The sequence below is a fragment of the Phalacrocorax aristotelis genome, chromosome 1, assembly GCF_949628215.1.
Source record: "Phalacrocorax aristotelis chromosome 1, bGulAri2.1, whole genome shotgun sequence".
Lineage (NCBI taxonomy): Eukaryota > Metazoa > Chordata > Aves > Suliformes > Phalacrocoracidae > Phalacrocorax > Phalacrocorax aristotelis.
The window spans coordinates 20,352,830-20,579,596 of NC_134276.1; the positions used below are offsets into that span (position 1 = coordinate 20,352,830).

Sequence of the window (226,767 nt, forward strand, 5' to 3'; positions counted from 1 at the left end):
TCATTACTTCTAAAATGAAGTCATTCTAGAGTAACATGGGAAATGAATACTGCACAAAAAAACAATAAATAGTTCTGCGAGTCTTATGATGAAGGGCCATTTCTCTCCTTTGTTCTTTTGCAAGTGTAGTATGAGACCGTAAGAAACTAATCTAATTTGCTAAGCTTTGATTCTTGATTTCAGGGGCATAGATGCTCAGCTTTTCAATAGAAAGGCTATGGTTAACCTATCTCCACCTCAGTTTCCACCTTTGCAAAATGAAGGCCGTTAAGGATTCTCCACTTCACAAGAATTCAGTTTTGCAAAGGTAAATTGCCTAGAAACTGTAAAATATAAAAGAATACTGAGATCCTGCTGTAGAAGATGTTATGCCATGGAAGCTGCAAGGTGTTATTATAATGCTTAGAAATGCAGGGAAGAGGGAATGGGAACAGAATCAGCAGTCTGGGTGACAGGTTATCTGCAACCAGAATGTGAGGGAGAAGGATATCTTTGGGGAGTCATTTAATTCTCTGTCTGAAGATTTATACCTGCTGGTGATGCCAGCTGAGTGTTTGTTCCGTACAACAATATGAGTTGTTCAAGTTGAAGATCTATATGATGATTTTTAAAATGTTTTTCAAGGCATTATTTCAGATAGAGATGGGATCACGTTCATGTACACGCTGCTGTAGCAGGGTGGGGATGGGCATTTGGAATATGCCAGTTTAGGGCAGTTGTTTCGTTGTTGTGACAAGCACATTACTGTGCAATGATTAATAATGCTTGTCACAATAATGTGTTTTATTTATGTGTGAACCATAGTTTCTGGAGCTGGCTGGCATGCCAGGGCAGCTATGGAGGACAACAATCCCAACCAAAAGAAACTCCCAGCAAGGTTGCTTATTGGTGATTTGGTGTGTCTGGCAAGGGCTCCATTCTTACACCTACAGGCAGGTTTTCATAATCATAAACTTTCCTAGTTATTTTAACGGTCCAATGATAAAGTATTTGGATAGAATTTTTTCCTCTGATATGACATATATTTTCTCCAACTGTTAGTAACCATGTAACTAAAACCGGCACCCTCCTAAGAAGAACCCAGTAAGTGTAGGGAATAGGCTTGTCCTTGTCCTCCATGTCACTGAAAGGAATCCTAGATGGGCTCCCTGGATACAGGTGTCAGTGCCTGACTGCTCAGTGGACTACCTACACGCATCTTGGTGTTTGTATGAAGGTGTGAGTGTTAGGGGCTGAAATCAGTTGTGTTTTAACATAAATTAGTATTTCCTTCCTATGAGATACTACAGCAAGCTATGTTTCTTGCTACAGTGCTGTGACATGTATTTCTGTGGTCATTATGTTTTCAGGATTTACTGAAAGATAGGCATTCTGCAATAAGTGATTCAACATCCATTCACATAATTATAACCTGTAAGATTAAATGCTGTTTAGCAAAATAAAGGGTCATCTTTAGTGGTAACGTACACAAGAAAACCAGCATTTCTAAGAGTGGGTTCATCCCATTCTGACACAGTTCTGAAACAGTTCAGATGGTCACAACCACAAGAACACAGAATCGAGTCTCTCATGGTATCTGTCAGCAACACATTATTTACAACCAAATTTAGAAGTCTGAATGTAGGAATACATTTAAAATGCCCAAAACAGATTTATGTAGAGCTGTGTCTCAGACTCCCCAAGACATCCACATAGAGCTGCCGTATATGACGTAAGATCTATGGGAGGTCTCTCAAGTGGCCTCTGCAGATCAGGCCAGACAGGTATCTGAAATGCACTCGAGACCCAGCTTTAAGCACTTGAATTATTCTGTGCAGAGAGTGTTCGGTTCCTGACAGACAAATATCCAGCGGCATTTGGGAGGTCGTGGAGTGCTGAGACCCACCCCAGGCAGAGCAGACCAGCGTAGTGCTGCATTTATGCCAGCCCTGCCCTGTCCTGATGTAGCGGCTACAGACAGAGTAGTGTGAGGCTCCTCACACTACTCAAAGTGACACTGTGGAGCCTGTTTCCAGATGACTGAATCCTGCATTGTGCAGCCAGGTGTGAGCTAACTGTCCATCAATGGAGCCAGTGGACTTCTAGGCATTACAATAAAAGCATTTAGTGCAGTTTGAGATGCCCTAGTGTATCCCACGTGGCTGATCCCAGGGCCAGTGTCCTATCTGCCAGTTTCCTGCATGCTCACAAGATATTAGGCTCTAAGACAGCCAAAGAGGCAGTAGATAAGTATGTTAAACACCTGAATTCCTCCCCAGTGTTTAGACACCACATTTATTTGTCTGTACCCCCATGTGGAGCTCTACCTCCGTCCATCTGGTCCTGACAGTAAGGGGGTGGCCAAGGGGAGGTGGGGTGGCATGGGATGGGGTGGTGAGGGGCCATAAGGTGACCATAGTCCTGGGCAAAGGCTGTCCCCACACAGACAGAGGTGACAGCAGGCTCTCCTTATCGGCCATTCTCCCCATGGGCCTGAGTTACGGTGTTTGTCCATCCCACTATGTTTGAGCAAGGCAGAAGAGCGAGAGCCCTCTTTCCTCAGCCAGCTGAGGGCTGTGCCTTCCATCAGCCCCGGCTCACCTGCCCCAGTAATGTGGTGGCTGTGTAACAGCGAGCAGAACGTTGGTGGTGGCCATATCACAGCAGGTTGGTGACACAGCGATCCAGGATGGGTACAAAAAGGGCTACATGGTGAGCCAGCCCAGGCTGGAGGCAGGCAGGTGAGCAAGGGCTGATGCAAGAGGGCAGGGAGGAGGGCAGGGAAGGGAGGGCTGCTGGCCTTCTGAGAGCCAGGACACGGCAGGGAGGCAGGGGTTGCCTGTGGCACAACAGATAGTGGCTGTTCCTCCTTTCTCTTTTAGAACTGGAGGCTCAGACAAGGACACGACCAGACCATGGTGCACTCCTGCCCTCAGCCACTCAGCCAGCGAGATTTGTTACTTTCTACAGGGACACTGACATAAAGATAAGGAATAAAAAATTACACCAACTCCTGGCACCAACAGCAGTGATGCCACGTCACGGTGGGCAGCAGCTGGCAGTGGCCCATGTCACCCAGCCTGGGATGGGTGTCTCCTGGCTGCCTGGGAGATGGGGGACTGGCAGCCTTGGCCTGAGGCTGGGAGACCCCTGGGCAGGGAGGCAGGGTTGCCCATGGCGATGGAGGGTGGCTGCTACGGCTGTTGATATTACTCTGACTTTAACAGCCACAGTCTGTAACGCAGCACAGTCTCACAGGCAGCTGGAAGCTCCCCAGAGCTGTGGACAAGGGGAGCTCTGCACCACCCACCCTCTCTGTGTGAAACTCTTCTCAAAATAAAGTTTTCCGATTCATGAACCCGTTGGCTGGTTCTTGTTTGTGTGGTCTTTTTGGGGAAACTTGTCGATACATATGTACAGAAATCTCTATAAATCTGTATATTTTACAGGAACACTTCCTGACATAACAGAAGTGGGGAGCCCATCATAGGGTGCTCTGAGATCATGTGGGTATGATGGTTTCAAAACATGACAACAGTCTGATCACAGTTGGAAACTGTGTAACTGTGTGAAATGCATGGGGGTATGACATCATCTCCATGTATGCAGTGGGCAAGGGCTTCCTGTCATCACATATTGCTGGGAAAGCTGTAAGGGGTGGCTGGTCCTACCAGCCAGCCACAGACCAGGATGAAAACATGTGGGCCATGAGACTGTCAGAAATGGTGACTAGCCATCATGAAATGGTGTCTGAAACTACACAGTGGCCCCTGTGCATGTTGTGGGAGGGGAATTCCAGCTCTGAGGCCCTTCTAGGGCTGACGGGAAGGGGTAGCTAGTGTCAAGAAATGGCCGTGAGCCAATCACAGAGGATATGAAAACAAGAGGGTCAGGTTTTACAAAATGGCTGCTCGGTGCCATTACAAAGAGCCGAGAGTCATGTCCTTCAGCCGGCAGGATGAGGTAGGACGCAGTCTGTGGGCTCCATACGGACCTTGCCACCGGGTCAGCTGTTGTCAAAGGCACAAGTGGGATGTTCTGCACTCTGTTGCTGGGAATTTTCATGTGAGGCCATTGAAGGAAAACATCTCACTGCCTTGTCTGTTTGCTCTTAGAAAACAGCCACGAGCCATGGAATTCCCTATATATTCACATAAAGGTGCATATGGATGCTATTCTGAATTTATTGATTGAAATAGTATCATTAATTGCATCAAATCCAGGGCAGGTTTTTTATTGCTAAAGATTTTTTTCTAATATTTCATTATTTAGATTTTTTAAACCCCTTCAAATTCTTAGAAAACTATAAATCAAAGTCAATGACAATGATACTGGTACCTTAATAATATCTTAGTAACTTCTTAAAGTCATAGTAGAATCCATCTTTTGCTGAAGTATATAAGCCAATTTTTTATGATTCAGATGCCTCTGGGATAGAAATGCCATGAAAGCTGGCACAGCACTCTCTCAACTCCCGTGTAATGCAAGCTCATTCACTGTCCTTCAGTGATTCTTATTATTACTATTTGAATCAATGAGATGGCTAACCAGGTAATACGATTAAACTAATGTACAGAATTATAATATTGTCTACATGAGACTCAAAGCCTTAAACTCACTGGCAATTTAATGTCTGTGCCGTTGTTTCCCTCTGCTCTGATTTTTTGAGCCAGACCTCTCCCAGAAATGTCAGTGCATATAAAGTAAGTGCATGGGTCAAGTGTGACATCCTCATGCTAGTCAGAAAGCATTGAGAAAAGATACTGATTTGTCACAGGAAGAGTAATATAAAGACATCTCTCACGATAAATATTATCCATGTTGCCACACATACCACTTGGTGCTGAAGTAACACTAGGCCAGGTCCAGCATGGGGCTCAGTGGGTTGGACTGGACTGGGCTAAATGGACAGATGCCTTGCCGCAGTCTGTCACTGGAGCATATGACTGCAAAGGAGAGTTTTGAATTCAGTTTGAAAGAAGTCCTTCCTCAGAGTCGAAACCTGATTCAAATCCCATACAGGTCAAGGTTAAGGTACTGCTCATGAGAGCATAAGGTACCAAAACCACTAAAAATCACACCTTGACTCAACTCAATTGCTTTTTAGAACCCATTAAATCAAGTCATTTAATCACGTTATGAATGCTGGGTCATTCTGTTTCAATTCCACTATAGTCTGTGAAGCTGATGTCTTGTATTTCAGTGGTACCATGCTGGGGTTTCACAGTCCTTGTATGACTTATGAACTTATTATCCCTTATTCCTGATAAGTATTTAACTATCTTTATACCAAATGCCTCAATAGACATGCAGGGCTTAATCACAGTGCACCAAATATTTGATTCAAGTGGCAAGTTCTAAAGGCTGTTTTTTATCGCAAAATATTTCAGTGGACCACATCTTTTATGACCCAGAGTACTACAGATGCTCATTTTTCTGGGTTTGAATAGACTGCATTATGTGCCTGTTAACAGTGAACGTAAACCAGCACAGAATGATGGAGAAGCCATGAGAGGTGAGACTCACCTCCATCTCATTTAGATATGTACAATGCAAGTTTCTCACCTTGGAAGTAGGTTTCTTTTTAGACAGCAGAGAGTGACGTTGTAGTGGTGTCTGCTGTAGACCACCTCAGCAGGAAGAACGAGTGGATGAGGCCTTCTACAAACAGCTTGAAGCAGCCTTGTCTTCACCATCCTCATGTGGGACTTAAACCGCTCCAGTGTCTGCTGTAGGATCTACACATCAGGGCTGTTTCTGGAGAAACAAACCAGAGGTGCTGCCTGGAGCCAGGCACATTGGAGACCCAAACCCCTAGAAGGGACAGTACCAATTGCTCCAAAGTGACTGAAAGAGTCCGGGCTGCAGTGATGCCCTCCTCTGCTGCAGTTACATAGCCAGAGTTGCGCTGTATTCAGCCACAAATCCCCACTTTTTTTCTCATTAGCCTTGACACCTTGGCTCGTACCGGGCCAAAACCATCCTGGCTCTGCCTCAATGTCGTGCCCCGGCCCAGTGAGTCCCACTTGAGGCCCAGGGTAGAGCCCAGCTCATCCCCGTGCCGCGGAGGCTGTGGAAGGGAGCGCTCCCCTCCGGACAGAGCAGAGGAGGGGACGCGGCGCCCGCAGCGCGCGGGGGACCCTCACGGCCCCCCCAGCCTCCAGGGAGAGCTGGCCGTGTCACCCCGCGGGGCTGCTGCGACCGGCCCCGGGGCAGGACAGCGGCCGGCGGCGGACCAAGCCCGCCCGTGCCTGCGGGGCTGTCCCCGGTGGCCGGGGGCAGCGGGGCAGGACGGCGGGGACGCGCCGAGCGCAGCTCCCGGCGGTAAGCGCTCGCCTCCTCCGTGAGCGCCTAAAATGTTCCTGGCATGCGAGGCCAGGGGAGATGCAGTGAGAAGCGGGGCACTTTTCCAACAGCTCCTCCGCCGAGAGAGCCAGTGGCACGGCGCGGCTCCGCAGCCCGCCGCTCTCCTCGGCTTCCTCGAGCAGCCCGACCGCCATGCAGCGAGGCAGGGTAAGGGGGTGCCGGCCGGGGACCGGGCAGGGCAGCCCAGGGGAAGCACCCCCACCGCCGGGCCGGGGTCTCCGGGGCGCGGCGGGTGCGGAGCTGGGGGGGGTGCGCCCGGTCCCAGTCCCGCTGACGGCGCCGTCGTTGCAGGTGCTGGCGGCGCTGCTGTGCGCCGCGCTGCTCCCGCTCCGCTCGGAGGCCGTCAAGGCGCCCAAGCGGCCGGCGCGGACCCGGACCTGCGGCGAGCGGCCCGAGGAGCTGCTGGAGCAGCTGTACGGGCGGCTGGCGGCGGGCATGCTCAGCGCTTTCCACCACACCCTGCAGCCGGAGCCGCCGGGCCGCCACCACAACGCCAGCTGCCCGGCCGGGGGCCGGCCGGCCGCCGACAAGAGGTTCCGGCTCCCCGTCAACCTGCGCAGCGCTTCGCCGTGGGCCTACAGGTGACTCCGGGGCACCGGGGGGAGCGGGGGGGCTTCAGCCGCGTGGAGGGGTGAAACGGTGCCGGGACGAAGGGAGCCGGTTCCGCTGTGTGGGTCCCCCCTGTGTCAGACCCGCTATGGGGCTTCACCGCCTTTCCCGCGCAGAGCACTGAGGCGCCGGTCCTAAGGGGTGTCGGTCGCACCGAGCAGCAGCCTGACGGAAGGGTGTTAAAGTAAACGTCCAAATAGACAGACATAAGGTAAATACGTAAAAACAATTTGTGTGAGGAGTATGTCTAATGAGCAGAGGGAGGAATGAAAAATGAGTGAGGTAGAGCAAGCTTTGAGATGGAGCTTACGCACACACACCTGCCTGGGAGCACAGACCACCCCTCAAAAAGTCACTTCAGCATATCGTTGTATGTGAAGTTCACTGAGAGAACCCTCAGCAAAGGACCATCACCAAGAAAGCCTCTCCTGACTCTGTACCATCTCCAAAGGGGCTCAGATGCTTTCCCTGAGGTGTGACTCCAGACACTGTGCTGGTTTCTAAAATATATCAGAATACAGTGTGTGTTCTTACACAAGCAAAGCTGATTCTTCACAGACTGTGCTACAAACACTCCCAGGGGCTTGCTGTCCAGTTTGCTGTAGGAGTGTATGCAAGGAATGCAATTTTCTACATCTATATTTCCAGCCTACACTTCGCAAACCCCCTCCCCTGAAGTGGAACAGGGGCTGACAGTCTACTTTTAAGGGGGCAGAAAAATAACTAAATAAAGTCTGTTGTTAGGTTAACACACAAAACAAGGGTCTGCACTTCTGTAGGGAACTCTGGAAAAGCTTGGAGACCACTGATCTAGTACACTAAACCCTGTATGTGATCACATTCTTGCTATCAAGTCTGAGTTTTGTCTGAGTAAGACTGACAGAATTGGGCGCTCTGTTTTCAGCTTTCTGTAAAGACACTACAGACAACAGGAAGCTAAAACATGTACAAACTTAGAAGAAACTGACTCTCTTGCTACTTTCGGTACATTATCTTTTGTATATACCTTGATGCAGTTACTGTGTATTCAGCAAACTTAAATATCTCCTTGTTAGTGATCTCCAATAAACATTTATTTTGTGGCATGGTTTTTGCCCACTTTTAGTTTAAGAAGTAATCCGACTGAGAGAGAAATGGTTTATTTGCTCAATAAGCCTTTCATAAACAAGTATTTTTAGAAATAGTATTTTTAGTAATACATTTTCTGTAAGCAGACTGAGGATTTTTTAAGCTACCTAAGCATGAAAAAAGCAAGTATGATGAACAGAACACCTACCATTAGGCTCAAGTGTTTTTTACATTGGCTTTGCCAAATCCTAGTGCTAGCAAAAATTGGTCTTCTGGTCTGACAACAGTGCTTCCATGCTCACATCTTGTTGGTCAGGTATTTATTTTCAGTTGGAGCTCTGTATAGGCTTATTTCTTAACAGAGAACTAGCTGCTTTTTGGGGCCTGGCTTACAAAATGTTTATTAAGAAACTGTAAATCCACTGTACTTTTCATCAAAATGTTTTCAAACAGACCATTAACCATTCACATACAAGTAACTTGATGACATCTCCAAGCTAGAAATGTAAAAAGATAGTGGGGAAAAAAAAGTATTACACCATTAAAAGCAAAATCTAAAATTATATTTAGGGGAAAAATTGTTTCTCTAGGGTGCAGAGGCCTGAGTACACTGTCTAGTTAACAAATCTAATTTACAGATTTATCAGTAGCATTTTTGCGGTATCATTAGTGTGCAATGAGACAGCAACACGCATTGCAAGATATGTAATAAAAGTGTAAAATGCAAAATTGCTCATTATGAACAGTAATGTGCATTTGCTATTACAACCTGCTATTTCATAGATTTTTGAAGCCAGATTTTGAAGCATTGTGAAGATCTGGTCTGATCTGTGGTGTTCACCTGGCTACCCTGGAAGCAAGCTCCCAAATACCATTAGAGCTGCTGCATATCTTTAAAAGGGACGTGCAACTCTCCGTTGAAGATTGCAAGTAATGGCACGTTACGTCTTGTCAGTGGTTAACCAATTTTGCTTATACAATCCCAACAATTTCTTCTCCGTGGCTGGGGTGTTAATCTGAAAAACTGCATACAGCTCTCTAATACAGAACTTTCTTGACAAGCCTACTCACATTTAAGTCTTTTAATCTTTCCACATAAATTTTTGCTCCCCTTCACTCATTCATTGCTGTCTTCTGGATCGCCTACTGAATCATCAGCTCAGAAATTTATTCACTGTAGGCAGCCCTCTCTTGTACACCCTGATAGAACACCCCTCAAAGCATGAATTTGACTATTTGAAACTTGCATCAAGATGCCTGCCCCAATTCAGTGTGTCTCACAGACATCCTGCTCTCCAACTTCGTTTCTGTCCCTAAAGAGTTACAGTGCAATTGATTTCTGCTCTATGCATAAAGGGTCTTTTTTCTTTTTGACCTGCATTTTACTGTCTGAGATACCTCATGCTGTTTCTCTGTCTTCACTGGTGTTGCAGCAGTTCCCATTGTTACCATCTGCAGATTTCATTAACATACTGTTTATGCTCCCTATTCCAGGTCATTAATAATAAAGATATTAAGTCTGGCTCTACTTGCCTTCCCCTGTGTATCTCCCTAGGCACCTGTTCCCAGCTGTTTAACACTGCTTCTTGAGTCACTCACATGACTGTTCAGTCCAAGTCAGTTGAAATTTTTTCATATCGGCATTTGTGAGAAAGAATTAAATATCTCAGAGATTTGTGTATAACGTTCACCCTAATGCATCGCATGTATCAAAGTTTGTAATTCTATTTAAGTGTGGAAGAATTAGGTTTGATTGACTCAAAGCTCAGATAATTCTTGTGTGGCTTATTTCGTTGTCTCTGTTCCGTTCTCACTATTTATTTTCTATTACTTGGTCTTTAATTTGGTTATACAAAATCAAGACTTACATCATTTTGGCTTGCTACAACCCAGAGATACAGGAGTTGCACATGGATTGCACCACAGATCCATATGGTCCACGATCCTGCTGCTGGCAGCAACCAACAGTTGGTATTTGAGGCAAAAGTTAGAGGAAAAATATTAGTTCATCTGCCCGATACTGAAATTCCATCCCGCTGGCCACAGGAGATCAGTATATAAGTCAGAGCACAAAGTTTAATCACCCAAATCGCTCTTCACCCTGCAGAGCTATAAAGAGCCAGCAGAGTTCCCTGAAGTCAGTTGAGTGGAATGAAATCTTGACCACACTGGATTTGCTCAGCATTTCAGGAAGTTGGTCTGAGAATTAGCCAGATTTTTTAAAAAATAGAGCCAGCGGCAGAAGATCGGCAGTGGAATCATCAGGCTGACTGTGTGCCAATTTGTGACATCCATCCAGGAGTTGCTTGTCCTTTTTAGTATTATTATTACACGGACAGTCAATGAAATCCAGAAAGCGTGGTTGTACAAGGAGGTAATGGCAAAGCCCGTGGTCCTTGGCTATTGCTATGGGTCACAACTGCCTCATAAGAATTAATGATACAGGTTGTCTTACCAGCTATGGATCCCTGCCAACAGCACAGGGTGGGTGTTGCTTGTTAAAATTTAGGGAAGCCGTAAGCATGGTGAATCTTTACCAATGCCAGCTCAGCTTGAGGGATGCACACGCAACTTGCTCATGGACAAGCGCCATTATAAAAGGGATTAATTTTAAATGTGTGCCTAAACGTCTGCAGGCTCTGATCATAAAGCTCAGAGTAATGGTTGAAAAACCTGATCCCACTGAAGTCAACAGTGCGTTTACAGGTAGTGTTGATTTGGGATTCCCTTCATGGTGCTGCACAACACAGATGCCGTTTATTAATCAGCTGTATACATCAGCTTTATTTTTATTCTCTGTTGTCTTAAGGTTGTAATAGCATTCATAGCTAGTTTGTAGGAATACAAAGGCTTCTGCAGACACACTTCTGCATAAATTTAGCAAAAAATTCTTTATGTGTATTCAAGAAGTTATTCCTGTTTCTGAATTTCCAAATCTCATGGCGTCTGTCTCTGTGGCCTAATCCTGCTTTTACTAAGGGTTCATTTCCAGAGACTTAACTTTTATTGTCAGTGTTGATCTGATCATGAAATCCCGTATTAGTTAGTCCCTCTCTCAAACATTGCCCAGCTTGTTTTTAATGCTTTTCAAAAACCAGTTTGTTTATAAACATCCTTGGTTTAGTGCTCACCTACATAAAATCTTAATAAAAGTAATACAGGAAAGGGCATTTTTTACTGGTAAAAGCCAAGCTTGTCTGCAGTGCTTTTGAAAAAAGTCATACAAGAGGGCTTTCCTTTAAATAATACTCCAGTGATTTCCAAGAACCTTATCCAAGACATCTTCCAGGATTTAACATTAACATGTGGCACAGACAAGGGAAAGAATACAAGGGGATACAGAACTGCATCCTTTTTATTTGAGTACATGTTCGTACAACTCTTCAGAAAATCACTGTTAGCACTAGGCTATTTTATACAAGTACTGTACTTACTACCCGTATATAAAACAAACTAAATACAATGTGAACAAAAGAACACCTGCTATAAAGAAATAAATGTCTTGCCAAGAGGGGGAAAAGTTGTTAGCTCTTAATCCTGTAAGTATTTCAGAGAGCAAAGTAAAAGGATGATGATGTGCTTATTAGACTTCTGATAACATCCAGCTGTTAGCCTAGTGGTAACAGTGATTTTCTGAAGAGTCAGCTGTATCTGCATGCCCCAACACAGCATCTGACCAACTGGATTTAGAAGCTTGGAAACTATGAAAGTGATAATATTATTAAAAGTACTACACGTGAAAGTTTTACTTCCGACAGAAACTTTTCTCTTGAGTTTCCAGGCTTAGTACCTAAACGGCAGGAAGTTTGTTTTTCACTGGGAGCTCTCAAAACACTCGTAGGGTCATAAGGAAAAGCAGCCTAGAACTAGTCACACTTCATTAGCAGTTCCAGTTCAATACAAACCTGCTTCTTGTTCCAGCAGATTGAAACATAGCAGCCCAGCATAGCTCACTGCTCCTGTCATTTGTAAATCAGAAGCACTGGCTAGGCAGAGTTAGCCTTACGTACCAGTAAACTGAGTTCACAGGACAAGGGCAACCAACCCCCATCGAAATGACTGGGCTGTCTAGTTCACAGCAGTGGCCAAAGCAAATGACACAAGGATGCAGGGGAAGCTTGGGTGCCAGTGGAAAGTTGCATTTCTCTGGTTCTCCACCACTCTTCCCAGCTGCTTCTGTTGTGTCCACCCCAGTTAGGTGCATTTTTCACTACTTACAGGAAAAAGTTAATGGCAACTTGGAGTATGTGTTTTAGGAAGTTAATTATCCTGATCAATAGTGTTTGCCCTGTTCTAGGAGAAGACATAAAAACATGCCTTGTAGTGCTTGGAGTAATGGAGATACATCAAGTACAGCAGCAGAGGCTGTGGTCATTACATGCACAGAGTGATTATGTTCAATACAAGGAAAACAGAGGGAGGAGCAGGTCACACAGCTGCATTTATACATCAAGGTTACTGGTATTTGTTAGCAGGTCAGACCCAAATCAGGCTGGGATGCCTAGGAAGATGAAAATGAGGCTTTAGTTATATGGCCTTTCTTATTGAGCTGAAGATGCAGAACCTTGGATATGGCACCATAGATTAGTGACATTTGAGTTCAGTGTTTATTTTCAGGAGGCATTACCGAGAGTCTTCAGCCTTAAAAGTTCTGCTCTGGATGCAAAACCACATCTATATATTGGATCCATCTTTGGGTTTGTATCCTCTCTAATTCCTTCCAATTCTCACATGATGGAGTAGAGGTATCTCCAGCAAACTTAACAATACAATAGATTTTTTTCTACAGAAAGTAGAGACCACGGTATCCTTCCAAAAATCCCCCTCATTTATACCTGACTTTTGCCACATGGGAATTTGGAGGGGAAGCTTGTTGTAGACCACGATTCCAGCGACAGTGTTCTTTTGTTATTAGTCAAAACTTTTATTTGCGTCCAGAAGCATGTTCCTGATTTCCAGCAACATCATAATCCAGGTGCTAGAGATAATACAGTAGAGGAAATACCAATGACTTGACATACGGTGTGTTTTAACAATCCACCACTGAAATTATTCACACTTGAGTTTGAAATGGGAATGTCTCATGGGAAAAAAACCTGTATTCCACTTTCTTCTCTTCTGCTGGCTACCAGACATTTTATTTCACATTGGTGTGAGATCCTGTAACATGAGGGTATTTCCTGGGGAAAGTAAGCAAGTATAAATGGGACAGAGAAGCTTTGCAAAAAATATCCGCGACATTACAGATGTCTGGCTGTGAGAGAACTGGTCATATTTTTCTGTAAAACAGCCCTTAATAAGACGAAGAATCCAGATTATATGGCCACTGGAAAAAAAAAGTCTGTTCTTTGATGACAGAATAATCAAATTTTTGTTTGGCTGAAGCTGTGATTCTAGATTTGTTTTAACCTGATAAACCGGTGATACCTCTGAAAATGGCAGCTTCCTTCAGCTGCTTGTTCACGCTGGCTTGTTTCTGTAGGGCTCTGTGTATATGTGGCAAGATAGCTGAAGGGCCAAAAATCCAGCTTTTGATGAAGTTACTTTTCAGTTGGATGAATTCCCAGATCTAATCCTGTGACCAGAAGAATATCAGCATCAACCCAGGGGTGGAGGCCAGGGGGAGAGCCAGGCTGCCTGTTTTGGCAAGTGCAGATTTTGTTGACAAGGAGTGACTGCAATCACAGCTCGAGGCAGACTTATGCTGCCCCTTCCACAGCTGAAACCTCATCTCAGAGATCACCTGAAAAGGTAAAAGGCAAATGCTTTGATATACAAGGAAGTGGTACAAAGCCTGGGAAGCACCACACAGGAATCACTTTAAATCTATTGCAGTTTTCAAAATCACTTATTTTGAAACTGCTGTGGGAAGGGGGGCATTGTATACTCAGTAGTTTGTATTATCGCATAACCAATTATATTGATGACAGGTATTTAATGGATTCATTTTTGTTATGTAACTGTCCCACTTCATCTGTGGTGATCCTGTCCTGACCCCAAAATAGAGGATGGCTTAAAACCCAGTGCAAGAAGTTTTAATGTTTTTGCAGCACTTCACAGTAAACGTTACAGGCTTGAACATTCTCTCTCGTATCAAATCTTTGACTGTTACTCAGTATTTTAGCCTCAGCTACTGTAATTTCCTGGGCAAACATGGGAAATTATTTATATAGTTTGCAAGAAAAAAAATGCTCTGCTTCACTGTTAGGAAAACTTACCAAGTGATGAGGTCGTGAAATACTGCAAACAGAGCCTCTGGGTAGGCTGGGGACTGCCTCTGAAGGTTTTTAAGAACAGGCTGGACAAACATGGGCAAATACATCTGAGTTTGTGTGATGGAAGCATTTGGACTAGGTGACCTCCCAACGTGTCTTCATGCGCTCTGCATGCCAGTTACAGCCTGTAGGATAGTTCGGCTGTGCACCTTGGGTAGGTCTAACCTCCTACTGTGTGAAAGTAGGAGCAGCAGGAAAGGGCAGAAAAGGGTTTTCTGTTAGCTGACAGGTGGGTAAGTGCTTCTGGTAACATTCTCAGGGTCAGCATCCTCCCCAAATGGGGACGGGCTCTGCGGGATAAGCACCACGAGGCTGGTGGTGCTTCTGGGCTGAACGCTTCTCCAGCCAAAGAGCTGTCATATCTCTCCAGTGGGACAGTGCAACCATTGCTGAAGCAGGGCTAGTTTTGTAACTGAGAGCAGAAGGCAATCTGGAGTAAGGTTACCAGGTACAAAGAGGACAGCTGGCATACAAGATAAAAATATTTTAAAATCCTCTTTTTCTGGAGGTGCAAACATCTTTTCTAGAATAATGACACGCTTGTAATAATGTACAAGTTACCTCCATGCCCAGCAATTACTTCCACTATATGCAGGAAAAGCGGGTAAAGAACAAAGCAACAAACAGATCACCACCACAATATGCAGCATGGCTACACACTCCAGTACATGTACTCTGCTGTGTACTTAGTCTTCTATATCAAAAAAACCAAGCAGATTTTATCAGCTTCTCCTCCCTTTGCTAAAAACAATGGCTGTAGGTCAGCCAGGTTCTGTATGACTTGAGACCATAGTATCACATCGTTGTTTCTGTATCCAGCAACATCCAGAGAGGAATGCTGAAACCTGGGCTTCGTTGGTCCAAGCTGTGCTTCGTCCAAGCTGTACTTCCGTTACAAGCTTTCCAGTTCCTGCTAATCAGGAATTTCCAGAGACAGGGCATTAACAAGCAAAAAGAAAGGGTCAAACAACACACTCTTAAGACAACAAATACCTTACTCCTGAAGCTTTGGGGCAATGCTTTACTTCAAACTATAGCAGGAGAGGGCAGAAAAACCATTAACTTTGCAGTTCATCTCAGTGTGGACATACTAGTGTTACTCTCCTCTGGTTAGAGGAAGAGACAGTGGAGGTGAATTACAGAAAGAAATACAGCGTTCTGCTTTCAAGAGGAAGGCACCTTTATACCCTCAAGTATAGTAGGGAGCAAAAACTATTGCAGAAATAACAGTACAATTTAATTCTATTTAAATCATAACATTTTAAAACATCATGTAGCTTCAACAGTAATAAAGGTAACAAGGGTTTGTACCAGTTTTTGAAGAACTCAAGGCAGATCAAATGTTTGGAAATGCAAGTGTCCTATTCAATGCTCTATTTACGCATTCAGTCCAAAATGCAAAACTTATTCTGCTTAAACCCCTGAATCTCACATTTTAGAAAGCCAGTCACTTCGTACTTCAGTGTGCACTGTAGGACCTGATCAGTTCTAGAAGTTGTTCTTGTTTTTTCTTTACACTGTACAAGAAGGCAGACAGCAACAGCTACAGCTCTTTTTCCTGTGTCATGGTTTAACCCCAGCCAACAGCTAAGCACCATGCAGCCGCTCACTCACCCTTCCCCCCCTCACAGTGGGATGGGGAAGAGAATTGGAAGGGCAGAAGTGAGAAAACTCACGGGTTGAGATAAGAACAGTTTACTAATTGAAATATAATAACAACAACAACAACGATGACGATGATGATGATTGATGATGATAATGTAGTGAAAAGGAAAACAATAGACAAAAAAAGAAGAGAGGAACAAAACTCAGGAAAAACAAGTGATGCAGCTGATCAACACCCACCAACCAATGCCCAGCCATTCCTGAGCAGCAATCGCTGCCACTCCCGGCCAACTCCCCACAGTTTATATACTGAGCATGACGTCACATGGTATGGAATATGCCTTTGGCCAGTTTGGGTCAGCTGTCCTGGCTGTGCCCTCTCCCAGCTTCTTGTGCACCTTGCAGAGCATGGGAGGCTGGAAAAGTCCTTGACTAGTGTAAGCACTACTTTGCAACAACAAGCCTCATACTAAATCCAAAACACAGCACTGTACCAGCTACTAGGAAGAGAATTAACTCTATCCCAGACGAAACCAGAACACCTGGCAAAGAAAACAAAAACATCATATAAATGTTTACAGTCAAATGACATTATAATGACATTTCCAGATGAATATATCTATTTTTAGAGATACTAATGAATCTTTATTATTTCCTTCCCTATAGAATTTCCTATGATCCCACACGATATCCTAAATACATTCCTGAAGCGTACTGTCTGTGCAAAGGCTGCCTCATGGGGATCTTTGGTGAGGAGAATTTTCACTTCCGCAGCACCCCCGTGTACATGCCAACAGTCATCCTCCGTCGCACATCGTCGTGTGCTGGGGGCCGTTACGTCTACACAGAAGATTACGTCACTATCCCAGTAGGCTGCACTTGTGTACCTGAGCAAGAAAAAGAGGCCGAAAGTGTAAATTCCAGCATAGATAAGCAGGAAGTAAAGTTGCTGGTAAGCCAGAACAAGCCGTCGTCAGAATGAAGAATATATAGAGTCGTGTTACATTATTGGCTTCACATCATCATTTCACCATTTCAGGAAACTGCATCACAGGAGCAAACATATTGACATACCCTCTTTTTCTACTTACAGTTATTTCAGTTGTAAGATGGAAAGTTATGTCCAGTCACTTGGTGTTCATCACTTAGAGATGACAATTCATATTAAGAACTTCTTTAGTTCATGTAAGTATTTGTTGCAAATTCTAAAGTGGCTTTTTTTAATCTTAGAGCAGAACATTTATCCTTGCTTATTCATGGTAAATTTTAGAATATGATGCAACTGTAAGAAAGACATGCTAGCTATTACTATAGCAGACTACTGGTTGTAGATAATTCTAAGGAATCTTTTATACTCTACTTTAAAATACTCATATAAAAATCGCCTAGCTGCCATATATGTGCCAGATCAGCAGTTAGAAGGACAATTTCTCAGGCTGGAAGAGCCTTCCTTTATACTGCATAGCTCAACTCCAAGCAGTGTTCTTGGCTGTTACATCTTTGGCTAGTTATACACTACAGCAAGGAAACCTGTGCTGAGTTTGAGCCATTCATGAAACACTATTCTATGAGTTTGCTGTTTTTAAACTTGCTAAATTGCTAAGGGTGCAAAAGTGTTGAGAAAAACATGCTAGAATATTTTAAAACTGCAGTGGACTTTTCTGATGTGGACTAAGTCTAATTACACAGAAAATATCCATTAGAAAAAACACAGTTTGGGTCCCAAGAACTCTGTATTAGATTTCATTAATCATTAACCACTTAACTGTTTCTTGTAACAAAACTGTATTCTGTACAGTTGAAAGGCTAAAACCTTTTTCATGTTAAGAGAAGAGATTCCCCACTAAAAAAAAGAGCGGAGGATAGGTTTCATCTCAGGTACACTGCAGATGAGTGAACAGGCTAGATCCTAGCTTCTAAATGCCACAGTGGTCATTGAGGTGAGTCCCAGCCCATTCAAACTTGTTAAAGCCAACCGATTTATACAATTAGTGTTACTCATTTTTCCCTATGCTACACATAACAGACAATCACCTGCAACAGATGCTAGTCTGCAGAAGGACAGTCTTCCAACTTTGCAGTTTACAGGAACTTGATGGCAGGCCCTAAACAGAAACCCTTGATACATAAAAACTTGCACTTCCAGAACAAGAGACTGAAGTAAGAGACTAGATAAGAGTCTAGTCAATGAGAATCAGGAATAACCAGACATACCTGGCATGACCGTAACGCCACAATCACCAAAGCTGATAGATCTCTGAATGCACAGCAGAGAATATCTTTTACAGTTGAAGGATCATGACTGCAATAGCATTACAAAAAAAGAATAAACACCATATGCAGCCATGTATTTGCTACATGAAGAACCTCAAAATTGAGCTTAATTCATAGCAGAGAAAGTCCCTATGGTACATGAGCACAGGCTTCTCTGGAGTGTTGTTGAATGAAGAATGGAAACAGAATTAACAAGGTAAATAGAGAATGAAAAATCATGACAGCTCCTTGTCTTGGTGCATAATTATTGACTGTGCTCTTTATGGCTCAGTCTAGTATAACAGTATTTTTATAGTGCAATCTGTATAGCTTCTTACAAAGCCTAAAACAACTTTAAGAACTTCAGAAACCAATAAAAGATTACCATCACAATGACAGATTGAATTTTATAACCGCATTTCTTGTGCAGATGCTTTTCCACAATTCTGTGTGTTTTCTGCTCTGTGTTTCCTCAAATTGTGATGCTTCTGTCTCAAGGGGATTCTCAAAGGAGGGTTCAAAGGTCATAAAGTGTTTATACTACTCAGAGAACAGCTAATTGCCTAGCTGCTGCCAGCAATTAAAGGTAGTTACCTGTTCCCTGGAGAATGTAAATACTTGTAGCAATAACAGCCACTTTTCCTTCCCCCTAATGTGGAAGAACTTCTCACCCTCTGAGAAGAGGAAAATGTAATCAAAGACAGAGGGACTTGAAAGGGAAGCAGACCCAGAAAACTGGAGAAACACTGCATTAGATGATGCTTCAGCAGTCTAAGATCTTACGGTTTCACTATTAAATTGTGCGGGTTTTTTTTCTCCACACACACTTCAGACAGGGTCAAGTTGTACCTTCAGCTTCCACAGCATAGAAAGCAAAGTCTTCACATTAAAAGGTAATAAAAAACACCCCCCCACCACAAAAAAAAAAAAAAAGTCCCAAAGCCACAGCCCTTAACATTTAGGAAATGACTCGAAGGGCTACCAGCTAAAGCGCTGGCTAAACACTGCCCTCCAGCAAAACTCATCTGCCTACCCACGCACCTTTGTTATATAACTTTGTCTGCAACAAATTAGCTACAAGAGCACTGGATTTATTTCCATGATGTGGAGAAAAAAAAATATCTCATTTTCTGTTGCAACTCTCTTGTCCTGCAGGCATAAATTACAGAGGCAGTTTGAGGTTTTTCAAGTAACTAGAGCATGTTCTGGGAATTCCTGGGAGTCACAGGCTAAGATTAGGTAACTGGAACACAATCAGTTTCCCCAGTCCAGAAAAACAGATGCTTTAGCTTACATACTGCTTCAGGAATTGGATGACTGAAAGGAAAGTGTTAGAGAACTGCTAAACCTCAGTGGATCAATAGATTATGTATGTTGGCGACCTCCTTCTCATCATACTGTAACAAGTGCAGAAAGCTTCCTATGGTTACAGGCAACTTCATGTTATCTTACTTAGAAGCCCATTTTCCTGTTTTAATCCTCACCCTCTTCTGTGACAGACTTTTTAGCTGAGCCAATTTGCTTCCCGATCCAGCTTTCCAGTTAGGTGTCTCTTAAAAGCTATGTTTATGTTTTAGTGTGAGCAACTGTTTGATAATAATTTGTTAGCGTACAACTGTTAATACTTAACATCAAGAACTGTTCGATACACAAACATTTGTTAACCTTCAAAATATCCTTCCATATATAAACCCTCTCCACGTTACTTGTGGAAAAGGCTGGGTATTAAATGTAGTTTGCATTTGTTTGGAATTTTATTTTTTTTGTAAAGAGATCATCACATCATGGATTTCTATCAGTTTCACTTCAGCTGTGGTGTGACATTTTCCAGCTTCTAGCCCTCTGGTTACAGCTGCTGCAGCCTTGCCTTAATTTGCATGGGGGGAGGGAGGGTTCATTGGAGTTGCTTCAAGGCTCACAAACTGTTGACACAAGGCAGACATGAAATGCCTCATTGAACCAACTCCAGACCCAATAAATTCAAACAATTCAAAGCTGAAACTATCTGGCAGCTGCAGCTGATTTAATTTTTGTTGTGCCAGGAAAGTCTTTTCCTTCAATGAGGTTGTCCCTGGAATACATTAGCAGCCACAAAACACTGAACAATATCCTTGGTAAAGAGCTTATTTTCTTCTCTGTAGTATCATTTAAGATAGGTTGGAAAATTCATATCATTCAGGAAGGCTGCAAAAAGCCTGAGATGCTGGTTTTGGTTTACTAGCTGGTCATTACATGAAGGTGTTTGTCTGAATAGATGGAGGTCTACAGCTGCACGTAAACATGAAATTGCATGGGGGAACATGAAAGAGGCAAAGGGAAAAGGGAAAAAGGCTAAGGTGTGCTCAGAAAGTATAAACACCCATTTATCTCACTGGGATTAGGGAACAGTCATAACTACCTGGTTAAGGCACATGAGGGAGATCTAGTCAGTCCTACATGTTTTGCTGAGGAGTGGCATGAGCTATCACTTGTTTTTTGCTTTACTCCTATCTAAGGAGGCTGCAGAGCACAAGTAGACCCAGAGTGGCAGCACAGCTCTGATGCCGGCTGATGAGGGGTTTCTGCAGCCCAAACCCAGCAGCCCCGTTTCCTACCTCACTGCACAGCACTGGGGCTGTGCTGTGCAGGTGACCAAGGGAGAGTGACAAAACCAACCATCAGAGATATTTCCCACTTGCTCTGGTACAGGGGGGCATGGGTGGAAGGGTGAAGGCAATTGTGTGGTACAGAGGCAGGCTAACTGCAACATCGAGTTGAGACGAACACCATTTTTTAAAGGGAAGTACAGATGAGATTTTAAGGAAACAACATTTCTAGAAATGTTTCGTTTATCATCTGGGGTGAGGTGCAGGCAGCCGCAGTATGTTCTCCTCCATCTACAGCCATCACTCTGTGCACAAGACCCCAGGTTTCCTCTGCCAAGTGTCACATTCATACTGACAGCAGGGCACTGAGATGTCCTGCTGCTGCACAGTGCCTGCTACTGCAGCCAAGAGGCTGCAGGACATATGACTCCGCAGTCATAAATGCCACTGGAAAAGTAGCGTGGTTATAACACGTCACAACAGCCTGTTCCAAAAGGAGGTCCATCCATGAGCCATCCACAATAAAGCAAGCCAATCACTACTTGGCACTGAAGGTTTTTCATAATCTTATTACAGCAAAAAAAAAAAAGAGATTTTGCTGTCACGTATTTCTTAAAAGTTACTGCAATGGCACAACGTACAAGTTCACTACGGATTTTTGTGACTTGTAGCCTTCTCAGAAACACAGCTAACTCCTTGGAATCAAGTATGACAGAAATAGTTTACCTCCTATCATTGATGAACGCTGTGAATGCCACTAGTCAAGCTCTGCTTGGGCAGCTGCTTGCACACACCAGGCTTTTAAGAGGGAAGCTGGTGGACAACAGTCTGCTCTGTTGAGTGCAGCTACACATTTACATGCACCCTCATTTTCATAATCATGTATCTTCACAGTGCCTCTTTTCAAAGCCATCTGACCTACATGTAAGAAGCAGCAGTTTTCTTCTTGGTGAATGGAATTTCTTGGTACAACTAAATGGTGTACTTTTATTTTCTTAAGAAAGGTCTCTGATGAAGTTAGCAAAATTGTCTTTTAATTCTGATACAGAGAGTCCAACAATGCACATTTACCAAAATGAAGCAGACAACTGAAGGAATTAATAGCAAAGCAGCAACATAGGTGAAGCTTGTATTTGAACAGCATATTCTAATTTAGGTGGGTGGTGGGGGAAGAATATCATCCCTTCTGACAATCATGCCTGTCCCACTGGAAACCTATACACAGTTAAAAATAAGTTTCAGGAGTTACTTCATTCTCTCCATCTGCTTGGTGTGCAAAACATTGAGGTAATAAACATACAACTGTTTACAGTTTTAAAGTATAGATTTGTGCCAGTACCTATGCCTTTAACATTCTGGTTTGGGTTATTTTGAAACTGGCCACATAAAAGTAATGGTGTAGCCTCCTGGAAAACAGCTAAACCCAGCTGTATGTCACCTGGGGGCAGTCATTTTCAGGGGATTCTGGCTTTATTGGACTCACAGCAAAGATGGTTTCTGGTTTGAAAGGCGAAACTGTATCAGCCATGGGCTCAGAGACTGTCAGAAGAGCCTGGTCTCCATTCTCCCTGTGAGCTCTTCTTCTGCCTAACAATACCTATTACCAGTCTGATAGAAACCAAAGCATGTACAACAGAAAGAAAACTGGTATAATTAACTCAGGAACACTATATGAGGGGAGGAGAGGGAGGAAGCAATAGATACAAGATGCGACGAGGGGAAGGCCTTAGGAAGTGAACAACTCTTGGAAAAGGGGGAAGAGAGCAACAGTGACTTGGACAGGTATTTATGAACCAGTGGCGTGTCCAGCTCAGGAAGCATGATTCTCTCAGCACTGAGAGGGGATTATATTCCTTCTACATTATTCCTGCTCATTTGTTTACCCCACCAGATAGGAAAATCAGTATCCAAACAGCAGAAATGCACAGAAACATGAGTATTATCTTATTAAAAGTATTGTCTCACGACCTTAATCAGGTTTATCCCCACCGCAAAATAAATTTGTCAGTATTTCATCTTAGGTGCTTCATTTTGTAGATACAGCATTTCCGTTAGCCTTTTACACAATCCCAACATATAAATCTGGCATATAAAGACAAGTACTTGTGTTTTGTATAATATATTTATAGCTGATAAAACTGTTGAGTGCCTTGGAATTTATGAACCAGCTTTCATCCAAAAATACATTAGTAGTGTAGTGAAAAGGTTAGTCAAAACTGTCTTTAAAAACACCCAGTTACCAAAAATCTCTACTATCCCAAAGCAAAAGTTTTTCTAATGTATCATCTACTTTGACTGAAATGGATTGAAATATAGCCCAAACCTTGTATATAAAATTTGTCTCTTAGAAACACTGGCATTTTATCAATACATGGTGTTATTCCTCAGTGGCCTTGTAAGATTAAATGATTTCTAAGATGCTTCTATTCTACTGCTCTGCTGCTGTCTGTGGAACAGGAGGCAAAGATAAAACTGGCCAATTGGAAGAAAATAAAAAGGACTGTTCTTGTAACTACAAACTCGACACACCTGTAAATCACCTTTAGCTTGATAATGAAACCTACTAAAAAGCAGGCACAATATTTAATCAGATCCATTATGATTCAAAATTTAAGAGACTAACAGGGATGGGTCACATTTCCACAGAGGTATCTATCTCATAACCAACAGTAACTCAGAGTGAGAACCTACAGTGTGAAGCACTAGTGCAAGGGCTGCCTTATGTGTGGCATTTTTCTTTAGTAATTGCTTCTTATTCCAGGTGATTTGGCCTGACTAATGCATAGGATTCTTAATGAAAACAAAGCTCTCTAATGGGGAAACACTTGTGCTGTTTTCAAGGAGACATCAGGTTTGTGCCACCTCTGCAGATTAGCTTAACTAGTAAATAGAACAGCCTAGTTGTGTTTTAAAAAGCACATGACTTTCTGTGGCACAAACACATAAACATTGCAAAATAGATGCACCATACTTCTGCAGAGAGATGTTTAACAACTTACATTACTTTTTCTCTAGTACAGCGCGCGCACACACACACAAGTTTATGTGGTGGTAAGTGATGACAAAATAGATCTTATCTTCTACAGAAAGAAAGCCTGGGTTTGTGATGAGGCTTTAGAGAAAAGGTGGAATAATAACCACAAGTTTTTAAAAAGCCAGCCTGGCAACAACAGTGGATAGTAGGTCTTATCTTACTTGGCAACTGGTGGGTAGTTCTGATCGTTACTAAAAGCAACTGGAGAGGCCTCCGCAGAAGAAGACCTTTTTTCTCTCCTAGTTGTCCTTTATAAAAACATCAGCCTGCTGGATAATGAACATGAAAACAGATGACATGTTCAGAACAAACATCCCCCAATCCTTTTACTAAGGGACCACCTCCCACGATGAAGAGAGGAGACCTCTATTCATGCTCTTCCAACCATCTGCTAGCTACCAAGTCATCAGTTCTGATGCAATGACGATTCTTGTGGCTGTGAGTCAAGCACGTATGTGGTGTTATAGGCCAACCTGATAAAATCACTTCAGAGAGGTCACTGAAGAGTCCTTGAATCATAAAAACTACCAGAGAATGAAACAGAGAAGTTCCCATTATCCAGCACCTGTATTGTTTGGTCCCCATTTACCTAACAGGAAAGATACAAAACACAGGAGCTGCAAATGCTTACACATTTAAAAGAGAGAGGCTATCACACTGTGTTGATTAAAGCTAGCCCAGAAAACAGTACTTGGAGCTGAATATTTCAGCATTGAGAAATGCGGAGTCTCTGATAAAAAACAGAAAGGAGCTTGATTGAAAAAGATGTAGATCATCTTCTGAGAGTCAGTCCAGTCCAGAAGAATAGTTCACGTAACATCGAAATTCATTGGCTAAGTTTCGTGAGTGTTTTGGAATAAACTTGCATATCTTCACACCAAGATGCTTTGCTGCCTGTTCCTCCATGATTGCACCTGCAGCAAAAATAATTAGTATTTGATGAGAAAAACAGTAAAAGAGTGTTTAGGCTTTTTAAATAGCTCCTCCCAAATGCATATATAGAGCCTGCATTTTTTAAGGAAGCAAGGCGTAAAGCAGCTACATGGTCAGCCCTCTTTAACAACTGAATCTATTGGGAAATTTAAATCTGAAGGAATGGAAGACGCCCCAAGGAAATAAATGCCCAAGAAGTTTCATAAAAATAGAGGGTAAGATCAGTGCCCCTTTTACAAAAAACAGAAACTTGAACTCAGTCTTCTTGCTACGTGCTGAAGAAATTACATAGTAGGGAGCCATGGGAAATACAAACAGATTACATACGCTCTTCCACTTAAATAAACCGCAGTGTGATATTTACAGCTACACACTGAGAAATCACTTCCTGGAGTAATATTTCTCCAACTTTGTAAACTAAAGGACCACCTATCCATTTTAGGGAAAAAAATTCAGAGAACCATCCTTGTGCATAACTGTCATGTACAATTAAATAAAGAAGTAGGCTTTCTACGGCATTTATTATTTAATTTTTCTTTATTTTGCGTGCTTGGTTGCCTTCCCTTGAACTGTATCTATAGAGGGTTTTTGTCCTTCGCTTTTTTTTTGCCGAAGTTTCCTGGATGTCTTCAGATGTCTTGTAATAAGATTACAGTTTAAGAAACACCATGGCTAAGGCAGATACTCATAGCTTCTTAAACCAGCAAGTGCATCTTCATAAAGAAGGACCTGCAAATACAGCTGGCGAGTTACCCAGTTTCACTGCTCTTATCACTGGTTTTTAATTCCTCCTGCTGTATTTCAGTGCCTAAGGTCTCCTTACTTGAATCACAGTGGCAGAATCCCCTCATGCATTCATTCATATTAAAATTTCTATATTTACCACTAAGGACGGGTAAAATGGGGAAAAAAGAGAAAAAGTTGACTTTGCTTTTCTTTTCAAGACTTAGCTAAAATCATCCCACTTTACTCAGCAAAAGCCATTCCAACCTATTTGTCATTCCTTCTACTCAGCACACCTTAGATGCTAAGTAGTATTGTGGCAGGTGAAATCCTGCAGCTACTGACACATTTCAAAAATCAGAAATTCGTAAGGTTATTGAATAAGACATTAACAATAAGTTGTACCTATGTTTGTCATACCCAGATTTCAGTCACTGCAATTATAGAGAGTGGCCCTTTTACAAGAAAAAAATATTTCTGGAACTTTGCAGGATGATCTTAAAATTCTTCAAAAATTTAGTAAAATTCATCATGCCATAAAAAAGAAAAAAGTAGTGATTTCAAACGGAAGGCATGTGGTTTTTAATAGTTGAAATAACGGTTCAACTGAAGTATTGCAATAACAAGCTTAGGATACATATTACCTCCTTGAATTAATAATAAATCAGTATTTTATTATCAGATTTAGTATTTTTCCCACCTGTGTAAGTCAGCCTTTTGAAAGGGAGAAAAAGATGCTTAATGGTGAACTAATATTTTTGTTAATTATACCTGTGCAAAGCAGAATCTTTCCTTTTGTTAAGTACTTGATGGTCTCGGCAGTTTTTTGAAGACATTCCTCAGACAGATAGGGTGGATCTGCTATTACGATGTCAAAACTGTGTGGCAGGAGATTTTCAGGTAAGTTCAAAGGGTGGTTGTAATCATAGAAGATAAATTCTTCTCCATATACAGAAAACCTTCTGTCATACTCCAGTATACACACCGAAAAATCTTTACCATTCTGTTCTTTCAGTTTCTGGTACACACTTGGTGCACTAACACAAGCTATCCTGGAAAAGAGACAATAACTTAGAACATGAGCTTAAAAGGCAAATAACAACAAAAATAAAACCCTACTGCAGTCCTCAGGGCTGCTTTGGGAAAACATTTTAAACATTAGTCCCAAAAATGTAAGCTATTCTTCCTCCATTCTAACAAATAATTACTTTAGTAACAGGGTTTTAAGTATTAAAGCCATTACCTGTTCAACCTCTGTGCTGCACAAAGACCTTAAGCTTAACTACAGAGAAATTCTTGTTTCAGAACAGCAAGGAAACATACTTGAAAAGCTTTAAAAACGTTTCCTTACAGAAACAGGAAGAAAACCAAGTTCTTCCATCCGTCCTTCAAAACATTGTATGAAAACAGAGAAAAGAATTACAAGTCATTAATATGCTCTGGAGCTCTTTATATGTCTCAAAAAAAATATTCACAGTGAACTTCTACAAGGCAGAGCCTACACCATTCAGTGAAATGCTAAATGGTACGATCAGTCTGAACTATTAATTACATGAATAACAGCAAAGCATTTCTGCAGTACCTCAGTTGATGAAGTGCAACGAGTAATGAAGTAAACTGCATGCTCTGTCTACAGAGGAGAAACAAAATATTTACAGAAAAGACATGTTAAATCTACAACATAATTATTAAAACCTACCTGCCACCTTTTCCAGCCGCCACAACCGCTTCGTTAGCCAGGCAGGACGCAGTTTCATTGCTGTACCAAAACTGGCTCAGTTGCTGAGAAAGACAACACACAGTTAGAAACAACATCAAATCTTCTGGCTGTGCTACGAACAGTTAGGTGTGGTGAGTGGTATTTGAAGAAAACCAAAATCCACAGCAACTTCTCAGTTCGCAAACTGTAAAGCTGGAAAGGTGACTGTTTTCCTGACAGCCTTTTTACTTCTGTAACCCAGCGACACGCAGCAGGTACCTAACACTCTGGGTTTCCAAAGCATTTACTGCGCTATCAGGAAAACCAAAGAATGCAAAATCACTGACAAGGTTAGTTCAAACCCAGTGTGCAGATGCACAGTATTTGTGTCCTTTAAACTGAGTTACTTCAGCAGAAGAGGGAAAAGGAACTTGGAAAGTGACCGTATAGAAGGAAATAAAGGAAAAAAGAACTAAATCAGAAGAGACCAGAAAAAGGAAGAGTAAAAAAAAAAAAAGACACCACAAACACAGAGACAAATCAAAAATTCATCTGTCAGAAGGGAAAAAAAGCAGCAAAGCAGCCATCCACAAAACCAAGAAATAAAACACAGAAAGAAATACGATGTGAAAGGAAAGATCACTCGATCTTGTTACACTGTGTTTGTCTCTAACTCAGGGAAGAAGCTTTACTACCTCAACATGCCAGGCTGGAGTTAAATTTTCCAGAAGGGACTGATGCTTCTGTTGGCAACTTTATTCCCTCTCCATGTAATTTCAATTTGTAACACCCCCCCCAGCACATGTAGAACAGACGACTATACCCAGATTTAATATTAAAGCAAATAACCCTACAGCATTATTGTCCATTAATAGTTTGATTTTGCTACTCTAGCAACATCTTGAGTGTTCCCCTTTTTAATTTCATTTCATTATCCATCCACAGAAGAAACTTGGTAAAGGCTACTCCTGTAATGAAGTTTATAGGTTCTTACCCAGTCTTCTTCTATTGAGCCAATGGAATATTGATTAAACCCTTGGGAGGTCTTCATGCCCTCCCTCTGCTGCTGTTCCAAATAGAACTCCTGGAGGGCCGCCAATGTATGGGATGAAAGCTGGGGAATGTCATCATCATCATCATCCATTTTTCTAGACATCAAGCAGAAAAAAAAAATTAAATTAACCCTTTTCAATAGTGAAGGCTTTTCATAACAGCATAGTCTCCTGAGGTAAACCAACCTCTACTGACAATGCAGACTCAGTCTAACAGCTAGGTAGGAAAACCTCCTAACAAAAGAAAACATATTCCCTCTACTTAGGAGCTCTTAAACCAGTCAGAGGCAGACAGGATGTAACATGTCTCCAGAAAGAATTCAGGAACAGCAGCAACACCATTCCCTTTCTGTACAACACAGATTTGGCTTGTATTCTTACAAGGAAGTTGTCATTACAGTTTTTGATTTCCTGAATCTTAACACCTTTTTTGTATCAGCTTGCAGAAAAAAAACCTTAGGTGGATTTGGCAAATCCTATAGAAATTATTCCCTTCCCTCATAGAAATAATGATAGCTACTGGTCATTCCTTCCCATGTTCAAAAAGCACACAATTCTGACTCAAAATGAAGTAAGTTAGCATTCTGGGATCAGCATCACCTGGCTTTAACTTCCATGCTATAACAAGATTCCTCTGAATGGAAACCTTCTAAAAACAAAAACAGGCAAGAAGCTCAAGAAAATTTGTGTTTTATGCATAAGAACATGGGCATAATTAGTATAAAAAAGACATGGTCTACACTAATGGAAAAGCACAGCCATTTTCAGAAAAGTCTTGAACTGGGTTATGCCGCTCAGTATCACTTAATCCTGCTCACCCCAGGCAGCAAAGCTGTATCTGCCCAGAGGGAAAGCTGAAGCATTGGTGCCCTTCCCAGAAAAGACAGTGCCACCTCCTGGAACGAAAGCAACAAAAACAGGAACCCGATGTGTGAAAAGTACTGGAGGAAACTGGAGGATTCTCCTCTCAAGAAACCCATCTTCCCTTTGTCTGACCTAAGAACTAGTACACGAGCAATGACTTTAACAGAACTTGGAAACGGGCGTATGCCTGCTGTTGTGCAGAAGGCACTGAGAGAACCGCGTGCCATCTGAACTGTGCACAACTTCGAAAGCTAAGTACGCTCTCAAGTATAGCTGCTCACGGTTTTTCTTCTCCCCACTCCTGCATTACAACAACTACTCCAGAATTCGTGGTCTCCTGCCCTTCCACCCCTCCCTCAATGCTGCTTGCTTTCAAGACATTTCCTAAAACACAGCTTCTCCCTGCTTGCTGGAAAAATGGTACCATTAACCTGCCACTGTGAGATAACTCATCAGCATTCACTAGAATAATTTCTCTGCCATTCCACCAACATGCTACACACCCACATGTGATAAGAGTAAAGTGCTTGGCTTTTCCAGAGTATTGTGTATTAGCTTGCTGACTTCTCCAGCCAGGTTGGCCAAACAGAGAATTGTTCAGAGACTAAAGACCCACCTATGCCATTTGCCTCACGCAAGAGGATAATTCTGGAGTCATGCTACCTAGTAAAACCAAAATTGCTGATTTTGTCCCTAGTTTTTTGTTGAATAAAACATAAATGCTTTAAAATTATTTGGATTATTAAATTATGTATTACTTAAAGTATCTACTATAAAAATTACTGCAAGTTCACATAGATAATAGAGTTTCTAGCTCTAACAATACACAACGCTACAATCCATTTTAGGCCCTAGACAAGAACTTTTTTTGTTAGGACAGATGTTAGAAGTTTAAAATCACTCCTCATCTCGCAACTTTCTTTTTTATTAAATGCATCATACATATAGTAATCTGGTTTGCTATTATCACCTAGGCAAGGACACATCTATGCTTTGACACTAAGAAACTGAAATAGATGCAAACTTGCAGTTCTTAAGTCAAAAGCTGAAATTCTGTTTTTATGTTCAGTGAGCCCATCTAGGCATTTGCAAGGACTAAATCCATGCCTATGATGAAACCCTCACAGATAAAACTGCTGATGAAGCATCACCTATTGTTTCAGTAGATAAAAAGGCATACCGCTATAGACATATTTTTTCTAGAAATATTTTTAGTTGATTTTTAACAGTCTTCCTTTTGGTTTGTAAATGAAAGCCTTAGGAACCAAGCAGTAATTAACTATGAGGTTGCAAGGAGAGGTAACTCAGCACATATGGTAGAAATATTATGTACATCTATTCAGAACACCTTCAAAATTCAAGATATTTTTCTGAATATGCATATGTTGTCTACATATACTACTTAGGTCATCAGCATGAAGACATTTTCATGCTCAAGAACTACATCAGAACACTGTTAAAAGTAAGTGAGTTTATGCAAACAAGACTTGTAAATTCCTTTGGCTTCAAGGGAGAAAGTTCTACTGTTTGAAGCCCCTCTATACCCCCCCAGAAAAGTTCACTGCTCTGAAGTCCAGAAACAACCCTGAAAGTTTTGCGGAGGATGGGAGGAAGCACAGAAACCCACAGTGCCTCTGGTGCTTGGGGATCCTTTAAACTCTGTTACCTCCCAAGGCCCGTGAGCCCTGAGGCTCCAGCTGGCCCCAGGCCCGGGGTCCCCCCACGAGCAGCCAGCACTCTGCCCTCATGCAGACTCTCTACAAGAGCCTCATGGGGGGATGGGGTTGCATTTTAGGAATGCCCTGGGATTCAGAACATTCATGACACATATAGCGCCGATGCAGCCACATTACCAACGTTAAACCCTTGTATTACTAGGAATACAAGGGTTTAAAACTAGTGATGTGGCAAACCTTCTTTACTATTAATTCTTAGCTTAAGCGTTGCATTTGCACCTAATTAAAAAACAAAACAATAAAGAAATTGGATCTCCAAGTATAGCTCAAGAACACTGCATACAAAAATAAGACTTACAGTGAAGTCCAAGTTCATCTGAAGGAAAGCAGGAAAAAAGGGGGTAAGCTACCACAGATACAGTGGAACTTGAACAGGCAGGGTGGTGCTCATAGGGTAAAATGGCTAATTTTAATGACCTCTAAAGGGCCAGATCTACCCATAAAATGGAAAAAGTGCGGTGCCTCCAACTACCCCACATGGCCTACAACTCACACAGTGCAGCAGGCAGGATGGAGGGGGTGGAGGTGCCTGCAAACTCCTCAGTCCCTTCCCCTCTGCACAGCTCAATCTCTCTCTAATAAGCTAATGAACTGTTCAGGTAAATGTCATCACTAGAGAGGGAAAGCTCTTCAAAGAAAACAAAAAACAAATTAAAAGAGATAATACCAAGTGAAAATAGTAGCACAGGAAACTCTAAGGCCTTGTCTACACAAGAATACTGCACCTATTTAACATCAGTTTCCAGCTGCCATATATGAAAACTCCAATATTATATAGCCAAATTCTAAAGTGGAAGAAAAAAAACCAACCCCAAATTAGAAGGATCACTATGGAAAAATTAACTCGCTCAAAAATTCCTAGTCTTTGGTCTGCTGTACATTTGGCCCACCCGTAATTATGAAGTTATGATCATCTGGAATCCAGTACTCTGAGATGGAGTGTGGCTTCTATGCCCAAATGTAACTCTGTGCCCTTATCCAGGGAAATACGGAAACCTGCAGTCACCCGGTCAGCTGAGACAAGTGCCTTGTGTGCCCTTGCACCAGTGCTCACCCAACAAAGACTAAAAATGTAGCTTGCTCTAGAGGTCAGATCCTTCTAGATCCACAGCACTACTCAAGGGGAAGCTCCTCTTCTGTGATGGAAGGCAGGCAGGAGGTGGGATCCATATTTACAAAGCCACCTCAAAAAATACTCTCATTGTAAAGTACACAACTGCTGCTTCAGAGTTTTTACCAATAGATCGCACTGAAGATGACCGGCTCATGCTTCTCTGCCAAAGAGGTTGCATCAGCCTAACTCACATCTGTAAGTCAGGCCTCCCCAAATGCCCACACAACTTGGAAATACCGTTTGGTAAGTGTACAAGCAGGACACACTGCTGCTCTGCCAGTTTCCAATGCTCCTTCTGTTGTGGTGCTCTAAAGATGTCATCTCATTGTAATAAAACGTCCCTTAGCTGAGGGGGAAAAGACAGACTACTGAAAGGCCAAGGAATAGGAATACAACTGGAAAGCCACCCTGTTCATCGCTGGGATGGGGAGGAAGAGGATGGTGTTAGCCCCTTAGATCTTTTACCAAGAATATAAAAGACACATAGAATCATTAAGGTTAGACACATAGACACATAGAATCATTAAGGTTAGACAAGACCTCCAGGGTCAAGTCCAACCATCCACCATGCCTCCTAAACCGTGCCCTGAAGTGCCACACCTACACATTTTTTGAACACCTCCAGGGACGGTGACTCCACCACCTCTCTGGGCAGCCTGTTCCAGTGCCTGACCACTCTTTCAGTGAAGAAATTTTTCCTAATATCCAATCTAAACCTCCCCTGGTGCAGCTGACATGCAACTTCAGAAAAGTTTTTATTCTAGAGTAACTTGGATCCAAAGACAGATAGCATAAAATGGATTAAATATAGTTGTCTGCATTTTCCCATGCTACCCAAGTCAGTATTTGAGACAAACAGCGCATCATCTATGGTGTTTGCAACACATAACAAGAAAAGCTGGACAATGGTGTGCTACTGTAATGAAAATCACCCGGAAGAAGCTGCAACCACCTGCCTAGAGGTGAACAAGTCCCAGTCAGAGGGACTGGAAAGTTACCAAAAGATTAGGCATGTGCCCTACTGCCTTAAAACCAGGGAGGTACTGCACTCTCCTCAAGCTTCAGCTCCTTAGGATGTACAGGGATCCAAATCCCATGTCCCCAGACAACGATCAGATGGGTGGCCAAACCAACCCACACGTAGGTGCTGAGGAAGTGTGTCCCAACCATAGTAAAAGCCCAGACAGAGAAAGGATCTCTTCTACTGGAAACAGTTTTTCAGATCTATAAATCCTAGAAAGTGTTGATTGTCAATGATTTGACAAGACACTGTAAATATTGCCAAATGCACTTTCACAGGAATGACTGACGGGGCAAAGTGTATGAAATACATCAGTCTAAAGCAATTTAGACAAAAAAAAATCCTACTGCTAGCTAGCATGGTCTAGCCAGAAGGAACAGAGAAATGCTATGCCATACCTACACCTCTTTTTTAGAGTCTTCTAATACAAAGCAAAACATCTCAAACATCTGAGAGGTCATCCTCAAGCACAGGCAGCCAGCTCATTCCCCTGCAGTCAACTGGGAAAAACTCAGAAACTCAAGTCTTTTGGGCCCAGGTGCCATGAAACAGAACGGCCTCTGAACAGGATGGCCAAGCTGGGGGACATCAGAAAAGCAGAACTGACAAACCTGAAGCAGTTTTCTTATGCAGTAATGGTTCTGTGGCATAGGCAAAGAGGGACAAGGCACGATTTGTGGACCAGGAGCAGCTCACCTGCCACAGACCTGAGAACAGCTCCATTTCAGGATTAAGTCTGGAGAACTTTTTGTTAATGCCCATGGCAAATTGTTCAAGAGCAAAGCTGTGCTAGTTCAGATCAAGGGTTGATACTGGTCATTGAAGGTGGCCAAAAGCAGCTGTCTCAGAAGGCGTGAGATTAGGCAATACTCTATACTCTCCCAGACTTTAGCCATTTTCCACTAAGACAGTTGTTTCCGCATCTTAAGTGCTTTATTCTGTGAATGCAGTTCTCTTAGGGACATTTGTCCAGTATCCTTTAAATTCACATTAAGTTTTTTAATCTATAATGTCAGCTGGTAAGAAGTTTTAGTTTATGAATAACTACCTCTTCTTGCTGTGAACACGGCTATCAGCTTCACCTGATGCAAATACTTTGTGCATTGGAAGAGAAAGCAAATGGTCACGCCCTTACACACTCCCCCCGCATGCCATTTCACAGACACTTGTAAGTCATCCCCCTTCCATCACTCCGCCAGCTGGCTCTGTTCTAGCCTGAAGGTTCTTAACCCACTCATTGACTGGTTGACAAAAGCCTTTCTATACATTTGCTCATCCTTATTAAATGTTTCTAATATACACTTGAGACGAGAAGACTAGAACACTAGAACAATACCTAAGATCTGAGCAATCACATGTTTATGCTGTCATTTCATGTTTTCTGTTACAATCTATTTCTTTTCCTAAAAAAATTCCAACATTTTATGTGTTTGGCTGCCACCAAACACTGATATGATGTTTTTGGAGAATCACAGATCATAATCCCAAAGTTTCCTGCCTGAGCGGCAATGGTGTCTGATGAGAACATGATTAAGTAGAATTTACAGAGAAATTTAAAACTGTCTGCCAAGAGCTCCAAGATACCAGCTCATAGAGAATAAAACTAAACCGCAGTGCTGGTCTCCTCCTCTCAACAAGAAGGAGAGAAAATACTGAAACTAGGAAAGGTTCAAGAAGGGTAGTGAGACATCCAAAGCCTAGAATAGCTTTTGCAGGGGAATGAGAAAGAAGTAACTGAGGTGAGACATAGCCTGTAGTCATGACTGGCATGACCACCACAGACAGAGATCAACCACTGTTTTCCAAGGCAAGAACTTGAAGGTAACAAGTGTGGGCTGCAAGAACCTGGTTCAAAAAAACCCAAAAGGAGCTGGTTCTTGATGCAAGGTGTTGCTGAGCTACACAGTCTCTATTGGTGATGAAATTTCATAGTGATTCTGAGTGATGCAGGAAAGTTTATAGAAGAGAAACTCTCAAGAGGATTATTAAATATGTAAAAACTACATCTGATTTGAAAAGAAAGGTATGGAGCTAGGTGGCTACTTGAAGTAATGTATGATGTGTTCTAGCTCAAATCTCCTTTTTAATAAGCAGTCAAGAGAGGGAGAGTAGGCTGGACTCAGAACCACGGTTATCCTCCCACACGTGAACGACACAACACTGAGAGTGTCTGAAGAAAATCCTTTTTCCTGTTCCCTCTTACATTTGACTCCTTCGAGCACCCACCACTGCAGGCACATGACCCCGCGCCCCTCCGGGTGCGAGGGGTGGCCCCACAAAGCCACTCCCGCAGAGGCGGGCCCTCTCCTCTGCCGCCAGCCACCCCCGGCAGCAGGGTGCGGGGGGGCTCCGCGCCTCCCCAGTACTGCCGGCCGTCACCCTTCCGCCGCCCGCCTCAGCGGCCCCGCCGCCTCCAAGACCGTCCCGCAAACTCCGCAGGGTGCAGAGCAGGCCGGCCCCGCGGCCCAGGGAGAGCGGAGCGCCGTCCGCCACCGCGGGGCGGGATGGCAGGCGACAGGGAACACAACCGTCCGACCTACCACAGCACTCCCCCACCCGAGCCCGCCTACCCGCCCCCACTCACCGGCCGACAGATCCCTCCGCGCACGCGGACCTTCGCAGCACCGAGCACAATGGCGCCGCGCGCCCCCTGCCGGGGACTTGCCGGGGTGGAGTGGGACGGTGAGCCCAGCGGGACGCTCCGCCATTGGCTGCTGCGGCGGCGGGCGGGGCGGGGCCAGGCGCCGCACCCGCCCCCGCCGGTCCCCACTGAGGGGGCGGTGCTGAGGCGGTGCCGTGCGCCTGCCCCGGGGGCGGCCCCGCCCAGCGGATCGCAGCAGCCGCCGCCGCCGCCGCCGCCGCCGCCGCCCCCCCCCCTTCGCCGGGCCGCGCGCCCCGCCCCCGGACGCTCACATCGTCTGGCGGTGTCCGCCTGCCTGCACCTCTCCTGTCCGGCCGCGTGCGGAGGCGCCTGGTTCGCGGCACAGCCGCCGGAGGGGCTGCCGGGGCGCTGCTCCGCCGGCACCCGCGGGGAAGCCTTCGTTTCACTGTGCCTTTCACCGCTGCGGTGGGTCGGGCGGCTTTAAGGCCATCTGTAGAAGGGTCTCCAGGATTCATCAGAACATAGGACCTACGTAGAGAGCTACCGCCGCGAGGCGCCTCAGGGCTGCCCGCGGCCCGCAGTGCGCCTCCAGCCGGTTCTCGCCTCCTGCCCTCCCACCCTCGGTCCCACTCCTCCGGGGTTGGGCCCGGGGGGACGCGTGTGGTGTGAAGTAGTTATTCCTACAGAAATCTTCGGCAGGAGGTACCTCCAGTTAGACACACATAGGTATCCAGTCGTGTTAGACTTGGCAGTCACGGCCTCAAGCTGCATTGCGGGGGTTTAGATTGGATATTAGGAAAAAATTCTTCACTGAAGAGTGGTTGGGCACTGGAACAGGCTGCCCGGAGAGGTGGTGGAGTCACCATCCCTGGAGGTGTTCAAAAAATGTGTAGGTGTGGCACTTCAGGGCATGGTTTAGGAGGCATGGTGATGTTGGGTGGATGGTTGGACTTGACCCTGGAGGTCTTGTCCAACCTTAATTATTCTGTGATATCTTGAGGTGGATGCCTGTCATGGTTTTAGCTGGGATAGAGTTAATATTCTTCACCGTAGTTGGTATAGTGCTGTGCTTTAGCCTTAGTATGAGAATAATATTGATAACACACAGATGTTTTAGTTGTTTCTGGGTGGTGCTTGTACCAGTCAAGGACTTTTCCAGCCTCCCATGCTCTGCCAGGTGCACAAGAAGCTGGGAGGGGAGAGGCACAGCCAAGACAGCTGAGCCAAACTGACTGTATGATACGATGTCATGCCCAGTATATTAACTGGGGGGGAGTTGGCTGGGGGCAGCAGCGACTGTGGGTCAAGGACTGGTGGTGTCAGTCGGCGAGTGGTTACATTGCTGCTTGTTTGGGTTTTTCCTCTTCTCCCAAGGTTTCACCTCACTCTCATTATTATTACTATTACTGGTTGTGTTTTTTTTTTTTAATTATTAAACTGTTCTTATCTCAACCCATGAGTTTTCTTACTTTGGCCCTTCTGATGTGGGAGTGAGTGGCTGTGTGGTGTTTAGTTGCTGACTGGGGCTAAACCACGACAATGCCTCCTGTTCAAAAGCCATGAGCTGCTGACTTCAATAGCAGCCTAGTTCCCCACGCTGTTTTTCTTGATCTGGCTCTCCTGTGCACTCTCTCCATTTGCATTAAACATTACCAAGTTCGAAGAAGCTCCCATTCTTGCATACAGACAGAAGTCAAGCTGCTGCTTGGTTTTAAAAGATAGCAAGTTTTAAAGTGCATTCCTTGTTTTGATTCATTCACTGCATCTTTCCCTTTGGACGTAAGTTTCTTGCCTCCCACTTTCTCATGTTGGACAGGCACTATGTGCTTGTCTGGCACTTCTTGTCATCTCATATTGACCCAAAACCAAACACTTAAGAACTTCCTCACCACTGTTTTTTTTTGTTTTTTCATTCTGTCTTTATTAAGTCTGGTCTCACCCCTGATAATTTGTAAAAAGCATTTTTAGAACATTGTCTTTCTATTGTTCAGTGACTCTCCTATAAACCAACTCACAGAAGATTGCTCATCAGGTTATTTATAATTAACCCAACAGCAGATTCTCCTCGCATTCCCCAGAGCTAGATGTTCCTATGAGCAATGAGTTGAGAAAGAAACTATTTTACCTACAACCCGTTGAATCTGCTGCAACACTTCACTGTGGCTGCACAGGAAGTCCTGGGCTCAGCAGTGGTTGCCTAAAAGCAGAGCAGAACTATTTCCTTGGAAAACAGAAACACTGAATTCTGATAAAATATTTTTGCAGCACAGCTTATGTAGGCAGCAAAGAATAAAATTTTCTTGCCAGAGCAGGGGGTAGGCCGATTTTTCCTTCAGATCCCCATACTTTTCATCTCACTCTCTCTTCCATTTAGAAACAAGGTTTTGCATGACAAGTAGGGAACTGTGGGCTTTTCCCTGTGATTGTAAATGAATTAAAGGAGTCTGGATCTGGCATTCAGTGCATTACCCCCTCTGGCTTCTTTGAAAGGTCTTGCCAAAAAAGGTCTTCATCCCAGCATAGAAGACTGGCCTACATGGAGCACACCCGTATCTGTTCATGTTACCACCACTGCTGCAATTCAAAACAACCACCAACAATCCCCCCCCATTTTCCTGCCTTGCTGCAAGGTGACTGTTCTCTGACACCGGTGTAATATTACGGAGTGCAGTAAGAAATATGGCTTAGATTCTACAAAGAAGTGACACTTAAGTAATTTTCCTATTTCATACATGTTTGTGAAGCATTTTAGGTGAAAGATGTTCTGCACAGGGCTGATAATAAAACGATAGAAGAGGCTGAGCAGACATACTCTCAGCCCAGATTTCCCAGAGCAACAGTCCAGCCCGTGATGAGCAATTCCTCCACACCAGGAGGGTTACAGAGATCATGTAAGGGCACATGGCTCTGCAGGGGCTTGGGGGAGCAGGCAGGGTGATTTTAGGTTATGATATCAGATATTACTTGGCAGCAAACACACAGCTCAGGATCTTGCTTGAATCTGTGTAACCAGACGGTTCTAGAAGGAAACCTCAGGAAGAGCTGGAGTGAGCCTGTAGGAAGGAAAACACATTACATCTTGCAATACAACTTCTCTGGGATGTGAGGACAAATGAACCATAAATGTGGGAACACCTGTAAAGGGCACCCCACAAGACATTTCTTGTTAATAAAAAGGTTTTATTGTTTCCTCATCTTTTTTGCAGAAGGGTATTTCTAGTTAAGCTATCTCCCCCATCCTTTCACAGACAGACCCATGTCACACAGCATGGACAGCAGCATCGCTAAGACTTGAGCCTGACGGCACGGACCGCTGCTGCTTTACTACTACATTTGCTAGTACTCTGTGTCAGACCAGATCAGGAATAGAGCATGAAACAGAGTTTTTAAAAACACAGTTCTATCCTGGTAAGTAACAGCAACTTGTTACTCATAAGGCTTTTGTGTTTTGAGGTTTTTCTTCTTATTGTAGTCTATTGTATTTTTTTTATTCACTAATTCAAGTCTGTACTTTTGAGTCGTCTTGCTGTAGCACAAACCATAGCCACATGAAAAAGTATAATCAGTTTTAACTAATATAAAAATAGATTATTACGTTCCAATTGTAGCATCTCTGCTGTTGCCATTAATCTAAAAAAATTTCTGAATTGATTTTTTCCCAAAAAACCCTCAGCATTTTTAGGGCTGGCAAACCAAGTGCACATTTCATTTGGAAGGCAGCCAAGCACGCAGTGCTTTACAGCCATACAAGGATTACTTCTACTTAACACCAACATAATCCTCCTTCTGAAGATGGAAGATAATAGAAGTGGAAATACTCTACTTGCAGAACAACCTGCAGCATCTCATCTTTGTGAGAGAGACTTACTGCACTTTTTTTTTCAATACCAAGCTGCTCTCCTACAGATGCAAGATAAAACACATGCTAGAGGCCCGTGGGGTAGCTCTGCAGGCCAGGTGCATCATGGCTTCCTGAGACCTTGAGCCATGTGGTAGGACAGATTATCAGCCAGACTTTTAAAAGCTTGCAGTCACTCTCTGAATTCAAGTACTGTAGTAAGTTTTTAACCTCCAACAGTTTATGGACTCCCAATCTTTCTCTGTTGGAGATGCAAATCTTCTTTGAAACGTTACTGTGATACATGATCCCAGTGACCTCTGTTTTGCCAGGCTTTGTGGATCCCTTGGAAGTAATTCAGGGACCACAAAGAGGGCTACAGACTTCAGATTGAAAAATGTTCTGCTTAAGTGACTACTAGTCACTTAATACCATCTAGTGGTATTGATATTTTAAATGGATTTTAGAAGTGATTTAAAAAAAAACCCTGAAACAGAATTACCAGCATCGATACCTCTGTACGTTTTAATATCCCTATTCATTTTACTATGCCATATTGCCCCTGATTTATGCTGTTCTCGCAAAACAATGCCGAGATACATGCCAACATACTAACTCAGTGGAATCTTCTGGCCAGAGCCTTCTCATGGTTGTGTTTACTTCCCCCCCCCCCAAGGATGTAATCACTCTGCCATCACAAGAAGCAGGAAGGAAAAATATATAAAATATATTTAGCAAAACCAGTAAAATTAAAGTGGAACAGAAAATGCAGTCAAGTAGCAAACATTATGTACAGCAGCAGATTTTACAGTTTTTCCTACACATACCTCTACACTTATTTGACACACTCTTTTTAATGAGGAGGCGGAAAATTGAAATAAGCTAGTGTTAATAAAGAAAACACTTTTTCCTAAACAGTAAATGGGGTTTATCACTGTTTTTTGCTTTTGGAACTCCAATTCAGACTACATATACCTCTAAGAAAAATAAGAGAAGGACACCATTTTCTCAGTGCCTAGAGTAAAATTACACTGTCCTCCTTTTACAGACTAGACTGGGATCTTAAATAGTTACACTCACAGGATCTAGACAATATCTGGCCATCTTAAGGGATGTAGGTAACAAACATTTTAACCAAGATACAGAACAGGTATCCGATTTTTCCAGCTTTCCTGAGGCTGAGTGAATTGTTTAAATACATGTGCGCTTATCAAAATCCATGTTACAGTACATTTTTAACAGTAGTTTGTTAAGAAATCATGAAAGTGCATAACAGCCTAAAAGCAGGCAAAAAGTACTTCAGAAGAACAGTCTCTCCTTAAAGTGGCAGAAGAATGTTAAGCCTTCCCCAAAGTAGTGCTGATCTCATGTGAGGACATCAGTGATCTTCCTAAAGACTCCACAGTGTGGTGGTGGGGTTTTGGCTTTGGGTTTTTTTCTGAGTTACAACAATCATTTGAATGAACAAAAGCCCATTAGAAGTTTCGGTGCAGTTCTAAAATTAAAGCAAATGTCCTGACAACTTATTAAATGAAGTTAGGAATGAGGCTTTCAAATCAATACTTGTGTTGGAGTCTAGTGATGACTTTCATTCAGTGAACAACAAACACAGAGATTGGAAGTGGTGAATATGCCACAAACCCAAACTCCATCATCCAAAACAATAAGTTAAAGCAAATCAAACATACACGCCTTCACAACCATGAACAGTAGGCCAGGCACAGAGGGGAAGAATAGTGTGCCCAAAGCTCTGCTTTACTCTAACTTGGAAAGGCAACACAGCGCCAGAAAAATCAAATCTGGTAACATCTGATAGATGTTAAGGTGAGAACAGTTGTTCCATGAGATTCAAATATAGATGGGAGAAAAACTAGTAATGAGTTACATATCAGTCACAGTGAGTAACTGCAGTGTTCTCCTTTGGAGATGTATATTTGTCTGGAATGTTTCTCAAAATACAGAAGATTTTATTAGTTAATTAACAAAACTCACACCAATAGCATTGCATTTCATACAATTCCAAAATAGCACTTTCTCTTTCCCCCAAAAACTGTGTTGGTGAAATGGCAGGCTTTTACTAGTCCTTGTCAGGATGACAGGGGTTACCAAGTTATGGGATAACACTTGTACTATGGCTTTTTCTTCTTACACAAGCTTTAGCTTGATTTTTTTTCTCCACATAAGGTGGCAAACTTTTTACTTTCTTCTCCTCCTCCCCTCTTCCAGTTCGTGTATGACCTCCTCCTTGGTTGACCTGACAAATTCCACTGGAAGGTTGAGCTCTCTGGCCTTTCTGATTATAATACATGGCAAATCAGTGAAGGAAAAAAGCCACCACCAACTCCACCACTCACGACTGAAGCAAACGTAAGTTTCATAAAGGCAAAATTGCTGGGTTTTGCGTACACTTACACAAACAAGTGTGAATAAAGGCTTTGTAGCCAAATCATTCAAGTTTATTCCAGACCTCATATTGAAGGTAAACCGGAATGGTTAAATTTTCTACATGAAAGGCTCTTGGACACACTGCTGTTCTTAATCTTACCAGCTGCTTTCAGGGATTTGCTCAAAATTACCTTAAACGTTTCTGTCCTTCACCAAAATGCTCACTGAACTAAACCAGGCCAATATGAATATATAATTGCAATAATTTTACTTCTGAAAGCAGTAAAATTCGATTGATACATACAGCCAAGATGTATAACAAGCTGTCACCACCATAGTTGTTGCGTAGTTTTACTTTCAGGATTTGTGGAGCTTTTTCTTTTTAAGAAAAAGATGGGAGTGTATGAGAGTAAGAGGGGAACAATGGAAAACAGCTGTAGTTTATCCAAATGTAATTGTATTATAGCACATTAGGAACTGCTGCCTTTAACTGAAGTTTTCTGATATACATGAAGTAACATACTGTTAGATGCCCCTTACATGGGAACAAGCTTACAAGCTTGGAGAACATTTCTGTGCCAGACAGCAGCAGAAACTGTTTAGATTAAATCTACAAAGAACAAAACAAAAAAAAAAATCAAGACCCAGAAATCTGTATTTCTTCTGGGTAGACAACCACCACCAATAACAGTGACCTGAAAAGTCACCATTAAGCTTTTTTTTTTTGGAGGACAAGGAAAATATTAATTTGATTGTATATGCACAGCCACTTCTGGTATTGTTAGTCCAGTTTGAGATACTCAGGTCGCACACCTAAGCATTTTTTTTTCCCATTGATGGAGAAACTCACGTCTTAAGTGCCAATGTAAGTTAAAGTGACCCCATCGACTAACTGAATTACTGCGCAGTCACTGTAGCCAAAGAGCACAATGTGTAGCCTGAGGTTTCATAACATTCCTACTTTTGTTTCAACTGTAGGAGGTATAACAAATGCTATTTCAGGGATTCAACACAGATGAGATTTTAGAAAAATATTGAACAAGAATACAACAAATCACACATGGCCAAAACAAAATAATAAGAGTCTTTAGTGGAAAACAATTTTATCCTCCTCCTGCTTATGGATCTCAAAAATACAGAAAGCGTTCATTTCAAAATTGAAAGTTCAGTTGTGATAAGGCTTGATTACACAGCCGTTTCCCAATTCTTATTGCAACAAGTTGTGAAATGTCTCTATGCGACTTCATATCTTCAGCTGTACAGGTAAAACAATACTTGAAATCAACTAGCACTTCAATCCCTGCATTTTTAATATATAAACTCAACATAGTACTGAATTGTACATTTAAAATATTTACACACTTGACCAGCAGCAGTACTAGCATTTATTGCCTTAAAACTGCATGTTCACTGCATGGAGGTTCCTTATTTTGCACAAAGGAAACAAATAAAAGAGGAAAATCTTTTTTTCCTAATTATAAATTCTAGAATGGTTCAACAGGAGATTGAGATGTGCTGGGGAATGCTGTTAGAAAGGATCTTATTAATTTCAAGTATCAAGCTGTAACAGATTGGAAAATCACATGGGTAGTATCTTTCCCTTGAGGTTGGAAGGGTCTTCCAAATCTTTTATAAGAATGGCTTAAAAGGACAGGAAAAGCAGGATAGGGAAAGGGAAGAGATGGAAAAGCAGAATCTACTTTAATTCGCTGACAAGAAGGGAAAGCCAGGGATATCTTATTTCTCAGTTGCTAGGGCCCCAAGAAATCTCATGTTGAAAAAAGGGTTGTGTAAGACAGCCGAGAGCTTAAGGCTCTAGAGCAAATCACACTTCATGATTTGCTTCATGATTAGTGCTAGGAAGCATTAATCTCATTTACTGTAAAGAGGGCACAATCTACTCATATTAACAGCAAATTTAATGGGGGGGTGTGTGTGTGTGTGTAGCAGGGCTGGCTCTTTAAATTTTAATTGGTAGTATTAGGCTTCGGTTATACTGCTTGGTAGGAACAGCTATGGGAGAAATAAGTGGTGTGTGTTCCTTGCAGAAAAGCGTAAAAAACCAAAACCAAACTGAAGAAAAAACCCTACCACCACAAGTGGCACTTGTCATGAGTAGAGGCACCAAAGCCTGAATAACTAGCAACTGTCCTCTCACTATTCAGACGAGAACTGAGGCACACTGGTGGGGAATCTTATGTTATTGAAGTAGAAGCCACCATTTCAACTGGCTGTAACTGAAATAAGTACAATTTACAGCAAGCTTTACTGTGCTGCAGCGGACTGGTCTTGGGGAATACTGCACCACTGCTGCCTCTCCTGTTTTCATTACAGCAAATCTTACACCTCACAAACCTAAAAATATTTAATATTTACACAGCATCTCAGATCCTCAATGCATTTTATAGGCATAAGCTAATCCTCACAACATCCCTGTGAGGTAGGTAGGTATTATCACTATCTTAACAACGACACAGTTCTAGCTGCTTCCCATTGGCCAGAGGATCCAGTGGAAAAACAGATACAAAATTAGAGGAGCCTAGCTCCTACTCCTGCGCTTATATTCATCAAGCTACTTCCATAAAAAACACCTCTTCTTATGTAATTATTTAACCAAAACTGAAATTACTTGAAGTGTTTTACAAGAGAAATGCTGCGATTTGTATTTTTGAATAGTTTTACAGATCCCAAATTAGAATTTGCTTTACCTTTTAAAAAAAAATTAGATTTTAAATGGATAACTAACTGCTCTGAGCAAGCTTATTTTCTAGAACTACATGGCTTAGGTATAAAGGGATTTACCCAGGTAAACACTGGGGCTTTAGTGAGTGCTGTGCACTTTCAAAGAGATGACTCCGGTTCAAAGCCCTCTCTTTCAACTAGTAGGATTTGGACGTGTTGAGAAAACAAGCTTCTCGTTCCTGAGGAAAACTGTGAGCCCTTTATCACTAAACAGTGAAACACAAATCTCTGGGCAATAAGTAGCAGATTCCGGCAGTAATTCAGTAAAGATAATTAAGGCATAAATGCACATGAAAGTGGAAGTTTCATGTAGTAGTAGTCTACTTCTCCCTCTCCATGTGTATCTGTGCTTTCAAGACGGTCTTGAATTTCATGACCCAACTAGATGGTCACGCTTGCCGGTGTTGAAAATTGTAGGTGGAACAACAGAAAATTATTACACCAGCATTAGAATGAGCTATTACAATGGGGAAGGAGCTGGCAAAATGGGAAAGAAGCTACTTAATTTCTAGTCTCAGAATGAAAACACCGGAGCAATAATCTGTTCTAGCAAAAAATGTCTAGACAAGTATTTGTTACAATCATATCACGCAGCATTTATAATTCAGTTCAAGGTGCCTTTTTCCCCCTTCAAAAAACAGGTGCATTTTTAGAACCATTATTCACTTTGCACAGTGAATGGAAAAATCAATGCAGTGATGCTATAAAAATTTCAGAACACTTATGTGGAGCCAACACTCAATGTTCACTAAAAATGGTCTATGAGTCTTTGCTATGGGTTTGAATGAGCTTTTGCATCTAGATTTACTGCAGCTGGATGAGAAGAAGATCACTCAAGGATTTTTAAAAAATTTTTCTTTTTTTGGAAGGCATATAGAAGCCAAATAGTTTAGGTAGAAGCAGCCACCTAGCCAGCAGGAGTATGAATTAATACAACTTATTCCCAGAACATTTTTCAATATTTAATGGATGTCATTAAGCAGAGATGTCTCAGCATTTGCTCTAAAAGAAACATTAAATGGCATGGAAAGATCCCTGTTGAATATATAAGAATGGAAGAAAAATTAAGAAACGAGACAGGAAGAATGTTGTCAAGCATAACATGGAACAGGAAAATTGCAAAAAAAACCCTTACTAGGAAAGTTTCCCTTCAATATATAATATTAATTTTAAATGAAGGGGAAAGGAAAGTTTTAAGCAACCTTCAAACCAGTCTTTGAAAGTAAGCGTTCATACTTTTAGCAACTCTTGGTAGTCAAAGGATGCTGTGCGTCTCTGCTTGTTACAACATACTGGGCCTGATTAGGAAAGTAATGGGAATGCGCATTTCTCTGTCCTGAATACTAACTCAGTTTGTGCTGACATTCATCAATCACAATATGCAAGAGGATTTCAAAATTTTAAAGTTAATAAATATTTTAAAATAGTGAACCAGCTTTAGCATGAGAAAAAATTATAGTGACAGAGCTAGTTTAAAATAAATGATGACTGAGAATATCAGTTATTCAGTCAGATCCAAAAAAAACTTGAAGGCATTTGCTATATTTCTTCGAAGACTTTGGCCTAGATATTCAACATCGAGCACATTATGACAAACTAGCGGCTCTTACTGCCGCTTATGTTCCCAGGCTTTAATGACCTTCACCTGAAAAAAAAAAAAGAGGTTTCAGAACTGCTGCCCTATCCAATGTACAAACTCTGAGAACCTTCAAAAGCAGCTTCAAAAACATATCAAACCCCAGACAAATTTAAAAATAAAATCACCCATCAGAACAGTTGAAAGACAGAAAGATCTGCCAGGATCATTATCTTCTGTGCAAGTGCACAGTCAAGAAATCCTTTACAGAAAAGCACTAGAGTTTCAAGAAAAAATTGAGAGCAATACCCCTGGTCTAAAATACTATGCAAATTACCTTAGAAATTGAATACTAGCTGGGAAGGTATATTGTCTGACAAGTTTTACGGTCACTTTTTAATGTACAAATCTGCTCTAGCCCCGTTTTCACATAAATTGAGAGAAAAGTATAATGAAGAGATGGCATTTTTGGCCTTGTGGATCCATGCTTGAGACAGGTATGGTTTTAACTAAAAAAAAAAAGAAGCAAAAAGCCTTAGATAACTTACAGCACAGTATTACACATTTATGTCTTTTAAAAATTCTGGCTATTGTGACTAATTTTGAGATGAATAGCTGAAGAATGGCACAGAGTTGCAAATGATGCTACACAGCCATGTAAAGGTGTTTACTGTACATTTTATATAAATTTTAAAAACACGTTGGAAATATTCAACAGAATAATCTAGCAGAGGTCTTAAACGGGCCCACTTCTGCCTCCATGTACTTCCACAAAAATCAATTTTACTAGACATGCAGCATTTGTGTTTGCTTCAGTTCTCTGGCTCATCACTGAAGACAAAGCAGGCCTTGCTTTTGTATTCATGTGCTACTCTCCCTTGTTGGTCCACTATACTCAGGGCACTAAATTCTGCTCTCCTAATAGCTAAAGTGCTGATATAAAAAAACTGAGCAAGAGCAGAGCAGCTGGGAGGGCTCTGCAGAAGTGGGGCTAGACTCAGCAAAACCAAAAATCTCCCACAGGACTGCACATCCCAATAACCTTCCTCGACTCAAGTCAAACAAATATGGCCCTTGAGTAAAAGGGTTTGATGCCCCTGTTCTGTCATAATCGTTTTAGCTAATGCCCCGACTTTAAAAAGTTTGCCAGTAATTTACACCTTTTGAGTTGTTATTGCTTAAACAAACAGTTCAGTGTAGAAACACATTGCATTTGCGTGCAACCTGGGTATGAATCAAAACAGATACTGAAAGTAAAACTACACATGAACCTTGCATTAGACACTCATTCCAAAATGACACGTCAACATGAAGGGCTGCAACAGGTACACAGCAGCTTAATGCCAACATCCTAAACCAACTCTGAAGAGTCAAATCTTGCCTTAAATTTCTTATGTAAAGAGTATGAGCTATTTTTTTTTCTTTTAAATTAAGGCAATGAAATGGCTACAGTTCCTAAAGTTCATTTTAGGGGAACAAAAATATACACCTTTTTTCTTCTGAACTTTAGGCAGTAGAACGTAATGTAAAACTTGCATTGCATTAAACATGCAATGTCAGGTTGATGTAGAAAACCAGAACTAAACAAGTTAAAATACCATTTGGTTTTTCTTCCCCACTGGAACACAAACTCAAACTTTAAGAGAGGAAAAATTAAGCTTAAAATCAGCTAAACTGTTCAGAGCTTTGTATGTATCTGCATCACACTCTAACATGATTTTGGGTAGAAAAGAAATCTGTATGTTTATCTGGCCACTCATATTTTAAACCGGGGGTGGGGGAAAGGCACTGAATTTATTTTCCATTGTGCCCATATCTGTTTGCACATGTATGTAAAAAATAAAATTCAAATTTTCTGTTCATTCTCTCCCACACACAAGTATGACAGATTGCAGCTAACACGTAATAGCAGAAGCTGATTCAAAGTTGACCTCTCCTATTCCATTGTGTTATGTTCAAACTTCCAGGTTCTCTAGAATCTGGGATGGCTGCAAAGAACCCAGAGACAGGTACAAGATTTAGTCAGCATTCAGCATTTCTCAGTGCATTTTGCAGAAAGGGTCTAAATTAGGCATAGAGTTTTGTTGTTTATTTTACACAGAGAAGTCCACCAACATTTGCCATAAATTCTTCTAAGCTCTTTAAGAAGGCCATCTTCTGCTTACGGTCCAGTGTAGGAGGAGTGCTGCTTGCAGTAAGCTTGTTGAAGGCATCTGCTAACCGCTGGTAAATTACTGGATCTTGTTGAGTTGAGAGCAATGTTTCAACTAGTTCTGAATATTCAGCCTGTTAAATAAACAAGAATCTTAACAACTTAATAAAAGATATATATATACAACTTGTGTCATCAGGACAAAATCCAGAATCAAGTGTACCTCTCCACCTGCTACCCAGTTTCACTGACTAGGGTACTGTGACTATGGACCTGCAGCCTTCCACCTACCTCGAAACCAAATAAAGCCCTTCAGACCAGGGTTTTTAGTAAGGCTGAAGAAGCCTTTAGAGGGAGGCACAGTGGTTTGCAACGCAGAGTATGAAGAAAACTGTAAGGCACACCCTTCAAAGTGCTTTCTGGTCCTTACTTAGCATAAGCTTACTCCGGCAAACCGCACTTCTCTTCCTTCACGCCTGCCCCACGTTCAGCATGCCACACCAACCATCTCCTCCGACAGATCTTTCCTTCTCTAGATTCCCTTCCCTGGGACAGAGAGTTTAGATTCCTTTCAAAGAGTTTCCCACTTACTCTCATGCTTACTTGGACAGAAACAGAAGACCAAAACACGTTAAGCATGACTAAAAGCAAAGCGAAAGAACCGTTGAGAGTTTTAAGAAAAGCAGCAAACTGGCTGTAAGAGGGGCCTGGCTCAGCCGCTGTGGGGAACACCTGGCTGCCTGGTATGCAGCAGCACAGCTCGTGAAGGGGACTTAGCAGAGACTATGGAAGCTTGTACAGCAGGGGATGAGATGGGGACCTGAAAACTATGCAGGGGGCCAGGATCTGGGCTGTTATGGACAGACTGCTGGGGACCATCCTTGACCCTCAGTCTATCACGGCTTGTTGTTCAGCCACACGGCCACCACTGACACTGCCAAGGGGCACCTGGAGCAAGTCCAGAGTGACTCCTGAGCTCTGGGAGCAAGGGTGAAGGACACAGGAGCCAGAACAGCAGTCCCCTCAATTCTACTGATGAGGGACTTGGGTGGGGGTAGACAACAAGCTCGTGAGACCTGACAGAGTCCATCCAAGGGTTCAGAAAGCTGGCTTATGTCATTATGAGGCTGCTCTCTGTCATCTTTGAAAACTACAAATCATGAAGCAAGTACTCCTGGAAGCTATCTCTGGGTACATGAAAGAAAGGGATTGAGAACAGCCAGTGTGGATTTACCAACCTGTCTTCTGTGATTAAATGACTACATCTGCAGATGAGGGGAGAGTAGTGGATGCCTGATGTTAGCAAGTCTTTAGCTGTCTTACAAGGATGCTGTGCAACCAAGCTGGCATTTTATTGCCTAGATGGGTGGACTACTACATGGGTGAAAACACATTGGTATCATCAGCCTCTAAAGGATTAAGGTTAATGGCTCATATTCCACCTGGAAACTGGTTACAGGTGACACAGAGCACTCCTCTGTGCCTTGTCCTGTTTTAATATTTTAGTCAGTGACCTAGAGGAGGAGAGGAAATGCACCCTCCTCAAGTCTATGGATGAAACTAAACTGGGGAATGCAGCCAGTGCATTTAAGGGCAGCACTGGCGTTCAGATACACGTAGTCAGGCTGGAGGAATGAACTGACAAGAACCTAATGCAATTCAGCAAGGACAAATCTGAAGTCCTGCAGCTGAAACAGACTAACCCCTGCTAGTACACAGACTGGGAACTGACAGGCTGGGGAGCAGTTCTGCTGAATAAAAGGACTTGAATGTCCTGCAGCAGGCAAAGCAAGTCAACACAGTGCCTTGTCAGTAATGAACGCTAGCAGCACACTAGGCTCTATTAATTGTCTTTACACTTGTTAGATTAGATGTGGAACACTGTGTCCAGTTTTGGACTCCTTAACACAAGAAGGATATTGATGAACTCGAATGAGTCCAGTGGTGGGCCACCAAGGCTGTCTGGCACGTGCTGAAAGCACATGAACTGTAAGGATAATAAAGCATTTAACAGGCTGCTCAGAGAAGCTTTGGAATATCCAGGTTTTCAAGACACAGTTAGAAAAGTCCTGAGCAACCTGATCTGAATTCAGTGTTGACCCCACTTTGAGCAAGAGGTTGGACTACAGACCTCCTAAGGGTCCCTTCCAACCTTCCCTTCTATGACCTGCCAGATGCGCAGTAACTAGTCACTCTCCTTTAACAAATGACTGGGTTTCAGGGTGTAATTTTCTAAATGCCATACCTGATGCAAACACACTAATGTGTAGAATGCTTCACCTGCTGCAGTTGTCATTTCTGTATTGTGCTTCTGAAGTACCAGCATATCAAAGACCATCTGAAATCACAAACCAGAAGTAGTTACAGAAGTTACTTAAGTAAACTTAACTTTCTACTGTACCAACATTTTCTGCTGAAATTCATCTTCACTTCTGATAATAACAATGAACATGGATTTACAAACATCCAAGTTTGTTGTTTGTTTTGTTGCCTTTTTTTTAAACTTAGGTGTCAGTAATTGGAAAGCCAAGTTCTTCTAGAAGTCAAGTCTTGGCTTAACGGCACAAATTCACATCTCAAAGCACTGAAACCTATTGCTGATCTATACGTGTTCTTCAGAGAGAAATGGCAGATATGCCAGAGAAATACTGAAAAAAAGCCTTTGCTCTTCCAGAATGAAGATTTTGAAGATTCCTACAGCTCACCCAAAGCCAAAGAGGGAACAGATTAATAAGAATGGTATAATTTTAAGTGGAAATTTAGAGAAAAGGCAGAAAGCTATGTTAACTTAGAAGAAATGTAAAGACAAATAAAATTATTTAAGGTGTTTCTCATTTTCTCAGCTTGGCTGATGTAAGCGTTTAATGAGCAATCCCCAGAAGTTCGGATATCAGTTTGGTAAGAAAATATGTCTGAAAACTGAAAAATTGAGTCTACAAAATCAGAAGACAAGCACACAAGTTCCCCAATATCTTTGTTCCCAGTTAGCAGGAACTTAGTTGCTACCAGGTCACTCCAAAATTCGATGAGCTAGAGTGGATGGTCCTAAAAGAAAAGTACTAAATGTGATACTGGATTAAGAAAACACAGAATTCATTGGGTACTTTGAATAAGTGATAGCATTTTCTTTCTAGTTGCCAACTATGCTCTTTTTTTCTGCCTTTTATTTTAGTACCCTGCCCAGCCTCCAGTTCACAAAATTCTGGGAGCTTTCTGCTTTACATCTTTCACAGCAAATGTAACCACTAAAATTGTCAGTCAGGTTCTTTCTAGAGCTCACGTGCAGAGCATGGATAAATATAAACTGCATTCTGAAAGGCTCAGGTCTTTTGTTTATTGGCAATAAGTAGTTTCCTCCCTCTATGCCTCTATCCTCCTTGTCCAATGTCCCCAGTCCTTCATGCTCGCTTTCATCTTAAACTGCCAGTTTTTTAGGTAACAGGCTGTTTCTTACTATATGTGTGATCCTGATTAACCCAGTCAAATATGATCCCTGTTTAGCCTCTTGATGCTACCTGTATGCAAAAAACCAAAGTAACATGAAATGCAGGTGCCTTACCTTAAGAAAGTGCCTTGTTGCTAGAAAAAGGGTTGAATCTGTTTCTTGTGCTTTTGCACACTGTTCTGCTAATGGTGTTACAGCTTCCAGGCAGAGCTGGCAAACCTCTGAACTCATTCTGATAATGGGCGTTAAAGAATCAAAGGCAGATTTCAATTAAATTGTGGTAAAACTTCCCAGTGGTGTCACTAGAAAATATTTTAGATGCTTGTATGTTCCAAGATTTCTTTTTACTATAAAGCCATTAATTTAAAAAAATAAATAAAAAATAGAAAAAGCAGGGGGAAAAAAAAGAATTCCAACTTCGTTGCCTTCTTTTATTAGTTACGCGCCCTAAGGTAACATAACCCTCTCTGACATAACATTTTCAGAAAGAGTCCCTTATGGTCAAGCTCATCTGTTTCTGACACGTGCCACAGATTAGTGAAAATGGTACTCCCATTATGAGAGGGAGAGCCCATTGGCACCCTGACAGGAAATGCTCTGGAGCCAGCCCAGTAGAACAGCAGCAGTGTTTTGTGTTACCAGCTGAGAAACTAATTCAGGAATGGCTTTGGGATACCAGCTGAAGGCTTATGAAGTTACACACTCTGAAGTAATGGAGGAGGCAGGAATGGCTGCCAGAAAAAACTTACATGCTAAACCACTTAAAGGCTGCATTCAAGCAACCCGAGTCAGAGGAAATTCAACTAATGCTAGAATCTCAATAGACACTGCAGTGAAACTCTCAATCACCAGAGAGCAGAGAGTAAGAGTCGATTACTGATAGCTAAATTAGAGATACAGAGACTGATAGAAAAGGAAAAAAATGCAAAGAAATACAAAATCGGATTTTTAACAGGTCATTAAAAAAGCAACTCAGATTTTTAAATGCTCCCAAGCTCTGTAAAGGATACGATGACATCCCTAACTCCAGTGAGTACATTAGGCTCTTAAAGAGGTCCTCTGGAAGTTGTGGAATTTTCTCAGGGAATATCTCACAGATGAAAGTGATTAATTTGTAATATTGATTACACAGAGATGGAAACTGTCAAAAGAAAAACATGGTAATTTTAGAATCAATCACATAACTCTATTCTGATGTAATTTTGGTCAGTACAAAGAGAGGACTGATGCTTTCCACTGAAGAAGAGGAGACAATTTTAGTAGACAACCTCAGAGTCATTGGAATGGCTACAGCTTTATTAGCAAACACTGTGGTACAATAAAGAAGATTGCTAAAGATGAGCAGTTGACGGTGGGAGTCTGGAATCTGATCTGTACAAATTCAAGGAGTTTTACTTCAGGCATGAGCAAGTCTAGTCCTGTGGGGTAAAAGCCTTGGTCACAACAGAGGGGCTGCTAGGGTACACCTTTTGACTCAGTTTCATCTAAAATGGATGTAGCTCTCATGCTCAGTGAGCGCCAACATGTTAAGAGGAGACAACCAAGGTATACTTGAGAAGTGTTCCCCTGACTCAGAGTAAAATGTTAGCACAGCGCAACCCAATGAAACACTGCCATTCCATTGTTTCATATTTTACTGTTCTGCTGACAAGCTGCTGATTCTATGATACAGAAGCCGACTGTATTGTGAAAATAATTAAAGAGTTACTACTTGCTCCGAGATTTTTTTAAAACCAATATTACTGTTTATGCTTCCTATCACATTTCTGACACTATCAGAAGGAGGATTCCACAAGCCACGTTTCAGGTTTGGCTAATTGTTGACCTGCATGGACTCACTTTTACAAGAAAAAAGTTTTGTTAGGCCCTTCAAATATGTATTTTTTCAGCTTACAATATTTATTTTCAAACAACATCTAGAACTACAGAACAGTTATTGGCATTTTTAAAAGCCTAGAAAACTGAACTTAACGCAGGTAGAATGCATAAAGCTTTCATATTCTAGCAACTCTGTGTAAAAATATACTTACCTTCAGCAGATCCTGGGACATTAGAGGAAGAACTAGATTAACCCCATATAAGACAACATCTGCTGCTGATACAGATCTATTTGTAGCTTGCCCAGGCTCATGTCCTCTAAATACTTCATCTGTAGAAACAACAAAAAATGTTTTGTATAAAAGGAGGATTACTGGTAATTAAATGTTAACATATTGAAGGAAGAGTCCCATTTCTTTATAATAAAGACTTTTTAAAAATAGGACTATTCCCTTCTCCCCGAACAAAAACGTGAGGCACTGTATTAAAATAGAAACTTAAGTGAGTGGAGGCTGCCACATCACTCTATATTTATATTCATCAGGACTAAGCATTTCATAATCACATGTACCAGATGGCACGCTAAAACAGAACACTTAGATAGTCTGAGGGCTCCCTTCCATTACAGGACACTGCTTTTGTTTCTAGCAATAGCTGCTGCATGCCTACACATGTAAACAGATAGTGAGCAAAATATTATAGCATTTTTATACTTTATATATGTATAAAATAAATATTTACATATGTTTATTTTATTAACACAAGGAGAAAAAATGGGGAGAGTTAATGCAGAAAACTGTAGTTTAGACATTGCCAAGCTTTCCCCAGTTACAGGTAAGACCTACCTTTCCCATCAACTGGCAGTGAACTTACTTTTATAATTCCTGCACTGAGTCAGCAACTTTCAATACATTTCATCTCTGGGGATTACATTTAGGTAGCATTCACATTCCTGAGTTTCATGGTAAGTATTTTACGCTGTTTTCCATGCAACTAACTTCCAATATCTGACCTCAAAGAGAATATGTTACATGGCATTGAGTTGTCCATTCAATGGACAAAGTCTGAATCGAGTTCTGCATTTGTGTTGTGCGTGCACGATGAAAAACTAGACTGACACACTGACTTTCGGAGTACAAGGTTCCCTCTCTCAAGATGTACCTCAGAAAAGCAATGAACAATGTCAAAACAACCTAGGCAGATTCCGTTGGATACTGAGCATGTTTTCTGTGCAAACTGTATAGGTCATGGTGAGATCTGACTGACGCAGATGTGTTTCAACTTATTCAAAAGCAACGCAGCACAGCTAAGCTAGAACTTGCAAATCATGTTCAGGACTAGTGCAATTTTAAGTGGCAAATATACGGAAGAAAGTAACAGGCTGGGATACAAAAAAGAACCCTTTACTACACCCACATTCCATAAAGCATGTTCTGTGAATGAGGAATACAGGAAACCCTCAAACACGATGGAATTTTAATGAGCTCAGCATTTCACAGAAGTTGGACCTTGTACTAAAGAAGATAATCCATTTGATCTCGCGGTAATTTACTATTCCAACTTCTCTATGGGTTTTTTGTTAGAAAACTGCTGCTGCTACATGTTCAGACTTCAAACATTCAGATTTCAAGCTGTTTCATAGATGCCCTATTTATTTTGAGAGCAATAATAATTTCAGATGCTAGAGTTCTGTGGAAAGTCCTTCCTTTGCTACTGGCACATTAAATAGTAATTTCCATATCTTTATCTAATGAAGCCTAAACTTCAGTTTTCACTCTACCTGGTTTGAACGCATGTCCCACAATGGTTTTTACAGTTTAGAACACAAGTCGTGGTTTAGTAATTACCAATTCCTTCGTACCTGTATCACTGAAATCTATGAATTCTTTTGATAGAAGATTAGTGAGAAGCTCCATAATAAGAAGGAGATCCTGGTACTGGTCTTCTTCCGCTGTAACATCTATCCGTTGTCGACCTAGGTTATTCTTGGAATACACCTGGAGCAGAGTTAGGCAGGCCTCATACAAGTTCATGGCTTTGGCCTATAAAACAATGTTAAATAATAAGAAAGCTTCCATATGCTAAAAGTGACACACTTTAAGATGACATTACTTGGTTGATGATACCTCAAGATTTTAATTTTGGTAATATAACCACTTTTTGTAACAACTGCATGCAAAAATCAAGGAAACAAACACCTTAAACAATAAGAACACATACAGCCATAGATTGATGTGCTACCCATTGAAACAGCAGAACATTACTTTTATCAGTTCCTCCATATATATATTTTTTTTTTTTTTAAAGAGCGTCTTGGGACAGGCCAACACATCTCACTGATCTCTCAAACTAGATTACCAACAAAATCCCTTGGGGACTCACTTCAGCTGTCAAAGTTTGGAGCCATAGTACACTGTGCAGTTTGTGCATACCCACTTTGGAACAGGCAGGGTCGCTTTTAGATGCAAAACCAAAAACAGCCAACAGTGCAAAGATGTAGGTGTACTGCAATGACTCGTTTTACCAGACTGTATCTTGGTATCCATTATGCCTTGTTTAGGCCCAAGGCAGTGTCTCTACAGTATGCATTTGTCACATAAAACAGTGCTGCAATTCTCCTGGACAAGCCTTCAGACAAGTTTGATATGGTTTAAAAAAAGTACTCAACACAGTCTGCACTCTTTCGCCACCCATGCACAGAGTTAGATTCGTGATGAATTATGGTGAAGTTTATTGGTATAAGAACACTTTTAATCCTGCTTTTCATCTTGCAAGTGTATGTTTTTAAACAAAGGAATTCCTCTAACAGATGTGGCCATATAGCATTTCTTTCTCTGTAGAATCTAAAAATCACTATCCTTTATTTTGTTTAAGGGATAGCACTGTATACACATGTATGCACACATACACACGCTCTTCCCCTCCATCCCCTTTTGGTTGTATTTACCTCTCCAAGATAGCAAATTTGTTTATGTGCAACTTCAACAAAGACTTCTATTATGAGATTAACAGTCTCTGGCGTGTTTTTGTATACTTCCATTAATCCGATGCAATTATTAAGGAAGTCCATTAGGAAATTGAAGAGAATTGCTACGTTATCAATCTGGGTAGCCTCAGCAATTCCACAGAGTGCTTCTAATGTAGCAGTGATTTCCTGTTTCACTTCCTCCTCCTGACAGATCTGCTGAAAGTTTTCTTGGTTTATCACATTCAAGAATCGCTGCTGAAGCGGCTGAAGGACCTTAAAGTTTTTAGAAAAGTCATATTAAGATAAGCATACTATGACATGAGATGTGATGTTTAAGTAATTTAGCAAGCTCATGGGTTGCTTCTGGCACAGTAGGAAAAGATTCAATTGCTTCCAGTTTCCAATGACTCAATTAAGTTATTATCTGTCACATTAACATAAGCTGAAGTGGTAGTGACGAGTGACACTCGTTATTCATCATCAGCTGCAGGCTGGTTTCAAAACAAGCACCTCCACATTGATTTTATGTTATTTTGTAATCTTTAAACAGATGACAATTAATTTCTCTGGCTCTCAGTATTTAAATTTCTTCCAAATTCAGTATGAGGGTAAAAAATTGTTATAGTTCATCAATGAAAGCATTAAGATTGATGTTCACAATTATCTCTGCCATGTTATGATTCTCAATAGCGCAATCTGTTTTGTAATCAGCTCTGGAACCAATTAAAGAACTTCCATAAAAATAGTTAAATGTTTTTCCCAGTTACTTCCAGCACATTATAGTCTTGCCTTCAATCACTAATTTCATAGCTTGACTAATAAAAACAAGTTTCTTCAGAAGGCCAATGCTTTACAAACTCACACAGTGCTCACTGATCACATTTCAGCTACTTCTATCACCAATCTTTCTGGTATTAAATATCTGAGCTTTAATGGAGCCAAGGCATGAAAAGGTAGTCAAGGCTCTTCATTATGCTCCACATTAGCTTTTTACTTACTGTCATTATCGTTAAGATAATAACCTAATAATTCATAACACCACCAAATTAAAATAAAAGGAAGAAATGACACACAGTTCCATGGGAAATTCTTAACTACTTAAAATAGTCTCTTTCAAGCATACTGCTATACTGGCTGTTTCAAAAATCCTCCAGGTCATTATTAGTTGTTTCAGTTTAGGTTGTGGTGTTTTAGATACAGATTTTGGCAGCTCCTGGGTGCCATGCAACTATTGACCTTCACAGAAAGAATACTTTTTAAAAATTATCAATATTATATGTTCCAAATCAGAAGATTCTGTACGAGTTAATTTTCTGTCACCATAAAATTCCCTAAACTAAGTTCTTGGTACTACTTGCTAAAATGAAGGTAACGGAAGCATCACAATGGCTTACCTCTGTCCAGTATTGTTGCTTTGTTTCTGTATCCATATGAGCAAAACCTCCTAAAACTAAAGCTTTCATTAGTGTTCTCTGCACAGAGCTGGACAAATAGTGAAGAGGGGGGCTTCGCCTTGCAAATTGCTTAGCTAAATTCCACCAGTTTTCACACTGAATAACTAAGTTTGCCCTAGAAGAGGGAAAAACAGATTAATTAAAGAAAAGACTTCAGAAAACTGTATGAACAGAGCGCATCAGGTTGCTAGCAGTTGTCAGAAGAGTTTTTTAAAATTTTACTTCCTTTATTTTAAGGCTAAATCGCCTTTTGCCTTTCATCTTATTAATGCCTCACCTCTAATATTTCTGAAGTATATACTCTGAAAATAGCTCAATTCATATGGGAGAAAAGCAGGGAGGTGCTTTAGTTTTACACACATACACACACACAGAGTTAATGGATATCTTGCATGGATTAAAAGCTTAGTCTCATTATATCATGATAAGATAAGCAGTTTATTCCAGAACTAGCTCCTGTGGGTTTTAATTAAAAGAAGATAATTCCTCAAGAATTCAACTCCTCTAACTTCAGAACAGTCTTTCGGCAGACTGTGAGTGCATAATTACATGTAAAATTGCAAGTCAGTTCACAAAAGTGAGATGTTCAAGAATTTCCTACATCACAGTTCGTAATACCAAAGAAAACTTTGAAATTTGTCTGAGTCCACCAAATCCTGGATTTAAAAAAAGTCTATATGTTTACAAAACACATTTTCTATTGACTTAGCCAGTACCTGAACTCTTAATCCGGAAGCACTTGTTGAACAGAAACAAACAACACAAAATCCTTGCAATAAGAGTGGAGACCAGGAGAGTTTTCCTTTCTCACTGTTTAAGAGTGAGGCACAAAGGTAGGGGAAGGAGAGTGCACTTTTAAACAATAATAAAAATTAGACTATGTTTTGTCAAATCTAGGTCTCACTCCTCAATTTGTCAGACAATTTTTTTCCATTTATAGTATGTTACTGAAGTAACTGGACTTACAGAGACATGAATACAAAGTGCCCTACATCTGGATTACTGTGGCCAAAAAAATTTAAAGGAAGCAAAAGAAATTTTTTGACTTCCAGAGGTATAGCAACTTACCGCTCTCTCCTTTCCACTAACGTTACTAGCAGTTGTACAGTATCATTTGCAAGGTCCTGCTCTGAACTCCACACTGCCAGGTTACTGATCACTTTTTCTAAAAGGTAACCCACAATCCACTGGGAACCCTCTGTATCAGCACCAAATGCTGTACTAAATGGCAGACTTATCTATAAGAAAAGCATTAAAATGAGTGAGTTTTACAGAAGCCAGAACCCCAAAGTGTATGGTAATCATTGTCAGCAAATTCTTTTCAGGCTGTCACTTCTTCCCTACTTAAAAATACACAAAATGTTACATAGACAAAGGCAAAGAATACCCGTAATAGAAAAGTCTTTGCCAAATTTATCTCACAATTTTAAGCACAACACCTAGAACAAAGTTTCAACTTCATTACAAAACCAGGCTTAAGTACGTCTAGCTTTTAATGCCAATGAAAGTTTAAAAGCTTTAAAAACTAAGCAAGATCCCAAAATCATCTCCCAAAAGTGTTTCCATGAATTTATGATTAAAATCCTCAAAATTCAGTGATAAAAATTATTAGAAATGAACCTAGCTGTTGATTTAGATAAAATCTTGTAAAAACTTATTTTCATTGCAATTCTTCTGCATCTGCTTTCTGCACATTCTTCCTTTAGTCTATATATCTTTTAGGAAAGATGGTCCTGGCACATTAAAATATGCTTCCTTGAAATTGCCTGTTCTCCTATCTTTAAAAAAAGTTTCTCAAGTGAAAATCAGGATTTTGTAATAATTGTGCAGGGGCTTCCTGTCAGCACACCACTAATGTTTCTAACTTCAAAACTCATAACATATACATGACTGAGCATACAGTTTAAATAGAGGTTTCAGTCACTTTCACATGTCAACACAAAGTAAACATGTGCATTTCCTAGATACTCTGTCTCTTCACATTGTTTCTCATGTGGATCTCCTTATGTGCTCTCCAATTCTTTCCCAGCTGGTACCTATACAAATTCTTCTCTGCTCTAAGTACAAGCTGAATAATATGATTCCAAGTATTTACAAGTCTTTGGTAAACCTATTTTTGTTAAGGAGGGGCCTCCTGAAGCATTAGTATTCTTAGTTGCTTCAGTAGTGAAAATAAAGGGGAAGAGGAGGCGGCTTCCTTCCAGAAGTTAGAGCTAACAGGACCTCCTCAGGATGAGTGGCCCCTGTCAGCTAGCTGGATTACAGTTAGTTCTATAAGCAAAATCAGGATCAAGGTCTAATCGTGATTAGTGCTGTCCAAACATGATAAGAAGTTGCCCTTTACAAAGAATGCACTATTGAAATCATGATATATACAATGAGAGCATATGAGAATGGGGAGAGGAGAGGAAGTAGCATGACATTAGCTGATGTATACTACCTTGTGATTATGTTAAATATCTAATTCAGAATCCTGACCAGGTTATTCACTAAATCATCCATCAAGGGCAACTACTGTATTAGAGATGAACTGTAAGATCTGATGGAGAGTGAGAAGTAGCTTATAAAATTGTCAGGGAGTTTCACCCACTATGCAGCCTGAGAACGCACTATGCTATTCTGCTATGGCAACAGCCACAAGAAGGGCAGGGTCGGGGAAAATCACGTTTGCACCAAAATGTGCAAGAAGGGTCCTCTAACAACTTACATTTCTATTAAACAACTGAAGAAAACATTAACATTCAAATTCCAAAATAACCCAACCCATTTAATGTTAAAAATGCTTTATCATTGCACTTAAAAATAGCTACACTGACATGTGTATTCACAGGTTAATATTATTGCTAATACTCACCAATTAATTCACAAAAGTTATATCCTTACCTGATCATACAGCTTTTCATCTACTAGGAGGTAAGTCTTTGCCCAACGCTTGAGGAACCAGACAATATCTTTGCCCATCTGGGGGCTCAAAAGGTGTGTGAGATTTGCTCTTATTGCTCTAGATTCTACTTCTGACACTCTTAAAATAGCAGATAACAACCTGCAGATTTAAAATACAATGAAGATGCTGAGAGTGGTTTTTGGAGAAGCAATGCAACTACCAAACACATTTATTTTTCATGAAGTATGACAGAAGGAACAGGATAACACAAAGTAGTTAATTTCTAACAAAGTAAAACACACACTAATTTATTGTTTTCTAAATGCAAGGAGAGAGACAGACAGACAGGATAGACTGGAAAATATCCTCCAAAAAGTCAGAATATGCATTAAAAGATAGGGTGATCATCTTTGACATCAAAACTACTGCAACAAAGACTCCTCACAAGCACTGTGTCATCAAGGGAATGAAGACAAATGGACTACTTGGAGTGGTTGAAAAGCTTTTTTGGAAAACTGATTCTCCCTTCCTTGCATCATCAAGTTTAGTGACCAAGTGGGGCCTAATTGTGCAGCTTTTGCAGTGTGATGCTTACTAGAGAACAAATACATTAATGACCAGTTATTCTTCTCTTTCATTACTGCAGAGAAACTGTCTGAAATAGCAGATCGCCCCGTGATTGCATTAATACACTCAGTCCTTAAAACAACATTAAATATTAGCTTGCTTAGTATATTAATTAAATTTTGTAAGAATGTGATAGTTCGAGTAATTTAGAAGTTGACAGTGGTCTGTTTCTTGAAGACATTTCAGAGCTATTGCCAGAAAGCCTCAAATCTCTCCTTATTTAGATCTGATTTTATCCCCATCACCACTAGGACGCTGCATCAAGAAATCCTATTTGTCGGCCACTTCTTGAAGCTGCCAATAGTATCAGTGAGCAGTATTCAAACTTCTAAACATTAGGCAAATCATTGCCAATGAAGATCCATTTTTCTAGCCTCTTCCAGAAGACAAAAATGTTAAGTATACAAAACAACTAATCTTGGGTGAAGAATCTTCCACGTCAACTAAAAGTGGCATGCAATCTTCTCAAGTGTGAGGATTCAAACTGAGAAGTCCTTTGTGGGCATCAGCCTTCTTGCAAAAAGAGAACGGAAATCCCCTCTCCTGCTTCTTTTATATGTGACAACACCTTCTCCCACACCGAGGACCAATTGAGCTGCTACCGCCAAGCAGGGGCAGTAACTCATGTTCAGAGTAGACAAGCTCACCGATGCTCTGCAAAGCATATGCTTACGCTGTACAAGTGCTGAATGAATTACAGAGCATATGGTATATTATCTAAAGATTTTGATCTACCAACTTTTTAGTAATTTAAGTCTTTTTAAGGACTTTCTGTAACAAATAGATCAAAGATGGGTTTTCATTAGGAATATAACATCATTTCTGTTTATTTCCAAGACTTTAGCTCATGTCCTGTGGTAAGACTATTAGGTCATCAATCTAGTCATTTCAGCCTTCCCATCTTGACTCAGTTTTATCTGTCTTGATTCCTTACTCTCATTTTTCTTCTTAGTCCTACCCTGGATCACCCTGACTTGAAATATCATGTGTATTTACCCTGTCTTTATTTACCCTAAAAAAACCACCTCAAAAAACCCGAACTTAACTTTTCTGTCTTTTCTTAATCTCTTTTACAGCACTGTCTTAATGTGTTATACAACTGTTCTTATAAATTATTTGCCCTTACTTTAATGCTATTTAAGAGACATTTCTAATGTTCAGTGTTTACATATTGCTTTTTTCCTGTGAATCTGAAAAGGAGTCCACTCAGTCTTTTTTTTTTTTTTTCCTCTGAAAAAGCATTTAACATACTTAATAGCACAAGATACACCCTTACCTAATTACAGAATCTGTTCTGTTGTACCCTGGGATGGAAGAGGCCTTTTCTCCTGGAGATCCCAGAATCTGAAGTGTTGTATTGATGTCAACCTCAGCTGAATGTTTAATGGAATATTCCATTACTTCTGGAGGTATTAGCGGAGTCTCTCCCTGAGTATCATTAGCCAAGAGGTAGCCTTACATTAAAAAAAGAAAGAGTGATCACAACTTTCTACCCTAGGTTAACTTACAGCTTTTTGATTAGAGAATCCATTGGCTTAGCTGCACACATCACATTAGAATCAAATGTTAGTACAAACCCTGACTGATGCTGTTCAAATTTGTATAAGTTAACTTTAGAATCCTTAAAGCCATTCAATAGAGAAGAACGTAAAGTGACAAGAAACCAAGACTGGAAACCAAATTAAAAAATACAAATTAAAAAAAGATACAAGTTTTGCTTCATGTAGAAATACTACAGTCAATTCAATTGTAGGTGGGGGACATGGACGGGACAAAAAACAAAGCAACGTTGTTGTCACTTTTTTCTCCTCCTGTTATGTGAGAGAACGTGCCTTGATTTTACATCTTCCCCACTGAGTCCATCTCATTTGGGACTTCTGTATTGCTAACATTTCTAATCTGTCAGAGGCTTTCAGACATGAAGCATATGTGCTATAATGAAGTTTTCCCTGCACAGCAACTGCAGATCAGGTGAAGCACGGATTTTTATACAATACTCTGGTGTCCAGATAATTAATGTTAATTCCAGCTTTAGTTGAAGTTTTCAATATCTGACGTCATAACCATCTGTGAGGTACAAACTCCATCCCACAGTGATACAAAAATATAAGCACATTCATGTCAACACCTGAGAGCAACTAAAACATCAGATGCTCAAAAAGAACCCACAAAGTATTTAATAAAGTATAAATTTCCCCGACAAAGTACAGCCACTGTCTTAATTGTTATTATGTTTTGAAAACAGCTGTAAGATAGTTAAAAATCAAAACTAAAATCAAAACTAAGAAGGTTCTAAATTCAAGTTCCCTGACACATCACAAAATGCCAGGACATGGATCATCAGCACTGAGATATCCTGGAACTTACTTGATTCTTTGCCACCACTGAGTAATACTGTTATCCTGATCTCATGTTGATTCCCTTATAAAGTCATGTGCCCCCAGACAATACAACTGATATCATGAACAGACTAATTTCTTGAATAGGTTGACTTATAACACATCTCAAAAAACCTATAACAAAATTAGTTGCGGGAATTTCCAAGTGACATACCTCATGCAAAGATTTCATCAATCTTTTAAAGATTTAAAGTAAAACGAAGACTTTGCAAATAGTGTATGTAAGATGAATGCGTCATAAGGGATAAATTTATAGTCAATTAAGAGTGGTCTATATACAGGGATTTTTTTTTTCCTGAGGTGTTCCAGCTGCAATAAGAATACCAGAATAAGTCCTATTTAAAGCCAATCACTAACCTGTGACTAAAATAAGCCAATGAATATCCTCATACAGGTCATCAAGCACTTTATTGTCAATTGAGCCTGATGCTGGTGAGGCAAGTAACTGCTGCTGATGTCTCTGCAACTGACCATGGAGCCTTGTCACTCGGTCTTCTAATAAACTGTGAACAAATAACAATAGAATAACTTAACTGTTTTTAAATTGTTTCAGCAAAGTCAGGCTTTTAATATTCTATGGCTTTATTGACTTGCATTCATGACTTCTTTTAATACCTTGTAAGAAGAGGTATACAGTGTTCTGCAGCAATTCTCCCCAGCATGCCTACGCTGGCCAACTGGTCACAGAACTGGTCTCTGTCATCTTCCTGCAGTTCACTTATTTCTTCTTCTTCCCGAGAGGCCACACCGTTGGCAGTCTTTGATTATTCCAACAAAATTAGAAGCAACCAGTTAGCATTATGCTTGTTAAATTTTATCACCACCACAATTTTCTACATGACTTCGGCTTTTTCTTTCAAGGTGCTTTGCATGGTTGAACAACAGACTTGTACTAAATCAGACACAGAAGATTTAAACAGAGGAGTAAACATGGCTTCATACTGTCTTGATGTCATCATTTCACAAACTCGTTAGCAAAATGCCACATTCAGTTAATTGCATATTTGCTACCATTTCCAATAGTGCCCTCAAGTCAAAAGATTCACTGTTTGTGAAAAGAGTCAAGGATTAAGAGTCATGAAAATTGACACTTGTTATTAATAGAATAAGCACAGGCTAGACAAGAGCAAAACAGCTTCTTTACACCACAAGGTATATAAATCAGCTCTGCCGAGCATTCATTGCTAGAAGTGCAATAGAAGGTACTGAATGACCCTGGCTCACAGAGATGGTCAGCAAACCCAGTGCTCAGAACATGGCTGAAGTACATTTGGATTTCAAATCACATATATGGCAGACCAAGAACCATTTTAAACACCAGAACTTTCATGCTTTCCCCTATTCATTAGACAAAGATATTGTTCTCAGTTGTCCAAGATATTCCATAAATCGCAGAATAGGTAGCATTTTTCATGATGAAATTAAAATAATCTCTTCCATTAGAGATCTTCCATAACCCATTGTTCAAGGCGGGGGAGAACCACAAACAAACTTTAAAAAGTAAATGCCATAACCTCAGGGAAACAGAAGCCTCCATCATCATCACCATCACCACCTCAGTTTTATTTCTTGCTGATGCAGAAGTTGCACTCTTTGATTTTTTCAAAGTGTCTCTTGGCTGCATTATAAAACTACTTAAATAATAATTGACCTTATTCCTTGAAAAGATGAACCATTATATGTAGAAACGAAGTATCGATGTTAAAACTTTTTTAAAAAAAATCTCCTGAAGAATCATAAAATTTACGCAACTAACAAAGGAAAACACAGGTGACAGAGAAAGCTATCAGTCAGCTTTGTTCCTATAAAGGCTCTGGAAAACTGAATCCACATGCAACTCCTTATCCAAAGTGCTTTTAACCCATTTTTTTTTTTTATGTAACCCAGCAAATCATTCTCTTTGGCAACTTCAAAGTTGCAGCTGTTTACTGAAGAGTGAGCCTCTGCTCTCAAAGCAGAGTCTGAAAGTTCCTGTTACTGCTTTGATATTGAACAAGAAGCATTCTAAAATGCCAGCTGTGGCTTTTAAAAGGTTACCCATGGGATAAATGACTTATCTCACAGAATGACATGAATTAACCTGTGTATACAAGTTATGTCAAGACCGCCTGATATGAATTCAAAGTTCCCTTGTGAAATATTTCTGTTTTGGCACTGTTATTTCCATCTGTTACATATTGAGATAGCAGAATTAAGTTTTATATGGTGCTTTTCAAAATGAGGTATGTTGAAGATCTTTGCACAGCATCGAATTGAAAAATATTTTATACCATTATTGAATTGAATCTACGCAATAATTCATTCAACCAACATCTACATCCAACTTTCTGTATTTCCTACTACGATCCAGACTCCGGGCAAAGAGACTAATCTGCTTGCTTTCTCAATGGTTCAAGAGATACTTGAGGTACTTTTAGGTTTTCTCTAGAACAGTCACCTCAAACTTCAATCGGGAATTCATGTATCATTTTATCCTTAAGAACCACATAACATTGCAAGTTTCTTCTAGCCTGAGCATAGTCATTCTACATTTTTTCATATATTTATGTATGCCAATTATACCTCAAAACTGTCCTTTGAAGATAATGTATGGGAGGTAGCAACCATATAAAAGGCTTACTATTTCATTGGGGATTTTAACTAGGACCCTAGTCCAGAGGAGGATGGTCAAAAGTTTCACCATTGCATCTGTGGGAAAACCAGTAAGATGCATGTTGATTTGAGTAACAGGTTTACTTTTTTCTTTTTATTTTTTAAAGTGATTTCCAACTTTGTATTCCTTTATTTCCTCTTCGGAATGAGAGAAACAGACTGGAAAATGACCTCTGAGTAATAAATTCAGCAAATTTTTTTATTTCCAGAGTCACAAACAGTAATTCTATACTAGCCCCCTTGAGCTACATGATATAGTACGCACCAGAAGACACAGGCTAGTTATTTCACATCATCATCAAGAACTACTAGAATGAGGGCTTACCAAATTCCTTGTACCATCAGGAGCAGCTAGATGGCACTGAATGTAGGAATTAAAGACCTGAACAGCATGTTGGGTAAAGAAACCTTTATGGAAATGTTTGTCATCTTGCACCAAAGTAAGCCAAGATTCCAGCAACTTATCATATGCTTCCATATATACCATGTCATCTTTGTCAAGCTGTAAGAAATGAAACAAAACAAAAATCTTATTTCTAAACTAAACCAGAGGAACATAATTATTTAGCAGATGTTCTAATGTTGAAACAATTTATAAAAAAATCAGTTGCAAAACCAATCTAAGGATAACTAAGAAAATATCAGTATGAACTGAAGCAATAATCAAAAAGGTCAGTACAGCTTTCATGCTTGCTAGGCCTTAAAAAACGATTGAAGGGTTTAGTTATTTCTCTTCACCTGATGTTCAAAACCAAAGCAGCCTTAAACTGGCTTTAATGCATCATTACCTAAATACAGGACCTACCAAGCTTTTATGCCAAATGTGTCAAGCGTCTTGGCTCTTAACAGTAAGAAAGAAGGAACTGAGCCATTTCTTTTGAATCAGATTAAAATAGGACATGTGCATATAGATTTGTATGTATTCCACTATTTTTTGAAATAAAGATAAAAGATGACAATTCTCTTTTCCAGAGGAAATAATTGTAAGATTGCATATGTTCAAGAAACCCTACTACAGGTAGTCAGTTTTGATGATGATACACAACTTCTCATTCTATGAGCAAACAAAAACCCCATAGAATTCCAGAGAATAAGCCCACACCTCCAATTTCTTAGTGTGTTTTAACTAATGCTTCACATTTTTAGTTATTCGTATGTGTTTCTACATGGTACATAAGTTGCAAAAGGAAATAACATACCTGAAAAACAAAGTCCTGGGTTACAGGCAGACTAAAGAACCCAAAGAGGCCATTTCTTTTTTTAAAGTGTTTTTAATGTACCTATCAACTTTTTCATCTGATGCAAAAATTGAACTTTAGTAAATATATCCAACTTGAAATAACTTAAGTGTGACTGTACAGAAAAACATACTACCAAAGCAGGATATTTCTTTACTCTAAGAAGTCTTCTCAAGTTTTAGTCAACAGGATTCCTCACAAAAGTTACTTTGAGACATGAGAGCTTAATAAAATGATTCCTTAATGAAAGAAAGATATATTAGGGCCTTAATCATGCCCCAGACAAAAGAATCCCTGACTTTCAGTGAAGTTACAAAAATGGCTGGGAGAACAGGCAAGGAGAAGAAAACATTGGCTGGATGACTGATTAAGAGGGAAAACCAATAGCATATTGGAAGCATTTCAAGATAGCTTCACAGCATCATTTTGTAACTGCAAAGTGGTCATATTTACAGAACTTAAAATATGGGACACACTAATGCAAGTGTGAAAACAAAAGCTGAAGATGACAAGGAGAGAGGCAAAGTTGTATTCAACGCTAAAAAAGCCACAAATTTAGTATGGACACCACAACATGTCTTTTTAAAACCTGGCTAAAGGACACAAATTCATAGACAGTCATTCCATCCTGAAATATTTTGACATGTGTGTATAATATATTTACATACATAACATACATAACTTTTAATGATTTATAAGAATCCAGAGCATAAGCCAATAAACAGATATGTCTTTTTTTGAACAACAAAAGAACTCAAGTCTATCCAATTAAATTATTTGAAAAGGTGCTACAGAAGGTAATGCCATGAAAAAATGTTTTTAAACAGTTCATGGTATTCTCGTAGGGGAGCCAGGATTAATAACTACCTCCATGAAGTACATGCCCAAACAATAGAAAGAGTTTATCCATATTGAACAAATTTAGTCACAAAGGAACCTTACTAAAACCTCCCAATCCTTACTTCAGATGAGCTGGGCTACCAAAAATGCCATACAGGTTAACTAAGTGGCATGCTGCAGACCAGGGAGCTGAATCATTCTAATGGATCCTACAGAAGCAACGGCAGCACCCAGTTCAGAACTCAGCACTTCATGAGAGGCAAGATACAACCAATAAAGCCAAAGCAAAAATGCTTAATTTCTCTAGTATGGGAAAGGAAAAGAAAATCGGTGGTACTTTCTTCAGTCTGCTGACCCTTTGAAGAAAGAACACTTCTAAAATTTGTCAAGCAGCAATAAGCTGGAAAGAGTTGGAGGCACAGCAAAGAGGACCAAATTCAGAATGATCTCTCTCATCACGTATTTTTAAAAAAATAAACAGGAACAGTGCATTAAGATTCATTTTGAGAAAAAAGCTTCTGATATCGTTTCTATTTCTATTTGACTTTTCATCCAACATCCTATTCATACTCTTCACTAATTCAGATGAACTATCTGATTTCTATTTCCACATAAGCACTAAGTGTTGAGCAAAGCAAAGCATAGCTGTGGACAAGCATCTTCTCTCAGACCCAGTCTATTAAAGGAAGATATTACTGGTCCAGCTTGCACCAAAAACTAACCCTCAGCATTGCTGAAGCTTACTGCCCTCCACCAGTGTAGCTGTTCAGGCAAACACTTTAACTTCCTTCAGCCCTTCTCCCCAACCCCAAGAGGCAGGTTAATGGAAAACAGCATTTGAACATCATGTTTGGATTGTGGGTTCTTCCCCCTTGATTGAAAATCAGTATTAGCTGCTTTGAAGTGGTTTGCCTATTATGGTTCAAGACCTCCCAGTTTTGAGTGTTTCCATAGCAGGTCCTCAGCCAAGTAGAATCCTTGTGCTTGGTGGCGTTTCTGCAGTGTTCACTCGAGCTGTTCTGCGAGCATATGAAGCGGCAGAAATATGGGGAAAACAGCTTTTCCAACCAGCAAAGCTCATGGAGTATGCCTGCCTGCATTCTGCTGCACTTCAGATTTCTGAAAGGTTCCAGGATTATCGTCTTGGGACTCTACTGAACGCAATGCACACAGTATTTAATCTTTTATCAAAATCTCTTAAGTACAGACAGCACATGAGCTCACTGAAGGTCTCACTACAAGCAATCTATAAACAAGACGACTGGATAACACATTAACCATGGCTGGGACATTCCTAAGTCAAAAGATTGCTTTTGCGGATGCAAAGTAGTATCTTTTCAGCACACAGTATCATTACACCATCTGGATTAAGTGAGCAATAGCTTGAAAGTCTTGGTAGCATGCCTTATTGCTGACGCACTGCTAAGATTTTTTTTTTTTTTTTTTTTAAAAGGCTCATCACCACAGAATTCTGTATCATCCCGGAAATCAGAGAAACAGCATGAAGTTGAGATATGTATCTGTAAGACTTACGACAGAATGGAAGTGGCGAAGGTATAATGTTTCTTTTTCCTCAGAATGACTTAAAGATTCAAGGACAGTAAACAAATTCTCTCTCAAACGAAAGAAATCTTGCATTCTCTCTAATGTTGCTGAATCTGAGAACATTTAAGTTTAATACCGAAAAGACTTCAGCAAAAACTATGGGATTATATAAGCGTAAGCAGCCACAGTTTACTAGGCATAACTGGTCAGTCAGTTCCAAAACAAATTATTTGCACCAGATAGTGGTACAAGCTTTTGCTGAAAGATGAAGTGTTTTGAATGGCATTATGTTGAACACTCCTTTCATTAAACATGGTTGTATACTCTAGCTCTCAGGTTACAAGATGCTAATTGAGTAAACAACATCACTTTAGTCCCTTTAATTTTAATGATCGATGCCTATGATTTGGCTGAATCTTTTCTATATAGGCTTCAGGAACATTCCTAAATGTGTCAGTGAGCACCAGAACTCTCAGTTCAATGTTCTACTAAGTAATCTCAAAAGCAGGGCAAGTTTTGACCAATAAGGTTTGGAAAGCAACTGTATTTCAGACTGAAAATTTAAGCATCAATTTCTTGATTAAGACATGAACGCACTTGAAAGTTTAAGTGAGCACTGGGCCAAATGTAATACATTTTAACCTTGCAGCAAAGACATGATCTAATGCTCTGCACTGAATGCTAATTAACACACCTGTGATCTCTGGTAAAAAACCACATCCATCAACTTCATAACTAAATACTTCTACCATTATTTTCAAACTCAGGTAATTAAGACCAGTCAACATAGCAAAACTGGTAAAAATGTATACTTTTTGATGGTAATGGGGAAATATTGGCTAATATCTTGATAGTCTCATTTAAAATCAATAGCTACTGCACATAAATAGCTCAAGTGCAAGATCATTCACCTTAATTCTTAGGGGCTTTTTTCCTTCAACTAGGTCACCTTAGAAGTTTTGGGTTTTTTTAATGCAATTTTTAGAAGCAGAACACTTAAGACTATCCCAACTGTTCTTTAATGTTACAACCAAAGTTTGAAAGAAGTAAACAAACAGGAAAAAAAAATCCTCTGAATTCCTGTGCTAGATTTGTACACAGAATTACCATTTGAACTGTGTCAGCAACAAAGGGATGATTTGAACAGCTTACAAGCAGGGGTTAACAACAGATCTTTACAGCTACATTCACTTAAGAGAGAAATTCCTGACTCAGAACTCCTGACAGCAGTTAAGTTTCAGTCTGTCCATATGTTCATGTAGTAATTTTAAGCTTTCAGGACTGTAGCTTGATCACTACGTACAACGGTTTTCAGAAAGGTCCTATAAGAGCAAGTCAGCAATATTTAAAGACTTTATTAGTTTTAATTTAATCCATTATTTTAAAAATGAAAATATGAAACAGGTGCTTTAAATCAAAGTCTGAAAGATGCACACAGTGCGTAATTATGTTCATTATGTTGTTTGAAACAAAAAAAAAATCCTCTGGGATGTGATTTCTGAACTACCTAGAACAAACCCACTGAATTCACAACAGTTACTAATAAAACAGCCAAATTCTCATGTCACTTATGGTTGTCACAAATAGAGAGAAACAAACAAACAAAAAAGACTACCTACTATTTGAGAACAGATACTTACCACTTCTTCCAAGGCAGCACTTCTTCCAAAAGAACAAGTGAGGTGTGCGAGGCAATTAACAAATGAAGAGAAAAGTTCATTTGGAATAGCAGTTAAAATATTGCGAGGAAACACAGTTATCAGGTTGCTGATAATACTGGAAATTCCCACTGCTTCAGAGTCTTCTATTTCAATTCTATAGGTAGAAATAGCAGTTAGTTTTTTGCCATTAAGAAAAATGCTAAAAGTAAATTCATTTTGTTGATGCATTTTCAATCAATAAATCTATTTGATATAATTTAAGAAGCACCTACTTTAAACTGCCTTTTCTTAGTTTCAGTAATCCAAACAGTAAGCACAAATTATACGCAGAAATAAGCAAGCCATACCAGTTCTCCATACAGATAGGCTACACTCCGTACTAAAGACTAAAAGATGTCATCTAAATTTAGAGAGCAGGCATACATACCCGTTGATAGTATTCAGTAATCCCTCAATGAAGTGTGCCAGGTAATCAACTTGTGAACCTTCATCAGGAAAGACTGGCCCATGCAAAGACGCCAGCTGTGCCAGACACTGTAATGAATCTTGGGCCATATCTGTATCTTCTCTGATTTTTCGATGTACCTTTCAGGAAGTGAGATAGTTAATAATACACGGAAAATAGGGTGTTCTTACAACAGTCACATGGCTCTCAATCCAAAAGAGCGCACACCAAAAAAAGCGTACTATAACTTCCATTCAGTCTGAAATGCAAGGGTTTCTACAGCTCTCTAAACCATAGTAAATGTCAAGATTGTGACTCAGCTCACAAAATCGCAAGCCTTGAATTAACTCACTGAAACTAACATTTCCTTAAGTCTCACCTACATGTTGAAAATTGAACTGTCTACTGAATGTTATGTCTTAAACAGAGAAACAGATGCCAGCCAGTCAGACACACTGCTCCTTCTAAAAACAGCAATAATGACAGTCATCTCTATTATGCTAACTATGCCTAGGCTACGGAGTCTTGCTAAAGTTAGTCAACAAGTTCAATCAAGATTATATAGATGTTTCTTTAGCAGAAGTAAACACTGAAGACATAAAAAAATGAATGCATCACTTCCTCGGCAACACCCTTATATTATACAAGGCCAACGGTAATCTTGCCTCATTTCTGCGAACTGTTATGTCATTACTTCTGTTGGTTAGACTTTCTAGAGTCAAATCTTAACACTTCAGTAATCGTGTTCTCACGTACTTATTCTAATTGTTAAGTATGGACTTAAAGAATTTTCTTAGGCTCATGCCTCCTATTTTTTCACAAGATTTACCAAATAAAGAAATTTGGGGTAGCTTTTTCACCCAGAAGAAAATTCAGTTAAATTATTTCAGCAATATTATACATAAAAGTACAGTTAAAGCACCAAACATTTCTCTGTGGCATTATAGTTGCAGCTTCACCCAACTCATACCTAGCTGGATTAGCTGCACAGTTAATCTCTGAAAGATCAAACTAGCAGGGGAAACAAACCCCGCAACAGAAATACTCCTCCTAACAGACATCCCACACTAGGCTGAGATTAGAACTGAAGGCTCTCTCTTTAACATGGCAGTCCTGCCAACTTTTGCAAGGTTATTAAAATTTCTCAGATCAGATAAATGAATATAAATTTCTAACATTCACTTACATTACTTCAAGCAGCAAACTAATACTACACGCCTCAACCATTGCAAATCAGGAATCTAAAACCAAAACTGACAGCATACTGCCCTGGCTAGCATTCAGTCAAAAATGATCACATACAGGCAGGTTTTGGTAACTACTAAGTAAAATGCAAATGTATTAAAACAATTCTGCATGTTATTCAAAACTTTATTCTTACAATGAATAAGTAATTGTAAACTAACCAAAGAAACAGATATCTAACTCAGACACTTCATACTGATAAACGAGGAAGGGTTAATATGCAAGCCAAAAAGTTATTTGCATGTGGAGGTTCACAGCTGACAGTAGCAACTGTCTGGATAGTCTAGACAGCTGTTCAGATCGTGCGTAGCTGCTAAGAGTTCTGCCAGTGATTTTTTTCACCTTTTCAAAACTGCTGGAGCAGATAAACGTGCAGTCAAAAAATTGTTTTAAAAAAATCTATTTTATCAAAAGAATCCTATAAAGTAAGGACATGTACCCAAGCACGTATGGATCAGCTAACTCTCAAGCAGCACAGGAGAGTTACTATTACTTTGTCCAATTACAACTTTGACCAAGTTCTGGGCACGTTGTTTCTCTGCTTTGCAAAAAGGAAGATAGCCTGAGAATGCTGAATTCTCAGGTCCCAAGAGATGTAACATAAGATAAAATAGCATAGTAAACTAATTTGTAAGCCAATATATGTTGGTGCTGCGGTAACTCCTAGCTGAGCAAAGACTACAAAGCTTCTCCCCCCAACAGTGGTAGAAAGAAAACAATACTAATTTTATTCAGTTTCAATATAATGGGGTTTTTAAGCTATAGAAATTTAGTATTACATTCCCCTAACCCAGCTCTGCCCCTTCCCCATCCCTCCCAAGTTATCTATTTTAACTTGTTTGGATTTACTCTGTGCTGAGCAAAGAGATACAGAATTCTGTGTGCTGACACTGGCTAGAAAACTGCAATTACATTACTTATTTTCAGCTGTTCTGTTGAGCAAATGCTTTAAGATCAGCCAACACATACTGTTCAATCTTTTTCGAGAGCTGTTACACCTTAGCTGAAAGACATACTCTGCTACTGCTCACCACGCCTGGTTTCATTTGATGAATATGTGTCCAAAACTATTAAATGTATAAAAGTTTAGATAACTATACACCTTTTCTTTTGTTAATGGTCATCAATTTAAGGCAATTTATAGGCAAAATACATATTTGGTAACTTAGGAAAAATACAGTACTTTTGTCTGCTCCAGTAAGCAAGCTAAAGGTAACAGAATCAGTCCTACCTGATGCAAAAGGAAGAGTCCAACAATAAAGTTTTAGAACAGGAAGGAGCTGCTTTCCCTGTGGTCTGGACTATGAAAGTTGAAGAGAGAGACTTACTGTAAAGAAAAGCTCCATAACTCTGCTGTCCAGGAGGGTCTCACGCCAGGATTCTGTTGGCTTTAGCATCACATTTTGTGAGGATTCAAACATAGCTATATAATGTCTGCCCAGTTATCTGGTGTCAAGGTCAACAATAACATTCCTACTTGGCTTTAAAAAAATCCTAGATACAACAGGATCCATTCAGAAAGAATGTAATGGAAACAAACTTTAAGCCTCTTCACATACACAGCATAATTCATGCATGAGGCCAAGGAATAAAAGGTATTAAGTATTGAAAAAAAGAATGCTCCAGGAATGTTAGATAACAGTTTGATCATAATTATGAGACATACCATAGTGATACGATCACTTTGACAACCAGGGTGTCTAATGTGACACAGCGAGAAGGGAAAAAAGCAACCGCAATTAACAGGTGTTAAAATTTATGCAAAATGGGAAATCATTTTCTAAAAAATTTTCCTGGCAGCTTTTAAAAAGGCCTTATGATAGCTAAAGATAGCTCATTGAAATCTAAATCCTATTTTTCTAAATAGCCAAATATGCATCACAGAATGCAGATATGTTAGACCTGCATTAATCTACATTTTTTTAATCACACTGTGAAGAACAAAAGCATAAGTCACCACAAGGCATCGTCACATTAAACACATGTTCGTAAGAGAAACACATGAAAAACGCGTGCACCATGAAGCCATGATTTTGCTGAACTCAGTTCTTACCACATGTTTTGGTATAACTTAATTTACAAAACTCTGCAAACGCTCTAGTACAGAAAGAGAGACACATGAGCAAAAACATTTAAACAAGCAGATTACATTCTTTGTCAGTCTGATCACGCAGAAGAGTGTTTATCAAAGATTTTTGAAAGTGCTTCCTTCCGTGACCCCTGCCATCCAAATGGTAGTGAAACTTCTTTAACTCAGCACACTTAAGCATTCATTTGTCTTTTTTAAACCCTTCATTATCCTCTCTGATCCCTTTTCTAACCCAACCATCAGAATAAGTAACAGCATGCTCAGCTGCAGGTAATTTACTTACTGGTAATGAACTGTATTAACTTTTGTACTGTAAATCATCAGGTATTACAAAAACGTGGATCAAAAAGTATTTATATGCCTAGAAGAACATAAATTTCACAATGGTGTCATTCAAGAAAGCAGACCTCTTAACTGTGCTGGGTTTTGTTGAAGGGAACAATATATGAAGTCAACATCTAGCTTAATACAAAGGATTGTGGCACAAGGCAGGATGCACAATTTTAGTTTATTTACACTTGTTTTGTAAATTCCGCCAAAATGAGATATTCCAAAGAACACCGTGCAGAACCACATTCCAAAAAAGCGACTTTTTCCATGGCACAGTACCAAGTGGGCCTTCACTGGTGGTACGTTTCCAGAACTGTTGTCAGCACATTATAATGCATAACAACAATCAAGGATTTTCACAATAGTGCAAAATAAAAATGGTTTCACCATTTTCAAAATTATCAGTGTGTGTTGGACCATACCACGTCTGCATTATTTCAGGTGGGGAAAAACTAAAAATCACAGAATTATTTCTTTTACTTTCATTTGAAATACAGATGTCATTTAAGTGATCAAAAATGCTTCAGCTCTCCCAGATGAAAAAAAAAAAGGTATGAAATTATCACATGGAGGCATCCTTTATCAGGAATAATATTACAAATTAAAACTAATTTTATATGGTAAACTAAGCTACACTTTTTTCCTTTTAATTTGGAATATTTTAGAAAAAGCAGTATTTTAAAATTATTTATTGACAAGAGTGTCCTTTGCTGTAACTCTCCAATAAACTTCTGGCGTGGAAATACATCAGTATCAGAAGATTGTCATAGATACATTATCAATCTCTGAAAATCAATTTGCTCTTCACTAGGCTGAGTCTACAGAGGGGATCAGCTACATAACACTTTTCACATGGAATGAAAGAAGGGCCGGTTTGCTGTCACTATTTTAACAAGCCTCAGTATTTAGCAGGCCTATCCTGTTATTTTTAGTACCGTTTCTCACACTAATGGACTGATGACACATCTGACAATAGCAGATTTGTGGGTAAAATATCCGTTCACTGAACAATACAAATTGTGCCTGCACCTATCATGGAGATCTTACACCCATTTTCTATCACGTACTAAATGGACGCGGACATTAGCAAAGGTTGGCTGTGGAGATGCTTACTACCATGAAATACCTTAAGTTATTCTGTGCTACGTATTGCTCAGCCTTATTAGCAGCAGCCCAATTACATCAAACCTGAAAAAAAAAAAAAAGGGCACTAAATTACCTAGTACACAGGTGTACACAGGACAAATGCAGTCTTCATCATCAAAAATCAATTTGATTCTCAATACTTACGAGGAGACAAAAAGTACAGAACTAGCGCAACACATTTTTGTAAGCACTCAAGCCATAACATAGATTTATGATAAGCATAGATCAGTCTGCCATGACATCCTGGAGGGTTTGGGGCAGGGTTTTGTTTGTTTTTTAAATGAAAAAGAATTTTAAACCACTTATGACAATAAATACAAATGTTTGTAACCTGCCCAATTCTGCTGAAGAGTGAGTAACTCTCATTACAGATCACTTTGAATGACATGGAAATCCAAGCTAAGAAACAGCTACCAGAAGCACGGCAATGTTTTTACCCAGTTCACAAAACTTACGGCACTGATTCCTAGAGAGGCTAGAAACTTCTGCTTGAATCAGAACAGATTATTCAATAACATGTACCAAGCTCTACTGAAAAGTGTAAGAATACAACTAGATGCCTTCATGTATGGTTCATATGCTCACTAATTAGTGCCCAGAGAGGAAGAGGAGAAGACCACAATGTCTAAGACTTTTTAAAAAAATCTTTGCCTACATTTATATATGTAGCTATTAGCCTTATGCTTGGTGTTGTTTCATGAGCTGGAGAAATAAGGTTAACCTTTTTATAATTTTAATTTCATAATCTTAAAATTGTAAATTTTTTTTAAAAAGGATATATTTGACATTTCATATGCTTCTTGGAGGAATATATTAAATAAAATAACAGATAAATGTGTAGTTTTCCTCCCACTCTTTGCCTCCGTCCCAAGAAGGGACTGATGGGTGAAGATAAGTATCAGAATATTTCATATCCTAAGGCAGCCACAAGGATTATAACATTTCACTTTGGGACTTCCCACAAATTCCAGTATCTGAGCACCCACCATCTTTTTCCTACAAGAAGCAAGGCTTACCCTTCCATAAAGCAGTAAACTAGGAATCAAAATATCAATGCTGAGTTTTCTTTTGCCAGACCCCCATTCACAAATTTGTCCACAGGAGTGAATAACAACTCAGAAATGGAGGGAAAACTCCTGGAATACTAAAGCCCGAATCTCTGTCTTAAAAGTTATTTTAATCACTTTACCTTTGCTGTCTGGAACATTTCTGGAGAGCTTTGTGTCAGTCAGACTTATATTTTACAAATAAAAAACTATATTAGACAGGTAACTGCTTGAAAATCTGTCACCCAGTGTTATAATGCTAACATACTGATTATATTTGGATTTTTAAGTCCTCCTTTGGCTTGCTAGCTAATCAACTGAGCACATGGGATGAGTCTAGGAGCAACTGTCTAACACTGATGCAGAGGCTTGCTGCCCCCTATGGAGAAATGCTTCACAAACCTTTATATAACTTACACTCTCAGCAAACATATCCAGCATTCAGGAGAAGGAACATGCGCTTAAATACTTAAATATTAAAAACAAGTATTCTTAATTGTCATGAGAATGAAAGAACTACTTTGTGCTGGAGACACTGGATTCAGATTGCATCTGTGCACTAACAGGCGCAGGAAGCGTAGGAAGACGCAAGCTGATTTTAAAACTGGCCAATTCCAGAGCTGCTAGTGGTGTAGCGGTGCCAGTACCAAGTCTCATTTTGACCACCCAAGTGGATTCTGCAGCTCCTGCTATGTTTTGCCGCTGTGGTTATGCGGCTAATAGTATGCCAGCTAATCACTTTAAGCCTAGCTTACACTTAAAGCACCTATGCAGATGTGACTGCCATGCACATGTCACACCTTTCCACTATATACTGGCTGCCGTCTAAGAAGCTGATGACAAAGCACTGCAAAACTGGAAACTAAAAACCACTGGGGCAAGAGAGCCGAAGAGGGAAAAACCTATATTTATCAGTTCCCCTTCATAAAAAGGGTAATTATTAGTCTCTTTTCCCGTTCTGATATGAATGCTTTATGATGCTCTTTCATTGCAAACGGATTTCAGAATTCATTCAGGAAAATGGAAATTATGAAACACTAATTATTTAAAAGTTCAATATCAATACAAATGTTTAGAGCAATTATGACCAAATTCAGGGGATCTGTCATTCATCTTCGCTTTGCCCAACTTTGTCTTAAGAAGTTGCTAGAAAGGATTGTCAAGAAAACGCACAGTACCCTAGAAATAATTTCTAAACATCAGGGATTTCAAATTCAGGTCAGTTTTTACCTAAGAGTGGTAAGTCTAATACAGTAAAATGCAGCTCTCTTTTGCACTTCCTTAAATACAGGTGTTTTAGTTACACTGAATTTTTCTTTACATCCCAAACAATAGCCAGGATAGTACCCCAGCCTTTCATCTTTCAGATAAGGACAGACTGCTGTAGTAAATTCAGGGTAATCCCAGGCTGCTAACAAACCCAAGACCTAAGGAAAGCAGCCCTACTGCTGAAGGAAATCTGTGTTGTTGCTCCTTGGTACAGGTCCAATAATTTCTGTAGCTGCACAACAATTCAAAGTGGGGACCTCAACCTGCTAAAAAAAATTTCAGCTGGGTGGTTCCCTGCTCAGTATCACGCTCATGGGAGATGCTTTTTCAGCAGCAATGCCAACTTCAATCATTTCTCAAAACAAACCTCAAGTTTCCTGGAGCATTCTGTGTGTTTTTCATTCACTTCCATTCCACGTAACAGATGCTACCAATCTGTGTTGGACCGAGTTCAAATCTTGAAAGTCTGCAGAGCTATATGGTTCGCAGGATCTCCCAGAAGGGTGTCTCATTCTGGCTTGAGGTATAAAAAGATATTTTCAGAATAGAGATATGAAGAACTTGTTCCTTTAACTGTGTGGCTGAGGAACACACATACTTAAAAGAAGTGTTCAGATCAGACAAAAGCTTCAGTCAGTTTGTGCAATTGCCATTGCACCATTAATTTCAAAGTAACAGCAATGATGCACAGAAGTGGATCAGGGTTAGGTTAGGTTTATGTAACCTGTATTTTAAATCCAATTCCCTAGTCTACATTAATTTGAAAATTTGCCAGCTTGGCTCCAAGCAAGCGGAGGCACCAAATCCAAAAGAAGAACTAAAGCTAAATTTCTCTTTATTCGTGGTACTATTAGCACTCTTTACAAAAAGCTGCAAAAATCTGTACCTTTTCAAATAAAACATAGGTAGCTCTCTGACAGCTCCTAATGACAGATAATAAACACCCTTCTATAGATGGAAGACGGACAAAATCTTACGTTCTGTTTAAGAACTTTTGCATTTGAGGACCTTCATTTCAAGCCCATTAGAATGTGGCTGCCAAGAACAGATAAATCCCAAAGTCATGAAGCAGCGAGAAACATCTCTGGAGGTAAAGGAATATAAATTATATTACATCCTGACTCCACAGGACATATTGTATGTCCATGTCAAGGTGCATTAAAGCCCAGCAATATTCAGCTCTTTAACTGGAGACTTTGGACACAATCATGTACTAGGAATGGGATCCTTGAAGGCACTCTTGTAAAGGAGGGCTGTACCTCTTAGTACTGATCACCTGTACTTCCTTAATTAATCAAACCATTCATTTATGAAAAGATGCAGTTAAAACTAGTTCCATCCAAGCAAACAACATTTAACAGTGCTCTAACAGCACTGAAAAAAGAAACTCTACAGAAGCCAGCACGCCACAACAGACTGCCATGTGTTCTTAGTGCAAAATAGGAGTCCTGTGCTATCGCCATTTCCAACAGTACTGCCAGGAACCTCTGAAGCATTCGCAAATACCAGGTGAACTAATACCTTGAGGTAGCAGATAAAAATAACAATAGACGATTGGCTGTGTGTTAGAAAATGAAATGGAAGAAACTGCACGTGACTGAAAGGCGGCCTCCTAGGTCATCGTGCCCTGCCCTTCCTACCGCAGGCACTACATTCTAAGATACTCAAAGATTACTGAGTTCCAGCTGAACTGTAGGTAAGTCCCAGCCTCTCTTCATTCGTTGCTCCAATGAGATGGGTATTTCAGAATGCATCTTTCATGCCAGCTCTTCGTGCTAGCAATAGACAATACAGACTTACTACAAATCTTCTGTTACAACTGGCACCAGCACTGTCCATTTAACAGTGTAACACATACTAAGTCATCCTGTAACAGCACGAGAACTCTTGAGAAGTTACATGTTTTGATGTAATTCTCACAACTTAGTGATTTAAGTAATGTCCCTCTTGGTGACGCTTACTGTAGAGTTAATGCACATTTATGCTACTTTTTTTTTTTTGAGATATGAGAATCTTGCTAGAGATTATCCACAAATACTGCAGATTACTGTTATGCTGTAGGGAACACTGAGAATCAACACTATCTTGCCAGGGGAAATACGAGCTAAAGGAAAAAAGATGTATTTGTGGATACCATGGATCATTTTACTCCATGCTTCACATATTACATTTATGCCCACTGCTTCAGCATATGTACTGTCAAGATTTGGAAAGAGGATACCAAAAGGATACCAACTGATCAATCAACACAGCAATCCTTACGTTCTTATGTAATGTGCTACCTATTTAGAAGCTACAGTCAAATTAAGTTTCACTGCCCATGAGCTAACAACCAACAGTGACTTTTAAGTCTTCTTAAGACAAATTTATGCCACAATATAATCAACATCGTGCTTTGAACCCCAACAGTTATTGGATCTTCGTCAGTTAAGACCCACATTTCTCAAGGATTATTGAAGCCATTCCAACTTCTGTGAAAACAGGTTGCTACACAGAGGAGGGAGACCCAAGCTGGTGTTGTAATTCTTACAGCAAAATGAAATGTCCAATGGTAGAAAACAAAAAGATGGTATCAAGTGAAGCAGAAGTTATAAAAAAAAATTGAAACAGCCACATAAGAGCACTTTCATGGTTCAGGCAAAGGTCCATCTGATCTCCAGAAATGGCCAGAGTTGTTTAACAGTCTGTAGTATCTCAAGTAGGCCAAGTAGCAGAAAACGCTATTAACCTTAAGTAGCAATATGGTTTGCTTAGCTGTATCAATTAACACTTATTTACTAGCACCTATATACTAAATCACTTATTATTATATAAAGTTATAAAGGAAAGCTGGAACTCACAAGGCTTCACATCTTGCTCATATATTCTAGCTCCCCAACTGCAAACCTTAGCCTAGGATAAAGCGCTCATGAAGAAACAGAGCCTTCACTTTCAAACCGTAACTACATCAGTATTCAGGACTATATCAGAGGTTTGCATAAAACAAGACTAAAATTTAGAGGGAACCACCTCTACCTACCACTGCACAACACAAGAGCGCTTCCTTTCTATTTAAGATTACAGTTTAGGGAAAAAAAAAAAACCTGTTCATACATTATTTGAATTCTTACAAACCCCAAATCCATCTTACAAAAATTTTTGTAAGATGCAATAATTTATCTCCAGTCTTAGCCTTGTAGGCACATGCACTAAATTCCTCTCTGGACCCCTGCCAAATCACATCAGTGATTAATAGGAGTGGGATATTTACTTTTAATCCACAGCACCTTCCATAAAGACAATATAACTGCTATTCTGGTTGACACATGTGAACAAAGGAATATCCAGTTTCAAATAAATTTCACTTTTGCTGCCCACTGCATAATGAAGAGAATCAAAGACAACAGAAACACACAGATATCGCCTTCTGAACGTCAAACCACGAAAGAAAAACAAAAATCCTTTGCTGTGAATTTGGAGGCAACATCCAAGTTCCTGCAGTATGTATAACTTAGCAGCAATTTCAAAAGGTTTTAAGAAAAAAGTGTATAAACCAGCTTAAATATTTGGCTCTTGGAAAGTTTGCTGAGCATCTTAAAGACAGTCCAGCCATTAGAAGAGGCATTGTAACATTTTACTGCAAGTGCTGCCTTAACCCTCTATTAAATAGAGAATGTGATTATTTCTACAATATTCGCCTAGCCCATTTTTTGGGCTGAGCATTTTTGTATCTTTTTTCCTCTCTTCCTCACTAAGACTCTTTCTGATTCCCATGTTCCTCTACTTTCCATCTCCACCTTTCTCTGGACTTTCATAGTCAGCACACATCACAAAGATGTCAAAAAGGAAGCAATGGCACCTGTGTATTGCCTAAAAAAGGGATGCCATTTTTCCTCTCAGCTAGCAAATACTTTTTCTTCAGACCAAAGAGAACTTATTACATGTTCTGGTATACGACCATGCTCTTTTATGGGGAGTCAGTTGAGCAGACGCCTTCCTAGATGATGGGTCATTTACCTGCCCTCTCCTCTTCTCTGAGGGAGAAAAGAAGGACAGATCAGACCTCCACATAAAGTTTCAACAGAGCCTAGACATCTTGACCATTTGGTTCTGCACTAAAGCAGCATATTCCACGTTTCCTCTCCCCTGCAGCAATCAGACAGACCATCAACCCATAACTGCAGACTGCTCTGCTGAACTACTTTTGCTGTTTATATAAAACATTTTAAAACTTTACTGAAGAGCAACAGCAGCTTCTGTGTGTAAGCATCTGTTAGCAAGCACGGGGGTGACCAAGAGCGCTAATGGAAGAAAACAAATCAAGGACTAAATAAGGCTTATAAGTTTTACATTTTTCTCTCTTTGCAAAGACTTCACTTATCACCTGGTAGAAGTGACCCAAGTCAGCTGAAATAAAGGGCCTGACTTTAAAAGGATATAATTTGGAGGAAGGAAGTTCCAGCTTAAGACCTGATTGGCTAGTGCAAGATAACGCTGAAACACTGAAGACATCTGAGCACTGAGGTTTTCACGTCTGCTGAATTCCTGAAGTACCTCTACTGTGAGCATGAAGATCTGCCGCAGATCGTCCTCCTATAGTCAGGACAAACACAATATATTAATAAAGTCTCTCAGTCATTCATTAAAATGTTGATTAAAAAGAATCACTTTTCTAAAATGAAAAGGATTTTCTGGTTTCACCCTCTTTTTCATTAAAATACAGAAAATATTCTGAAGTTGTCAGTCAGACACACACCCCCCCTTGCCAAAATTAATAGACAGTGTTTGTAAAGAATAAGAAAAAAGTCTTCTCATAAATGCTAGTCATTAAAAGAAAAACTTAACAATGCTTTTAACAACTGGTGGAGGAGAGGGTTGGTCTTTGGCATGAAAAAAGTTGGTAAGTTGTTCCACAACAGTCAGTTTAAAGCAATGCCTTCACAAAAACATTTCTGCCTGGCCAAACAATACATCTGAGACAACCAGACTACACCATCTGCAATAATATTTTTAAATACATAGCTCTCCTTGGCTTTAAACCAAAGCTATATTTAAGACTATCATTGTTCCACAGAGTGTTCGTTTTGTTTGCAATTGGTAGCCAAGGAATTAAAGAGTCCAACCAGATAAAGATCTGTAGCTCTACATTCATAAAATGAGAAAAAAAGGATTGCATCTTTTTGATACAAGTTTTTAAAAAAATACATTATCAACTTTCCTGAAGTAGACGGTATCTGCATTTATAATAATTGTCCTATTAAATGCTGTTAGGCACACACTGTACCTGAATGCCCTGGCACAAGAATGTACTGCTTTTCAATGTTTAAATTTTAGAAAGACAGGTAACATATTGATACAGAACTAGTTTACCTGAAATATACGTTTACAGTTACCATGGAACTCCATGCTTAGTCCAATGTTGCTGGTTTTACTTGAACTTGAGAACTCGCTCAACAGCGCCGTTAAAATGGAACAGGCCAAAGTTTGCTACAAAAAAAAAATAAGGGGGAATAATTTGACTAAAAGATGTCCAATAATGTAATACCACCTACATTGTCCTTAAGTTATTTTATTAGCATATTTTTACCACTATTACTTCAGTTTCTTCTAACACAAACTAGAACAACTCAAACTTTCAGGAGCATAGACCCTTGGGTGAACCACCGCTGGGACAATCCAAGCTCCATCCTTGCAAAAGAAATCCAAGAGTTTGAGCAATACAAAAGCCAGCACTTGTGCAATCATCACTACAAAATGGAAACAAACTTATTGCAATCCACTTCCCAGCCTTACTGTTTACTTTCTCTCCCTATGCACAGGGCTTTACAGGTATTACTTTCAGGGAAGATTCAGTTTCCACTTATTGCAATTGATCTAATAGTTCAGGTCACTCCGAAGTTTGTTTTGGCCCTCCTTTGCATTTGCTATACTTACCGAGTTGGTATTTGATCAAGATTAAATTTATAACACCAGAAGTGATAAAAGCTAGTCAAAAACAACACCTGCAATACACCATCTACTACATCATCTCCTTCGCCCCCCCCTCAAAAATAGGAGAGAAACATGCAGAAAGCCCTGATGCTTGAAAGCTTTTGGATACTTCCCTCCAAAGCACAACATCCCCAAGCCTCAGGAAGAGCCTTTAAAGCTACTCTATTAGAACGATGCCTCTGAATAGAAAAAATTGGCGAGAAAAAGGCATGTTAATTTTGGAGAAGAGATCCATGAATACCGACGGTTTAAGTATCTTTTTCATTCTTAAAATGTAAGGTAAGGTAAATCAAATACTTTTCCTAAAACACAACTTAAAAGACAACTTTCCTTTATGAAACACACTTTTTTGAAATAAAAAAACCAGCAACAAGCTTTTTTGCCTGATGCCAAAGTCCAGTAACCATCAACACCAGTTTCAATATATTTAACTGATCATTACATACAAAGAGGAGTAAATATCGTACAGTGGAGATGCAAGAAATTCTTCAGAAGTGTGCCATACACTACTGTAACAAGCACAATAGAAACTGTATATCGGTGAAATGAAAACACTTTGTTAAAGAGACATTCTTAGCAAAAAACTTCAAAATTACTGGCTATCCTCCCAGACTGTTTGGAGCCAAGGTGCCAGGGATGGACAGAGGGATAGGAATTGTTAAAGGGTCATGCATGCCAGCAAGTGTCCAGGGGTTAAACAGAAATATGCACACTACCTCTGAACACCCGAAAGATTAAAGTGGAGATGATACTATTTATGCAAGCTCATACAACAGCTGAGACCAGTGCCATCCACCCACCAACTGCAACATCTTTGTTCAGAAATGCCTCTGAAGTCAGTACCTTGACCTCCCTGACAACTAGTTATCTTAGCCATTATACACTAAATTAACATTCTTGCTTCCTAAATAAGTCCCAGACAGATCGAACATACTGGCTTTGTGATAATATATGGGTTTTCTCTTCTACTATATAACCAAGCTGAACAGTGGACCAGCATATTGCTGATCAGTTACTAAATCCAAGCTTCCCCATTTTAAAGAAGTGACTATTTATTTCAAGTAGACTATTTCTCATCTACAGCAACCACTGTCACACGTCATGTATGATAAAAGCAACGTTTAGCCAGCGAAAAAACATCACACTTTAAACTACTCCAGCAAAAGTGCAATTTTGCCCATTCTATACTAGACTTGGACTTATTTCTAATTAGCTCAAACATTGCAATATTTTATTTCCAAATTTCTGTGTAAGCTATTTACACAATAAACGTTTTTTATTTTGAGGAAATCCAGACTTGATCCAATATAAAAAAAAATTAGTGAATTAGTGTAGGCTAACACTGAGTTTTAAATCCAAAGTTAAAAGTTCCATTGGAAAAGAATTAATCTGGGGGTGAAAAACCCGAAACTCAAAAAAAAAAACCCAAACCCCAAAGTTTGGCTCTAGAGCAACATTTCAGATAAGAATGCATGTTTTTAAAGAAATAATGCAAAGCTGCCAGAGAACATTGCCCAATTTCATTATGTGCCAGGAGATGCAGAAGTCTCATGGCCCTCTAAATACTTCAAAATGCTGGCTTTTATTTTATGCTTGCATTACTGACACACCGATACTTTTCAGCTCAGAGAAGCCATGATGTAAGGACATCATTAGTTGCAGTTCCAAATCTGTACAGTTTGATGCTCTTTAACATACCATGATCACCATGTGGTATTAATGATTACAGCAGTACAACAGCCCAGCTGAAGCTTTATCATGCAAAGATCTTCACATCACGCTGCCATCCAGAGCAGCATTGGACAAACAGGGCAGTCATGCAGACTCCCCAACACATGCAGTGAGCTGCCAATTATTGCGAAATAAATCAGTAAGTTCAAATGACAGGTAAGGAGCAATAGGGGAAAAAAGTTTGTTCCCACCGTGATTACAAATAGATAATATTAGCTGAAATAACAGACTTTTTCTCCTTCCATTTTCTCCAGTTTTCTTACATGGTATATAATAATTTATTCTTTCTGTTTGAATAGCAATGTGCTATTGCACGACAAAAGTGTGTTCCAGATTACTTTGTGTGCTTTTCCCCTGATTTCAAGGAGAAATTTAAAAGGAAGGTTAAATTTTATGATTGATGGTACAGAAATATTCAAACATGTAAAGAGCAATGGATGCAGCTAGGCTGACTGAATCTGCTGAGAGCCTGATAAAGCAGCTTGAGCAGTGACCTTCCCCCCTGATTACAGTAAGAGCTATTTCAGGTAGTTCTGACATCAGTACCTGAGCTTTGAGCGTGAAGGAAGTGTGAAGTTACTAGAGGTTTACACACTATTTCCTCCAGCAGCCTAGCGCCCAGTGAACACCAGGGCACACCGCATCCTTCTGCTTTTCTCTCTCCCAGTGAATTCCCAGGATCCCACCAACTCCTCCACCTTGGTATTTCGATACCTGGGTGTGCAAATCCTGCCCCGTTCCCTCACCATCCCAAGGGTGCTGTGTGCACTACATGTGTCCACGCCCTCCTGTCACTCTCTGCATCTGTGCTTACCCCTTGCATCCATGAGGAATTGTAAGTACACCTGTATATCCAGGTCACCAAAGCAGGAGAAGACCAAAGATAAGATATTGGCCAGTAATTTAAAATTTACTGCAACAACAGGCTGAGAAGAGATTTCCTGAGACTGGTTTCCCAGAAGGTAGGTGCCAGCCCCCAGGAGTTTAGCTTACAGACAAGAGCAGAGAAACAGATCAAGACCTGTAACCCGTCCTTGCGATGTCAAGCATTTGCACAGAGCTGCACACAAACCCAACACTCCTTCCCAGAACTGCTGTAAGACTATAGGAATTCACACAGATTGTTCTACATAGCAGTAAGATTGCCATTTTCATGTAAATATTAACAAAATAACTAGCATAAAAGAACATGTGCCCTGTCACCTACTGAACTATTCTGAATACACAGTAAGCTTTATTTCAGAGTTTCTGAAGTATTAAGTAAACTTTACTAGAAGTAAAATTTTACTTTATGAAAAATAACTTTACTGAAGGTTAACTAGTAATATTTTGAAATACTTTTTTTTATTTACATGAATGTTTGTTATGAACACACTTTAAGTACCTCAACACAAATGCAGGCTATTAGAAGAAGGATTTCAAAAATCTGAAAAACAACACCATTTTAGATAAAACAATATAGTTGTGCTCTGTGAACTAAAATACTTCCTCTTAGATGTAATAATATTGAATTTACTTAATATGTGTAAGGTACTAGGGTGGAGGGGTCTTTTTGTTGTTTTGTACTGTGGTTTTTTAAAGGTTTTTGCTACGCCACAGAAGAGGCTAACAATCCAATTTAATTATACCATATGGCAATAAGCAGAAAATGCATGTGATTCTGGGCATCATATTAAAAGTCAGATCTAAGTGTCTATTGCACAGTAATGCCACTAACTTCATACCAGTAAGAGTACACCTCTGAACCTAGTTTGACTCACTCACTAGCAATTTCACTAGTTCTGCCACAAGTACATACCCAAACAATAACCCCATCTAACAAAATAAAATACTTCTCTTGTTGAGAGCGGACTGCCTCTGAGAATAGCTTGGCACTCACCCCAGTTAGCTTTATTACCAGGAATAAACTTCATGAAAGATCGCTATACATAAAATAGACTCTCAGCTGCTCAAACAGAAGATCAATGGGACTTGTGATAAGAGATTAACTTGGCAATCAGATACCCAGTAGTAACATCGTTTTAGTGGTTTTCTTTTTAAATTACTCTAATAAAACAGACACTACAGAAAGACTATGCACCATTCTAAGAGTAAGCAACATTTATATATGTATTTTTATATAATTCATAAAACTCAGATACAGAAGGCAAATGCAACTTATTCCTCCAAATGGAATGTCCCCTATAACAAAAGTTAAAGCCATAATGTTTGAAGGGATTTCACACTTGTGCCTGGACTGCCCATGGAATAAGTGAACTGCTTCATTTGAGGGTAGTTGGGTTACAAAGCATCTGAAAGGAGGAAGAGTTCAAATACAGCTTAGGAAAAAATGGACATGTGGTACACCAGCTCCAAGGCAGAAAAACCAACAGACAAAGCACAATAAACTACACCACCAAAAGTGTTTCCTCTGTTCTGAAATTCAGGGCAGAATACAGCTAGGTTGTCAGAGGCTTGATTAAACCATTTATTTTACTACAAAACCTAAACTATCAAGCAACCCTCCCTGCCTTCTGCAAGTGGCATTTATACCTACGGAAAAAATGAGTAATTGTATTTAAAAGAATAAAGGTCTTATGATTTGCTGAACAGAGCAAATCATAACATCTACCCTGTTATGTTAGATGACTGCCAGCCTGAATATGCATTCAGAGGACTTTTTGTCTCTATCTGTATCATGTAAACTGTTACTGACACCAAAGGAAAGCCACAAAAAGCATTTAATAATATCCCTAAACCAGCTAATTTTAAGTTGCACAGAGGAGGAAGAATCAAAGAGTAAATCTATCAGAGGTAAATTTGCTGTGCTGCTCCTAGGTGATAAAATCCTGTAATGAGAATGTGTCAAAAGCAATTTTGCCAAATAAATTGTTTAAAGCAAGGCTTCCTTTATGAAGGCAGTAATATACTTCTTCCCTAACTTCCTTGAATAAGCAAAGCTGTATTTGCTAACATTTTCAGAGTATCTAAATCCCCAGAATGTAAGCTACATCTCCAAATGGGAAGGTTAATAGGATGGCCACAGGACCAAAAGAAATACCATTAGGTACACAGAGGAACTGGGGCCACTCCAGCTTTTCAACTTGCAAGTATTGCAATACGGGGCAGGGGAGGGGAGGCGGAATGGAACCCAGAAGCTGTAGTAGTTCCCAACCAAAGAAATCCAGAATATATTCTGCAGAAATATAAGCAAGCACCAGGAAAAACCCACTGGATTTTATCTGTCCATTCCTTCCCAAATGAGCCAACTGGTGGAAAAAAGCTGTATAGCAGGAACAGGATGATAGGAATGGGACCCACAGCTGCAGTTTTGTGCTGTCAGCAGTAAGGGACTGGCTGGGCAGTGCACCCCTTTCCTCCCATTCCTGCTGTGCCACCATGCAAAGACAGTCGAGCAGCATGAGGTTGACACACTACACCTACAACAGCAAAACGGGTGAGACCCTGCTTCCCTTCCTTTGGGGGGAACCAGCCAAACCAAGCAAGGGAAAGCCCCAAGGTTGAGCTGAGAAAGAGAAAACCAATTCCTCTGTAAATCACTGGGGGCCACAGGAAGATGATCTTGTGGCATGTGAAGCATGCAGGCTTTGACCAAAGAGAGAAGGGAAGTAGCAGCCTCTACTAATAGTGAAAGAGGTCCAGGCAGAGTTTGCTGGAGCTTAGGGTGTAAAACATGCTTTTCTTTGTTTCTCTAGGGACAGGCAAAGTTGTGAAGCAGAAATCAGGAGGAAGGGGGGGAAAAAAGTAATCTCATCAAAACAAGTGAAGGTCTGAAAACCATTTATCTAGAGGTAACAAATCCTTCTCCAGGTTCTTGTCTAAAAGGCACCAGTCGAATCTTCACTCCTACAGTAGTTTCATGAAGAAATCTAAGAGTTTCACTTAAATTCAAAATAATGAATAGTAAGACTAGCCATGCAGCTTACCATCCGTATCACCCAACTTTAAATATGTGTTATCTTGGAAAGTGCTCTTTGGTGGGCAGGCGTCCCCTCCCCCCCACACTTTTCCCAGTACTCATTCCTGGCCCTTCTTGCCCACCTCTGCCTGCCATACTGCCAGATATGCCCAACGAGCTGCATTACATACATAGAAAGGCATAATTTCTTCCTTCCCAGTGAGTCTCTGAGGTCTACAGGTGAGGGCCTCCACACCTGCACATCTCATGAGATGGCAGAATTAAGGAAATGAAGAGTCCTGGATACTATACATAGAACATGAGGCACACATCTCTCCTCTGGATCACATCTCCTCACTTCCCAGCCTGTCTTTGAAACTGTAGCTCTATTGTAAATGATAATACTGGGAGCTAACAATTTCTAATATTTAAGTTGTTAAACAAATAAGCTGGAGTCCTGCTGTACTGCATATCCAGTAAAGTAGGCTCTCTGTCAAAAGGAAAAATTAGAAAACTTTAAAAGGCACCTGGGTTAATACAACTACTTAAAAAATACATTAAAGTTTTCTTACATTTCAGTTACCAAGTTTTAACCTCATATTTGGAGTAGTTTCTGGATCCCTAAAATTCCCAAACCAATCTTTAACACACTAACCTAGGCCTTTACAGAGCACTTGTCGGCGTGAAGGAAACAGCTTAAATATCCTGCTTTACCATCTGCTTTTTATACTCAACATGTCTCAAGGGCAGTAAGGTTCATAGGACAAGGTAGTAATTTTATTAGACCAGAAGATACAGCTGAGGGTATAGGGAGGGAAAATAACATACATTTTTGTCAAAATGTAAAAGTCACGAGAGCCTCTCCAACTCCTACCCCACCACATGAGATGGCAACAGCTAGACAGGGATCCAAAAGTAAAATTCCACTTAAAGAATAGAAATAATATCCATAAATGCTAAATAAAAGTAACTAGTTATCTATGCAGCCATCATTATTGAGAAATAAATTTCAATGAAGATGAATGCCAAGAGTTCTGCTTATTAATATTTCCCTCTGTTCACATGAGATCCATCCACAGCACATTTCTCCGCAGTTTTTGGTAACCTGAAGCATCTGAATCTTCTCTCTAACCCAACCATGAACACTGGGAAACAAACCAACAGATTCACAAATTTTGAGAGAGGAGCTGTTAAGATCCCAGAGCTCTTCCAATAAGTCCTGACAAGTCTTCTTGCATAAACAGAAAAATTTAGGCTTCAGGTATGGAGCTCTATATTACAATACATTCTACTGTATGCATTGTACATCTTAAAAAGAACAACAAAATACAACCACAGCTTCTGTTGCTCCCCAGTCCCATGTTAGGTCTACAGCAGTTGGACCCCTCTGCATCTGCATACCCATATTCTGGAACAAATCCAGGTGTGACCCATATCCCAGTCCAGTTTTAAACAACATCCATCTGATTCTGTTCACATGCAGACCACCTCCTCCTCCTGGGAATCAGACACTTTAGCTGCCAGGATTCCTGTCCTTCTGGCAGGGATGTAGGACAAACAAAATCCTTCAGCTATGCAAAAGCAGAATATTCTAACACAAAAAGAAAAGGCCAAGAAATCGAAGGCATTTATAGCTGAGAAGAACTTGGCCCACACAATTCTCCAAAATATTGAGATCAGTGATAGAAAACATGCATTTAACATTTTAAGATTGGCCCAGAATACTGTATCTGCTGCCAGAAGCTCTGTCCCCCAGAGATGAAGATTTTGAAAACAGATCCTGAAATTGCTATTGGAGGAAGATTACAGACTCTCCTTCGTGAACAGGAGGATGGCTTGCATCAATGTTACAGGAGGAGCCAGGAAAAACAAACCCAGGAACTCCAAAGCTAATCCTTGTCATCCCAGAGGATTACTACCTAAACTCATTTATAAATTAATAGGCAGCCAGACCCTCTATAGTTTGCTTTCCCATCTCAGAGTTTTCTTCCACAAGATCCATAGAGGTCCGTATGGCAGAGAAGTGGCAGCAGGAGGCAATACTCCAGGTTCAAACCCTGGCTCTAACCACACATCCCTATAGTATTACCTCTGCTTAGCACCGTTAGTACCTTAACATTTACACTGTGTTCCACTATTAAGAGATTACACAATACTAAAGCCACCTTTTTCATCTCCTGCCCACTTTCCTCCTCTCATCACTATTCCTCTTTTCTTCCTTCCTATCTCCTTTTCATTTTTTCCATTCTCAGCAGTAATCTGTCAGTCTTGCTCCCATGTCAGTTCGCCACAGCATTAATCAATATAATTTGAGTGTAACACACAATACTAGTACATGTGTCTGACAGGAACTAGGTGGAGGGTTGCAGGGAATAGAAAACATTAAGTACCTACTTGATTCTTGTAAGATAAAGACAGGCCAGGAACCTTCAGGGACAGCAGAGAGGAGACAGCAAGTGAGAAACAGGCAAGAAACCACTTCAGTTTTTTAGAAACTACTTTCTCTCAATTACAAACTGCTGTAGAAAGCCATTATCAACAGCTAAGAAGTATGCTTGAGAGCTTTAAATGTTTTTAAATATGAAGTGACCCGCTGATGACTCTATATGTTATTTCTCAGCCGCTGGAATGAACCTCATGTAGGAAGACACAAATGGGTGGACAGCAGGTCGGAGGAAACATGGAGCAGAAGTCTGGAAAGAATACAGAAAGGGGCCAAGAGACGCAACAGAGAATTGGGAGTCACAAAGGTGTGACAGACTCCTGAAACTTGAGTGTACAGGGCTAGAGGCAAGAGTTCACATCACATCACAGGAAAGACATGTTAAAAAAGTGGAAGGAGTCAGGGAGGCATAGAGGGCTGGAAAATGTCTGCTGATCTCTCCCAACATCCATACCCTAGCCTCCTCCGTGACTTGGGTGGAGGCATGTTTTTATGAATAAATAGTATAAACACCTGTCCAGTGAGGTACAGAAACACCTGTGACACTGCATGGCACAACCTGGATCTTGAAAGCAGTACCACTCCCTCCATACTACACTGCTTCATACTGCAGCCTGAAGCACCCTTCGCTGAGACTCCACATGGCAGCAAGGCAGCTGCACTGCTGTGGTTCCACACGGCCTGATGGCCATGGCTGAAGGCTACATAGAGACGCTAGTAAAAACACCCACCCATATTTTAAAAGATAAGTAGATAATTGATTGTACGAATTATTTCACACAACCTTTCAAAGTTCTTATATACTTATGCAAGAGGCATGCCCTGAACCCACTCAGAGCTCAGTTGTGGCCGGTACTGTGCTAACACACAATTTTATTTCTACTTATTATTGTGTATGCCAAGTCCTGGGTCACAAGAAGCTGTGCCAGTACCAGAGTTTCTCTTGCAGCAAAGTCTCAGAAGATTACAAGAACATTTTTATGAATGAGAACTATTTTATGATGTAAAACCTCATACGTACACGGCAGCCTGTGTTTATAACCAGCCTGCCAAGGACTAACAAAGATATACTCCGCCTTACAGAAAAGATGTTCCAGCAGCATCACGTGTCATTTTTTTACTATTACATATATTAGCATACCAGAATAAAAAACATCTTTATGTACTAAAGATGTTTTTAAATACCTTTCTTAAAATCTGAGCACAACACACTTTGGAAAACTATGGAGAAAGTAATATTTGTGAAGAGGTGTAGATAAAGGGAAATGAAAAGCTGATCCAAAATTGGTGTCTGTACGGTGGCAGCAAGTGCGACCTGGAGAAGAGTGAAATATTGTCCCTTCCCCCAACCAGAGCTCCCCTGCGACATACTCTGTTCTGCAGCAAGCCCAGGGTGATTTACTTACAGCTGGCAGTGTGTCTGTGTACTAGTGCGCGCACAGAATACAACCATGGAAGTTGGCCTGTGCAAGAGTTAGTTCAGAGAGGACTTCTCTGTCAACATCCATGTTTCTATTTACACCACTTTTGTGTATTTATGGAAAGATCATATAAACTACATAAGCACACACACCAGCATGCAAAAAACTTGAAAATCTCAGTTGTAACTCCATTTTAATAACAAGGCTATGTTCCCTGGAAAAAAGCATGAACTTAACATTGTTCTCCTAAACAAATACCCATTTCTGTCCAGATTATGCACAACCAAAAATGCTGAAATGTTCTCCTTAAGCTAAACGACAGTGAAACGAAGGTTTAGAAGTGTAACTGAAATTTCCATACCCTGGGGGACATCACTTTGCTCAGAGGTGACACACTATTTTTAGGACCATGACAGGAACTGTATTACTTCTAGTATATTTTGATCAAATTTTCAGAGATAAACATTTGCTGCTCACATCTAGTACAACTGCTGCTCTAAATGCTCGGCAATGTTAGGAGTCTGCTCCCTCAAGATTTGTTTTGATTGATAAAAGCTTCAGTTAAAAGGTTCAGCATGGAATCTACATAATCTTCGATTTCCATTTGGTAGGAGAAAAATCACCTCTCTTTAATCTCTAGTTACATGCCTCTATTATGACCTATTCTAAACTTATCTCCTGGCATAGATATCGGAATTTCACTAAATGCACAGATAGATATTGGACACCTTGTTTCCACTTTGAGCTCAGTATGGAAGGTAACACTTACCCCTAGTAGTATGACATTAAATCTAGAGTAAGTTTTGTATTTCCATTCCACATTTTACTTCCTCACACTCCTTTCTCTCCACCTACCCGTCTCCCAGAGAACAGCAGAGGCCTATGCCTCTGCCTGGGTGGCCTATTCCAACAGCTGAGCCACAGGAGGGTGCAGCACTGCACAGATGGAAGGGCAACAGAGTGTGAAGAGAACCTGCCAGCTAATGGAAAATCCATTTTAGGCCATGCTGGTTTATTAAAGAAACCCAGAAAACAGGAAAAAAAAAAATCACATTAGTGACAGAGCAGCTACTGAGAAAAACCTTTTCGCTAAGAAATATGGTGCAATTGTGTACCAAAGAACTACACATACTACTACTAGTCCCAAAATATTCTCATTCAAAAATCTCTGACTTGGTAAATGATTGTTTGAATAGCTATCAGCTTAATTACTGATTTTTAGATAAGAGAAGTATACAAGATTTTCTAGTCACCAAGTATATTGCTTATGCTGCTGATACAGATTGCTCAAATTTTGAGGAAAATAAAATGCTTACCACAGTGGGGTTACCGCTGCTGATCAGCTGGCTGACTTCATGAAAAATGCTTTTGCAGTCGATTGATTTGTCTAGTGATCCCCGTTTCACTATCACCGCTACTGCTAATAGAATCTGCTCCCGAACATACTTTTGAAGGCTGTAAACAACATTGCAAAAATATGTTTGCAAATAATTTAAAAATCTATGTTCAATAAAATTTTAAACTCATTTCTTTTTCAAACATTTTGTGTGAATTAATCCGGGAAAGCTGGCAACTCTACAGAATTCAACTAACCGTTAAAAATCGACAACAAATTATTGTTGAAATGTCCTCCACTGCAACCCTTGGAAACAAAAGGATAACCCAGACTTTATGCAGAATCCTACATGTTCAGAGGTGTTTTTTCTATACTTACTTAGGCCTTTGTAAGACATAGGTTAGAAGGAATGTTCGCAGTGACTCGATGCTAGTTTTTTCCAAGAGAATCCATTCTCTTACAACTGCTTCCATTATTGCTGTAGCAGCTTGAAAAAGGACATAGTCCACTTTACTAGTTTCTGTGGGGAAAAAACAAAGGCAATTTGAATATCCAAAGACATACATATATTTAGCTTGTATGTATTTCTAACAAAAAAAAAAGAAATTTACTATTAGTTAATTTATTATTAAATGGAGTTTTGTTGCTATGAAATCAGACAATGTATTTATATTTCAAAAGGGAGGTGAAACCAATAACCCAAATATCACATTGTCCAATATTAGAGTTAGAGACTCAGGGGAAGAAGAGTTGGCTGCACGAGGAGACTGGCCAACGATCAAAAATAAGAATGCTGAAACAACTATGGGACAAAATAAAAATAAAATTACAGATTTAATCACAATATATAAAGATATGATTAAATTGTCAGGCATGCCAGAACTGATGATTCTTCCATCATTTGTGTGTTTGCCTTTGGAACCAATAGTGTGTAAAATTCACATGTATTTTATGGTTGGTAATGAGAAACAAGTCCTCTTACACATAAAGATAACATTTGTATTTAATTTTTACAACAAAACTTTTATAAAACTGGTATGTTTAAGGTTTTCTACATTATGTTTAAGCCTCTGTATTTATCTTCAGGTATCAAAATATAACTTTCTAGCAAAGTATAGGAATCACTAGCCCTTATTGTTCGAATATCTGATTAATTTGTATATAGATGCACTAAAGAAACTAGAAAAAGATGTTATGGAAAAAGGTGACCGTTTGTGTGACTACAAAATATAATTTATGGAAAAAACCTGGAATTTGAATTTCATCTATATGAGAACAGAAAGCTACAAAGAATATTTTTTTGTTGTTGTTCCTTTTAAAAATTTTAACTTAGAAATAGCAGGTAGTATCTTAGTAGCCAGTTTCAAAACATTCTGAGCTCTGTAAGAGACACAGAAAGAGCATTTGAAAAAGGTGTGGCCACAGGGTGGCAAAAGCATAAAATATGAAATGGTGAAATAGAATTCCTGAACAAGAAGCAGAGTTTGAGCTATGGTGGGCAACCTGCTGCCAGGACTAGAAGAACTGGGTTTATTCAAGAAAGCCTCAGTCAGGGGATGACAGGCTTTAGTAACAACAAAACAAACTTTCTTCCCTTGATTATATACACACAAGTTCATAATATGTATTTCCTTTATATGCAAGTTCTATATCCAAGATAGCAGACAGTTTGCTATTTAATTTAATCAGGCTCCAAATCTAAACCCTACACAGGTCAACATCATTGAATCAAAATAAACCACCTTTAAATCTACTTAGGTTAATTTGGAAAACTAAGTAACCACTTAATTAAACGATTAATGTGTATGTCTAACACATGCTTTAAAAATGAGCCAGATTATTCCTGCAAGGGTATTTTAATTCTGGCATTTTCTACCTTCTGGGTCTTTGGCTCTTCAAACTGTACAAAGCTCACACAAGAAGAGAATGCTATTAAAAAAAACAAAGGATGGAATTTCTCCTTTGCGTCAAGTACTGCAGATACACAACTGCAATCATTAACAGCACAGACGTCCAACACTTGGTGTAAGCTTGTAACTAGGCAGAGCACCGTTATCCTCTGCATGAAGTTACTAAAGAAAGACAGGACAAGTTTTGCCAGTACATCTAAGAGCTATAAGCTTACAGCAGAAGAACATAGAGCCTCATGCTTCCCGGGTTCAACTCCAGGTTTCTGAAGAAACTATATGGTAGTTCCCCATATATATAAGGCTGGTCCCCTTTTCCTTATGCTCATCATCTCCATTGCTCTTCCTGTAATGCTCATACACTCTTCTTTTCATGATCACTGTCAACGTCTTTGTTATCTCTCTCTACCTCCATTCCAATTACTGTCTTGACCGTGTTTTTTTTTTTTTTCTCCTGTTTCTTCTTAAACCCATCTGCTCTGATCCTCTGGTTCCTACCCATCCTTACCTGCACGTACCCCTTCAGTACACTTTAACTCTTTTATTCACCATTAACAGCTTGTTTCCCTTCCTGGTTCCTGATTTCATAATCCCTGCCTCTCCCTTCTCACCTCCCAGGTGTTAACCAGCTGTTCCTTTTGTCCAGACCGTACAAACACTTACTATTGAAGCACAAATTTTGGGGAAAAGTCTCTCATTTCCAGGTCTCACATCACAACTGCCTACTGGAGAAGGCACTGCCAGGAAAAAACTGTCCCATGTGGAAACATGCTGGTTTCTCAGTGGTGATAACACATGAGCAGTTTAAGGATGTAGTATTTCTAGACATCCAAATGGTGTTAAAATCAGCACCACATTCCTTCCAACCAGCCGCATTTCAGAAGAAAAAAAAGAAAAATATTTCATTATTAATGCTAAATTGTGTTCCCTTCTTTGAGAACAAGATGCAGTGATGTATCCCTTAGCACAGATAGTACTACTAGGTATTTATTTCATAAATTTCCATTATTTACTGTGACAAATACATCACTTATGAGACACCAAAATGCTCTGCAAAGTTAGTTAAGTATGGTCTTTTGCTCACTTGAAATTCTCTAAAAATCCATGTGAAAATAAAAAGCACCGATTTTGCAGACCCGTAAAGCAAAAAGTGTAGTTACAGTCTTCAGGACCAGATGAAGTACTGATACAATATACTAAAACTATGAGAGTCTCATTTGCAGAAAAATTCTGGTTGGGGAGTGGGTGTAGGAAAGGAACCACAGCCTGCTCTATATATCACAGTATAATTTAACACAGTGGTAGGCCTGCAATATTGACATCACAATATTAATGAATTTTACATGTCTAATCTAGTAGATTTAGAAATAACTTTAAAATTACTGTGGAAGGAATTAAGTATGAAAATAATCATATTTTAAGCATAATTCTAATATTTCTGTTCATTCTGGTAAATTCTTTGAAAGAAAAGTTGCTTTGTGTGTTTTTGGCACGTGTGCTTTTCCACAGGTTTCCAGGTTTTCCTCATGAAGTTTCGGAGTCAGCTTTTACTGAAACTTCCCCCTTACCTCCCCCCAGCACTCACATCTGGTCAGTACAGCAGTGCTGAACAGGAACCTTACATGCTTACTGCTTCTGCAATTTTCAGATTATTTAGCTGCCAAACTCTAATAAGTCTCTATAGTGCCTGTAAAAACAGATTTGTTTTTAAAGACTTGTAACACAACCATATTTACATTTCTATTAAAGCCCAAGAAATTTCTGATAAAAGTGGATACCTACCTATCTCTTTCCTTTCTCCACAGCTATAATCCCACAAAACTTTGAATCAATACTCTATTGCTTCTACCTGGTGAACAGAAACTTTTCTAACTACTTTTAAAAAAAAACAAAAACAAAACAAAAAACCAAAACACAACAGTTGGGCTGTTAATAGTAACTTACTAAGACACTCAACCTGAAGTAAATTCTCACCATGGAAGAGTTCAGCACCAGTGCAAAATCTGTCAGAAGTATATAAAATTGTATCATTGGTTGATTCAATGGGAAGCAACAAGACAAGCAAGTGCACTACAGGCAGTTTGACAAGCTCCACAGATCAGACAGTATTACAATAATCATGTAGTAGAAGCAACCTGAATCTATTCAATCAGTTTAGGAACTTTGCTACACAAAGTTGCACACTGCAGACTTTAAAGCTGCCAGAAACAAAGCCAAAAGGCAGCAATAGGCTTCATGCTCCATCAAAAAGTATGTCTATCAAAACTAACGTTCGTATTCCCAGCTGCAGAAGAACAGCATAGCTGCAGTTACAAAAACAGGTACCACGCTTCACTTATTAAAACTTACCCAAAATGTGTTTGCAAACAGCAAATGGTGATTTTGATTTTCTAAATGATAAGAATATGTGCTCAGCATGTTGGCGTTGTTCATTATTGACCATGGAAGGTGGTGCCTGAAAGAAAAGAGGGGGGAAAAAAAGTTATTCAAGTGCTAAAAACCCACCCTGGTTGTAAATACATATAAGCAATGCCATGAACTTATATTTGCCTTGTTAAACATTAAAACAAAGTACCTCTTGGTACAACTGCCTGTCCTTTCTTAGTCACAACCACTGTGTATTTACGTTGTGTATGTGTAAGTGTGAATATTGAGACATCAGGTGGAGAGCGAATAATTCTAAGTACTGTGTTCTTAATGACACTTCTGAAGAAAGGTAAGAATCAGATCTAGATTCAACCCAACCCTTTTTCTAGTCAACCCAAAAATATCATTGCACGCCATACTCACAGAAAAAAAAGCACTATTTTTTCTTTAGTTCTACCCTTGTTTTAAAATATTGAATTGTATAATAAATTAAGGGGATTAAAAAAATCATGACTATGGATATGGTCTAAAACTAAAGTATTGGCAGGAACACACTACCCTCTAGTGTTTCACATTAAAATGGGCATCTTAAAGACTGAGTGAGGGCTTGAATTTGAAAGAGGGGTCAGCTTGTTTGGGGGTAGCTACAGGGGCTCCCCAGCTGCCTACACCCATCCTCTTATACACCCGTCCCCTTACATCATGGGCACCTTAACTGCTCAGGTAGCACCTGCTGCTCCACTACTGCTGAATGTCCACTCCATGGTGGTTTCTACCTGAAAAATCAACTATAGGTAAGCACAAAACTAAGCGGTAACCTGAATCACTGCAAGGCAGGACATTGCCTAGAGAGCACAGATGAGCGCTAATGGCCTGTACTGCAGCCTCACCTCACCGAGCAACCCTGAAATCCACCCCCACTGGCCAACAAGGTCAAAAAAACCTTGCAGAAAACATCAGCTGTTCACAACACCATGCTTTCTCCACTTCTGCCATCGATATCTACTTTTACTATTTGGGATTTATCTGAACAAGCACACAGTACAAAATACTCTTACAGGGCATTGATACCACAAGGCAGAGTAAGCTGAACTGATGCACCTTTGAGAAAGGAACATGCACGCGTACAAAGATTGCATAAAAACTACAGAGCCGGGTCAAGGTAACAGAGTTAGGTTACTGAACTGCAGCTGAGCTTCCAAACTCAGCTACTGTCCCCGGCAATCTGAGGAGAATATGTATGCCACGTACCTGCTGCTTTGGGAATAAAAGCACAAGGACTTCAGCATAAAGACCTCTTAAGAGAAATATTTTCCAGTAAATAAAACATACCAAATCTGATTTCATTCTTTCACCCTTGACAAAACACAGACAACAGAAGATTCAAATATGAGCTAGTAACACCATGGATTAAAGCTGCTGCTCCTCAATCATTTCTTCAATAATCTGACTAAATGAAGTAGAGGAAAGCAGACTGTTGATCCTCAGATCAAAGGTGTCCTAATAAACAGCCGTGCTCCTTCTTACACAGCAAATTTCTGACGCTCACAACTTTTCCAGTGCAGATGTTAGGAATGCCTTGGGAAGGGAGCAAAAAAAAAAAGGAAGTGGAAGAAAGCGGCTGCAAAAAAGCCTTGTGGATGCAGAATAAATACTCTGTCCCTTCAGAATCCTGCTCTGCTACAGCCAGTTCAGGGCAGGAGCTCCCTGGACAGCAATTTGAACGTACACAGGACAGCTCAACCTCACCAGCTCTGGAGACAAATCAGCGTTTGTCCATGCCCCCCCCCCCCCGGGTAGGCGGCAGCATGTGTTAGGTCGTGCACACATGTAGATGGCAGTGCGCCTTCACTTCAAGTCTGCCTCCCATGTGCTCCGAGAAGCATCTCATGGTCTAAGTCAGCAGGCTGCACGCAGATGCACACACAGAAAAGGTTTCGGATATTGGGTATTACACACTGCTGAACAACCGACACAGAAGCTCCATGGTGGTACCTAAGTCCTTCCAGGACACTGAGCTTCAGTGAACTCCAGCCCAATGCAGAAACCCAAACTTTTACTAACTTTCACAGCCAATTTAAACTTGTAAAGAAGCAGCCTCACTGAACTGGGGCACATGACACTTCTGTCATAAAACCTCAACTCTCCTGCATGCAGCCAGCCATCAGCAGGTGCTGTTGCCAACCACCCATGCTTTCTGCAGTCTGAAGGACAGTACTTCTCTGTGCAGACTCTAGCTACGTTCACTGCAGAGCCAGCTGTACTGAATGCCAGAAGAATATTTGGAACAGGCTATCAAAAACATGGGAATGACCTATACAGCAACAGCTTGACAAGCACTTCAGTCAGTGCTATCACAAATAAACCAAACCAAACAAACAAAAAAGCAGGCCCCACTTCTTTCCCCACTGTACAGGCAACCATTTCTGCAAACACATAGAGAACGAGATTGGGAAAGCAATCACCAAAAAGCATCCCACTAAAGGCAGGTTATTTTCATCTGGATCAGTCCCCAGCCTGGTTCACCATAAGCCAGCACAGAAGCCTGTGCCAGCACAGTATAGGACAAAATGGCTGGTGACAGGCTGCTTTTTTCATCATCAATTAACATTTAAAGTTCATTTAACCTATGGCCTCTCTTGCTGTGCAATGCCATGGGAATACTCTGAAGTCTCAAGGAATACACAGCTTTGGTCAATGAAGTTTCACAAGAACTGAGACTCAAATTTCTTGAGACAAGTGACTTAACTCTCTGCTACCAAAAGGAGAGGTCCTGATCCTCTCTTGCTCTCACCTGCATGGGCTTGTCACCCCCTTGCATTAGCCCTCCTACCAAACAGGCCACAAAAAAAAAAAAAGGGGAGGAGGGGAGGAAGCGGGCAAGGGGAATGAGCACTCTCTTGCTACTTTAATAAGCATCAAGAAGTCAGGCAGGTGCCAGAGCCAGCACAACAATGGGGAGGAAAAGGAGTGGAGTGACATTGACCTTTCAGCAGTACTGACCTTGCCTCTCACAGCTCTGAAGTCTTGTGAAGCCTCACTAATTACAGCCAAAGTTCGAAGGAATCCTTTGGGTGTAAGTGACAAAGCATATTATTTTGCAAGTCTGAGGTCTTTATATTCAGATTCTTCAAGCAAGAATGGCAAAGCAGGGCTACCTGATCTTGAACTGATTTTGCATTAACAAAGCACATTTGAGTTTGTCATATAGAAATCATATCTGTTTGCAGCATTCTGTAATTCTTACAGGCACTTTCAGGGACACCCGCAGCAAATTATGGCACCATTTTAAAAAAGACAGAATTAAAGTTTTATGGGAAATACACTATCAGCATAAGTCTTAAGATACCAAATCAGCATAAGGCTTACAATAACTAGAAAAGAAACCTCTAACTTTACATTATTTTAACTATTCTACTTCTCTGAAGTCTGATTACAGAAGACCTTTGGCACCTTGGAAAGGCATATGGTACATCATATTCCTGTATTAATTTTTAAATCACAATATTTTAATACATTATGCACTTAGAATCTCAAAAATGTCCAGAACAGGCGAGTGCAACAGGTCAGCTGTGAACCGTACTATATAGCCGCCAGAGGGAGCTTAACGCTCACAGTTTACTGCCTTCACACATAGTTATATATACACTGAAAGTAAAGTCCAGCTAATTTAAAGCCCTTAAAGGAAAATCCAGCGTATACATATTCCGTGTACAAATTTCACATTACAAGAACACTGGCTTAAGTGAGCCTGAGAGTTGGTACCCAGCATCCCCTCAGCACAACAGGGTTAGAAACATACCTCAAGTACCCATTGCACTTGGAAGGTCCCCACAAAATACCTACGTGTTCACTGTTTTCTTTCTGTCTCCTTCAAACTATTCTCTACCATCCAGCTTACAGGGAATTAAAAACCAGTGTGGGATCAGGCTCTTTTGGCATATTGGAACTATTTCCAGCTATACTACTTTCTGTACAGTCTGATGCTACTGCTAACACTCACCTGCTCTCTTTTTTGTCTTACAGGTTACCTATAAAAAGGTTCTCCAGGACAACAATCGTCTTTCTGGTTTTAGCATAGCAATATACTGCCCCATAAGAGTATAGGTCCTATATAATGCAGTATTATAAACAAAATTACATCCTTTGAGCTACCAAGGCTGTTTGGATACAGAACAGGAACTGCAACAGCAACACCTGCTGATCAGATCCAGCAGGACTACTGACTCAAATGGCCATTATTTACACAAGGGAAAAAGAAACTGACAAGACAAGACTAGAAACACTCCAGCAGACTAGCACTAATACCTCAGGACTACTAAACTTGTAAGAAAATAATGTAACCCCTTCCCTTTCATGTAAACTAGTTTATTAAAAAAAAAAAAGAACCATAGTTCTACTTCCTTATGCCCTGCTATCACTCGTCTGAACAAAAAAAAAGGGGGGTGGGGCGCTTGGGGAATTAAGGTAAGTTATTTGATGAAAAAACCATAACAAAGCCAATAGGCATATTTCGGAAGATCTAAATCCTGCACATGCTTGCAGAAATCCCATACTTTCTCTGTGCAGTTGCGAGAAACCTTTATTGTGTTTTTCTGCTCAAGGAAAAAGCATTTGAAAGCCAAGGTCTTTGCTTCCCTTCTCACTCTTCTTAGAAGAGCACAAATAACTGTGATGATTCTCCTCAAGCCATCAACAGAAAATGAGCCAGTGAGACAAAAAAACACCACATATTTTTGAAAAGAACAGAAACACTAAAACTTTAGGAGGAACTAAGTCTGAAGTCAGAAGTAGAAACCACCTTTAACACCTCTCAGTCAGAAAAGAGGACTGAGGAAAAAAGAGAAAAGCTGGAGATTGAAGTTCTCGATATTATGGTAAATACAGGACTGAGTCCTCAGTAGTCAGCATCTTTCTAATATTTTGGGATACAGGCAGACAGAAGCAGTTTGAAGGAAAGTGTTGGCACAGATCAGCCAAACAGAAAAGCTGACCAAATCACAGGTACACACATTTTTATAGAGTAGTGTAAGCATACTCCAACTTTCTTTACAAAGACTGAATGCACAGGGAATGACTACAGCTCCCTCTGTACATAAAGAGCAGTTCTGCCAAGAGCAAGTCCCTCAGGCTGCACCTCAGAGGCAGGCAAGCCTTTCAAGAGTTGGGCAGTGATCTTCAACAGTAGGAAGAGTGAGAGACATCAAGTTCTTATATTCTTGATTAGAGTCTTAATAGTTTCCTTTCAGACTCACATATCACCCTACATTTGATTCTTCACTTTTTGCACATTAAAAAACCAACAAAAAATCACAATAAAATCAGCCCACTCCCAGGAGATAACGTATCTCAGCTTACATGGATGTTACAGCAATGAGACAATTATTTTGGAAGGACAGGAACTGGCACGTAAAATTAATCCCAAGTCAGGTTTTGTCTTCCTTGATTATTAGGCCAGATACTTTACAAAAATCTAAACCTAACTTTCATGCAATTACCTTTTATTTCCAGTGTGGAACCTGATAAAAACAACATTGGATTCAGCTTTCCGTGAGAAATACAAGTTTCTCCTCAATGAGTTCAAGGTCAGCACACCCCCTTTTAAATCCTTCTTCTCTCCCCTTTCTTACCACTACAAGAATGTTACAAGAAACCTTATCACAGACGAAGCTCCATCAGCCCTCTCCCTGCCAGCAAAACAGGAGGTGCGCCAACATTGTTCCTAACAACTGTTTACCTCTGGCAATCTTAGTATAAGCAATCCACTGATCTGAAAAATGCAGAGTCACAAATGCAACAAATTAACAATATTAAAGCTTCTAAACAGCACAGGTTCCTCAACAACCATGAGAGTACTGGTAGGTTTGTAACTATTCTTACTGCCTGCAACCATCCTTTTGTACCATGGGAAGATAAAAAGAGCAGCACCTGATACAGCAGCACCATTTAATTCCAGAAATTTATTTATTGCCACTTACTTTTTTCCTCTCCAAAATAACCCATCTTTGCTTCTTCCTTACATAACACAGGTTTCTCATTTCTAACTTTGATCATCCTTTTTTCTCCTTCTCCCTTGATGGCACACCATCAATTCAAATATCATATTATTCACAGATGCTACAAGAAAGGACAGCACAACTGGGAATGATTAAAAAGGCTAAAAATTTGGCATACATTACCTAAGCAGAAACTGATCAACACAAACAGATATTACAAGTCATTTAAATATTAATTCATAGTGATACTCAGAACAGGAAAGAAGCAGATATGAGAAAGGGTTAGACCAACTGTCATCTGGAAAATATACACATGACTAGGAAACATCTGGTGAAGGTACATGTGGAAAAAATAAGGGGCTTGGGGCTTTTGTTTTGTTTTAAATAGAAGTAGTAGTTAGATGCAGATAGATGATCCAAAGCTACACGTATGTATTCAGAACCATATGGTTAGTACAAGCATTTCCTATGTCATAACATACCTTTTAAGAAAAAATTACATAATTATGACTCGTCAGGATGGAGACTGTCAAGCAGTGAAGTTAAGAGACATGAGAAAGTTAGCAAATGGGTTGCAAATATCAGATGCTCTCTTTGTAAGACTGAAGTTGAAGTCACAATGTATTTGCCAATAACAGGCCGAGTAACACCACATCCACATTTGAAGTGGTGTCTGCTTTTTTAGCTCCTTCCCCTTATTTCTGAAAACACTTTTTGCTTTTGAAAGTATCAAACACCATCCCGCCCCAAGTCATTCTGTTCAGCAGTTTCAAGTTGATCATCACAGACATACAAAATACATAATTTTTTTGATTATATATTACAAGTGACATTATCTGCTTGATGATTTTAGATGTCAAAGAATATTACTTATTGGCCACTTGTGGACAGTGAGAGTATGTTAAAATTAAATTCTAACATTCAAGTGATAACATTATTATTAAAATCAATAACGGAATTGTTTTTTATTTAAGTATGATTTAGTTAACCAGTTTGCACTGTTCTCTCCAAATCATACTTTTACTAAGAAATCTCATGCCCATGGTTGCGTATAAACATAATTAAGGATAGGATGAACAGTGTTCATTCCTTGCAGACAGAGAAGTTTGCTAGAGACAAACTCTGATTTTTCAGACTTTTGCTATAGCAAGGCAGCACTGAATACAACTGAATAGAGCACCTTTCTACAATTACACTGGGGGAAATCTACAAATTAGCCTGTCACGAAGAACACTCACGCAATCCTCCAGACTTTGCTGCTTAAGAGAACACAGAGAGCGCGCACTGAAGTGTTTTAAGCTGACACCCACAGTATTCCCACCTACAAAAAAGGTCCCCTATGAACAGCACAGCCTAAACACTAGTAGGATTATGGAAAGACAAACATGCCTACTAATAGAAGTTTCTTGGGGTTTAAAAAAAAAAAAAGATCAGAAAGATCCAATTGCTTGTACCTGCTACAACTAAAGCCAAGAAGAAACTTTCTTGCCAAAGGCAATGTTTATATCTGCAAGTAAAGCACAGTACAAATTTGACAAGGGTAGAAATAAAAATCTGAGATTTCTACTGAAGTGTGACTTCATAAAATTCACCACAGACTCTCCAAACTGAGCTTCCCCAAATATGTAGGGGAGTCTTGCCTTCCCTGCAGTCAAGAGGTAAAATACAACTGTTCCCAACCTCTTGTCTATGGGCTGTTATTGGCTTATGAAAAACCAATTAAACACGTTAGCTGTTCTTCAGAATGCTGTCCAGACTCTGTGCTGTAGAGATCCTGGCAGCCTACCAGAGACAAGAATAAGAAACTGAATCTCTATCAATATACAAGGATAAGCAAAAGCCACCACAGATGACAATGGCACCACTGGATCTGGACCTTGCTGACAGCCACCATCAGGCAAGACACGCTCAGAGAAGCAAGGAATAAAGGAAGCCCAGATGGCTTGCCAAAATGTCCCAGCAGGATGGGAAGCCAAGGGAGGTATATGCAAAGGAGAAAGATCACAGATGAAATTGAGAACCATGTGCAGGGGAACACCATGTGATAATGATAACGTAGCCAAGGAGTATGGGCAAAAATAGAAGGAGAAATAAAAAAAACAAAACAAACACATAATCAAACACATTGGCAAGAAATAATTTTTAACTACTGCATATACTGCATTTAGGATAGCTAAATATATTATTCTATCCATGTAAGCAATTGTTATAGCTGCAACATACCTAACTAATCAAAAGCTATAAAATCTTAGCTTACTGTGCTCTTCTACTAAGATGCTCAAAACGCCCAAAAAACCAGATTTCTATATCTTAAACTAAAAAAAAAAAAAAAAAACAAACCAACACCTTAAGATGATTACTCCCCAGCACAGTTCTGCTATATAGCTGAGTTTTACTAAAGAATCGGATTCTCAGAAAAGGAGATTCCAAGTTTAACTCTACCAAAGTCACATCAAGCAACACTCCCCAAGACTGCATTACCCTGACTTCTGTGGAATCAAGCCATAACGAGTTTCTACCCCAGTTTTACCAGTAACACATGTCAAGTGTTTTAAATAAGCTTTTTCCTACAGCATATCATTGCACGTTTAGTAATTGTCACTTGCCTTATTAAAATAGCTAATAAAAGACATCAAATACAGGGGTCAGACGCAGAGAACTGGATGATTAGACACACTTTCCTTCTCAGCTATCCATCCTACTTCCCTAGCAGGCACTGACGCCAAACTACACAGGGATGTCTGATCCACTCATGAAGCAGATGCCACCAGACAACAAGTTCAGGCTACATGAAGATGCTCAGTTCTACAGCGTTCAGCAACTGCTTCACAAGTGGATCAGAGGTTCCTGCCTCAGGCACCAGGCCAGAAGGCAGTTTAGACAACTGGTATCAATAGCAGCTTCCGCTGTCCAATTCAGATCTGTTGATACACGACTGCCAGAGCCTAGACTAACAGCTACGGTACTACAGAAAACCTAGCTAGTATAATAAACAACTTCAACTATGTTGCAATTACTGCCTTTGCACTTGCTTTTTGGAATAATGATTTAAATTACAGCAGTAACTCATCTTACAATTTTAAAAATACTCAAGATTATTTTTGAAAATTGGTAAGAAAGATGCAATAGAAGGCTTCTGACCAGACCTGCAATACAGACAACTTTCTGAATAAAAACTTTGAGTTTTAAAAAAAATTATTTCCCAAAAGTAATTATGATTTGAATTATTTAAACCCCAGAGTGCCCAGTATTTTTTGGTATGTATTTGGAATGAATGCATGACTGCTGGAGAAATTACCTCCTACACATCTACTAACTCATGTCTTGCTTTTATGCAGAGACTTAACGGTGGGGGGAAAGACTTTTTCCTTCATATCAGATTTTGCTTTGTATTTTGGAACTAAAGTACTTAATATTAAGACTTCTGCAAGTAAAACAGGAGATAGGTTGTGGTTTGTGATAGGATCTAGTCTCAGTTTTGAAATGGTCTTTACACATTAATTGTCTAGAGGGGCAAAGTAAATCGTTACCATCAATATCAGAATGTTTTCTAAGACTTCCTCTCCAAGATAAGCAAAAACTACCAAGATTTTACCTCTCTACTAACAATTTGACCCTCAGATATAGACTATTACAGCTTCTTCACTGAAATTACACTTCTTATGCACACAGTACACTTCAGATACATGATTCGTGGTAACCGGTCTGCAGAGGAACTGTCCTCACTGCATGAGGACACCACTTCCACTGTTCACACCTGCTTCTCAGAGTCAAACCAGGTATACAAGACCTGCTGCTTGAAGAAGAGTGGGTAGAACTTGAAACACAAAGGGGAGGAAGGTGGAACAGAGTCTTTGTTCAAGGAGGCAGGACCACAGAGGGGCAAGTGAAAAGAATTGAGGATGATAAAGGCATTGCCCTCAGCTAGCTGTGCTAGGACACTGACAAACAGATGTCTGTAGCTGGTCCATGCATCTACGTGAGCTGTTCATCCACTATCAGCTCTGACTGCTGTTGGTCTCCTCACAGGATTCATTTTGGACTTACTCTATCTAGACCACTGGGCACATTGTTAAACAAGAAAATCCACAAACTCAACTAAACTAACAGTACATTGACTCATGCCAACCTTCTGGAAGCATTAGGTGAATGGGATCAGGCCAGACTCCATCCACCCCATGGAGGATTGCTCCAGTACAATTTGGAAAAATCATTGAATTCTGCATGGGAAATTCTGCGTTTCCCAAGAGTTACAAGTTTAAACGTGTCAGTACTAGACCAAACTCAGAGCCCCATATAAAGTAATCACAACAGCAGCGCACACAATTATCACAGACTTTAGATACTGCAATCAAGATTTGGTCTTATTTCTAAATCTTAATGCGTTCTTTATAATCTCTGCATCAATAAAATGTTTCAAACTGGTTCCAAGAAAATTCAGTGTGAACTTCAGTAGCCTTTCACTTCTGTAAGTTTAGGCAATGAAAACCAGGATATAGCGTTACACTGCAATGAAGACAAAATGCATTAGAAAATTCCATGTGTGCTTCATACCTATTTGTTACTGTTTCCTCCATAACTGCAGATAGGATGCCTGTTTAAGCAGTGACAACAGATAAATCTGAGAAATGTCCTGTAACGGATATTTCGCTTACATTAGTCTCGCTGCAGACAGCCAGAGGATGAATGCTGACATGAGGGTGCAGCTCAGACCCTTAAATAAAAGGTTATTTCCTAAACTCCACATTCACTGTTCTAACATTTCAAAGCACAAGCAAGGTCCAACAGGCAGCTCTATATAGCAGAGTAATTGCTGAAAAATGCCTGGCTGATCACGATGGGCAAATCTACACACAGTCCCTTGAAGTCAGTAAGATTCTACAAAGCAACAAGAATTCAACCCATGCAGACAGACCGAGAAAGCTCAGACAAGACAGAACAAGTGTGACCCAATACAGAAGAGAAGGACAAAGGTAAGAAAAACATCATAACTACATGGAACAGTTATGGAAAACCTCATTGTTCCAAATCTTTTTAGACCATTTAATATTAGCAAATAAAATCAGCTTCCTTTGACTTCAGCAGGAATGAAACCTCACTACTGCAATAGCACAGGAACCCTAGAAATACACATTACTGAAGGATACAAAAAGTCATGAAGTTACTACAACCACACTTGCATTAGCCTCTAGTCCTGCTCTCCTGCTTCCTTCCTCTGACCATTCTCCTAGAGCTGGAGTGAACTTGGCCTCCCCATCCTGCAGCAAGAAGAAGGGTTGGTGGAAACAAAGCAAACTTTTCCCTCGGCTCCTACCAACTACAGGTGCTTCTCTCTCTCCCCCACAAGAAGGCATGGAAGATAAATGGGTCACAAGTTCAGGCCCCAGGTCTGTTATCCCAGAGGGTGGGAAGAAGAGGGGTCTCAGCATCAACATACACCACAACCTCCACTGCAGGGTGGACTAACCCCATGACAGGTGCTGGTTCTCCAGCAAGAGATAGGACCCTAGCCCATCCACAGCCCCTGAAATCACAATCACAACTCGATCGCAAGGTTCAAGTAGCTCATCTCGATATTGTCCATTTCTGTAGCTATGAGACAGTATAGGCACTACTTTAAAAAAAAAAAAGCCAGGACCATCACAGTGAATTTCAAGACAAAGTTTTAAGTCAAGAAAGAACCATTGTGACCCCTCTTCTACTAGACAGCAGATCATAATAATGCTGGTAATGGCCATACTAATTTTCCAAAGCTCCCAAGTTGAGATGTAGGTGATATATAACCTATTTATGAGGCTCATTGTACACCAAATATTGTCAGCAACTGCTCTCCTACTGCAAGAGTGACTTCACTATTACCTCTATGTGAAGAAGTGTCTTGTAGTATTTATTTTTTCCTGTTGTCCAATTTCAAATTAAACTTGCTGAAACTACAGCTATAACCACTCACTGTTACAGGCATGGCATTATTTTTACTTACAGGTAGCCTTCTACAGCAAGCATGTGCAGACAGAGTAAGAGATCACAGGAGTAAGAGGACATCACATGGGTAACCCTCCCATCTGCCTCGCACACCCCAACACAGAAGTTCAACGTCATATACTCCATGAAAGATTTGAACTGAGATAATCATGCATTTTAGTTTGAGAGTTTTAGTCTTTGCCTCCTATCACAAAAGCATTTCCTCTCACCAAGCTAATGAAGAACAGCAGGCAGGCACACAGGACAGCCAGCTTCCCTGCCAAAATTCAGGTTTTGGCACTTCCTCCTCCATCAATCTTGCAAAAATTTCAAAACCACTTTGTCCCAGCATAGTTATTTGGAAGTTGATTAAAAGCAAGGTAAGGAATTTTTCTAAGTTTTCAAAGTTTATCTAAATTTGACAGGGAAAACTCCTTTGACTTAGTCTACTTTCAGAATGGCACAGCCTAAAACACCTACCTTTATTAACAGCTTTTAGCTGTCAGCACATTAATGGAAACTTACAGACAGGCACAAGTAAATACACATGAAACACAATACCCGAGTCATGTAAGCAAACGGAACTCTAAGTACAGGGAACATGAAAAAAAAATTTAGCAAAAAAACCAGCAACAGAATACAGGCCAGAGGAGGAAGCTCATCACCTAAGGCAGCCTCCAGGATAAAGAAGCCAGGAAGAACTGCAAAACTGAAAATAATTTTGTAAAGTGAATAACTTCTTTCACTCAGAACCAGGAAAAATTCTGGACTTTCACTGAACACGTAAAAGAAGCTCCTTTCCCTAACATTTTGCCCATTACTGGGAAATGGCAAAAATATATCTATAATTGTACGTACTTGAGAAGGTAGAACGTAATTTACTTCTACCTTTTCTCACTAATTTGTTCCGCTCTTGCAGATACAGCCTGAACCGCATTACCAAAGAAGTTACATCTCTGTATATTGGGGGATGAATACAAAGGAGCAGACACATATGTATTTTGAGATCCTCTTCTAAAACATATTTCTTTTATGAAGAAAATTATTTTTTTTATTCTACATACACATATTTGGGGCTTTTGTTTAGAAGAGGCAATTTTTAAGTCTTTCTTAAAGTTAAATGCCCAAGTTCACTCTACGAATCTGCATAAATTAGCTAAGTCTCAAGCTCTGAACAGTCACAAGACTCCACATATTTAATGAAAAATGATTGTGAAGAAATGTGGTCATAATTGTATATTTTATTCTTAGCACTGTTAAAGGGAACACTGTTGTAACATGAACAGAATAGCTCCAGAAACAATATTATCATTTCTCTTGATATTACAATTTAATATTTACATATTCCTGCTAAACAATTCATTATCACAAAGCTACCCAACATCTGTTCTTAATCCCACTTAAAACAACCTCACAAAATAAAGGCTTTGTAGCTAAGCCTCCCTAATTCTCTCAGGAAAAAAGGCCGTTTGTTTTTGGGTTGGGCTTCTGTTGTTGTTGGTAGGCAAAGAAAGCACTATTCATGTTTTCTTCACCAGAGAGGAGTGTACATGTTTTGTAAACATATAAGCACATTTTCTCTATAAAGATGCAAGACTTCAGCCATCTGGGAAGCTACCAAAAAATCATGGTTGACAGAAAAGTCAAACAGCAGCAACATTATTAGCAAAGCAAATAGTAGAAGTCAGTGACTGAAGAGATGCTAGAGCTGAACTAAATGTGAATGGTTAAGCCCTTAAAAAACCCGAAACAAACCCCAAAACTATGGTCAGTGCAGAAAACACCCAAATCTCTGCTTGCGCATAAGATTGATGAAGTTTTAAAGTAATCCTTTTCAGCCACTCCTTTAAAATCACACAAACTCAGCTTTAAGGCACCCAATATCAAACCAGCATCTGTACCTGCAAGGGGGAAACACATTTTTTCCCCCCAGGGCTGCCATCCTGTTGTTGCAACAGAGATACAGATCCAGTCTCCCATTTGGGGATCTCCAGCTACTGTATACACACATATACATACAGATGCTGTGGAGCAGTCCTCCAGAAATCTACCAGTGACAAGCGTGTAAAATGTAGCTTTAAGAGGAGGAGTGTAACATAAAAGGAAACCAAGCAGTAAGGTGAAGCACAGCAGGCAGGGTCTGCCAGCACTAACGATGCGTGTGTAAAGTTACGGCAAGACAAACAAGGAAGTGACTGAAGGGCCCATGCGATGCCAAGACCACCACTACAAGCCCAAACTGTGGCAGACTGAGTTTGGGGAAGTTCATTCCAAAACCTTGAAGACCACCTATTTGCAGAGTCGGACAAAATCAGCAAAAAGAGAAGCGGACCATGCCTTCACTGTGTGCCCAAGGCAGAGAAGCTGCACATGCAGACCCTGGTCTGGAGAGGACCCCAGGTTGATGACGCTTGCCCTCCATCACCAGTGTGGGAAGCCTCCCCCATCCCCAGCCAGGAGGCACATGAGATATGACTTCTCTTGTGCTGCCACATGACAGGAAGATGCCAGGTCTGCAGTAACTCATTAACGAGCCAGCGTGGTTTGTGTTTGTACAACTGTCTCTGCTGTTGTGTTAGCTTTGATACTGTTTGCATATCACCACTAATGCCACAATTAACGATAGTTGGAATATTGTTTTATAATAATAAAGGATGGTATAACTCAATGTTGTCATCCAGTTCCACCATTGATCTCTATACAAACTGATGCTTAAGTCTCAGAGCCACAGACGCCCTGTGGTACCAGCCAACACACCAGCCTCTGGAGTGCACCCAACTATTGGATGTTCAGACTCTGCATTAATGATGCTACAACCAGTTTTGTGAATTCTACGAACGGCCTCCGCCCTCCTTCACCTGTTGTTGGAGCAAAAACCTCAGCGGCCAGGATAGATACTTGTGATGTGAGAGAGTCAAATTCAAGGTCCTTCCAAAGCAGCCTGAAGAACTGATTGAACATGGCTCAACCACCTCTTGGTGTTTTAAAAGCTATCAAGTTAACCATTTCTGAAAAACTGGAAATAGAAAGTCAAGGAATATACCACTTACTCCAGTACAGCCTTACTACAGCAACCCCACTCCCCACACACCAGCACTCTAAGCATTACAGTCCACCAGGAAAACAGAATACTTCAGTTAAAGTACACAAAAAGATAAATATCATGTAACTTTTCTGCAGCTCTTCCCAATAACAGATTTTGAAACACATTTGTGAAGGATGCTGGTATTACTCTTTTCCTCTGTCACAACAGGATCCTAGTCTAAGTTAAGAGGAGTGATCAGGGGCTGCCTCTCCAGAACTCCAAGGCTGTGGTTCCTGAAGAGGCAATACAGTGATAGAGACCCACCTCCTCTCCTTCCAACCATGCTAATTCCTCCCCACTCCTAGACACACATTATTCTCACATGCTAACTTTGGCAACTGGCAGGTCCTTCCACAAGCCAGTCCAGCTCACAAAACTAGCAGATAATCAATCCAGCAAAAAGACAAGTAATGGTTTTCCTCAGCCACCCACTGTCAGGCTGGTTTAGGCTTCCATGAAAACATAGCCTACGTCTGTGCCGTGATTACGAGCCTGGGACTGCAGATGTTCGTCACCTTGGCCAAGCCTTTTGAAACCCCAGGGACCACCACCATAAACAGTAAATTCCGTGTCAAAACACCTTTATGGACTTTACTGATTTCACAGCCACAAATGAATTATATGAAGCTTTCAAGAGACCCTGGCATGAGGCTTGTTTTCAACACTACAACAGCTGTGCCTCTACCATTTTGCACAGCAGCACGTAACACAGCTGGACTGCATGAGGATAAATACTGAAATTCATAATTTCAGCACAAACCTTGATATATCTTTAGCCTTTCTTCATATTCACCTTTATAGTTCTGTAAATTTTGAATTTGTGAGGCACCACTAAACCAACTTATCTGACTTCCAGAGTAACAAAAGCAATAAAACTTTATTCACTTGCTCCTATATTAATTCAAATAACTTTAAGTATATTTTCCATTAAAAATCAGTCTTGATCTGAAGATAAAGATAATTATATCTGCTACTTCCTAAGTTGTTTAACAACATAATTGGACCAAAGTTTCTTTTCAGAGCAGAGGCATGCTTTTTCATCTCAGTCAAGGTAGCAAAATTGTTTATAATGCAACATAGTAAAAATTACCAGAATTAAAACAACTTTTCCTCTTGCATCCACTTCCCTATCCAGTTCGCTATGCAGCCACTCTGGTGGGTGTGCTACCACTCTGTTTTGGTAGAGTCAAAGGCAGCACTGTAGAGCTGCCATTCATCAAGTCTCAGAAGTAAGAAAGTTTGGGGTTTTCCTTTTTGGGAGGCAGGGAAGGGAAAGAATAGGGACTATTTAAAATATATCCTCCTGCCAACTTTCCCCCATTTCTTAAACTCCCTACTCTAACAATTACTCTCTATGCAACAGGGTGTTTTAGACAGACTTTAAAAGGACGAAAAAGACCTGCATCAACATCTCCTACAGCTCAGATCTGACACCCTCCCATCTATGCTGCGTCTCCCAGTACACATATAGTTTTATGTCACTCATACACCCCACTATGCATCAAAATTGCTCCGAATGTTACCACATTCCCTTTACCAGGTCATTGCCTCAACACAGGCATGAGTTCCACTTTCTTTTGTTCTTGGGAAGCCAAGGAAACATGGTAAGCAGCAAAGGAGATAGATACAAACAATACATTTTCCCCTGGTAAAATGGAAAGGACACGATCATCAAAATCCAGATTTCCGCTCCCACATCAAGCCAGGACACAGAAGCGGAGATCTTATGTACCTAATCCATACAGACTTTTTAGCATCCAGTGTTGGAAATTTATGAAAAGGAATATGACTTAGCTGCTCCTAACAGCATCAGCTCATCTTAATAATCAAGGGGATTTCTTCCACCCTTCCATATGGAAAGCTGTTAATTAACTAATGTACACAGATTAGCATAACAACAATAAGGCTCTTAGGAAGCAGGTTAAAGGGAAGACAGCAGTAGGTAGAGCCTGAAGAAGAATTATTCAGATGGAGTTACAGACTAATGAAGCTCCCTGGAGGACAAATCTAGGAGCAGACACACAGTATTTTCATTGATGACTTAAGAGCAAAACATAGAAACATACCAATGCAACAGTGACATGTCAAATGAGTGTGAAATATCATCTTGATTCAAAGATGAATACTCCCTCTGTGAAACAATCAAGGAAAATAAACCCTAAGTGTGGAGAATCCCATTTCACTAGATTTTCATTTCATCAGATGCTATGTTTGCTTTTCAAAGACATCAGAATCTCTATCAGTCCTCATATTGCTATTCTCAACTCCTCACCCTTAGTACCATGAGCTTTGGGTATGCTCCACACACATTTGTTGTCAGCTCCCAGGTATACCATGCACTGCACGTACTTATCTCCCAAATTGTAATCTGAACTGTGCACCTGTAAAATGCACCAACCATACCAGTTCTTAAACAAAAGGAGGAAAAACTATACATACACATGATGGAAACTTAGTACTGCTCCAGACTGCTTGGGCACAGTCCTCTGAAAATATCACCTTGCTACTCTGAAGTAATAAAGAAAAGTATAGCGTTAAGTACTACTATGAAAGGAATACCAAAAATCTACAACCATCTAAAATCCTCATGTACCCACATCACAAAAGAAGCAGGCCTGGTTAGTCCATCTCAAAAACAGTATCATAAATCTAAAAAGTTACAGAGGAGTACAGGAATGATTAAACATACGGGGAATCTCCGACATGAAAAACTGACCAGGCCCTTCAGCTCAGCTAAAAGATGACTAGAGGATGCAATATGAGAGAGCGCTATAAAAATCACAAAGGATACCATAGAAGAAAAATCAGAACAATGATCAGGTATCTCTCATAATTCAAAAATTAACAAAATGATCAGAGCACGCTTCTCTCAAAGAACATAATGTTGTGGTTTTTTTCCAAAAACACCTGTGAAACTCATTACTACCAGACAAGTATAATATAAAAACAACAAAAAAGAAAAATATAAATGCATTCCAGAAACAACTGGACACATTCGTGGAAGAAAAGTTGATCAACAATCATTAAACACAATGACGCTACCTTGAGCTTCTTGAAATTGCTAATTCAGACAAGGTAAAATGTACACTAGTGAATGAATTATCCTTATTTTTCAGACCATTTCTCTAAAGCAGCAGCTAGAGGCCATCACTGGAAACAGAACTCAGCTGGGCATATGTTTGGTCTAATCCAGCCATAATACAGAACTGATCCAGCTTGTTTTGCTGGGTGATGACTTCAAGGACTTAAAAAGTCTTCTCAGCACTAGAATGATTGATTTGTCTGATTTCTTCCAACAGGTAACCTGCCATAACAGAATCAGAGCTAGTCCACCTCTTCCTTTCACCCTTACTATTAATCATGCTTCACAGTCTGAAAAACTGCCCTGCAATGAAGACAGGCTGCAATGAGAAAATGAACTTCGTCATGAAAGGAGGATTGTCATGGTCCTGAACTCCAAGAAAGGCACGTCAAAAAAAAAAGGCCAACCATACAAATTGTCAGGATGGATGATATAAACCATTTGTTCTTGGATTTTAAGGATACTGATGTGCTCCCTTATGCTCTTAACTTATAAGCATATTTCAACATCCAAAAGAGAAGTTTGTATGACCAGTGTCATACTACCCAACTTTAGCCCGAAACCTCCCTCAGAAGGGCAGGATAAGCCACAAAGTAGTACCCCAAGAAGACAGTAATGTGTGAATCCCCCACCACTCGCAGAAGAGACCACAGTGAAACAAGAACATTTACAAACTTTTAAAGAAGGGAATTATTCTGCAAAAGCCTTTCCTCAACTGTTCTTGAACCTGTTAACGCTACCTAGACCCATACTGTGTAGAATAGTTTAGGATGACACAGACCTCTGGACCTCACTTTGCTCAATCACCTGCCCAAAAGAGAACTCATTTCAAAGTCAGATCAGGTTGTTCAGGGCCTTGTTCAGTCAAGTTTTAAATATCTCCAAAGATGGGAGATCCCACAGCCTCTCCAGACAGCCTGCTCCGCTGCCTTCACCAACCACACCTACTGTGATTTTTTTTTTTCTTTTTTTTTGGCCTTCTCTCCATTTGGAATTTCTCTTTCTGAAACTTGTAACATCTTATCTTTTCACTCTACAGCTCTGAGAAGAGTCTGGCATTTCTAATATCAAGACAGTCTGAGTTAGCAAGTAAATTTTACAGTGAAGGTATATGATACACTTGAGCCAACCTGACAGCTCACCACTGCTAATCTGCTAATAGGGGCCGACCAGCCCCGTACATGTCCAACAATCTAATTTCGGCCCCCCTGTGCTAGCTCTGCAACTTAAATGGCTGCAGAGATAGCCAATTCGTCTTGCTAACTTGACAGAAATCCGTTCCCTTGTTTAATTCCTATGTCATCTCAGCAATATTAATATGTTCAGCACAGGGTCACAAGGAAGAAAGAGGAACTGCAGGTACAGAGCACCCCATTTTGGAGAGGGGCGAGGGGAACAAGCTATAACCTGTGAATTTAGGTTCAGGTGTCACAGAACATCATACGCTAAAAAATGTCAACCTGCTTTAATAAATTCCCAGCAATAAGTAAACAGTCTTGCACATGCTTCCTCCTTCATCTTCTCACCTATGGGACGACATTTACACTTCTTTCCTTAATAATACAACCTATGTCTTCTCTCATCCACGAAGACAGTTATTAAAACAGTGCTTAACTGATAACTAATTATATTCAGCATTAATTACCACCTGAGCTAGACAGAACATAATAGTTCGGAACCATATACATTTGGTTAGGGGGTGCCATGCCAGTTGGAAATTGAGGAGCAGTAAGATCAACCGGTTCATACAGATGCTGGTGTATGGTTTTCACCAAGCCAAAGTCACACAGGTCAAAGGTGTATATCAGCCAATGGCACAGAACGACCCACACAGCATTTCACGTTTCAAGGGACAAGGCACTATGGGGATCTTACTTTATGTAAACACCATTAGATTTGTTGGAAAGTAATTAAGTACCTAAAAAGCACATACTTTTTAACATAGCAAATACTCTTACACATACCGAAGAAAACTGTCACCAGCATTCCAAGTCATATCTGGCCACTAATGACAACTCAAGCATCATCTGTTATAACAACTCTTCAACTTATACCAAATTTCAACCATTTTCGAAACTAAGCCTTTTGAACGTGGGCTACCTAAAACCTGTTGAAAGGCCTTATTGGTACCAAAGGAAAAGCATTTCTATAACACCTTTAGAGGAGCTTGGTGAGAGAACAGATTGAATCTTTCCAGTTTTCATACACTGCACGCCATGGTTTGCGAAGTCCATAAAGATCAGCAATTTATGAGATCAGAACTAACTTGTCTCTTATGTGACATATAAAAAGTAGTTTTCCAAAGGAAAACTCAACTAATCCAGAACAATTAAAAAAAACAAAACTATGAAAATACTTTAAAAAGATTGAGAGAGCTTACAGTAATCCATACCTACCCTCAATGAAAGTCAATTAAAAACATTCAGGTTTTACCTCTAAGTCCACTATTCTCCACAAGGCTCAGTATTTCAGTTTGAAATAAAGTATCACATAAACCACCACCCCTTCCTGCTCCATCCTCAGATCCGTTGCACCACCTTGATGCCTCCCTAGCAAAGTATATTTTACACAGATGGCTACTGTCTCAGCTGCCACAAGAAAACCTCGCTGAATCCGTCCACCACTCCCCGTCCAGTTAAAACTTGCTGCCATCTATTGTCAGACCATTCACAGCTCTGCCCTTTCCCATCGCTTCAGGTATGGCTCCACAGTAAGGTGCCAGTCTCTAATCATGACCTCCATTACTAGCACCAAGTTCACCACCCTCCCCCAAGTCCTCAGATTTTTACATAAATACCTTTCTGAGTGATCCCACCAGTTTGCTTAATCAGTTCACACCTCCCAACTGCCACACACAGTTACTTCTTGCCCTCATCCCCTAGTGGACGTATTACCAGATTTTACCAAACAGTATAGTCTTCTGGCTAAATTAAATTAAGATCGTCACTGTCCAGGTGCAGTCCTGAAACACGATTCAGCCCCTGGTTTTTCCACAGTTGCTAGTGAGAAAGAACAGAAGACAAGCAGCAGAGCACATAACCCTTTCAGTGTCTGGGGTCTCACATCCACCTTTGTAACGCAACACACATGGCGAGCTGCACACCTCCTCTCCATCACTCCAAAGACCTGATGATGTCTGAGAAGAAGAAACACAGAGCAATAACCCTCAGCAGTTCTAACAGCTCTTCTAGAGCCAAATCAGCCTGATTCTGGGTCCTTAGCCTCATGGATAGCTTTAGTCAATATCTCTGTTTTATGTGGCTTACTCAGGAACAGCCATTTAACTAATTCTTTACAGTTCAGCGTTGTGTGTGAGTCGTCCATAAGCAGCTGTGGAAGAGAAAAAAAGAACAAGAAAAAGCTCATGACCGCAACAAGTCAGCTTTCATAGTGCCAGAGGCTGGAGGGATACAGGAAGCTAGAAATTCAACAAGGATCCAAACGACCATATGCTTAGAAGACCTGAGACTTAGTTTTACCAGCATGTTTAGCACCTAGTCTTCAATAGAAGCACAAAATACACCAAAAAAAGGCTTACATCTTTCACCATATTAACATTTTTATTTAAACTCCATATTAAGTTGCATTTCCCTCTCTGCGGCAGCAGGGCTAGGCTAGGGAAACTATGCCAATATAAGTAACATTAAGCTTTCTAGCACAGATCAAAATTCTGGACGTGCCACTCCACGTGCTATCAGTTTGATACTGAAAACTACCTAACCGCCAGCTTCCTTCCATGCACGTGTTCAGTCTCATAATACTTACGACATATTTCCCTTACACAGTCAAACACTTCTAGTAATTACAGCAACTGAGTTATTTTTAAAACAGATACACAGACATTATGAGAACATCCAAAAAACTATGCAGTTACATTTTGCAAAGGCATGCATGAATCAAAAGCAACTCAAAGCTTAAAACGCATCACCGTTTGCATACTTTGAGAAGTTTTCTTCTAAAAGGATTAGTGCTTGTTGCTAAGCTATCCGCCTTTACTTCCCCGTTCACAAACATAGTCAACGTTTTTCAGGCTTTGATTTCACAAGAAGTAACATACAAGTATTTTGGTGAGGTCACCTGCAAGTGAATCTGATCGCCTGTTGCTTTACGGTCAGGCCGCTTCAGCTAGACATTAGACTCGCAATGATTCAGGCTCTGGTCACTGCTCAGTTATCAATACCAGGCAAACTTTCCTACTGTTTGCTTGGTTCTTTTGAAATCCCTTTAATACCAACAACCCGCAAACTTTATTTCTGTTGGAATCACATTTTTGTAAGATAAACTTTGTGGGGAAGGCTTTAAGCTAGCTATTTTTCGAAGATCTGCAAGTAAGACCTGCAAACGAAGCAGGCCGGTACAGATTTGCATTCAAAGTAACAGAAAAAAACTTTTACCAGGATGCGGGACTGGGACGTTTTAACACCAACAGTCGCCACAGCCATTTAGCTCCATCGCAATTCTCCTCTTTGCCGTGCGGACTTTCCTTTGCATGCAGTCACGGAAAATAACACACAGCACATTCACAGCCAGCACGAACAGTTAATTGCTGATAAAGGGACCAGGGCGCGAAGGAGCACTAATCGCTCTGCTACAACGCGGCAACAGCAGCACCGGGAGCTGCTCCCGGCTCTTCCACCGAAAGGAAAACTCTGGAAGCGAGCGGCGCGCGGCGCTCGGCCCGCGGCTGGCGGCACCCTGAGGTCGCCTCCCCGCCGCCGAGGGTGGCCCCGCTGCCCCCGCGGGGCCGGGCGCCGGCCACGACCTCCCGCCCCGCCGCCGCCCGGGAAGGCGCCCCGGGGCCCCGGCCCCCACCGCCGGGAAGGAGAGCTGGGGCAATGCTGCGGCGGGTAATGGCGGTGCGGGGGCTGGGGCGCGGGACGGGACGCCCCGCCGGGACGGGGGGCTCGGGCAGCCCGGGCGGGGCGGCGGGGAGCAGGCGGCACATGGAGGACGGGGGCGCCCCGCGTGGCGGGGGGAGCCCGGCTGCGGGGTGACAGGGCGGAGCCGGTGCCGAGGGGGAGGCCGGCGGGGCAGCGGGAGGAGGCGCCGCGCCCCGAGCCCCGCGCCTAAGAGTCGAGGGCGGCGGGCGGCTTCACAGGGGAGGGGTGTTGGGGGCGGGGGGGAGCTGGCCCCAGTTGGTCCCGGCGCGGTCGCCCCAGCGGCGAGGGTCCGCTCCGTGCGCGGTGCCGCGCCGCTACCCGCCTCACCATGAGCACTTTGGCCGCATTCTCCAGCTGGGCGATCACCTCGGGGGCTCCCCCCGCCGCCGCGGCCGCCGCCATCATGGTCTCTCTTCAATGACGCGCCATGCGCTGCATTCTGGGACCAGGCGGCCCCGCAGCCAATCCCGGGCGCGGCGCGGCCCGGCCCGGCCCCGGCGCGGAGGCGAAAGGGCGCCGCCGCCGCAGCAGCAGCGTGACCGCCGGCCGCCAGCCAGGGGGGCTGCCGGGACAGCCCCCACCCCTCCGCGCCCGCACCTTCCTCCCCTCCTGACCGACCGCCTCCGGGGCGGGCCCGGCGCAGGCGGCGGGACTCGGAGCCCTAGGGCGGGGCCCGCCGCCGCTTCCCGCCCGCCCGCCACCGGTTCGAGGCCGCCGCGCACCTGCCGGGGCCCGCGTGTGGCGGAGGAGTGCCGCAAGGCCGCCCGGGCCAGTTCCCTCCCGGGGGAAGGTGGCTGAGGCGGCGGGACCGGGAGGGCAGGGTGAGCCTCGCCTGGGCGCTGCCCGGTGTCCTGGTGCCCACCAGTTGACGTGGGCGTTAGCTGCCTGCCGTGCCTTGTGCTGAGTGGTGCTTGTGGATCTTGAGTGGGGCAAGAAGGACTCGTTTTTAAAACACGGCTTAGAAAGCTGTGGGGAGCGGAGAAGGTGGCCAGCACCTTTCCAAATGGAACTGCTTTATGTCAGACAAAAAAAAACAGCCAAGGTTTAAAACTGATCTAAAATGCATTTTTTTTTTCCCATTAACTCCATCTGGAGTTCACTCTACATTATTGGATGTGAGTTTTGAGGCAGCATCACCCCTGACAAATACACTGGAGAGAATGTTATACACTTGTAGGAGTGAAAGGACTGTGGACTCAGATTGTGCCTTTGCTCGAGTTCATTTTGGTTTAGGACTTTGGCTTTTAAATAAATCTGATGGTTTCTACTTCAGTTTGCATGCTGGAGCAGACTTGGAGCTTTGATACCTTCAGAAGAAACTAAACTGGAAAATCAGCGACTGCCAAGGAGTGTTAAGTGTAGGGCCAGGCTAGATCTCCTTCAGCGTAAGTCCCTCTCAGTGCGGACTGCTGAGCAGCATCAGCTGTTTTATTCCCCAGACCCCACTAGACCACTCTACTCTTGACAGCGGTCGGATGTCTCCAACTATGTGTCTCCCACCCCCCCAACCTTGAGAAGGCATTAGCTGACCTCTAGTGCTAAATTTATGCAAAGTTTGGAACATATCAGCTAACTGAGCGGGCTGATAGGAGTCTTCAATGCTCACAGACTGATCACATAAACCAAGTGTAAATGTGTGATGTTTCCATGCAGGTGATACAATGTAATAGCCAAAGACAGAAGAAAGGATCAAGGAAATGGGGTGACAGCAAAAAATGCAACTTTCCTGTTCATAAGAAGAATGCAGGTGTTTTTCCCCCAAGAAGTGACAGCTTTCAACGCTGAAGGGGGCGTGGCAGTGCTCACTACTAGAGAAGATTAGAAGTAGCAACAGAACCATGCAAAAGACTGATTTTGTGGTTTACCTAGGAAGTAATGTAATTCATGCTAAAACATTACATGTATTTCAGGATAACATTCAACTAAACAACGGAAGAATGTGGGAAGATCGGCAGGCCTGCACTGAAAGGAGAGATGAATATAAGGAAAATTGAACCAACAGTCAGATGGAGGAGTTTGAAGGTAGTGAAAGTGTGACAACACACTTAAGTCATGAATTGTGTTTATTGGGCAAACAGCGCAATGTACAATGGGTCTTACTCTAAAGAACAGCAAAACAAGAGCTAAAGACACAGAAGTTTGTGTACAAAGAGGTAATGTCAAAAAAACCTGAAGAGTAGGAAAACTGTTTTAAAGAATTCTGTATTCAGTAAAGGGCTACTTCAGTTGGCTATTTCTGTACTTGTAGCTTCTATTCAAAATGAGATTCTTCAACAACTTCTTCAGCATACTCAAAGATCCTTCATTCTCCTGTGGACTTGTGTGTTCAGCAGCACACTTGAATAGCCATGGGAGCAACAGAAACAGAATAGTGTGGTTCAGGTTGGGGGCTCAAGAAGTCTCTAGACCACCCTTCTGCTTCTTCAACCTCCTGACCGAGTTGCTTAGGGCTTTGTCCATCAGGGTCTTGAAAACCTCCAAGAACAGAGAGTACACAACTTATCTGGGCAACCTGTGCCAATACTTGATTGTTGTCACAGTGAAGTATTTCCCCCTTAAATCAGAACCTCCCCATGTGACTGTTGCTTCTTATCGTGCTGCCATGCACCTCAGTAGAGAGTTTTGCTCCATTTTCTTGATAATCTCAGGTAACGGAGAGAAGCTCTTGGGTTCACCTTCAAGCCTTCTGACAGAATGCAGTTCCCTCAGCCTCTCCTCACAAGGCCTGTGCTCCCACCCCCTCACCATCTTGATTGCCCTCAGCTGCACTCAATGGAATTTGTCAACTTCTTTCTCATACTAGGGGTCCAAAGAGTGATGTGGTTTTCAGACATGATCCAGCAAGTGCTGAGTAAAGAAGACCTCTTGATCTACTGGCCTCATGCCTGTAAAAATGACAAGGTATGTCTTTCTAAAGCTAGCCTTGCTCACTGCTGTGGCATTCTGCTTGGTTATATTTAGCTTGGTATCTGTCAGGGCCAAGTAAAGCGCACAACTGGGCCTTAATTGCCCTGACACCCTCACCTGGGACTTTAGCAGGTGCAGTTCTGTAGGTTTACCTGTGCCAAGTCCTGTCTTCTGTTGTCTTGGCTTATCAGTTGGCCTTCCTGGATGGACTGATGTAATATATAGCCTTGTCTCCAACCCTTTCTCCTGCATGGACCTTGTTTCTGGCTCTGTCTTCTGCTGCTCCTGGCTGGACATTCTGGCTGGACCATGGACCTGGACCGAGGCAAGACTATCTCGCCATGTCTTGGACTCTCAAGAAGAACTGTCACCAACCCAGCCCTGACCAAATCCTAAGGAACTGCACCCTTGTCAGTGAAGACACTGCCCCACCTGTCCTGTGGTCCACCTTCATGGAGTGGCACTGCTCTTGTCCATGACATGGTCCAGCAGGGCCTCCAGATTCCTTTTTCAGTCAGTTCTTGGTCTATACTGCTGTGGTGGTTATTGCGTCTCAGGTAAGGTATGACACCTCAGGATCCATCTGTCATTTCCCTGAATAGGCAGAGTGGTTGGATCAATCTGTATCTTTCCCTTCTGCCCCTGAAGTTGTCTGTTTATTTGAGCATAGTACAAAAGTAGCATGTTCATTAAATTCACTCTTTTTTCACAAATGTGTACAATATATACAGACAAAATCCTGCATTTTACCATATCATCATCAGGTGTGGCTTGCCCTCATTTCCGGTGGAAGGACTGAGTGGAGTAATCTGCAGTAAAAATGAACATGTTCAAGTACGTCACATTTTCTCTCAGCTATATTACAATCTTAATGTTCTCTTGGCTAGTCTTAGAAAAGCTGATTGTTCATTTATCTTGCCAGAGTGAATGCTGAAGCTATTTCTGCTGAAGCTAAAAAAGATGCATCACATTCTTCCTTAACGCTTCCGTCTTTTGTGGTGTTAATACTCTTAAAATAGTTCAAAGCTTTTAGACTCTGCTGCCAGAAAGAGTGTTGTGGGTAGTGGAGCCTGTGCTTCCTGCTCTAGCAGTCCTTCTCTAGCTTGCTTTCTTCCACAGCTGAAAAGATCCAACTAGTGCAGGCGTTGGCCAAACATTAAAACATTAAAAACATTAAGGAAAATGAGCCAACAGTTGCTAGTAAAACAGTCATGAGTTAGGTTTTTTGTTTTGTTTTAAATATGAGTTAATCAGACAGTCCTATGCACGCACAGAATAACACTAGGGAAGATCTGTCATAGTCAGGAGCATCTGACAAAGTCTAAGGTAAGGAAATAGAAGTGACTGAGCACTAAGTTAGATGAGATAAGGAAATCCAAGTCAGAAGGAAAGTGGATCACTAGTATGAAGGTGCAATGACAATTGCAAGCTTGCAACTGGCAAGCTTGGGAGGAGTTAATCTTTCATCATTGGTTAGGTAGAATCTTTCAAAACCATCCTCTCCTATCAGGATGTGTGTCTTGATTTATTTCCTAGTGTTCTTAAGACTGTTTCCCTCCTGTTTCCCAAATGTGTTCAGGAGATCTCTTCCCACATAGCCTGCACTATGGCCAGGACATCCAGTTTGCTTCCTCCCCCAGGCACCTTTTTCCTAACATCTACCTTTGCTGACTGGATTTCTGCAACAAATCCTGTAACAAATTCTGCAAATAAATTTCAAATAAATTCCTGCAATACTTTCTGATTTGTTGCTGGGTTTTCACCAGCACCTAGCAGAAGTCTCTTCAGAGTCGTGGCTCCAGTACTAGCTGTTCCAGTTGCGGTAGTCTGTGATGCTCATCCCCAGTGACACAGGAGATCTCCCACCAGTGTGAGCATGTGGGGGATGAATTTGCAAGTAACTTAGTACTGTTTGACACGTCCTTGAACTGAGGCAACACGGCAGTAAAAAACAGAGACAGGAGCGTGGGAATACCAAGAAGTATTTAAGTAAGCAAAAACAAATGAGGTAGCACAAATAGAACAGCCTATTAGAATGTAGCATAAGGCGCGTGCTTGGAGCTAGCTGACAAATAACAGAAATTGTTTGTGCACGTGATCGCATGAGGAATGTGTCGAAAAGATATATAAGCAGTGAAAAGCTGATAATAAAGATCTTCTGCAGAACATCTGTCAGGAGTCTGTGACATTCATCCCTGCATGAGCTACTTGACAGGGTCACTTCAGACAATTCTGCTTAATTCCTTCAGACAGATTTCTATACAAATGGCCTCAGTCAAGTTACATAGGCACATAAATCACTGTTCCCCTCTTGAGGAAAAGCTTCTGCCAAAATTATTGTAAGCAAGTCTGGTAGCACCGCCCAGTGCTGTTGGTCAGTACTTCCTATTATGAACCCAGTTCTCCATTGCCTTTGAAGTTGAGCAAAGTTCAAAATTTTGATAATATAGGTTTTTGTGCAAGGTATCTGTTAAAAGCTGAGAGGATATGTACACTTGGGCTAAAATGATAGTTGCTTCTGAGGGCAAAACTAGGGAAAACTAAAGTTGAAAGATTGAATTGGGGCTTTTGCAGAAAGCCACTTTTTTTTTGAAAATGGGTTTAAAGTTTGAGAAAGAGCAAAATTTCAATTGGAAAGTGTCTCTTGCCATACCTGATAATCAGTTTGTGTCTGGCCACATTTGAACTAATAAACTGAGAAGGCTTATACGTACTTAATTTGACAGAGCCAGTCAGGCCTAGCAGATAGCCTGCAGATTTCCCTTGTCAATGGCAATTCATCTTAATGTTCTCAGAACAATCGTTTCCCTCACAGCAATCACTCATAACTGGACCGCACATGTCTCATCCTCCTGAGCATGCCCCGGCCCCTCACAGCTTTTGCTTCTGGCTGAAGTCTCTGCAATCACCATCCATTTCTCTCTTACTTCTACTTTCCTTCAGGATGCAGAGAATGGTACTCTTCCTGTTATTCCCCAAAGTTTTTTTCTGTGAATAAATTAAGATCCAACTCTAAATCAGAGGTCTGTGAGAAAAGCAGCTTGTCTGTGGTAGGAACCTTACCTTTCTTGTTGAGGAAGTGCAGGATGAATGAAAATGATAAAGTAGATTCTAGGGATTCTGGGAAGAGTATTTGTCTTTGCCTGCCTGTTCTTGCGTTGCTCTGGTGAGGACCTCAAACCAGGCTTCATATTTTTGCTGTGTGTCTTATTTTATGGGTTTTGACTTATTTCTGGGATCTATTTATAGCAGCACTGAAGGTCTACAACTGCAAGTAAATACAACGAGAGCTTCATTGGAGTAATTAAAAATAAACTTATTTGGTATCTGAAGAAGAGTTCCTTCAGGTTTTTCACACTCTGAAGTAGACATTGGCTCTTCAGTTTCTTTCTTACAAGGCAACAGTAAGCAATGCTGCAAAACTAGATTAGTCATTCAAGTAATGCATTTCAAGTTCTCAGTTTTGTTGAGAATGGAGTTTGACTAGGAATGGAATGTGTCGTAAGTGGGGTTAACTGGGAGAAGGTAAAATATTAGGTATTTAAGTGAACAACCTCCACATTGTAAGACTGGGTCTTACTGGAAGGAAGGTACAAATCATATTAACCAGTGGTAAACAGAGATACAGGGGATAAGAATGAGGTTATAGAGAATTGGTATGTTGTGTGGTTGTGTGTATGCAGTACCTGTGACGCTGTCAGAGCAGTGAACAGTGACAGTGACTGGGAGCAGCCACGGCACACCCAGAGCAGCGGTTGAGTTGCCACAACAGCAGCTTGCAGAAGGGGAATTCAGGAGGATGTCAGATACGCAGATGACTGAGTCACACTCAGTATTTATTAAACTAATATTCCACCCAAGAATCGAGGCACACACCTCTCACATAACCTGGCTTTTCACAAGCAAGGCATTACATTGGGGTAGATATGATTGACACCAGGAGGCAAAATGTCAGTTGAAGAAAAAAACGTAGGCTAGGTGGACAGCATTACTAGATCTCAACTTTTGGCATCTTGTGACACTTTTTCCTGTATTTGAAGCTGTAATAGTAAGAGCTTACACAGTGTTTAAAATAAGTGAGTGAATTAATTGTATTACAGGAAACCTGCTGTATTTGCTTTTGTATCTGCTTATGTTCTGTTTCTTCCTGGCTCTGCTTGTCTAGCAACCACCATGCCAGTTAGCACTTCAGTGTACCGAGAAAAGGGGAGCTGAACATAACAGTCACTAAGTTTAGCTATTTTGATCTTCAGAGTTATCTTTAAGATTTATGATTGGTTGACTAGAACTTGTTGCTTATGAGTCACACTTGGAAGTTTATCAGCCGTAACTTACACTAAGTATTTGAAAAAAAACCATATATGCTTTACTTCACACAGACTCTACCACGTCTTCTGGGGTATTTGGGAACATTTTACCAGTACACTAAATGGTAGGATGATAGCTTAAGCTAGCCTGTTTCATCGTGTCTGTAACCAACACTTACAAATCTTCATGCAGCAGATATCTATGCTTAAGCACACAAAATGTCAGCCCCAATTGCCAGCTTACTGCCTCTTTCATCTCAAGGCTGTTGTGAAGGCAAACTTGCCAACCCAAAAGGGATCAGTGCAGCACCAGTGTATTTTAGGCTACTGTCTCTAGACACTTAGTTGTTTCATATAAGTGTCATTCACTTAAGATGAAGTCTTTCTTTTGATTAGCCTAGGCTACAGTACTGATGCTTTAGTCTCTCCTCTGAAATTGTTCTGTTCTGAGCATGCTCTAAAGATGCCAGCAAAGGGCTTCTTACTCCTAATAGTTTGTCCCAAGGCCATATGCTTAGGAGGTGGCTTTTCCTTCTTCTCAGTAACTTAAAAGTCACAGCCAAGTTTTCACTGATCCTGCATAAAAAGCAAGGACCTAAGTGGAAGTCCTCAGCAAGACCCTTAGGTAAGAGTTACTGTCTTAGTGCTAGGGGAATTCATGAGACTAATCTGGATGTCTGACTCTCCATGTATGTTATATAGGCACAAAAAAGTGGGGTTTGGAGAAGCTGACAGGTGAAACATCTGTGCTATCTCACCAAAGAAGGTGCCAAGGAAGCCCTTGCAGCTTAAAACACCTGCATGCATACACTTGTTTTACTTATAGTATTTGGGAACGCTGCTATACTACTTTGGAGGTTTTCCCTTTAGCAGCTCTGACACAAGCTGAGAACTTTTGTCCAAAAGTTTTCCTCCTGGCTGGAGAAATACCATGGAGTATTCGCAAGTTGGTTCATTATCTATCCATTTCCTAGTCTGAAGGCAGTCAGGGGAAAGCAAGCTAATAACTCAGCTGACCTGTCCTCTGTAGAATTGCCATAGGTGTGTGCCATGTAAAGAAATAAATTGCAATAGAGAAAGAAAGGTCCAGTAGTAGTTTGTTGGACATAGGCTATCTAAAGGTGGTTAACTTCTGGCATCACAGCAGAAATATGCACCAGGACTCATAATTTTCTTTCTCTACATTTCTGTTCCATATACAGAAGAGGAAAGTAGTAGAAAGCAACTGCCCTGCCAGTTACAGGTTTGCTATTAGCTGGGGTTACACAGACAGAATGGTCATTACATAGAACCAATCTGCTGCTTCAGCTTGGGTCTATGGCTTGCACAAGGTCCCTGAAAACCAAATGACAGAGTACAGTGCTTACCCAAGCTTATCCTAAGGATTAGGAGATTTCTCAGCTTTGGCAGTTCTGGAATAAACTAGGATTTTCAATGGATTTCTATCCCCCGTTCCTTGAGTTGCATGGACGGAATATAACAGTGTGCCTTAGGAGATTCCTGAGTGATGAGTTGGTATGAACTGTGGGCATCATTCTTAGCTGCCTTGTTTCCTGGGTGGATAACCACTGTCACCCTGCTTTTGAAGCAGTGAAAGTCTTGCCTCTGTTTTGTACCTCACTACTGTCTCCTGCAACACTCTGCAACATTGCGCTGTTACAAATGAACTCTTATGTTCACCTGAGGTGGATTTGACTGCTTTATTTAAAAAAAAAAAATAGTACTAATTTTGCTGGTGTGTTGAGGCTTTAGAAAGATCCTTTAGCAGCTCCAGTTATACCAAATAGTCCAAATATTTGCTAGCCTTATCAGAGATTAGTATTGTCCATCTGGATAGTTGGTATGACCAGATCTATGACAGCCTAATGAAGTCAACAAGGAAAAAAAAGTTGTATATCAGCTATGAAAGGAACATAATAAATCTGAAGTGCCTTATAGTTCTAAGTTTAAGCCCCTCACACTGCAGAGTCATATGCAGCCATGCATAAGCTAATAGTGTCTCAGGTGAGTTTCTTGTCCTTACATCTCTTACTGAACAGCTGTTCCAGAGTTTGACTTTTCAGAGTTGCAAATCCTTCTGAATTCCAGCTTATTTACTTTCACTCTATTTGCTGCTAGCTTGCTGGCACAGGAATAGATGTTGTTCTCTATTCCAGTTAGATTTTCTTCCTTCCTCATGTTTATTCTAGGTATATTTAGAAAGTTATGTTGCCCTTATTCTTCATTTTGTAAGTTAATATAGAATTAGAAGAGTTTTCTTCCCATAAATAAGTTCCTTCCCATAAATAGTGCTTCTCCTGTTCTAACACAAGTTGATCTATCTCAAAAAATTACCACTAGAATGGTGATACTCCACACTATGTTTTACAAGGGCGTTGCTTTTTCTGTAGCTGTGTTGGAAATGCATAGACCAAGGTTGTAAAATTGCCTCCATTAGTTTCACATGTGCATCATTTTAGTGACTTAGTCATCCCAAAATCACCTGATACACATACATACGTTACAGCAGGAATTTTAGGGTGTTAGTCCCAGAAGACTTACAGTAAAAGACTTTGTGCCATTTCTATTATTCCATGCATCAAAGTAATTTAGTTTTTCCTTTTACAGTACTTTAATAATCTTTTACAGAATGTGCCTGAATACTATTTGCAGATTTCATTAACGTGCTCTACTTTTTGTTCTCAAGCCATTTGTAAAAGTATTAAAATTGTGTCTATTTATAGGCTTTCCACCCCTTGACATGCCCCTTTTTAATGCGGTCTATGTGGCAGAAATACCATCTCTACTTTTCATCATCAGCCCCTCAGGGACTTCACTGCAGATTGTCTTACTGCTAGAATCAGCCCTGCATATGGCAATTCATATAAACAACTATAGAGAAGTTCCTAATCTTTCTAATACATTCAGAAGAGGAAATCCATTTTTCTCCATCTTGCAGGAGGGCCTTGGAAGTCTCAAGCAGCTGTATACAAAATTTCATATTAACTAGTCTTTCCAAAGTTATACCCCCATCCCATTTATGTACCCAAACTCCCATTTATTTACCCAGCCCTTCCTAGTGGGAGCTCTCTGAGACCCCCCCAGATGGCCCCTCCATCAGCAGTTGGGATGCTTTGCTTTCTCTGGTCTGAGGTCTGGCAGGATAGCAAGAGGGTACCTTGGTGGCCAACTGAAGAACTGGTCGGCAAATCCTTTTACTGCCACCCTACCTCTGGTATGTCAGCATGGGAGAACTAGGGGATAGATCTTTCAAACTGTTTTTCCTAAGTTAGATTTTTCTTTGGTTCCCCCAGACTTGGCGTTCTAGTTCTGGGAGGTCGATGGACGTGTCTCTCAGCTTCTCTCTGCATTTCCAGGGGAGTATTGCAAGATCACAGTTCTTCCCATAGGTATCTCACCTTACTTCAGTCTTATTTTCCCCTGGAAGTTGCCAAACAATCCTGGGTGACTGCTACTGCTTGCTTGCCATTTATGCATTTCAGGCGCTGTCCACCTTTTTGATCAGTCCTGCTAGGGTGCACTTACTCCACTGCTGAGACTCTAGACCTACTTCATGGCTACCATAAACTGCCACTGACAAGAAAATGGGAGGAAGGTTATTAATGGATTGCTTTTTATGGCTCTAGAAGCTTTCAGTCAAGATCCTCTCCTCCCATCTTCTTTCCAATACTATCCATTCTAGTTTTCATTCTAACAATCTTAAGCATCTCTAGTTTAACTAAAAATTTTCTGTGGGACAATGGAACAATTTTTTTTGAACTCCAGAAAATTTCATCTGGAATAAAATAATGGCTTGACTCTGGTTCTTCAGAATAAATGCGTAGGTACATAAGCATTCCCGTTCTGGATTAGACCTTATATAGAACTAATACTATACCTTATATCTAGAGGTGATGAGAATGACATGCTAAAGAGGAAGATGGAAGCAAATGAACAGCTGGCAGATATGGATTGTATGTCCTCAGTGTGTGCCTTCCACATGTTTAATGGTTGAAGATAGACCTGGAATAAGCTATCCTTTCTGAAGACAAGACATTTTAGTGTTAACTTCTGGGTATAGAAATATACAACTGCACTTGTGAGCTTCTACTAACCTTGTGAATAGTTAATCATTTTGTGTTTCTTAAATTTTTATCCTCAGCGACTTGCTTAGAGTTGTGCTGCATCATACTCTGTGTGCAAATATGTTTCTTGTTATTAGTGCAGCATGTAGACTCCCTCAAAAGTGTCCCTTCTCATGCTCTTTTCACCTCCATCAAAAATGAAAAATTTGAGAAAGGATATGGAACTGGATGAAAGGTGCCATGTGGAGACATTCCACAGGTTTGTTTAATATTATTATATATTCCCTGACCATGCTGTCATGGCTATGCGGCATGCTTACCAGAGGTATTCAATAAGCTGCCTATATTCATGCACAGGTGCTTCTCTTGAGCTGATCAAATGAATTTAGACTCTTTGAAGCTGTATGCATAGTTTACATTTTTGTCTCCAGTGTTTATTATATTGTATTGTCATTATTGAATTTTCATTTGATATCACGTTATCCGTGAATATATTCATATTAAATCTCTCTTAAGTACGATGGCCTGTTACTGTTTTTTAAAAAATAATTTACTTGTACAATCTGCAGATTTTTTATCTAATATTTCCCCTTCCAGATGGTAATATCTTAAACAATAGTGGAATTAATACACAACCTTGAAGCACATGTTCTTAATTTTTATCAGTTACAGCATAAATCTCTTCTAAGTTTTTTTTTATTTTTAACCAGTTCCTTTTTATTATATTGCTTGAATTCTCATTTCAGGGCCACTTAATTTCTTCAACAGTCTCCTGAAAGACTAAATAAATATAAGCTACCTCTTTTCCATCACGTTGTTAAGGAAAATTTATTTTGTGATTACATTTGTGCTGACCACAAAAGCAAATACGTAATAATTTGGTTAGCAAGTCAGAAATTGAAATATTATGCTATGATATAAGGCATCCTATCTCTTTGATAAGCGGCCTTGAGAATTAACTTTTCAAAGAATACTTAGAGTAAACAGCTGAAATTTGGTGCAAACACAGCTTCCCAAATTAGGTCTGGTAAAATTGTGGTTTGCTTGCAAACATTTTGTGAATAAAGAAAACCATAATATTTAATCTGTGAAACAATCTTTTTTCTTGGTGAGCTGCTGGTCTCATATGCATGAAACCTCAGGACCTATTCCCACGGAAGCCTGTGCACAGGGTAGGATCAGGGGTGAAAGCTGATGACCTGAAATCAATGTGTGATCTGTTCCAAAAGCAAAACAGTAACATGGAGAATGATGACTCATGACAGGCCAGACTGTACTCATGAATTTCCCTGTAGTGACAGAGCTAGTCTCATTACGGTTACACTAACGTTTTTCAGCAAGAGGGATATTTCAGGCAGCCCCCACCCTGCTCATCTTACCCCTGCCTTCCAGCACCCCCCCCCCAGTTCCCTGTGCTCCTGCACCATGCCAGCATGACTGTCCATGTCACCATGCACTGAAGCGGTTCAGAAAAATCAATCCAACTAAAATTAGCAGCCGCTGTTTCATTGGGTTATTTTTTGGCCAAAGTCTCTGCTCTGGTTGCTGCTTAGTTGCACAATTACACCAGCACAGTCGAGGGGACATCGCAAGGGTGGCAGGGAGCAGCAGCACCATCAAGCTCAGCATCAGTGAGCTTGCCATTAGCTATGTAATCCTCATCTAGACAATCCAACAAGCAACATTTTGATCCTGTCATTGCTTCCTCTCCGCTGCCTCCTGCACTGTTCTGGCACAAGCATTTGTGAGGCTATGCAGTGACCCATGCTCTCCTAACAGGAAAAAATCACCTGGCATTTCTCCTGGTTTATTTTTCAGCAAGATAATTCCCCAGTCCAGAAAGTCCCATGGTCACACAAACACCTGTCCTGGGAAGAGGGTCACATGGGGCTGAAAAGTCGATGCAGTGAGGAAGGAGAGCGAGCACCTAGCATCTATTCAGATAGTACAGTTGCTGAATGTCAAATCACAGCTTGGGTAGCCCAGCAGCCTAATTAGTAGCCTAGTCTGCCCCAACAAAATGCTACACATTGAGGAAAGAACAACAACAATCTTATAACAGAGGTATTTTTTGTATGTTACATATTTTGAAAATTTGCTTTCCAAATACCCCAGGATTGACAGAATCACTCTTACTCCTTAGGGGATGGATTGGATTTGGTTTGGGGATTTGGGAAGCATTACCCCTAGAGGCATGCTTGATTACGAATTTACTATATGAATTTAATATATGAAAAATTTACTAGTTTAAAGCCAGCTTAACCCTTAAGAAAAAAAACTTGGTGAGCAACCAACCAATGGTAAACTTAAATATTGAGAGTAATTGTCTTCTGCAATTGAAAATAGTAGGTAAGGGTCCTGCTTTGGAGAAATGAATGCAACAATCCTAATTTATAAACAGTCTCTACACATAATTTATAAATGCTCTGACAGTTTATTTTATAACTTTTAATTTTAAAAGCAAATTGATAATTTATTGATAATTTGCCATCAGGAAAAATATTCGCAATTAGGACTCAAGAAAACAAGATTATTTGTTGGATTACTCATCTTCATAAGCAGAATTTTTCCCTGTGCAAATCACCTGACTGCTTCGTGTTATTCTTAGCTGTAGCATCTGCCAGCACATTTTTCAGTAATGCTCCATAATGTGTCATTTGAAAGTGAGCATCAGGGTAAACAGTCTGCCTAAATGACTAGAAGAGCTGAGATAAACAGTTTCGTTAGCCTCAAAGACAGTATTATTGAAGATTTACTCAGAGGATGGTTTCCCTCAGATTCCAGTTGCTCAAGAGCCCAGAGAGGTCAAGTTTTCAGGGTGGCACAGTAAAATGCAGTGGAGTCTGTCATTTCTAAGGCTTGGAAGTGCCATTTTCTGTGCAGAAATACTGACTAAAACTTGTCTTACAGAGAGAAAATGGTGTCATCCAAATGTGACTTTTGGTGTGGATAAAAGGGGGAGAAATGCCACATGGGTAACAAGAACGTATTGTGCCAGGTTAGATTTGGTTTGTTTCTATTTACCATTCAGAGGACTTACACACTGAACAAAATGCTGCTGGAGGTTTTGTGTGGGGATGTTGGGGCAGTAAGTGTGACCGGAGTCAAGTTATGACCATGTTTGTTTTGTTCTATTGCTGCTGTTTTGACTCCCTCCATTCTCCAAAGCTGTTAGTAGAGAACCTGTTTTATTTGCTACTGTAGGTATAACTTACTGTCAGCAGCCGCATTTAGGAATATCCTGTCTAGAGTAATCTAAATAAAACATGTATCAGTGCTGATATGCTGAAAAATGGGAAGAAACACATCACAACAGGCAATAGCAGGTCTGTAGGATCCAACACAGGAACATTTAAACAATTCAGGCAACGACACTGACAGTAGCTCCCTTTTCTGGCAGCCAGCAGTGCAATGTCCTCTGTTCCGTTCCTTTGGTAGCTGTAGTTTTGGCATCAGGATGTGTCTAAAAAAAAAAAGAAAAGCAATCGCATTGCATTGTTTTGGGCTGGATGAACTCTGAATCGGAAGGGCAAGGTGATCAAGGCAAATAAACTCTGGGACTGTGTTTATTAGCCAGGAAGTGTTTATTACCAAATGGGCAGGAAATGCACTGGAGGCCAGTGTACCAACTCCAACATCGCTATGCATACCAGTCATCTTTTTTGAGTGTTGTTGAAATCTTGGATTAACAATGGCAACTGCATTGACTTTTGTTTGAGAAAAGGCAATTTCAGTTTTTCAGCCAATCCTGCAAATACATCCAGCTTTATTTAGAGGGAGTGCATCTAGTTTCTCTACTCCAAATATTTTGCTGAAGATAGTGCTCATGAAATGGAACTGGCCGCTGCTGTCACACAGGGTGTTCAGAGAGATGGCAGCTGCACTGGGGCGAATGGCAAGAACGAGCAGGGAGAGGCAGGATGGAGCATGAGCAGCACCAGAGGGATCCTGTCCATCAACAGCTGTCATTGCTGTAGGCAGCTTCTCCTGAAACACTATGACACTGTTGTGAGAGAGGTGGGATTCCAGGGGCAGGATGGGATCCCACCCTGGGTTCCACCTTCTCTCTATTCATGAAGCTGTTTTGGCAAAAACAGCTCCCTCCTGTGCTGGCAGCAGCCATGCAAGCTTCCCAACTGATCAGTGGAATCCTCTACTGGAGGAATCTCTTCTAGAAACCACAGGATGGTTCAGCCTCCATGACCTGTTTAACTCAGGACTGTATCCAGACACTGCGGGTAAACTTGTCCGTGGACTACCTGAAGCTGCCTAAGAGAATGACAGCTGCCTATATTTGAATCCCATCCTTCCTTTCCTCATGTTGTCTTTCTGTGGAAGACATTGTTGTACTTTCTCCAGGGGAGCTGTATTTTCAATAGTGCAATTTTTGCAATAGAGCAATGCTCCTCTGCACACTCCTCACCTGATGCAGATGAGCTGCTCCCCAACATCAGTCTGTTCTAACTGTTACATGACCACAGATGGAAGGGGAGTTGGCTGACAAACATCACCCCTAAACTGGGGTCCAAAATGGCAAAGATCAGGGTAGGGCTGACTCATCAAGCAATAGTAGTTCCCAGAGTAATGCAGTGATTGATACAGTTTCTCTGGCATGAAGGTAAGAGCCCTTTCCAGGTGTACCTTTCCTTCTTTTTTTTTGTACTGGAACTATTCTTCAAATATTTTGCTGTCACCATCCATTTGAAGCAGAGGATTACCTTATAGTCACCTCTATGAATGGATGCTTTTCTGAAAACCAAGTATTAAAAACCAGATATGTGCCACTTACTGGATATCAATATCAATTAAGCTGTAAGTAATGATCCAGCCTAGGCAATGGTGATAACAATATAGTATGACATCATGTCATTCAATTTCAAAGATTTATTAGCAAAACTCAAGAAATTAAAGCAGAAAACCCTTTTTTGTTTACTATTTTTTAATATTTGGAAAATTCCAGGAGACAACCAGTTTACTGCTATTTACAAAATGGTGTAACTTTGTTTTAAGCACCTATTGAGGTGGAAGTTGTCTTGGTTCTGCTTCAAAGGAAGCCAAGCTGCACATGTCCTCATGCTTTGGCCAAAATACGCAGCAGCAGAGCATCTCAATCACAGTTTCAAAAGTTATTAAGGGCTGACTACCCCTATTTTCACTTCCTCAACTGGCCGTACGACAGCCTGCAATACTCTGCTCCAGTGTGAAAATTATGACCCCAACTGTGGTAGCCTGTGTTTTACAAATTTGTTACAGCTTTCTTTTAGCATTTCTGTGGAGTTGTCATAACTATGGTATTCATTTTAAATAGTATTCCTGGACACCATTTTTTAAACTTCTGGGCAATTAAGGTTAAAACCTGAGAAGTTTCTAAAATCTACCTGAAAAAGATAAAATCCATTTTTCTTTGCAGTCCAGCTTGACCTGTTGCTGGGGCCTGACCAGTTGCAGGCCCTTGCCCAGTCTGCATTTAATGCAAATGGTTATCACAGAGTCATCTTCATTTTCAGGTTACTAAAATACTATCAATAATATGAAAAGCTTAGGGGAAGCTCACATTGTTCTTTTTAGCCTAATGGCATCTCCTTATGGACCGTTTTAAAATTACTGTATGAGTGTCTCACCACAAGATGGCCCCTACCAACCGCAGCTCACGCACTTCTGACCACTGCACGGCTGCATGTGGAAGAGCTGACTTCTGTTTCCTACAGGGTCCAGGAATTATTATCGTTACGTTTTACTCTACAAAATGCATTTCCAACGTATCAACCCTGTGGGACGTGATTACCCTTGGGCTTTACAGTGACTAAAGGCCGTGTCCTCTCTGCCCAGTTCATGAGGTGATAAACAGCACGAACATGAATTCTTTACACAGTTAACTTGGTTGTAGTCATGTGAAGACCGGACAGTGTCTCAAGTGATCAGATTTAGGATGAGATGAGGTGTTCTGTGAGGAGACAGTACAGCAGCAGGGACAAGGCCCACACAGGATGCTTGTCCTGGGAGATTAAATTAAATTTCCGGAACATTTTTCCTCTCCTTGGCTGCTGGAGTGGGAACATTTAGATCAGCAGTTATTAAGGTTAGCGCTTAGTCTAGTGAGATCATGGGGTGCTCTTGCCATTAGGAGCATCAGCGGTTGCTGAGGACATCCAGACCTCAGCCAAGAGTAGATCAACAAAAGGGACATCAGTGCCTGAACTTGTGGTGTCACTTATTTTCTATAGCCGTAAATTACATAGCCAGGTCCCATAAATAATTATTGGATAAGCTGAGTATATTATTAGAAGCTTGTGATAAATACAGTCCTTTGTTGAGGGAGCCACCTGAGACAGCCAAGACTGATGTAGAGAAAAAACCCAACACTCATATCACCTGTTCGGTACCTCTGGCCAGAGATCTGCATCTGTTCATGGGCAGTAGATACCCAAAGCCCAGCTTTCTCACCTGTGAACAAACAGAAAGCGCTTTTGCTTGAGTGTAGTCAGTGGCCTCATGGCTGGAGGTGGGAGAAGGGCTCACGTTGGACCTCTGCCTCTCCTGGAGGCAGAAGTCTTTCTTACCCCTCTTGTGACAGCCCATCTCATCAGACCACTGGTTGTCATATCATGGAAGCTCTCTTGATTTCACATTAAAGATGTTTTAGTTTGTATAAATAGAAATATTAAGCTAGAAACCAATAGAAACCAACTCTATTTCCTGTTAATAGGACACTCCTGTAAAAGATGAATACATGCACTTACCAAAAAAATCTCTTGCAAAAAACCCATATAAATTTGTACAGGTTACACAGTAGCATGCTTTCAGCTATGAAAAAAAGGAACAGAAAAATCTTGCTCTGAAGCAGGAACTTCATCCTATACCACACCCCAGTACCCTAATGAACAAGACACAATTAGCCACCCTTTGTCTTACAGATACCCAGAACATGTCTAACAAAATGGGCTCTGACAGTCAAGTAAGCACTCCCTTGTGTAGGTTGAGAATCTTATTTTGTGCCAACCTGGTATCAACTTGAAGAAGGACCTTCAGCAGCTTGTAAGGAGTGGGGCAAGGTTTGGTGTTTGAGCGTCTTTGTTCCATTAATTCAGGGACCCTGTGGGATTTGGACTTAGGGGGGGCTTTTGTGGCAGCTGTGCAGCAACCCGAGAGTTGCCAGAGCTGTCTAAATGAGACAAGAGGCAACTAAGAAATCAGATGCACATAAGCACCTTTTAGGAATGGTGTTTCAGCATCTTTCAAAGATATGACATGAGACATCCATCTTCCAACCCAGTGCTCAAGAGTCTGGGAGAGCCGTGATGGGAAAGGGAAGATAATCCTAGTGACAAGCCTTTGCATCTCTTCTGCTTAACCTCAGTAATAAAAGTAAAGCCAAAGGCAAAGGTGGACTGGAAGGATCACACAACAACACATTTTCTGAACATCATTTCACTTTTTGTCCATTGACAGCAAGCGTGAAAGAGGAAGGAAAGCATGCCACCCAGGGACAGGTGTTTTCCCAGAAAATCTCCTCTGATTCATAGGATGATAGAATCATAGAATGGTTTGGGATGGAAGGGACCTTTAAAGGACATATAGTGCAAACCCCCCCACCCCCGCAATGAGCAGGTACATCTTCAACTAGATCAGGCTGCTCAGAGACCCATCCGACCTGACCTTGAATGTTTCCAGGCACGGGGCATCTACCACCTCGCTGGGCAAACTGTTGCAGTGCTTCACCACCCTCATCGTGAAAAATGTCTTCCTTATTATCTAGTCTATATCTACCCTCTTTTACTTTAAAACCATTACACCTTTTCCTATCGCAAGAGGCTCTGCTAAAAAGTCTGTCCCCATCTTTCTTATAAGCCCCCTTTGAAGACTGTAAGGCTGCAATACAGCCTTCTCTTCTCCAGGCTGAACAACCCCAACTCTTTCAGTCTGTTTTCGTAGCAGAGGTGTTCCATCCCTCTGCTCATTTTTGTGGCCCTCCTTTGGACCCACTCCAACAGGTCCATGTTTTTCCTGTGCTGAGGGCTCCAGAACTGGACACAGCACTCCAGGTGGGGTCTCACCAGAGCAGAGCAGAGGGGCAGAATCACCTTCCTTGACCTGCTGGCCATGCTTCTTTTGACGCAGCCCAGGATATGGTTGGCTTTCTGGGCTGCAAGCGCACATTGCCAGCTCGTGTCCAGCTTTTCATCCACAAATAGTACCCCCAAGTCCTTCTCCATAGGGCTGCTCTCAATCCCTTCATCCTCCAAACCTGTACTGATATTGGGGGTTGCCCAACCCCGGTGCAGGACCTTGAACTTGGCCTTGTTGAACCTCATGAGATTCACACAGACACACTTCCTGAGCTTGCCCAGGTCCCTCTGGATGGCATCCTGTCACTCAGGCATATCAACTGCACCACTCAGCTTGGTGTCATCCGCAAACTTGCTGAGGGTGCATGTGATCCTGCTGTCTATCTCATTGATGAAGATATTAACCACTTGTCACCAATCTCCATCTGGACATTGAGCCGTTGACCACTACCCCCTGGATGTGACCATCTAACCAACTCTTCATCCACCAAACAGTCCACCCATCAAATCCCTATCTCTCCAATTTAGAGAAAAGGATGCTGTGGGGACCATGTCAAAGGCCTTACAGAAGTCCAGATAGATGACATCCGTAGCTCTTCCCTTGTCCACTGATGCAGTCACTCCATCATAGAAAACCACTAGGTTGGTCAGGCAGGACTTACCCTTGGTGAAGCCATGCTGGCTGTCTCGAATCACCTCCCTGTCCTCCATGTGCCTTAGCATAGCTTCTAGGAGGATCTGTGCCATGATCTTCCCAGGCACAGAGGTGAGGCTGACGCCCAGTCCCCAGGGTCCTCCTTTCTATCCTTTTTAAAAATGGGTGCAATGTTTCCCTGTTTCCAGTCCCCAGGCACTTCACCTGACTGCCATAGCTTTTCAAATACCATAGAAAATGTCTTGGCAACTACATCAGCCAATTCCGTCAGGACTCTGGGATGCATCTCGTCAGGTCCCATAGGCTTATATATGTTCAGGTTCCTCAGGTGGTCATGAACCCCATCTCTTACAGTGGGAGACACTTTGCTCCCCCAGTCCCCATCTTGCGGTCCATCCACTTGAGAGGTGTGGGAAGAGTGGTTGCCAGTGAAGACTGAGGCAAAAAAGTTGTTGAATACCTCAGCCTTCTCCATTCTTCTTTTGTTGTTACCAGTTTGCTGGTCTTGCTCATCGGGGGAGTACAATTTCTCTGACATTCCTTTTCTGGCTGACATTCTATACTGGCCACCTCTTGCTTCTCCTCATGGGGGCTGATCAGCTATAGCTGCCCTGTGCAGGGACTCAAAGGGAAATGTTTCACCTTTGACTCATATCCCAGGATTTAAATATAAACTAGAAGCTGATTTGCAAGGGCACAGGTGTTCTTCAATGTCTTTTCACTGGGCTTTAAACATCCTTCTCTTCCTCCACATTTCTACTGCTATTGGCTTGGGGCATTTACCAGTATCTGCTTTGACAGATTCTGGTGTTCCCCTTGTGACACTTAACTGCTGTTATTCGCTTTAAAAATAAATACAGACACTAGGGGAAAGAGTCTTAATAGAAGCACAATATGTTTGTGTTAATATAAGTACATATTAACTCTGGGCTTCCCAGTGCAAGAAAAAGCCATCTGAAAATCAGGCTTCAGAGACTGGATAAACCTATGTTATTCTCCCTGGTATTCTGTAAGCAATTAAACCTCATGCAGACAATATGAGTTTGTGATCTGCAGTGGCCTGCAGCACAGAACTGTTCGGTGCCCACGGGAACTGTAGAGGAAGAACAGGGAGTCACAGAAACCATCAATGACTGCAAACCCCTGTTAATTGTAAAGGAAGGTATAAACAGCATATGGAATTGGGGGTATTAAAGGATATTATGCTGTGTACAAAATCATTCCATCACTGTGCTCCCAATGCTGAGATCATTCAGTATCTGTTGGTGGTAGGATATCTCAACAGAGATGAGCAGTAATTATCTTACCCAAAAGAGGGCAGCAGTTAAACTTCTATGGCCTATTTCATGTTATATTAAAAAACAGGTTTTAGCAATGACAAATGTTGTTTCAAGTAGCTCAATAACTGGGAACCATGCCAGAGCTTGACAGTAGAAGCTGTTATTTTATTGATATTTCTCAAAAGGAAGTCAAGCCTTATTATGTATGTTGACACTCAGAAAATGCAAAGTAACATTTAGACTCATAATAAGGGAATGAAGAAGCTTTATGCAAGAGTGAGGATGTTAATAATTTAATTTAAGTCAGTCATTTGGCTGCAAAGTGAATTTAAATGTATTAGAAAAGAGGGAGAAAAAAACAGAGATCTGCAGTCTGTTTTGGGAAGTTTCCTCCCTGTCCCTTGAACTCCAGCTGCTGTCGCTGGGATTGGCCTGTCTGTACTGCACCGTGATGCTTCCTTAGCAAGGAACCACAAAGTTACTCCAAGGCTCACTAATCATCACTGTTCTCTTCTTCTCGCTGGGTACAGCTGTGCTTCATTTTCCCTGCTGGTTCTCAGCTGCTAGAAAAGAGGATTTTTCCTTCCAGGTAAACTGTTTTCCATCTTATTTATTGGTCCTTTTTTGTGTGCTGAGACTTCCACCCTCTGGCTGGGGGCGCCTTCAGCAGGTTGTGGCCATCCTTGGCCCAGATCCACAGGCTTCTCCGGGTTGGAAGGGGCCCTGCAGGTCTCTAGTCCAACCTCCCAGGCTGAATTGAGACCAGGCTGCTTAGGGCAGCGTAAGGTCACCTCAAGGTGTCTTACAGCTGAGGTGGAGCAGGAACCAAAGCAGGAATGTGCTGGAAGCAAGTTACACTGCTTTGGCAAAACCACTTATTAAATCAGCTGATACCCGAACCAGCTGTTAAAAATCCCTCCAAGCAATCTCCACACTGAGCAATTATAATTTTGCAGCTTGCCACCAGGTTTCTCAGCCTGCATAGGAGATTTTGAAGCAGACTCAATTTAATAGAGACCAAACACAAGAGTAAAGCACTGTAGGCACAGAGGCAGGGCAATCACAGTCGCTCGGCAGACTGCCTCTAGTATGTCGCCTCCAACCTGCTTGAGGTTCTTCATTTTACTGTGACTTTGAGTAATTTGGCTTCAAGGTTGTGACTGTATTAATTACCAGTGCCAAGTGCAAGACTGTTAGGAACATGGAATTGACTTTGGCTTGAAAGCTACATATGGCAGGGATTGCTTTTCATTGCCATGACTATGTGGGCTTTGTTTCCAGTCAAGGAACACCAGGCGGCCCCTTTGTCAAACAGCAAGTCTGTGGGGATAGAAAAGGTGGAGGTGCCCCTGAATGCTGCTCCTGTGGGCATCATGTGCCGCGCTTAGCCTGACATCTGCCAGGCAGTTCATGTGCCATTCTCATCTGTGACAGCGGAGATTGAGGCTTGGCTGTCACCCATGGATGGCTGCGTGTCCCCTGTACTGTGTCCTGCAACAGTGAGGTGACAGATCTCCTGGGCTGCGACCATCCGCACTGCTGAGCTTTCACTGGCCCTGTGTTAGGCTGTCCCAGCTAGTGGGGACAGAAGAACATCCCTGGGGGATGGGACACTAGTCCCAGTCGGTGTGGACACAAGCCCATTGCTACCACTTGGCTTCAGGAGTGGTGATGGGTCCCTGGTCCACTTCTGTCACAACAGGTATAGCCCACACATAAGTCATGCGCTTGCAACACACTCACTCCTTCCAGTCTGCTCATGGCCTTAGGTCAGTGTGGCCTTTGACTTGCCAACCCTGAAATGCTTTCACATCACTATGTTCTGCTGTCTGTATTACTTTTTACTTCCCATTGGGAAAGCTGCAAAGCAGATCTGGGCTACGGTTCATTCTGAAAACAATAACAAAACGTTGCTGCAAACACACAGCCTCTTGGGACACTGATCCCAGTGACCACCATTACCCTGAGCTGACACATAATAGAAAAAAAAAACCACTTACAAATCAGCAAACCACAGCATTTCAAAAAACTAAAGCAAACTGTGTGCGCAGCAGTGTCAGTCCCTCAGCTACGAAGCTGCGTAAATAAGCTCGTGCGTGTCTCCTGTTGGCACGTCACAAAGCCATGCTTCACCGCGATAGGCGGCCACAGGTATTGGCTGCTGTGGTGTGAGTCCAGCAGCTTGGCTTAACCCCGCCGTCAGGCAGGGTGCCGTGACTGCGCCGCTGTGCGTGCGCGTGGACTGTCCCCCCCAGCATGGGACACCCTCCACTGAAAGATGGTGCGGACACCGGCCCAGCGCATCACAACCTCTGTACCGCTTCTGCCGTGACCCCATTCCTAGCCCTGGTTGGGATGTGGATTAAATTTTAAAAGAGGGCAAGAAGACTGATGACATCAGTTACATACGAGATGAGGTTGCCAATTAAGTTCATTTTATTTCCAGATTATTACTTGGATTTGTTTGGCCTCTTTTGTTATTTTTAGAGCTAGTTTAAATTGGCAGGTCCTGTTGTATGGGAAATTGAATGTTAAAAAAAAAAATCCTTTAGGCCTAAATTGGAACACGCAGTTGGAAATTACCAAGAAATGATATTTCCAAAATCTGTTCTGGAAACATCAAAATGACCTAGTCACAGCAGTTTATTTTTATTGTCGTAATTTTGAATATAATGTGTTCTATACAATACAAGCCCTTTATTACATTTTTTGCGTTGATTATTTGGGAAACAAAATGTTTTTATCATTTTTTGCAATTATGATTGTAAATGCACTAGTAAGTTTCTCCAAAATATTTCATTTTGTCAAACCAATATTTTCCTATGAGAAGCATTTTCTTTGGGAAAAAAAAAAAACAACCACTATGGATTTGAATTTGCCTCTTTCTGCCCAGTGACTTGGTCTTCAGCAACACAGAATTCCCTGAGGGAAATGGCCTGTCTCCACCCGATCCCTGGGAACGGAAAGACAACTTTCTTCTGGGAGATACTTCTATTTAGATAATTCCTCCAGTATTAAGCATCCTGGGGGGGCAGAGCACTGACTTGTGTCAGTGTTACAGTCCTACGGCACCGCTGGGACAAGGCATACATTGAATATAGCAGAGGCATTTCCTCCCCGGTGAGATGCCACAGGTTTCCCACAAGGCTTGCAGCAGATCGTCCTCATCCCTACCACTGCTTTGCCATCTGTTTGGTGCTTCCATCTGTGAAATGGTGTCTGGTCACTGGCAGTCACCCCATTTACCTACGGCTATGTGGGTGCACATTTTCTGAAAAGGATTCGTTTCAGGTGACACTTGTGTTCTGGCTGTGCATGGCTCCGTTGAGTGGTGGGCAAAGGCTGGGGGTGTAGCCAAGGCAACAGCTTCATAATCCTCATGCAGCCCTTTAGCTGTACTTCCTTTCAAGGTCTCTCTGTGCATTCCTACGGCTATGGTACAATGCTCAATGGTGGCATGAGGCTTTTGTGTGGTGCCACGATGCTAAGAACAACCACCATGTAATCCCTACTGCCAGGTTTCTCTGAAGGGCTTGGAGAGCAGCAGATCTGGCTGGTGACAGCCACCTCATGCTCCGCTCAGACTCAGCCCCTTGTGCTGAGTGGGAGGATGTGCCAACCCCACAGGCTTTTGCTGGACAAAGTGCTGGCTACAGGCCCATGCTGAGTGGGAGGTTGGACTGCAAATCTCCAGGGGTCCCTTCCAACTGGCATTTCTATGCTCCTATTGTTTATTCACCTCTGGCCCCATCCAAAGCAAATGCAGCTGTAAAGCCAGCCTTGATATCCACTGCTATTTCTGTCACTCCCCATTTGGTTTGGGTATCTGCAGTCTCCCTGGTTTCCACCCCAGTGTGTTCATCCTTTAAAAAAAACTCCTGTTGGAGTTTCATCATAACATCAGGTTAAACCACACTCCACACAGATGCTTTTGAAGCTGTTATCCTGTAAATCAGCCCTGAATTTTGACCTTTCTTATCTGTTAGATTTCATGTCTGGAAAACCAAGCCAAACCAAAAAAACCTTTTATCAATCCCCCAATGCTGAGGTAAAACCAAACATCATAAATAGCTGGTGAACATACCTGTAAGGTATGTATATATTATATTCATTGGACAACTGAGTCTTTCATAAGAATGTGCTAATGAATGTTCACCCTTGTGTCGTGGACCCAGTAGCAAAGTTAGACAAATGAAAAGTAAATGTGTGTTCCTTTCTTTCCATTTCGATGGCTGTATTGTTCAGCACAATCAGGTATCTTTTTAGTGAAATTAACGACTCTGAAACTGTCATCAGACCAATGAAAACCATGGGCAGTTATTAAGCTGAGCTTACTGTTGCTGTTAAGGCCAAGAATGACCCATGCTATGGAAAGCAAGTATCAAAAAGACAGAATAACTCATCAGACCATGAGGCCACCACAATGAGAGGCTAAGCTACTGCCCTCAGAAGTGGTGATTTCATTTTCAGACTTTGCATTACTAAAGCGATCCTATCAAACTTGCCACTTCTGTAACTTTTGTTACTGAGTAACCTGCAGATCCTTCTCCTTTCTAGCCCAGTTTCCCCTCTTGCCATAGAAAGCTATCAGTGCTCCCTTTGGAAAGGACCAGAGTTCTGCAGCCAACTGTTGCCCCCAGAAAAATAAAAGAAATAAAAAAACACCCACAGCTGCCCAACAGCATAAAAACTGCGGGGGGGAGGGAACCAAACCAAGCGCTATTACTTACACCAAGTGTATTTATGGAAGAGCTGATGCAGCCTTCAGAAGCACAGTCAGGAGTTTAGCGGAAAAACTCACCATCTGTGATAAGCACATCATGGCACATGGCGAGCTCCTTTGTGGTGCTTGGCTGGGCGAACCAGCAGCGTTGTACTGAGCTATTGCTCTGCTCTGTTTTAAAGCAGCCCAGGGATGGTGGCAGCGTGGGAGCCAGGCAGCTCTTTCTTCCCTGTACAGCATGACCCAAAGCTGTGTGTCTGGCTTACTACATGACCATGTGTGCAGGCTCCCTCTTGCCCAGCAGGACTCTCTGAGGAGGGCCTTATGCGTTCCCAAAAAGCATAAGACAAACAGGAGATGCTGACAAAAACATCCTCCTCAACACATGCACCCCCATGGGGTAAGCACTGCATGCTGCAGCAAGGCTGGACCATCTTTAAAGTCTTTTTCCTGGCTGCCACTCTTGGTCTAATGCCACCAGCTATTTCCATAAGCTATTTCAGTAAGTTTGCAGATGACACCAATTTGGGCAGGAGTGTTGATCTGCTCAAGGGTAGGAAGGCTCTGCAGAAGGACCTGGACAGGCTGGATCAATGGGCTGAGGCCAACTGTATGAGATTTAACAAGGTCAAGTGCCGGGTCCTGCACTTTGGTCACAACAACCCCATGCAGCGCTACAGGCTTGGGGAGGAGTGGCTGGAGAGCTGCGCGGCGGAGGACCTGGGGGTGTTGGTCGACAAGCGGCTGAACATGAGCCGGCAGTGTGCCCATGTGGCCAAGAAGGCCAACAGCATCCTGACTTGTATCAGGAATAGTGTGGCCATCAGGAGTAGGGAAGTGATCGTGTCCCTGTACTCAGCACTGGTGAGGCCACACCTCAAGTACTGTTTTCAGTTTTGGGCCCCTCACTATAAGGAGGACATTGAGTTGCTGGAGCATGTCCAGAGAAGGGCAACGAACCTGGTGAACGGTCTGGAGAACAAGTCTTACGAGGAGCAGCTGAGGGAACTTGGGTTGTTTAGCCTGGAGAAAAGGAGGCTGAGGGGAGACCTTGTCACTCTCTACAACTACCTGAAAGGAGGTTGTAGCAAGGTGGGTGTTGGTCTCTTCTCCCAAGTAACAAGCCATAGGACATGAGGAAATGGCCTGAAGTTGTGCCAGGGAAGTATTAGATTGGGCATTAGGAAGAATTTCTTTACTGAAAGAGTGGTCAGGCACTGGAACAGGCTGCCCAGAGAGGTGGTGGCATCACCATCCCTGGAAGTGTTCAAAAAACACGTAGAGGTGGCACTTCAGGGCATGGTTTAGGAGTTATGGTGGTGTTGGGTTGATTGTTGCACTTGATGATCCTAGGGGTCTTGTCTAACCTTAATGATTCCCAGCACCCACATGTACCCCTTGCACATTAAATTCCCCCTTTTCTTACAACAGCCAAGGGTCTCAGGTGCCTGGGGCTTTCCTGGGTCATGGGGATCCCAGGGCCAAGACCAGCAGATGATGCATGCCTTACACCATGCAATTTTTTTGAGCCCCACTGAAGTTTAAGAAATATTTAGGATCACACAAGGCCTGCTTCAGGAAGCCCCATTTTCTTCACGTATCTAAAAATTAACAGATGCAGGCACAGCTATTTTTCATCTTGCAGAACTGAAGTAAAGGCACCTCCAAACCACGAAAGCTGACAAGTCAGTGCCTCCATCAGTCCATTTGAATTCAAATTGTCTGTATCACCAGGCTCTAGTTTCTTCTGCAGGGCTTGGAGCTACTGCTGCATGCGCAGAAGGTGACCAGAGCTTTACGGATCAGGTCCTTAGTTTGTTTTGGTAAGCATGAGCCAGGACTTTGTTTTTACGAAGTGCCGCTAACTGCTCATTCACTGCTCAGAACAGAAACCAGAGGAAGGCACAACTTCCATGTTCTTGCTGCAGCAGATTTCTTTGCCAGGAAAAACATTTTTACACTTCTTTCTTGGTGTGTTTTAATGGTTTCTATTTCTACATTATCTGTTCCTGAGATTATTTCCTGTGGGAAAGATTTAATATTTTTAATTCCAATAATAATTTTAGTAACAGTTGCCATTTTCTGCCAATGTTTCTGCATTTTGGGATAGAACCAAATGGTATATTCTAAATTCCTCTTCTCATCACAGTTTCTCCAGGAAAGCTTTAAAGCAGTTACTTCATACCTCAAAAATCACAGGGGAGAGAACAGAATTGTCTTGGGTTTATGAGACTGATTTTCCATCAAGTTCCAGGCTATCACCGGCTTCCTGCAGTTAACCTCATTCTTCCATTTCCATTTAAAAGTCAAATGCTTCTCTCCCTCATTTAGCTTTCATGTTATTCAAGCTAGGTACCTGGTTATAATTTCTACTGCTAGCTCTTTTGCATCCAGCTAGGAATAATTTGCGTATCAAGAATTGTTGCTGCTTCTTGGCAAATCTGGCTGCACTGAAGAATATTAGTGTGAAAGGCTGCAGAGGCCCTTTCTGTTCCTGTGCCACTAGCACCCTTGGATTATAAAGCTCCCATTCTGGAAACAGCAATTATATTTTTGATGCAATTTAGACTTTTGTACGCACGAAAAGTGGTGTTCCTGCACACAGTGTCTTTGCTGAAACCCAGGAATGAAATTCCTGTCTCACTGAAATCAGCAGCAGGTTCAACCTCAACTTAGCGAAGTTAGGATTATGTCTCAAATGGCAGCCGTGGCCTTAACCAAGAACACTACTTCAGAGTTAATAAACTCCTTACTTTCAGTCAGGAATAAACACATCTAAGGGGGTTGTGTTGTTGTTGTTTTGTTTTTTTTAAAGGAAGATTTTTTTTAAACAAACATTGAATTGATATAACTTCTTAAAAGAAGGTATGGGTTGTCTTTTGCAGGAAGTTCAGCAGAACCAAGAATGCTTAGAGCCAGTCCCAATATACAGCATATTGTTTATTTGTCAAAATTTAATAAAATTTACTCCAACTTTCTGTTTACCCCTGAAATGCCTGAGAACGATGTGAGTCTTCTAGAGACAGTGCCCGATAGGCTTTTTGTTTTCCAACCCAGTTGTTCTTTAGGTGAAATGGCAGTTGGCTCCTGTTCACTGCAGCATAGATTTTAAATGAGTAATATATTCATTGTGGAAGCACCTGTTTCCTTCTGGGCTAGCTTCTCCTGTTTTGCTTAGTTGCAAAGATTCTGTATTTGCAGGTGAATTATTTGCATTCTAGAAATACATCAGAGGCAACAGCCAGAGGGGGCAAGCACGCTGGTTGTGGCTGCCCTGGCAGAGCCACTGCTGCAGAGAAAGTATTAACTAACTGTTGCATTTTATGCCATCTACTGCCCCGGTCACACCGGAGCAAGTTTCACCTGGGAATCCTCCCCTTTACTCTCAAGGGCCATGAGGACAGAAGAAATTGTCTTCATGTACCCAGAGATCCCACATCAAATGCTGCCGGAGAGGTGAGGTTTGGATCTCATGTTTATAATTCAAATCCCTCACTAACATTACAAAACAAAATCCATTAAAAATTCTACCTTAAAATAGGCAGAAATCATCCTTTTCAAGAACACAAAATGCCTTTTAGATTTTGATTCAGATTTTTAATAAATTGTGCCAGTAGAAGCTTTCAAAGGCAATGATATATCAATAAATAACAGTTAAATTGAGTTCCTGAGAAAGAACCTACCACATGAAAGAATGTCAGATAGATGTAAATAACAAAAAATGGCATTACTATATAAAAAAGCAGTAATACTGAATCTTACATGAACTGTCACAACACAAGCACTGCATACCTCAGAACATTCCTTTCATACAAATGTAAACAAATACACAATCATTTTTGTTTAGTTTAGGCTGATGAATTTATATGTTGTTGCTTAGATATCTAAACAATGGATAGGATAGGATATGCTAAAACATTAAGGAATAATATGTGGAATAATATACGGAAAAAATAATGAAGCTCCAGATTTAAAAATAAAATAAAGCAAAAACACATTAAAGGAGTGTTTTCCTCAAATGTTATTATGTCAATCACTTTAAATAGGACTGTTACACTAATCTGAATTAAGGATTTTTGTGTGTTTACTTATTTAATTATATATAATATATATGCAAATATGTATGGCTTAATTATCTTTAGTATTCTGATATCACCTTGAATAATTCTCACTTATACATATAAGAAAAATGCATATTTTAACATAGTTAAGAATTGATATTTCAAAGTATGCCTATAATTTGAAAGAAATGCAGGACTATTGTGCTCCATCACAGCAACATTTTTACCTATAGGCAACAGGACAGAATGACCTATGAACAAAGCCAACATTTTCAGATGTCAGTGCCTAAAACATTAGGATCCTAAATGGATACACAGCCAGTCACGTGTAGGGATCTGATGTCTGGAAAAGCCATGTACCTCCCGGTTCTGTAGACGTCTGTGGAGCTGCACGCGCCCAACATCAGCCTCATGGCACTCAGGATCCTTATGCGTTACGGGAGCACGGCGTTAGACACTCTGTTTTGAAGACGCTGAGCTACATATGTTAGTATTGGTGCTCTGCATTACTGCTAAAATTAAACAACGGACGCTGTGCTGCATGCCACGTGAATAAGCCCGGTCTAGACTGTTGCCACAAATCAGCTTTGTAATAACCATCTTGCTATTGATCTTTGTGGGGAAACGTGTGCTGATGATACATGTTTACTGAAATGATCTATTACATCAGACCACAAAATCACTATTCAGTTATAACCTTTGCAATCTGTTTTACAAAATTAATATTGGATACAATCATAAGAAGAAACCACCCACACAATACATTATCAACACACAGTTTAAAATGGTCTAATTTTAGACCCTCAGTAAAAACGGATCCACAGGACCTGCCTGTGAATGGCAAGAAAAGGCCATTTCAAACAGAAAAACACTGCTCATGCAACATTCTTCACACACTAGACAATGAAATCACACCCAAATTGTCACTTGCTCACACTTTCTATTACACTCCAATAAGCAGAAGGAAATAAAGCAGCTTTAAGGTTATGTCACAATTTTGAAATGTGGAAAATACATATAATAAACAAAAATCATGGTGCGAATACAATGGCATCAGTAAATTTAGAAAATTACAGAGGTTTTTTTTTGTTCATTTTTTCTTTTCTTTCTTTCTTACATTATTGCACAGAGACCTTTCATCACATGTTCTTCAGCTTTATGCATCTTCCTAAATGTGAAATAAGTGCTATGGATAAAATAAAAATGTAGAAAAGAAGAACAGCAGCATGATTTGTCAAAGTTAATCCCTATAATTTAGTAGGAAAAAACCCCCTGCTATAAACAAAATATAAGTGCTCTTTATTCATTTAAAAAACAACGCTGACAGTTGCGGAAGTCTGTAAATGTTAATCTGAGTAGGGGGATGCTGACCTCAAATAAAAATAGGCCTAGAAATGACAGACTGCTGGCCTTGCAGATTTTGGTGAAGACCAGGATTTCAAGTGTAATTATCAACAAAGTTATTTACAGTAAAACTGACCTGAACTTTCAAGAGTGCCATTTTTAGGACCTGGCCCTGCAAGCTTCTGACTCCCCAGGACAACTCCATCCTCAGCTGAAGTTACACCTGAAAAAGCACTGCTACAGGATCAGCTCCTAAAGGATCAGTTAAAGGCCCTACTGGATTTGATATTAGTCTTATCTGGAGTACTCTATACAATAATTTACACATATACAGGCTGACAAGCTCCAGTCTGATCCACCACACCTTTGTCTTCTACATCAGATTTCTCAGACTGGCCAACTTCCATTCCAGAAGGTTTGGGATACCTGAACGGATACCCGTTGTCATCGAAGAACCTTCGGAAAGTAAACTCGTAAAAAGCATGTTCTGTGTGTTTGCTATTGGAAGAGGCTAGTGGATCCCATGTCCTGGTGCTGTCACCGCTAGCATCGTTCCAAGGACCTTCTTCTTCAACTGGATCAAAATTTGAGGTGTCCATTGGATGGCTGATCTTTGGAACATAGGGAGCTGGCTGCCTACGGATGTCGGTAGAGAAGTCCATAGAGTGAAAGAAAGAATGGGCCTTAATATCATCTGCTCCATTTCTTCCAAGCCTGTCCTCAGCAGCACAGCAGAGCTTTGTGATGAGATCAGTTGCCTCAGGGCTGAGCTTGATCTGTGAGGGAATGTGCAGTGTGCTTTCCCAATTTATCACCTGGAGGCAAGAAAGGCATTAAAGAACTTCTAATCCTGGAAACAGAATCTTTCCTATTGTCAACATTTAAGCGTACAGAAGAATACATATAACTAGTCAACTCACAGTCTGTATAATTATGTTAGAGGTTCAAGAACCCAATGATCAGATTGCACTGGCTATTTATAACTACTTTAATGAATCAAGAAACATTGTCGGATAGCGGATAAAAGGAGCAATTCCATTTTTAAAAAAGGCAGATTGCTTCCTGAATGCTCCCATGGTCTGATTTGAGAACATACTTGGTTTACACATGACTTCATGGAATGACTTCACGGAAAACGACTCACTGCTTAGATCTGAAATGCTTACATTGTCAACTGTAATTGTCACTGGCATATCAGCTTACTCAAATCTGATCGGCACTCTAAAGAATTTAGATGGGTGAACTTGTGCTTAGAAAATCAGAATTGTGCTGAGAAGACTCATAAAACTAGTAACTATGCAGTTGGACAAGTCAGTTCAAGTCTGACATTCAGTATCTTCACTGATTGGAAAAATATTTCTCCCTGCATAGAAGTATTTAAAATAAAGCTTTTGTAATCACAGCTCCTTTCTTCAGTAAAACAAGAGGGGATAGGTCTGCACATGGAGGAGAACAGAGGGAAATGGTTAAAATTTTGCTACCACAGACTGGAATTTTGCTTCAACTTACCTTCAGTTGGGTTTCTGTGGGTGTAGGAGCCAGAAAAGGAGGCTGTCCCACTAACATCTCAAAGAGGATCACACCAACACTCCACCAGTCACAGAGCTGAGTGTATCCTGAAAGGCAAGTCAAAAGGTTGTCCTTCACCAACTAGGGAGAATGTGTATAGAACTACTTGCAATTAAGTAACAAAACACACAGCACAGATTTCTGTCTTTTCTCAGACAATCTGTGACCTAAAAACAAAGGACTCCCAATCCACTTTCATCATAAAGTTGCTTCTGCTTTGCTGACCTGAATTCTACTTCTGTCAATAAAGATCTAATCCTGTTGTCTGGAAATCTTTCTGAATAAATTTAATTCTCAACAAATGCGAGTAGTGAAATCATATAATTAGAAAGAATGAAGTTCTTTTCGTGCCTTGTCCCATAACTACATCACTACAGTGCACAAACTGGACCTCAAAGAATAACAAAAAGGTTTAGTGACTGATGTCACCCCTAGGTTCAGTGGAGGTGACACCATGAGTTTGAGAAGCTGCTGAAAGACACAGTCTGGCTCTAGAGACAGAAGAAAGCCACGGACAACTTTCTGAACACATTCCAAGCAGAAGAACAATTTCAATCACTTAATTGCTGTGGCAAGACAAATAAGGTATATGCTTGAGATCTCTGGAAAGGAATGGAGGATTTAAACTATTATTTCAATGGAGATGTGTCATCAGATGATGTATGATCCAATGTGAAATCTCTCAACTTGGGAAAGATCAGCCTTAGGATCTGACTTGTAGACAACTTTGAACATCTAATCTCCTTACTACAGTAAGCATGTCTGTTCTGCATGGATAGCCACCAAGTACTGTCTGAATTCCTCAAGCCAAGCTTTTGAATGCAGGGTGTCCAGTGTAAATTGTGGAAAACTTTGTTGGGTTTCCCCAAGATTCTGGCTGGGAATCTGGAGGATGTTTCCACAAGTTTACATCATCCATATTTAAGTGGCCCATGTGAATCAGCAATTCAGAATCATCAGCTGGCTACTCCCTGGTCTATGTAAACTTGCTAGTGGTCATAGTTGTACTCCATGAGTACAGATAATCTGTTTTATACTTGAAAATTATCACTGCCAACATCACCTGACACATTTATTAGCAGTCTCATTCAAAGGCCTCAGACTGTAGACATACACAGACATACAAAGTATGACTACCATCAACGTCAGCAATATGATGCTGAACAGTGGAGCAGGTAGAGAAATCTGTTCTTAATGTGAGCTAAGTGTTTGTGGCCTTCAGAATTACAATCTTCCAAAGCAGCAAGCTTATTTAAGGGGGAAAAACCCAAAAGTATTTCAAAGCATCAATGGTCACTTAAACAGGAGAAAAATTCAGGTTACCTACCTTTACGAAGCAGGACTTCAGGAGCAATGTAATTAGGGGTTCCAACTAATGAGTGGGCTAGACATCTCTGATGCTGCTTCTTAGCTCTTTGTTCCAATGTCTTCAGCCTATCTCCACATCTACAGTTGGACACATCATCCCAGAGATCACTGGGCTCCATGCTGTCTTGTCTGATATGGCTCCCTTTCAAATGGGACAGAAAGTTTACATTCTTGGTCATGAAATACAACACACAAAGCATTTATCTAGATCTAGTTGTGCCATCTTCTACTCTCACTCAAGAACAGCATTTAAACTTTAAATGCAAGACATTTCCTTCTGCCCTCCCCTTCACAATTGGCTTCCATAACCAGCAAAATGCCTGTCTCAGTGCAAGGAAGCATGCTCCCATATGGGGGGATACAGAACAATGGAGTGCATTTAGATTAGCTATACCAATTGTTTATGACCTCTTTGCCAACAGACACCAATATCCCTCAATGGCACACACAAGAGGTGTGTGAACTAATTTAAATCTGTGATTAAATTATTTCACCATCAAAAAAGGCCCTCCAAAGAAGTAAAAACCGAAAAATTCCTGCTACTGCAGCAGTCAGCCAGATTACCGATAGGGATTTAAACAGTATTGGAAACACAGGACTGGAAACAAACTAACTGAATGAGGTAGTGAGAGACAGATGCATCATATTGCCATTGACCCTTTGTCAATGTACACACCTGTCTTCTGAGCTGGCATTTCTGCTAAAAGATGCCTGCTTGTTTCAAAATAAATAATGCAATACCACCACAAAGCCTAACAGTACCTTTCTGATAGTATTTTGAATTGTGAGTCCACCTGAATCCAGTACACAGTCCAAAGTCAGTCAGTTTGATATGCCCATCAAGGTCTATCAGAATGTTGTCTGGTTTGATGTCTCGATGAATAAATCCCATTTTGTGCACGCTCTCTATAGCCAAAGTGAGCTCTGCAATATAAAATCTAGCCAGACGCTCTGGAAAGACCTCCATCCGAATCAGTAGACTCATCATATCCCCTCCTGGGATGTAGTCCATCACAAAGTACAAGTTGTCTTTATCTTGGAAGGAATAATAGAGTTTAACCACCCATTCATTGTCTGCCTCAGCAAGTATATCCCTCTCTGCTTTGACGTGAGCCACCTGGTTCCGGTTTAAAACATCTTTCTTTCGTAGAGTCTTCATGGCATACAGGGCATGGGTATCCACTTTGCAGGCCAAACATACTTCTCCAAATGCACCAATACCCAGAGTCTTGATTTTCACAAACATAGATTTGTCCATTTTGGCCCTTTTAAGTCTGTTGTAGTTGGACTCCTTCTGGTAGAGAATTTTCCTCATTTGTTCCTGTTCTGCTTCACAAAGGCCAGCCTTTACAAAGGAAAGCAAACCACAAGAGCTAGTACTGTTACATTCATAGCACAGGAACAATAAACTAGCATTCCCAAAATGCATTTCTCAGAAAAATTAACCAAGAACCAGAAAAGACATAGTAATGGGAGATATAGTCTCTTGTCTGTCTGTTGAGGTATTTCTGAAATACCAGCAAATTCACTGTGCCCTAACTTGTTACCTGAATTTGCCATATCTGATACTGGTCTGCCTTTCCCGATTGACTGAACAGAGGCATAGAGCAATACTGTCATATAACACAACAAACCTAATAATGAAATTTGGTTCACACCTTTCAAATATGTACTTTGCCACTGCACTCCAGTATACATATGTGCACTGCAGTACAGTTTAACTTAAACTGAAACTTAAACCTAGATGCAGCAGTCACTTTGTTCATGAACAGTTCTCCAAGGCAAGTGACATTAACAGTTCCTACCTTGAGTGCTGTTTGACGATTAGTTTTTGTGTTGTAATTAAGAAGCACACCCAAGTGCTTTGGAAACCTTCTTTGGAAGCTGTTTTTCTTCCTCTGCCACATACAGCCGCCACTCTCAAGCTTTGTAGATATCCTGACCATCTGTTTTAGAAGCTTCTCCCTTTTCCATCCCAAAATACATGCGTGTAACCCTCAGCTCTGGCCTCCCCCCAGCCACTGCAGTCCAGACCCTGGTGCCATTTCCCCGCTAAATGTATTATTCCTCTTCTGCACCTAAGCTGTAAAAAAACTGGCTTGTCTAGCTACCTCCTGTCCCCAGGGAGCCTCCAAGTAACCGCAAGTAGCATTTCACACGGCTGCCAGGAGAGACCTCCTAAGAATGGGAGAAGTATTATCCAGCTAGACTTTCCTCACCCTTCAAGACAGAGCCTGCACACTACTAGCTCTGCCAGCTTTGGTGCTTACCCTCTCCTAAGGGCCATTAGTGGCTTCCACCAGTAGAAGCCCCTAGACTGATCCTCAGGATCCTCTGACAACTCATCTTCTGCAGCACTCCCCTTTCTTTCTGCATACCCCATTTCCAAAATCCTGAATTAACTGACATCAGCTGAAGCACTTTGAGATTAAGATTAGTGGGAAGGGGCAATGGGGAGGAAGGTGGAAGGAGTTGAAGCTGACTGATTAGCAGGCTAGAGATCCAAGCATACACCACACTGACAGGGCCACTGCTTAGACTGATTTAATTTCACATCTGTAGTCTAGGTCTTTGAAGATGAATGTAGACAGCCAAGCTATGCAGTGAGATCCCCACGAAATAAAAATGAAATCTGCATGAATGAAAGATGAAGGATGTCTGCAGAAACTTGCAGAACGGGTAGGATGAGTTTTTAGACAGAAGGCAACAGCTGAATCAAAAGAAGTAATACTGTTTTTAAAATGTAAGGCAAGTACATCAATCCATAATAGAGGAAGTGTTTACTGTTTTACAGTAAAATAATTATTGTGTTGTGTTCTTGGTTAATTCTAGAATAATGTAATAATCAGATAGCCAAAAGTCTCCTGAGTGTCTTATTCTAGCCAGTGATGAGGTGGTTAGGGGAAGGAGTTGTTTTTATTTCCAGCTGAATTATCTTTGAGTTATGAAGTGAAGGGAAGCTAAAGAGTCAGAAGAGAAGGAGCAACGCAATTAGCTGCTGTTTTACTTCTCTAGAGATCATTCCCTATCTCACTCTCAGGAAAATATTCACTAGATCCAAGCAATGCCACAATCTGTACTTGCAGTGAGGACAAACTATTAACTGTCACTAAAATGCTGACCTTTCAAGGGATTTTAGAAGCATATTAGTTTAATTTTAACCTCAGAAAACAAGCCACTCTGTTTTCTGGAGCAATGTGAGCATCAAATTAATTGACTCTAGAAAGTCAATGTGCTAGGGAAGATTCGGTAGTTAATTATTAGCCATTATGCATTAATAATAGCTTTCTTTAGAGTTTATCCTTAAATACAAAAGAAGTCTAGTCATATTCTAGTCATGTCTAGGTAAAAACCTCTTCCACATTTAAAAATGAAAAACAAAATTGCCAGAGCAACCACCAAAACTTGGCAGCTTTGTTTTAAGCAGCTCTATCAGTGAATCAACTTAGGTTTGAGAGCTACAATTAGGCATGAAAGAAGTGCTCTCACTCAAAAAGTGCACCTTCCTGAGACCTGTTTCTAGAACAAGTTCCAGCAAGGGTCCCAAAATCAGTTCAAGCTGGCCAAGATATGGTTACTTGCACAATACTATTACCTACATGTTTTCAACGGACAACTTCCAGTCAAGTATTACATATTCATCTGAAAACACGGCATGGTGAATATACTGCCAAGCTGAACCATGACTGTGGTGAATGAATGACTATCATGGCACAGTGAGGAAGAACTGGAGCAGAGATAAAACATTTTTCAGAGTTTTGTAAGAGCTGCCAAAGTATTGCCAGAGTTATTTCTGCCTCAAACCTGGCTTCTGAGTTCTTGCCTAAGCAAACATAAGACTTTCCTACAAGGGGGGTTTTGCTTCATTTTACCTTTCCAGTATGAAGATACATTTCACATCTCAGGTTTTTCAGACAGCCTCCCACACCTGCATCCATGCTTCTAAATGACAATAGTCTGGTATAGGGAGGTATTGGATACCTACTACTTGCAGTGGAGTCTGTCTTTATAAATTTTTTGACTGATTAAAAATAGTAATAATCAATTTGACCTCATTAATTTTTATTATAACAAAACAAAGAAAATTACTTTAGCCATTTCTTGCTCCAATTGTAATCTTCTGTTAATTTTCTGCTGGTAGGTCTTTATGACATTTTCTACATGTTGCTCCATGTAGAACTTGAAGGCAAAAGGTGAGTAGCTCTTTATTCGGGATTCTCTCTTTTCTTCATCTTTGCCATTTTTTCGCACAGGCACCGGAGACGTCTGAATCTGCTTTTTATCCTTGCTTGGTTTTTCAGCTTTAGTGTTCTTGCTGCTTTTATCATTTCGTTCGCTGTTCTCCTCAGCCTTATTGCACGTTGAACTGGGGACTACACGAAGAGTCTGCTCTACACCCATGCATAAGCAGTTGATATCAAACTGCTCAGAGCTACCAGGAAGTAACAAATGCTTGGGATATGGTGGTGGTGGACACCGTAGTTCCTGGTTGCCATAATCCACATCTAGCTGATAGGCGTTAGCTGCTCCAACAGGTGGCACATGCTGCTCAATGATCTCCAAGCCGTCCACGGCTTGTGCCTGAGCAGGTAACCATCCAGGATGGGAAGGTCCCACTGCAGTCTGAGGCTCAGGTCTCATCACTCGCATGCTCTTCACTGGCTGGAGAATATGAGCGGATGTGACTGCTGTGATCGTATTTGGAGACGTAATTGAAGGATCAGGTTTCCCTGGAGGAACCTGCCTTATAGACACTGTCACTTGTGGCTGTTGCTGGTGGTTGTTAAAGGAGTTTGTTCTGCTCGGCACTGTGGCATCGGGTCTGAAGGATACATGTTGCCGTGGAGACGTTTCTATTCCTGGATTTTGTAAAGAATCTCGGCGTGATGGTGTTGCTGCCTGCCACTGCTGAACTTGAGGATTATTCATGTCATAGAGGTCCATGTTTAGGCTATTTCTAGATGGAGTTAACAGATTTTGTGGTGGACTGTCTGAAAAATCATTAGCAAAGGCTGGACCTCTTGATATCACATGCATTTGATGAGAAGAAGGACTTGTCTGTTTGTGATGAGAATGTGATATATACAGGCTTGCTGGTGCCTGCTGAAACGCATGAGCAGAATTATTCTGAACAATTGCCCCTTTATTTGGGAGATTGGTGTATCCTCCCTCCTGCTGCATCTTGTTTTGGAAGGATGGACTCCGCTGAACGCCATACCCCATAGGTTCCCCCTGCACCATCATGTGCTGCCTACTGTAATGTTGGCTGTTGGAGCCATGGGATGCCTGCAGCTGCAAAGCTTGACTGCTGTGATTACCCACTGGATAATTAATCACAGAAGACTCAATATTTGGAGGGTATGTTTTCTGCTGATGGCTTGTTTGTGTGCCGTGAGTGCCTACTCCAGAGGGTCGCTGCACAGGAGCATTCATAGCTGTAGACTGTGAAGTAGAGATTAAATAGTCCATGTACGGCCTTGGAACTTCAGTAAGCATATTTGCACCTTCTGCTCCAAAGCCTGTCCCTTCATAGGCTGCATTACTGATCTGATGGTAGGACGGAAAAGATTCGTTTGATCCTTCGAAGCTTGGCCTGCGGGTTACATTGTTTGGCACAATACCCTTTCCTTTATAAAGAGAACACAGAAGAATGTTAGAAAACAATTCAGGTGAACCAATTACTTTGCATTACTCATCCATCTATACATACAAACATACACACACACACACAAAAACTGTGTAGGGAGTGTTATAAAAACACCTTCCAAAATCTAAATTAAGCACTCTGAACATTTAAAGTTACAGTTGCCAAGTATTACTACTGATAATGAGCTACTAGCCCCCAGTACTGCTCATGCCAGGAATCATCAGGGAGTCCTATCAAATCATGAAAATAGAAGCACAAATTCCTTAACTATGAAATCATCAGATTACACTACAGCCTGGGTTTTAAAGCTGGACCAATATTACCGGTCATTACCCACAGACAGGAGGAAGCGACAGAGCAGGGGGTTAAGTACAGCACCAACAGGAGAAAAAAAGCTGCTGGAAGAACTGTCAATATAACTTAAAGTCAACATTACTATAAGCTACTAGGTCATCACATAGTCCACATCATCTGTACAGTGAGCTCACTGCTCATGCTGGGGATCTGTTTACATCTCTCTGGTTCCATTGTTCTCCTCAAAAATCCTTGTTCTCCTCTCCTTCCTCTACAACAAAGGCATCATACAGTTTGTCCTGTATTCCTTCCAATGTGTTGGACAGAATATCCCCTCATATTACTCATCATCCATCTGTTTGGAAGGCAAATCTTTCGGGGTGTCAACATGTTAATCTTGTCTCTGCGCATTCTTCAAGCTAAGATAACAGCATTCTTATACTCAAAGTGTTAATGGCACTTTTCATCACTTCTTTGATCTGAGGACAAATTGCAGGTGTATAAAGCACTGGCTGTCCTAAAATGACAAGGGGACACTCTGCATTGTCACTGGTTTTTGTTCCCCTTCTGGTTCTTTAGCTTTCACAAATCACAGGACTTGGCCCATTTATGCCTAAACAATTTCCTTTTAAAATCTTGACTTCTGCAAGAATAGTTGCATTGAGCTAACAGGCTTGAACACTGGATTGCAAGCTTTTCCGATTACATGCATTACAGCATGACCCAGCTGGGCCAGTGCAGCACACTGGAGCATAGCTGTTGACTCCTCACCTTGACGCACAAGCCCAGCTATATACAGACACACGAGGACGTGCTTGTTATTAAGACAGGTCTATGCACCATCTCTGCATGCTGAAGAGGCTGCCCCCACACTAAATAACACTTTCATAAACAATGCGACGTTCTGAAATGGAATCAAGTTGGACAAATAATCAGCATTCTTTAAAATGAAATCTATAATCAGCAGCTCTTTTTCCTATGATAACACAAGGCCATGCTTACGGAGGTGGTACTTGTAACAGCACTCCCTGATAGCTCATCTGTTGGGATGCAGTGAGATGCACTGATGAGGCTGTGGCAATCCAAAGCATCCTAAGAAAAGGCTGCTCTGGCCTGGAGGTGGGAGGCAGCCCGGAGACCCATTTGTCATCTCTGTCAGTAGGATTCATGCTGAGCCTCATGGGCAAACCAACTTTGTTTTTCCCTATCAGAGGACGTGAAGGAAAGTAGCAGCAGTAATTGTCCTCCTTTGGGACACATATGTCAGTTGCGCAAGGAATCTTGCTGATGTCAAGAGAGATATGATATCCACCTCCTAGATTTGTATATCAGTAAATCTGTTCTGGTCTGATGAAGGATATTTGGATTTGTGAAGATACCAAATGTGGTAGTTGCAGATGATTTTTTTTTTCCACACATTCCTATCCAACACAGTAACTGTTATGACTACCTCTTGCCTATGAAGGTTTTAGATCAGTGTATTCTTAAGATCAACTATACTCATGGGATCATCTGTTTTTATACATAACTCTCTGTCACACAGTAATATCTGGTAAGTTTTATTTGAGTCCTGCCAGTATGCTGAAACTCTTGTTACCTTTGTATTGAAGTTAAAGCAGGACAAAAATGAATAATTTGAAAATATATTTCCATACACCAATATATGGAATTCAAAAACTGAGGATTTACATTCTCAAACTGCAAAGGAAAAGTTCCCAAGCAGCATTACATGCTTCCTAATGAACTAGAGGAGACGACTGTTATCCTAGCACAAGCAATACCATACCAAGCAAATCAGTATGATTTGGTGGCACCTCAGACAGGCAAACATCAGTTGCACGATATTTAAGTTTTGCATCCTGTTCATCCTAAAAGCAAAGGTGGATCTTCAGCTCAAAAGGTTAAGTATTCAAAACAGCTGCATGCACTGGAATGTTAAGAAAGCAAAACCAAATGCAAATGAAAGACAACTGAGTCATTAAAATGTTAGCCTAGAAAGATTTCACAACCCTTTCAGAGGACATGTACACTCTTTAGGACTGGGTGTGTTCTTTCACTTTAAGGAATAAAGCCTTTATAATACAAAGCAAAATACAGTACAGTAATTCTGTCAAAGTTATTTTAAATTCTCCGTAAGGCCCAGTTGAGGCCACATTGGTGCATGCATTAGGACAGAGTTCTCCAAACAGCAATCTGGCCAGTACCACTTTGTCTGTCAGGTGGTCACACTGCAGGGTAACGCTCTTGGAAAGGTTTTCTTACGGTTTTCCAGAATTTCGCCAAATAATAAAACAGGTAGTCTAAGACTGATAGAAAGGGCAGCTGAGCTCCTCCTTAAACAGAACCATCACCCTTTCCCACCACATCTGAATCTCCATTCCTGAGAGTGACAACCTGGAAAAGGAGGTCCTTCCCTGTTTCCGTCCTCCATAGACGTTGTTACTCTCAGGGTCCTTCAGGAAAGAAGTGGCTTTACTGAAGACCTCCTTCCTGTCCAGGGCTTTCTCTTCCTCAGCTTACCTCATCTCTGGACATGCCTCTCTATCAGCTAAGCCAAATTTAACACCCTTCCCAACAAAGATCTTCAATTTGATCAAGAGGCAAGAAGGGAGATGCTGCTGAGGTAGTCAAGAAGATAAATTTGTCACGTGGAAATCACCTGCACACAGTAAACTTAACTTATGACCATACTCAGAGGTCTGTACTACTATAATCAGGCTGATTGGATTATTAGCTTCAACTAGTCCAACACAGACAAGCCCTTAAGTCTAAACATTGCCACTGACACAAGAGAAGTTCCTTGTCCGACAAAACAGGCCCCTGGCAACAGCTCTTCAATCCGCTCAACCCTTAGCTAACTAAATCCTCTGCAGCATGTAACACTGTGTGATTACACAGGTTCAGCCAGTCAGAGGATGGTTATTTGTCTGCTTGGCCAGTTTTTGAAACTGAAAGAAGATAAATGTAACAAACTCTATGCAAACCAGACTATATCCTGATCACAGATCAAAAGCATTCTGCAGTGCTGTAAGTGCCAATACCTAAACGGTAACAACTCTTGTGAGGCCTTTTGTCAGCTGTGGTCTGATGTTTGCTGATGAGGCATATGCAGGGCCCAAATCCTCCCATTTGCTAATTTACATGGAACAGAGGCAGACTAGGAAGGATGAGTGGAAAAGCTTCTGATACCTTGGCCCAAGCTATTTCTGCAGTGTACTTACAAGGATGTTACCGTGAATTCCTGGGAAGTGAGCTATCTCACAACTCTACAGCAATTACTTATGTGCAAGCTTTTACTTTGCGGTAAACTTGAGATGTTTGAGGTGATTTGCACTGAAGGATAAACAGCTTTGTGTTTAAGAAGGTGGACTACAAATGTGCTCTTGCAAAGCAGGCTGAGTTGTGTCCAGCTTCCAGCCCAGCTCACCTTGCAGGGCCGTGTTCACATTTCTGCCTCCTACAAGAGTACTGCTCAATACTGCCAATCCTCCACTACTGACCAGCAACAACTCTACTTTAAAAAATAGCTTACTGCAAAGAAGAACTCAATTTTTTAAAAATTTAATGCTTACCTGGTGAGGTCTGCTTAATTACACGTACTATCTGTTCATTTCTAGGATCCAAGTAGCTCATCTTACTGATATACTCCAGAGCTGCTTCAATACTTCTGCTACCCGTCTGCTTCAGTGCTCGGACAGCCATCTCCTGTACAAAGCAAACAAAACTTGAATCACATTGAGACAAAGCCCAAGCACTGTACTGCAGGCTAGAAAGATGTAAGTGTTCTTACGTTTATAGAAACATTTTATAATTCACACCAGATCACAGCTGCCTGAAGCCAAATGGACACATATTTTGAAAACATCTGCATGCCTTATACAATTCGAACATAAAAAGAATAAAATAAGAAAAAAAAAAACAACCTACCCAAACTCTGGCAATTAAGAGGCATCACACTGAAATGTGTACTTTAAAATTCCTTAAAACAAACTTTGAGTCAAATCTGGAAAAGGCAGCCTGGTTTGACATAGGATGAAATAGAATTAAATATTTAGCTTTCAGTATTTGAGAGCATGTCTATTAGTCACACCTGAACACAGTAAAAGATTTAATGTTGCACAGATGCCACAAGAAGCTAATTACACAGGGACTGTTTTCTATGCAGAGAATCCTGGCCCCACTAGAGTCAATGGAAAAGAAAGATTGCTGTTTTCAGTACAGCTGGGACATCATTCACTATCTGTTTGGAAAAGGACTAGCACATCAAACTGCATTTCACATTGTTAGTCTTTTTAGCTGTACTTTATTTGGCACACATCCATCACGGAGAAGTTAATATGGATGCCAGACACACAACCTGAAAACTAAAACTGGGATAAACATGAATACTGGAGTTAAACTACTCCAACACAACCATGGGTAGTGTCCCTGCTCTACAGCTAGCAAGTCACGTTCTTCTGGAGTTTGTTATACATTTACTTATAGCTCAGGTATATAGAATACCCTTCAACAATGACTCTAAGCTTTTCATTGCAAAGCAAAACTCACAAATCCTTGCAAGGATGTATGGTCTTTTCTGACATGATGGGGAGACTGAAATCCAGAGCTTTAATGTTGAATTCACATTGCTAAAGTTCAGCCACCAAGAAGTTAGACCTTTAGTTGAAAGCAGTTGTTGAGAACCTTTCTATAATCACCTCCTTCCAAAAGGCAATTCATCACATAGGTATTACAGGAGATAAACTGACCTTTGGTAACAGATTAGAGGACTAATTTGAACTGGACTCCTAGCTCTTAGATGGCTGAAGTTGGATTAAATCAATGCCACCATCAAGGCCTTGCCTGCAAACATCTGTGTTCTATTATCTTGCCACTGTAGTGCCATTTTTTAGGGGAATTCTGTCATCATAACCTGCCTACTGAGCGCTGAATCAGATGGAGTTTGTGCCTTCTTGGCTTGCCTCACTGACTGCAGATGTGACGGCTGGGTTGGCACTCTCCCACAGGGCAGTTCTGTGCGCTGGCTAGCAGTCAGGTAGCCTCAACATGTACGCCCCTTTCCCTTATCACCTGGAGCAGAGAGCAACTTTGCTTGACTGAACTGCAAGTACATGTAACATACTCACTGTTTGCTCACCAAGGAAGAATCATCTCAGATGACACTAATTCACACTTAGCACAGAGCCACACGCTGGCACTTGGCATTTTGCTTCGCTTAGCTCAGTCCCCTCCTACTCCCCCCAAAATGGCAGCATTTTCTCCATTACTCAAAGATGCTGCCTGGGGAATAGCTATAGCAAGTTTGAATATTTTTCATACAATTTATGACTCATAATTCATAGAAAGGCAATAGTTGGTTTCACATTTCCTATAGCTGAAATATTTCACTGGCATCAACACATTACTAAGGGCAATTTTAAATCAACAGAAAACTATTATGTATGAGGGAAAGAATTTCCCACAATGTTTTTTTCATCTCTTTCCTTCTGCTTTATTCTTCTGGATACATTTCTAAAGTATTAGCAAATTCGCATCCTAGTGCTCAGCATTCTCATCATCCAGGGACTCTGGGCTTTACAGCCAGTTCCACAGGGCTGCTACATACTCTGCCCATTTACACCAGCTGGATCTAGCCCTAGATCACAAGTCTTAAAATGTTTTCTAAATCAAATGTACTCAATATGCAAGACTGAAAGATCTTTGGGCTGGCTTGGATGTTAGGTTTTTCTTTTGGTTTTGTCTGCAATGGAGTTACCAAGAGAATAAACGCTTGGTAAGCAATTATCTTAATGATTAATAAAATAGCCCATATACTCCACTTTTCCCTCTCTTTGCTGTGTTGGCTGTACACAATTCAAAGGGGCTAAAATAGGTTAGTTTATCGCCAGCACAGCAATATCATCTCTGAAAATGGTCCTTTCCACCCCAATACTGTTGCACCACTTTCTCCTCTTTTGCCATCAGCTGTCAGAAAAGAAGGGTAAAAATGACAGTGATCTATTTGAATTTGCATGTTCTACCTTCAGCAGATCATTAAGGGATTAATATTTGAACTTCAGTGGGAATAATGGGAGGGAAAAAGCCCAGGACATTTCACTGTGGACTGTATGATAACCTAAGAGGGCCAGCAAGAGCTTGGGTCTGGCAGATGTGTTGCTGGCAATCTCACGCCCACAAGCCCCCAGTGCAGCAGCCGCCCTGTGCTCCACCTCACCGGCTCTCACCTTTCATTAGGTCAGCTCCCACCCTCCAAAGGGTTTCCTTATTACATACCCTGTCTGCTTAGCATTTATATTACTGCTGGAAAAAATGAAGTAAGTTTTTTTTTGTGGTTCCAAAGAACACCTGTGATTCCCCTGTACACCATCCTACAACTTTGGCCCTTTCCCCCATAGCTATCATGAGATATAAATAGACCCAGTTTCTGATGCTGCTTCAAAAAAGCTTCACATCATCTCCAAACAAAGGGAGAGTGACCAACAAAAAAGAAACATTCCACTTACAAAAGGAAAAGGTTTCTTTCAGAGGCAGATCACATATCATAATTCTCCACCCAGGAGACAAATCCCTCTGGGGGCATGCAATACTCCGGTAGAGTGGAGGGCAACAAGAAGCTCCAGCACTGTTATAGCTGGCCTTTGGCCTCCTCTGCATCATTTTTCCCATTGCCATTTTCCATGCCCACAGCTCTCTCCTCTCTGGCAGCCACATGAAGAGGGCTCTGCTCATTCCAGCACCTTTTCATTAGGGATGGGGGACAGGCTGATGTATGGCTGAGGCTCATGGAGGGCTGCTCTGTGGCCAAGGCGGCCGCTGGCTAATGGGGCATGGTGGTCTTCTCCTTCCTATATGCAATGCAGATGGGCTCTGCTGAGTGAAGGAGCACGGTTGGGACAAGGCAGCAAAGGGCTGGCCTCCAGGAGCCTGCTGAAGGGGAAGTTGGCTCCCACCAGTGGCAGGGGCCAGAGCCTGGGCTGCATTTGCTGGAAATCAATATAAGAACTCTTTTGAAGGATGGGAAGAAGGGCAGAAGATGGATTAAGCAATGTCAGTAGTTACACTTGTTGGAGAGCAGAGGCTTAAGTGAGATGGAGGGTGTTTTTAAGAAACAGCAGAATGGCTCAAGGAGGAGGAGAGAAATCAATGCCAAAATCTTGCAAACTGATACTATAGACAGTAGAAGGGCAGAGGAAACAAAAGGACAGACACTGGGTGAGGATAAAGTGCACAGCTACACTGACACAGATAGAGCTGTCTTGATTTTACGCCAATCTAAGGTAAGCACGTTTTAGAAAGACAAGGGGAAAAGAGACTAGAAATGAGACATGAAAAAAAATCCGCTCAGAGCCGTATCCAATGCCAAAACATTCAACTAGGCACAAGATCAAATCCAGCTCCCACTGAGGTCAACAAAGATTTCCATTAACTGCAAGGTAGAGTGCATCAGGCCCTCCGCTTCAGATCGTTTCCTTCTCACCAGGCCAAATACTGTCAGCCGCAGTATGGTTTAGGAAACCTGGCTGCTGGCTGTGTTCTGCTAACCCCACAGCCAGCTGTCAGGCTGCAAGGAGAAACACAAGCCACTGGCAGCGCGCACATAAACCACAAGGGAACAGAGGGGTCCCAGCCCCAAATCATTCTTTGCATTCTGTGTATTCCCTTCGGAAGATTCAAACATCTCCTTGCAGGGCTTTTATGCACCTTTTTGCTTCCAGACATCACTAGCTGTTGGTGGAAAAATAAACCTAAAAAAGTAAAGGTGAAAAGCTACATGGGAAAAATGTGTTTTTACAATTAACTCTATTAATTTTATAATTAATGTTACAGCTGCAATATTAAAATGAGGTTTCAGTAGTCAGCTGTGGTTCTGGACAGATCTAATGGAAAACCAAAGTCAGGCCATGAAGCAGATTCAGGCAACTCTGCAGGATCCCGAATTTCTGGGTTTATAGAGAAAAATGAGGAGGGGGGTGTTGCCCAGCTAATTTGTACAGTGGGCTACCCAAACCAGACAGCTGCACAGTCAACATACTCTCCATTATTTCCCCAGTCTTGCACTGGTAGAAGGCAGCTTTCCAAGAGATTTCAAAATTTTGCTACAAGGAAGGCCACCTTTGAGCCCAGATGCTCAACAGGGAAAATCCTTGTTTGATGGTAAACAGATAGTTGGATATGTGCATATACAGACTTCATCTCGCTCTCTGCTCTGTAGGCAATGAGAAAGGCTTTCCCCATTTTACCCTCCTGCCTGGCTGTACTCCACCAGCATTGGCAGAGGCTTGCGTTCTTGCTGTACTACCGGGTTGTCCAGCAACATTTTTCATTCAGAAAGCTCCTCGTTGCCAAGATGTATTTATCATCCAAGTGAAGATTGCACAAGAGGTTACAATAAGTAAGACTTTTTCCCAAGAACATTGTGTCTGAAAGGGACAATAGGTCCTCCAAGATTTGGCAAGGGTAATTAATTGCTAACAAAAAAAATTAATTACTTGCTTTCCATTCACAAAGAAGGACGGGCGACAGATGCAGGAAACAGATACAGGTTCCCTGCGGAAGGGAAAAAACTAAAGCTCACACCAGAAGAGATGATCCAGAATTGACTACAAACGTTTCTACGATAGCCCACCATTGTGGCAGTTTTCATTCATGATTTTAAAAATGCAAAACCTAAGAAATTCAGGAAACAATGTGTACAATATGCTCTGTCAGGATTGCTGCAGCCCCACAAAACAGAGAACTTTATTTTGTAACATTCTCTACCTCTAATTATTCTCTAGTTGGATGCTTCATCCAATTTTGTACTCTACTTTTGTTTTGCCTGTTTTCAAGTTGCTAACACCAGGGGCTAAATTTGCCCACAAATTCCCATGCTTATCTATTACCCTGATTAAAATATTCTAGCCACATAATGAAGAAGCTATCCTGAGAATCATTAGTGCTCTTCAGTTTCAGTGTATCAAGAAAGCAGGGTGAAACCAGCACTGGCAGAAACCTACTGGGTGCCCACTTTGCCACGGGATCACTTAGTCCATTCATAAACCACTTAAGCCACTCAGAAACCACCCAAGGCTGGTTAAGAGTTTTCTGTCCCCAGTGCTCCTGTTACAATGCTCCTCCAGAGCTATACTGCTTTGGCAGTGATAAGCCTCCCTCTTACTTTCAGCCTAAATTACATAGGGTCAGTTTATCCCCTCTGCCTTTAGTTTCAATTGTCTTTTAACTTCAGCAGCTCTGCTGTTATCTACCCAAGAGAGAGCCCCCTTCACCCTAAGGGATGCTTGCAGCTTGGCCTCCAGGGCTAAACAAACCACATTCTTTTAGTGTTCTCTTGTAAAACAGGCTCTTCATTCTCTTATCACTGTAGTAGCCCATCTCCGTATCAAGAACAATCAGACTGGGACATGATTTTGATAAGAGCTGCACACACCATTCTTGACGACATGCAAACAGTGGTAGAAAAGTTATCTTGGTGGTAAAGTCATTCCTTTTCTTTGTTGATTTCAGCAGAGGAAGTTTGAGTTTGGGGCTTGAATCCTGGTTTTTAGCCCTTGCTTGCAGCATTTCTACCCTCTGTGCTCCTGAATTTATTTTCAGTTCTTCTGATGCCCTTAAGGTCATCCATTATTTTGGGTGGATGCTCCAGCCCTGCTTTGCACTGACTGTGTGTTCCCACTTCATGTTGTCAGAGTGCTTCTTTTTTTTTTTTTTTTAATATCAGACTTATTAATGGAAAAAGTATGCAGAAGGGACACCCTGTAGGACATAAAGTTGGGACAGACAGAAAAAGAATATGGACAGGTGACAAAATGTAAGACTCACTAAGTTAAATCACATCAACATATGAAAAAAATAACTGAACTGTACATTAGGTAAGGAACAACTTCAACCAGAAGGTTTTATATAACATTTCCAAGGGATATTTGAAGAACTAGCAAAGGGAGTGTGCCCAAAACATAGAGGGAGGATTTTGGAAATGATACAATACTCCGGTAAACATCCTATCAGAAGAAAAACAAATAAAAATAAAACTAACATGACAGTCGCTGCTATGCCACTGCTCATTCTGCTTGCCTTCAAACTCTTAGTCTTGATTTAGACAGTCACCTGCAGAGGGTAGGTGTCTTTTCTATTCTGTGTTTGCGCAGCATCCAGTACAATGGGGTCCTGCTATCCTTGTGTTTATGGCAGTATGACAACTTATTATTAAATAAAAGTAAGGTAATTAAGTCCAGTACAAAATATTCAACTTGTAGTCAGCAAAAAGATGTTGGAGGGCTAAACTGTCAATTCTCCTGGGTCCCAGGATAGAAAGCCTTGTATCGCTACTATCACAAACCAATGCTGAAATAAGATTACTTTAATCCTCTAAGCCAGAGGACATGGCACATTTCCTGTACCTATGGAAGGAATGAGGAAAAATACACCAAAAGTAACTACAGATTGAGAAGCATCTTTTGATGATCAAGATTATAGCTGTTCAAAATATTTCCAGTCTCGTTTTCAGATTTAAAGGAGCTCTGGACAATTAAAAAGCAAGCAAATGAATCAGACAAATGAAATCAACATTTGAAATTTATCTTGTTAGTTTTTGAATTTTACTAGCCCTAGAGCTAATACAAAGTTCCTTCACAAGTATCACAAAAAAAAAAATAAATCAAAGGGCCAGTATGACCCGTCTCTACTGTTTCTCCCAGCTGCTTTTCCATAAGATCATTACTAATTAAGGCTATTTAAGTTCCTCCGAGAGAAAAAAAACTACAGCCTTCACAGCAGGGTACTCATAAGAAACAACTACCGTAACACCTTTACCAACTTGGAAAGGGCGGGGAGAAGAAAAAAAAAACCCAAGGGCTGAGAAAAGTAACTGGAAATATGACATAGCTCCTTAGCAGGTGTCTCAAAAGGGACCAGTTACATCAAAATACTTTAACACTATGCAATTTGTATCAAGTAGCAGCATATAACTTCCTTTTTTTTTTTTTCTTCTTTTAACTGAACTCATAGTATGTTCCCCCACTACGGCTCCTTGTAAGAAACACTCTGTTTGGCCACGGGTGTTTCACAGAGGATGCCTGCCATTTTACACTACAGTCCATGTGATCCACAAGTTGTTCAAATACGGCTCTTTGCACGAAAAGGAGAGATATGAACTTCAGGCTGTAAGCCAATCCAAGGTCCCAAAGTTAAGACATTTGGAAATAAACCAAGCATGGCTGCTCAACATATTTCCAAACAAATGCCTGTAAAATGTAGGGATTATTTATAAAAAGGCACCTCCAGACAAAGAGCGTGTATGTAAACACTTCAAGAAGCTCTGCTGAACTATTCAAGAGATGTAATCTGTTTAAAGAAAAAACACATGCACTGCATTGTCAATTTGCAAATCCAGTCAGAACATTTCATCAGACAACTGTTGATGTCCCAGAGAGTATGTGTGTGTACGTACAGGCATACGTGTAGGTATTATATAATGTCTGCATGTCTGTGTATGTGATTTTGTTGAAATCAATCTAATCTCAAGTAAGCTTGTGAGCCATTTGAAAGCAACATATTGAAAAAGACATGAAACCTTCTTTCATGAAGAAATCAGGCTCTTATCTATGTCATCAGTCAGGCAAGACATAATTTTTATATTTTTTTTTGTACTCACACACACACATTTATTATAGCGATTCTGGAATTACGTCAGGGACTCTGAAAAGGATGTGGAAAGGGAAGGCCTGCGGGAAGCTGGAAGAGGTTCTGCCCCAGGCAACAAACCTGCACTCTGCATGAAGCTCAAGTGTCATGGAAGAACAATTAGAAACAGGCAAGGGAAGAGTGGCCATGGCATTAACAATAATGGAAAGGGAGTGTGAATAATCGAAAGCCATTATGAATACCTTTTTTTTTTTCTTTTTTTTTTTTTTAAGCTTTCTTCCAAGCCAGCTGGGAAGCAAGAACAGAGCTGAGCTGGCTCTGCCCTAACCAGAACACAGGCATGACAGCAAGGGGAGCAGAGCGCTGAGAGCCCCATCACGGAGGCAGCTGACTGGATAGACCTGAGGGGCAATGACAAAGATCCTGCTCTCCCTGTCACCCCAGTCTTGGAAAAAACACATCTGTGGCTGAAGAACTGGTGATAGAAGCCTATTTTCTCTAGATATTTGGTGGAGAGAGGGACACTGTTAGCACCCAAGATACGCAGTGACTTGCTGCCTACCTCAGAGGCTCTAGCACCCCTTTCTGAAGGCCTCAACTTTTGAAGGGGCACAGGCTCCTGATTTAGCAATCAAACTTGGCCAACAGTAATAAGCAGCAGTAATATTTCCCCAAGTACAGAAAGTTCCCATTCTGGAAAACACACTTTGCTTCAGAACCCACATCAGAACAGAGGTGTAAGGAGCGAGCACACAGAGACTTCATTTTGAACATGTGTAGTACTACAGGACTATCTATGTATGACAATTCACAGGCCAGCTTTGCATTAATGGTAAAATAAAGGAGAGGGGAAAGCGTCTATTTGTACATCTTCACTGCTCAAAGTATCTCCTAGCTGCACAAAACCCTTTCTATTGTGATGGTACCTGAAGCCTTCTGCACTGCACTGAGCCCCACACGAACACAGGAAAGAATCCTATTCCAAAAAGGATTTCTAATTTAAAACAGAACAATTATGTTCCTCATTACTCTTTAAGTCCGCTCATTGCAGAGCTATTTAAACTATTTAGAGTTCAGTCTAACCAAATGACCCATGGCGGGTGCATCAACAGACAGAAAGTTGTACAAATCTCTCCTAATCTTTCCTCAGCACTGGAGCAGAGGGAACTCAACCCAGGAGCACTATTATGTGCTAATTCAGGAATCTTAAAGTGAAGCCAAATAATGTTATATAAACAGCATTTATAAATTACTGCATTGGCAGGTTTATGTTACAGAGCAGCATGGAAGAGCTTTTCTTACTTCATGCATGTGTGAATGTACATGCACATGCATGTGAGTGTGTACATAGCTCCTTTCCAAAGGTGCTGTTTTACTTCCCTGAAATCCCCTCACCTTAGTGACAGGAACAGGGAACTTCCCACCCTCTGGGCACAGTCCGTAGCAGACTCAGCCTCTGCTCCAGCTCATTCTGCCCCTCCTGACTGGCAGCCACTGCAGTGACTGTACTCATCCCACAATGCCTCAGCCATATGCCTTGCGTTAACCAGTGAGGCTTAAGAGCCTCTCCTGTTCCCACAAGTCAAGCCAAGCCAAGCTATAGCACTATTCATCAATACTTTTAATATTACAAAGGTAACATAACATCCTACAATAGCTTTTGAACTCTGAGGAAAAGGAAACAGAGGCCAATTAGAAAACAAATTCAAGTATAAGCAAATGAGTTGTCCCAAACCAAGAAGCATCATCATCTTCCTATAAGGTTCACTGAAAACCCCTTTCAGGTTCCTGCTCACATTTTTTAATAACTAGAGGTGTTACCAAACATGCCATTCCCTTTTCATACCAAGCCCAACACTGGGTCAGCTCCGAGGCTTACAACTGTGAATCAAGGAAGAAGAGTCATCCATCTGGTACTCCAAATCAAATCCTTTGTACAGGGCAGAGAAGTCCAAGCCAGTGGAGAGCTTGTTACCAAGGCTCTGTGTTTTGATTCAAGTTACTAAAGTCTTTAATGCAACACCTCCCACCTTCCTGTCTTCTTTCTTTATCCTAACAGTAAAGCAGTTGAGTTGATGGAAAGAGCAGCAAATCCTTTCAGCAACAGCACTAAGCAGCAGGATTTGCCAAAAACTATTAGCAGACAATATCAGGTGTTGCAGCCTGTATAACTAGGAGGAAGATACCCATGGGGCAAGAACCTTCAAATACTCAGTCACCGTTTGGTTTGAAACCTTCCTCTGGATTGGTATGATTTACATCCAGAAAGCAATAATGGATCCAGAAACTCAATTTAAAGATAGATTTCAGCATGAAAAGACAAGAACAGGAAGTGTTTTCCTACCACTTCTTCATAAGGTGTACTGAAACCATCAGGAGAACAGGAGAGGTGCTGTGCACTTCACTAATGCAATCAGGAAGTTTTTCCACCCAAGAGAATGGCAGGCTTCAGCCAGACTAATTTCTCCTTACTCCACTTTCTGCCCTTGTCTGACTCAGCCTAATGAAACAGGCAAATCTGGCCAACAGTGCTGACATTAATACCAATATAAGTATTAAAGGCCAATCTGAGAATATTAATAAACACTGCAGCACCCAGCAAAGAACCAATAGAAGTTCCTGGGGGAAAAAAAGTTTTAGCAAGTTGGCTTAGGGAATTATTGATTCCACTAAAATCTCACAAACTCTCACCACACATAGAACATGGTAAAGAGCCTTGCACAGAAGGCACCTTCAAAGTTGAGGTAGAATTGGACCCAACCTTGAGGGGAAGGTACACCACGCTGCTGAACAGCACTGTTGTTTTAAAAAAGGCACTCCAGTATAGCTTCATTTCCAGTTGTGTACCTGGATCCTCATGAATGAAATCCAGCCATGAACAAAAAATGGCATGTGTTAACTCTGTTCTCTGGGGGCCCAAGTGCGTGTCCCTACAACCAAGGGGTGCAATCTTAAACAAAACCAAAAAACAACCTACTCCTGACATAATGCATCTTAAATGGCTAAATATATTAAGATGGCAGTTCCAGCAAAAGCAACACCTTGCTGTGCAAAGGCCACTGCCACTTAAAAAGCACTATATAAACTCTTTTAAGTAATCGGGTTCTTTCTGGTTCTTTCTCTCAGGTGCGATGCTTTGCAGTCTTAGTATTTTACACTTATTAGTAACCAGGGCACATTTGCTGCAACAGCAGCAGGCCATCCCTGCGCTCTTCCAGACCCGCTTTTCACATGCTGAGCTGTCAGAATGACAGCATGACTCCTTCCTACATCCACCCTGCCTTTTTTTTTTTTTTTTTTTTTTTGAGACAGCAGTTTCTTATCAGGGCACGTAAATCAAGCTGGACAGAACAGTGGTTCAGTGAATGTTTCATGATGAGCTTATTCCTCTGCATTAGCAGCAAGTAATGTGTTTGCTAATTTTATTGCTCACACGTTAAGCAAAAATGCTTTTGGCTGGCATTTCATTTACAATAATGCTATTTGTGTATCAAAGCATTTTTCAGTGGCCACAGACATTAAGATGATTGCTTCCCATTGCTCTTCTTTCTATTAGAAAGATACATACATATTGAGTTATGTGTAAAAGAGGATTTTTACAAATATACACAGAGATTGCAAATCATTTCTTAGCCAAACTGGATTACAAGGGACTTGTAAACTGGGTATTCAGATTCAGCAAGATGAGTTATGAGGTTTGTTGCTGTCCAGGAATAAAGCCCCGAAGCACAGAAAAGAATTGTGTCAAAGACTGGAAGAGCTTTTTACACTGCCAAAGCCCGCTGTTCCCCAGAAAGTCACACAGTGCTGCAAATTTGCAATGCTTTAGTACTGTTTATTGCATTTCTCCATACCCAACTCTACAAACTGAATTTGCATCTACCCCTGTTAACAGTGTCTCTGTCATTTTTACTGAGTGCTGCTTACTTAAAGCATTACAAGTTTTCTTATATTTCATATGACTTTAACATTTAAAGAGTTATACTCCTCTCCCTTCCTTTTCCTGTAAATTATATAAGCTCTTTTTTTCAGTTTTAAACCACTAGAACTTTCAAGTGTTGTTTTGAAACCTCCAAGGCAAGAAATATTCAAGTAAAGACAGTAAAATTAAGTTGCCCATTTATATTCAAGGTCAAATACTGACATAATTTTCCAAACACGGTTCAAGCACATTCCCGATATGGCCTTTAGAAGCTTAGGAGAGTTTTGGTCCCCTTAATTTTCCTTTGGGGAGTACTTTAACAGAACTATAAAACCTCCAGGATATCTGGTTGGAATGCATTACCACTGAACAGTTCTCTCCTTTGAGGATTTATACCACAATGGGACCCCAACTGACATCAAGCAGTAATGCACAGTCAAGAAGAAAAAAAATAAATCTGAGAAATACAACTCCATTGTGAGACAAATAAGGCTACTTCTCTTTCAGCCTCACAGTCCAACGCAGCATGTCTCACGTGACTGAAGAAACATCTGGGTTTTATCTTGAGATTCCCAATATTTTTCAGTACACATACACGCACAGAGAATGCAAGTGTGCTGGGCAAGACAGCTTGCATACTTATTGTTCAAAGAGTAGGGGGATGTAAAACTCTTACCTAAAATGTTGGCATTTTTGAATTTTATTTATTAATTGTAACATTATCTTTTAAAAATCCTCATTCAAAAATATAGAAAAGGCACTAAGTTTTTAACATTTTAAAATCAGTATGCTCAACCTTGTAATACAATATACTCAAACTGCAGCGCTAGGGATCTCATTAGACTTTTTCCAAAAGTCTCTGTGCAGCACTCAGTTTCATTAACTCTATCAAATACACATGTATAACTACAGGTCCAAAAGTAAGAATTGCTAAACACCTCTGCCACTTAATGATTTTTAAGTCTACAAATATACCCCTTTGTACTAAACACTTTATACGACTGCTAGTCACTGCAGCTTTCTGCTGTTGCAAGATAAAACTCTCAACTCTAGCAGTGCTAGAGGCAAAAAAGAAAAAGAGAAAAAAACCCAGCTGGATAAAATATCTTAAGGTCAGGCTTTTTACATGTAAAGCAGCCGCAGCAAAATTATTCACATTCTTAGCACATAGCTGACCGGGACAAGATTCCATGGAGAGGCAAACAATTCCCCCAAGAGAGCAGCTGCATCTTCCTCAGCTCAGGAGATACTGGGGGGAGGGAGCCATGACCACTGGGGTCCCCAAAACTGACGAAGAGCGGGAAGAAAATGAAAGACTACTACTGCTCCATGCAAATGCTTCACACAACGGCTCCTCTTCTGTGCTCAGTGAAAATAGAGAAGTGTAAAAATAAATTAATAAATAAAAATAAAGCCAGTTGGTAACACACACATTGACCCACACCCTAGAGGAATCTTGTAAGCAGCCACCCAAGTCCAGTTAAACATAGAAGAATAGGGGGGAAATACTAGATAATATTGAACAGAACACCTGGAAGGAACACTGTCATCCAGCTTTGCTTTTATTGCGTAATTATTTTCCGAAGTATCTTTTGAAATATAAAACCATTTCTTTCTAGGTTTCCAGAATATCTCTCTTAAATTGTCTTTTTTTATCTGGTATTTCCTTAGCGATATCTTTACTCGGTTCACCCAATGTTATTTATGTTGGCTAGCAGCCAAGTGGCACACTTTAATAGTCAAGACACACAGTACTGAAGACGCATCTTTCTCGCTCTGCTCCATTTACGTGCTAAGGCTGTGATATGTATTTTAGGCTGTTGTAAGAAAAGAAAGCCTCTTGCAAGATCCTCCTCAATGCCATCCCCTTAACATCAGTATCTCCTCACAAATCTGCCGTTAGCCATCAATAAATCAGCCACAGCAACTTGAAGAATGACCATACCACTACTTTCAGCATTCATAACTTATATTCGCATATGATCTTCCAGCTGCTAGTGTGTGGGCAGAAAACTACTCCCACCTTGTCCTTTGCTGCCTGTCACTGCTCCCTGTGCCTGAGGTGTCTGTCACCTGGTTCTCTTGCCTGACCACACTGCAGTCCACCCACTGCCAGAGACAGCTGAGTTAGCACAGACCTGTGATTTAGCTGTTGAAACTAACTGAGCTCATTTTGACCCAAGTGAGCTAGGGTTAACTCCAGCAGCAGCTCACTGGGGCAGTAAGACCTGGGTGAGAGGAGGCGTAAGAAGAGACAGCAACAAGCAGATGGCCATCTCTGGAGCACAGCTGGAAGTAGGAGAGCACGTGAGCGCAGGCTGAGCTTTCTGTTGGCATTTCCTCTGATGGTGGTTGACAGCCAAAGCAGCTGCCACTGCTCTCAACTTCTCTGCTCCTTTCTGTGCCCCCTGCTGTACCCCCAGTTGTGCTCATGTCCCTCCTACCATCCCCAAAAAGCTATTTTTAACCTGGATCAGTTCCCTGATCAGTCACTGCTCAACTCCGCAAACACTGGCGACAGCTTGCGGGAGTGAACCAGGGAGGAAAGAGCAGGAAAACAGGTGTCTCTGGCAGCACCACCAAAAGATGCTCTCCTGGAGCCCCAGCCCAGAAGTGTCTTCCCCTTCTTTCACACCAACCTACAAACCTCCCAGGTGAATGGAATATGCTTGTTGTATCTCAGACCATGAGGTTTTTCTTTTTTTTTCTTTTCTCTACGCTGCCTTAAGAAAGTTTTTAATTGCAGTATTTTGTGTGTTGGTGTCATATTAGGTTTAACAAGCTAATCCCTCTCTTACTTGTGCAGTTATCACCTAATATTTCAAGGCAACAACAGGACATTATTCAGAAATACATTTGATCATCTTAAAAAGATATAGCCAAGGGGAAACAGTCTTACATGACAGGCTATAAATCAACATGTTAGACAAGTAATTTTAAACCTCAGGAGGAAGAAAAAATATTCTCACTTTATCAAGCCAATAAAAACCCTGTAACACTGACTCAGAAGATATTGGACCTATTCCATAACAACTATATGTCTTAGGAAAATACAATATTTTGAACTCTGATGTCTGAACTTGATTAGACTGAAAAAAAAGAGAGTGAGGAGAGTGGAGCAGAGAACATGACTCCCCTCATCTTTCCTCCACAGTAAGTCTGAGGAGGAAGCTTGAGAAGGCTCAAGCAGATAAAGAAACCACTCCCTTGATCAAGTTGCCCAGTGTCTACACATTTGTTTATTAGTTCCCAGTAATCCTGGCAGTGGATCAATGCTCCTCACCTCGCTCCTTCAAGCCTTTACTCAAACTTTTAGGAGACTGTTGTTTTCCAATGTTCCAAACCCATGTCACTCGACAGGAGAACAAGTGGCAATTTTTTTCAGTCTTCATTACCATTTCAGTTGCATGAACAATATTCAGAGACAGCAATGTTTCTTCTGAGATCTTTAAGGGTGCAAAATATTAAGAAACCAATGAGACACAAGTAATCGCTTGCCTGCCTTGAGAAAACATATTCTTAAAAGTGAGGTCTGCAGCAAGATAATGCTGGACAAAATTCTTCTCAAACATTCCAGACGCAGAACGAAACCTGGCCTATGCTTTGACGGGTTAACACTAGCAGTAACAAGCACAATGCTACATGGCATGGAAATGAGGCTTCATAATACAGAGTCCCAGAAACTAAGACTCCGCAACATGCAGTAGTGCACTGGTAAATGTCTCAGTTTCTGGATGAAGTAAAAAAAAAAAATATAGTTTCTACGCACCTGCTCGACAAAGCTGCCAAATATAAGGATATGTGTCTGGTTAGGCAATCAAGTTCCCAGTTCCTAAATTTCCTCCATGAAAATTGGGTGGAGACAGTACTCCTACTGGTTTCTAACCTGTATGCATGTTGCCAAGTACTGTTAAACAGATGTCATTGCATCACACCGCACTGCAGGTTCAGGAGATCTGTGTTCATACTTTTTGAGCATGCCAGACCCAAACAAAGCTAAGCCTCCATGGTAATGATACATGGAGACAATCTCTGTATTTTGATGATCGAGTTCACGTGACACCAGTAAACTCCTGAGAGATCGTCTTGAGGTAACTTCTAGAGCTCTATAGAAACATTCTTTCCTCACTTCTACTGTGCGTGCATCTTACTTGGGCTCCTATCTGTGTGCATACTGCCTTAGATGATGCTGAGAGATGCAGCATTACAGATGCAAAGATTCCTGAACAGCAGTGCTCAAGAAGACGCTTTGCTTCCAAGGTCAACATTCACTTCCTGTAACAAGCATTGCAACTCTTTATTCCTTTTCTCCAAGGCATCCATCAGCTCTTAAAACTGTCGACATTATGACTAATTATTTTTAACCAAGCTTTGCAGTATCTGCCACCACCTTCAGAGACTCACCACAGAGACCAATGATAACCAAGCTTAGAAGTGTGTGTATATATATACACGTATAGAAGTACATATGAAAACCTGAACTTAGGCAATTCTTTTCCACAACTGAAATTTGTAGGATATATGTTCCAGAACATGCAATATCTGAGATGTTGGAACTATCTGAAGTACTGCCATGCAAAGAAAACAGTAATGTAATTACAGTAGTTCCATACGCAGCCCATTACTTGAATGACTATAATGATTCTTGTATATCAATTTTAATAGCCAGTTTTCAACTCTCAGCTCGTCTCTGCAAAGGGTAGAGCTAAGAATCTAGAGTAGAAGTACCATAACCTGTAATAATCTGACAGTCTACATGTTAAATACCAAATGACCTTTCAATGACTATTACAATGCTCCCAGTCTAAGCAATCTGTCTGCCAAGCAACTTCTGCATTCTTTCTAACCTGAAGCCCATGGGCTGGGACATCCCACCAGTTGACTACTTATTTACTCCTGCTCTGAACACTTACCCACATTTTCAATACAACTTCAAGTTCTCCTATCGAAGAACATTAAGTAAGCAGACAGCAAGAATGTCAGAGATATCTATGCGAACAATAAAACCACTAAATATCATTATCCTTTTATCTTTTCTGTGCTGCAACCTTCCTACATCCATACCCTAGGAACACCAATTCAGGTTGTAATGTCTTCTGGGTAGACACCTCATTTTTCGCAATGATGTCGCACCACACAGCTTTACTGCAATGCCAATGGAGCAGTGGCTTTGTATCTGATAATTGCTGTAATGGAGCACAGCAAATTTGAAACTCAAGGTGAACAGTAAAACTCTTGTTAGCAATTTGCACTGGTAACACGGTCCATACCACACCAAGCTTTTCCCGATTTCTAACACAGGTCACAGACCAAAGATCCTGTTCTGCCAAGAAAGGTACCATCATGTTTTCTTATAACATCGTTGCAAATGCTTAGAAAACTCTGTGAGCACCAACATCATAATTTAGAGAAGAAAGAAGGAAAATACCAGGTACGCTTCAGATTACAGAAATATCTTTACTGGTTATTAATTATCACATATAGCTGGGTTTAACCACCCATGTAATCTGAAATCCATGCTACTGATATTAAATGGATTTGAACAGGCTAAAATCTGTGCCAAAACCTAACTCTATGTAAATGGACTTAGCATGTGTGTACTGGTGGAACAGGACTTTTTTACTACTCAAAATAAGCAGCAAAGCTCTGGCCTGATGAAACCAATAGGAATTTTACTGCTGATTTCAATAAGGACAGAATTTCAGCCCAAGAATCTTCATCTTCCGGCATGGTCAGCTGCGGATACAGTCCCAGTCTAGATGCATGCACAGTCGATCTACAATCCCAAACACATCTCATCCCAGCTTTCTCATCTCACCACACTCTGCACAGCAGCAGTCAGAAAACAGAGCCAAGTTCTACGAGAACTCAGATTGCGCAGGCTCTTCACATTTTGTCTTCTGACCTAAGCATCCAAGGGACCCTCTGTTCTTGCAGGTGGGGTCTGAGGAAGGAGAACCCTGTTACTCAGTAGCTGATGAAATGAAAAGGCCTCCCCACCCCCAGCACTTCCTGCAATGCTCCATACACTAAAGTCATATACCACTACAAGCTGGATCGCAGCTCAGTGCATTCCACTGCACTTTGTCACGCTTCCCTGACCGATACTATGCCAAAAATTACTAGCTTTAACAGTTCTCTGGTGAATAAAAGACCTTTTGCAACTCTGAAACAGAGCTGAGTTTTTAATTCATGTTAAATCTGCTTTTCTGTTCTGAAGGAACATTTTTAATGCTGCCTGTAATTCCCCTTCTGTGCTTTTTTCTTACTTCTGTGGTGACTTTTGTGAAGATAAAGGGAAAATTCAATCTGACTAGTTTTTAAAAGCCTTGAAGAGACTGCTAAAATGTGCCTGAAGGAAGTAAAAATATGAACTGGCAAAATGCAAAGATGAAAAAGATCCATATCATGTTCATATAAATCTAGAAATAAATGGCAATGGATCAGCAGATTCACAAGACAGCTACCATAGAGAACAAAATCCAAAGTACAGCTGGACTATCTAAACAAGCATAGAGCAACATTATCCAAGATTTGCACATTTACTATTTATTTACTCAGTACCCAACTGAGCACAATCTCGTGGAATAATACAGCTGCTCCTCCAAACACCCCTTCTACTCAGGTACTCTACATACTTGCAGTTACCGAGTATGCCCTAAGAAACCTTCCTTTGTAATCTTGTATTCAAAACCCATGCCTACAATTACCAAAAGAACATGATTATGTGAAAACTGTAAAACTAACGTAAGTACTTAGTGAAGCGCTAAGTGAAGCGCTCGTTATATCAATGCTTGGCTCCCTTCCGTAGCAGAATACCACCAGCATGTTACATGTGCACCCAAAAAAGGATCCCTCTTCTCTCCAAGCCAGTTAGCTTTGCTCAGCACATCAAGAACTGTTGCTGGTTCCAGCCCATTTTTGGAGCAGAGGGTTTCACTATCCAACCCCATCTCCAGACTGACCTGGAAATATGCCTGCCCTGATTGCTACTTGTGTATGAAAATAATAAAGCTATTTTTACATGAAAAGCAAATCCTTTTTTCCTCCCAAAAGCAAGAACAGTCATTGCAACAAGCATAGAAGCCAGGCGCTTAGCATAGAGGAGGGTGTTACCTACAAGTACCAGAAGAAATTAAGCCTTGTGAGCAGAGCATGTGGGCATGATGAGGGGTTAAACATTACTTTAGACAGCAAGCACATACACACGAAAAAAAACACTGAAAAGAGGAAAGTGGGGAGGAGGAAAGCAAGGCAACCTGAAGCTTTTAAATTCAATAGGCTGGGACGGTGGGGAAGACGCCTTTCCTCCTCTGCAGTGCCTGCCAGCTAGAGCACGCAGCAGTTGCTCACTGTTGGGGGCACTGCTGGGAACCCCACACTGCTTTCCCTGGTGTGCATGGAGCTGCTCTGGCTCAGGCTGTTGTTTCTTCCACACTGCTGAATAAAAGGACTTTCCTAACGCCCAAGCACAAGCCCCTGCAGAACACACACTGGCTTCAGTCACGCAAGCAGCTTGGGGGCTGAGATCCCAAAACAGCACTTCAGTGTGCATGCTTTTCATCCTCAAAAACTATATCAAATGTTCACGGCAGATATTTCATTAGCACTCATGTTCCTCCACTTAAAAGAACCAGTTTGCTACTAATGGCTGAACTCAGCACCACCAGCTCCGTGATCTGATTGCCCTCCTCCCAGGTAAATGCCGAACATCATCCTCACCGCTCACGCATCCAGTTCCTGCTTTTTAGCAGGGGCTTCATCCTTGTTCTGCTTCCCATTTGCCCTCATGATTGTCAGTTATCACTTTCCTGTCAAAGCTTAAACTTCAGCAGTAATACCTCCTCTACCCATTAGATGCCACGATCTGAGAGTCAAAAAATAAAGAGAGGGAGGAGTGGGGAGGTAAAAATTAGTTCCACTGAGCCTATTCCCAGACTGGGAAACCACAAAACTACTCTGTGAAAGTGGCAAAACAAACCAGATTTGTGGTCTAGTGGCAGGGTTTTCCCCAGATTCATGGACTCAAAACTTTGTGTGCAAGGAGGGTTGAAGGTGCCCTCCTAGTTAGACTCAAGGTTTTATCTAGTGCTGGGCAGTGGTCCTATCTCAAAGTAATAGAAAAGAGGAAGAGAAGGAAGTTTTATGCATAGCTGAAAACTAAGAGAACTGGCCTCCCTGACATGCTGTGCTAATGCTACAGTTGCTGTTGTTCAGCCCATGCAGGGCAGGGCAATGACTGAGTTCAAACTCCAGTCCACGTTGCAAAACTTGGGAGCACAAATCCTCCTCCACGAGGCAAGAGGAGGAAAGCGGCTCTTTGCAAAAAAAAACATGGACTCCTGTTAAACACGAAGCGCTCCTATTTGCCCAAAATAGCATTCTGGAGATGCTGAATACATAGCAGGACATCCTGACCTTCCCAGGAATCTGGGAGAAGGCAGCTCTACCTCTAACACCGGAGCTCTGCCACAGACTGTGCTGCAGCTCAGGCTCTCCTCTGCCTCCTGAGCAGAGGTGTTCCAGGCTCAGGAGGCAACACCTTCTCCCTGGCAGTAAATCTGCACACACATTTCTGCATAAGTGTAGAGCAGGGCCTGCAACAGCAAGTTCTCAACCTCCAGCAGTTTCTAGCACTTACGAACCACAGGGAAGTTCCTGGGAAAGTGGAACTGATTTCTTACAGAAGGTTTTATAGCACCAAAGTAGTACTGAAAAATACTTTTTCTAGGTTACTTTTATGTGGCTAGAAAGCCTGAAGGTTCACTTCTTGGTAAACAGAGATGGGGTGCGGGTGGAGGCACACCAACGCAAATGAAAATTCTTGTGGCTTGCTTTTGAATTTTCTGGCACTTCCCAGTGAGGTCCTTCTTTGTAGTATGGGGAGCTGGCTTGCCACGTGCTCTAGCAGAGACTGATGACTTTTGCCCGCTTGTAAACCCCTTCTAGGCTCCAGGTCTTCAGTTTGCACTGTTGAGCACCACACCATCTTCTCTCCACCATTTGCCTGACTGCAACACCACATGTGTTTCACAGGTTCTTTGTAACATACCTTCAAGAAAGCACTCAGTGAACCTAGTGCTTGCATTAGAGAACATAGTTAAAAAGATTTTCAGAAAGGTGCACGAGATGATCACAAGAAGGAGATGGAAATGAGTTTCCAGCATCGCAAATGCTGGAGCACTTGGAAGAGAAGTGGAATTCCACCCTGCTCCAGCACACAGCCAGCTGGTCCCTACCGTGTCTGGCAGCACACAGTACACAGGCAATCAGGGGATCATCTGAATGCACATCGAGATCCTATGTGGGACAATCAGAAAAAACAGGCTCCAGCAATGTGGAATGCATGTCTCCAGACATAATTACTCAGCACTCATTTGGAGTGAGAACAAAAAGAGCCTAATGTGGAAGAGATTTGTCTTGATTCAAAAATCTGTCATACAGCCACAACTTTTTAATTGGGACAGCCAGATATATTTTCTGTTTTGGTAAACCAGGATGACCTGCACATATTAATATTTCCAAGGTTCCAGTTACACTGATTAAATTCGATTTTATGCACCTTTATCAGGCTGACATCTGGCAGGAAGGTGGAATGAACACAGTGACTGTGGCAAAGCTGGAAGAAAAGCACAAATGGGACAGGTGGCTAGTTTAAGCACAGACTATAGAGTCCTGACACTGAATGGAAGAAAAGATGCAGAAATTAAAATATATGGGGTGTGCTGTCAAAGTCACATTAGAGTTGCATCTATAATTCTTTAGCATGTCACATCAAATCTAAAAAAAGAAGGTTGAAGTTTGTAAAAGAGTTCTTAATAGGTTGCAATTATTACAAATAATTAATTAATTTAGGGTATTCAGAGGCACATGGAGAAAAGCATGTAGGAGGTGTTGAATATTAGTCATTCAAACCAATGGAGCAGAAAAAACAATGCAATAGGACAACTGGTAAAGGAAGGTATAGGCTTGAATAGCCTTGAAGATATTTAGGAGTGCATATGGTGAGAGAATAAAACAAACAGAGACGGAAGCTGCTGAGCAGCAATGATGATCTCCAAGTCTGTGCTGACATTTTCTTCTGTTTTGAAATAACGCACATCCAACAGATTCATAAATGGTGGATAAAATCCAAACCTAACCATATAAAGACTTATGCAGGAACAATTTTACACTACTAGTTGTCCTGCTGAAGTCAATCCAGAACTATATTATCACCTAGTATCAGCAGTCTTCTTTCGAGCATTTTATGTATATGAGGAATAATACACTGCATCTTTGCATGCTTCAGCTGAAACGAGTAATTTACGAATCATGCATTAGAGTAACAAAGAATATAGAAAACAGTTGCAAAACACTTGGCTACTGAAGCAATCTACATTTAAATCTCAACATTCTTCCATTTACATTGTTTATATTTCTCTAAATGCATAGTAGACAATACATATTGCAGTAACAGTATCACATATGCACGCATACACTGATAACAATTAAAGACAAAGCAGCACAGAACATAGTTATTTTCATGGACTGTCCCTGCCACAGCTGTTACCTGATTAACGAGGTTACAGGTACACAGCATTCTTTGGCTTAGCCTTCCAAAAACTAACTGACCTAGAAATAATTCTTTTTTTAAGGTATTTTCACATCCTCTCCTGTTCTCTCCATCCTTTGCCTACCTGGGGAAATATTTTTAATTGCTTGGATTCAGTTAAAATGAAGAGTGCAAGTTTCTCATCAGGAAAAAATATATCTCTTGCACTGCAGGGAAGCAGAACACAGCCTCAAACATTACAATCTTGTTTACTTAGACTGAAAAAGAAATCTTCAGTGCAGTACCATGTATCATGCATTAGAGTATCATGCATTAGAGTAACAAAGAATATAGAAAACAGTCGCAAACAGCTGGTACCAAGCAAATGCTGGAGTTGCCATAATACATATATGCACCCATGCATCTCTTGGGTGAAACTTAATTTCTACATGTCAATTTGACGTGAGAAGTTTCTCGTGAACTGCCAGTGATGGTCCAGATCGTAGGACAAGGCTGTTAGAACAAAACCAGTTCTGCTGTGCTGCAACCAGAGGTGGGCGACCCCATCAAGATGAGAGCTGACAGAACCACCTCAGCAGAAGCCACATGGTATCAGAGAAGACACATCAGCTGACAAGTAACATGAAGTTGAAAATATTCCAGCAGCAACAGTATTTTGGGTGACCAGCAGCAGATGTGTAGAGCAGGCAGACAGCATGAGGTTGACTGATTGACTTTCACCAGGCTTTTAAAATTAAAATTAATTTTATAATTAAGCATCTTCTGAAGATGGCAAATTGCGATCCTTCTCAAGTCTGAACAGTAAGAGCCTACTGCTGCTGTGGTAGGATAACACCAAAGACCACAATGGCACAGCAACTTCAGCCTTTTTTTTTGTAATCAGAGGCATTTTTAGTTTGGTTTTTTTTTTCCCCAAAAAATAAAGGGAATGATGAAAACCTAGAAGGACGGACCACCATTTTCCACTCAAAGTATCAGCTCCAAGCAACCTAAAAAAATGCCAGATCTAAACTACAATTATGTTAGGAACATAAGCAGAAAGTGAAAAAAGCAGAATGTATTTCACATGCTGTACATATGACTTCCGTAAGGACAAGGCTCAAATCAACACAAACATCTGTAGCTTTCAGCAAGCAGACAGGGCGTCTGTCCCTCCTTGAATTTACTAGTGGGAACTGTGTTTGTTCCAGCATACTTGATTGTAAAATATGTACTCTCAAGTAGCTATATCCATAGTGAGGCAGTTTGCAATCCCACAAGAATTCTTTCTTAAGTCAAATAAAGGAAAATAAAGGAAAACCTGGGCCTGCCCAGCTGTTCATTAAGAGAGATTAAAAAAAGAACAAACACCAAAATAAAACCACAAAGAGGCAATGGTGTGGAATTAATGGACATACCCAACAACTGAGAAAAACAACAGCTGCCATCAAGAAAACTTGACTTGAAGGTCTCTCTCATGTCTCCCCTCGGCTATTTTAGATAGCATTGCATACATGCATTTGCAAGTCACAGAGACAGCCAGTACCCAAGGAAAATATATACTGAAGACTGATTTATGGTAGGTTGAGGGATATAGGGACAACACACATGGGACATGGACATTATACAGGAGTCACCACCACCACAAGCAGCTGCTGAGCAGGACTTGAACGCTGTGCCCAAGGAAGCACCAACAAGCCGCTGTTTGCTCAAGAGTGACGTGATCAAGCTCACAACCAAAACTAAATTCTGCTGCATTTTGTAGCACATAACCACTCACCTTCAGAGCAACAGCAGTGTAACCTTCAGACCCTACCTCCTGGGCATGACCATGTTGGTCACTGCTCCTCCTTCCAACAGTGATCTGCTAAGAATTCAGCCAGTATCTTTAATATTTCCAGAAAAGAGACACACAGTTGTAATACTATTGTGCTTTCAGAAAATGCAGTCACAGTAACTTCATTCTGTCCTTGGGCAAATATGACAATATTTGACAATGAAATTTAATAAATAAAATGGAAAAAAAAGTAGTTTAGTTCCCTTCAGTTTATCAGATTATATTATGCAACTGAATGCCTGGCTACATTCTTGTAATTTAAATTTCTATAATCTCATGTAAGTGGTGACAATATTAGTATTTCTACGGGTGCAGATTAAATTCCCCATTTTTTTTTTCTTCCTGTTAACTTAGTTCCCGTTCTGCTGATCAACTAATTTCAAAATGTCTGCAAAATAATTTTTCCTGTGGGTACAGAATGAAAAAAAAGTGAGGAAAAAGGACTGCCATTTGAAGTTACTCCAAAAATTCAGTCATGCATTTATGGCACATACCTGCGTATCACGAGAAGCAGTCATGTACTTTTATTTGCATTCTACTGATACTCAATTAGCAGCTTTAACATAAGCTTTCAATTAGTTTAGCAACTATCAGAAAAGGATTCCTAGGTTGAATTAAATGAATTCCAAATACACATCTTGGGTTACCTCTAAGGTCTGTAGCATGCAAAAGCCTTACATCCAGTTGTATGGAAAACTCTCTAGTTGACAAGCATCATTCTTTTGGTTTTTTTTGAGAAAGGAAAAAAAAAACAACTACAAACACAACCAAAAAATACCCCACCCCACCCCCCATGCAGAGATGCTATTTTTCAGCCTCAGCATAAAGATCACATTGGTTCCTCTCAGATACAAGCTGAGAAGAACAGCAGAGATTTAGGCTGAGAGCAACAAAAAAAAAGCAAAAGGAACAGTTACACCCTACTACTATTGTGATATCAACTTCCTGTTATAATAATGGCAATCTTTACTTTTGGTCACAAGGGCTTTTTTATTCAGAGACTGAAGGTAATGCTTATGCAGAATTTTTAGTGGCTGTGATGAAGCCATTTCCTTTTTTTATTTAAAAAAATGCATACCTCAACCTTCTCCTGGCAATTAAATTTTAATAAATACAATTTAAGTATCCAGCCCAAGTTAATCCTGCACCCTGTTAGAGCAATATATAAATTTAGACTTTTATATTAACTTCCAAGCTTCTAGAATGATTATCTGACATGAGGAATAGGGAAGCATTAGTTTAACATAACTCAAGAGTCACACTTATCTGCAGTTGAAGTCTGGTATCTGATTCCTATTCTGTCATTTCAAACTTAATCCTACTACCAAGTTGCAATTTACTCTACAGTTTCCCTAAGAAGAAAGCAGACTAACAAGAGTGAAGGGCAGAGTTTAAACTATACTGCAGTCTTGTTCAGTGCCATATTACTGCCCAGCTGCCAAGACACCACATCTTGTCATGTGAAGGAGCACGTGCAGTCACCTACTACTGCCAACGAGTATTTCCACCACCGCAAAAATGCAAGGGAAAAGACAAAATTATTTTTTTCTCTTCTGTAGGACAAAAGCATACTCTAAGCCACGCTCACACAAAATAAAGCCAAGAGCACCTTCCCAAATATACTGCAGGAACTGCGACTGTGTCACGACACAGAGGATTTAAGTATATTCACTAAGACGGTGTCATGAAGAAGTGACAGTAGCAAAGGAAGACTGGAGACAAAAGAAATAGGCTAGAGGAGAGGTGTCAGCAGGTATCAGCTCAAGAGCAATGCTCGCCTCTTGCTTTCAGCCCCTGGAAAGCTATGACTGACTTTTTCTGAAGCAGCTAAAAACTGAAATTACTAACTTCCAGTGTATTGGTGGGAAAACACATTCACTTACATGCCTTGATGGAATAACACTGGATGACTTCTCAGAAATAAGAAAAAGGTTGAAACCAAAAAGGGAGGTTAGAAAGAAAAGACTACAGAAAAAGGTTATGAAACAAGCTCTGAACACATCTAGCAAAGAGAAGACAGAGTGAACAACTTACCTTCAAATGAGGGAGGCAAACAACACACAAGAGACTGTTGGCCTGAATTATCAAATCTACTTCAGTTGCTAAAATAAAATCCTTCTCCTGCATTCAGCAGTGAGTGCCCTCATTTGAAGGCCTCTTTTTCTTGTAACCCAAGAATACTTATTTGCTTCTGACCTACAACATAGCTTGTAATGACTCTTGCCACCTTTAACATATGTCCCATAGAATAACCTAGGCAATCTTGTAACACCTCATTCTTCAGTCATTTTTCATTAACAAAACAATCTGGACTCAAAATACCCAGATGACTACGGTGCTCATCATGGAGGTTTTGGTAAATAGCTGGGCAAGCACAACTCTTAACACAGGTAAAGTTTACCCAAGCTGAAGACTAAATTTTGTTACAGGACAGGCCAATGTTATGAAATTAATTCCCCCATTTGCTCAGGGCTATTACAAGATTTGCTGCCTTTCACCTTCAAGGCAAGCTGTCTTTTTTTAGACTTGTCCTCTTAAAAAATACTTCACAACAGATATTCTACTACAAGCAAAACTCCAGCCGTGCATTGTCTGTTACCAAAACAAAACTTTGCTTTGTATCTGCTTCCTCTCATCGCTTCAACTCCAACAACAGGATGAAAAGTCATACTTGCTCAGTAACACACTGCTAGATGGCACATGGATTATATATGAACAAGCATGACCTAAAACCCTGTACAGAAAAGAACAGAATACTAATTCCACACGCAAAACCTAAAAAGGACTTTCTGCCCAAGCTCTATTTGGCATAGCAGAATTTCTCTCACCTAAAGAAGTCCAAATAATTGCTCAAATTGAGATAAATACTATATGCTTCATTCTCAGTGTCTCCCAAAATCAAGTGGTAGCTCCCAAATCAGGGTAGAATCTTTGCCAAAAGGGTTAAATAAAAAGGATGTAATCCATGGTGAAGAGATCAAAAGAATCTGGAATGCAAGGAGGAGATTTACAAACAAAAAACACCAACCCCCAAACCACCCCACTTCTACAAAATTAATTGCATTAACTCAGTGTAACACAGATGTCAAGATGGCCAGCTTGAGATTCTTAGACACTTTACAGTACCCACAAACACCATTCCAGTTCCTTGAAAGACACTATAATTAGTGTCCAAAGGACAAATCTTCCCCTTCAGAATGTTCTTGATATTGGCACAGGTGGGGTGTACATGTCTTATTACCGAGATATTTATAAAAGCCTCTGGAAAAAATGAAGCATAAGGACTTCCCACTTCAAATGTTCACATAGTTATTCAGTATATAGTACATGATGCACGTTACTGGAGGCACACAGCATGTAAAAAATCCAAAAACATCATTTTTTCTTAAAAACAGATGCCCAAACAAACCACGTCTAGAAGTCTTCACCTAGAAAAGGCACCCTTGCCCAAGGAAAAGAAGTTTGCTTGCAGGGGAGGGAAAAAAAAAAAAGTGACAAGTGTGTAATGTTCCATAGTTCATCTAGAACTGCTTGCTGCCCACTCTACATTACAATGTCAGTGGCTGTTTATGCTCTAAGGAAGTACAGTAACTACAGTACAGCCCATTCAGGTTGCTGGAATGTCACTGATCATATGCTCAATTGCATCTATTCATTAGAAAAGTTCAATCCACAACAGCAGCTGCATTTACCACCACACCCCAAAAGCCATCCAGTTGCCCCAGGTGATTCCAGTGGTTTACCAGCCCACAGAACAGACGCTCCATGCTCTTGTCCCTCTGCAGTGACTGCAAGTTACACTTCCAAGCCCAAGAAGTTTTATTTCCTGAAGAACACTGTATTAGCAGTGCTTTTGGCTTCAAGCTTTTGCAACAAAAAAGGTCTGGCCTTTTGCAGTCATGTTCTACAAGTTTCAAAAGAATATATGCTTCAATAATTATTTTTGATTGAGACTTGCTAAATAATTACTGTTGAAACGATGACTTAACCAAGCAACAGACAAGTTACTCCATTTGTTTGAGAAGAGCTAGGACTAGTTATGTGTGTAATTTTGTTTTGTATCTCTGAAAAAAAAAAAACCAAACAAACCAACAGTGTGTAATCCTGGTTTCTTTCAGGTCAACAGCAAAGACCCTATTAAGATTTGGGGGCCAGATTTCACTGCAAGATCATAAGCTACACAATGGCTGAAAAGAAATCTTTGTGAAAGAACATGGGTCATTTAAAAGGACACTGGAAACTTATGAATCAATTAAAAAAAAAGCTTTCACATGTAACACCTATGATGACTGTAACTGAAAGACACAAGAATTTTATATTTCCTTCACTGCATTTCATATACTTAAGTTTACCAACCAAGCTTATAATCAATTTCCTGTCTGTGTGGGTCTTTCATAGAGCAAGAATAAAGTAATAAAATGTTATGATGTTTCCTTTTTATTTAATTAAACCAATTTCAATTTCATCTTAATACTTAGGGTCACTTAGGCAGAACAGGAAGCTACAAACCCCACCCTTATGTTACCTAAGAGGCAACATCTCTTGGTAGTATGTAAAATGGTTGTTGTTAAAAATCTAACTATGCTGCAGATATACTAGATAAGTGGAACTAGTAAGAGTAGTAAATAGAAGTATCCTTGCTCCAGCCTCTAAAATGTATGCTCCTTCCTTCTTGTCACTGCTCCCCTTTAGCCTTCCAAAGATTCTTACTCTGGCCCAATAAACAGACTGAAGACAAATCCCAATCCTTGCGTGGTGTCCACCAGAACAGATTACCCACAAGGTGAGGATTACTTTCCAGTGCTCCATCTGGAACACCAAAAAGCATCAGCCCAAATATAACTTGAAAATGGAGTTCACATAAGATCAAACTGAATAATGTTATAGCCATCCATTCATTCTTCACAACTTAGTAGAATGCCCATGATTAGAGCGTCTTATGACAAAGAGCCAAATTCAGGACACTTGCAGCCATTAACCAGCTCATTAGTGCACCATGAAGCAGGATCAGGAGGTGTGAGATCTTGTACTCTGCAGGCTCGCTGTAGGGAAAGGCTCAAGTAGACCATTAGCTAGTCACAGGCTGAAATCCTTAACCTCTAACATTTGCTCCTGGCATTTGAGACAGGGGAGGGGGGGCTTCAATGCCCATTTACCAACCTCACACCAGTATTGGGTCCAGAGGTAAATAAAACCATCCTGAAAGAAACTGAAGCTGACTTCTCTTCTCTGTTAAATCAGAGATCTGTTAGCTGCCTACAGGACTACAGAAGATGGCCATGCAGTAGGCATTTAAAGGCTTCAATTCACACGCAGGGACAGGGTAGCTTGGGATGGCTGAATTACTACACATCATGGTCTGAAACAGTTTAGCATTTGATTCAAAACAACACAGGTAACAGGAGGAAAGGAAGAACCTAGAGGTAGTAATCAAGTCTGTCCCCCTACACCATGCCATCCCCAGGGCCAGATACCATTCACACCATCTCAAGAAGCTCCATTCATTCACAGCCATCCAGGACAGCCAACCTTCACATGGTCTGCACCCACATTAGGAAACCCAGCATTTTTAGCCACAAGGCTCCAGTTTTGGAACCCCTATCTGGACTCTAGCCAAATGTGACCCTGCTTATGCTCAGGTTTGAACACCAAACACACCTAAGGGATAGGCCCAATAATGCTGTCTCCAGGCAACAAGTCACAGCAAGGGAGAACTCTAATGTGAAGATGGAAGAATCATGGACAGTGAGGGGAAAAAAACAAAACAAAACCAACAACAAAACCAAAACAAAACAAAAAAACCCCACCCACCAACTAAAAATGTGCATCCAAATTTAAGCAGGTAGCAAAAATCTCCACATCAGAGTCAGAACTGGGCTCATTCTCCGTGCTCTATAAGAAGCAATATGATTTTATGAATGTTGAAGTCAAAATAGCTAAGATATTAAAAGCTTTACATATATAGTGCATTACACTGCCTTTACCAAGACATTTAACAGGTGGTCAGGTATTCCTGTTTTATACATTGGCTTAACATTTCTGGGCTGTAGTGTGCTCAAAGTACTTTCCAACTAAATTTCAGTCCAACAAGCCTGATCTGTGTGTGAACTTATTTGTCCATGTAACCTACCAAATGTGCATTTCCAATCCAGAATCCAGCTGTGCTCATTTAACCTTGGCTCATATGCACAGGGAGTGTTCTCATCCTAAACAGCTAGGGAAATTTAGAGGGCAGAGTTCTAAAAAATGCTGTTTTCATGGCACGCATAAGATCAGAGAAAATCCTTGGTTTCTCCATTTAAATAATTCAGTACAGCATCTTGGTTCACTGGACTAGGAAGTATTTAGCTGTACTACAGAACTTCTCACTGGACCTGCAATCTGCTCTAGCTCTGATTATCTCACTTAGCATAAACTCTTTGGAATAGAAACAGCACTAAATAACATCTCTATAGCTCCGGAGAAAAGCAGACTGTTTATAATGCCTGATGTTAGTTTTGTTATACAGTTTCAGAATATGGTCTAGGAGAGCCAAGAGACTCACACTCTGCCATGAGTGAATGGAAGTTAACTTCTGAAATCAAAGAAATGCCACTGAAAGCACTTTGATTTTAAATCTCTCCAATCTATATCAAGGACTATAAATGGAAATGTTGCCGCTTGTCAACAACTACCATTCACTCACACAGGAACTAAGTTATTTCTACAACAATCAGAATCTGAACCCAGAACAGCACTGCATCTCTAAAAAATAAAATTTTGAACAATTCCTGGATGGAGGTGAAAGTCAATATCAGCACTGGAAGCACACGCAAGATGAATGCGGCTCAACACAAAAAGACCATGTTCTGCACCAGGTGAATGATCTTTGAATTAAGAATACGTTCTAGTGTCAGTCTTGGAATGACAAAAGCAAACATCTCTGTGCCAAGCCCCTTAGCTGAGACAGGGCTAGCACCTCTTGACAGAAGCAGAGGGGGTGAGGAGGAAAAGGTGTGCACCCAACTACTGCTGCCTGCTGAACATCCAGCCAGTTCCACCTGCTTCTGGCAAACAGCAAGTGAGCTTCTTCAAAGGCCATACACTGCCTCTGTCATTTCTTGTAGTTGCTTCTGACAGTGAACTGAGCTTAGTTTGCTAGACAAAATTCTACCCTATTACCCATAGCTAAGGATTGTTCCAGTAGTGAGGGGGGAAAAAAAAAAAAAGACAAACTACCCTGTTCGACCTTGTACATCAACTGGAGAAATCATAGGAGAATCCTAGAGGTCACCATGACTGTCTTTAACATCAATTAACCCCATACTAAGCACATCTCTCAATAGCAAGTCCACCTACTCTGCTAGTCATACAGCAACATGACTGCCAGAAGAATTGGTGCATTATGTCAACCAGCATGCTTGAAAACTTCCATCAAAATCCTTTCCTCAGTCCGGAGTATAAACTCGTTTTGAAGGCAGTGACAATCCCCCTTCCAAATTCATACATACCTGATCACAACCTGCATTCACCAGTTCCTGGAGCATCTGCCTATTTACTTCAACAGCTGCTGGAGTACTCGACTCATTAGCAAAAGGCAGCAAAGAATACCTAATTTCTCGCAGAGCTTTCTGATACGGTCCAAACTTAGGTGTCTGTCTCATCTGCTGCTGCCTTGCAGCATCCTTCCCTATTAAAATTTTAGGGTCCAGAGAAGTTTCACTGCCTGGTCCAATAGGTAGTCCCTGACCTGAAGATTTGGATGGTTGCTTTAAACCTTCTCGAATCTCTTGTAACCTTTGTCTGCTGTTTCCAGAATATGTTGTAGCAGGAAAAGTCTTTGGCCTCATTGTTAATCCAGTTTTCTCTGAGCATAAATACAGCTTTATTCTTAGTTTTTTCAAAGATTATTTCAAAAAAGTGTCGCTTGATGGTATCAATTTCTTGTAAACATAATCCTTCAAAGAGAAAAAGAAAAGGCAAAATTCTCAAGAAACTTCTGCCGACGTTTTACTTCAGCTCACGATCTTCATGTTTCCTACAGAAAATGAAAATCCTTGGAATCATCATTTTGCAGAATGACAGTGTCTGAAACAAAAGAAAATAGAAAGTACATGCAATTAGGTTGATACTGTAAATGCCTCTGAAGGGACAGCATGACAGTTAATCCAGTGAAAGTGAATCGGTTTAATCTATTAAGCTGTCACAGCTGGATTCCCTTTAATGATTTCCACTTTATCTGTTTTCAAGAATAGGATTCCAAAAGGCTTTCTCAACATAATAAATAATCCATTTTTCTTTAAAGTTTCTTTTTCAAAATAAAATAAAACCCTTAAGAACTACAATGTTTAAGAATTTTACAGTACCTAACTGCAGCAAGTTTCCCACCCAATTGCATAACCAAATCCTGGACAAGCCTATCCTATTTCATAATTAGGGAAGAGTATGCTCATGAAATGTTTTTCCCCCACTTAAGATTTTGTTTGTTTTACACTAGCTGAGCTCAGTTTCAGAAGTTTATGAAAAAGATTTATAATGGAAATATTGATGACTCTAACCATAGCAACTTCTAGTATTTCAATAACAAAGCAAATAACAGAAAGACAAGATATTTTGCCTTTCCACATGAATATCTTAGCAAAGCCTGAAGGTAAGAATTCTCCCCAGAACTGGATGGAAGCGGGAAAAAGAGAAGAGGGGGCGTGTGTGTATATTTCATTAGTTGTGCCTTATAGGGAAGAAAGGGAAAAGAGGGGTAGATGGAGCTACTCAGTAACAGCAGAAGAAGCAGAACCAGCTCAGTCAGCATCCCAACACAGAAAAAAGACAAGACAGCATTATGTACCTCTTCTGACATGCAGCAGAGAGCAACTATGCATCACAGCTCAGCTACTGTGCAACTTGCGATCTCCTTGCAGCATGAAGTTATAAGAATCCTACCTTAATGAAGTCTTCATAGCATCACCGTAATAGAAACATTTGGAAGGGGATTAAAAAGATAGCTTAATCAGAAATGTCATCTCACTATTGATGCTGTTTACACAAGGTTGCTCTGCTGCTGGTACTAGCACTTGCAAAGTGACTACTGAATGGTAAGACACTTTGTTGGGAAGGTTTGAATTTTGTTCAGTTGTTTTCAAATCTCCAGTACAGAAGATGGTAACACACTGTATGCTCCTCTCGGTCACTCAGAAGTTTTGTTTTGTTTTTTTTTTTTGAAAGGCACTTCACTTCTGATCATAGCACATTCACCACTGGATTTTCCCCAGAAAGTATTGTTCTTTATTTTCACATGCTCGAACTTAAAACTCGGCTCATTGCAACAACTCTTCCTGTGATAGCTATAGTATTTCCCAACAAAACAACCATTTCCATGCATTTACCATCACTCCTAACTACGAAGCAAACGGCTTACTATTGTGAAGGCCAAGAGAATCTGGACACATTCACCTCTGAAGCCCATCACTACCTCCTCATTAGTACAGACTCCAAGACCTCCTCTACAACCAAGGACTGAAATGCAACAGTGCAGTCAGACTCCAGCCTCTTTCATGACGGGTCACCAGTGTGAAATGCAGGAGCCTAGATTAATCACTTGAGATACAGTCTACATGTTCTGTTCTTACAACACATGCCATATACTCCTCTAATGGGAAATTTCTGTACAGTCTAACATTAGTCCAGATCTAGGTCTTAGCTGAAAGGCAGTAGAGCTCTACACTGAAAGCTCTAGGATCAAGCTACTTGAGAACACACAATGAAGGCCACCCCTGTCGACATCTTTTGCTAAGATTTAAATGCTCAGTTGACTAAAAGACACCAATAATGTATTCGGGGTCTTGAGCTCCTCCACTCAGTACTCTATAAGGGTACCCTGCAACCTTAAGTCATGCAGGACTAAGAGTGATGTAAATGCCCACATGCACATTGGACAGGGTTTGTCACTTGTTCTAAGGGAAGCGTAAAGCTGTTCACCCAGATTTTGATATTTCCACAAACAAAAAAATCAGCCATTAGTCAATAACAGATCAAGTTTTCATTGTTCTCAATGAAGACAAAAGCAACTGGAAGAATCCCAAGAACAGAATTTTGTCTACTTAGAATATAGCAAAAGATAATACATAGCCTTGTTAAAAAACCCAACCAACCAAACAATAGTATTGCAGCCGTTTTAGGATTATATCATAACTAGCTAGTGCTTAAAAGATACAGAGCAATTAATTGGTCTAGAACTGCCTTTCTTTTCCTGACAGCAGCAGGCACCATATGGCTGCATTTAGGAATCTGGACTGTTCTTCCTTTTCAGTCCTTGTGCCAATCCTCAGGCCTGGGACGCTCTGGAAAACCTTGCAAACCCACCACCACCACCTTTTTGCAGCAAAGGACTGCTTTCCCACTTACACACATGCTTCACATAAAGAACTTTATTGACCTTTAGCCTAAGCTCGAGTCTAATAATGCTAGGTCAAGCCAGCTGGCAACTTCCTCAGCTTACATTTACAATAGTGCTAAACCAGAAAGAAACGTTGATCATTTAGACAGTATGAATGAGAACAACAACAGTAAGTACTGGAGCTAACTGCAAACGTGTTTCATATTTTGCAGAAGGGTTTTTTAACTGAACATGTAAGATAAGCCAAGAAATCAGAACATTAAATATTACAGATGATTTACAAAGACAAACAAGCTGTCTGCTGTTTAAAATCTTCCTGTGATTTACCTTTTTAGCAAAAAATAAAAGGGTTGTATGCTTTAAAAGATCTGTAGCATGTCTAAGGATTTCTGACTGTACATCTCGATTTGGATAACTACAAATCCCTCTAATCTGCACCTTGCCTACAGCATAAATGTATCAATAGCCTTCCAGCCATCATATGAAGTGATTCTTCACTATTATTTTTGAGCTTCATGCCATCCTGACTAAACAATCCTAAGGTTTCTTTTTTTTTTTTTTTTTCAAAAATGTTATATGTTCTGTACTAATTAGAAGCTTGTCCATTATCCTGAAGATATATTATTTCATATAAACACAGCGTTACTTTAATTGCATCACGTTAGGACAATCTGAATAACTGATTATATTTCTTCATTTCAGAAGTACCAATAGCTGCTCTGGCAGAAAACAACCAACCACACTGAAATTATATGCTGATGTCTGTCATCCCAGCAGCACTAGCTATTCACTCTACTGTTCCTTCATGCACCAACAGGCTGCATGTGCTAGTGGCTCTGTGGAGCTAGGACACAGGCAAGAAACTAAAGCTCAGCTGTGTTTCAAGAGCTAAGTCCCAAATCCCGAGCTGGCGAGCTGTTTCCCCATCTATAACTGCACAGGCCCTGTAGTGAGCTGAACTAGCGATCACTGCAGAATGAAGACAAAGTTTTAAGGAACTGCCTTCCCTCTCTCAATTTACAAGTGTTACTTTGGGTTTTTTAGATCACAAATTCACAGAAGCAGGGACCATCATCCACTTTGTACTGGACGGCTAAGATCGTTGGAGGGGGATAGTGTTTCAGTAATTTAATTGTTATACAAACCTTACTCCCCTTTGTAAGTGGGCACACGGTGAAAGTGAAAAGAACCGAAGTGAGGATTTTCCCCCAAATCATTCCTCCTCTCCTCCCTCCTGCTAACAAAACTGTCCAAAAGTAACTCTGTGCCCGCATCCCACTGCCAACCCTAAGCACTGGCCCAGTCCAGCGCTGTGGGAACAGCTCACCTTCCCCATCCACAGCAGACGAGCAGTAATTGACCGCAGAGCCTGGACACTCCAAATAAGCTTTTTTTTTTTTTTTCGTCATTTGCGAGAGTGCCTTTGCCGGGGAAGGGGGTATTTCAACACGCACACCACTCACGAGGCAGGAGAGAGGGTGGCGAAGTGCTGAATTTTGGCAGTGACCTTCAGCTGACTGGGAAAAGCAGGGCCCCCGCCGCAGCCGGACGGGACCTGGCGGGCTCTGGATACCCCCGCTGGGCTCCCCGCGGCCCTGGCTTCTAGGGACACCTCCCCGACGGGGTCCGGCCCAGGCCCGTCGCCTCCAACGCCCCGCGCCGTCCAGGAGCACCCCCGGGGAACGCGGCCGCCCCAACGCCTCTCCAAGCCCCAAGTCTTTCGCAGGCAGAAAGCTCCCAAAATAAACTCCGGCCATTTACCAGCAGCTCCGGCCTGCTGGGGCACCCCGCGGAGCCGGTCCCCACGGCGGGGCGGGGGGGTGGCCGGGCAGTCCGGCCTGGGGCAGAGGCCTTAGGCGGGCGAGACCCCTCCGCCAGGGGTGGGCTGTCACACGGGTGTCCGGAAAATGTCGGAGGGTGCGGGCAGGGCGCCGAGGCTGCCCCCGGGAGGGGGACACGCACACCGGACGCTCACCCCCGATTCACGCACCGACCCGCCTTCGCGCTCCCCCTCCCCACCCCCCACTTCTCCACACGACTTTCCCCTCAGGACGCAGCAGCTGGGGGGGGACAGCGCTCGCACCCGGGATTGAGAGGAAACCGCGCCCCCCCCAAGCCCCCCATCTCTCACCTCCTCGGGGCTCCCAGCGCCGTCGCTCGCCTACCGGGGGCGGCCGTCACGGAACGGCTCAGCGGCGGCGGCGACCCCGACGGCGCGGGTCGGTCTCCATCTTCCCCCTCGGCCGTCCCGGGCGCCGAGTGCGGGGCGCAGTCGGGACATTCGCTACATTGTTGGCATTCCATTCGCGTCACGTGACCCGCGGCGCCCGCGTCATTCCACTCCCCCCCGCCCCTCCCGGCGCATACCAGCGGGGGGAGGGGCTTCCAGGGCGGCAGGGCGGGAAGGGCCGTTACGGGTTGTGGCGCCCCGAGGGGACTGAAGGCTACTCTCCGCCCTCCGGTCCCGTCGGGGTGCCCTTCCCTAGGTTTACAGGCAGCTTGTGACACTCTTTCCCCTCACAGAAAACCACCCCACCTCGCAAACACACACACGCACACCCCGCGCTGGGTTTTGGGGAGTGGGGGGCTGAGGTGGTGGGGGAATGGCGCTGCCTCCCGCACGCTGAGGTGAAAAGGGCTGAGGGAGGCGGCTTGGAGGTACCTGTCCGCGTGCTGGACGCCCCAAACTCATTTCAAGCGTGAGTTTTGTGCTGATAATCTTCTATTCCATGCCGAACTAAAACCATACACACAAAAGTGGCAGGACTATGAATGCCTGTTTGGGCTTTTCTTTTGTTTTCTGCTTTGCTTTGGTATTTTTTTTGGGGGGGGAGTACTTATTTTACTTATTTTTCATTAATTTTATTGTGTCAAGGGGGCTATGAGGTGCTGGCGGAGAACAGCCAGGGAATTCACATCTGGATCAAAAATGCAGACCCAAGCTGCAAAGGATTTTTGGATGCAAAGCTCATGTTCGACCTTGTTATGGATGAAGCTGCCTGGATCTGAGCCTGTTTTTCATGAAAGTAGGAGTATTCTGATATTACATACCTCTGGTCTTTAATAAAGACAATTACCAACGTGAAATGATACACACACACAAAAATACAACATTTGGATCTGGGAGGCTGGCTTTGACCCCTTGGCATGACAGATAGGCACAGTAGCCATAACCAGGGAATACTAATACGGAGTAAGAACAAAAAGAAAGTAAGCTTTCCTATGTGTATGCATATATCTAGATCATTAACATGGAAGAAGCGTGCCGTCCTGAAATAAAACTTCAAATTCTGGGAATCCTGTTACAAAGCTGGGAGGTGCTCACTGTAGAGGCACTCTGTTTGGCAGGGAAAATGTCAGTCCTGCAAATGCTTAAGACACATGATTATCTTTAATCATGTGACTAGTCCCAGTGTCTTCAAGAGGACTGAGAGCATGTATAAAGAGAAGTCTATGCATAACTGTCCTTCCAGGATGAGAGCTATATTTACCGCCTTTTCCAAGCCATGGGGACTATTTTTGTAAGTAATATTACTTGTGGACAGCCCTATCTAAGGATATTTCTCTAAGCATGTTTATCATAATCCTGTTTTTTTAAATGCCTTCCATGCAAACTGTCAATAGTGCTTACAAATGATGCTGGTTTGGGAGGAGAAGGGGATGAATGTTAAGTGACTGCCAATAGAGTGTTACATTCCATGAGAAAAATGCAGCCTGGTGCACAGAAATTGTTTAGCGTCTCATATGAGGGCAGCCAGTTACTGTATATAAATTACTGTTGGAATTTCAACAGTGTCATTGACTGGAATATATTGCAGGGTGGGGGGCAGGGAGGAAACCCCCAACTCTGGGGAACTAAAGAAACCCCCAAAGTTCAGGACAAATTCCAACATTGGCAGAATATTACATTGTAATGTGGTTCATTTTGCAATCTTCAAATACCTGCAAAACTGAAGTAAATTTTAAATGATATGACAGATGCAGCATGGCTTCATTTTCTGAATTACTGCTGTGCTTAAGCGATGAGGCATAGCAACATGATTGCCCAAACTAGACATTGCTCAATGGCTTGAGACCTTTTCCCAACAAAGTTCAAGCTGGTTTAAAGGAACAGCATCAAGATAAAAATTGCTTACTCTGTGCTAATACGCTGTTTTGTAAGATTTGGTTGTCAAACACATCCTTAAATCTAGGTAAAACAGATATTTTCATTTATTTTTCTCCTTTGGAACTGTTTGTTTGCCCTTTGCATTCCAATCCATCTGGGAATGAAACTCAGCTGCACTATTTCACCTCCTGGTTCCAGCCAGCTGCACTTCTGAATTTCATGCCTTTGCACAGAGTTTCTGCGTTTGAATTCCCACCAGCAGAGCAGCAGGTACAGGAGAGGTGGGTTGAATCCGCTCTCTAGAAAGTACCCATCTTTGGCAGGTCCACCACAGATGAGGAGACACTATAGACTATTCCCGGTTTTAGCCTTTAGAAACCCAAACTGTTAGTTCCTCAGAAATACTAAGGAAATTGAAATCAGTTGGGTTGTAGCATGATACAACTCTGTTAAAACATTATTTGATCTGTGGAAGTTTTTTTGGAGATTACTGTGCATCAGTCAACTCTTTCCTCCCAACTGTCTCTACACAGTAACTTATCTCCAAGAGGAAGGATGGTACATAAAAGGAACAATACAATTCATCTGTACTAGCAAATCCGTTCACAGGCTAGACCATGAGATAATAATCTACGATGAGTAAGGGCCAGTGTGTTTATTCATGGCTCTGCTTCAGTGACTGTGCTGGGTCTATGGTGGTTACAGCACTCACCTCCTGACTTGCCTGAGCAGCTGTCTGCCCCGCTGTGTGGGTACGGTGGGAGGGACGACGGCTCCACCATTTCACATTCATTCTCCTCCCACCCACCTGAGACAGCGAGGGAAGAGGGAGCTCCCTGCTGCTCCATCCCCTTGCATCTAATGCTCTGTGTCATCTCGTCCCCTCCCGGCACTCGTTTCACCATTAGCTGGGCCACAGTGTGACTTTTTCTCAACTATTGTATTTGGAACTAATTACCAAATCGTGCTGCTAAAAATACTCCTAGCAACCAAAAAATTGTGATGTGGGTGGTTGAACCTTTTCTTTACACAGTACTGGTAGCCAATAAAACCTTGAACTCAGTCAGAAAACTTGAAAGAGAAAGGTAAATCAAGAATATAATCAGCAATGTCTAGTTCTCTGCTAGTCTTTTTTCAAAAAGAGGAATACGCATGCACACACATGAAATGGTTATGAACGTGTGAACATATGTGTGTATGAGCATACAGACACAATGAATTTGCTGACAGTGCCATCCTTCACTAGGACAATATATCCAGAACAAACCAATGTGACACGGATGATGTGCGAGGCAAAAAGTCTTAGGTAAACATCACTGAAATGTTATTGTTTTAATATATTGATATTCTATGCAGAATGATACTGGGGAATAATTCTTTCCAAAATGCTAGTGCAAAAATGTTTAGAAACAGGAGTCCTGAGTCCTCCAGCACAGTACAGACAGCACGACCTATATGTGACTATAATGTATGTCTTTAACAGTGATGCAAAAATTACGTTTGTGGCAAAGTTAGGCTAATTACTTCAATGGGTGGGTGAAAAAAATAAACTCTAACCAAATTCTAGCTATTGTTTAGATATGCTTTTTTTGTCAGGACAATGCCTATGAGATCTAGCACAGCATTCTTTTTGGGCAGCAAAGGTGTAGCAAACGTGAGAGCTGGTACTTTAGAAATACATTTGATTTTAGCACAAAGTAGGTGAAATAAGACATCTGTCTAGGAAACTGCCTCAGCTTTTCACAGGAAACATGAACCCAGGCTCATATTAAGTGGATAAGGCATTCTGGGTGCTCGGACTGCCTTTATAGCCTTCACCCTGAAAGTTCAAAACTCTGAATTTCACAAGGACCCATGTTCCTATGTACTCTGCCCCCAGCCCCACACTTTGTATCAATCATTGACTGCAGCTGGAGCCCAGGCAGCGCCTGAGAGGACTGCAGGAATGTCGTGACTTTGTGTGGAATTTCACCAGCGCGAGCCAGTTGTGCTCTCCATTTGGGAATGAACCGGCCAAAATTTCAAGTCCCTGCAATCAGCTTGATGGCATCGCTTTGTTCAGATGCAAAGCGGATGGCTTTTGATCATTACAGCCAACCGATTCCAAGATTTTTGGAAAAGTTTTTAGACATGTGTAGGCAGCGCCCTTCTGATGCTGGAGAAAATGAGAAGGGGGTAATGCAGGACACATGAAGCCCTGGCATCTGGTGAGGTCGTCCAGCAACCATTAATCTGGCCTGTAATTATCTTTTCATCAAAGGCCTGGCACAGTAGCTGTTAGCATCTCCCAGCATAACAATACCCCCAACACAGCTCTGCCCTTCCTGCCGCAGACGCCCGGAATGATTCACCCTCCAGACAGAAAGAAAAGGTGTGGGAGGAACACGCGCACATTCAGAGCTCTTGGCTTGGTACAGAAAATTAAGGACTCTGGAACTGGCGAGGACAAGGGCAGCTTCCAAAAATGCCTGTGTGGAGAGGAAAAAAATTGAGGGAACTGTGAGGAACCCCTACCCTGAGGGAACAAACCAGGTGCTTTTCTTCTCCAGTGCTCTGGAGAAGAAAATACAAAGGAATTCCCAGAGCCTCACTGGTAAGGAGGCGAGGGTCTGGGACTAGGAAACTCCTGGAGGAGTACAGGATGGGAAAGCAGCACCAGAGCACATGGAGAGGAATGAGCCACATGTGTAGCCTGTGGAGACCACAAACTGCCTCCTGCCCTGCACACACACATACGCACACCAGTGCAAGGACATTTGGAAACCATAAGAGACCATTCGAGGCTTCAGAAGGGTGATAGGCTACTAAAACATTTCATGTTGTTTTGGGGGAGGGGGTGGTAGCCAGGTCTGTTGAGCCAAAGATAGCATAGATCAGCTTTTTTCCATTCCCTGTCCCACTTCGGCACTGTCAGCAAACCATGTCGCTTCTCCACTTCAGCTTCCCTGTCTGTAAAGGAAGAGGAATTATTCCCACATCTTGCAAAGACTAGGAAATCTCTGGATTAATAGGTCCTTCTGTGAGCTATCATTATGTTAAATTGATGCCTCAAAGCCCAGTGTCATAATATAGTATTAATTTAAAAGAAAGCTGTGTTTATTTCTCTGGTAATTTACTCTACCTATTTAGAAGGCCTGGCATCGAAGTCCTGTGTAGCTCTTCCCATGAGAAAATCACATATTTTTAAAACGATCTATCAAATTTGCATTTTGCGACTAATCTATCAATTTAAAAACTGTTGGCTGCTAAGGAATTTATATTGTCACCTCTACAATAAACTACATGTATTTTTAAGTGAGTTTATCAAGGGAAGGATGTTTTTTTTCAACTGTTATCCCAAATCCAGTGTTTTGTTGTTTTCTGTTGCCACCTTCGAGTGCAGGAGAAGAAATCTTCTATTTCCTGTGATATATCTGGTTTATGGAAAATCTGAAATCTGGAAAGCAGAAAAAAATGGTGTCTCATTTCACTGAGAATATAGAAATAAGTTTTTATGTCAGTATAAAATGACACATGCTTTGTCCATTAACTCATACATAGGGGAAAGCTGAGATTTTTTAGATACAACCCTGGAAGGAGAGACAAAAATTACTCATGTGACAGAGACTGCAGCCTACTCAAATGAAGCCCGAAGTAGCAGTGAACAAAACTTTCTAGAAAACGCGTACTTTCAGTTAGTTACCTGCTTGCAATTAATGCCCGGTCACTAAAGCTAAATGCCACATTCTCCAGAAGCACCACCAGAAGCATACCTACTAGACACCTCACCAGAGAAACCTGATAGATCATTGCGGACAGGGAGACAAAATGTCATACAGAGCAGCACTCACGGCACTCACATCCTCAGGGTTAGTTAGGAACCTGCATCCATTTGGTTGCAAACCAGACTGAGTCACAGACATTTTACCACAATTGCTCCTAAACCTTCTCAGAGCAAAAAACAAGACCATTTCAGAAAGCCTCAAGGTGTTCACATCTTAGAACCTTATTAAGAGCCTTCTTGTCCTGAGGAAGGATGAGAAGGTATAGCTGGAGAGAATAAATGTACTAACAAAGGATTTCAAGAGCGAGGGCTGTCAGTCCAGTATCCCTGGAAAATAAAACTACACAGGCTGTAACCACCTCAGCTTACAAACATACAAACGGTTCTCTCCCAGCTAAAGGGTAGAACTGAGTCAGAAGTTAGCACTTTTAATAGGCTGCCTTATCAAAAGCAATACAAGGAAAAGAGATACTTTGGAAAAGGACAAGAAAGTGTCAGATTAGATGTAATTTGAACACATTTTAGGTTCCCAACATAATGTGGGCTAGATGGGGAACTCAGAGGAAACCATTCCTCTTCTGAGATGTTGGGTCTGCCAGAGGCTGTAAAAGCAGAGAAGTGTATTTGGAAGATTATAAAAAAAATAGTGACCATGGTAATGTGCTTTGGATCAGATCTTTCAACAAGACTTGGATCTTTCCCTATAAGTCTTGTTATTTTGACTAAATAAGCTCAAAATGAAAAAAAAAAAACCAGCAGCAAATGTCAACTGATTAAATTCTGAGAGAAAACTGGACATGGAACAGAGTAAAGGAAGGGATGAGATATAAAAATGGGCACTGGCATGTGTTCAGAAGTACTATTAATGTGTATTCAAAGACAATTAAAATAATAGTACAGATGGGCAAGGAAGTACAACCACGGATAAGAAAAAGACACATAGTGCAGAGGAAGAGGACTAGACAGATTGCAGATTGACATCAGTAATGCACAAGGAAAAAAGGGTGAGCCAATATAAAGCATGGAAGTCAAACTCTAAGAGATTGAACTATGTGCGTTCATATATTCCAGGTACACTGAATAAGACCACAGTGGAAACAAGGATAGATGTCAGCTATAGACAGAAGGGGTGAGCTTTTAAAAAAACTATTTGTACCTCTGTTTTTAAAAAGTCTGCTTTTGTATTAAAGTACGGGAAGCAGGTGACAGAAGTAACTGTAAATTAAAAGAGGAAACAGAAGTAAGACCATGCTAATGCAAGGCAACCACATGTGAGGAAGAGCTACTAAATGTGAACATTCCAGACAAGCATGGGGCAAGTATCAGTTAATCTTGCTATGTGTGATGGTGCATTGGAAGGTTGCAATTGCTCTTAAAAAAAACCCTAATAAAGGACCACCACCTCCTCAGAGCAGAGGTTACATCTCTACAGATAAGATGGGCAGAGAAGTTGAACGGAGAAACGTGGCGAGGCTGCATGAAAGTTCACAAGGAACATAGCAACTCAGTGGCAGAGCTGGGACCAAAATCCTCATCTCCTGAATCACAATCAGCAACTAGATCATATTGTCCTTATGAAAAAATCTTTAAAAATGCAAAACATGAAGAGTCCGAGGGGATGTCCAGTTTCTCAGTTCCAGGCTATTGCCCCGACACAAAGCTCTAGGGGAAATCAGTAAGACTGAAGTCTGGCTCTAGGTAGTCTGCAGAAATTCAGATCCTCACTGCTTAGCCTCTCTTTGACACACAGTAATTTTCCAGTGGTGCTGTAAGCCTATTGCTGCATCTCATTTTCCTAAATAAACTGGCTTTTCATGGTGACTGTGCCAATTGAGCTGGCCTTATGTTGGCATACCTGCCACATCTGCAAGACGGCACTGAGCAGCCCTATGGTGCAGCAGGGCGAGGCGGCAGCCGCTGGCTCACCCCATCTCCTGAGCTCAGAGCACAGTGGGGTTGCAGCACTCTCCCATTCAAGGTCTGCCCACAGCAGTGGCACGTTCGCAGAGATCCTGCTGAGCCCAACACTCAGCCACCACATTTCTGGCACTGTAAGAGAGGGCCTGAGAGCTGAGCAGTTGTGTGGTACAGTTGTGAGGGGCAGGGCTCCATGGGAAGCCTCCCCTGTTTGGATTGCCTGCAGGAAGGAAGTGGGATAACATACAACTTGGCAAGGCATCTCAAAGCAGCATAATAAGCTCTAGTCAACAAACCTCACATATTTTCTTGGGGCAGAGAGAGATACAGAGTAGAGGAAAAAATACAGTCACGCCTCTGTGTACTCTGGGAGCTGAGATCCTGTGTGCTTTGCGCTTGTTTACATACCTTTATTAGCAAAGATGGGCACCAGAAAACTGAGAGAAGGTATTTACTATTGTCTATGAGGTGAGTGGCTTGCATGAATAAAATAACTTGGCCAGAATCCTATAGATCAGTTGCTATAATCACAAGCAGAATGGAAGGATGGGGGTAACTATCGCCTGGCCTTTTCAACAGAAACAGAAAATTGCATGTTGGGACTTGTCATCCATATGTGCCACATGTCTGTTTTAAAGATACAGTTTTATGGAAATCAGGTTCAGGATTACAGCCCCTAAAAGGTTGTTGGGGGAAAGTTCTGAGAGACCCTGAGTAGGAGACTGTGGAAAAATCCCCAACTGTCCATAATGCTCTACTACAGTATCATCATGGAATAATGTAACATGAAAATAGCATCCAAACCGAAAGACTCCACTCTAAAAATGCTTCACCACTGCATGACTCTCATTATCACTCTGTGTCTCTTGGTCTTCCACACAGTCTTTCAACCTACATCTATTTTGAACTTTCCTCCCACACCAGCCACTGCTGGAATACACACTTGTTTGTCTAAAAAGCTCCACAGGCATCCTAAACATACTTTCCATTTTTAGCTATTTTCTTTAAGTCTCTGCTGTATGTTAGCTTTGCATACTGTGCTAGAGCTTGTAACATCTCAACTCTGTGATTAAAGAAAAAAGGCTGTGAATGTCAGGAGTAGCCTTTATTCATCACCAGTCACTAAAAATGCAGGTTGAATAATATGTGATTTGCAAATAACTAAAATACAGATTTTGGTTATAATGAGAACCACCATTCTGAGTCTGTATCTTAAATGAGTGAAGTCTTCTATAAATCTTGGAATGTGATAAACACAGGAATAGTAGTATTCTTACACTATAAATCAAAGTGAACAGAGACACAGAAGTCACAACAAACCCTGTTAAAGCAGCACCCCATGACGGCACACAAAACACCTCAAGTGGCCCTTGCTTTTCTATCACCATGACTACAGATCTTCTCTGTGCTCTGGCCATTCCTTGCTTCAGGTACTGTAATTTATTTACAGTTACTCTCCATGCTCCTTTGTACTCCCTTTAGCTGACAAAAGTCAGTCTAATTGCCCTTCCATCTATTTTCCACTTCTCATATGATCACATAGAACTCCAGACGCTCTAACGCCCTCTGTGATACCAACCCCTTGGTGTGTATGTAGCAAGAGGGCAGGCTCAGGCTATGTCATGAATTTCTATGCACGCCAGATCTGTTTAACCATCCCCTGTGTACACAGCGATATGGGTGTGCAAATTAGAAGTTACTTTTTAAGGAGCCTTGTGCAATGTTGCGAAATGCAAGCAAAGACCGTGTTTGTGTGCCATAAGTGTTTTCTTGGCCACTTGGAATTTCCCAGTTACTGCTGTTCTTTACTTCATCTGCATTTGAAACATCATGGTAAATTCTCGTCTCATCAAACGAGAGGAGTGTGTGCACAGAGTGGGTGACACCAAACGGCGGTAGTGGTGTAGTTGGAGTTGTTTGTCTGGTGGCCCCTGAAATGTGGCACTGCTGAGCGTGCCACCCTTCTCCCCAGCGCACCCGATCATTTCTGCCGGCACGTTTCTAGTGGGGAAGTGATTTTCTCTTCTGTCTGTGACTGTCCAATTTCATATTCCTGTGGGTTTTAAAATGCCTTTTCCTGAAGCCCTTGCTGCTACCACTTACTAATTCTGCCTCAAATTGATTTTTTTCCCCAATATAAAAGCATCAGTTCTCTCTAAATCCACTTTCAGTACTTCCTCTGTCTTCTTCTGCATTTGGGGAGGTTTTTTCTCTTCTTTCATTTTATTTCATATAACTGGTCTCTCATTAAAGGCCTAATCTGAAGCTTTCAGATTCTGTCTCAGTATCTTCTTCTTGAAGTGGCCCTTGCTTTTCTGTCACCATGGCTACAATTCTTCTCTGAGCTCTGGCCATTACTTGCTTCAGCTACTGTAATTCGCTGAGAGCTACTCTTCAGGCTCTTCTGTACTCCCTTTAGCCTGACCAAAAGATTGTTGATCTACATTCTCCTCCCTGACACTTGAAGGATACCATCTTGTTTCTTAATCTTGTCATTGGCTCCCTGCCTCCTCAGTCTTCAGACGCTTCCTCTCCTTTTCCCTTGTTCCTTCTCTTGCTTCCTGTGTGCCTCCCGATGTCCTCCTGCCACAATACCTCCTGTCTCCTCCCAGCCTCTGTTCTGTAGCCTGCCTTTATTTTGGTAGCTGCATGAGCTGAAGTAATAGCAATTTTACAGGGAGGAGAACTCATGCACAGATTCCTTGACTCCTAAAGGTCATCTGTGAGGTCCATGACAGATTAGAAAAGAAACTCCAGTGTTTCTGAGTGGCAGCCAGCCACTCAGCCCCAGGACTCACCATCTCCAGATCTGTCCTTCAGATCTCCTCCCCGGGTGATTCTTGGTCTTGGTAGGATCCATTTTTTCCAACAAGACAGTTGCCTCGTGGTTTTTCTTGACCATGTTTGACTCTGAACTCTTTGGGAATGAGAGTAGTGGCTTTGTATTTGCAAAGCACCCGGTTCATCTTTATAGTGCCATATAAATCCTTACGCCATTGTAATTATAGTAGCCAGTGGCTCAGACGTGATGTACTGTACTCGGGGAGGAAGCAGACAGATTTCTGTGCGTCACACAGGGGAAAGCGACAGACTGTGTTTGCTCGTTAATTAAAACATTTCAGTGACTTTAGCTTGAGCAATATAAAACTGCCTCGGATAGCCCAAATATGCCTCAATTAAGATTTCAGATAAGATCTCCTGCCAGAACAGAGAAGATGCCCTGGTAACAGTGACGGTCAGGGCAAAGCGCTGGCTCGGAAGCATGGGAACAGAAAGCACAACCCTGTCTGTCCCCTCACCATCTGGACCTTAAGGGACAAATATTCCCAGAAAACTCTTTGTGTCTTAAAGGATGAAAAATATCCATCGTTCTTCTGCATTTATTGATGCAGCGGGTTCAAAGGCCCTTGGCCCTCCTTCTACTAAATTAACACAGCATTGAGTGGGATAATGATTGCTTCTGTCCTGAACCAGGAGCATTCCTACAGGGCCAGAGGGTGTTAATCCCACGTAGCACCCAACTGACTCTTTGACTGTCTTTTTTCATAATTAATCAACTGGGTAAAGCATGGATCAGCCTTGGCCCACATCGTTATACCCAGCCTCACCAGAACCAGAGCCAGTGAGTGAATATCAAATACATTTACTGAGGTTGTACTTTTACTGAATAATTTACCATGAAGGCAAAAAAGTGCCAGAATGATCGATACTGACATCAGGTCTCTGGTTGTTGCCTGTCATTCAGAGCTGGAACAGGTTGCCCAGAGAATCTGTGGAGCCTCCATCTGTGAAGATTGCAAAATCTGACTGGACGCGGTCCTGGGCAATCTGCTTTAGCTGACCCTGCTTGGACAGGGGTTTGCACTACATCACCTCGAGAGGTCCCTTCCAGCCTCAGGTATTCTGTGATTCTGTGAGCTGGGCCCTACCAGGTTTGTATCACCTACACCCAGATGTTCGTCCCAGGCAGCAAAGAGAACTCCTACATGGGATGCAAAGCCCTTTGTCTGAAACCAGGGCAGGGTGCGGGGAGGAGGACCCCTATTCATCCTGTAATGAAAGTTCAGCTGGAGAATTGTTCTTTTCCTAACCTTATTCTCCTATTCATATTTTTGATGACTAACACTTGGGAACCCAGAGTACAACAGGCTGAATTTATTCATAGTCTGAGCATTATGAAAGCGCCCTCTGAGGCAGTTTCCTCTCAGGCTGCCACACCATTGAAGGCAGCCCTGACCTTCGGGGACCACCCTCTTCAGGAATGGAGGGTTATTCAGCCTGCATCCTGTTTGAGAACGACCCGCCCCTCCTGAGCGGCCGGCTCACTGCTGGAGCGGGGGCTTGACCATTTGTTTCATAGGGTTCCCGCTGTGGAGCAGCACTCCTGAAGCGACCAGTTGTGAGTTTGTGACCCACTCTTCCTGGTGCTGGGTCAGAACTGAGCTCCCTCTGGGTGTATGCAGCTCAGGCAAGACTGATCCCACAAACTTGCAGATAGAGGTGTCAGCAACTTGGCTGGCATCAGAAGGAAAACACACCCTGGCGTATCATCTAACTTCAGCTGAATACATGTAGGAAGCAGCGATCTGGCTCCCCCTAATCCTTATTCAAGATAAGCCTTTGAAGTCCATGTATACTGCAGGCAGGGCCAGCTTGGAATTTTTGCCAAGTCGGTGAAACATTTTGACAGCAACTGCTTTCCTTTTCCCCAAAACAACAACTGGCTCTTGTTCTGCTTATTTTAATCCTGAAAAAAACCTTCATCACATTTCCGTCTTGCTCTGCATTACTATGAGAGAACACCATTGCTACCACGATTTCTCCCATGCATGAATACACAGGCTTACTGCTTACAAATCTTCCTTTTCCCAGTGCTCAGCCCCATTGGGTTTAAAGTAGTGTCTGTCCTGGGTTTCATGCCAGTCCCAGCCTGAGGCTGGAGAAAGACAGAGCAGGTTGCAGAGCAGAGAACAGACTGTGCTTGCCATTCTTTGTGCTGGGGAGAGTCAAACCAGTCCTTCCTTGTGGGATATCACAGGAATGTAAGGCTGGGAAGGATCTAGTTTAGGCTGTGCCAATTCATTATGGCAGATTTTTGTCTAGTCTTAAAAACTCCAGTGCAAAGATTCCCCACATTTCCCCTTGGCAGCTTGGTGCAGTGTTTCATGTCATGTTGGAGGCTATGACTCGAGGCTACCCTGTGTCCAGATTTGCTAGGTGTTTTTCTGCCCAGAAAAATTGCCTGTGCAGGTTTGTGAGGACTGTCTGTATCATAGCTTGGATAGGAAGGTTACACATGTGGAAAACCCGGACATATCCGCAGGACCTGCACTGACCTATTGCACAATTTGTGCGCAGGAAACCGGACCAGGAAGCACTGATCTTATTCTATGTACGGGATGCAGTTGCTTGGTGAATACCCAGTAAATTCGGTGTCCCAAACGTGTGGGATTTACTACATATAAGTAACATCTCTGATTACAGAATCAGAGAAGTAGTACTGGATTTACTGTGTAGGCACTGCAGAACATGACAGAAGCAGGCAACATACTGAAACTATGATCCTGAAGACACGCAACAGCAACTGTGTGATGCCAGGGTATTGGACACTGACACTGCTGCAGCATCTTGGGTCCTGCTTTGAGTCACACTCATCCTTTGTGGCCTAGCCCAGATCTCCTGGGCCTCTACATTCTCATTCTTCCCCAATTATTATTTTCCCCCATATTAGGCTCTCTAAGTGAACATATATTTTGGGGGGATTCCCTGGACAGAAGCACAGCAGCCCTTTGCTGGCTGCAGGGTGTGACACACTCACGCTTATCTTCAGCATCCTGAGGTGCTACTTGCCTCATGCCCTGCTGCAGCCCCAGTGCTGCCCTGCAGGTGTGGGGTGGCAGAGCACTGGGGTGAAAAATGGGGGGAAATCAAAATGTACCAAGTGAGAAACACAAAAGAAACATGTAATTCTGGGGAGCAGTACTTCCCTTCTTGTCTTCCACCACTCCTCCCAGTCACGATTTTACACCAAGGCACAGTTGTTTGCATGACCACAGGGTGACCTAGAACCTGACCTAGAAAAAGGGGGATTCCACGCTAAATAATGTTTTGGGTTTTGCTTGGGTTATTTTCACTTCAGCCAACAAGCAGTTGTGCTGGTCTGACTGAAGGTGCCATCTGACTGACTCTAAGCAGAAGTGACCAGCAGGGCCAAATGTGCCTTAGGCTGGTGCTGTGCTGAAGACCATGGCCAAGGTGGCACAGCAGCCGCAGGGATGCCTGGCCAGCTTCATCGTTCCCCCTCCACCACATCCATTTCCCCTTGTCATCCCCTCCACTGCTGCTTGGGTATGTCGTGCAGTGCCATGGGTGGCTGTTGGGTAAACTGGCCTGGGGAACTGATCCAACTGAAACATAACCCACCAGAATAAAACTAAAAACCCACCATTTTCAGTGCCACCCCTTCCTCAGCAAGGTCCACTGCATGGGTGGAGAGGAGCAGCTATGGGACAGCTTGGTTCCCCTGTGCCGCTGCCAAAGAAGACTCCATGATCCTCAGCCTTTGTCACAGGAAGCCACAGCCTGAACACAGGCAGTTTCCTCATGCTTAAATTAACTGTATTCTCATATTTTGTTTCTCAGCACAATCTTCCATTTTGAAGGGAAGGGTGAAAATTTTTTATTGAAATTTCACATTGTTTTGTTAGCAAATAAACTCAAGTTTGACACAACATCCGCCATGTCTGCCAGATCACCAGGGTTTTCTTTCTTTTCCCTGGCTCTTTTCCCCCTTGGCTTTTTTTTCCCCTTCCAGTATTCTCTTAATTTAGACTGGACCCTCCTGTAACAGCAAGTCAGTGACTTGCTTTGGGCAAAACAATTCGTACACTAGATTTATTGTCTTCCTGCTTGGATGTCCATCTTGTAATGCCTTCCGCATCCAAGCCCATCCAAGTTTCTTTCTTTCTTTTTTCCTCTTTACTTTGAGCTTAGTGTTTTGAAGGAAGTTGATCAAACTGAGCATTCTTGTGAATATGAGCTTGGTTGCCAAGAATGTAAGTGATTCATCCCCCTGTAAGGAAAAGTGCTGGCAATAAAACATTCCCCATTCCTCTTTTTTACATGCAAAATACTGTTACTGCTCGAAACAAGCAAATCTTTTTAGTCAGAACAAAGTGTTACGCTATTAATTGCACAGCAACTAGAATTCTTAAAATACCTTTAAGCTCTATTCTTAGAAGGAAATACTACCAGCAGAGGCTTTGGAAGCAATAAGATGTAAATTACAAGCACTAGTAAAGCACAATGAAATGGTACCTTGCCTCATATCCTTCATATTGTTACCTTACCCTCAGCAGGACCAAATTCCAGCAGTTTTTCGTTTGCGCTTTGTGTCATGGATATTTCAAGAACGCTCCAGGGAAATGCAAAATAATTCTAGCGGAGAAACATGTTATTTACTTGAATGAGGACAGCGCAGGTGCTGAACGGTCTCTTCACTGAGGGGAGTTTAACGTCCCGGTTTGTCCCCTATGGTGGTGCTGGCATGGCAGGACAGGCACATGCCTCGGTGCCACTTAGCAAACACCCCAGGGACCTTCCACAGCCACATTCCCTGTGCAGGAACACCCCCGCCTGCACCGTGCCTGTCTCACCCCTCTTCCGCTACGGCGCTCCAGCGAGCAAAGGTTTTTGCACATCCGTCAAACAGAGAGCCTGACATTCTGCACACTCCTCCCCAAGAAGTCAGAGGGCTTGTTTATAGTTGGAAGTAAAAACCAGGTAGTTTGGTATTAAATATGTGTTGTTACAGATGGGAAAGCAGGATTCATTGTTTCTGGGAATCAGTCTTTAAAGACTATGGTATTAGTAGAAGACTGCATTGCACTTTGTCATAGCTTTAGCTTTGCTCCTGGCTGGGCCAGGAAATGGTGTGCACAAAGTATCATTCCCCACATTTCAGCAGCGTCCCCGCAGCCTTGCTTGTGCTCCGTCAGTGACACACAAGTACGACAAATAACACTTTTACCTGACGTTTTTCAAACCTATCAAGGACCAGCTGCTTTCAAGTACCTTCTACCATCTATTAATAATCTCTGCCAGCTAGCCTCTGATAAAGCCATTCACAACCCTGATCCTGATGGCCAGGGTCATGGGATTGCTGTCCCGGCAAGAAACCAGGACTCATACAAGCAGCCTGAAGACACTGGAAAATCTCCCACAGCTCAGCTGTCAGCATCCAGTGTGTGCAGAGCTAAAGGAGCTGTACAACTCACATGCCAGAGCCAGCTGGAGGATATGTTTCAGTGCCCTCAGAAGTAGGTGCACAGCCCATTCGCAGTGGTCTTCCACCATGGACACCACCAAAAATTACCGACTTAAGAAAACTGCTCAAAGAACGTGGGATGAAAAGATGCTCATCCAAATCCAGGCATCCCCGAGTGCAAGATGGAGTGAGAACTTCGCCATGACTGACCAAAGGTTTCATCTGCCATCTAAACATAAAATCATGAAAAATGCGTAATGTCTTTCTATGCCAAATAATTTGCACCCACTGATCATAGTTCAAAGAACTGCAAGCTATAGTAACACAAATACACAAATATTCCCCCTTTGCTTGCAGCCCAAGATGGAGGAACACTCATGAATCTCTTATTCTGACAAGTCTTCATGGTTTCGAATCAGAAACCAATTAATAACTTCTACAGTGTATCATTTAATCTTTGGACTTGGCTAAAATCCTTTCTAAGTCTCCTTCATGTTTGACTATGGTACTTCAACAGCATTTTAAGACCTGGCCCATACATCAGATTTGTATGTAAGAATTTAGCAGTAACTGTGCCCTGTGTTCTAAATATTTCACTTTTATATTTTCGAAACATTGTGCTTAGCTAATTGTTCATCTGCTAACAGGCAGGGAATCTATCTGTACCTCTAGTAATAGAATTTTTGCAATTTCTGTATTTGAGAGTTTTACCTCCTTTCTTGTAAGGTGTCTTTTTTCTAGTATTTGGTTCGTTGAAAAATCTGAGATCTCTTTTTTAAAGGTAACATTAAGTGATAATCATCTTTTAAAAATCTGAACACCTGCATTAAATTGGTGTTATCAGCTGGTAATTATTATGCCTTTGCATTCCTCAAGACCAAATAAAACACCAGAGCATAGTTTATATTGCCTCCTGTTGAATAAATCTGATCTAAGAGGTGTGGAAGATCCATGTTTATTGCTCTTCTATGCCCTGAAGTTTTATAGAAATCAGTCTGAACTATTCTTAGCTTTGTAACAGGGCTAACAAAGCATAAAGCTGACTGTGAAGTAGTGTCAATCTAAGGTCTTTTTTTTTCCCCAATGCACTCATTTATTTTTCACAGTGCTGCACTTTCTTATACTTCTTGTGAACAAAAAAAAAAGAGCACTGTTCACAGCAATCTGAAATGTCAGTCTGTCACACTGTCATGTAAAATGTCACATAGTGAAAGCAGCAGGTTATGGACAGGCGTCATCTCCGGATTCCAACTGAACCACTGCAAGAGGATGCCCTTTATCACCATCCCCTCTGGCCCACTTTGGTGCCAGGAGAGCTATTTGTGTGAACCCCTCCTTGCCCATTCCAGGCAAGAGCAACCACATTATTGTAAGCAATTAAAGTATGAAGTCTTTGCTAACCTGTTTCATTGTAGTAAGTCTGTGGGAAGCTCGTCATGACCAGCTCTGCAAAGAGAGCTGACAGGGAAGGAACAGCAAGAAATGTAAAAGCAGTGACATCTTCCCGCTAGCGCCCTGCCTGCAGTGCGCACCTCTGTCCGTGCCCTTATGATCACGCCTCTATAGCCCCAATGTGCCTCCATTACTCTGCAGCAGGACTTCATAGCTTTGCAACAACATGTCCTCAGAACTTCCCCAGCATCTTTTGCTATGTGTAAAACGAAATACAATACAGCTGATTACAACAGTCAGCAGTACATGCTGAGATTATCCTTTCCCACTCAAAGGAATAGGCATCCACACATTTTCTATCAACTTTTCTTTCAAAGCTATTGTGATCTGCGGAGCCAAAGAGATTCTGCCTTACATTATGCCTACAGGACATTCTGGTTTACTGGCACCACTCCTGCCACTATCGTTAAGATTATGTCAGTGTTTCCACTAAGCACTGTGTCTCTGAGGAGCTTACAGTAACCAAGCTGTCAGAATTCATTCTGGGCTCAAACTTCACATATAGTAAATTTCCAGTGATGGACATTTCCTTTCTTTAAAAAACATCAAGGTAATTGGTATTGTAATACATACGACATAGCATTCAGAAAAGAATTTGGTTTTATATTGCACTATTCAAATGTAGCAGGTGATTTATTGCAGCCAGAACATTTTGGTCATAAGTGTCCACTCAGGAAAAAAAAAAACCAAACCAAAATGTTACAGAATTGTGTTTTCTGACCTGCACATTGAGCCACAAAAATATTTCTGTGATGTAGCTGGGCTGCCTCGAGATGCTGAGGCATTGTATTGTGCTTGACAAGGCTTGCCACGTGGAACTGCTTATTTTGGAGAAAAGTTTTGCTCAACTCTTTATGATGATGCTTCTGGAGGCAGGACATATATAACGGCTTTCATACATCAACCTTTGTTACGAAGGATATGGCAGCACTTTCATGAACCTTCTGCGGGGCTCTGTGAGGCCCAGAACAAGACCAAATAAAACATGACTCTCGCCATAGCTGACAAGAGAGGATTTATTTATCAACAGCTCCACTGTCGCTAAAGAATTGGTGTGAAATGAGATTCATGTTAAGACCCATCATCCTGGGGCAGAAAACAGAGAAGTAAATATCTGTTCTAGGTGTGTGGGACTCATCTTTATGCATATACTATTTTCAGCAGGAACTGTGTGTGCCACAGACTGGAAACTTCTAGAGATGTATGGCAAGCTGAAGAGCAGCATAGCCAGGGAACTGTGTATAAAATATATGTACTTTGGTGTACTCGGTCAGATCTCTTGGAATTTCCTATTTTAGGAGAAAAAGATTGAGTCTTTTAATATTATTCTTCCATAGGAAGGGAAAAGAACAGATATTTGGGGGAAGATACTGGAATAACCATCAACCTAATCTGTTAATGCTTATTCATGGAAATGTTCCCACCAAAGCACGAGCAGGACTGCATCCATCTGAAGGAGATACTCACCCCCTCCTCACACTTCTGTGTCATGTTCAAGGAGGGGATCACATTAATCTAGGAAGCGGCCAGGGAAGGGATCTGTCTGCACAGGACACGCAGAAGACAATATTAAGGACACCTCTTGCAGATGATGATATTGCGAGGGACATGCTGGCTTTGCCACATGGGGCTTTCGGAGGGCAGTGCTGTTGCCCTCAGAGCAGCTGGTGTGTGGGCTGCAGGTCAGGCACCCTCCGTGAACACCAGGCTAACTGGTGGCAGCAACACCCACAACAGGGAAAAGGAACAGTGATGAAAGTAACCTTCACAGCGGGTTTCCCACTGCTACTATCAGTAGTGGAGCTGCCCCAGTGAAGGAAAACTGGGAAACATAGCCGCCAGGGAGCGTAGGCAGGGGCCCATGCTGCTGACCTAGCTATCTGCAGTGAATTACAGGCTGACAAACTTCTGGTATCAGTTGTCCTTTCTATAATACACATCTTGTACACAATTTTTAAAATTTCCACTATTGCAATGACAACCCATTTATTCCTTCCTTACAGCATACAAACGTTTCTGTACTGAGGTAATTTAATACAAACAGTAGGGGGGAAATCAAGAATCTATGGTAGAGTATTACCCAAGTTATAAAAGCAGTTTATTACTCTATTGTGTGTCTAAAATTTCTGGAACATTGTAGCAGACGTATTTTATAGAGAAATGACAACACATTTTAATGAAATCCAGGTTTAGATTCTGGCAACATTTTTTCCTTAATTTTATATTTTGTAACTGAGTCTACTACCCCACCAGGAAAAATCAATAGAATATTTAGCACATCTCACCATCACACCTCCACATGTATTTTTGTACAGAGAAGAAAATAACTCTACGTGACAGACCAGGACGTACTTTTTTCTTTTCTTGAAACTGAATTCTCTCTTCCTCTGCTGACAATTACAAGTTCCAGTCTGCTCTGGTCTCTTCCAGGTGAAATTCAAGCAGTCATTACAAATTTTGCTGGACCTTTCTTGCGTAACATGTATCCTATTGTTGATTCAGACCGCAAACCAGTTTTGTGCTGGGTTGGCCTGCAGTGCTGTGGAGCTGCCCCCCCACTGCCTCCTCTCACTGCTCAGGGGACGCGGGCACGGTCATATCCTGCACCCCTTATTGGTGCCAGGTCACATCCTGCACCCCTTATTAGTGCCTGCTGTGGGCAGCAATGCCCTGAGGAAAAAAAGAAGGAGCCCTGCCGTTCCCAGGTCCCTTGCCCAGGCCTGCCGCAGAGCACTGTAGCACTGTAGTCATCCTTCTGAACCCCTTGCACACCCAGATCCATCAGGTACCATTTGGCTGCCCACTATTAGTTTGTCTCTGCTGACTGTGGATAAATCAGTTTTTGAAAAGGTTATAGTTTAGGCAAATATACTTGCTTCATGAGAACATTTCTTACATAGGAATAAGCATCTCTGCTAAATTATCTTTCTTTCTCAAAAGTAGGTGGATGCTCCAGGTTTTCAGACACGCTGCTGTAGGCGTTTAAAATTAAGAAAAAAATAATAGAAATGTGAGTAAAAACACTCATCTACCTAAAATGTTGTTCTTGGAAACATTTTTTCTGAAACTGAAAAAACAGCATCCTAAGGATGCTCTTTCAGGAAACACCTGATGTGGAAAAGTTCCATCTGAATGGCAGAATTATAGCATTTGGCAACATCACAAACAACTGTAAACTCTAAACAGGGTCCTACACTGGCAAGTATGAGGCAGCTTGTTTACAAGGGACACCAGTGGCGCTGCCTTGCAGAGGGCACCTGGGTCCTGGAGCATGCACAAGGCCGTGCGGACTGACCGCTGCTCTGTCACCTTAACAGTTAAATAAAAATTTTGCAATATTGTATAATAGTAAATCTGATTTGAGACTTTGCTCACTAGGCTGGTTGTAAAGATGTTTGAAAGTTGACTGTGCTGTTGCCAGAACAGGGTAGTTGAACCTTCTACAATCAAGATAAAGACCAAGTCCTCTTGATCAAACGAGCTTTATGGGACACATGCACAACCACACAAAACTAAGGTGTGGTATGTAGTCCTGGTTAGGAGGGACTTACAAATGCAGCCAATAAGCTGGAAGTCCTGGGAGTCTTGGGAACCTGAACACAGCAAGCTGCAAAGAGTGAGGCCGATTCAGCTTCTTTGAACTGATAGTCAGTACATGCACAGGTTTGAGACGTTCAGAGTTCCTTGTTCTGGTCCTTTGTTACAATTTTTCTGGTTCCTTAGAGGTTTACCTCAACGGTTGATACCCCAGGTCTAGTTGCACCATTCCTTTCTGTACCTTCCCAAAGACACATTTTATTTACTATCATATTCTATCATCTATCATCTTAATATCATGTTCTGCCTAGAAAGTTTTAATACAATGCACAATATCAACTGGTCCTTTTGGTTTTCCCCTTTTAATCACAATTTGCAATGTTTAAGTTAAATTACTTATGGGTTATTAAGTATTTCATAGGCCAACAGGCTACTTGACCCACAATGCTCTTCTCTAAATGGCTGTGGCAGCTTTGCCCAGGCCCGTATCCTAACAGCACCAACATGCCATCTCATTCACACCTCTCCTAGATGATCTGATAAACAATTAAAAGTTTGCTATTTAAATAACCACTTGAATAGGAATGTGTGTTAACAATTCTTAAAGAGGCAGTACACACTTCTGAGACCACTTGTCTCAGTTCTCTACAGCCATTCATATCTGAAAACATTTGATTCGTATTTTGGGTGCCTACCTCCTTGACAACAGTAAAGGCTAGACGCTTGCACATGATTTTATTCTGCCTCACTGCTTCAGTGAGGAGCTTTCATTTCCTCTCTAGCATACACTACACATACATGTTCGCATATATACACGCTGATTGCTCAGAGCATGGCGTCCCTAGCAAGAAGTGGGACGCCTTTCCCCCAGAAACCTCATAAAATGTGAAGGGAGGGTGAAGCCACCAACTGCCTCACTGCCACTGAAGGATCAAGCCCTATTCTCTTCCTGCTCTCTCTGTCTCCCAGCTACTGCTGGGCACGCACTTCCACCACTCATCTTGCGCCAGGTCTAGCAATCACAGAATCTGTTTAGAAACTGTCAGATGCAACAAACAGACAGAAAACCAGCCCCCAACTGGATAGTTTTTTCTTCAATTATGGAATTTACCTATTCTCGGAAGCACCTAGGGAGGGCCACACCTGGGAGAAGGGAGGAAAAAAACCCTCACATGACAGTAAGGACAGGCTGCGGGGAGCTAAATCCCCCTCCTCTGAGCCAGCTGAGAGACTAATTCAGGCACACGTGGGACCTCTGCCTAAGAGGGTGGGAATCCAGTTTACCATGTTATGCCTCATTTAACAAGACAGCACTGTTTCCAGTAAAACCTGCATCCCATGGCCCAGGTTACAGATCCCATAATTACATTTTCACTCCAAATAATTGACAACTTTCTCTTCCAAATACATAACATAAGAATCTAAGATCTTAGACTGAAAATAAATTGTGATTGTTAATACAGTTCATGAGTAATAAATTAAGTCATGCTTGAATTTACTTAAAACTCAAGCACACCAGGTCATTTTTCACATAAATAAAGCACTCAAAAAGTTCTAGCAGAAGGAACTACTTAGATTCATAATAGAACTGTGCTTTATTCATTACAGCTGCTCCTTTATGATACCTGATCCTAGAAATAAATTCCTTTGCTTTGCAAATGGCAGTTCACATACCGAGGAGCCCAAAGCGTGTATTATCAGGGCAGATATAATTAATTTTAGCAGTGTAATAAACTGTATCGTTG

The 226,767-nt window shown here is 41.4% G+C and overlaps 4 protein-coding genes and 1 long non-coding RNA gene across 9 annotated transcripts; 2 read left to right on the plus strand and 3 right to left on the minus strand.

The window, feature by feature from the left end:
- The first annotated feature begins 6,182 nt into the window (after window positions 1-6,182).
- Window positions 6,183-19,073, plus strand: IL17D (interleukin 17D). The gene is made up of 3 exons (XM_075083304.1): window positions 6,183-6,492; window positions 6,637-6,926; window positions 16,569-19,073. The coding sequence occupies exons 1-3, from the start codon at window positions 6,478-6,480 to the stop codon at window positions 16,882-16,884; spliced, it is 621 nt and encodes a 206-aa protein (XP_074939405.1). The 5' UTR covers window positions 6,183-6,477; the 3' UTR covers window positions 16,885-19,073.
- Window positions 19,074-21,752: 2,679 nt separating this feature from the next.
- EEF1AKMT1 (EEF1A lysine methyltransferase 1) lies at window positions 21,753-36,045 on the minus strand. Its single transcript, XM_075083247.1, has 5 exons — window positions 35,501-36,045; window positions 28,124-28,277; window positions 27,130-27,212; window positions 26,202-26,482; window positions 21,753-24,688 (listed from the first exon to the last, which is right to left on the minus strand). The coding sequence occupies exons 1-5, from the start codon at window positions 36,031-36,033 to the stop codon at window positions 24,561-24,563; spliced, it is 1,179 nt and encodes a 392-aa protein (XP_074939348.1). The 5' UTR covers window positions 36,034-36,045; the 3' UTR covers window positions 21,753-24,560.
- A 4,017-nt stretch (window positions 36,046-40,062) lies between these two features.
- XPO4 (exportin 4) lies at window positions 40,063-123,846 on the minus strand. Its single transcript, XM_075083316.1, has 23 exons — window positions 123,717-123,846; window positions 100,368-100,473; window positions 96,490-96,631; window positions 96,092-96,230; window positions 84,662-84,778; window positions 83,731-83,884; window positions 74,761-74,873; window positions 72,170-72,327; window positions 71,722-71,896; window positions 66,784-66,960; window positions 64,422-64,564; window positions 64,164-64,309; window positions 62,684-62,861; window positions 60,780-60,939; window positions 58,965-59,134; window positions 57,837-58,011; window positions 56,422-56,715; window positions 55,336-55,516; window positions 53,687-53,805; window positions 52,667-52,797; window positions 51,771-51,888; window positions 50,457-50,549; window positions 40,063-48,345 (listed from the first exon to the last, which is right to left on the minus strand). Exons 1-23 carry the CDS (start codon window positions 123,792-123,794, stop codon window positions 48,148-48,150), a joined length of 3,465 nt encoding a protein of 1,154 aa, XP_074939417.1. The 5' UTR covers window positions 123,795-123,846; the 3' UTR covers window positions 40,063-48,147.
- LOC142052759 (uncharacterized) lies at window positions 123,157-135,690 on the plus strand. Of its 5 annotated transcripts, XR_012658975.1 has the most exons (6): window positions 123,157-123,356; window positions 125,300-125,411; window positions 126,193-126,290; window positions 126,488-126,853; window positions 127,061-127,130; window positions 134,492-135,690. It is a non-coding gene; the product is annotated as an uncharacterized LOC142052759 (long non-coding RNA). The 5 variants fall into 5 exon arrangements; XR_012658973.1 differs by having other exon boundaries at window positions 126,193-126,853; XR_012658977.1 differs by lacking the exon at window positions 126,488-126,853.
- A 17,276-nt stretch (window positions 135,691-152,966) lies between these two features.
- LATS2 (large tumor suppressor kinase 2) lies at window positions 152,967-204,308 on the minus strand. The gene is made up of 8 exons (XM_075083362.1): window positions 204,111-204,308; window positions 199,098-199,674; window positions 167,247-167,379; window positions 161,823-163,360; window positions 158,496-159,078; window positions 157,693-157,875; window positions 156,306-156,412; window positions 152,967-155,611 (listed from the first exon to the last, which is right to left on the minus strand). Exons 2-8 carry the CDS (start codon window positions 199,434-199,436, stop codon window positions 155,117-155,119), a joined length of 3,378 nt encoding a protein of 1,125 aa, XP_074939463.1. The 5' UTR covers window positions 199,437-199,674; window positions 204,111-204,308; the 3' UTR covers window positions 152,967-155,116.
- Between the last annotated feature and the right edge of the window lie 22,459 nt (window positions 204,309-226,767).

What these genes read in the sequence shown, in the direction of transcription:
- IL17D (XM_075083304.1), top strand. An exon ending in GCTTCGCCGTGGGCCTACAG is followed by an intron (nt 6,927 to 16,568) that starts GTGACTCCGGGG and finishes CCTTCCCTATAG; the next exon opens with AATTTCCTATGATCCCACAC.
- EEF1AKMT1 (XM_075083247.1), bottom strand. Translation starts at nt 36,033, where the DNA reads ATGAATCCTGGAGACCCTTCTACAGATGGCCTTAAAGCCGCCCGACCC. An exon ending in GCGGAGGGATCTGTCGGCCG is followed by an intron (nt 28,278 to 35,500) that starts GTGAGTGGGGGC and finishes CTTGATGTCTAG; the next exon opens with AAAAATGGATGATGATGATG. An exon ending in GCTCAATAGAAGAAGACTGG is followed by an intron (nt 27,213 to 28,123) that starts GTAAGAACCTAT and finishes TGTCTTTCTCAG; the next exon opens with CAACTGAGCCAGTTTTGGTA.
- XPO4 (XM_075083316.1), bottom strand. Translation starts at nt 123,794, where the DNA reads ATGATGGCGGCGGCCGCGGCGGCGGGGGGAGCCCCCGAGGTGATCGCC. An exon ending in ACTGTAAACGTATATTTCAG is followed by an intron (nt 83,885 to 84,661) that starts GTAAACTAGTTC and finishes TCCTGACTATAG; the next exon opens with GAGGACGATCTGCGGCAGAT. An exon ending in CTGATGGTACAAGGAATTTG is followed by an intron (nt 64,565 to 66,783) that starts GTAAGCCCTCAT and finishes GAATAATCAAAG; the next exon opens with ACTGCCAACGGTGTGGCCTC.
- LATS2 (XM_075083362.1), bottom strand. Translation starts at nt 199,436, where the DNA reads ATGAGGCCAAAGACTTTTCCTGCTACAACATATTCTGGAAACAGCAGA. An exon ending in TGAATGCAGGTTGTGATCAG is followed by an intron (nt 167,380 to 199,097) that starts GTATGTATGAAT and finishes TGCTTTGTACAG; the next exon opens with GAGATGGCTGTCCGAGCACT. An exon ending in TGGAGCAAGAAATGGCTAAA is followed by an intron (nt 159,079 to 161,822) that starts GTAATTTTCTTT and finishes TCCTTTGTAAAG; the next exon opens with GCTGGCCTTTGTGAAGCAGA.